Consider the following 228,690-nt stretch of genomic DNA (forward strand, 5'->3'; position numbering starts at 1 on the left):
GTCATTCCAGGAACAACCGAGCGGGGAGGACTGTCTCCCAGCCTAGCCCGAGGCAGAGGTTTCATCCAGGGGGCGGGGTCCGTGGGAAGGAACCTGACCCCCACCTCCCCAGGTTGGGCCCCGGGCGAGCGCGGGAGGCAGGTGGCAGAGCCCGTCGCCGCCCACCCGCCCCTGCCCGCCTTCCGCGCCCCCCCCCCATGCTCCCCTCCAGGGGACCCACACGCACGCCGTTTTCTTGGCCTGTGTTCAGCCCCTGCCACTGCCGTGCGCACCCCCTCCTCGCGGGGCAGGCGTCCTGCCCGGTGCTAGCTGAGCCGCCCCCTCGGTGGCCCCTCCGCGGCAGCCCGGTGCCGGCGCTCACCTCCTCCGTGGGGGCCTCCCGGTCCGCCTGGAGCCTCTTCCTTAGCAGTTCCGGATGCTCCCCGTCAGGAGCCCCCTCCCCGTTTGCTCTGCTTGCCCTCCTTCCGTCCCTGTTCAAACAGACCCACCAGCCCTCCCGAAATGGCCCAAGGCCCAGAGGGGTCCCGGGGGTCATTCAGGACCCGACCCGGGTCAAAGGAGCGTCAGCCTTTGGTTCCTTCAGCTTCAGAGTAGGCCCTGGGCGCCTCCCGTGCGCGGCTCTCGGCTCTCCGGCCTCCCTGATGTCCTTGCAAGGACCCGTGGGCACTCTGGGCCCACCCAGGGGGCCAGGAGGGTCTCCCTAACTCAGGGTCGGCCGGTTAGCAACCTCAACCCCTCTTTGTCACGTAACCTGACAGGTTCTCAGGTTCCGGGAGCGGGACACGGGCCGTGGTTCTCAGTCTGCAGGGCGCTTGCATACAGCCCCTCCCTGCTGCCCTCCCAGTCCCCCTCCTGCTTTGCCGCCCTGTTACCTCTGCCCTGCCTGGTGCAGGGGCTCCTCACGGGCCTCCTCTCCCCTTCCTTACCCAGAAAACCTTTTCTGAACCGCACACCCTCCCCTGTCCCTTCCAGCCTCAGTCCTGTGACTGGAGGTCTGGCTCCAGGCTTCCCAGGAGGACTGGGGGCTGTGGACGCGCAGCCCGAAAAGGCGCGTCTGTTACGATCCCTGGAACAGCCCTCACTCTGCTGTGGGCTTGGGGGGAGGAGGTGCGGCCTGAGGGATGGGGCAGGGTGAGGCCGCGGGGGCGCAGAACACCGCCACTGCGCACTCCACGGTGTCACCAATCTGTCCTCGCCAGTGAAGGGCCGGCTGTGGAGCGGCTCCCCCGGGAAAGGAGACCCGAGTTTCCCCAAGGCCGACGTGTGCCACCTCGTCAGTGTCGGGGGCAGAGCAATGACTCCTGCTCCCAAAAGCCACGGGGCTGAGGTCTCAGCGGAGTCCCAGTTCCCTGTGGACAGTGGGGTTGTCTCTGCTTCACAGGTGAGTGTCCAGCTGCCCTGACCAGCCTGGATTCGGACGTGGCTCCAGGCCCAGGGGCAGGGGGTTGCCGTGTCCGTCCCTGTGGTCAGACTTGCCAGGCGGCCTGCGGGTCATGACAGCGCTGCCGCCCCCGGCCCTCAGGCCCGACGCACTGTTTCCACGGAGGGCCTGGCTCAGTGCCCAGCCTTGGGCACTGGTCTTGGGGGTGCACTGAGCATGAGATCTGGCCACTTCATCTAACGGCCCACCTGGCGAAGTGTCTCTGGCCCAGCTTGCTGGGGAGTGCGTGAAGCCTTCATCACTGCAGCTCGGGCTGTCCTCCCCTCCGCACCCTGCAGGCGGTGTTACCAGTCTTCTGCTAGTTCACTGTGTTCGTTCACACAGAAGAGGGAAGTAGCTCCTGGCTAAGCTCCCCTCCAGCTCCAGTGATGTGACGGTCAAAGGCTCTGGGTGGGAGGCCCGGCCAGGAGGGCAGCGGGGTCTCCTCCACGAAACACCCTGACAGGTCTTGGGTCGTGTGCAGCCCTCTGCCGGGCCTCCCTCTGTCTGGCTACTGGAGACAGGCCCCCACGCCTCCCCCCTTTGGAGATCGGCAGCCTCCTGACGCCCCTCCTGCGGGTGGGTTCCAGAGGACAGGTCCCTGTGGCCCAGGCACCCGAGGCCAGACACACAGGCAGGGTAGTGAGTGTGCTGGTCTGGGAGGCCGATTCCAGGCACTCCTGGCTGACAGGACTTGAATGACTACTGACATGAAGGCTTCCCACAAGCAAGGAAGGGGCATCACCTACAGAAAGTCACTCTGCTTTTCCAGGCAAGCAAGAGCCTGCGGGGGTCCTAGAAGCCGCCCAAGCCCCACTGGCCAGGCTCAGTTCTTCCTCCCCAGCAGCAGAATCCCAGCCTGTGCCGGGAGTGGCTGTCTGGTGCCCCCGGTCCCCTCAGCGGCCCGCCACCCTGACACAGACCCCAGGTGGCCCACTCGGAAGCTCCTGGGGGTGGCAGGGCTGTGCGCCCACAGGCTGGCAGAGGGGACGTGGGGGACACCTGCCGATTCTCCTGCCCAGCCCGGCCCCACCTGACTGCTCCCCCATCCAGACACCAGGCCTCTCCACGTTCAGTTTTATTTAAAGACTCGGAAACACAGGCATCATGGTTTGTCATCAGTCCGTCCCTCCAGAATCACACACTGACGTCTGTGTCTAACAGAAGCAAGGGGTGCATGTGTGTGACTGTGCAAAGTGCCAACGATTTCCCACCAGAGCCCGGCATTCACTGTGAGGCTGCCATCTCCTGACTCTGTTCCCGTGGCCCTCTGATGGCCCGATGGCCCTGTCACCTCCGTGTCCTCTGATGTCAAGTGCATGTGGCTGAGGACTCTACCCTGCTCCTCAGAGCATGTCGCCTTGGCCCCAAAGGCCACGTCACAACCATGGTGCGTGAGGTCTGGACCTGGGGAGTCTGAGGGTGTCAGGCGAAGGGCTGGTTCATCTTAGTGGCCAGGACGAGGGGACCCTTCCGGGCAGGACGGCCCCTGGCAGAAGGGTCTGCTTCTGCTCCTGCCCTGTCTGTGGTTCACTGGTCACGAGGGCTGATTTTCTGACCAAGGGTTTGAAAACAGCCCAAAGCAGGGGGGTGGTCGTGCGTGCCCATGCTCCCCGGAGCCTGGCCGGCGAGGAGGCCCCGACGTTGGTGGCCCCGGGGAGGCCCCAGCGCCCAGCCCTGACTCTGCGCAGGAGAGGCTGGCGACAACTTTGCTAAGACACCTGCAGGGGGGCATGCCCCCTCTACCAGGCGCCAGCCTCTCAGCATCACGTGGGCGGTGCCGGGAGCGGTCTGTGCTGTTGCTTGGTAACTGCCTACGTTTAGAAAGAAGATTTTCCTATCATCTGGGGACGAAGTCGGCTCTGGTTTCACTGGAGAACACGTGTCTCACTCAGCATGTTAATCCACGCATGTTTTTGGTGATGACATAATTGTAGACACGCATAGGATTTCTGTGCACAGAAGGCAACTAATTTGGCAACCAGTGACAAACGCGCACCTTCTGGCTGTCATAAACTCGGTGCGTGGGACTCCCTGCATTTAAACCGGATTTTTTTTCCTTTGATTCGGAACAAATTTCTCAACTCTGTCAATCTATCATGTCCTGGAGAGAGGAAGAGCGCTTTCCCTGGGGGCGACCCGCCAGCGTGGAGCCACCGGGCATCAACAAGTAGCCAGGTCACACCCCAACACAGGCACTCTGACAACAGCGTTCCTGCCACGGCCTCATGGCAGGCCGGGGAGTGGGCTTCTGCATTTTGTTGCAGAGACATCCCAAAGGCTAGTGTGTTCAGCCTGATTTAACCCTGAGTGGCTTTGTGAAGAGAGAGAGAGGGTTTGGGAACTGATAGGAACGTATTCCTAAGGTGTCTCTCTCACGGGCTCCTCCCGTCGGGGCTTGGGGGAAGGTGGACTCGTGGGTGCCCTTCGTGGACCCCCGACGGGGAAGGTCCCAGGATCAGAGCTGCCCCTCCCCGCCCAGCTCCCTGGACCTGCAAGTCTGCACGACGCCTCAAAGCCCTCGTTATCCTCGTGGCTCTGCTCTCGAGACCAAGGTGTGCACTGAGAGCAGAGCAGTTATTTATTTAAAGAAAAAAAGGAGAAACCGTCACAAGGCAGTCGATCTGAACGGTGGTAAAAACCGCACATTTGGACAGTGGAAGTGCTGGCTGTGGTGTCCCCTCTACAGCGCAGAAGGGAAGTTCTGCCTCCTGACCTGGGGCCCACCCTCCTGTTCCTTTACTGCCACCTCTCGTCAGAACATCTCCAGATGCGGCAGGGGCTCTGGAAGGGTGGAAAGACACGGGCTTTTCCTAACTCCCTCCAATGCCCAGGCCCCTCTGGCCCCACAAGCACCGAGGCTGTGAAGACCTGGCTCTCCAGGTTCACATGGTGCCTGTAAAAGTTCTGCCCCTTTGGTGTCTCCCCAGAGATTTTTTCTTTCAAGCTCAACCAAGTCCTGACTAGTTTTACAAAAAGGCAGCACCAGATGTATGAAAAATAGGCAGTGAACGACCTGTTAGACATTTAGAAAGTCTAACAGCTTTGCAGTAAAAAGATGTAAGAAAGAAGCACGAGGGAGAGGGGACAGTGGTGGCAAAGCACGAGGCACCGCTGCCACCTCGCCCCGCGGGAGCCACGTGCTGACCTTGCCCGGACAGGGCAGTTGACGACCCCGGGCCAGGGCACCGTGCTGAGGGTCCAGGTGGAGGTGCCTGAGGTATAGCCGGAGACGAGGAGCAATCAGGACCCACGTGAAACCCGGAGCCGCCCAAAGGACACTCTCCAAACGCGCGGGGCCCTACCCCCCACCGGCCCCGCCCGCAGACTGCAGAGGGGCATCCCGACAGCCAACCACCCCGGCGCGTCTGCTCCCCGTCGGAGGACACGGGGCGGGTGGAAGCCATGACCTCCTCGCCCCCGGGTCCTGCACGTGCCGGCGTCCCCGCCAGGTCCCCAGAAGGACCCGGGGCCTCGGGCGGCCGCTCCCCTGGGGTCCCTGCACCTCCGTCCCTGGGGGGCGGCAGGCACAGCCTCAGAAGCTCTCCACGAAGCTGCCGGGGAAGAGGCCGGTGCGGCCGTTCCTCTGCAGGGTCCCCTTGTACCAGCCGTCCTCACGCTTCTTGTGCACGAAGACCACGTCCCCTTCCTTCAGCTCGATCTCTGCCTCGCTCTGGGGCGGGTATGAGACCACCACGCGGTACCTGGGGAAACAGATACGCAGGGGTGAGCCGCCCGCCACCTCCGGGGCTCCGGGGCTCCGTCCCTGTTTTCAGACCAACGTGCCATAAGATCCACCTGCAGACGTGAGTCTCCGCTGTGCCTCTGCCTGCCGGGCGCCTGAGCTCCGACCAGGAACAGACCCCTGGGCCTCGGCAGCTCCCGCGGTCTGAGACAAAGGCCTGCACCCCACACCTGCCCAGAAAGCCTCAGGGGAGGAGGAGGCTCTGGGGACCAGCCTTGCTCTAAGACGCCCGAGGGCGAGGGCAGACCGGCCGGGCCGCGTCCCTCGCTGCCGCCCAGCCCGGCAGAGCTGCCCGTACCCCCCTCCAGCCGGGGACCCCACAGGGCTCGTGTGTCCCGCTGTCCCGCCGGCCCCGAGCCCACCACCCTTACGGGGGTCAGGGCTGGTCAGGTGAGCTGGGGGCTCCGTGCGCAGATCCTCACTGTGGGTGGTCTCGGGGCCGGCAGGGCCGCCTGTTCTCGCTGCCTGCGAACCCCAGCTCGTAGGCACCACGGACCCCGCGGGCTGGGTGCCGGGGGAGGGGAGGGGAGGGGAGGGGTCAGCAAAGGCTTCCCCGTGGGCCTGCCGGGCGCCGGGCACGCTCCTCTCCCTCCGCCTCCAGCCCACCATCCACACCACCCTCCTCCGCTGGAACCCCGTCGCTCGGACTAGAGGCAAGCTGGGAAGAGGCTCTGTGCTCCCATTGCCTGCCCCTGCCAGTGCACCGGCCCTTCCCAGTCATGGACCAGGCCGGCCGGTCCCTGCCACCCCCGGGCACCGCCCGCCTCTCCCTCCGCACCAGACCGACCTCAGCCCCACACTGCGCCCCCAGGTCCTCGGGGCGGGTGGGTCGAAGGGTAGGGCTGCTGGGAGAGTTGCAGGAGCAGTGGCCAGGAGCTCACGCACAGCTGACCACATCCCCTGCTCCTGGGCCCAGTCTGGCCAGCACCCCTGCCGTGGGCACTGGCAGAGCAGGAGCGCCTGTGGGCCGGGTTGGGGAGAGCAGCTCACGGGCGCCCTCCGTCCTCGGCTGCCTGCTCCCAGCCCCGCCCTCAGGGCCCGGGTCCTCCTCCGAGTCCCCAAAGGCCCAGGCGGCCTCCCTGGGCCAGAGATGCAGACCGTGCTCCCCCTTCCCTCCGGCCACCTCCCCACGCTCTCCGAACTCCAGGCTCTCCTGTCCCTCCTCCCTGGCAGCGCCTGGCCTGACCCTGTCCCCTGGGCCGGGCTTCCCTGTCAGCCACAGCCAGACCAACGGCCCCTGACGGAGGCCATCCATGTCTGGCAGCTGGGGGTCCCTAGGGCCCTCAAGGGGTTCCGTATGCAGAGCCTCTGACCTGCTATTTCCTGGACGTGGAGAAACCAGGATGCTATACAGCAGGTCCCAGGTCAGCTCTTCTTGAAGTGAGGCCACAGACAGGGACCCTGGCCCTACCTGATGGGATTCTGGGGGACGGGGACCAGGGAACGGGGGCTCTCGGGATCTGCCCACGGACGCCTGAGGACCGAGGTGCCGAATGAGGCCGACTTCATCCCCCTCCAACCACCTGCGCACAGCCTGGGGCTGGCCCGTCCAGCTGGGGATGGTGCGGGGGACTGGGGAAGACGCTCACGTGCAGAAGACCCGGCCCGGCCCTAGGAGCTCACGGGCCCAGCCCACTCCAGGCGGTGGAAGCAGGGGGCAGAGAGGAAGCGGGTCGCGAGGCCGGCCCGGCCTCCCCAGGTGCCTGCAGCATGCAGGCCAGGCCAGTTGCCACCGCGGTCCCTTTCAGGGTGTGGACGAGGCGAGGAAGGGGACAACAGCTCCTGCCCTCCCAGCCCCGCATCCCTGCAGATAGCTGGGACACAGCAACGCCTGTGAGATCAGCCAGCACACGCAGACTGCAGCTCCCACACCCCGGCGCCCAGGCTGCATGACTGCCAGGACCAGCACCGTGGTCCCCCAAGGCTTCCTGCCCATCCTCCTCCTCCGAACACCCGCCCCCTTCCCTCAACTCCCCAGGAAAGAACGCGTCGAGATCATTCCTCACGCTCCCAACGTAAGTTTTAGCTTTTGCCTCAACTGCCAGATGTGAAACAAGCAACTTTAAAGTGTAATTTGCTAGAAAAAAATTAATTTGGTGCTTCTGAGCAATCCCGTGATTTAATGAGCCCGGATGGATGATGTGGGCTGAACGTCTACAAGACCAGCATTCAGTTTTCTGTCCAGATCCTTCCAAGACGCTGAAAGAAACTGATGCTCAGCGGCCCGAAAGGGCCAAGCGAACAGTGGCATGATCCTGGCGTCACACGTCAGAGACTGTCCGGAGCGGCTGCGTCCACCACAGCCACGCTGTAGACATCAGACTCAGGAATCAAAGGTGCAGAATTCGAAGGGAACCCGACCGCTGCAGATGCAGTCGCTTTGCCTGTGGGGTTGGGCACGTCCTCCGTGTCACAGGAGGGGCCCTTCAGAGCACCCGTGTCGGTCCCCGTGAGGACAAGAGGTCTGGGGTCGGGGGCTGTGCTCATCACAGTGGTGTCCCTACAGGACCTTGAAAATGGTAAGAATACTCCCTGGACACCAAACTCTAAGGTCTACACACGCCTCGGGTCCCTGTGGCAGCTCTGACGGATTCCCACGAACAGCGCCTGACGACGTACACGTCTCATCTGGGGGTTCTGGAAGTCCGATGTTCGACACAGCCTCACGGGACAAAGTTGAGGGATGGAGGCTCCGGGGCAGGTCGTGTCCCCTCCCCTCCTCCAGCCCCCAGAGGCTGCGGCGTTCTGGTGGAGGCCTCTCCCTCCATCTCAAAGCCAAGACGGCGGGCCGAGCTCCTCGTCCACCTGCGAGGACTCCTGAGGTCACACGGGCCGCCGCGGGGCCTGCACGACCTCTCCACTTTACGGTCAGCTGCTCGGTCCATCTGCCACCTTATTCTTGGTTTGGGGATCAGGGCAGAGACGTCTTTAGGAGCCTACCATGACCCACAATAGATCAAAGCAAGAAACTTCTAAATCCCAACAGAGCCAAACAGCTGAGAGGAGAGGCCGGCGAGAGGTGAGGACACACGGACTGGGTGTGTGAGCACGTGGGGAGGCCCATCAATCAGTGCGGAGGTGCGGGGACCACGGCCCTCCCCACGGCCTCACTGTCGTGTACGTGATGTCACACAGTGTCGTCTCACACGTCATCCCGTGCGTTGTTCCGGTGGCTGTTGCCCTTGGCGTTCACTACTCATTCATCCTGTTCCAGGTATTCATCTAGGTGTTTTGCAACCATTATGGCCACCAGGCACTATCATCCCCATGTTGTATGTAGGGGCCGGGACTCAAAAAGCAGACACTCGTTTGGGTGAAGTGGCTGTTAAGTGGCAGGTGTTTCTCTTGCTGCAAGATTGTGATGCATGTTGGGGGCGTGGACTGAGCCCAGCCTGCCCTTCACGCACGGCCCCCCGTGGCGGGCCCCTCAACAGGGGCTGGGGTGTGAGTGAGGGTGCGCCCTCCGTGCAGGACTCTGGTCACAGCTGTGAGGTCAGTGTGACCCACCGGCCCGAGTCCAGGTGTTTCGGGAGCTGCCCCGGCCTGAAGGTGACGTTGCCATTGTCACGTCCTCAGCTCCAACCTGCTGGGGGCCGGTACATGGGAGTCATGAGGACTGTGCGGGGTGAGGGCCGCGCTAGGCAGTAGTGGTCACTAAGGAGCTGTGCAGGGTGCTGGGGGCAGGAGGGCGCCCAGGGCCCCGGGTACAACATCCCCAATTAGACAGGAGAGTCAGCTAATGGGAGTAATTCCCTGAACTTCCTAGTTAATCCTAGACTCCCATGATTTCTTTACAACAGGGTCTTTAAGCCCTTTGTGGAGCCTCGAAGTTGAGGATCTGGGAAGGCAGAAGCCCAGGGGAGACACGAGAGCAGCTTTGACACGTTTAGGGACCTGTCATTCCCCAGAGCCCCCAACTTTGGGACCCAGAGGAGGGGCCGGGACCCCCATTCAGAAATCACAGGCAGCTGGGTTGGTCCCGTGGAAGAAAGAAGGTTCTGACGTGGGAGAGCCGCCCAAAGGCGGAGGCTCCCTTGGGGAGTGGAGGGAGAGAGGAGGGGGTGTGTGGAGTGCACTTGGTGTGTGTGTGTGTGGTGTACATGTTGGGTGTGCGTGTGACGTGTGTGGTGTGTCTCAGGCCACACGGAAGGGCTGGCATCGGTCAGTGTGGCCGAGGGGGGAAGAATCTGCCAGGAATGCCAGGACTGTGTGCTCAGGAGATGCTCCCCTTTCTACCGTTTAGGCAGCTCTCCCAGGAGGAGGGGCACTTAGAAAGGAAAGCATTTCCTCCCCTGAGCACCCTCAGCCCTCTTTGAGGCTCTCTAAGGACCCATGACTCAAACGGGCTGGCCCACAAGCAGGACACCAGCCTCTGGCCCCTTCCACCCGAGGCCTCGGGGGACTCAGTTTCCTGACCTGGAAGACTCTGTGCTGAACTCTAAGAAATTGTTGTCTTTGGCAAAAAACACGAATACCGGACATTTCACATGGTGTAACCCTGAAGGCAGTTTGGGGCCAGGTGTCAGAGTGGGCCGAGACTGGAACAAGAGCTGCCCCAGGGCGGGGCTCGCTCAGGCCTACGGGGAACTCAGCCCGGGGTCACTGTGGGTTCTTTTGGGGTAGGGGGATGCAGGTCCCTCACTCCATTGCTCACTCTCCGGGCTCAGGACACCATCAGCTCCACCAGATTTCCAGATGGATCCCTTGTAAATACAAACTCAGGACCCAGATGAACTCAGAATGTGAAATGTGCTCCCGTTTTATCTGAGCCGATGGGATAGTGAGGGCCGCCTGGTGGGTTGAAACCCCAGAAACCTGCATCGTCCCTGTTCCCCAACGTGGCTCCAGACCTCACAGACCACCACACCCAGGCCCGGGAGGACGCAGGCCCACCCTTACCTCTCTCTGGGCAGCAGCTTGGGCTCGGGGCGGACGGCGGCCATGGAGAGAGGCGCCTGCCGGGAGGGCGACGGGAAGCTCAGATCCAAGGAGCCCGCCTTCCTGTGCAGCGGCTCCAACCCCAAGGCCCCCTGCATCTCGCCCTCAACGGGGCAGGACCCGGCCCTGCCGTGGACCGACAGTGAGGACACTTCGGGCCCCACTGCGCCCTGGAGTGAGGCGTCCACCGCTGCCTGGGGGTCGTGGGTGGGAGAGGTGGACGGCGGGGAGCGCGACTTCTTCCTGGTGGACGCGCCGGCCAGTAGCTTCAGCAGCCCGGGCTTCTTGTCTTTCTAGAGAGACACACAGAATGGAGGCCAAGTGGGTTAGTTCTCCCGGAGGCCCTTGTTGTCAGAGAGGGGGTAGGACCCTGTCAGGAAACTCTAAACACGGTCCCGTAAAGATGCTCAGAGGAGAACAGCGGAGACAGAAAGCTTTCCCAACTCTTTCCTTCCCCAGATGTGGCACAGGTGCCAGCACAGAGCCGGGCCTGGAGGCGCCGATCCGACAGCAGCCCCGCCATCGCAGGACCGCGTTCCAGCCTGGAAACTTCACCTGGGGGTGGACTGGGGGGCCGGTTATTCCACGTTAGCCGCCCCCCGCCCCAGGCTCACAGAACCCATGTGTACAGACACGGCCTCATCTGGAGGCCCCGGCAGCACCGTGTGGTCTGTACCACACGGGGAACCGAGGTGCGCGTGTGCACGTGTGCGTGCACGTGTGAGTGCGGGGTGTGGAGGAGGAGGAGTGTGTACACGCAGAGATGCTTCCAGAGCAGTGTGCTCGTCTTAGAATCTAGACAGTTCCAGGACCCTCCTGGGATTTACTTTTCTGACATTGGATGCGGATTAGCTGGCATGGGGTGTGGTGTGAAACAGGCAGCGCGTGGAGCCTGACACGGAGCTCCTGAGTCGGTGAGGCCACCACAGAGTCTGCTCTGGTCACGGGGCCCGCCGGACCCTACGGCGGCTGGATGGGGACTCCTCTGCCCGCCCAAGCTGGGGACAGTTAGTGGTGCTGAGATCCCCTTAAAGTGCACTTACTAGGGATGTGCATATCCTCAAGGTAAGTCAATAACACTTTAGTATGAACAAATCTGACGTTTTCTCTACTCCCAGCACTGGTACTGATAGGAAGGATGGAAGCTGATGTCCTGCATGCTGTCCACGGGTGGCACGGGCGAGCCCTGGCCTGGAGGGGAGCAGGTGTGCGGGGAACGTGGCACAGGGCAGCCCTCTTCCAACATCCAAGAGAGATGTGTGTGGGGCACACTTAGGAGAGCTTCGGCCATTTGGCCACCAGGGGGCGCCATGCAGCTGGCTCAGAGGCGTCCCCGTCCTCCAAGCAGCCGGGCTCCTGTGGCCACCACGCAGAGGAAGGGGCTCCCAGGATGACAGTCTCCTAACCTGAGACCAGCAGGATAGGCACTGGCTCTGGTGGGCTGGTGGTCCCTGGACCTCGGGGCCTCTGGAAGGGGAGCCACGCCGCAGCCAGACACCCAAACACTGCCGGGTCTCAGGAAAAAAAGCCACAGGGCATCAAATGGTCAAGTGCGATCCTGAAGCCCAAAACTCTTTAAAGTGATTTAACTGTATGTGTGTATGCATGTGTATGTATGTGTGTATATATGTGTGCGTGTATGTGTGTATGTGCAAGTGTGTGCATGGGTGTATGTGTGCATGTGTGTGCACGTGCGTGTGTGTGCGTGTATGTGTGCATGTACATGTACGTGTGCGTGTGTGTATACATATGTATGTGTATGTATGATGTGTATGTATGTGTGCACGTGTGTGTAAGCAAGCACACAGGTGAATAAAACTAAGAGCCACGTGATGGGTCCCCAGGGCTCCCAGTGGCCCTGTGGTGCCGTCCACGACGGGGGGGGGGCCATCACCCGACCCGCCTCGTCCCAGGGCTCCCCCAGAACACCATGCGGGCAGGGGACGTGGCTCTGACGTCCCGGCGCCCCCGTGTCCGGCCCGGGCCGAGAACGCTGCGGGCACCGGATACGCGCCCGCCGAGCGGACACGATGGAGGGCATGGGCTCGCCAGCGGGGGGCCCTGCGGGTGTCCTTCCTCCTGACGAGCACGTTCCATCAGCGAGCGCCTGCCTCGCGGACCCGCAGGAGCCCCGGGAACGGAGGGCACGCGAGGCCGGCGGCTGCGGGTTTGGAGCCGGGCGCCCACACGCGGGGGGATTTCCTGTCGGTCCCCGTGGTCAGTCACCACCGGTCACCCTCCCACTGACCTCGGCGGACGCCGCCCTCCCCAGACGTCCGCGTCCACACGCCCCGTGGAGCGGAGCGCGGGCTCGGGGGCCGGTCCAGCCCCTCCGGGCCGCCCTGGTCTGTGGGCGCAGCCGAGAACCCGCCGATGGGCCCCTCGCGGGCGGTGGGAGAGGGAGGACGTGCGCTGGGGGGGATCTGGGCCAACAGCTTATGCTACAGGAGCACGGGTTTGCTGGGGTTTCCCCGGGCCTTCGCAAGCCCGGGCGGCGTGGGGAGTCGCGCCCTGTTGCTTTTTGGGGCCACCGCTTTCCTCACAGCCCCGCCTCAGCACCTGGCTTAAATTCCCCTCCCCTGAGCACGGGTCACTTTCCACCCCAGTGACCCTCCGAATGACCGAGGCTCAGTCATTTCAGCCTTGCTGGGGGACCCCAAACATCTGAACTGTGGGAACACAATGCCCCCTGGCCCCCCACCGCCTGCGCCTGAGGGCACATCTCCAGAGAAAGGGGCCCTCGCTCCCCCAGACGAATGACGGCCCCAGCCACCCAGCTGGGCCGGCCCTTTCCTTGCGACGCCCCGGCTCCCTGTGCAGCTGACCACCCCGCACCGTGCCTGCCCCTCCCCTGACAGAGCTCACCGCGGCGGCTGCGCACTGGACGCCAGGAGCCCAGGGCAGCCCCGGTCCAACCCCGGCTTTGCGTTTGGCTCACCGAGTGTTTAAGACCAGTGCAAGAGCTGGTTTAATCTATTAAAGTCCTCACAAAAATGTGATTCTGTTGCTGTTTTTATGGTGTGTCTGGATATTTTTAAATGTTTGCAAAAAAACAAGTTTGCAAAATCTTTAGCTCCCAGTACATCTTTGCTTGTTTGTTTTTGGCAGGGCCATGCAGCTGATGGGATCTTGGCTCCCTGACCAGGGATTAAACCCGGGCCCGTCGGCAGGGAATCGTGGGGTCTTAACCACTGGACGGCCAGGGAATTCCCTGCCATTACATTTTTGTTAAATGAATAAAATCAACTTCACTTCCTGTTAACCCTTGCCTTGCCTTGGGAGAGCCCAGGGACCAACACAGGGCTCTCGGCTCCAACTTGCACAAAGAACCAACCAGGGAGTTCGATAAAATGTAGATGTGGGGCTCTGCCCTCAAGGATTCTGATTCAGCAGGTCTGAAATGGTTCTGATCTAGAACCAAGGAAGTGATCAATTAGAAGCCGATGGTCACCTGTGCAACCAGAGAAGTGATTCTGGAAGACGGCAGACAGGTAAGACACAGGGAAGGGCCCAGCTTCATGGGAAGGTGATCAAAGAAGGGAGACTGTGTCCCCTACCTACTAAGTGCCCCAGCCCAGGGGACAGGCATGGGCTTAAAGTCGTGCTATGAAGTGCTGGGGTGCACGGGGGTGGAGATTCTGACCCGTGCGTCTGGCTGCCTAGCTGGCTCGCAGGCGAGGCTGCCCTCCCCAGTTGCACCTTGGGCGGCAAGGGCCGTCGTCTGAGTAGGAGCTCACCAGGCACGGCAGCTACGCCAGGCATAGGAACGGGCGGGAGCCAGGCCTGCAGGCATGAGAAGCTCCAGCTCTCACGCTACACACGCACCTGGGTCTGCACTCTGCCTCCCATACAAACAATGTCATTACGTCAGAGAAGGGATTACAGGCGACATTAGGGAAACAAGCACACCGGCACACACTCACACATCCTGAAATAAAGTCACATCCTACTTTAAAAGAGTCATCTGGAAATCTAATATGAAAAAAAGAGACGTTCATTCATTATAGAAAAACTGGAAAACATTTTACAAATAATAAAATGATAGTGTCTGTCCCCAGAGGCCTTGTTTCATAAAATATTAATGCAAAAACTTGGCCAAAGGAAACAAAATTTAAAGCTTAAATTAAGAACTGTTGCCAGTTAAAAGTCAATTAAAATTATGGAGAATTATCTCTGAAATTAAAGGAAATCAAAGAGAATAGAATTTGATTTATAAAATGTGACATTAAATTTTTCAGGGAGTCAATTCATTTCATTAAAACGAAGTAAACCTGTAACATGGCCTATGAGTGCCATGTCCTCACCGTCATCTCCTCATTATCCTATGGTGATTAGGTGGAGAAATTACAACTAACACCACAGAAATACAAAGGAGTAACAAATTGTTACTATGAACAATTATACTCCAACAAAGTCGACAACCTAGAGGGAATGAAAACATACAATCTTCCAAGGCTGAATCATGAATAGAAAAATCTAAATAAACCAAATACCAGTAACAAAATTGAATCAGTAATCAAAAAACCTCCCCCAAACAAAGGTCCAGGTCTAGATGGCTTCACAGGTGAATTCTACCCAAGATTTAGAGAAGACTTATACCCATCCTTCTCAAATTATTCCAAAAAACTAAAAAGGAAGGAAACTCCCAAGTTCATTTTATGAGGCCAGCATTTCCCTGATACCAAAACCAGTCAAAGGCACCACAAACACACAAAAAGAAAACTATAGGCCAATATCCTTGATGAATATAGATGCCAAAATCCTCAACAAAATATTAGCAAACTGAATCCAACAATACATTGTAAGGATCATACACCATGTCAAGTGGGATTCATTCCAGGGATGCTAGGATGGTTTAACATATGTATATCCAACAGTGTGATACACCACATTAACAAAACAAAGGATAAAAATCATATGATCATCTCAATAAAAGCAGAAAAAGCATTTGACAAAATTCAACATACATTCATGATAAAAAGTCTCAACAAAGTACACATAGAGGAACATACCTCAACATAATTAAGGCCATATATGAGAAACCCACAGCTAAATTATACTCAACGGTGAAAAGCTGAAAGATTTTCCTCTAAGATCAGAAACAAGACAAGGATGCCCACTCTCGCCACTGTTCTTCAACATAGTATTGGAAGTTCTAACTACAGCAATTAGGTAAGAAAAGTAAATAAAAGGCCTCTAAACTGGAAAGGAAGAGGTAAAACTGTCACTATTTGCAGATGACATGATACTATTTATAGAAAATCCCAAAGACTCCTCCAAGAAACTCTTAGAACTAATAAGTGTATTCAGCAAAGTAGCAGGATACAAAATCAATATGCAGAAATCTGTTGCTGATAATGAACTATCAGAGAGACAAAGAAAGAAAACAATCCCAGGTATAATCGCATCAAAGGAATAAAATACCTAGGAATAGATTTAACGAAAGAGGTGAAAGACCTGTACTCTGAAAACCATACGACATTGAGGAAAGTGACGGCAGATGATACAAATAAACGGAAAGATATACCATGTTCATGGAAGAACTAAGGTCATTAAAATGCCCATACTACCCAAATCAGTCTACAGATTAAATGCAATCCCTATCAAAATTCTTATGGCATTTTCCACAGAACTAAAACAAACCCCAAAATTCATATAAAAGGCCCTGAATAGCCGAAACAATCTTGAGAAAGAAGAACAAAGCTGGAGGTATCACAGCCTCTGATTTCAGGCTATACTACAAAGCGACAGTAGTCAAAACAGTATGTTACTGGCACAAAAACAGCTCCATAGATCAGTGGGACAGGCTAGAGAGCCCAGAAATAAACCCACACTTATATGGTCAATTAATCTCTGACAAAGAAGGCAAGAATATACAGTGGGGAAAAGACAGCCTCTTCAATAAATGGTGCTGGGAAAACTGGACAGCTACATGAAAAAGAATGAAAGTGGACCACCTTCTTACATCATATACAAAAATAAACTCAAAATGGATTAAAGACTTAAATGTAGGACCTGAAACTATAAGACTCCTAAAAACATAGGCGTATGCTCTTTGACATCAGTCTTAGCAAGATTGTTTTGGATCTGCACATCAGGCAAGGCAAACAAAAGCAAAAATAAACAAACAGAACTACATCAAACTAAAAAGCTTTTGCATAGCAAAGGAAACCACCAACAAAATGAAAAGGCAACCTACTGAATGAGAGAAGATATTTGCAAATCATACATTCAATAAGAGGTTGATATCCAAAATATAAAGAACTCATACAACTCAATATAAAAAAAAACCCCAAACAACCCAATAAAAAAATGGGCAAAGGACCTGAATAGACATTTTTTCGAAGAAGACATACAAATGGCCAACAGACATATGAAAAGATGCTCAACGTCACTAATCATCAGGGAAATGCAAATCCAAACCACAATGAGATATCACCTCACACCTGTCAGAATGGCTATTATCAAAAAGAAAAGAAATAACAAGTGTTGGTGAGGGTGTGGAGAAAAGGGAACCCTTGTGTGCTGTTAGTGGGAATATAAATTGGTGCAGCCACTGTGGAAACAGTATGGAGGTTCATCAAATAATTAAAAATAGAACTACCATATGATCCAGCAATTCCACTTCTGGGGACTTATCTGAAGAAAACAAAAACACTAATTAGAAAAAATATATGTACCCCTTGTTCACTGCAGCACTATTTATAATAGTCAAGATATGGAAACAACCTAAGTGCTCACTGATAGATGAATGGATAAAGAAGATGTGGTACATATATACAATGGACAACAATGTGTATATATATACTCAGACATAAAAAAATGAAATCTTGCCATTTTCGACAACATGGATGGACCTGGAGGGTATTATGCTAAGTGAAATAAGTCAGACAGAGAAAGACCAATACTGTATGATTCCATGTGTATGTGGAGTCTAAAAAACAAGACAAATGAAGAAATAATCCAAAACAGAAACACAGTCATAGATACAGAGGACAAACTGTTGGTTGCCAGAGGGGAGGGGGTTGGGGGAGGAGAGAAATAGGTAAAGGGGATTAAGAGGTTCAAACTTCCAGCTATAAAATAAATAAGTCACAGGGATGTGATGTACACATAGGGGACGTAGTCAATAGCACTGCAACAGGGCTTCCCTGGTGGCGCAGTGGTTGAGAATCTGCCTGCCAATGCAGGGGACACGGGTTCGAGCCCTGGTCTGGGAAGATTCCACATGCCGCAGAGTAGCTGGGCCCGTGAGCCACAACTACTGAGCCTGCGCGTCTGGAGCCTGTGCTCCGCAACAAGAGAGGCCACGATAGTGAGAGGCCCGCGCACCGCGATGAAGAGTGGCCCCCGCTTGTCACAACTAGAGAAAGCCCTCGCACAGAAACGAAGACCCAACACAGCCAAAAATAAATAAATAAATAAATAAATAAATAAATAAATAAATAAATAAATAAAAAAAAATAGCACTGCAACAACTTTGTATGGTGACGGATGAAAACTGGTCTTCTCGGGGTGAACATTTCATAATGTGTAAAAATATCAATTCACTATGTGGTATACCTAATATGATATAATATGGTATTTTAATTTTAACTTAGAAAAGTCTAAAGTCCAAAGTCTCATCTAAATATCATCTAAATCAGATGTGGGTGAGCTCGAGCTATGATTCATCCTGAGGCAAATTTCCTCTCCAGCTGTGAGCCTGTGACACCAAACTAATTACATGCTTCCCAAATGCAAAGGTGAGGAAGGCAGAAAATAGACATTCCCATTCCCAAAAGGAGAAATGGGAAGAGGAGGGGGTGACAGGTCCAAGCAAGTCCAAAACTTAGCCAGGCAAGTTCCACTAGATCCCAAGTTGGAGAACAATCCTCTTTGGTCAACGCCTCTCTCCCAGGCCCCCCTCTCCGCCCCGGCTTTGGTCAGAGGCCACCTCTGAACAGCCTTCAGGGCCCTTCATCCCTTTCCCGGAAGAAGAGTGCATGTTTGCAGCCAAACAGCCCTGTGGTCTGGTCCTGCAGAATCCAAGGAGCCCCACAGCCGTCCTCCCCTCCACCCTGCTTCCTCTGACCCCCGAAGTTCAGGCTGGCAGGGTCCTTGGTGCTTTAATCCCACCTCTATTCCTGGCTCGGCTGCGACGGCTGGTTTAGTCCATGAGTTGCACCCGTGGTCTCTTTATCAAATGGTGGTTTGGCCACATCCCTGGCATCTCTTCAGAGCACGCTTTCTCATTTGGCACAATATGGTGAGGCTAAGGGTTTTCCAAATGTCCAAGCTCCGGTCCTTTTTGGTTAACAATCAACTCATTTCTTTCCTCTTGCATTTAACAGCCAGCCACCAGGAGGAACCACGCCTCTCCTTCAATGCTGCTCAGAAATCTCCTCAGCTAAATATCCAACATCGACCTTCTCTACAAGACACGAGGACACAGCTAGGCTGCCCTCTTGGCCACTTTCTAACCAGGGCTGCCTTCCTTGCCATTAACAGTAGCGTGTCCCTCCTTCCATCTGGACGTCCTTTAGCATTCACGCACCTACCAGCGTCTGTTCACGATCACTCTCGAAGGACCCTCGCCAGAACTGCCTTTAAGGCCAAACGTCAAGCCTCCCAGCCTCTCTCCGTCACCTGTTCCAAAGCTGCTTCTGCATTTTCAGGGTTTGTAACAGAAGCCCCTGCCGCACTCACGGAACCAAAATCTGTATCGGTTGTCTCAGGTGTCCATAACCCAGTACCACAGCCTGGGCAGCTTAATCCACAGACCTGTCTTTTCTCGCCGTTCTGGAGGCTGGGGGTGCCAGCATGGACGGGTCCTTGGTGAGGACCCTCCTGGCCTGCAGACGGTGCCGTCTGTCAGGTGGTCACGTGGCCTTTCCTCATGACCCATCTAACCCTAATTACCCCCCAAGGGCCCCCCCACACACTGGGGCTTCAACTTATGAATTCTGGGGGGACACACACATCCAGTCTGAAAGGGCCACAGCTACCTCAATGAGAGAGAGGAAATTCAAGTCCAGAGAGACGACGGGGATGGACCCCGGTCTCTGGCTGCAGAATCCCAGACTCTCTCGGCCACCTCACCGCCTGTCCCCGTGGCCGCTGGTGCATGAGGAGGAGGAGGCTTTGCTCGTCCTTCACCCGCCAGGCCCTACTCTGCCCCGTGCCCCAGGGCCTTACTCAGTGTTTGCTGAACCCACCCGGTCCCCAGCCAGCGCCCCCTGAGCACAAGCACGCGTCCAAGGCTGACCTGGCCCCAGCTCGCCCTCAGCTCAGGCTGGAGCTCCCTGGACCCAGCCCCACCTTCTCTGCAGAATGCTCTCCTGCCAGCCCTGGGCTCCCGCACCCGCTGTCCACCAGACACTGGCAGTAACCGCACACATCACCCTGACTTATGAGGAACAGCACCCTGCATACCCCCATCTGGCCCAGAGATCAGCCCATGTTCAATGAGGGTCATGGTGTGACCTGCACCCATCACCAGCCTCCACGGCAGGAAACCTGAGCAATGGACCCTGGGTGCCACCTCGAGATCTAGTTCAGCCGCTCTGGGTGGGCAGCCAGGTCACCTCTCTTGTGACCCTTGGTCCATCAGAGGAGCAAGCGCTGGCATCCCCAAATCCTCAATGTCCCACAGGCCGTCCTGGCCTCCCGGGGGCAGGACTGAGCAGCTCGCACCCTGGGGCCGAGCCCAGCCCAGCCAGCACCCCGAGAGGGCCCTGAACGCGGGATCAGAGCCTGGTGGTCCAGCCTCTGCCGTGTGGCCCCGTGATGCTGTCACTGTGCCCGGGGCAGGACCAGGCGCCCTGGGTGGTGTCACAAAGGCCACCACAGGGCAGGCGCCGTGGCCGGTGCTCAGCGAAGGTGGGAGGCCTGTGGCCATGCACGTTCCACAGGGGCCAGAGCCCAGGCCAGGACCTGATGCTGAAGGGCAGGGGCCACACCGCCTGGCTCTTCTCCTGCCTCCCAGCCGGGTGCCCTTGAACGCGTGATTGTGTTTCCTGGGCCTCAGTTTCCTCACCTGTGGAGTGGGGGTAACGACGGCACCTGCCCGAGAGAGCTGTCTGGGGACTGGATGAAATACGACATGTTAGACATTAGCCTGCTGTCACCAGCACCCTCTCCGTCACCATGGTTACCACACAGCCCTTTGGAGCCTTCTTTCTGCAACAGCCAGTCCGTCCAGTGATACATGAGTCTCCCTCCACAGCTACATCTTACTGTGTGGGAAGGAAGGTACCACTCCTCAGCCAAAGGCACCGCGCCAGGATCTTTTTCTTCTAAAGCAGCGGTCCTCACAGGTAGTGAGTTTGAAACCGCACTTCCCACGGACTGCGATGACACATGTGGTGGAGCGGACCCTCCCCTGTGCTGTGCTGCAGGCGCCGCCAGCAAACCCGGAGCAGGAAGGAGAATGGTCTGAAGGTCTGTCCCTACCCGGATGTGTCACGTGCTGGGCCGTGAAGGACCTCAGGGGTCTGAACCGAGGTGGCTTCTGGGCTCTGTGAAGCCCCTGGATTTGCCAGGCTGGGCATGAGTAGCTTCTCAAAGCAGGCCATGCCCCTCCCCGGTGTGAAGAGGCTGATGGCGTAATTCAACTGAGAAAAAAGGAGGTGAAGGGCAGTGGGTGTGCAGGTCTGACCGGCGGAAGGCGTGGACGGGGCCGCGGGCCACCCGCACCCAGGCCGCTGCCGGGACGTCAGCGGGAGCCGGAGGCCAGGCTCTCTGGGGACAATAGGGACAACAGGGCGTCCTTTGCTCTCAGCCTGAGAGCCCCAAACAGGAGGCAGCTGTGACAGACGAGGACTCAAGGGGAGAGGGAGGTCACATGTCACCCTGGGTGGCGTGGCGAAGCGAAGCTTCCAGACGCGGCCCGGTGCTGTCTCTCCTCGCTCGTCTGCCTCACGTGGCCCCCCTTGTGGGATCCACGTTCCTGCCATGCGCCGGGGCCTTCCATGGCTCCAGACGCAAAGCGCGGCGGGGACCCAGGGCTCGAAAACGCCGCCAGCTCGCCCTTGAGCAGAGACCATGGAGGGGCCGCACAAGTGTCCGACCGACAGCCGACCGAGGTGCCGGCCAGCAGCCAGGGAGTGGCCCGCAGGTGGCCCTGGCCCGGCCGGTACGGCGTCCAGGCCTCCCTCCGCTCAGCCGAGGCCCAGCCCCGGAGCAGGATCATTACAACCCGACGGGAGACGTTCTCCTGCACTGAGGTGCGGCAAGTTGTTGTGGCCTCTACGTGAGTTAACTTGAATTTTGTGCTGACTAAACAGCCTGTGTGTGACCTGTTAAACACACACTGCACGCCGGCTTTAATTATTCAAGAAAAGGGTGCACTGACCAGAAGTAAAGAACGTCCATGTTATAATCAAGACTGGGGCTTCCCTGGTGGCGCAGTGGTTAGGAATCCGCCTGCCAATGCAGGGGACATGTGTTCGAGCCCTGGTCCGGGAAGATCCCACATGCCGCTGAGCAACTAAGCCCGTGTGCCACAACTACTGAGCCTTCACTCTAGAGCCCACGAGCCACAACTACTGAGCCTGCAAGCCACAACTACTGAAGCCCACACGCCTAGAGCCCGTGCTCCGCAACAAGAGAAGCCACCGCAATGAGAAGCCAGCGCACTGCAACGAAGAGTAGCCCCCGCTCGCCACAACTAGAGAAAGCCCGTGCGCAGCAACAAAGACCCAACACAGACAAAAATAAATAAATACATTTATAAAAAGAAAAAATAATAAAGATGAAATGCCTCCCTTCCCGGGACGCCAGTGCTGGTCCTCCATCCATGGTAAGCCTCCCTCCCCAGGGGCCAAGGCCACACTGACTCAGTACGTGCTGGTCTGTTGTTTTTCTAAACCTTGAAGGAATGCATCCCTGACTTGATGTTCTTTGTTCTGACAAGACATAACACTGTGCTGAAAACCCTGCTTCTCCAGGGCAGTTCCTCAGGTTACCTGAGAGGCTGTCTTCTGGGCTAGAGTCCTCAGTTTGGCTCAGGAAAACTCTTTGCTACCCCTAGCAGAGACTGTTTATTGATTATTTTCATCACCAAAAGTGAAAGCTGTTCTACACAACTGAGGCTGGGTGTGTGTCACACGGCAGACTTCACGAGATGCCTCCAAGATTCCCCGTCCCAGACCCAGCAGCGGGGCCGGGGTGCTGGCGGCCCTGCCCTCTGACGTGACCTTACCCGGGAGCTTCACACGCACACACACACACCTCGAGCACAGGCACTGTAATTAACAAGTGTGGGATGGAAAAATGAAAGCACCTCCCAAAAGACTTCTTTGGAAGAGTTTACAGAAATACTGGAAACACGTACAAGTAACAGATGAGAAGAATTCCGTGCGGAAGGAAGCCCAGAACTGAACTTCAGCAGATTTTTACTGGAAACACGAAGACCTCCAGACAACCTACAACCAACCAAACTGCAGGGCCCTAAAATCCCAGGTCACACCCCACACTGATGGGGCCTCGGAAACTGGAAGGCCCGCCCTGATCTGGAGGCAGGACGCGTTGCCAGACGCCCGGGGACTCCAGCCACGCAGGTCTGAGAGCACCAGAGGAGCAGAGCCGGAGCCGCAGGGACAGGGGCGACGCTGAACGAGACCGTCCGCGGCTGCTCAGGGCCACTCCTCGCGTCAGGCGGCTCATCTCCCCTGTGCATCGGAGCCCCCGCGGCCCTCCCCTCGCTGTCAGGGATGGAGCACGCGGGGGTCTCTCCCTACGGGCCTCTCTCAGCCTTGTAACCGTCCCAGTAGCATCACTGGGGGTGGGCAGAGCAAGCAGGGCCCCCCGGGTGGAGAGGTGTCCTCTGCAGGCCCACCCGGAAGGAGGGTTCTGTGGGGCCGGGGTCCCATCGCTTCAGTCTCCACCTCCTGCGGGGAGAAGCCCTCAAGGAGGCGGAGGGCAGCCGCCCGCCCACCACGTGTCCGGTTGGAAGGGGGCCCTCAGCAAGGCGGGCAGAGCGTGAGGCTGACCCACAGGGCCTCCTGATTCTTTCTGACGGGCAGAGGCTGACGCGCTCTTTGGCGGGAAGGCTGTGCCTTTGTGGAGGAGGGGGGAGTGACTTTCTCTCCTCTGGGTCAGGTCCCAGCAGCCATCACGTGATGTGGGCTTGTGCGCCCCGAGGCCCCGCCTTGGGGAAGGATTTCCAGCCTCCCTCAGCCCTTGCACAGCAGAGCCAAGCTTCATACCCATTGGAAGAGTCCCAGCACCTTGCTTCGGGTTACATTACAGCTGCCAGGGACTCGTCTGAATGTGAGCTCATTTGACCTTCACCCGAGTCCCCAGGGGCACCAGGCCGGCAGCCTTGGTGTCCCCTGAGGATGTGGCACCTTGGATGCTGGCAGGCCTGGCGTGAGCGAGAGCCGGGCAGGCTTCTCTGCTGTGGGACCTTCTGCAGCCTTCACTGTGCCAATAAGCTAATCTTTAAATTTAAATTTTATCTTGTAAGAACACGTAAGGAGACATGTACTCTTTTAGCGAGTTTGTAAGTGACCACGCTGTCTGGTAGACACCGTAGGGGCACTCGCCGTAGGGACAGTCATCAGCGGATCTCTAGAAATAACTCACCGTGCTTCACTGACGCTTTATCAATGACCTTAAATTTCAGCGGAGCAAGCCAAGTTCTAATAAGCTGGGTTTTCCTGCAGGAGTTTTTTATTTTTTATCTGTTTATTTTTTGGTGGGCCTGGGGCTCTTCTGAAAGTGAAGGGAGGGTTCCGGCGACCTGGAAAGGTAACACCCAGCCGGCCCGGTGCAGGGAGGCCCCCAACACTGCTCTCAGTTGCCCTGCACGCCGCCGGCTCCCAGCGGGGGTGACCCTGCGGCCAGGAGACGCTCGTGACCACGGGTGGAGATACTTCTGGCTATTGCGAAGCTGGGGTCCCGCGGGTAGAAGCCAGGGCTGCTCCGGGTCCTCCAGGGCAGGACTGCGCGGGCGTCAGGCTCCCTCCCCGACAGCGGCCTGAGGCAGATGCTGGCCGGTGGCCTTCTGCACCCAGGCCGCCTCTCGCATCCCATCCACCCCCACCCTTGGCTCCGCGACCTGGGGGCTCAGGTGCTGAACTTGGAACAGCTCTTGGAGGCTGGGGGCCGGCGGACCCTTTGCATGGGTTTCCTCGGGGGGCGAGGAGGTGAAGAAAGAATGATCCAGGAGCCCTTGCATAGCCACAGAGAACACTGGAAGGTGCTAGTCTGCTTCTGGGACGCGGGGTGGAGGCCAGCCGGGCCGGTTCTGGGAAGGCCGCGGAGCTCTCCAGAGTCACCCCACCCCGAGCACTAGGGACCCCAGGTCTCCGGAGCCATCCACGGCCGTCTCCTGCGGCAGCAAAGAAGTATCTACGGCACTTTGGAGGGAGGGCCCCGCGTCTCCGCTGCCCCCAGCGGGCTGCCCGTGGTCCTGAAGCCGACGACATGGGCCCAGGGCCGTTCTGATTGAAGTCCCACCCCCAGGCCAGCATGGGCCTTGCTCACAGCGCCACGTGTCCTGCTCTCAGTTGTGCCCACGTTTTCCATCAACAGGGTGCCACGTCCATCGTGGAAACAGCCCCCCGCCCCGAGCTCTGCTAGGACCTCACCAGGCAGACATCCATGATCAGCTCGTACCCAAACGACTCCCAGAAAACAGGGGCTTTCTTTCCTCGACCAGCCTGACACACAGCCATCAGATTCACACTTCAGCCCCTTCCTCCTGGCCCGAAAGGACAGCCACAGACAGTGTGCCCGCACCCACTGCCCCGGGGAGTGGCCGGGGTCCTGTGCTGGTGGGCGACAAGCACAGATTCTTGGTGGCCGCGCCCCCAGCACCTGCGTCTCTGAACACCCGCGGGCTCTGAAAACTGCCGCCCCGCTGGCCCTGCCCTGTCCATCTCAAGTGGGAGCCACACCCCAAAACCAGGGTGATGAGTCCAAACAGAGGCATGGCAGGTTCCCCCGGCACCACGGCCCAGTCCAGGACCGCACTTCCCGCATCTCTGTGGACCTTCTGACCCCAAGGGGGGCTGCTCTAGGGTGTGGGGACGTGATCCCCCAGGAGCAAGGGCGGCTGTGTGATGGGGTCGAGCCACACAAGTCAGCGGTTAGGAGCGAGGGGACAGAATGTGCGCCCCAAATCGTGTCTCTGTGGCATGAGGATTAATTTATTATGATGATTATATATATAAATAGAATTCACTTACGATTCTAAGGCCCAAAAGACTCAGGAAGAGCCTTCCCCTAACTGCCTAAAAGAATGTAGATGGAGGACCTGTTCCAGGAAGGGGGCGTCACCACAGGTAACTGTAGTAAAAACTGTTTGCTGAAACTTCTATGTCCACGGTTCCTGCCTGGCCCAGCAAACACGCGTTCACCAAACGTTTGCTTTTCCGTCTCCAGGTGAATTGCCTCCCTCCCGCTCTGAGTCCCAAACCCCGATCCCTGACATACTCCTTCGTCTGGGGCTGAAGATGGGATTTAAGGTGAGGGCTTCCGCCATTGCGGGAGTTCGTTTTCCTGGGCCTCTCCCATGCGCATGCTTTTAAACTTTTCTGATTTCCTCCTGTTGATCTGTCGCCTGTCAATTTAATTCTCAGATGTGCCAGAAGCACCTGAAGGGAGAGGACAACGTCTCCCCCCCGACAGGAGACACCCCAGGAAAGAGGCGCTGGGGGCTAAGGCGGTGGATGAGCCCCACCAAGAGGGGGGCCCACGGCTCCCAGACAGGCGCGCTCAGGGCTCTCGCAGGGGCAGCCGGGCCGGGGTGCCGGGGGGGGCACCCCCTCTCTTCGCTGGCACCGCAGTCCCCTATCCCCGCCAGCCCTGTTCGTGCTTGTCGCCCTGACTGGGAGCCGTCTCCTCCCTGGACCTTGGTGAGCATTTCCAGGAGTTCATTTCTCTCTCGCCTGCTCTGTCCCCTCACACGTGTGCCGCTTTACCTGCCCCCATGTGGACCCCCGTCGTACTCATGCTGGTGCAGGTGCCGGCACCTGGTAAGCGGCCTGCGCCCACCTGCAGCTGCCCCCACGGCCAGAGGGAGGGTCTGGCACAGGCAGGGCTCCGTCTCAACCCCAAGTCCCCAGAGGAGCCTGGCTGCAGAATGGCCAGACTGGACCTCTGGGTGGCACTCACGTCTCCAGGCAAGAAGCCGGCCTCTCGACGATGCAAACTCCCCCAGAGCTGAGACAAGGGTTAACGGACTTTAACGCAGTTAAATGAGGGAGAGTTAAAGTGCTGAGCTTTCACTTCTTTACAGATTCTTCTGGACTCAGCACCTGAGAAGCCGCGGCAGCAGGTCCTGTTCCTTTGCCATCTCATCCAATGCCATCATCTTTTCACTGAAGCAGGAAGGCCTGTTCCCTCAGTAGAATTTATAGCGTAACATTAATTTCTTTAAAATGGCTTCGGAGGAGGTCAGGCCAAAAGGCAGAGACGAGAGACCAGAACAGCCCTCCGGCTCCAGGGTGTGTCCAGGCTGCTTTCGGCTTCGTCCTGCAGGACAACCGTGCCTTGAATGTACGTTTCCAACAGGCCTCTGCTTGTTTTCTGTAGAACAAATGTGGGGCGATCACAAATTACTAGATTAAATGCAACGCATTCAGATGAAATCTCTGTAAAATCTGGTATCCTTCGGAAAGGGTCTGGAACGGAACATGAAAGATAAACACGTCATTATCTACTCGGGTGTGCCAGGCTCATGTGCTTCTGAATATTTTTTAAACAAAACAGAGGGGTAGAAATCACCTCATCCAACCAGAAAGGCAGCAGCAGGCCCGTCAGTTCCATGTGGGAGGGGCTTTGTCAAGGGGATGCAGGATTTTGGAGGGTCACTTAGGAATCTAAGCTATTACTTCCATTAGCGCTGACGGGCAGCCCTGCAAGCTCTCAGGGAGGCTGGGATCTCCTTCCTGGACTTTGTGTGCTTCTTCAGACAGGCTGCTTCCAGGAAATGTGAGATGACACCCAGCCTGGGCACCAGCTCGGAGATCCAGGTTCAGAGGCCGCTGGCCGGGCCCCTCCTGCCGCTGCCCGCTGCACGCAGCCCAGACCCTGGCCCAGCGGCTCCTCCCTGAAAAGGGCCCTGCCTGGGCTTCCATCTGGCCCTAAATTTCTCTAAGGAGCCGCCATCATGACTGCATGCCTGGTTTTCGTTATCCCAATAGAACGATTGGGAAAGGATGGAAATTTGGAAGAAGCCGAGGTGTCAGAATCCAGGTGAACTCAGCCCAGCCAGGGGCTCGACGCGGCCCTCCCTGGGCTGCCCATGTAACCAGGGAGGAAATGGCCTACCTGGGAGACGGGGTCACAGGACTGGAGAGTTGCGGCATCCACTTCACCCTTCTCGAGCAGTCCTGGCAACGGAGGGTGTGGGAAAGTTTAACTAGAGCTGCTCCAGTGCCAAAGGGTGGGGTGAGTTATCCATGGGTTATGGGTTAGTTTATCTTCTACGACTCAACTCTTGGGGCCGTTTCTACTGCCGGCTGCTGGTGGGGGACCCTGACGCCCAAGGAGACGGGAGGAACCCCCAAGTGAACCAGCAGGATGTGGGGGGACTGAGGGGGGGAGGAGAAGTGGAGGCCAGACAGGGTCGGCGCCCCTGAGGCCGGGGAGATCAGGAGATGTAGGCAGGAGGGGCCTTCCGAGAGGAACGGGAGAGGAATGGAGGGCGATCGCCTGGCCCACTCGAGCCCAGGAAGCCTGCTGGGCTCCCAAGTGAGGTCCGCTGCCCTCTGAGACCAGGGGGGGGGGGCACGCCTGGGCCCCTTCTGTTCCTTGAGCCTAAAGCCCCACCCCCACAGTCCCCAGGGCCTTTTCCAGCCTTGTGGGTCCTGAGCATTGGCCCCGCCCACCACCCAAACCACACCCTTGCTTAGGCCCTGGCCTCCACAGCCAAGGCCTTCGCCCCCCGCCTTTTTTTTTTCTTTTCCCTCCTCCTCTTTTTTACTATTGTGGTACTGTGGTACCTTCCGGTTGTTGATTCATCTATATTTTTATTTTTATATTCTTTCTAGCATGTCTGTTAGTTTCCTAGTCTAATTTTATTTTTTACTTTGTTATTGTCCTCTTTTTTTTTTTTTTTTTTTTGCCGCCCCAGGCAGCTTGCGGGATCTTGGTTCATGAGCCGAGGGTCGGGCGAAGCTCCTGCAGTGGGAGCTCCCAGTCCGAACCACTGGACTAACAGAGAACCTCAGGCCCCAGGGACTGTTCATCAGAGTGAGGTCTCATGGAGGTCCTCATCTCAGCACCAAGACCCAGCTCTACACAACAGCCAACAAACTCCAGTGTTGGAAGCCTCAGGCCAAACAACCAGGAAGACAGGAACACAATCCCACTCATAAAAAAAAAAAAATAAGACAGCAAAAAAATATGTCACAGATGAAGGAGCAAAGTAAAAACCTACATGACCAATTAAATGAAGAGGGAATAGGCAATCTACCTGAAAAAGAATTCAGAGTAATGACAGTAAAGATGATCCAGAATCTCAGAAATACAATGGAGGCACAGATTGAGAAAATATAAGAAATGTTTAACAAAGATCTAGAAGAACTAAAGAACAAACAAACAGAGATGAACAACACAATAGCTGAAATGAAAAATACACTAGAAGGAATCAATAACAGAATAACTGAGGGAGAAGAACGAATAAGTGAGCTGGACGACAAAAGGGTGGAAATAACTGAGAGGAGCAGAATAAAGAAAAAAGAATGAAAAGAACTGAAGACAGTCTCAGAGACCTCTGGGACAACACTAAACACACCAACATTCGAATTATAGGGGTCCCAGAAGAAGAAGGGAAAAAGAAAGGGTCTGAGAAAATATTTGAAGAGATTATAGCTGAAAACTTCCCTAACATGGGAAAGGAAATAGTCAATCAAGTCCAGGAAGCACAGAGAGTCCCATACAGGATAAACCCTAGGAAAAACACACCAAGACACATATTAATCAAACTAACAAAAATTAAATTCAAAGAAAAAATATTAAAAGCAGCAAGGGCAAAACAAAAAATAACACACAAAGGAATCCCCATAAGGTTATCAGCTGATTTTTCAGCAGAAACTCTGCAGGCCAGAAGGGAGTGGCAGGATATACTCAAAGTGATGAAAGAGAAAAACCTACAACCAAGATTACTCTACCCAGCAAGGATCTCATTCAGATTCGACGGAGAAATCAAAAGCTTTTCAGACAAGCAAAAGCTAAGAGAATTCAGCACCACCAAATCAGCTTCACATGCTAAAGAAACTTCTCTAGGCGGGAAACACAAGAGAAGAAAAAGACCCACAAAAACAAACCCAAAACAATTAAGAAAATGGTAATAGGAGCATACAGATTGATAATAACCTTGAATGTAAATGAATTAAATGCCCAACCAAAAGACACAGACTGGCTGAATGGATACAAAAACAAGACCCATATATATGCTGTCTACAAGAGACCCACCTCAGACCTAGGGACACATAGAGACTGAAAGTGAAGGGATGGAAAAAGATATTCCATGCAAATGGAAATCAAAGGAAAGCTGGGGTGGCAGTACTCGTATCAAATAAAATAGACTTTAAAATAAAGACTGTTACAAGAGAGAAGGAGGGACACTACATAATGATCAAAGGATCAATCCAAGAGAAGATATAACAATTATAAATGTTTATGCACCCAACATAGGAGCACCTCAATACATAAGGCAAATGCTAGCCACCATGAAAGGAGAAATTGACAGTAACACAATAGTAGTAGGGGACTTTACCACCCCACTTACACCAATGGACAGATCATCCAAACAAAAAATAAATAAGGAAACACAAGCTTTAAATGACACAATAGACCAGACAGATTTAATTGATATTTATAGAACATTCCACCCAAAAGTGGCAGAATACACATTATTCTCAAGTGCACATGGAACATTCTTCAGGATAGATCACATCTTGGGTCACAAATCAAGCCTCGGAAAATCTAAGAAAACTGAAATCATATTAAGCATCTTTTCTGACAACAATGCTATGAGATTGGAAATCAATTACAGGAAAAAAACTGTAAAAAACACAAATATATGGAGGCTAGCCAGTGTGCTACTAAATAACCAAGAGATCACTGAAGAAATCAAAGAGGAAATAAAAAAATACATGGAAACAAATGGCAACAAAAACATGACAACCCAAAACCTATGGGACGCAGCAAAAGCAGTTCTAAGAGGGAAGTTTAGAGCAATTCAATCTCACCTCAAGAAACAAGAAAAATCTCAAAGAAACAATCTAACTCTACACTTAAAACAACTAGAGAAAGAAGAACAAAGAAAACCCAAAGTCAGTAGAAAGAAAGAAATCATAAAGATCAGAGCAGAAATAAATGAAATAGAAATGAAGAAAACAATAGCAAAGATCAATAAAACTAAATGCTGGTTCTTTGAGAAGATAAACAAAACTGATAAACCCTTAGCCAGAGTCATCAAGAAAAAAAGAGAGAGGATGCAAATCAATAAAATTCGAAATGAAAAAGGAGAAATCACAACTGACACCACAGAAATACAAAGGATTATAAGAGACTACTACAAACAACTGTATGCCAATAAAATGGACAACCACAAAGAAATGGACAAATTCTTGGAAAGGTACAATTTCCAAGACTGAACCAGGAAGAATTAGAAAATATAAACAGACCTGTCACAAGTAATGAAATTGAAACTGTAATTAAAAATCTTCCAAGAAGCAAAAGTCCAGGACCAGATGGCTTCACAGGTGAATTCTATCAAACATTTAGAGAAGAACTAACACCTATCCTTCTCAAACTCTTCCAAAAAATTGCAGAGGAAGGAACACTCCCAAACTCATTCTACAAGGCCACCATCACCCTGATACCAAAACCAGGAAAAGATATCACAAAAAAGAAAATTATAGACCAATATCACTGATGAACATAGATGCAAAAATCCTGATCAAAATACTAGCAAACAGAATCCAGCAGCACATTAAAAGGAGCATACACCATGATCAAGTGGGATTTATCCCAGGGATGCAAGGATTCTTCAATATATGCAAATCAATCAATGTGATACACCATATTAACAAATTAAGGAATAAAAACCATATGATCGTCTCAATAGATGCAGAAAAAGCTTTGGACAAAATTCAACACCCATTTATGATAAAAATTCTCCAGAAAATGGGGATAGAGGGAACCTACCTCAACATAATAAAGGCCATATATGACAAACTTACAGCAAGCATCATACTCAATCGTGAAAAACTGAAAGCATTTCCACTAAGATCAGGAACAAGACAAGGATGTCCACTCTCGCCACTCTTAAAGACGTGTGCTCCGAAAACTATAAAACACTGATGAAAGAAATCAAAGATGACATAAACAGATGGAGAAATATACCATGTTCTTGGATTGGAAGAATCAACATTGTGAAAATGACTATAGTACCCAAAGCAATCTACAGATTCAGTGCAATCCTGGTCAAACTACCAATGGCATTCTTCACAGAATTAGAACAAAAACTTTTACAATTCGTATGGAAACACAAAAGACCCTGAATAGCCAAAGCAATCTTGAGAAAGGAAAACGGAGTTGGAGGAATCAAGCTCCCCGACTTCAAACTATTCCACAAAGGTACAGTAATCAAGACAGTATGGTACTGGCACAAAAACAGAAATATAGATCAATGGTACAGGATAGAATGCCCAGAGAGAAACCCACGCACATATGGTCACCTAATTTACGACAAAGGAGGCAAAAACATACAATGGAGAAAAGACAGCCTCTTCAATAAGTGGTGCGGGGAAAACTAGACAGCTACATGTAAAAGAATGAAATTAGAACACTCCCTAATACCATACACAAAAATAAACTCCAAATGGATTAAAGACCTAAATGTAAGACCAGACACTCTAAAACTCTTAGAGGAAAACGTAGGAAAAACACTCTTTGACATAAACCACAGCAAGATGTTTTTTGACGCACCTCCTAGAGTAATGGAAATAAAAACAAAAACAAATGGGACTTAATTAAACTTAAAAGCTTTTGCACAGCAAAGGAAACCATAAACAAGACAAAAAGACAATCCTCAGAAAATATTTGCAAATTAAACAACAGACAAAGGATTACAGACAAAGGATTAATCTTCAAAATATACAAACAGCTCACGGAGCTCAATATCAAAATAACAAACAATCCAATTAAAAAATGGGCAGAAGACCTAGATACACATTTCACCAAGGAAGACATACAGATGGCCAAGAGGCACATGCAAAGATGCTCAACATCATTAATTATTAGAGAAATGCAAATCAAAACTACAATGAGGTATCACCTCACGCCGGTCAGAATGGCCATTTTCAAAAAATCCAGAAACAATAAATGCTGGAACGGGTGTGGTGAAAAGGGAACCCTCCTGCACTGTTGGTGGGAATGTAAATTGATACAACCAGTATGGAAAACAGTATGGAGGTTCCTTAAAAAACTAAAAATAGAACTACCATATGACCCAGCAATCCCACTACTGGGCATATACCCTGAGAAAAACCGTAATTCAAAAAGAGTCATGTACTGCAATGTTCATTGCAGCTCTATTTACAATAGCCAGGACATGGAAGCAACCTAAGTGTCCATCGACAGATGAATGGATAAAGAAGATGTGGCACATATATACAATGGAATATTACTCTGCCATAAAAAGGGACGAAATTGAGTTATTTGTAGTGAGGTGGATGGACCTAGAGTCTGTCATACAGAGTGAAGTAAGTCAGAAAGAGAAAAACAAATACCGTATGCTAACACATATATACGAAATGTAAAAGAAAAAAGGTTCTGATGAACCTAGGGGCAGGACAGGAATAAAGACGCAGACATAGAGAATGGACTTGAGGACACAGGGTGGGAGGGGGAAGCTGGGGCAAAGTGAGAGTAGCATCGACATATATACACTATCGAATGTAAAATAGTTGGCTAGTGGGAAGCAGCTGCATAGCACTGGGAGATCAACTCGGTGCTTTGCAATGACCTAGAGGGGTGGGATAAGGAGGATGGGAGGGAGGCTCAAGAGGGAGGGGATATAGGGACATATGTATACATATGGCTGATTCACTTTGGTGTACAACAGAAACTAACACAGTATTGTGAAGCAATTATACTCCAATAAAGATCTATTTTAAAAAAAAGACCAGTAAAATTGATAAGCCTCTAGGTAAGCAAACTAAGAAAAAAAAGAGAGAAGACACAAATTACTAATGTCAAAAATGAAAAACCGGGCTTCCCTGGTGGCGCAGTGGTTGAGAATCCGCCTGCCGATGCAGGGGACACGGGTTCGAGCCCTGGTCTGGGAAGATCCCACATGCCACGGAGCAACTAGGCCCGTGCACCACAACTACTGAGCCTGCGCGTCTGGAGCCTGTGCTCCGCAACAAGAGAGGCCGTGATAGTGAGAGGCCCGCGCACCGTGATGAAGAGTGGCCCCCGCTTGCCACAACTAGAGAAAGCCCTCGCACAGAAATGAAGACCCAACACAGCCATAAATAATAAAAAAAATAAATTAAAAAAAAAAAAAAGACAGAAAATATGGAGTCAATCTCCTTTAAAAAAAAAAAAAAATGAAAAACCCTATGGATAGGAAAAGGTAATAAAGAAATTACAAATCATTTTATGCTCACAAATTTGATAAGCTAGATGAAATAGACCAATTCGTTAAAAGACACAAAGTGCCAGATCTTGCACAAGAAGAAATAGGCAATCTAAACAGGCCACTATCTATTAAAGAAATGGAATCAACAATTAATAACCTCCCAAAATAGCACCAGCCCAGATGGGTTTGCTGGTGAATTCCAGCAAACATTTAAGGAATAATGATGTCAATTCTCTACAATCACTTCCAGAAGATGAAAGCAGAAGGAATATCTCCTAACTCATCCTATGAGGCCAGCATCATCCTAATGCCAAAACGAGACCAAAAAATCACAAGAAAACTACAGATCAATACTTCTCAGGATTATAAATGCAAAAATCCACAACAAAGTATTAGCAGATAGAATCCAACAATGTTTAAAAAGAATTATATACCACAACCAAGTGGGGTTTATCTCAGGTATGCAAGGTTGATTCACAGCTCAAAAATAAATTAATGCAATCCATCACATCAACAGCTAAAGAAGAAAAATCACATGATCATATCAATAGATACAGAAAAAAAATTTGACCAAAATCCATCATGATAAAAACTCTCAGCAAACTAGGAATAGAGGGAAATTTCCTCAACGTGAAAAGGAACATTTACAGAAAACTTTAAGCTAACATATTTAATGGTGAGAAACTAGCAGCTTTTCTGCTAAGATTAGGAACAAGTTGAGGATGTCCCTTCTCACTACTACTCTTCAACATCATACTCGAAGTCCTAGCTAACACTAAATCAAGAAAAGGAAATAAAAGGTATACAGGTTGGGAAGGAAGTAATACAATCATCTTTGTTCACAGATGACATGATTGCCTACATAGAAAATTTCAAAGAATTCATACACACACACACATAAGACTCCTGGAACTAATACACATTATGGCAAGTTTGCAGGATCCAACGTTAATATAAAAATGTTAATTGCTTTCCTATATACCAGCAATGAACAACTGTATTCTGAAATCAAAAACACAATATTATTTACAGTAGCACCTCCAAAAGTGAAATACTTAGATATAAATTTAACAAATTATGTACAAGGTCTAAAAGAGGAAAGCTAGAAAACTCTGGTAAATGAAATCAAAGAAGAACTACATAAATGGAGAGATAGTCCCTGTTCAGGGCTAGGAAGATTCAGTACTGTCAAGATGTCCATTCTTCCCTACTTGATACACAGATTCAACACAGTCTTAACCAATATTTCAGTAAGTTATTTTGTGGATGTTTGCAAAGTGATTCTAAATTTTACATGGAGAGGCAAAAGACCCAGAATAGCCAACAAAATATTGAAAGAGAAGAGCAAAGTTTTAGGACATACTACCAATATCAAGACTTAACTATAAAGCTACAGTAAGCAAGATGAATTGTATTGGCAAAAGAAAAAGATCAATGGAACAAAACAGAGCACCCCAAAATAGACCTGTACAAATATAGTTAACTTATCTTTGCTAAAGTAACAAAGGCAATAACACAATGGAGAAAAGATAGTCTTTTCAACAGAGGGTACAGGAACGACTGGACATCCACATACAAAAAAAAAAAAGAAAAGCAAGAATTTAGGCACACACCTTATACTCAAAAGGGCTCATAGACTTAAATGCTTAAATGTAAAATGCAAAACTATAAGCCTCTTAGAAGATAATGTGGGAGAAATTTTAGATGACATTGGGTTTGATGATGACTTTTGGATACAACACTAAAGGCTTTCAAACCATGAAAGAAAAAAATTGATAAACTGGACTTCAATAAAATGAAAAACTTCTGCTCTGCAAAAGACACTGTGAAGAGAATGAGAAGACAAGCCACAAACTGGGAAAAGACACTGTGAAGAGAATGAGAAGACAAGCCACAAACTGCAAAAGACAATTATGATAAAAGTATACAAAGAACTCTTAAAATGCAACAATAGAAAACAAACAACCTGATTAAAAAGTGGGCAAAAGATCTGAACACCTCGCCAAAGAGATACACAGAAGGCAAATAAGCATATGAAAAGATATCCAATATCATATGTCATCATGGAACTGCAAGCTAAAACAACAAAGAGATACCACAGCACACCTACTAGAATCATGAAAATCCAGAGCACTGACGACATCAAATGCTGGTGAGGATGTAGAGCAACAGGAACTCTCCTTCATTGTTGGCAGGAATGCAGAATAGTGCAGCCACTTTGGAAGACAGTTTTGACAGTTACAAAACTAAACATGCTCTTACCATATGATTCAGCAATCACACACCTTGGTATTCACCCATGTGAGCTGAAAACTTATGTCTACACAAAAACCTGCACACAATGTTTACATCATCTTCATTTTTAATAGCCAAAACTTAGAAACAACCAAGAATCCCTCAGTAGGTGAATGGATAAACTGTGATCCACCCAGACAATGAAATATTATTCTGTGCTAAGAAGAAGTGAGTTATCCAGCCATGAAAAGACACGGAGGAATCTGAAATGCATGTTACTAAATGACAGAAGCCAATCTGAAAAGGGTCACGTAGTATGATTCCAACTCTGTGACATTCTGGAAAAGGCAAAACCATCGGGACAGTTAAAAGGATCAGTGGTTGCCAGAGGTTAGGGGGAGGAGGGATGAACAGACGGAGCACAGAGGATTTTTAGGGCAGTGAAATTATTCTGTATGATACTATATTGATGAAAACACGTCATTATATATTTGCCCAAACGCATAGAATGACCCTCTGTAAACTGTGGACTGTGGGTGCCCACGGAGGTTCACTGACTGTGGCAGATGTCCCACCTGGGGGGATGCCGTGCATGGGAACAGGTGAGGGTCTATGGGAAATCTCTGCACCCTCCGCTCCAGAATCCAGAGAGGCCCACTAGGCATTGTGTCTCATTTTTGGCTGTCTCAGTTTTGCAGCCACTTATCCTTCACCTTACAAGGGGTATCTCGACATGCTCCACACACTGGACCCTAGAAATTTCACTGAGGGGGAAGAACCCTGAATTTTTGTTGGATTTATTTTCTACCCTCTGACATGCAATTGTCTTCCTGTAAGTCTGGAGTAGGTGCTCCTTCTCTCTCAGTAGGTCCAACCAGCATAATCACCAATGAAATGGACCAGTATGATAGTTTATGGAAGGGAAAGTGATCAAGATCCCTCAGAACTAACCTATGACTGAGGGCTGGAGAGTAGACATACCCCTCAACAGAGGGGTAGGACAGCAGAGGTGTGTTGCTGACCCCGCTAGGTAAAAGCAAACCACTGCTGGTGGGCCTCAGGGATGGGGAGGAGAAAAGAGCACTTGCCAGATCAAGGGCTGCAAAGCAGGGACCAGGAGATGTGTTAATTTGCTCAAGCAATGAAACCACATCTGGTTCAGCAGCTGCAATTGGGGTCACCACCTGGTTAAGCTTAAGATAGTCCACTGTCGCCCTCCAAGACCCAGCTGTCTTCAGCACAGGCCAAATCGGAGGGCTGAACGGGGAGGTGGTGGGAGTCAGCATCCTGCATCTTTCGAGCCCTTGGTGGTGGCACTGACCCCTGCAATCCCTCCAGGAATGCCCTATTTCTTTGGTTCACTGTTTTCCCAGGTAGAGGCAGCTCCAGTGGCTTCCACTTGGTCTTTCCCGCCATAACAGCCCTCACTCCACCGGTCAGGGAACCAATGGGGGATCCCACCAGCTGCTGAGCACGTGTATTCCAATGATGCATTCTGCACCTGGGCGGTGGGGGGGGGGGGGACACAGAAAGGGTCTGCGGACCCACTGGACCCACGTGAGAGGGACCTGTGCTAACCCTCCACTGATCAGTTGGCCTCCATGACGCCCTGCTCTGACTGGGGGGCCACGGTGGCATTTGGGGTCCCCTGGAATTTGTGTCAGTTCAGAGCCCGTGTCCGATTATTTCCTTTTCTCCAATGTGCGGCCACCCTGGTAAAAAGCTGCAGGTTCTTTTGGGAAAGGCAGGGAAAGATTAACAGTATAAATCGTTGGCAATGTAGTGGGGTCCTTCCTCAAGGGGACCTGGCTTCCCCTTCACTGAAGGGGTTCTGGGTCTGGAAGTCTGAGAACTGACCGCGGGGCCGTGACTCTGTCTTTGTGACCCAGGCCAGACTTCTGCTCACTAAACCCAGAGCTCTGCTGCTGACACGGGTGGAGCCTGAATGCCATCGCCTGCTCAGCTGCTTCTCTCCTGGGGCACCAGGGTCCATCACCCAATGCCGTGGGTTTCTTCTGATGGATGGTTTGACGCTGCTGCCCACTGTGGGAACTGTGCCCGCCTTGTCCTTGGCAAGTAACCACTGCCCCAGATCCAATCACCCTGTTGCTTTCTGGTTTCCTAATTCGTGCCCAGCTATCACTGTGGGGTCTGGCCTACGCAGGACAGCAATCACAGAGCCCTCCTCACAAAACCCTTCTCTCCGTCCTGGGTGGGTGGGCAGGTCTTATGAGATAAACCCACGCGGACTCCAGCCTCCCTCTCTGCCTCTGCCATGAGCCACGGCAGCTCTGGCATTTCAGCCTAATTTGCTGCATGTCACCTTCTGGTCCATGTTTCGGCCGAACAACCAACCAAACAGAGCCTTTCTAATCCCTTTAGGTGAGTCCAGGGCAGGCCGTAGGGTTTGGGAGCAAAGCCCTGCCAGCCTCTTCAAATAACTACTCTCCTCTTGAGAAACAGCTCTTGGCTGCTACTGGGCCTTAGCAGAGAGTGGACGCTTGACCACGGGTCACCACGGTACCATGTGACCAAGCTGCCCATCATGAACTGGCTGTTATCTGACCCACAAGGCCATAAACTTGGATGTGCACAGCAGCAGTTTACCACCAGATGGAAGTGATAAATATGTGATCAGGCCCTGAGGGCACAAGGAAGCAGGCCCTGAGGGCACAAGGCCCAAGCAGGGCCTGAGGGCACAAGGAAGTCACATGAACAAGTGGCCCAAGGGCCCATGGTCCCCACCCCTGCTACACTGCCTTCTCTCCCAGCCTGAACCTAGCCTCCTGGGGAAGTTCATTCCTTACAATCAGTAACAGAGGAAGTGAAGCCTCGGGCCGGTTTACAGCTGGTTCTACATGGTATGCGGCAGCCCTTGAGAGTGGACGGCTGCAGCTTGACAGCCCCTTCTGGGACGTCCCTGAAGGACAAGGTGAAGGGCAGTCCTCCCAGGGGACAGGACCTCAGGCCATGCATCTGTTTGTGCACTTTGACTGGACTGTGTGATTATAAACTGAGTCACGGGCTGTGGCCAGTGGTTTGGCTGGACCGTCAGGGACTTGGAAGGAACATGGTGGAAAATTGGTGACAAGGAGGTGTGGGAAAGTGGTTTGTGGACAGACCTCTCCGAATGGGCAGAAAATACGGAGATACATTTGTGTCCCATGTGGGTGTTCACAAGGGCGACCTCGGCAGGGAAGGGTTTCCATGACCCGTCCTGTGGACACCAGTCAGCCTCTTTCCGCAGCCAGTCCTGTCAAAGTGGCCGTGGCGGCAGGGATGGAGATGACGTGTAGGCTCATTATCATGGGCGTCCACTCACCAAGGCCTCCCCGGCTGTGGCCACTGCCAAGTGCCCTGTCTGCCAGCAGCAGAGACCAGCACTGAGCCCCTGACACAGCCCATCCTCTGGGTGGTCAGCCAGCTCCCCGGCGGCAGGCTGGTTTCACTGGACCACTTCCACCACGGAAGGGGCAGCGTTTAGCTCCCACCGAAATAGCCACTTGTTCTGGATATGGAGCTGCCTTCCCCGCGTGCAGTGCTTCTGCCGAAACTACGCCCTGTGGACTTCTGCAATGCCTTAATCTCCCGCACGGTATCCCGCACGGCACTGCTTCTGATCAAAGAACTCACTCCACAGAAAACGAAGCGTGTCAGTGGGCCCCTGCTCATGGAGTTCACCAGTCTCACCGTGCTCCTACAGTCCAGAAGAAGCCAGCCTGACAGAGAGGTGGAGTGGCCTTTTGAAGATCTGGTTCCAGGACCCACGAGTCTGGATCCAGGAGACCCCACGGGGCGTCTCAGTGTCACCACGCCCTGTGCTCAAGGTCAGTGGGAAACAAAGGCTGACGGCCGTTGTTTCCCCAGGCAGGCAGGACCGTTGACGACCCAGACCCTTCAGGAACGGAGCCCTGAGTCACCACCAGGTCAGAAGCACGGCAGCCGAGCTGCTTGCTGAGGGCGAAGGGGAGACGGAGCGGGTGGGGGGAGAAGGTGGATACAGAGACCAGGGCTGTAGTCGGCATGACGGTTTCCTCCTCGTTCTGTTACGAATATGGCTGTGTGTGTAGGTGCACCCGTAAGATACCCTTGTTTCTTCACTCTCCCATCCCTCATGATGGAACATCAGCGGTGCTGACTTTACAGCGCAGCGTTTCAGTTACAGGACACCAAGGAGGAGTGCGAGCGTCACGGAGGACTTGGCATGCTCCCTGGGGAGGGTCGTGCGTTTCAGTGGCTCACAGCGCAGCGGTCTCACGCACGTCAGCAGAAGCGAGCTCCGCCGCTGACTTTATGTGCAGACAAGGCTGGGTCACAGAGTTGGGCCCGGGTGCCAAGCTGACGAGGGTGGATTGCGATGGTCCGTCTGCACGGCAGCTTGGCCAGGCTGTGCCGCCAGCGGTCAACCGCTCGTCTGGATGCTGTGGGGAGGGCACGTCGCAGACGTGATTCACTCCCACAACCAGGGGCTTTAGGGAAGGGGGCGCCTTAGAGCGTGCGCCTCGATGGTCTGGGTGGCTGGTGTCAGCGGTCGAGGGCCTGGAGGGCAAGCGAGGTTTCCTAGGGAAGACCTTCTGCCTTGAGACGGTGTGTCAACTCCAGCCTGCGTCCCAGCCTGTCGGCCCCAAGGTCTCAGCTTCCAGCCTCCCCGATCGTCATTAGAGCCAGGCCCCCAGATGAGTATTTCCACCTGCACCTCTCTCTCCTATTGGTTCTGCTTCTGTGCAGAACTCTGACTGAACAAACCAATAATTAAGTTTTTAGTCGTTAGTAGAAGACGTTATTCCCATCTTAGTATTAAACAAGCTGAAATCTTTGGGATTTGTTTAAGGTGATAAAAAGTGAGGACGTGAGGACTTCCCTGGTGGTGCAGTGGTTAAGAATCCGCCTGCCAATGCAGGGGACACGGGTTCGAGCCCTGGTCCGGGAAGATTCCACATGCCGCGGAGCAACTAAGCCTGTGCACCACAACTACTGAGCCTGCACTCTAGAGCTGACTCAATCTGCATGACAGACTGGAAAAAAATCTCCCACGTCTTTATGAGGACACAGTGATCACGGAAGGCGGCACCAGTGGTGGAATTCCGCACAAGAGAATCCAACCTGAGGTGGGATCACCCGTGGCCACTCGGACACACCGGATGTTCACCTTCCACACCACCAGCGAGCTCTCGTGGCTGCCCTGGGTGTCCAGGTGTGAAATCCACCCCCCATTCTGATTAGTTACAGTAACTTCTGCCCTCTGGGGAGAGCTACAGAACGGCTATTACAGGTGATTCACAAATTCTTTTCCATTTCTAGAGTTTATTGCTATTTTAAAAATGAATTTTGGTTTATTGTTTTGCAGCAGAAACCCAATTTCTGACTGGAATAGTTTTCTTGGGCGCCATCCATCCTTCATGCTAAATGTCAGGTGTGAAACTGACAACTTTAAAAAAACCCTTTCTACCCGTGTTTCTTGGTGGACACAGGAAATGGAGCCTCCGGTGAGGAGATGAACATGTACCATTTCACAAACAGAATGCCAACTAACTTGGCTTCATCTCGAGTAGCCTACGTGTCTCGATTTGGCAACATTAAGTGTCCTTCTTCTGAAACTGCAAAATCAAATCCCCTTTTAATTTTTCCTTAGAAGCCTTGGGGATACAAGTTTTACATCTGTATCTATCCCACAATTCTTATGGGATCTGGCCTTCAATGAACTATCAAATTCCTAAGAATGATCTCCAATAGTTTTGTCCAAATACCTGTGCTAAGCATGTATGAGATTAACTCACTTCCCCCCTCCAAACCCCAGGGTGGGAGACGCCATCGTGCCATCTCACTGATGGGGAAACCGCGGCAGAGGAAGCTCGCCCGAGTCCTCACAGCAGGCTGCCTCACCCCAGCCTCACCGCCATACTCATTCATCCGTTTGTGCCTTCTTTCTCCAAATTCAGGTTTCACTGGTCATGTAGTAGTTTTGGCTCCTGCTTCCTCCCCCATCCTCCGCTGTACCCTGAACACCTGGGCACCCAGAAGGAGAAGCTGCCCAACAGGGCAGAGGAGAGGGTGTGGGCCCTCACTGGCCAACAGGGCCTAGCTTTACGCTCAGTGGTTACTAGATGCCTGACCTTGGGCCCTCATGGGCACATCTGTGCCCTGAAAGGCTCACCAGCACCGCACCAAGCTGAGACTCAGAAGTAGCTGGATTGAGTCTCAGCCCAGGACAAAGGCCAGGGGCAGTAAAAGGAGAACTGGGGGTGGCCAGGCCTTCCTGAGAGAGCAAAGGAGAAGGTCCCAGGCTGCCTCTGAGCTCTCTGCTGACCCAGGAGGCCCCACCCTGTCCCATTCAGGGCCTTTGCCCTTGTCACAGGGAGGGACGCTCCAGTGGCATATCCCCTCCAAAAATAAGTCGCCTGTAAAACCTCTGATGTGGCTGTTTGGACAGCTGGGATTCGTGCTTTCAGGATGGGCTCATTTTCTGCCTGAAGATGACTCATCCACCACATGCCAGCTCTCCTCCTCCCACAGAGGGCAGTCCAGCCACAGGGAGTCGAGGGGAAGGCCTGAAGTCGCCGGGGCCCCAGCGGCCCAGGGCATTCAGCAAAGGGCCCTCTGCCCCGCCAGGGCGCCAACCGCAGCGCCGGTGCAGGCTCTGCCCAGCACGTGTGTCCCCGGGAGGACGCAGGCTTCCATCGGCCACAGCTGACCGGATGACGGCCAGACTTCTCAGCGACTCATTCATGAAGCGGACGGGGTTCCCAAAGCCCTTGAGAACGTGCCACCTGGGCCGTGGGCTCAGCGGAGCTTCACGCGCAATCTCATTCCACTGCAGCCACACCTGAGGCGCAGCACTGATCGCGGGGCTCCCCGTGTTTGGGCCTGTCCTCCCCCAGGAGATCAGTGTGAGGACGGGGCCTGCAGTGGACTCCAGTCCTGGTGCGGTCAGACCCGGCCCACTCCCCCCGGGTTTAAGGTCTGCAGGACGCCTCCCCCACCCCCGCTGGTGGGGCTGGCGGGGCTGAAGCAGCCAGCGTGTGAGGCGGGAAGGCACTGCCTGTCTCAAAGCTGGAAACACGCTGGCAGCGACTGATACATTGGTTACAGAGCGACGGCAGCCCCCTCCCAGTCCACATGTTAGGAACAGCACAGGCAACGGCTTGCTTAGTGCAGTGAGGCTCAGTGGGGGAAACAAATTCACAAACCAGTGGTTCTTCGCTTTAGGAAAAGCTGCCTGGTTGTTCTAAGAGCTTCATCTTCAAGATTTCTTCAGATTGCACAGTCCTGAGTTTTCACTAAATGTATCATTGTAACCCTCCCATCGTATATACACACACTTTGAATCGGGGGATGTGGTTAATAAAGGACCGTTCCCCTGCACTCCCATTTCCACGAGGTCCCGACGGCAGGCAGGCCCGCCTGCTACTCTCCTGACTGTCAGCCCAAACCCGTCCCCCAGAGACTTAGCCACAAAGGCCACACCTTGTGAGTGGGCTCGGTTGAGCGGTTCACTACTGTGGGGCCCCCTACAGCTGCACTCGAGTCGTGCGGAACCAGAAGGCAGACAGCCCAGCTCACAGGCCCCTTTCCTGGGCTGACCTCAGGGCCTCCTGCCAGCAGTTACCCTGGACTTCTCACCCCTCAACTCCTGGACACGCCAAAAACACCGGAGGTCACGGCCTCATGGGGATGGGGGGGCCACCAAAGTCAGCGCCCTGGATCCCAGACGGCACTGAGACCAGAGTTAGGCTGGCTCCACTGCCAACGCTCTGTGACCCCAGGCAAGTGCCAGCACCTCTGAGCCTCAGGAGGATCACCAAAAATGAACATTTTAATGCAAACATCTTTAGAGGCTCTTTCCAGTTCCAACACACTATTGCTTTGCGAAACGGAAACTCGCTCATCCATCAGCAGAAAGTTAACTTTCTTCTGACCCATAAAGTAAAGAATTTCCCACAAGTCACGTGAGTGAAACTCTCCTGGCAGCAGTTTTTCTGACACTCGTCAGTCAACAAATGTCACCAGGCCTTCTACGCACTCAGCACCCTCCAGGATCTGCCAGTCAGAGCCCTGAGACTATCTGAAATAAGTTTTAAATCAGGACTGAGCACAAAACAACAGACGCCCCCAAATACGCAGACCCCTCCTGTGTGTTGGACCTGCCGACCTCCTGCTGCGTGTCCTACTCTGTCTAAAAGCACGCTAGTCCAAACCCACTAAGCTGGTTTCGTAACGCATGATGGGTTGTTCCAAACTCGGGGCCACAAGGAAGACCCTCAGCACGCTGGTGCCACGGAGAGCACAGCCAGAGCCAGGCTCCAGCGGGAGGTCAGCGGGAAGGTGAGGATGCAGGGGCGGAGGGGGCGGTGAGGGTCCTTGGTCAGGCCTGGCCCCCGACAACTCCAGCCGGGCAGCCGCGCTGACTTGAGCCGCCTGCCGCCCACCCAGTGGCTCTTGGGCTCCCCCCCTTCAGGCCACCTCCTCTGGCCCTCGCTCGGCTACAGCTCCCAGGAGGCCTCCCAGTCCCAAGGCGCACCTGCTCCCCGTCCTCAGGCCTGCCGAGTCCACGTGCCCGTCCTGGACTCCGCCTGCCCCCTCGCCGTCGGCCCAGTGCCCAGCGCTCTGCCTGGCCCGGCGCCCGCCGTGTGACAAACAGACAAGCGAGTGGGGAGTGACGTCCAGCTGGCCGGCCAGGAGGGCTCTGGCGCCAGATGCTCTCGGCTGCAGGGCGACCGCGAGCTGCTTCCACCTTCCTGGGGGCCCAGGACTCCCCTTTCTGATGACCTTCCCTGGAGTCACCCCAAGGGATAAGGATCCCCGCCACCTGGTGCTAATGTGCTCATAAAACCTCAAAGACAGGAAACAGCCGCTGACGGACATGAGAGGTGAAACCTGGTAGTTGTTTCAAGCACAAAATAGATTTTCTAAGTGCAAAAGGGTTAACTGAAATCCTACAGAGCACCTTCTTAAAAGGCTTCCAATATTTGGTTCCTGCTCTGCGATTTCTGGGTGCCACAAAGATGACCCCAAAAGTAGGATCCCTCCTTCAGAAGCACTAGATCCAAGTCCTTCAACGGGAAGATATGACTCCCACCTGCTGCACCTTCCGAAGACGAAACCTCCCTGTCTCCACTCCTGGGGTCTTCCCCACGCCCTGGGGGGCCTCTAATCCTTCCACCCCTGGGGGCTGGGGGACCCCGCACTCGACGGCGGCACCGAGGGTCTGCTTCAGACTGGCAGCTTCGAAGTACATGTACTTCCAGGTCTCCTCGGAAGCACCGGCCCCTCCCATCCAGGGCCACCCCAGGCAGACCCATCCCCAAGCAGAACAGATGCCTGGCCGGGCCAAGGGACCCAGGTTCTGGGAGAGTCTCCGGTGCTGGATCAGAACCAGCCCACCCAGGCCCCCCGGCTCCACACTCCGCCCTGCGTTCCCGGTCCTCCTCCCTGTGGATGCGGCCATGGAGCTGCTCTGTGCCGGCGTCCTGGCCGCAGGGCAGGCCCTGCGGGGAGCGGGTGCGACCAGGCCGGGGGGCGGGAAGAGCGCTGGGAGAGCGGCTGGGGGGCGCACACGCCGGCTCAGGGCCCTCCTGCCAGCACGTGAGTCTCTCTGACCCCCACCCCCGGGGGCCGAGCAGGGCCCACGTGCAGGGCCCGCCTGGAGCAGGGCTGACGGGCCCGACCCCCAGGGGCACAGCTAGCGACGCCCGCCTGCCAGGGACGGCCAGCAGCACCTCCACACGCGGGGCCGCCGCGCTCGGAGGGCCGGATGGAATTTCAGCGGAGCTCGGCACCGGGAACGCGGGCGCTGAGGTTCGGGTCCTCGCGGACGGTGCGGGTGGAGCTCACTGCCTTTTCCTGAGGAAAATCAGTAACAGAAACAGCCTGGAGAATACTGCCAATTACCTTAAAAAAGCCTTTTGCCGTAATTAAACACGTGTGCACCTACGATGGGCTCACCCAGGGATAGATGGGAAGCAGCCCGCCGCGCTCTCAGGGGGTGCAATCTGCGGCTCTGGTCTCAGAGGGGCAGGGTCAGCCCAGGGCCCCGCGGACAGGCCAACGGCCGCCGCCAGCCCTGCTGCCAGAAACGGCAGCTGCGGCGCTTTGCGCTTCACTCTAAATTGGGAAAAATTCAACTGGGGGTGCAGGAGGGAAAACACGCACAGGTGCCTTTTCAGACCAGTGCTTCTTCTCGCTGTGTCTGAGAGGTGAGAAAAGCAAGCCACACAGACGACGTGCTTGTCTCCCAGCTTTGACGCTGCCGGTCACGGCTGCCCCTGCGGACACCTGCCCGCTTCCTGCCACCAGATCCACGTCACCTCTGCCGGGAGCGCAGCGGGAATCCCACACTCCCAGCTCGGCTGGCACAGGCTGCTGCCTGGCCGACCCGAGCCGCCTGAGCTGAGGTGACGCGGCTGTTCCTCGTTAGGCGGGAGCTGCTGGCGGAGCGTGGGCCTCGAGCGAAGCCAAGCGCCCCCTAAGAGCGGAGCCAGCGACCACGGAGGAGGGCGGAGGGGTATCACTCCCCACGAGGCCCCCAAACACCCGACCCCGCTCAGGCAGCAGCCCCGTCTCTTTCACAAACTAGAAGGGGGGAACTTGTTCACAAACTAGAAGGAGGGAACTTGCGGCCAAGAACCAGAATCGGTCACGGAGCTACCACGGCTCTTCCCTTTCTGAGTCAGAGGCCCCAGGGAGCTTGTCTTCAGGAAGGTCGTCCAAGTGAGAGGGTGGGACCACCTGCCCTCCTGGGGAGACCTGGCTACGTCTCCCGCCCAGGCAGCGAGGTGGGAGAAGTGGACCACGACGGGTGATCTTCAAGCAGACGTGGACGCAAAACACAGAGCAAAGAGTCCCTTCATGCCCAGGCACCTGCCGGTCTCAGGAGGAGGCAGCCGTCGTGGCCGAGACAGAGGCCTCTCCCTCTCCAGGGAGCGTGGGGAGAGCATCCCTCTGGACCAGGGGACAGGCGGTGAGGAGGCCTGAGCATCTCTGAGAGGTGCCTGGGCCCTGAGAGCACGGGGTGGTGAGGGGTGGGTGTGCCTCTGGGGTCCCAGGCAGACAGCCTGAGCCACCTGGATTGGGTACCGTCCCTGAGGGAGAGGAGAGGCTGCCATCTAGGTCGAGGGGCACACTCTAATCAAAGGCTGGCTTTACAGTGAGAGGTTTGAAAACATCCACACACCGTGGCAAAGCCAAGAGAGAGTGAGAACAAGCCGCTTCGAGAACAAGGCCAATAAAGGGAGTGGCCCCTGCCGGGGACCCAGCCCACTCTCCAGCACAGCCCGGGCAGTGCCGAGGTCTGACCACCCGACACGTCTCACTGGCTTTGGATGTGAAAGAGGTAAAACAGCTCATCAACAATTTTTTATACAGATCGTATGGTAAAATGACAACGTTTCTGGATATTCAGTCTAATAGGGTATACCACTAAAATGAACTCCATGTTTTATCTTATTTTTAAATTGTTTTAACTTTCAAAAATGTGACTTACTAGAAGACTGTAAGTTACATATGTGGCTTGAATTATGGTTTCATGGGACAGCACTGACTTAGAAATCTGGACTCTCGTGCTGGCTCACCTGAGGTCTAGCTGGTGGCAATGGAGGCAAGCTCCCTGGACTCGGATTTCTTTCCGAAATCAGCCCAACTTCCTTCACTGCTAAAGAAGAGCTGAAATGCCATCCACACCCACTAGGAGGCTGGCCTCCTCCTCTGGCTGCTGGCCCGTGGCTGAGCGGGTTGTGCTGCACGAGGACGGCACACTGAGGGAGAAGGCCCTGCTCACATGGCACGTGAGTAGATCCGTGGATTTGTTCTTAGAGGTCCTGGCACTTGGCAGAAGGTGGCTAATCCCAGCAAAGTGAGTAGTTTACAATGACTTTGCAACAGGAGAAACGAAGCATCTTGAGGGGGCACTTCTTCTCATGTGCGAGAAAACCAGCTGGGCTCCGGTCAGCCCTCCCCGAACCTGCGGTCACCGGAGCGCCACCGCTTTGCTGGCTTGGCCTCCCTCTGTGTCACGCGCCCGGTGCCCACACGCGAGCCTTAATTTACAAAACGAGATTGGCGTCTGATGCCCAAGAGGAACAACCAGCCGGGCCCGGGCCGCCCAGGGTGGGCCACTTACCCTTTCGCTTCTCCTCTCGTCGGGTCTACCTCCTGTGCTGGTGGGGCTGGGTGCTGACCGGCCGCCCGCAGGGCCCGCTCCGGCCTCCCCGTTGAGGTGGACGGCGCTGACGTTGGGAGGAGTGACGGCCGAGGCTGCCGACGTGAGCAGGATGGCTGGCCGGGGGCTGTGCTGCGGGGACCCCACGGCGGGCAGGCTCTGGGCGCGCAGGGGCGACACCGCGGCGGTGGGCCGGCCCTGGGCCTGGGCCGGGTGGGCAGCTGGGAGAGAGGGGCGGAGAGAGCAGGGGGAGGTGAGTCTGCAGCCGGCAGCGTGGGGGCCACGGCCCGCCCTCCACCCGCACCTCTGCTGAGTCTCCAGCCCCAGCTGCAGCCGCAGGCGGGGCAAGGAGGCCTCTGGGCAGCCGGCCGCCCCCGCCGCACCAGGAGCCGGGAGGCGGCCTCTGAGGCTGCCGCAAACGAGGCCCTTCCCAGTTTCTCCCGTCTTTGAACTGGTGTTCTCTGCTGTAAGGAACCAGTACGCTCGGGAGGGTTTCAGAACCACCCCGTTCGGCCCTTCGTAGACCTGAATCCCTGCAGGAGCCCGGAAGAGGCCCGGGGAGGCCCTGGGCTGCCGGGCACCGCTGTGCGTGAGAGGACCCCTGTGGACAGCGCGGCCCCGGTCGGCCTCCACCCGCAAGTGGAGCGGCCCAGCCCTCGGCCGCCACACCCGCTGCTCGAGCTGGCCGAGCGGGGGCGGTTGTGTGAGGATCCACGGACCGATGGCTCACCGTCCGTCTCCCCACTCCAGCGTGAGCTCCATGGGTGGGACTTTCGTGTCTAATTCACTAACGTATTCCAAACAGCTGGAACAGTGCCCGGCACGTAGTAGGTGCTTAAGAAAATTCGTTCGGAATGAACGAGTCTTTGAGAAAGGAGAACCCTGGCTAAAACATCTCTACAGATTTCCCAGAACTGAATGGTTGGAGAAGAAAACAACACTCCATGAGAGAGAGGCATGGCTCACAACACAGGCCTGTGGCAGGCTCGGAATCCACAGGTCTTCGGTACAATTCACCCTCAACCTCACCCGCCCGGCAGGACCCAGACACACGCGGCCGACCCGTCGCCCTGCTGGGCCTGCTGGTCAGTGACGTCAAAGCAGACGTGGGCTGTCTGAGGACGAGCGTGGCCACGCCGTTACTCCCAGTCTCTGCCCCTCCTCTCCTCTCTATCCCGTTGTTTCAGTAGCTCTGGAGCCCCCAGATCCCACTACCCTGCACAGGTCCACTCTGCCTCCCAGGACCAAGGTCCAGTGGTGCTTTAAAGAGAGCAGGTGAATGAGTAAATGACCTACCTTATCGCCCACTCTGTCCTTTCCTTACTCTCAGGCTATCACTTCCCACTTCATGGATGGAACGGACGCTGGAGACTCCCCCAGCGTCAGGGCAACCGCTGTCCAGACCCAGCCCCTCAGCCTCCAGGGTGCAGGGTCCCACGGGGCGACCCTTCACCCTCACTGACACCTCCCACGCCCTGTCTCTCCTGTCCTCAACTCTGCCCCTCCTATAACTGACTAACCAGCCCGAGGCCCTCCTCCCATACCCCCTCCTCTCTACCGGCACCTCCTTTCCTGCTGCCTTGACCCCTAGGGGCTCGGAACAGTGTCCACATGGCCCTTCCTTCCTTTTCCCTCGACTCTCTGATGGGCCTGTGTTTGGTGTCTGCTCGTCCTCTGAGGCTTGACGGTTACGGCGAGTTTGGGTTTGCGTTTATGTCTGTGATTCCGCCTCACACGAGGGCCCATCTTCCGTCTGGGGGACCCTGCAGTGATCATCCTCGAGGATTCTCTCTCCCGGCCTCTGCTCTCTGCTTCTGAAAGTCGTGTTAGAAGTCATCTGGAGCTCGGCGTCCACCCCGTGTGTACTTTCTTCTCGTTTCGCCTCTGCTCCATCTCTGGACAAGCTCCTCTGCAGGGCTCCCGGTGTGGCCAAGTCCATCTCAGCTGTGTCCAGTCCAGAGCATGTGTCACCCACAGAGGTTTCGTATTTAAATATATGTTTCCTTTCCAAAGTTTCAAGTTGCTCTGTCCTATCCAGTGGATTCTGATTCACATCCATCTACCTGCTGTTTTACTTTTCTTCTTCATAATACTATTTTTTCTTCCTTTTGGTGGGATGGACATTATTCCTTCTTTTTCCTCTTGGAGGAGCTGAAATGTGCCGATTTCAAAGCCTTCTTCGGTTCTCCTGCCCGTTCTTCAGGCTGCTGGCTTCTGTGATGCAGGACTTTCCCACGAGCTGAGTGCAGGCTCGCCCTGAGCGTGAGTGTCTCGCTGCCCTGTTTCCCCTCTTTTATCCCCTCCTGCGGTTTTGTTGCTGCTTCTGCCTGGCCTCTGGGACCTCCCCTCAGAACCAGGTGTAATCGGGTGGCTTGAGTCTGGTCCTGCAGGAAAGGTGCAGATCTAGCCCTCAGGCCAGAGCCAGACTCAGCTCCAAGTCCAGGTGGGGCTCCATTCCCTCCCTCATCCCAGGCAGGGGCTCCGTACTGACCACTCCCAGGAGGGGGCTCAGCCCTTAGACCAGTGCACCTGGCTTGGATCCCTGACGCCCTCCAGGGGCTGCCTGTCCATGTTCTCCTGCAGGAGGGGAAAGCCACCACCACCTGCTTCATCCCGGAACCCAGGAGGCCAGCATATCAACCCTCTCGTGTCCCATTTGTTTACATCCAGAGTTGCTTCTTTAAGTATCAAAAACCAACCAACCTCTCTGTGTTCACAGCAGAAGGGGGTGGGATTTCCACATGAATCACTCTTCCAGGCTTCCAGGAGTCCTCGACTCACTTCTGTCTCCTGAAATACGGTTTCTCACCCCATCATTCCATCAAATGTATCTGGACAAGATCAATTATGACTCCCCTGTCACCAAACTTAATGGACACTTTTCTGTTTTCAGAAAAAGTATCTATTGATCTAGCCATTTCTCTTCACACCAATATCACACTGATCACTGTGGCTTTTTAATATGTCTTGAAATCAGTCTTAGCTTTCCAACTTTTTCTTTTCAAGGTTGTTTTAACTATTCTAGGTCCTCTGCATGCCTGTATGAATCTGGGAACCAGATTGTCAATTTCTACCAAAAAGTTGGGTGAGATCTTGATTGGTATTCCATTGAAGCTATAGGTCAGTTTTTGGCGAATAAACACCTTAACAATACTGTTTTCTCACTCCTGAATAAAGTAGACCTCTCTACTTATTTAAGACTTCTTTCTTTCTTTAACTTGCAATATTTTGGAGTGTTCATTGTGCTGGTCTTACTCATCTTTTGTCAGATTTATTCCTAATTTATATTTTTGATGCTATTAAAATTGGTATCATTTTTTAAATTTCAATTTCCAATTATTCATTGCTGGTGTAGAGAAACAAAACTGACTTTTGTATATTGATCTTGTATCCTGTAACCTTGCTGAAACTGATTTATTGTCTCTAAAAAAATCTTTGTCTGTGTCTGTGTGTGTGTGACTGTGAATTCCTTAAGGTTCTCTATGTACAAGATCACGTCATCTGCAAACACAGATGGTCTTACTCTTTCCTTTCCCATCTCCACACCTCTTCTTCCTCTGCCTTGACTAACTGTTCTGGCTAGAATTTAACAGCACAATGCTGAATAGAACTGGTAAGAGTGGACATCCCTACCTTGACGCTGACCCTGGGGAAAGCTTTCAGTTTGGTTTTTTTTTTAATTAATTTTATTTATTTTTGGCTGTGTTGGGTCCTCGTTGCTGCATCCGGGCTTCCTCTAGCTGCGGCGAGTGGTGGCTTCTCTTGTTGCAGAGCACAGGCTCTAGGTGCGCGGGCTTCAGTAGTTGTGGCGCATGGGCTTAGTTGCTCTGCAGCGGCATGGGGGATCTTCCCAGACCAGGGCTCAAACCGGTGTCCCCTGCATTGGCAGGTGGATTCTTAATCATTGTGCCACCAGGGAAGTCCCAGCTTTTAGTTTCTCACCATTAAGTCTGAGGTTAGCTGTGGGTTTTCACATATACCCTTTATCAGGCTGAGAAGCTCACTTCTCTTTTCTCATTTTCTGAGAGTTTTAATATGCAGACGTGCACAGCGCAGCAAAAAAAACTTGAGTCATTTGATGCACATCTTTGTTCTGAATCCTACTCTGTCTAATTTATGTTAGATTTTGTCAAAATTTTTTTCCACATCTACTGAAATGATATTATGTTCATTTTTGAGTTTGTTAATACATTGAATTGTATTGACTGTCAAACATTAATCAAACCTTAAGTTCCTGGGATAAACTCTACTTGATCATGATGTATTATCCTTTTTACTTATCTCTGTATTTTACTTGCTAAAATTTTGCTGAGAACTTTTACACCTATGTTTTGAGTGATATTGGTCTGTAGTTTTACTTTTTAATGTCTTTGTCTGGTTTTGTTATGAGGGTAATGCTGGCTTCATAGAAAGAGTTAGGAAGCATTCTCTCTTCTTTTCAATTTTCTGGAAGAGTTTCCGTAGAATTGTTATAATTCCTTCCTTAACCAATAGGTGTAATTCATCAATGAAGCCACTTAGGCCTGGAGTTTTCTTTGTGAAAGGTTTTTTTTTTTTTTTTTAAATTTTATTTATTTATTTATTTATGGCTGTGTTGGGTCTTCGTTTCTGTGCAAGGGCTTTCTCTAGTTGCGGCAAGTGGGGGCCACTCTTCATCGCGGTGCGCGGGCCTCTCACTATCGCGGCCTCTCTTGTTGCGGAGCACAGGTTCCAGACGCACAGGCTCAGCAATTGTGGCTCACGGGCTTAGTCGCTCCGTGGCATGTGGGATCTTCCCAGACCAGGGCTCGAACCCGTGTCCCCTGCATTGGCAGGCAGACTCTCAACCACTGCGCCACCAGGGAAGCCCTGTGAAAGGTTTTAAACTAATTCAATTTCTTTAATAAATAGAGGTCTATCCAGGTTTTTTAGTTCACCTTAAGTTATCAAATTGTGTCTTTTAAGAAATATATCCATTTTGTCTAATTTGTTAAGTTTATTGGCATAAAGTTTTTAAAAATAATAATCCCTTATCATTCTGTAGAATCTGAAGTGATGTCAGTTTTATTATCCATGGTATTGATAACTTGTGTATCTCTCTTTATTCTTTATCCATCTGTCTAGAAGTTTATCAATTCTGAATCAATTTGGATCCTGACTCCGTCACCTGTTAGTCAGGCAGCCTCAGGCAAGTCACTTAATACTTCTGAACCTCATTTTCTCTTTTGTAAAAGAAAGAAAATAGAATCTACCCTGATGGGTTGTTTTTAGTATTTAAGATTGTAGTCTGTGTGAGACGCACACATCTCACTTAGGGGCCACAGCTCAGTATTCACTAATTCAGTGCTCATGGAAACCTTACAGAACACCATAAAACCACAGAGACTGCGAATAATGGGATCAACTGTGTCTCCTTCTAATTTTAACTGATTTATGGTTTTATATTTAAAGTATTAAAATCTGTTTTCTGTTCACAGCATATGGTTGGGTCTTGTCTTTTTTTTTTTTTCCATAACAATCTCTGAATTCTACTTGAGGCTATTCAGATGATTTGTATTTAATGTGATTATTTATATGATTAGGTATAAACCTACATTTTACTACAAGTTTTCTATCTGACCCATGTACTTTGTTCCCGTTCCCCTCTTTTTACACCTTCTTTTGGATTAATGGAAGTTTCTGTGATTCTATTTTATCGCCTCTGTTAGCCTGTTTGCTGAAACTCTTTGCTTTGACGTTTAGCGGTTGCCTGCGTCTCTAGTTTATGGTCACCTACCTACACGTCCTCACACAGCACGCGAACAGACTCAAGACTCCCGACAATGTGCACGGTGCTTCTGGGCCTCCCCTCCCACCCTCTGTGCATCTGCCATCACATACTTTACTTTTATACACATTTTTAATCCCAAACTGCACTATTTCTATTTTTGTTTAAACAGTCAGTTTTAAAGATTTTTAAATAGTAAGGAAAAAATCTTATGCATTTATCCACGTAGTTACCATTTCTAGTTCTCCTCATTCCTTTGTATAGATTCCCATTTCCAACTGGTGTCATTTCCCTTCTTCCTAAAGAACGTTGTTCAACATTTTTCATAGTGTGGGTCCATTGGTGATGAAATCTTTTAGCTTCACTGTGTCTGAATGATTCTTTATTTTGCTTTCATTTATGAGAGTTTTTTTTTTTTTTTTTTTGGCTGCACTGGGTCTTCGTTACGGCACACAGGCTTCTCTAGTTGTGGCACACAGGCTTAGTTGCCCCTCGGTGTGTGGGATCTTAGTTCCCCAACCAGGGATCGAACCCGTGTCCCCTGTATTGGAAGGCAGATTCTTAACCACTGGACCACCAGGGAAGTCCTGCTTTCATTTATGAAAGATACTTTCACTGCGTATAGAATCCTAACTTGACAGATTCATTTCTCTCAGGATTTATTTAGTTTCCTACTGTCTTCTCACTTGCAGTATTCCTGACAAGAAATCTACCTTCATCCTTATTTTTTCCTACTTCACATGTGTTTTTTTCTCTTGCTACTTCTAAGGTTTTCTTCATCACAGATTGTGAACGATTTGATGATAATTTGCCTTGGTGTAGTTTCCTCCATGTTCCTTGTACTTGGGATTCGCCAACTGTCACTGATCTGTGAGTTTATAGTTTTCATCAAATTTAGAACAATTTTGGTCATTATTTCTTCAAATAATTTTTCTGTCCCACCCTTTTCTCCTTTAGTTTGGGGACTCCAGTTAAAAATATATTTGGCCACTTGAAGTTGCCCCATTGCTCACTGATGCTCTTTTAGTTTTAAAAAATTCTCTTTTATCTCTGTTTCACTTTTCATAGCTTCTATTGCTATATCTTCAAGTTCACTAATATTTTCTTAGCAACGTCTAACCTGCCATTAATGCCATCCAGTGTATTCTTGATCTCACACAGTGTAGTTATTTCTTAAAGTTTGATTTTGGTCTTTAACATATCTTCCATGTTTCTACTTACCTTTCTGAGCATATTGAATGCAATTATAACATCTGTTTTAATATCTTTGTCCGCTAATTCAAACATCTGTGTCAGTTCTGAGTCAGCTTTGATTGACTGGTTGGTTGATCTCGTCACTGTGGGGCATGTTTTCCTGCTCCTCCCCATGCCCAGTGTTTCTTTACTGCCATCAGACACAGGTGGGACGAGAGCGGTGCTGCCACTACCAGGCGAGGCCCCTCTGCACGGACGGCCCGGTGCCCTGGGAGCCGGCTGGCGGGAACAGGCGCCTTCCAGCTGCGTATCTGTGGACACTGAGAGTGAGGACCCTTCCTGTCACTGTGCTCCTGGCTCCATGCGCTCCTCACACACACCTGCCTATTAGTCCTCAGCGTCCTGGTCCAGGGATGCTCTGTACCCGCTGGGCTTTTCTCTCTGTGCAGATCCCTCCCCACTGGGGCTCGGTCACCCAGACCCTCATCTCTGCACCACCCCCTCCAGGGCACCTGCTGGGCTCACCTTCGCAACCCTCCCCATGCCAACGCCTGGCCTTTTCTCCAGGCAGTGAGCTGGGATCCTCCTCTTTGCTCTCATCTATCGTGGGTCACTGTCCTTAGTTTTCTAGTATCTAGTGTCTCACAAACCACTGTGTTATATATTTGTCTGTTTTTTCAGTTGTTCTGGTGGAAGGGTAAATCCTGACCTCATTACTTTATCATAGCCGTAAGCAGAAATCTAGCTTTATCCTTTGGATACAAAAATCTGGTTACATCTATTATTTAAAACCCTTCAGGAGCCCTGCTGCCCTCAGGATAAAAACTGAGGTTCCCGGACACAGTGGAAGAGCTGTCCTGCCCTGCTCCCTCCCGCACTGGGCCCGTTTGGGTCCTCAGGCCCCAGCCCTCAGCTGGCTCCGAGCCCCTCCCGCGTTCCACCTCATTCCACCACTGCACACTCAGCTCTGCCGCTTTAAGAGCAAAAGTAAACTTTGCCTCGGCAGGGAAACGTCACCAACACCCAGCTTCTCCTTCCTACCTCCGGCTCAGTCACATCCAATTAGATAAAGTCACCCCATGTAGAAACCACGGTCTCTCTCCTCCCCACCCCTCCGCCCGCTCATCCCCCTGCTGGACTCCCTTTCTGCTTTGTCAGCCCACATACTTCTTATCAGTCCTTTAGGAAGTAAGGCAGCATCACCTCTCGAAGACGGTTCATAGGCCCCTCTGCAGCCGCTCCCACTTTCCTCCCTGGTCTGAGTGAGGTACACCTCCCACTCCGTGCACCTTAGTACCCCCCAGGCCTCCACCCCAGTGCTTTTCAAATTCCACTGTAAGCGTGTGTCTCCTCGTCCTCCTCTCTGAGTGGGGGTAGAAACGGGTTTCTGGTTCTTCTCTGTATGTCTGGACCCCGGCAGAGGCCCCAGGTACCCAGCTCTCTTCCAGCGCTTTTTGCTGATGAGTGAATGGCCGTACAGGGCTCTTGCCCTCCGGTGCCATGACCGGTGCAATCAGGCCTTTGTTCAACTGCCTGACTTTGGCTCCGGCTGAGAACACCGATGAGGGCCTCTCAGGTGCCTGGGCTGGGGTTTGCGGCAACGGGCAATCACCGCAGTGAGCAATCCACTGCCTGTGCTGTCAGCAGTGTGTTCTCGCCCTCTAGATGCAGAGTGAAGTGGAAAGTGCCGTGGGAACTCCGTGGCATTTAATTACTGAAATGATGGAGGGGAGCCTCCCGTAGCCTGGCTGTGGCAGCACAAGCATGGGGACAAGCCCTGGGCTGGAACGCGCCGGGGAAGCCGTTAAACCATCCTGCGCCTCGCTCTTCCCACACGTAAAATTAAACAGATGGAAGAGCGTGCCTGTCACCCATGGTGGTTACCATGGTGATCGAGGACAGAGACGCAGTGTTGTTCTGCCCTGGCCGTGCCAATTTCTTTCATTCTGCTCTCCTTCCGTTCCATAAATGAGACGGGCAGGTCACGTTCTGCTCTGAATTGGGGAGGGTGCTGTAACGGCGGGGCACGGAAAGGCCACCGCAGGGCACCTGGTGCAGAGCCAGGGCGGCCATGCTGGAGGCACACGCCGACCTCTCGGGGTCACCAGGCACAGGGAAGTGCGTGAGGCGGGCTGGGCGAGTGGATGAGCGGTTCACAAGCAGAAGGGACCTGGCTTGGGACTCGGGCTGCCCAGAACCTGCTCAGGTGCTCCCAGGGCCTAGGAGACCAGCATCTGGGTGCACGTCTCACCAGTCATGCAGCAGCAGTCAGGGAGCTCCCGGGCTCACTTGATCACTAGGCGCTCCGCGGCTGCATCGTAGCCAGAGGCTGAAATAAACACCATCAGCTGCTCTAAGCCAGGGCCAGCTGGAAGGTAACGGCTGGGGCGAGAGGTCTGGCACAGATAACATTCCTGCAGACTCTTTTAGGACAGAGACAACTGGTTCTTCCCCAGGGCCCCGGAGGCCAGTTGCAAGAACAGACCTTACTTTTCATTAATTTAAGCAAAACAACAACAAAAATCCATATATGAAGGACTATAGGCATTTACAGGGTCTCTGGGATGGCAGAGTCAGTCTTGGAGGCTCTACACCAGGGCAGTGCCAAGCCCACCCATGAGGCTTCCTTGGTACAGATCCCATTGCTGCTGTTTGGGAACACCACCCAGCACGAGGCTGAACACCAGGCACCAGAAGTCCGCCCTGCACCCACGGATGACCGGGCCCTGGGCACAGGAAGACCACCCTGTACCCACGGATGACCGGGCCCTGGGCACAGGAAGACCACCCTGTACCCACGGATGACCGGGCACTGGGCACAGGAAGTCCACCCTGTACCCACGGATGACCAGCCCTGGGCACAGGAAGTCCACCCTGTACCTACAGATGACCGGGCACTGGGCACAGGAAGTCCACCCTGTACCCACAGATGACCGGGCACTGGGCACAGGAAGTCCACCCTGTACCCACGGATGACCGGGCCCTGGGCACAGGAAGTCCACCCTGTACCCACGGATGACCAGCCCTGGGCACAGGAAGTCCACCCTGTACCCACGGATGACCGGGCCCTGGGCACAGGAAGTCCACCCTGTACCCACGGATGACTGGGCACTGGGCACAGGAAGTCCACCCTGTACCCACGGATGACCGGGCACTGGGCACAGGAAGTCCACCCTGTACCCACGGATGACTGGGCACTGGGCACAGGAAGTCCACCCTGTACCCACGGATGACCGGGCACTGGGCACAGGAAGTCCACCCTGTACCCACGGATGACCGGGCCCTGGGCACAGGAAGACCACCCTGTACCCATGGATGACCGGGCACTGGGCACAGGAAGTCCACCCTGTACCCACGGATGACCGGGCACTGGACACAGGAAGTCCACCCTGTACCCACAGATGACTGGGCACTGGGCACAGGAAGTCCACCCTGTACCCACGGATGACCGGGCCCTGGGCACAGGAAGTCCACCCTGCACCCCCAGATGACCGGGCACTGGGCACAGAAAGTCCGCCCTGGTCCCCTGAAAAGCTGGGTGTTTCACCACCACCTTCACCCCCAAAAGGGATCCAGGGGCCCCTCATGTTTCGTCCTCTGAAAGGGAGTCACATTCAGGATGTCTGTCCAGAGTCCAGGCCGGCGCCAGCACCTCACCTGCCAGGCGCGGACGAGCAGCACTGCCCCCTACCATGGCGAGGGGGGATTCACACACAGACAGGAGCCCCACATCTGGAGGCTGGTCCAGGTCTGCCAGGGCCACGCTGGACCAGCGCCCACTACACCCCTCAGAGCCACAGGCCATACCCTCCCCCGTAAAGCAGACCCCTCTGGTCACCTCTAGGTCAGGGGGCAGCTTCGCTGTTCTCCAGGGCAGCCAATCCAGACACCGGCAAACTGCACTTGCAGCCCTGCCCCTCCCAGCTCTTCCATGCGGCCCCTGTGCCCCCCAACAGCTCATTATTTTGTCCCAGTTCTGCAACCCCATCCCTGGGGCCAGGCCACTGTCACCTCTCACCTGGACAGCAGCACCTCGCCAGTCCCCAAGCCAACTCTTCCTCCCTACTGTGCCCGGTGACGTCTGCTAAAGCGTCACCCTCTTGTTCGAAAGCCCTGGGGGTTCCCACGGCCTGGACCAGAGTTCGGCCCTGACCGCTGGTAAAGAATCACACGTGCCTTGTTGACTCCGTGCCCTGCGCGCTCCAGGGCTGTCCTCTCACAGGACGGTACAGGCGGCTGCGCTGAGCACGCGCCACACCCGCCGGGGGCACGTCCTCGCACACCATCCCGGCAGGAGGGGCCCCAGCGCAGCCCCCTGCTGCCCCTCGGGCCTTCAACCCGCCCTGCTCGCTGCCCTCGCTGAACCGCTCCAGCTGGAGGACAAGGACGCGCTTCTCCCACTTCTGCGCCTTTGTTCCCTTCCCTCTGCCTGGGTGCTACAGGCGGCTCCGCCTGGGACCGACCCCTGCGGCGAAGCCCCCACCCCAGCCTCGCCACAAGCGCCCCCAGCAGACCCCGCGCCAGGCACACTCCGCCGGCCCCGCCTCCCTGAGGGCCCCGCCTCCCCGCCGGCCCCGCCTCCCCGAGGGCCAGTCCCGGGGCTGAGAGCAGGGCCCGCTCTGAAACGCTGGGCTTCCCGCCAGCGCTCAGCAATTCTTCCCCGACAATGGGGGGCGGGGGGCGCCCGGACACCCGCCCCCCTCGTGCCCCTCGGCCGCGACTGGGAGGGACTGTGGCCCCACTGTGCTGAGTGTTGTCTGGGCTTCTCACACCGAGGAGATGCTTTCTGGAGACTCCTAGCGGGCCGTCTCTGGCTGGCCAGAGTCTAGAAAACAGTGTACTTTACTGCTCTAAAGAATTCACATGTTTTGTCCTTTAAGCCTTACTTTGAAAAGAAGAGAGGTGATTTCTGAGAATAAGGTTAGGGTGGGAAAAGGAATTCTGTGTCATTTAAGTGAAATTCAGAGGTGCCTCCTCCTGTTCTGGTCCCTTGTCGCTGCACGGTGACAATGTTACTGGTTCTACGTGACAGAAAGTTACTGGCCCGGCTCCCAGGAGCATCACATGAGCCACGCTGAGCAGCTCCTCTTAGCTCACTGCCAAGCTTCCAAGCAAGACGTGCTAAACCCTCTTCACGCCGTCACCATCCAGCCCACACTTTCCGTCATCTCACTCTACGCTGGGAGCGGCCTGGATTCTCCTGAAGTCCGGTCAGTCTGGCTATTGGTGAAGCTGCATGAAGGTGAAGAGTCAATGGCCATCACTCCCTCCACCCTCAAAGCATTTCAGGAAGGGACCCTCTGGATCTGTCTCATTACCGGCTCTGTCCTGGGGGTGCTGCCTAATCAGGAGACCCCCTTAGCACCTGGCACTTGGATGTAGGTGACCCACAGCGGCTGACGAGGGTGCCCAGAGGCGCCAAGGTAACCTCACTGGTCAACCCAGTCCTCTGGCTACCTGAAGTGTATAAACACCTGTGAGGGTAAGAGAGTGTCATGGACATATATACACTACCAAATGTAAAATAGATAGCTAGTGGGAAGCAGCCGCATAGCACAGGGAGATCAGCTCGGTGCTTTGTGACCACCTAGAGGGGTGGGATGGGGAGGGTGGGAGGGAGGGAGATGCAAGAGGGAAGAGAAATGGGAACATATTGTATATGTATAACTGATTCACTTTGTTATAAAGCAGAAGCTAACACACTATTGTAAGGCAATTATACTTCAATAAAGATGTTTAAAAAAAAAAAAAAAAACACCTGTGAATTCTCTAATCCATTCCAGCTGCCAGAACAGGCTAACATGATTAAGTCAACACATCCCAAGATTAGCACAAGTTCATGATTACGACAGGCCCCTCCATGGACTGCTCGAGACCTGGGCCAAAAGGATGCTCGTGACTTCTGACCCTGAGACCACCCTCCTCAAATTTTCCAGCAGAGTGAGGCCCATGGGAGCCTGCTACGTACCGGGGGTGCCGGCGCTCCGGGCTTGGCTGGCCGCTGGCTGAACTGAGTGCCGCAGACAACTGCCCAGTGCGGGCGAGACTGCCTGGTGCTGGGCTGGAGCCTGGGCCATGGTGAGGGGGAGGGCCGGCCTCAGGGCCGTGGCCGGGCTACTCAGACTCCCACCACCTGGGTGAAGGGTTGTGGCCATCCCCTTGGCCAGCGGAGACCCTCCGACTGCATTATTCCGGGGTGGCCCAGCCCCGCCTACAGGAACCCTGAGGAAATAAACAGAATGACATCAGGGGAGGGCACAGATGCAACCACACCACACAGGCAATTGACGAAGGCCCTGAGAGACGGAGGCCACGTGGTCCAGGGACAAATCCTGAAGCACCACCAAGAGAACACCTGCAGGCATGCAATACCCAGAGCTCAGGCTGGCAGCAGAGCCCCCTTTACAACGGCATGGTCTCTCGATGCGAATATTTGAGAAACAGCAAGAGAACCCTAAGAAACAGAGAAATGATGCTAATCAGATATTTTGTTCCAGAGCCACTGCCTTGATTTAGTGTAACAAACAGCTGTGTGTCCCCAACACATGCAGAAGGAATGGGCTTGGACGCATCTGGCAGGCGGCAGGCGGCAGGAAGCAGGACCCGTCTCCCTCTGGACACAGCTTCCTGGCTCTGGGGCCTCCAGGAAAGGGTGCAGACAAGCCCTGCGCTCCTGAGGGACGCCGGGGAACTTGCGGTTTCGCCCCATACTTTCCAGATGAAGCTGGTGTCGACAGCCCAGGAACACAAAAGAGCACAGGACCCTGAGACGGGCTCTGAGGGTCTCTCCTGCACGTGCCGGCGCTGAGCCGTGCACCAGCTCTGAGCATGTGGTCTGGGCTGGGAAGCTCCTGGGGTCCAGTTTCAGGGATCAAATGCCTTCCATTTGTCTAAGAGCTGAGAAAACATCCCTTCTGTCCCCTCAGGATCTCAGTCGTGAAACCCTGAAGCCACACGTGGGGGAGGGCAGGCACTGCCGCCAGGGTCCGGGGCCATGTGGGAGGGCCCCGGGGAAGCAGAGCCTCTGCGGAGCAGCTGTGGGGAGAAGGGCCTCCTCGTCCAGGGCCACGGGGCCACGGGGCTCACAAATGGTGGGCCTTTCCAGGAGGGACCGTGGGTGACGTGGCTCCCCTCCCCGCTGCTTCGAAGGTGCGAGTCGGTCCGGCGTCAGTGCAGGTTTGGGCATTGTTCAGTTGTCTTCCTGGAAGTCTTGTTCCAAAGAGAGCAGAGGCCCGGGGGTGAGTCTCCAGCGGACCTGCGTGTCCTGGGCTGTGGACCAGGGCTGGGTAATCCAGGGTTCCACCCTGCAGTGGACGCTCCCCTCCACGGAAACATCTGACAACCCTGGGTCATCTCTAGCGAATTTTTAAACTTGCTTTTCCTAGGTTATAAAAACTATCAGTAAATTTGTAAAACACAGGAAATCACAAGGAAGAAAAGAAATTAATCATCCATAATGCTCCGCTCAATAATGGTTAACTTCTGGGAATATGGAATCTTGCCTTCACGTGTGTGAATGGCATGTGCTTCTCGCACACCCCCCCGCTGTACTCACACGTGCACACATGCACACGCATTCACACATGCCCGCGTGCCCACGAGGTCCCGCCCTGGAATGCACGCCCCCGCGTGGAGCTGCCGCGCGCGGCTCTGCTCCTCGTGGGCGCGCCTCACCTGGAGACGGGCGTCACGTAGTTCCCCGGGAACACGCCCGAGAGCCCCGTCCGCAGCGCTGTGCCCTTGAACCAGCCGTCCCGACACTTCTCCAGCACGCGGTACGTGTCGCCCTTGCGCAGCTCCAGCTCGTCGCTCTTCTGGGGCTTGTAGGCGTAGAGCGCCAGGTACCTACGGCAGGAGAGGCAGGCCGGTAAGGGGGCGCAGCCGGGAGCAGCTACCAGGAGGGGCGGGCAGGGAAGGGACCGAGCTCTCCTGGGGACCCAGCAGCCACGGCCCCCACGCCCTGCGCTGAGCCGGCCGGCGGAGCGCACGGAGGCCACGCGACTCGCCCGGGGCCCTGGAGGACCTGCCAGACCACATGGTGGCGCCAGCTCTCGGGCCCCCGCTTCATTCTCTTCTCTCTGCTTCATGCCTGATGCTCTGGGCAAGAGAAAGCCTTCGGGAAAACGGGGGTGAGCTACGCAGCCCCAGGCTGGGTTTTCCTCATTTCCTCTCACCTGCCTGCTTACCCATCCATCTAAGCTGGAAGAGACTCAGGGGCCCTTTTAAAGAAAAGGCAGCCCAGTTAGGGACTCCTTAGATCTGTGACTAATTGAAATTCTGCTTTTCTTTTAAGCCTTTTGGAACAATTTAGTGGTGTGAATCCTGGCCTAGGGCTTAGAAGCTGCGCCCTCAGGCACCAGCTGTATGTGCTCTGCTACCTTGGGGCTTTGTGGAACGGGTGGGTTTGACCTAACGAGAGAGTGGTTTCAGGCAAATACACTGCTCACGCTATCTGGGCAGGAAAAGTGGTGGGGCCTTCACTCCAGCAGGAAACCAGATGCATTTAAAGAAATATGTCTTGGCCGCACCACGCAACATGTGGGATCATAGGTCCCCGACTAGGGATCGAACCCGCGCCTCCTGCAATGGAAGCACGGAGTCCTGACCACTGGACTGACAGGGAAGTCCCAAGCTGCATTTTTAAGAAGTGTCATCTCCTGGGCCGCCTACCAGGACGTGCCTGATGGGCACACTGCCCCTCCCGGGCGGGCTCCTGGAGACAGGAGCTCACCGACCCCCAGAGCACCCTCCTGACCCTGGAGGCCCTTCTTAGCAGGTGACGCAGAGATGGGACACAACTCACTGGGGTCAGGCGAGGAGAAGGGAGGCCTCCTGGCTCAGAGGGGCCTTGGGAGGAAGAGGCTAGAACAGGCGGAGAGCCCCGCAGAGCACAGACGTCCCGGCTGTAAAATTCAGTAAAATGAGATAAACTAAACAAAACCCGCGCCACTCGGGTGCCCCTGCCCCGCCAGGCGAAGGCCTGGCCTCACCACTACCCTGCTCCCCTGTGAGAGGGAGACTGGGTGTGAGAGGATGGACTGGGTCTTAGAGACAAATCTGACAGGAGGAAGGACTCGGGGCCTCGGGGAGGGTGAACGAGGCCCCATCGGGAGGACCTCCTTGTCTGGGGTGAAGAGTCACGCCAGCCACATGATGCCAGGCGATCAACAAAGAGCTGGGTGTCATCCTTCTGCTTGCACGTGTGTGCTGCTCGGGGGCCTCTTGGAGGGCGAAGAGGAATCACTACAAACCAAAGTCCCATGAAAACTGTGTTCACACCCAGACTGCCTGACTGGGGGGCAGGATGGGAGGGAGGACGGGGGGAGGGCCGCTGGGCTGGTCCTGGGGGGCTGTGAGCCGATAAGGATGAGACCTGCTCTCAAGGAAACAAAGTGAAACACAGACCTCACTCGTCTGCCTCATTCTGCCCTGCGGTGGTGTGAGAACAGTCTTTCTGATTCTGCTGCCGGGGGCGCCAAGCTGGCGGACACGTGGGCAAGCATCATGACTTGGGCATCCTCCCTCGAACCCCTGGTCTGTGGACTGAAGTCCTGCTGGCTGAGGCCCCTCTTCCCAGGCTCCTGTCCCACGGGACTGCAGGGTGGGCGACCTCGAGGAGGGTGTGTGTGGAGAGTGCAGGTTCCCTTCTCCCGTGAGGAGTCCTGGCAGCTTGTCCTTCTGGGGCAGATCTTTTGTCCTCAGCTGGGATCCTGGCGGGTGGCCACCTGCTGCCCTGCGGCTGCGTCCATCTGCTGCTGAGGGAACCCAGGGATCCACCCAGAAGAGGGTGCGTGTGCCTGTCCAGCTGAGGGGACCCAGCAAACTGAGGTGCTCCCGGCACACACAGGCACACTCCTGCCTCAGGACCTTTGCACCTGCCCCCTCCACCTGGGGCTCTCCCCTCTCAGCTGCCCTCCCCCACAGCGCGCTCCCCACGGGGTAGAGACGTTCATGTTCTGTTCGTGCCCCACCCCGGGGTCTAGAGCAGTGTCTGCACCAAGCAGACGTGCACTCAACATTTACGGAAAGAACAAAATAGGGACTCTGGTTTTGAGACTAAGATCAAGACTGTTGAAGGAAGAGGGGTGTGTGTGTGGACGTGTGTCCATGTGTATGTGTGCATGTATGTATCCGCATGTGCGTGTATGTGCATGTGTTCATGTGTGCATGTGTTCATGTATTTGCACGTGTATGTGTGCGTGTGTGTGCATGTATGTACCTGTGTGTGTGTGCTGTGTGTACGTGTGTGCGCACTGGGAACAGTTTCATCCAGCCCCGAGTTCTGCCGGACAAGCTGGGCTACGAGGATAAGTGGGGGAAGCGGGCTATGAGTTTCCTCGTTTGGGGTCCGAGCGCACAGCTGGGACCAGAAGGAGGAGGGGGTGCCCTGGGAGGTGCTCCCGGGAGGATGGAAGGAAAGGCAGAGGGGCTGCTCTCCAGAAAGGAACGGGAAGAAGCGAACAGAAGCAGAGGATGGGTGACACAGGCGTCGGTCCACAGGGCGCTAGGTCCAGAGGGAGGTGGAGGGCTGGCGGGACGAGGGGCCCAGACGGGAGCTGAAAGGGCGTCTCTTAACACGGATACCAACCGGCGTGCAGCCCCGGGGGGTCAGGGTCCCTCCACCAGGGCCCGGCAGGTGGCCTCTTTCTTTGCCCCCACCCACCCTTCTAGCCCCTGGGACCGGGTGACTTCAGGGGCCACCTGCCGTGGGGCGTGGAGCTGTGGATACAGGGGCTCCTGTGGGAGGGGGCGCCATCCCTGCCGGGAGAGGACAGACCCCGGGTGGCGAGCGTGAGGCTCGGGGGTCTCAGCTGCCCAGGGCGGGCCCCCCCACCCCCGGCGCAGCGTCCGCCAGCACCCACCTCCACGGCGGAGTCAACTCAGGTTTTCAAAGCAAGTGAGTGTCAGTGACCTCGGCGAAGAGCCGACGAGCCGTGTGTGTGTCTGTGATCTGGGGAGCGGCCATCAGACGACAGAGTAACGTTTCCGGGGACAAGCTGATGGTCTCACTCAGCATTCTGGGATCCCCGAGCCGTTAGGGAACAAGGTCTGTGTTGACTTCTCAGCATCTTCCCATCACACAAGAATAAGCATTCTTCAAACCGTGGGCCTCAAGTCATCTGGATTAAGCCTTTAAATCAGAAGAGGCTTCTTTCAAAATCCCACTGGTACTTTAGAGAAACACACCATGGTTCCTGATGAAGTCATAAAGGCAGAAAACGGGCAACTGAGGCGCACCTGGCTGAAACCACCAGCCGACTCGCCCGGCCTGGACCAACTGTGGGCCCCGCAGGGGCGGGGGCGCCGGCCTCCAGGACCACCAACTCTGCTGAGGCGCATCCTGAGCGAGTCTGCAGGCAGACTGGATCTATTCTGCGTCCCGCCTCCTCACGTGGGACGCCCAGAGTCTAACGGGGGGAAGCGAGGTTTCCTTCCCAGTTTCAGCTATTTATTTATTGGATGCATACTGGTTCTGGCACCCCTCGGGCGCTAACCACGCGTGGCAGAGGGGCTTACTTCCAAGAATGCCTTCAGCCCCGGGGAAACGAGGCGTCCTCCTCCTCCAAGTCATCAGAGTCAGAACTCTGCCCTACCTTGTTGACGGGGAGCTGTTGACGGGGAGCTGTTGACGGGCAGCTGCACCCGTGGGGCAGCGTGCAGAGCCCCACCCCACCTCGGGTGCCATGGGCTGAGGCAGGACGAGGGTGCAGGGCAGGAAGCTGGCATTAGTCATGGTCTCGCCCAAGCCCCACGTGAGCTCTGAGGCTGGGCTACCCACCCATTTCACAGCTGAGCACACTGAGGCTCAAAAAGATGGAGAATCTGTGTTTACACAGCAGTGAGCTGGAGGCTGGTGGTTCCGTGGTCCCAGGGACCTGGCAGGGGCGAGGGGCACTGCGGGAGGCTGGGGAGAGGCCCGGGCGGGAGAGGCCGGGGAGTGGGGGCTCCATGTGGGGGGCCTGTGCTGAGTGGCACCAGGGCACTAATGCCCTTGCTGTCTTCATCTTTATTTTCAATTTGTTCTCTGAGGAGTAATCCCTCCTCTGGTCTCAGTATTTCAAGTTCAGCCTCTCAGTGTGCATGGCTGGGGGGTGGAACGTAAACAAATCTGACTTCACCTGGAACACCTCTGCCCCCCCTCCCCACGGGCGTTCTCCTGCACTTGGTGCCCGCACATCTGCGTGCAGCTTGCGCTGGGGCGGCGCTGGCCAGGGAACGTGGCATCTGTTTCCCCTGTTGTGACTCAAGAAAACGCCCCGGAGGGACCAGCCGGCTCCCAGCCCGACGCCTGCAGCTCTGCGGTCCCTGCCGTGCGCCGGGTCACTCCGTCCAGGTCCGAGTGCGGCCACAGGGTAGGGTGCATCCTTTGCATCCCTTCCCACCCCATGCCCTCAGCCGCGCCCACCAGAACTGCGTGCTGCCATCCTGGGAAAACTGGAGGACGATCCTCGATCCTCATGGAAACTGGGGGCCCCACGCTCCCTTTCCACTCCTTCCAAAGGCCTTGAGCTCAGCACCGGTCTCCACGGAGGACGCAGGGGGTCCTGCGTCACGTGCAGAGCAGGCCCGGGGTTCACCTCTGCGCGTTCACACTCAAGGTTGGTACTGAAGGTACTGATTTCAGGCAGGAGTGGGAGCGTCTGGATCCCAGCGCCTCTTCCCCACAGCCTGGTGGCCGGCAGGGGGCTCTCGTGCCCATCGAAGAGGCGACCCCTCCTCCAGGCAGACGCAGCCCCATGTGAGGCGGGGGAATGTCAGGCCCCTTCCCGGTGCCCTCGGCCGGCAGTGGCAGCCGTGACCACCGAGCCTGGCATCGTGGGAACAGCAGCCAGCTGGGAACAGCTGTCACTCACCGTATTACTTGCTCTTTCCTATAGAAGATCTTCACTTGCTGTTAATTGTCTACAGACTCTAATCAAGCAGTGATTAAAGAACTCTAACGCCGTCATTAACTTCACACCCTTCCGCCTCCATGTGACGGCTTGCTCATTTCTTCTGAAACAAGCAAGGTTCCTTTCCATTCCTCGTGGGAGGAGTCTGCTCCTGTTCTTCTGGCTGCCAGGGCCGCACGGGCTCAGGTCAGCGAGACACGTGCCGCTCGCTGACTCACAATCAGCAGGATCAGCTGAGGAGAGGGTTCAGCACAGCAAGTTCCCGAGCTCGCCTCTCCCCATGGACACAGCAAGTCCACAACCACATGGGGGACAACTTCCTCGGAAAGGGACCTGAAAACTGGCTGAATGGAGCCTCCACCACAAAGGGTAGAAGGACAGCATGGAGACGGGCAGGGGAAGCAGAGAGACGGACTTGCCCAGGAAAACCCCTCCCCAGCCACCGCAATCCAGTCAGGAGGGACCACAGGGGACGGATCTCTTCCCTGAGGAGTGAGGGATTCAAGCTCCACACGCAGCCCCCAACCCTAGATCCTGTTCAGAGAGACCAGCCCCCAAACACCCGGCTCTGAAAACCAACAGAGAATACCCAGGAAAACTACAGAAGCACAGGGAATGGAAAACCCGCTCTCAGTGGAGTTGAGTGTGCAGACTCACTCAACCTAAAAACCAGCGCAAGAATACCAGACTGAACAGCTCACAGTCTACTTACTGACGCTGAAGCAACTGCCAGAGAGGCGGGGACCAGGTGGGATGGTCCCTGGGGACTGAGTCTCTGGTGGGAGCCATATCCGTGATCTCGGGCTACCTTGCTAATGCCGGCTGGTGGGCGCAATTTTGGAATGCTCCATCTAACCTGTTAGTGTCCGTGGGCGTGCCCTGATGAAGCCCTGCCCACCCTGCACTTTGGCTAGACCTCCCAGCCAGCTGAGCAATAGCCCTGCCCACCAGTGCCCAGCAGCTTCTGCGGCTGGGCCCACGGCCGTTCGGAGGCCAGCCCCACCCACCAGCATGCCTCAGCAGTGGCTGCAGCACCCCCACAATGGGAGGCTGCACACAGCGCACACAGGGGACCCTCGAGTGCCTGACTCTGGTGGCCAGGCAGGATTGCACCTCTGGGCCCACAGGGCATCTCCTAAGAAGGCCACTCCTTCAAGACTGGGAGCTGAAGGAGCTGATTTACCTAACACATAGAAGCAAACACTGAGAGAATCAGGCAAAACAAGGAGGACAAAGGATATATTCCAATTGAAAGAACAAGATAAAACCTCAGAAAAAGAACTAAACAAAATGGAGATAAGCAATCTACCTGATAAAGAGTTAAAAGTAATGGTCAAAACGATGCTCACCAAACTCAGGAGAAGAATGGACTTAATGGATATGTACAGAATGTTCCATCCCAAAGCAGCAGAACACCCATTCTTCTCAAGCATACATGGAACATTCTCCAGGATTAATCACACCAGTTTACAAAACAGGTCTCAATAAATTTAAGAAGGTGGAAATCATATCAAGCATCTTCTCTGACCACAATTGTGTGAAACCAGAAATCAATCAAAAGAAAAATTGGGGAAAACCACAAAAACATGGAAATTAAACAACATGAATGGACCATTGAAAAAAATCAAAGGAAAAATTTAAAAATACCTAGAAACAAATGAAAATAGAACCACAATGATCCAAAATCTATGGATCACTGCAAAAGCAGTTCCAAGAGGGAAGTTTATAGTGGTATGAGCCTACCTCAGGAAGCAAGAAAAATCTCAAATAAATAATCCAACCTTATACTTAAAGAAACTAGAAAAAAGAAGAAAAAACAAAGCCCAATGTTACTAGAAGGAAGGAAATAATAAATATCAGAGCAAAAATAAATGAAATAGAGACTAAAAAAAAAACAATAGAAATGATCAATGAAACTAAGAGCTGGTTCCTTGGAAAGATAAACAAAATTCTCAAACTTTTAACTAGGCTTATCAAGAAAAAGAGAGAACTGGCCCAAACCAATAAAATCAGAAATGAAAAAAGAAAAATGAAAACTGACACCAAAGAAATAGAAAGGATCATAAGAGACTGCTGAGAACAATTATACGCCAACAACAACCTGGAAGAAATGGAAAAATTTCTAAAAACATATAATCTTCCAAGACTGAATCATGAAGAAATAGAAAATCTGAATAGACTGATTACTAGTAAGGAGAATAAATTAGTAACCAAAATTCTCCCAAGAAACAAAAGTCCAGGACCAGAGGGCTTCGCTGATGAATTCCATAAAATATTCAAAGAAGATTTAATACCTATCCTTTTCAAACTCTTCCAAAAAATTAAAGAGGAAGGTAACCAAACTCATTTTACAAGGTCAACATTACCCCAATAACGAATCCAGATAAGGACACCACAAAAAAAGAAAATTACAGGCCAATATCCTTGACAAACATAGATGCAAAAATCTTCAACAAAATATTAGCAAATCGAATTCAAAAATATTGATACATTAAAAGGATCATACACTGTGACCAAGCGGATTTACTCCAGGGACACAAGGATGGTTTAACATCGGCAAATCAACCAATGTGATACACTGTATTAACAAATTGAAGAATAAAAACCACGTGATCATCTCAATAGATACTGAAAAAACGTTTGACAAAATTCAACATCCCCTCATGATAAAACTATCAACAAAGTGGATACAGAGAGAACATATCTCAACATAATAAGAGCCATATATGATAAGCCCACATCTAACATCATACTCAACAGTGAAAAGCTGAAAGCAATTCCTCTAAGGTCAGGAACAAGACAAGGATGTCCACTCTTGCCACTTTTATTCAACATAATACTGGAAGACACAGAGGACGGATGTGTGGACACAGGGAGGGGTGGTGGGATGAAATGGGAGATTGGGACTGACATATGTGCACTGCCATGTGTAAAACAGAGAGCTGGTGGGAACCTGCTGTATAGCGCAGGGAGCTCAGCTTGGTGCTCTGTGGTGACCTAGATGGGTGGGATGGCGGGGGCAGGGGGTGGCAGGGAGGTCTAAGAGGGAGGGGATATATGTATACGTATAGTTGAATCACTTCATTGCATAGCAGAAACTAACACAACACTGTAAAGCAACTATACCCCAATTTTAAAAAATAATAATAATACTGGAAGTCCTAGTCACAGCAATCAGACAAGAAAAAAAAAAGAATCCACATTGGAAAGGAAGAAGTAAAACTGCCACTGTTTGCAGACGACAGGATATTATACATAGAAAATCCTGAAGATACCACCAAAAAACTGCTAGAACTCATCAATGAATTTTACAAAGTTGCAGCATATGAAATTAATATACAGAAATCTAGCAACAAACTATCCAAAAGAAAAACGAAGAAAACAATCCCATTTACAATTGCATCAAAAAGAATAAAATATCTAGGAATAAATTTAACCAAGGAGGTGAAAACAGTGAAACCTATAAGACATTGATGAAAGAAACTGAAGAAGACACAAAAAATGGAAAGATATTTTGTGCTCATGGATTAGAAGAATTAGTATTGTTAAAATGTCCATACTCTCCAAGGCAATCTACAGATTCAATGCAATCCCTATCAAAACTTCAATGGCATTTTGCATAGAACTAGAACAAATAATTCTAAAATTTGTATGGAATCACAAAAGACATCGAATAGCCAAAGCAATCCTGAGAAAGAAGAACAAAGCTGGAGGTATGATGTCTCTGATTTCAAACCATACAACCACAGAATGCACGCATTAACTTGCAGTAGTCCGTTACGCTCAGGCTGGCCACAATCCGTCTGATGACCACCACGGCCAGCAGACACATTCCTGCCAAAAGGCTTATCACCCTTTGAAAGATGTATCTGACTCCCTTCTGTTACCCAAATGAAAACCTCCACCCAAACAGGGACAGCCATGCTCTGGGGGTGAGGCAGAGGGAGTTGGCGGGGGGCTAGGGACCACACTGACCCCTCATGCCCCAGGGCAGAGCAGGGGCAGGGGGAGAAAGAAGTCCCTCCAAACTTAAAATCCCTCAGTGATGTGGAAGCCTGTATGTGGCCGAGGCCTCCAGGATGTGCTGATGACTCTCAGGGAGTGATATTCCTGGAACTGGGTCTCCAAGGCAGAGCGGCCTCCTTGGGTGGCTGACCTGATGTACAAGAGCAGGGGCTCTGGGCTGCCGCCAGGACCCTCGGCGCCCAGGAGGGGAGGATCGGGCGCTCTCTGAACAAGGAAGAGTCACTGACAGCCTGCGTGCCAGGCATCTTGCTGGGGACGCCAAGATGAAACACCCGGGCCTCATGCTTCACGAGCTCTCCTGTCCCGCCTTGCACTTGGGGAACTACAGTAAGGCCTCACTGTCTCCCATGGACCAGGCCTGCTTCCTCAGGTAAACAGTCCTGCACCCAGTTCTCATGAGCAAGACCACTGCCCATCCTTCCCCAGGTGCCCCATCCCCAGGTTTCAGTGGAGGCCGTTGGAACTCATCCAGAGACCTAGTTGGAAGACGGTGCCTTCTGTCCAGTGTTGGTGAGGCCTGAATTTCTGCCTAAAGACATCGAGACAGCACTTACTAACCTACGTCCCCTCAGGAAGCTATGCAAAGATAGGTAGGTCCCAATGTCCTTGGCTTAGTTGGTTTCGGCAATAACCCAGTCACAGCAGGATGTTCAGGGATTCCTGTCTGCCGCCTGATAGAGGTGAGCGTTTGGCCTGGGCTCGAAGAAGGTGAACCTGTACCAGCGGATGTAACCGCCTTCTAGGAATCCTTCTGAAGACTGGCAAACTGCATTTTCAAAAGGCATCGTTCGCTTGAAATCCATTTTGATCTGCCACTACACAGGTTCTAAGTGTCCCTCTGGCCATATTGGACCTTGGGAACTTCCTATCTTGCCACGTTGTTTGCCAAATTCATATTCTCCACCTTAAACGGTCATTCAAGTAACTGAACTCATTGCCAAATAACAGAGCAGCCAGCAATGTGATTCTTCGGAGCACTCTTTAAATGGCGATTTTAAACGGCACATCTTTTAGGAGCTGTCATTTAACAAGAGCAGATTCTCTAAACAGACAAGCATCTCACTTCCCAACAACAGTTCATCTGGCTCGATTTGGGGATGATATGCAGCTGCTGTGCACTGGATGGTAGTGGGCTGTTAAAACACAGAGCCGGGCTTCCCTGGTGGCTCTGTGGTTAAGAATCTGCCTGCCAATGCAGGGGACACGGGTTTGATTCCTGGTCCGAGAAGATCCCACATGCCGCGGAGCAACTAAGCCCGTGAGCCACAACTACTGAAGCCCACGTGCCTAGAGCCCGTGCTCCGCAACAAGAGAGGTCACCACAATGAGAAGCCCGCGCACCGCAACGAAGAGTAGCCCCCGCTCGCCGCAACTAGAGAAAGCCCGCGCGCAGCAACGAAGACCCAACGTAGCCAAAAATAAATTAATTAATTAATTAAAAACAAAAACCCACAGAGCTGCATCTGGGCAGTTGGTGACGCCGGCTGCTCTGGCCGCCCTCTGCCCCGCAGGGCCCACGCCCACCTCCTCAGGGGCCTCTGGGGCCCTTTTTTGAGTGGCCAGTGAAAGTGTCATCAAATATCTGGACCCCCTCCCCCGCTTGTACCGAATGCCGGGGGGCAGTAACGTTGAACCTGCCAGCCTGCTGGCCAGGCGGCCCCGCCATCAGTCCTGTGAGTTGCACAGAACCAAGCGGGTGACACACTAGAAAACCCCACGTGGACACGCTACAGGGTGGTGGGGGGAGGCGCTGAAGGCTGGGACCCCAAAAACATAAACAGCAGCTCACACGTTGAGGGGCAGCTGGACTTTGGGAGCCGTGCCCTGCTGTTCAGCCGCTGGGGTGCATCCGGCCGAGGCGTCCTGGAAACAGACAAGAGGAGACAGTGAGTGGACACAGGCTCCAGGGGCAGGGAGCAGCCCGGGTGGAGTCTGGGCATCTGGCCCCCTCGGCTGCCTGACTCTGTGGCCTCCACGGGCCCGGGTTCCGCTGCCCGGGCTTAGTACCCGTCCTTCAGCCCCGAGGGGGCCTGGCAGCCAGCGACCCCCGTCCCTCCCGCAGCAGCTCGGCCAGCGTGGTGCCGTGTCCATCACGGAAAGAGGCAGTGGGGTGGCCAGCCTTCATTCTCAGGACTCGGATTCATTCCTCCTGTGTTTGGCCAAGAAAATCCAGACAAAACCTTTCATGCTACAACACGTCAGCTTATTTAGAAACCGTGTCCCCGAAAGCTAAAGAAAATCGGTCCTTTGGCAGTGGACAGAGGGGCAGCTAGAGGGTGCCAGGATGTAAAGCACTGCCTCTCCTGCCTGACCCAAGGCGCGCAAAGCTTCAAGGGTCTACTCTGCGAGACGACGGAGGGATGGCCCTCTTGCAGGAGGTTCCTGCCAAGTGTCAGGTGCACGGTGAGCTGGGTGAGGGCCAAGCAGCGGGCTCTGGGCTGCAAGATGATGCTGGGCTGTCCTTAGGGAACCCCGTAGACCCAGCCTGCCAGGGGTATCATCCCCCGAGTCCCCTCACCACACACTGGCTCGTGCCGCCCCTGCCCTCCCCAGGTGGCATCCCATCTTTCTGCTCAGAGTACCGGGTGGCATGGCGAGTTGAACTCTGATCCCCAAAGATGTGCACAAGTCATAGCCCTAGTGCCTGTGAAGGTGACCTTATTTGGAATTGGGGTCTTTGCAGGGGTAATATCAGGCACGGATCCTGAGATGAGATTATCCCACGAGACAGAAAAGAAGAACAGAGACACCAGAGGGGAGAAGGTGGCGAGCAGACACTAGGGCGACGCGTCTGCAAGCCAAGGAGGTGGGGTGCTGGCGGACAGCAGATGCTGGAGGGGCCTGGGTGGGGTCCCCACCAGCCCCATAAGGAGCCAATCCACCGACAGCGTGACTTCGGACCTCCGGCCTCCAGAACGCTGAGCAGCCACTGCCTGCTGCTCCGAGCCACCCGGTTTGTTACAGCAGCTCCAGGAAACTAACCCAGATGGGGACACCCAGGGGTATCTCAAAGCTGAGGGAGCTGGGGTGCCCTCCCCTCCTGGAGGCCCCCCACAGGGCAGGACAGGGACCCCTGAGGAACAGGGACCCAGATGAAGAGGGAGCCAGGCAGCCTTGGGCAGAGCCCTCAGGCGCTGCTGGTGCCTTGGCCCCCGGGCAGGTGGGGAAGGTGACCTGTCACCACGTGTGGGTCCCCAGGGCACAAAGAGCACTGAAGCACAAATCACAGAGAAGCACCTGGAACAGGCCTGGGGCGGCAGGACAACCCACACAGGACCGACCACCTCAGGGCCCTCTTGCTGCGCGGGGAGGGTCATTCTTGCCCATCGCTGACCAGCTCCATCCTCGAGTCTGGTCTCCGAGGCAGCCTCCCAACCCCCTCCCCCGGGGACCACGATGGGTGCCGGGACCACGGCCCCTCAGCAGCCCCTCAGGCGGACGTCAGAACTGCTTCTCCTCGTCAGGACACGGAGCTTCTGGCAGACTGAGAACGTGCGACACCCACACGGAACGCCGCCCGCATCCCCAGGTCACTGACGTCCCGGGGCCTTCCCCCCGAGCTTCTGCACCTGCGAGAGGGACCCAGCTCCTCCGCAGACCTGTCCCTGCGGCTGCCGTGTGGATGCTGCGTCGCCAGGAAGGCGGGGACGTCCCTTTCTGCCCAGAGGCTCCGGGTCTCCTGCTCGCTGGGCACGCCTGCCCCCAGGAAGGGACAGCCCCGCAGCCAGGGAGACAGCACCCAGGCCCACGGCTCCCCTCGAGCAAGTGAGGGGCCCTCCCTGCTCGCTGACAAGGAGCGGGCAGGCGGCATCCGCCGACCACCTGAGCCCAGGCCCAGCTGGGGGCGCAGACACAGCCTGCGATCTCACGGGTTTCCTTGGGGTGGGGGGACAGGCGTCAGGCAGGTCGTTATAGACACGGGGTCCCAGCAAGAGCAGCGCCGCAGAGCACACGACGGGGGCCGAGGCTGGGTGTGGCCAGAGGGGCTCCTTGAGCACCCACTGAAGGGAGAGAGAGGAGAAGGCAAGCTTTGCAGGTTGGAAGCAGAGGCTAGAGGACCAGGGGCAGGGGAAGCCCCGGGAGCCCCTCCGAGCCAGCTGTGGATCCTGGGCGGCACCTGGAGGCCAAAGACACAGCTGGTAGGGAGGGCACCAGCCCACGTCTCCGCCGAGGACGGTCAGTCGTGGATCGGCGGTCAGGGTGATGAGAGGGCGACAGGGGGTCTGGATGCGCAGGAGGCCGTGGGTAAGGAGGGTAAGAGCAGGGATCAAAGCGGCCACCCCCCCCCCCACCCAGAGCTCACCAGGGACCAGGCTCTGCTCCGAGCACTTCGCCGGGAATAACGCAGTTACTCCTCAGAAAAGCCTGTAGGCAGGTGCTGCTTTCTGTCACCACTTGACAAAATGAGGGAACCCAGGCCTAAGGCAGGAGGTGCGTGGCTCACAGTCACCCAGCCAGCCAGCGCCCCAGGCTGGGCGTGAACCCGGCAGCCCATGCTGGGGGCCGTGTGCGTCCCCACCACCCTGTCCCCAGGGGCTTCCCGGGGAGGTGCCAGCGAGTGACCGCAAGCCCAGGGCCCGAAGCAGCACGGAGTCACCATTTCACAGGCCTGCGTCCTCACAGCCAGCAGGGCAGGCGGTCAGTCCTCTCGCTTCTGACTCTGACCCAGGGGATCCAGGACCGTCTTCCGTCTCTAGTTCCCTGTCTCTTGCCAAGGGAGACAACGTATTCGCAGGTTCTGGGGATTAGGACGTGGACACGTCTGGGCCGTTATTCTCTCTCTACCAACACAACTAGTGGATTCAGGGGCTGAAGGGCGCGAAGGAAGAGGATGAGCGAGTTTCCGGCCTTTGCGACTGGCCAAACAGAGATGCCGCGAGAAGGGATGGAGCACGAGACCCGCGGGAGGTCACGAGCCGGGCGCTGGACACGGTGAGTCTGATGTGCTTGGACACCCTGAGGATGAGGCAGCAGGGGAGGCCGACCAGGGGCTCAGAGGCGGGCATGACCTGGACGTGTACGTTCGGGGGTCAGCACAGGGTTGATCTGCCCTCAGCTCTCAGCGTGCGACCCTGGACGGGTTATGCCATCGAGCTGCGGACTTCTGCCCCGACCACGGTCGAGTGACAGGGACTGGATTTACCCTCCACCCAGAACAACTGAATACCAGACAAAATATGAATCCCTGGTTCCCAAGACTTTGGAAATCACGCAGTGAAGACAGAGGCCCTGGAGGGATGAGGAAATGGGGCCATCGCGGCCCCCAGCTTCTAGGTTAGTTGGAATATTAGACACAGTAATTTAAAGCTCTGAGCAAGCCCTCAGGAAATGCTGGCATCATTCTTTCTGCAGCCACAGGAGGTGAAGATTCGGCCTCAAGAAAGGGCGGATGGAGGAGAGGGCTGACCCGAGACTCCGTCCGCAAACCAACACAGCCCCACACGACCGGGGAGAAGGACCTGCACGGGTGGGTGTGGAGGGCTGGCGGAGCACAGCGAACGGGATGGCGTGAGGAAACTGGACACCTAGGTTTAGCTTGTTTCTGTACAACGACGGGTGCATTTACATGGGGAAATTTACATACAAATGATAATGCCGGTACTTACGGAGCTGGGCTTTGAGTTAATATTTTTAAAAATCTGTATGTTCAAATTTTCCATCGTTTTACTATCAGCAGTGGTTTTCCACTACATTTTCAAAGTAAGATACACAGAATGACAGAGTTCAATTATCTGAGGTCTGTTTCAAGATCAAGCTCTGGCTGAGGTGACCCCATGTTTACTGGATTCTACCCATGCCGCCTTTATGGGGGGCCAGGAGGGGACAGGAGAGGACCATGAGGGGACCCTGATGATCGGCTATTCTGCTGACCAGACCCGGGCACTGCTGGCCACAGCGGGGCCGAAGGGCCTTAGCTGGGCGGCAGGGCCCACATGACTGGCTTGGACGGAGCCAGACCCGTGACCCCGCTCTTGTCAAAGGGCCTCCTGGCCAAATAAGCTCTCCTGAAACAGCCAACCAGCCAAAGGCACCACAAGGGAAGCCCCATGACCCAGATGGGGGCTGCTAAGTCCCACTGTGCCTGGAAGGTGGCCCACCGGGGGTCTCTGCACCCTGCTGCCTGCCAGCCACTTGGGCCGTAGTTCAACAGGAGGCGACATGTGCAGAGGAGGCTGGTGCCTGCCTCCAGGACAGAGGGAGAGGCTGGCCATGGCTGTGGGCCTCCAGACGCCCACCCGTCAACTCCGCGCTACAGGTGTCGGGGGGCAGCAGGCCTGTGGCGCTCCCCCAGCGCTGGGGCAACGAGGCTGCCCTACAGGAGCCACGGGGAGCAGCTTCGCCGGGAGCCTGGCCCTCAGCTGAAACCCGACACAACAAAGGCCACAAAGCAAGTAAGTGGGATTTCACGGCAGACCCTCCATTAGAGCTGGATCGGGGGCATGAGAGGCCACACCTGTGACAACCCTTTTTCCCAAGGTCAAGATCGAGATGGAGACCATCTAAAACTCCGCCCACTGAGCCCGGGGCTCTGACTTTTCCCCATGCGGTGCGGAGCCCAGATGAAGGCCCTTTGGGACATTGTGCCCGGTGGTGGGAGCTCAGGCTGTGACTCCCCGGTGGCGCGGGGTCCCAGCCATCCTCCTCCGCATCCCGTCTTCATCTCTGTTCCTGTCGACGGAAGGTGGAGGGGTGTCCCCCGCCGGCAGCTGAGCTGTGAACAGCAGAGGACACAGACGCAGCAGAGCAGGACGCGGCTGCTGAGATGGCGGTCCCTCCAGGAGCCCGGGAGGCAGCTGTGCGCTGACCCTCAGGGGTATCGTGGCACAGGGGGCCTCCTCTCAGGATTAAGGGCTCGCAAGCACCAGGCGTCGCAGGGGGCTCCAAGTTGTAGCAGCCCAGCCCCGGGAGGACGGCGCTGACTGGAGGCAAGGCCACACCCTAACGCACAGCTCCTAGGACACACCGGGTGGGATGGGAAGTCTGTCTGAGGTCGTTCTGTGCAGCGCCAGAGTGTCTCGTGCCCCACGCCCTCGGCTGCGACCAGTGGAACAGGCTTCCCGCGGGACTGGGGCCTGTTTCCTCCTGGCTGAGGGCCCTGAGGCTGATTCCGCTCTGCTTTTTAATGGCTTACTTTTAAATGGCTCTGGGCCTTAGGGGATTAGTGAAGGCTTGGCAGGAGAGAGGGAATCGGGCAGGGAGGAAGGAAGGGAGGTGAGGGCTCCAGCTGCTTTTGGACAGAAATAACTGGGACCACAGCCCGGGGACAGGCTCTTCTGCATCCTGGCGACACCCCGCCCCTCCCTCCGGGCCTGGCCCAGCCCCGTGCGCGCGTGGCCCCGTTGTGGGAAGGTGGTCCACCGTGATGAGGTGGAATTCCTTTCAGCTGACTCGCAGTGGACGCGCGTTGGGGCTCAGCCCAGGAGTCGAGCACAGCCCGACCCGGGGGAGCCACCAACAGTGTGAGGATGCCGGTGGCTCAGTCCTTGGGGCCACTGAGCCCATGGGGTGGGCGACTCCAGTGATCCCTTAGGCCTCGTTCAGCAACAGCCCACGGGCATTTGACAGGAGTCTATGCTGAGCGGCCCTGGACCCTGATTCTAAACCGTCAGGTTGTTACTAGATGCCAGAGGCTCCAGTGCTGCATTTGCCGGGGCCCCTGAGCACTAGCTGCGAACCAGGCCTTTTATTTCCCATTGGGATTAATAAAAGGGAAAAGGGTCTGCGGTTGGCAAGCTGCACCCCCGCTGAAAGGGGGCTCCAAGTCGCTTTCCTTGACACAGACCAAGACCCTAGGAAGAAACACCTCCCTTTAATTTTTAACATGTGTCCAGAAAACTCTGTCATCACCCTAAGGAGCCGTGCAATGGGCATGTTTTACTCAGCACACACCACCCCTCCATAGCACAGGGTGAAAATCGGGCTCTCAGGAACGTGCTTCCCAGAGAAAACTTCAGAATAAAACGTCTACAGCCTGATTCTTTGCTTGGTTCCAGAAAGAACACCCAACAGCCTGCAGGGCCAGGGGTTTGGGCGGGGAGGACGGTGGGCGGGGCCTGGGCTGGCAGCTGGAGGTCGGAGGCCAAGGAACCTGGAGGAGACGGTCTGTCCTGGAGAGGGAGCCGGTCGCTCCGTGCCGACAGAACGTCCCCGGTTCTCTCCATCAGCCCCAGGAAGCTGGCTGGCCACCTGAGGCAGAGGCAACCAGGAGGCCAAGCTCACCTCAGGTGGCCTGACCGGCCCACAAACTATTGACTCAGCCCTGAGCGTCCGAGTCCAGGTCTGCTCGGCGGTCGACAGACTCCTCCGAGGTCACACCTGGCCATGCTGTCCCTGCTTTCGTAAGTAAGGTTTTCTTGGCGCCCAGCTGCTCCTGCCCACACGGCAGCTGCAACAGAGACCACGCGGCAGCAGTCCAGCATGCTGAGAAGTCGGCCGGCCCGCCGAGGTGTCGTCTGCCGTGAGGGGACAAGCCTCCAGCCTCTGCCCTCGTCCCACGGGGCCAGCAGTGGGGACCAAACGGCCACAGCTGTGCCAAAAGCGGGACAGGCCTCCCTGGGTCATCATGAAGGGGAGCTATGGGAGAACAGCACCCCCAGACCTGCCCAGTTCAGGGGTGAAAATCTCAAAGCGCTAACGTGTTGGGGGCTGGGAGGAGGCAGTTATAGGCTACTCCTCACCCATCGGGCATCGCAAGGCTCGACTGTGAACCAACAGGTGGAGCCTTTTTCCACCAAGAAGAGTCACAGGCGGTCTCCTCGCTCTGCTTCCCCACACACACGTCCGCCTGCTTGGTGGTCTTTGGCCACAGGAAGGTGCCAGTAGCTACTGTAGACCCCCCCCCCCACTTCCACGTGTGTCCACAGACGAAGGCATCGTCCTTGGCTTTGCACAAAATGCACGACTTTCACATCCCAACGACCTGTCGCCTGCCTTCAAACAGAAGGTGCCTCCTATGGAGGGGCGGGACTCAAGAACCCGCAGCCCCGTTCAGCGTGTCTGTCTTCCATCCACGTGTCCGTGAGCCCCCGTGTGGAGGGCCCCTGCGGGCACTGAGGGTCCGAGCACGGCTTCCGTCTCCGCTGAGCTCCCGGGCCGCCGGCCGGTGGTGGCCATGGTCGGGCCACAGCTGCAGGGCCTGGGCGTGCAGCCGTGCCTGTACCGTGGTCCACGTGACGGGTCTGGGAGGGGCAGGGCCGGGCGAGGGGAGCGGGGAGGGTCCTGAGCGTCCTCATCGTCCTCATCCACGAGCCACGAGCCTCTGCAGCGGGGCCTGAAGGAGACATGGGGCCCCATGGGAGCGGCCGCGGCCCCCAGTGGCCCCTCTGGCCTCGCCTGCTTCCTCCGCAGGCCCACCTCCCAGCGGCCGCAGCCTCTCCCTGTGCAGCTCCACGCGCTCCCTGCGCTGAGCCGTGTCCTCGTCGCCTGGTGCGCCGGCTGGTCCCAGGGGCTGGGGTCCACCAAGAGCCCTCCTGCATCTGCCCGGGCTGCTCCTTTAGCCAAGAGCTCACCAAACGAGAGGGAGGACGGAGGGACCGGCAGCTCACCAGGCCCAGGGGCCTGTCCCTCAGCCGCTGGCGATGGCCCGGGGCCCGGCGGTCCCTGCCCTTAACGTCGCAGCAGAACAGACACGGTCGGCAGCTGACGTGGTGGACGAGACGCCCGGGCCGGGCGGCCAGTGTTGTCATCCCTGCAGCCAGCGAGTCGGGACAGCACTGCCCACGTCTGCAGAGAAAGCTCTTCTTGTGCAACGTCCTCAACGATGAGACGGTTTAGTCGTCTCGTGCTCGCTTGGTTTTTTTTTTTTGCTCCTGACAAGGCACAGAATTACCTTTGTAACTTTCTGAAAATGCGAAACACAAGCCCAGGCTCCCCGCGGGCAGTGCGCACAGGAGCCTGGAGGTGGGCTGACAGCGGGGAGCCCGGCGCGTCGGTGCCCGCACTCCCCGCTTAGAGCCTGTCCTGGGCCGACCCAAGAGGAGGTGGCGAGAGGGGCTGCAGGCCACCCCACACACAGGTGGATGCGTTGAAAGACGCCCAGAAGCTTCCAGGAGGACTCTTCCAATTCACTCCTCAGACGCTAGAGAAATGCTCCCTTTTGATGTTCTCGCTGCTGAATTTCAAACACTCCCCTTTTCACTGATTTTAAAGCACGTCTTTCTGATCTCAAGGGCTTCTGTTGGCTTATTTGAAGCTGGCCTGTAAGCCGTGGTCTCTCTGAAGCTGAGAAACACCGAGTCTGGTGAGAGCCTGCCATTGGCTGGACGAGGCCAGAGCCTGCTGGGTGCAGGTCCCGCCCACAGCCGTCCACGGACGGCGGGCACAGAGACGCCGGCTTCGGCTTCCGTGGGTCACCTTTGTGCTCCGAGGTTGCCGGCCTCTGCGTTGAGCAGTTAAAGCTTACAGACAACACGGAGCCTCCAGGGATATGGTGCCGTGGGCTGTTCCCAAACACCCGGGCTCCCCCTGGGTGCCCTGGACCCCACTTCCCACCCCCATCCCCACTGTGCAGAGCCAGGCTGGAGGACTTGCTTTGGCCACTGAACATCTCCACGCGGGAGCCTGTAGGGGCCAGTGCACCAGCGGCCACATCCCACCCCTGCCACGGCAGTGGGGACACTGCCGCCCGGGGCTGGGCCATCGTCCCTGCACAAGGCCGGGAGGTCAGAATTTTAGCGTCCCTGGGTCACATGGTCTCTTCACAACCACCAGCCCTGCTGTTGTGGCCTGAGCACAGCTGGGCAGACAACATGCAAGTCAGCATGTGTGGCTCTGCCCCAGCAAGGCTTCTATCTACCGAACAGGTGGCAGGCGGGAAGCAGGCCTGGAGGATTGGGGCTGCCCGTTCCGGGGCATAACTGGCCACGCTGCCCGGCCCAGGAGCTCCTTGCACCCCCTGGGGCTTCCCAGGCAGCGGGGGGGGGCGACCTGGGTCACCTGATGACAGGCCGCTCTGAGCTGTGGGCAATCATCTCCTGCTTTGACCCGCGACCTCAGCAAGCACACATCTGGACTCTGAACAGTGGAGCTGGCCTAGACAGCCTCTCTCCCCGTCCCCTCCTGGGAACCCTCCCTCCCCAGCAGCAAGGCGACCGCGGTGCTCCACTGCTCATGAGGACCTCGGCCGAGGCCGGACTTCTCCAAACGGCAGGGAGGGATGATTCATCAGGGTGGGCATCGGAGGCCCAGCCCGACCTCGCTCCCCTCGGAGCCCCGCTGCCTGTGGTGGACGCGCGGCGTGCGGGAGCGAGCTGGCCACCTCACAGCTGCGCCCTCTCGGCAGCCAGCGGTGTGGGCCCTGAGCCCGTGGGAGCCACCACGGGGGGAGGTCAAGTGGCATCCTTGGAGCCACGGTGTTTCATGCTCAGACCATTCAGAATGCAGCGCGGCTGACTCGGATCCCACGGCCACCCAAGGAGAGACGGCCGGGTGGGGGTCAGGAGCCAGGACACGGCACACGGGGTGGACGACACCCCGTCCCTGCCCAGTCCCTCCGAGTCCAGGGGTCGGGGAGAAGGCCATGAATACAAGCGACAAAGGCAAAACAGTCCACGGCGGATGCGGGGGAAAGCCCTGCGGGCGGGTGCGAGCGGGACGCATGCCTTTCCTGCGCGTGGGCGCGTGTCTGTGCTGCGAGGTGGAGGAGGGACGAGCGCGGGGAGGAGCAGGAACAGCCGCGGGGGGAGGGGGGAGCCAGGCCAGCACGGGCGCACAGGTGCAGGGCCGGTGCGGACGGCGCAGGGGAGAGCGGTGGAGATGCTGGAAAGACGGCAGGGTGGTGGCCTAAGTCTGAAGGGCTTCTCAGGCCACGCTAAGGTGCTCAGAGCTCCTGTGTGGCAACGGGCACCTCCAGGAGCGCCCAGGTGAAGGTCAGCGTTACCGCAGGGCCCGAGGGGCAGCCAGAGGCAGGCAGCTGGAGTGTCTGAGGATGCAGACCCAGAAGGTGGCGCCGGAGGTGGGGGCAGAGGGGGCGGGGTTGGCCTCTGGGTCCCACCCATGAGCACGGACCTACGCTGGCACCTGCCATTCGCCGCCCTGGTGGCTGGCCCTCAACTCGCAGGCGCTCAGCACCACCCCTCCTGTCTCCCAACAGTTGAATTAAACGGGTCCACAGACAGGTTGCAAACTGCTTCCCTTGACCTCTCACCCTTCCTGACGACGCTCACTAAAGTCCTGAGCCGGGTCACAACTTTCACTTCCAGTGTAACTGCGGGAAAATGGGTCCCAGGGCCCGGTCATGTCATTCCTGGCTCCGACACTTCGTCTCTCGATTGACTGGCCTGTGGCGCGGCAAGCAGGACCAGCGTGGACTCGGCAACAGCCTGGCTCCAAGGCCGCCTGGTCTGCTTGGCTGAGAGCAAGGTGCCCCCTTTGCTTCCCTGGCGGACGGAACCAGTGCCCCGTGCCACAGAGGAGGGCTCTGTACACGCGTGGTCACCTCTGGTTCTGCCCACAGGGAGCACGTCAGCCAGTGTCACGAGATGCTGAAGACACAGCAGCGCTAACCCAGACTTTCTCCCGAGGCAGAGGGCTGAGGCGGGCTGGGACGGGACCTTGAGAAGCACCTCACATCCCCCTGGGCTGTCTGAATGCTGGTTGAGACCAAGACACACCTCCCACCAGGGCTTCGGGGGCCCTGAGGCGGGGACCCCAAAAGGCACTGTTGCCTGGCCTCCCTCACACCCACCCGGGGACCAGGGGACGGGGAGCAAGCGGAGCTGAGGAGGGAGCCCCGCCCCAGCGACGTTACCTGGGTGGGAGCGCTGCGGGACAGGTGCGCCAGGTCCCCGATCCTGGCCGCGGCCCGGGGGTCGCTGGAGCTGATCAGCACGGGCGCGCTGATCTCCATGGAGCGCCTGTGGCTGGCGGCCTGTGTGGACTTGTGCGTCACGCTGAGGGCTGTGAAGGAGTGCCGCTTCTTGGCATTCTTCTTACTGTCCACACGCCGCTGGAAGGCGCTGACCGCCCCTGTGCTGCCCGAAGTGGGACCCGGGGCCGCGCTGGCCCCCGCGCCGGGGTCAGAGGGCACGACGGCGAGGCAGCCGGACGCTGAGGCCGGGCCCAGCCTGTCCATCTCCATCAGCTGCTTGGCGGCGGCGTTGAGCTAAGGAGAGAGGGGAGAGGCAGGCGTCAGTGGACAGCAGCTGCACCCCACGTCCGGCCTTCCACTCGCGCCTCAAAGCCACCAGCGCGTTCAAGCCGCCAGGCCCTTCCAACAGCACGTCCAGTATGAACGGTGCGGAGAAAACACAGCGAAGGCCAGGGCGGCATCTGGACATTCTACTGGAAAGCTGTGCTTTCCAGGGGCTGCTCCCTTCTCCCCACTTTGGCCGAGCGGGGCTGCCTGGGAAACACCCAGAGGGGGTGCCCAGGGTGGGAGCGGCCCCCATGTGCTCCCCACCTCGTGCACCAGCAGGATGCAGCTTCCCTGGCACGCGGCCACCCTAGGCTGACCGGACTCACGGTGGAGAGGCCTCAGGCTGCCGGCAGAGCCCTGCCCGCAAGGTCTGGGGAGGGGGCAGAACAAGGGCCCTCCTGGAACAAGACACACCTGTAGACCAGGTGGGGACAGTGGGGTCCAAGGGAAGCATGACCAGAGACCAGGGCGCGAGCTCAGTGCTGGCGCTGGGCCACCGTCCCAGGTGCCAGTGTGAGGAAGGGTTTGAAGCCTTTGTGGGGCGGGGGCGGTGCTGGAAGGACACACTGGATCCTGACAGGAGCAGGAGAGGAAGTGTGTGTGCCAAGGGAACCTTCAAGGGCACGAGGTCCCTGCAGGCAGGTGAAGGCCACATGGTGCCGGCTCTGGATCTGCAGGGCGCCTGGTGCAGGCGCCGTGCCACGTCCTCCTGTGAGCCTGGAGCCGTGGGCCAGGCCAGGAAGGGCCCCTCGGCCCTGCAGGTCCTCCCTCGCATACCGACCGGGGTTTGCGGCTGGCAGCATCTCTATGAGCTAAAACCAAACAAAAGCACCGCTGGATTTGCGCAGCGAGAGGGAGGGATGCCCTGTGTCCACAGGCCAAGCCGCGCACAGGCGCTGGGTGTGCAGCCGTCTTCAGACGGCTCAGGCACAGGCTGTCAGCATTTCCACTACACACTCCTGTCCTTCGCGGGGGGTTGTAAAACTCACCCCAGGCCCCAAACCGTGTGATCTAAGTCCAGGATTAGCCCTGAAACGCTGCCTCCAATCAGGCTCAGCTGTCTCGCTCTGCTTTAAGGCTTCATTCATTTGCCCCGTCAGCAGTGCTGCTCGGAGAGCAAGCCGGTGCCCAAGCCCCTCCCTCGCAGCCTTTGGGGGCCCTGTGACCCCCGCGGGCCGGCCTCCTTCACCCCGTGTTCTGCGCCCGCCTGCAGGGCCAACAGAAGAGCAGAAGCAGGAAGCGCCAGGCATGACGCCTTTGCTTATGGGCACCAGAACCCGGTCTAGACCTGCTTCCACGTGGCAGGTTTCTGTACAGAAATAAGGGCACCGACGACGCCCCTGGGTTCAAATAATCCCATTCGTCCCCAGAGCAGCAGGCCTGGAGTCCCTCACTCAGGCCCCTGGGACCCTGCTGAGTCAGTATCAGAAACCGCAATTTCAGGATCAGGAAATCCAGGCACGGGCTGGCAGTGTGCGCACGTCCAGACCTGCACAGGCAGGTCACCAGACCACTGGTTCTGTCCAGAGGGCTCTAGACTGAACGGAACCTTTAAAACAGGAGTAAGACTGGAAAGCCAGGCCCAGGGGAAGACGTCAGGGATAAGAGCGATCGGTGGGACGCGCCCAGCGGTTTTCAAGGAAAACAACAGGGAACAGGCGAGCACGCCGACCCCTTCGCCCTGACCCAGGGGGAGGACTGTGGTCCCCACACGTCCGCACAGGAGCAGCGGGCCGTGACCGCGCCCTGGGGAGCGATGTGTGTCCTCCCTTCCGGGACTCAGGGGCTGGAGGACAGGGCTCAGACGTAGGGACAGCACGTGTCTCTGAGCCACGCCTCCCGTTCTGGTCAGATCCAGCTGCACTTCAGTGGGCGCTGCCACCCGGGAGCCTTTCAAGACGCAGATTCCGGCTCAACAGGCCTGGGGTGGTGCCCATATCTCTGCATTTCCACAGCCCCCAGAGACCCTGCCGCTCTCAGGGGAGCCGGCTTCAGAGTGGAAGCCCCCGCCCCGTGAAGCATCCACGTGACCCTGGACGGCGGCTCTGCAGGCGCTTCCTTTAATCCGCTCCTCCCAGCCGGGGGCTGAGGACAGCACAGGTCGTCACGCTGGCAGGTGGCTGTTATTCCTCAGAGCTTCACAAACTCGGCAGCTGGCGAGGAACGGTCTTCACCTGCCCGAAGCTTCTGTGAGGAGACACTGCAGGAGCACCCCTTCGCTGACAGGGGCAGGCAGGCGGCTGATGGGCATTTTGATCAGTGCTGCTTGGGTGTAAAACACTCTGCTTTTCACCAACTAAACCGTCTGTGGGGTGGTGAGAATGGAGCCCCAGCTCCCCTCCCCCCTCCCAAAGGCTGTATCTGGGGCACAGCTGGAGCCCCGGGCACCAAGCCTCTCAACAGCTGGCCGGGCTGGTTGAGCGCAGGTGGCCTGCTGATGACCACCGGCCAAGCACGTCGGACCGAGAGCCGCTGTCCCCCCCAAAGGCTCGTGTGACCCTTACGCCAAGTGAGCAAGTCCCAGGCGGCAGTACCACCGCTCACGCCTCTCTTCTCCATCTCGCCGGACATACCACGGCTCCCCTCACGCACGGCATGGGGGTGCTTGTCCAGCCCTGCAGCATCTTCAGGGTCCAGTGAGGTATACCTGTGCCTTTGGCAGTTGGAGGGGTTGGGTTCATTTTGGAGATTCAAATGTCTTTAAAAATCAGACCATTTTTTGGCACGAAAATTAGGTCACGCGAATTCTCACACTGGGAGGCCAGCTACAGTTACTGAGGTTCGGGCGGGGAGGTTCTGTTCCCTTCCTTTTGTTACAAGCATGTGCCGGTGACCTCGCGGGCCTGCTAGCAGCCCCAGCCTGTGTTTAGCGGGACGCCGAACGCGAGACGTCTGTAACACCAGGTGCAAGGCTGTCCCCACCCACTGCAGGGTGTGTCCTACACCTGCTGTGGGACAGGCCCCCACATGGGAGGAGGTTCCCATCCTTCGAGTTAACATTTCACACAGTGGGCAGCGAGGCCAGGGGCCCTGAGGGTGTGGCGGACTCACAGGACGACCGCCCCTGGCTGCCTCCCCGCCAAGCCCCCGCCACCCCCCGCGTTCCCACTCGAGCCTGCTCTGTCCCCAGGTGCCTGAGGTGACGAACGAGCCTGCAGTTCTGCTGCCGAAGTGAACAGGCGAACTGAGGCCGCTCTCCGGTACCTGAGGTTAAACAAGAAACATCCATCCACTAAGGCCAACGCGGGCCAACACCGGAGCCGCACACAACTGCCTCGTATTGCAGGAAAAGGCTGATTAGAGGCAAGGATTTGGGGAGAGATGATGTCTAAAAATGGAAGCAGGGAGGGGCAAATGGCATTCACTTCAGCCCCCATCACCCCGGGCTGGACAAAGCCCACCTCTGCCAGCTGCCAGGTGCTCCCCATGAGGGGTGGACCGCCGTCCGCCAGCCTGCGGCCCAGCTGTCCTGCCAACGCGGCCCTGCTCCGAGGCGCCCCCTCCTCCTGGGCTCACCCCGCCTGCGGGAATGCGGCCGCCCTCTTCGCCCTGAGCCCCTCCGCAGGGTGCATCTGAAAGCCAAGGGCCCAAGATTGGAGGTTCCAAGGTTCCTGAAGGACCTGTGGTAATTCCCCCTGAAGATGAACTTTAAGGAGACAAAGGCTGTTTTCCAGCAAAAGAGGGGGGCACAGGGCACCACTTCCTGTGCACATTCTAGGGAACCGAGCGGGGCGAGGTCCCCAGGGACGTGTGGCTGGGGGCTGCCTGGGCGCTTGCAGGGCACTTCTAACCAAGGTGACCAGTCCCACAGGGCCCTTTTGCCTTCAGGAGGCCACGGAAGTCCTTACTGAGGAAGGAGGGGCCTGCTGACACCCGGGGAGGAGACAGGAGGTGGGAGCCCTGGGTGTCCAAGGAGGAACAGCAGGCAGAGGGGCCGGAGAGACACGTGGTTGGGAATGGGGGCCGGGGGTCAGTGAGGCTGGGGTCCGGCTCTCCTCTGTGTGGGTGGAAGGCATGGAGGACTCCAGCGGGAGGACCCCCTGACTTCTGTCAATTTTCCAACAATGTCGTTGGAAAATTCTCACAATTTAATGAAGAAAGCAACAGAAATAGTGATGCAGCACCATCCCAAATTTGTTCACAATGTATGTAAATTTACACATAGAAAAGAATAAAGGGAACAACAGCACGCTCACAACGTTTCTGTTCATTCTTCTCCTACACGTGTATTTTATTCACATTTACTGGTAGGATTATGGGTGACTCTGATTTTCCTCTTCACACTTTTCTAAATTTCCCTGTTTTGAACAATAGCCAGGTGTATCCGCAAGTCATTAAAAACAAAACGAGCAGATTAGGCTGGACAGCGTCCGATGTATGGGTGAGACTTCCCGGGCCGCAGCAGTACCATGTTTTTTCCACTTCGTACAAAGCCTGAGGTGCCGTAAGAGACCTTGCTGCTCCCCAGTTTAGATGCAGTGGTTTTGGGAGCCGAGGTTCCACGGCGGATCCGGCACAGGTTTCCTCCCCGTGGGTGGCTTGGTTAGGAGCCCGGCTGGGGGGGTCTCTACGGGGAGCACAGGCCTCAGAGGGCTCACCCCCGGCACCACACTCCCACGGGTGCCACAGGGGTGTGGAGAGCTCAGAGGCGGACAAGAACCTACCAGGCAAGGCGGGAGGAAGGCTGAGAGAGGCGGCCCGGGCAGGCCGGCCGCCCCGTCCCCCCCTCCCACCCCACCCTGGGAATGCTCGCCTGTGAATGCTCTGGGGTGGGGGAGGACGCCACTGTGGGTCCGTCTTCTTAAGCAGGTGGAGCTCAGGCCTGGGGGCTCCCCTCCCTGCTCCCAGCTGGCGCAGGGTGGCAGTTCTAGACCAGGGGGCCAAGCCCTTGGGTGGGAGGCCCAGGTCTATGCTTGAGGGCGAGGCACTAGTGAGCTCCACTGCCTCTGGATCTGACCCATGTTCCTCCACTGAGATTTGTTGGTAATAACGTTAGCACTTAAATTTCCATCTCTTAGACTTTCATCTTTCTCTCAGCTGGATCTGAGAACAGGGTAGGAAGACTTCTCTGGGGACTTCCCTGGCTGTCCAGTGGTTAGGACTCTGCGCTTCCACTGCAGGGCCCGGGTTTGATCCCTGGTTGGGGAACTAAGATCCCACAAGAAGAAGAAGACCTCTGTAACTAAAAGCTCAAGGACAACTCAATAAACTCTCCCCAAAACTTACATATTTAAGAACATATTAACATAGGAACAGTGTTGCAAATTTAGCAATAAGAAGTCCTAACAAGAGCAGGTTTCAAACACACGTTCGTCCCCCTTTAAATACAAAGGTTTACAGAAGTGTGAATTAACCCCCGGGGATCATTTCTCTGTAGCCGGTCCTGAGCCAAGCCTCAGCCATCAGTTCCCGCGTGGGGAGCTGGGTGTCACGGCCCAGCCTTCCGATCTGAATCTGCACCCCCGCCCGGTGACTGCAGGTGACCGGTGCAGCCCCCTGAGAGCCCAGGCTGGCTGCTCTGGCCTGGCCCACACGCACGCGCCACCTTGGCCTTGGCCTCCAGCAGGACTTGAAGCCCAATTATTCCCGCGGAGGCCCCGCCCTGCACAGTTCACAGATCCTCATTCTCCAAATGACAGTGTTCCTTCACTCGGAATGAAACGAGAAACTGTTCCAAATGGCTTTTTAAAGGATCAAAGATTTTCTTCCTTATCCACACAACAGCCTCAAAGACAACACCCTCGCAGTAGAATACAATTTTGCGAGGAGACTCGAGGGCTCCTACTGCCCGCAACGTGGGGCTGGACACGCCGTCACGGGAAACGAGGTCCCCACGCGGCCCTCACGGCACCAGCACCGCTCCACGCCCGGCACCCAGGCCCAAGGAGGGGGAGGCCATCACCCCGCGGCACAGACCGGGAGCCGAGGCCGGAAGGAGCGCGGGCTGGGCCCCCAGCCGCCTCTGTGCCCAGCCGCGGCCTGTGGGCTGCAGGGAGGAGCCCGGATTTACTCTGAGAGCCACGGGCCCCCCGGGGGCTGTAGGCAGGAGTGAGGCCCGAGTCACCTTCATGGAGACGGTCTGGTCCACGTGTGACAACGGACCCCGGGGAGGTGAGACCGCTGGAGGGTAGGCTGGGAGATGGTGACAGATGACAGGGCTGCTCTCAGGGGCCCAAGACCCAGCACAGCTGAAAACTTTTCGCCTAGAAGGTTCTCTCTACATTCGTTTTACGCTATCAACCCCCAGGTAAAGGCAGGGCTAGAAATGAAGGACACGGCTTGGGGGTGGTCAGTGGACAGAGGCCCAAAGGCCGTGCCCTGAGCAGGGCGGGGATGTGGACTCACCCACTTGCGGTGCGTGCAGCGAACTCGAAGGTCAGGCCGGCCTCCCGCGGCCCCCGCCCCCACCCCCCCTCGGCCCGCTGCTCCTCCCCCCTCCCCTCCTGCCCCCAGGGGGCTTCTCTGAGGGGCCCTCTGAGCAGGAGAGCCCGTTACAGTCCCTGCCCCAGCCTCCCGGCCCCTCTCAAGCTCTGTCTGCACAGAGGATACACTGCCCTCTAGGCTTCATCTTCTCTTCATCCTCTCTCGTCCAACGAGAACGTGGGTTTCAAGACGATTCTCCCCAGGGCCTGGCACACGGCGGGTGCTCAATAAAAGAGTGACTGAAGGGCTGAGCGAGCGGAGGGGTGGCCGGTGGCCCCCGCGGGCCTGCGAGGCACAGCTCAGACAGGCTGGAAACCTGCTCTTTCAGTCCAGGGCTCAGACGCGCCAACAGACACAGAGGCACAGGAACGGCCGCCCAGGGAGACCGCGGAGTCCTCACCGGCTTCACACCGTAACTCCTAACTGCTCTCGCTTTGAGGATTTGGAAGGAATAAAAGCAACAGAGGACAGCTCTGAGTTTCTCTGAGGAGGCTGGGCAGAAGGAAGTGAGGCCAGAGCTAGCTGTGCTTTCTCCCTTTGCAGTAACTGGCGAAGTCGAGGCGGCTGCAGAAGGTGGCGCCCCGAGTACACGCTGGTCTCCGAAGGGTCCAGGTCACCAGCGACTCACAGCCTCCTTCCAAACAGAAGTGCCAATCAAAGGTAACGGGAGAGACACCACGACGGAGGCCCAGACGGTTAATCTGGGAAGTAATTTGTGGTCAAGTCTTAGAACCACTGGGGAAGCGGCGGCTGGCACTGCAGGGCCATCTCCCCACAAATGCTCTCTGCTCTGGAGGGAAGGCACCCGGAGGCCCCATGACCCTTTCCAGCTGCGCAATCAGACTCGCTGTGCCTTCCGCACTGAACACAGGCCTGAACCTCAGCCAAGGCATACTCTGCTGTCACCTTATAAACACCCAGAGACAAATCTCTCCACGGCTAAGTGTGCTTTCACCTTCACCAAGGAGGCCCACCCAAGGGGCAGGTGGCCTCGTAAGCAGGTTTCCGCCTGGGTGGGCGGCCCCCATATCGATGGCCAAGGCCCACCCTTGGGGCCAAGTGGAATCTGCAAAACAAGCCTCTTCCCCAACTTATTTCTTAGACACGGGTCCGCCCAGACCCACCGCGTCAGACTCGGGGCTGGGCCCGGAGCTTTCCAGGGGACTCTGACGCTCACTGAAGTTTCTGAGTCGCTGGCCTGGATGACTCGGTAGGGAAGGTAGGGATGTGGATACCCAGGAGGGAAGCTGAGCGAAGGCACCTGTCGAAGCCACGGCCAAGGGGAGGGCAGGTGGGTGGGGAGGCCCAGGCAGCCTGCGGGGACAGGGAGGCCTGAGGAACCTGTGTCCCTGAGCAGGATGAGGATGAGTGGACGGCGGGTGAGGACAGAGAGATTCTGAGTCAAAAAGCGTCCAGTGGAGGGAGCTCAAGTAGGCTGAAAAAAATCCCATCCTGCACGTACTTGGTTTTCAGGGTTACTATTGCCCATGTGAGCGACACGTGATGGGAAGGAAAGAAAGCAGCTGGAGCCTGGGCAGAAACGGTCAGACACAGCACAGCTGGCTGCTTTTCCGCTGGCTGGGCGAACCGAGGCCCCAGGAGAGGCTTGGGCTCAGCGGGCAGCCAGGCCTGGCTCCTTCCAACATCGCCGGCACTTCAGCCGCAGGTTGAGACGCTGTCATCCCTGCCTGTCTACTGAAGATGGAAGTCATCTCTGCTTTCTTCTGGGCCCACCTGCAGCTGGACCTCCAGGCTGTGGGCAGGGCTACCACACAGAAGCTCCCGGGGAAGCTGCAGGGGCCGGTTTCACAAGGCCTTGCTAAGTCCCACCATGTGCTTCCAAGAAGACAGGCTGAAGGTGTCCCAGCTAAGACCTCAGAAATGGCTGACGGCTTAGCCCTTATACTTTGACCACTTCTGTGAAACACTGGCCCAAAACTCAACAACACTACACAAACGCACTAACTGCCTACTATGTGCAACCACTATGCCAGGACCCAGAAGGGAAAAGAATTGTTACTAGTCTGGCCTCAAAGTGGCTGCTTATGTAGTTATGAAGACAGAGACGATGACAGGAAAACTGAGACATTACATGTCACTTTGCGTGTAGTACATTACAAGATGTCAACTTCACAAATTGTTCAAAAAACACTAAAGGAGGGAGTCATCAGGGAGAGCTGGTCCCTACGCACCTACCTATCTCCGTGGAGGAAAATCCCAGTGACCACACCCCAGCGCCCAGATCATGCTTTGGGGTGCAGACCCGGATCCCGGCGGGGCCACCCAAAGGGCACTGAAGTCCTGCTCCCCGGGAGCCCCACCGCTCCTCCCCTCCGTTGCCTCCCTTGCTGAGCCTGCCCTCTGGTGACTGGGCATCGCCTGTTGGGTGAAGTGCATTAAGTCTTCACGAAGGCACAGTCGGCACCCGGACACAGAAACGCGGGCAGGACTCATATTCAGGTCCGGTGGGATGTCCCTGCCCCCAGATGCCCACTGACGTAGAAGCTCGTGAGAAACAGGTCGTGCAAACGGAAAAACAAAACGGAGCTTCAGGCAAGATCACATCTCCCCCACGTTCTGCGGCAGGAACCCCTGAGCGGCGTCTCTCCTGTTTCCTTCCTGGGGTTTTGTCGGGTCACCTCTGATGTGGCAGAATCAGGGTGTCCTGAGAGTTAGGATCTGGGTGAGGAAGCAGGGGTCACACCTGCTCGGAAGAAACGGAGGAGCTGCCAGCCCACGCCACCCCACGCCACCCCACTGGCCCACCTGGAGCACTGGCCGCAGGACGGTGTTTGGACTTGGTTGTAACCTGTCTCCACAGAGGATGAGGGCCTCAAAGGCTTCCACCCAGTCCTCACGTCTCTGATGAAAGCTGACTGTTTACTCTGGGCCCTGGGCTGGGGAGACTCAGCACGGGAGAGCCATGGCTGACCTACTGCTTTCCCGTTCTGTCAAAAGTACCTCTTGCATCCCAATTTTATCCTTATTTGTCCCCCCCCCCAGTTTTACTGAGGTATAACTGACATATAACCTTGTATTAGTTTAAAGTGTATAACATAATGATGTGTCGCCCTTATTTCAAAATTCTAAACCATTGCAGGTTTACAAGACGGGATAACAAGGACCATTTTTACCCTCTCACCTGAAATGCTAAAACCAAATTTATGAAACAGTTTTCAGACATGGGCCATCAGGTAGCTCGGCAGTGAAGAACCTCATCAACCGCAGGACATGGAGTAGAGAATGCAGCTTCGCAAGTGGGGATGGGGTAATCAGCCCCATGTTAGAGGCGCCCTAGTCCTGCCTATCAAAGGGCAAGACCGAGGCACAAAAGCATCATACTGTTTCTGTATAATTTACATCCCAGAACAAGGCTTGCAAATATTTGTAGGAATACAAAAACATCCAGCACTGGAAAAGCCAGAATTCACAACACTGGCATCCAATTAAAGATACCAGGCAGGCAAAGAAGCAGGAAGATGCAGCCTATACATCAACCATATAGACATTCATAGAAGCGAAAAGTCGGCTAGTGGAGCAGAGCCAGAAGCAGCCCAGGACACAGAGTCCGTAGAGAAGCACGACGCAACATCCCGAGCACCCCGCGTCCGAGAGGCAGGGCAGCGTGCATGTCAGGAGACACCCCGGGGCACGAGGAAGACGCCCTCCACCTCCCAGAGACGAGCCCCGGACACCCAGCCCAGCCGTCCGCGTTGCAGAGGCCCTGTCCACCTGTCCGCCTGCCGTGCGCTTCCCACCTGCTGCCCCCGCCGAGGCCGCTCCCGCCTCCTTCCACACAGGTGGGGATGGAGCAGCCGGCGCCAAACCAACCCTCCACGGGGAAGAACGCGGAGGTTTCGACAGGTTCCGGGGCCAGGCCCACCCACCCGCCAGCCGCGAGAGAGGCCACGGGACGGGAGAGGTGTGGGCACAGCTGCAGCCACGTGAATCCACCTCGAGCTTCACAGCAAAATGACCACACGTGGCTGCAAGTTTCTGGTTCTGAACCGTGTCCAGGTGAACTGGTATCGCTGCCTTGTCAGGCACGGGCCTGGGGGTCTGCGTGGCTGCCCAATGAGGGTCCCGTCTCCGTGTCTCCCTCTGGAGAGCCCGCCTGGCTGCACACCGTCCCTAACTTCTAACAGCCTGACGGTCACACAACCATCCCCGTGTCGGCGCCAGGACCACTTCAGAGAAGTTGGCAGAGCTGGTTGTTTGTAGGCAGTACAGAATGATGGGAGGAAAGGAAAGGAAGAAAACGTAGCTAGAAGAGGGCCTTCATCCCGGGGAGCCCCTCTGCTCGGAGCCGTGGCCCCCGCTCGCGGGGCTGCTGAGAGCGTGGGGAACGGCCAGCCGGCCCCTCGGCCGCTCTGAGGGCCTCCCACCTCCTCAGAGGCCTCGGTCCCCTGAGAAGTGCCACACGCAGATGCCAGTGGCCGCAAACCATCACCCTCTGGGCGTGTGGCGCTGGACCACCACTCGGGACTGTGCCTGGTACCTCACGGGGTCCTCCTGGTGTGCTTTTGGACGTGGCACCGTCCATACTTGCAGAGGGAGAAACTCGGTGCTGACGCATCACACAGCTCAACGAAGCTCAGGCAGCCTGCAGGTCCAGTCAGACCAGGAGCAGCATCTTTCCAATCCCCGGGCCCTCATCCCCCAGCGGGAGCAGGAAGTTAGAACCCCACTCCCCTCTCCCACCGCCCATGCTGGGCACGACACGTGGGGTTTCTCGTCCAGGAGCCGCGCCCCCTCAACCAGGGACACCCCTGCAGGTCTGTCCACCCGCATCCCAACTAGAATGTAGGGTCTGTGGAGGCGCTGAGGCCGAGACGGGGCTCGGGCCTCCCGCGTCCATCTGCTTCTCCCCTGAGCTTGGGCATGGACCTTCCACTAGAAGCCACAGACCCTCCCCAGCCTCCTCCCTGGAAACGCTCTGCCTGCCCCAGGGCCTGAGCTGAAAAACCAAGACAACGGTGAAGAAATAACCAGCAGTTACTGGTGGGGGGGCAAACCCAATGCATGAGGGGCAGCTCCAGGCTGTGGGCCTTTGAAACAATAGAGACAACTTCAGAGCTGCGTGTTCCCAGGGAAGTTGGCAGCTTCGATACCATATTTAGAGACGGAGGCTCAGAATAATATGCTCTCTTCGTAAAAAAAGTGACAAGGAGACGGCGGTGCTACGGGTGCAAGAAGGGCCAAGTTCAACATGGCAATTAGCTGAGGCTTAGACGACATCCGCCCTAATTTCCACACTGAAGACAAGGCCTCTCAAATGGGAAGCAGCTGCAGTTAGTAACCGCACCATTTTGGGCATTACATCCATTCGGCTAAATCAGGTTTCAGTTTTTGCCTCCATCATCTCCCAGCGTCTGTAAATAGCATCACTTCAGCAGTTCGCCCTCGCAAGTCACACGATTAGCCGAGGTCGAGGTCGTGGGACCCACCAACAGACAGAGGCCTGGATCTGATTCCCCGAGGTCAGAACCCTCTGGACGCGCACTGGCCCTGGGATGAGGCTGCCTCACTTTCTGGGGCTCGCCCATCCTCCCCCATCTCTGAGTCCAGAAACCGGTGCCTGTAGGTGCCGCAGGGCCCTAGGAGGCGGGAAGGATCCTGATCCCTGATGTGTGGGGCAGTAGAAGGGGAGGGAGCAGGAGCCAGAGAACAAACCCTCCAGGTGAGTGCGCGGCTCCAGGCTTAGGACACAGGCTCTCCGCAGACGCCACTAGGATGCATCCCTCCAGCTAGTGGAGGGGTGGATGTGGGCTGGCTCTGACGGCAAGAGGGGGACAGGATTCCCGCAGCACCACTCGGAGACACCCCGCCTCCACCCTCCAGCCCCTCCCACCGGTGGCCCTGGGCTCTGTCCCCTCACTGCCTGCAGCCCCTCCACTGGGCTCCTCCCTGCACGCTGCCCTCACCCACCACTGCACCCGCTCCGTGCCACGGAGCCATGCCGCGCACCAGGCCTCTGGCAGGTCCACACTGCGGCAGACCACGACCCTTCCTCCCTTGGTTCCTGCCCCTCGCATGCCTCAACACCGCCCCCCGCCCCGCCCCTCCCGGGCGAGTCCCCCGAATCACCTCCTACGCAGTCTTGAACCCTGTCGTTCTCCACAAATAACCTTCTGCCAAGAGGCTGAGATGAGGACAGCTGGGCACAGACCTTCAACACCCCGACCTCCGCACCTCCAGAATCCCCCTTGTCTCCTCTTCTCTCCAAGGGCGGCCCTCCTCCAAGACCCTCCCCTCCCAGCCCAGCTCCTCCCTGAGAGCAGGTTAGGGTCGGCCCCTCCCTCCCTGGGCCTGGGCAACCGTGACAGAGCTCTCGCTGCACCCGCGGCGCGGTGCTTACCTCCACCCACACCTGTGGAGATGGCGAGCCCCACCCGGGTCCTCAGTGCCCAGGGGCGCACAGGCCGCCCGCCGTGGCCTGGCCCATCAGAGCGGCCTCCACTGCGTTTCGGCCCTAGGACTCCAGGGTCAGCCGGGGTCACCACGAGGCTCATCATCCCTCCTCAGAGCTTCCCCCCCCCACCCCCCCGCACCTCTGCTTCCAGACGCTCCCACCCCCAGACGCGGCTCCCTGGGGTCAGCTCTTCTCAGTACGGGGCAGGGGTCCCCGGGGAAGCTGCCAGGAAGCACTGGCCCTCGTGCTGAGGCCGGGGCAGCCTCGTCTCTCCAGGTGCCCGTTATAGTAACTGGTCACAAGGACACGGGCGGCCGAGTCAGCTGGCCTCCAGGAGCCCAGAGCACAAAACGAGGAAACACACCGACATGTCCAAGTTTAATACGGGTGACACCGGACATACAAAGAGGGGGAGAATTCCCACCCAGCAGGCCCCAGCCAGCAGGAGAGCTGATGGCTTCCCGGGCTCGGCCCTCTGGGCTGCCCTCCACCAGCCATCACCCACCTGTCCTTGCGGGCAGGGGGCGGGCTCGCCCACCCAGTGAGGCTCGAATGTGCACCCGCTCCGGGCACACCGGGATGGAGGCGTGCTCAGGCTGTGTGCACGGACCGGCACACATATCATGGTCCCCACACCTGGGGGCCCTGAGTGAGCATGGCAGGGACTGGAGGAAGCCCTTACCCCGAGGGATCAACCCAGGTGTCTCCTCCAGAAGGCATGGGGGCTCCGGCCACAGTGAGGCTGGGAAGTGAGACAAAGTGTCCTCAGAAGGAGGGAGCCCCGGCCAAGCTCACCACGCGAGGAGGGGCCTCAAGGGAGTGAGCCGTGGAGGGCAGAGCCCAGGGGAGGCACAGGGCGGGCGCCAGGAGAGTCTGATGAAGGAGGTCTGGCGACCGCATCCTCCCTCTGCTTCCAGGCAGCCCGCCTGGGTTCGCCCCTCTGAAGGCCATGCGTTTCCCTCTTCAGAGTTAGCTAGTCTGACAGCTCTCCTGCCTCAGTCTGTATCTCCAAGTCCCCAGAGCCCCGGCTCTGCACAATCCCTGCGTTCTGCAAATCCAAAAACTGGCCCCTAGCCACTTGTCGGGCTGCTGTCACTCTCGCAGTCATTTATTAAGCACCTGCCACGTGCAGGCACTTTGCCAAGCATGAGAGACATTAAGAACGAACACGGGGGGCTTCCCCGGTGGCGCAGTGGTTGAGAATCTGCCTGCCAATGCAGGGGACACGGGTTCGAGCCCTGGTCTGGGAAGATCCCACATGCCGCAGAGCAACTAGGCCCGTGAGCCACAATTACTGAGCCTGCGCGTCTGGAGCCTGTGCTCCGCAACAAGAGAGGCCACGATAATGAGAGGCCCGCGCACCGCGATGAAGAGTGGCCCCCGCTTGCCGCAACTAGAGAAAGCCCTCGCACAGAAACGAAGACCCAACACAGCCATAAATTAAAAAAAAAAAAAAAAAGAACGAACACGGGGACCAGGGTCTGGGTGGGAGACAGTGCAGAGGCTGAGGAAGGACCGGAAGGGGGCTCAGCACGGCTCATTAGGTGAGCGGGAGTGCAGGGCTCCCGGCACAGGGACCCGAGCCTGGAGGGGAGCGGGGAGGCCTGGGTGGCTGGGGTCTCGGCGCAGGGACAGGGACATGGGGGCTCGAGGCACTACACCCTCGAGGCAGCGGAGCCCGGGCTGAGGGAAGGAGGCGGCACAGGGCGGATGAGAGAAACAGAGCTTCCATCACAGTGAGGACGCACGCGTGTCAGGGAGCGGGTGTTGGAGCAGGAATTATTCTAAAGAGACACCAGGACATGATCTGAGGACCCCCAACCTGCACCCATTCCTGTGGTCGTCCCGTCTACCCTTGGGAGGTAGATCCCACCCACGTGCCAAAGGCTCCGGCCCAGTGTCCCCATCCTGCGCCTGCGCCTCCGATCTGGCCGACGCCCACTCAGAGGTTTCCCAGGCAGCTGGGTGCTTCCATTCCTCATCTGCCCTCTTTCGCACGGCGTCTTGGGTGTTTGGGGGACAGGTCATCCTCCCGTTTGGCTGACGAGCAGTGAAGCTCCACGCACGGGGCCCTGGGGGCTGGCGCCTGACCCCAGGCCCTCAAGGCCCAGAGCACGGAAGGGAGGCCCTGCCACGTGTGGGGTTTGTCCTCCGAGGACAGGAGTGACCTGGCCCACTCCGCTCTGTCCTGAGCGACCCCCGACGAGCCGGCAGGTGTCCGTGGGCTATGCCTTGGTCCCACTGTAGAGATGGCTGCTGGACGGTGCCTGTCCTTGGAACCAAGGGGGATGAAGAACAGGAGGTGGGTTCCAGGACGCAGGAGGAGGAGCTGGGAAGGCAGCGAGGAAGTGTCTGGGCCAGGGGATGTGCCGACGGATGAGTGCCCCTCTCCCAGAGCCAGGGGCCCGGGCCCTGCTGTGGATGCAGCCAGCAGCTGAGGAGAGTGTGGGTGAGAGGAGGGTTTCTACAGTGCGTCAGACATATGGACGCTTCTGGAGACTGGATACCTGCTCAGAAAACAGCACGAGGCCAGGCCAGCTCAGACTGGTTTAACCGCTTGTCCCCCAGCCCACTCAGCGAGCCCCAGGAAAGAGCCTGCCTGGGATGGGAGCGGGTGCCGCGTCCCCAGAGCAAAGGTCACTCCGGAAAGGTCCTCCTCGGGCAGGTGTCACGGCTGGACTGCACGCGGGGCCCTAGCAGCCTCCCCCCACGCCCTTCAAACCACAGCTGCAGGGCTGGAGAGGGCTCCCTGTAATTCAGCCCTGTGAGGGCGTGATTTAAGACAGGGCAACACCCAGGGGGATGACCACCACCCCAAACTGCCATTCGCCGACACACGCCCCACTCCCTCCCGGCCCAGGCCCAAACCTGCAAAGACCCCAGATCCACCCTGTGGCCTCAGATGCCTGCTTGTCGCCCAGAGGAAGATGGTCTGAACTCTATCACCCATGCGGGATGCCCTCGAGGCCGCGTGAGGGTGAGCGTCAGTTCAACGCTTCGAAAGGGAGTGGGTATATAAACAGCGAATCAGCCTCGGGAAACACCTGGCCAGGGCCTCCTTCTTCGGTGCTTGCTGAGGTCCTGGGTCTGTGGCTATTGCCAGGGCCCCTAGGGCAATTGTGGGGGGCCGGGCGCTGTGCCTGGGGAGGTGCAGGACTGGAGCGAGGGCCCTGCTCTGCCTCGGCCCCTGGAGGAGAGCCCAGCCCCCGGCTCAGGGCACCTGGGGGGGCAGGAGGCTGTGTTCAGAGCAGAGCGCCTGGGAGGGCAGTGGGCACACAGGAGCCCCTACGCCCTTGCACTGAAGGACCGTCTCCAGGGTCCAGTAGTCGAGCCTCAAGGGCACTGACCCCCAGTTGGCTGAGTGTCTGAGCCACGAGAGCCTCAGGAGGCCCTGCAGACTGGTTTCCAGCCCCGAGCCCACACTCTCGGCCTCTGGGATGAGCCCGAGTCCCTTCCAGAGCAGGGGTGCCAGTGTGCCGGGCTCGGCCTCCCGCAGGGGCACCATTACCTGCCTCAGGTTCCCTACAAAATTTTTTCTTAGCTTCTTAAACTGCATTTTAAAGAGAAGTGCAAAAATGTTAGCTGCACCACTTCACAGCTGCACAACCGCACCAGCACCTCCCAGATCAAGCCTCGAAGCCTCTCCACAGCCCGGGGGCCTCCCTTTCGCTTCTTGCGCTTGGTCTCCCCCAGGGTACCCCCTTCCATCAGCCGGGGGTGAGGGGGGAGTTCTGCTGCTCCTAAACTTCCTAAAAGGGAAAGTCTTCAGTGCACTCTCTTTTCCATCTGGTTTCTTTAAAAAATGTGTCCGTGAGCTGCACCCATGCTTTTAAACGTCCGTCCTTTCACCTTCTCTGCCCCTCATTGGGCAGATGTCCCAGCTCCACAACTCGTCTGAGTTAACTTCATTTTGGGGCGTTGTCACAGGCCCCTGGGATATTTCTGTGAGTGGCTCCATGAGAGTCTGCCTTGGAAGAGGTTCCACTGGCCAAAGATGTTAGGGGCACAGACTCTCCACGTCTGGACAGCGCTGTGGTGGTTTCATGCGTCGAGTTCTTGGGTCTGAAGCCGCAGATGGAGAAGACCACCTCCCAGAGTTGAAGCAAATGCCCAAGTGAGGCCGGAGGTGCTGTGGACTGTGGTCCTCGCCGGGGTGGGAGGGGGCAGAGAGCAGAGTGTGTGTGTGCACGTGTGTGCACATGTGTGCCCCTCGCAAGTGTACCAGAGAGGGGAGTGTGTGTGCGGACTTACTGTTGGGGAGGGTCTGAGAGTCACCCAGGGAGTTGCTTCAGAGTACATGTAAGAACCGCGGGTTCAGGACATGTAGGGGAAGGGGAGGAAAGGGCCAGAGATGTGGCTGGAAAAGCAGAGGCTAATAAGCGCAGAGAGCCTGGGCCACCCACCCCAGCCAGCGGCCTTCATCTGGCAGGTACCGGAATCCACTGGCCCACAGGGCTCAGCAGGGGCGAAGCTGGCCATGTCCCCTGCATCGTGTGTGGCCCGCCCTGGGCTGGGGGAGCACAGGCTCTGAGCGAGGACGCTGGGGGCCGGGAGTGGAGCCCAGTTGAGAGCCGCCGGCCTGCGACCGTACCCGGCTCTGAGCCTCTGCGGAATGGGGGGCGGTCCTGCACACGTGGGGTGCGAGAGGCCGGACAAGGACTCCTCAGGAGGGTCTGGGGCCCACGCCCCGTGAGCACTGGCTGAAATGACTCCCGGGGGTGACGCAGTGCGCACAGGCGCGGCGTGGGGTCAGCCTGGGGACGTGCGCATGCGGATGTGTGCTGACAAACAGCAAACACACACACAGCCCATGGCGACCAGGGGCTGAAAGGTCAAAGGTTCTGAACGCTCCTCACTTGGCCACCACCCATAACTTATTCACTGGAAACCCAGAGCATCTCGGTCACAGAAAAGAGGCAGGAAGCCAACAAGCCTCAAACAAGCCCGAGCACGCTCCACTCCAGGGCTGGAGCTGAGGAGCCGCCCCAAACCCCAAGTCCGGGGAGCCTCAACATTCCCTTCAGCTGTTGGCCGTGTCCCCGGGGAAGCTGCTTCCTGTGGTGAGCTCTTCTCCCCGGGGTTCTGGGGGCAAGCCCAGCAGAACCTGGAGGGTTTCGGAGAAATGGGGCCGGGCCCAGGTTTCCCGTGAGAAGTAGGGAAGATCCGCACAGGAGCCCTGCCTCATGGCCCACGTGGCAAGATGATGCGCTGGGACGGACCACCCCCAAGAGGCGGAGGCAGTTCTCACAGCCTCAGGGTTGAATAAAACCCACATGTCATCCCCATCTGAACTCAGATTACTGTGGGGTAACCTTTTTCCCCTGAGGAGAGGTCACCTCTGGTCTGGTGAAGCAAACAACAAAGGGCAAGAGAGGGCGTGGGTCTGGGAGCCTGGCCTCACCTCCACGTGCAGGAGGGGTGAGTCTGGGAGCCTGGTCTCACCTCCATGTGCAGGAGGGGTGAGTCTGGGAGCCTGGCCTCACCTCCACGTGCAGGAGGGGTGAGTGTGGGAGCCTGGCCTCACCTCCACGTGCAGGAGGGGTGAGTGTGGGAGCGCAGCCTTACCTCCACGTACAGCAGGGGGAAGATCCCGATCTTGTCTCCCAGCATTCCCTCCGCCCAGTTGTCGTCCACTCTTCTGATTACAGTCAGGACTTCATCCTGGAATTGCCCCGTGCAGGCAAGCACAGGGACACGCACAAAAACAGAACCAAGAGATCGGTTAGTGTCATTGAAGCTAAGGAAAGACTCTAAGCGATGACTCATTCTGAGATCGGTCGTGAAAACCGTCCCTCCCCACATCTTCACCCAGGATCTCTCTTCCTCTCCCATATTGATTTTAGCGGCAAAGAGCCTCCAGGGGAAGTGTGTGGCAATTCACAATCTAGTGAGCACTTTAAAATTCACGTTCCTAATATTTGCTTATAAATAAAATGGTTTTCAGCAAATATAAATTCAACTAAGTATAAAACTTTCTATGTTCCTGCCTCCACCAAAGCACAAAAGATGACCCAATCCAACTCCATTTATTTAGAGTCGTGGAAGCTCTGAATAACCCTGTTAAATCCGTGTCGTGCCAGGCAAGTAGCAAGGACAGAGGCAGAAGGTGGGCAGACGCAGGAGGAAGGAGGGGCGTGAAGCAGGGACACAGGCGGGCGGTGAGGGAGGACTCGTCTGGTGCCCCCGGAGGCGCCACGAGCCGCGGGGACAGAAGACAAGGGCGGGGGAGAGGACGAGGAGCGAGGGGACGACCGGGCAGCAGCAAGCGTCGGGGGGCCATGCTGGTGCCGCACGGGGCGCAGTGGAACCGTCCACGGGCTGTCTGCCCAACCGCCCTCCACATCACAACTGCCTGCCTTTATCCCCCAGGACCTGCATGGACCCCAGAGGCCTGCCTGGCGCTGCAGTGCGCTCAGGAGCTGACCGCCAGAGCAGCCTTGTGGGTCCGGCTGGGTCTGAAAGCACGGCCTGCCTTACCAAGGGGCCTTCGACCCCTTCGTGTGAAGCAGTGATGTGGGGTGTGGGCCCCTGGGGTCAGAGGGACGTTCCAGGCCAATGGACTTCCTGACATCACCGGAGAAGCTGCTTCCCCACGAAAGGAGGGGCCGCACAGTTTGGGGAGTTTATCTGGGGCGAGGGGGGACGAGGTGATGGGCGCTGGACGTGCCTCCCAGAGGACATGGGGCGGGAAAGGCAAGGCCGGGAGTCTGTACTGGCAGGTCCCCATGCTCCCTTCCAAACCTCCCCCTCCTAGGGGTTCAGGGGACAGCGCAGGGGCAACCGCACCCCTCCTTCTCCAGGTCCTCACCCCAATTTCCCAGCTTAAACAAGTACCAAATAACAAGGGCTGTGTGACTTCAAAATATTTCTTTTCCCAATTGATACAGTCTAGAAAACGCAACAGACACTGAGGGAATCTAGGCTTTCCCACGTTTCGGGGTGGCTGGTTCTCCACGGCAGGGTGACACCGACAAGGGTTTCCTTGTAGTCAGTGCTCGGCCATCAAGGCGGCGGGCTTTCCTGATAAGCATTAGGGCCAAAGTGGCCGACTGGCTTGAGAAGGGATGAGCAGAGAGGGCACCTTGCTTATCTCTCATAAAGTTCATGACCAGGAGAGCCCTGTACCCATAATAAACTCCACTCAGACTCAGCCAAAGGGCGGCCCCCAAGATCTCGCCAACGGTGCAAAGGAAAAGGTAACTGAAGGCTTCCTACAAGCCAGAGCTTTTGCAAGAGCAAAATAAAACAAAAAAAGACATTTAATTTTGTAAAATTAAAAATTAAAAAGAAAAAATACCAGATTAATTTTGGTAAAAAATAAAATACCATAATATCTACACGGTTATTTGAGACTGGTCTAAAAATTAGAGCCATAGAAATAAAAGGAAAAAAATAGGAAGTATAAATATTGGGAAGAAAAATCATATGATTTTCTACCTAGAAAAATAGAGCAGTCGTTTAAAATTAGAATAAGTAAGAATTTGAGAAAGGCTGATAATTTTAAAATAAATACATGAAAATCATTGGGTTTCCCATCTACCAGCAATAACCAGTTAGAAATGTGATTAAAATTGGCTAATCATTAAAAAAACAAAGTTAATTCTCTAATTCGCTGTATATGCCAAAATTAATTCCCTAAGTATTAAAGATTTAAATGTTAGAAAAAAACCTTGAATAACCAAGAAGAAAATGTGAATAGATGTTTAATCTTGAGGTGGGGAATGGTCTTAAGAAGTAAATAACAGGGGCTTCCCTGGTGGCGCAGTGGTTGAGAATCTGCCTGCCAATGCAGGGGACACGGGTTCGAGCCCTGGTCTGGGAAGATTCCACATGCCACGGAGCAACTAGGTCCGTGAGCCACTACTACTGAGCCTGCACGTCTGGAGCCTGTGCTCCGCAACAAGAGAGGCCGCGATAGTGAGAGGCCCGCGCACTGCGATGAAGAGTGGCCCCCGCTCGCCGCAGCTAAAGAAAGCCCTTGCACAGAAACGAAAGACCTAACACAGCCAAAAATAAATAAATAAGTAAATAAAAACAAGCTCCTGCTTTAGAAAAAAAAAAAAGAAGTAAATAACAAAGATTTGGTTACAGAAAAATGAAATTCTCTATGCTAAGAACAGCAAGAACAAAACAAAAAGGGAAATACTCTAGAAAAATACTTGCAGGACAAACTGGAGACAAAGACCTAATATCCTTGCTACATAAGGACGTAAGAGACACAGCAGGAAAGAGAGACACATACTTTAAAAGAAAAACAGGCATTTTATGTCCAAATATCAAAAAGGAAAAGAAAAATTACTAGACATCCTAAAAGGCAAAGAACAGTTTGAAGAGACAGAGCAAGCATCAGAACCAGACTCAGATATGGCAGGAATGGTGGAATTATCAAACAGGGAATTTAAAACAACTATGCTAAGGGCTCTAATACATTAAGTAGACAGCATGAAAGAACAGGTAGGCAATGCAAACTGAGAGATGGTAAGTCCAAGAAAGAACCAAAAAGAAATGCTGGAGATCAAAACACTGTAACAGAAATAAAGAATGCCTTTTATAAGCTTATTAGTAGATTTAACAGCTGAAGAAAGAATCTCTGAGTTTAAGGATGTCTCAACAGAAACTTCCAAAACCGCAAAGCAAAGAGAACAAAGACTGAAAAAGAAAATAAACAAAAACCCAAAACAGAACAGAATATCCCGAAACGGCAGGATAACTACAAGAGGTGTAATATACACGTAACAGGAATATAGGAAGGAGAAGAAAAAAAGGAACAAAAGAAATATTTGACACAATAATGACTGAGAATTCTCTACCCTGAAAAATAACCCTTCAATAGTGAGAAAGAAATAAAGACTTTCTGAGACAAACAAAAATTGAGGGAATTTGTTGCCAGTAGACCTGCCTTGCAAGAAATATTAAAAGAAGTTCTTTAGAGAGAAGAAAAGGTACATAGGTCAAAACCTTGATTCTACATAAAGAAAGAACATTGGAGAAGGAATAAGTAAAGGAAAAATTAAAAAAAGTTTGTTCAAAATAATAATAGCAACAATGTATCTAATTACATATGCTTATGTACATACCATATATATGTATATCATATATATAGTGTGTGTGTATATATATATATACACTTATGTATGTTTATATATAAGTTAAATGAATAACAGCAATGACAAAAAGGACAGGAGGAAGGAATTAGGGTTATTTTGTGATTATAAGGTACCTGTACTACCTGTGAAACGGTACGGTGTTATCTGAATGTGGACCTGGATTAGTTGTAAATGCATATTGCAATCTCTAGGCCAACCACAAAAAAAGTTTTTTCAAGGTACAACTGATATGCTAAGACAGGAGAGAAAATGAAATCATTTAAATTGCCTAGTTAAAACTGCAAAAGGAAAAAAAAGGATGGAAAACAAAAAAGGAACAAAAGTCAAAGACAACAAATGGGGTAAATATTAATTCAACAATATCAATAATTACTTTGAATAGCAATAGTCTAAATGTACAAATTGAAAGACAGAGATTGTCAGGGTAGATCAAAAAAACAATACCCTACTATATGTTATGTACCAGAAGCCCATTTTAAATATAAAGATATATATAAATTAAAAGTAAAGAGATAAGGAAAGATATACCATGCTAACACTAATCAAAAGAAAGCAGGAGTAGCTATACTAATTTCAGGAAAAGCAAACTTCAAAGCAAGGAAAGTTATCAGGGATAAAAAGGGGCATTACATAATGATAAAGGTGTCAATTCTCCAGGAAGATAACAATCCTTAACATGCATGCACCTAACAACAGAGTGTCAAAACACGTGAAGCAAAAACTGATAGCGCTACAAGGAGAAACAGATGAATCCACTGTTACAGATTGGAGACTTCAATGCCCCACTATCAGAAATGAACAACCCAGCAAGCAGAAAATCAGTAAGGACCAAGCTGAACTCAACACCACCATCAATCAACTGGATATAATTGACATCTATAGACTACTTCATCCAGCAATGGCAAAATACACATTTTCTTTGAGGTCACATGAAACATTCACCAAGATGGATGACATTTTGGGCCATAAAACACACCTTAACAATGCTAAAAGAACAGAAACCATACAATGTCTGCTCTCAGACCACAGTGGAATTAAACTAGAAATCAATATCAGAAAGATAATTGGAAAATTCCAAAATACCTGGAATTAACACAATTCTAATAACATTTGGTTCAAAGAAGAAACATCAAGAGAAATCTTAAAATATTTTAAAACAAATGAAAATAAAAACACAATTCATCAAAATTTATGGGCTGCAGTGAAAGTAGTGTTTAAAGGTAAATTTATAACACTGAATGCATATATCAGGAAAGAAGAAAGATCTAAAATCAATAAACCAAGCTTCCACCATAGGAAACTAAAAGAGAAGAGCAAGTTAAATCCAAAGTAAACGGAAGAAAAGAAGAAATAAAAATTAGAGCAGAAATCAATGAAGTTGAAAACATGAAATCAATAGAAAAAAATCAACAAAGAGCTGCTATTTCAAAAGATCAATAAACTCAATTAGCTTCTAACCAGGATAACCAAGAAAAAAACAGAGGCAAAACAAATTACTAATATTAGTAATGAAAGAGGGGACATTACCACAGATCTCATGGGCATTAAAAGGATAATAAAGAAATATTATGAACAATTCTATACCCACAAATTTAATAAACGAAGTGGACCAATTTCTTTAAAGACGCAATCTGCCAAAACTCACACAAGAAGAAATAGACAATCTGAGTAGGCCTATATCTGTTAAAGAAATTGAATCAATAATTAATAAACTTCCAAAACAGAAAGCACCAGACCCAGATGGGTTCTGAATTCTACCAACATTTAAGGAAGAAATTATGCCAAATTCTCTAACAATTTATTTCAGAAGACAGAAGCAGGAGGGCTACTCTCTATCTCATTCTATGAGGCCAGAATTATACAAACTAGACAAAGACACAGTAGGCAAAGAAAACTAAATGTCTCTCATGAACATAGTTGCAAACATCCTCAATAAAATATTAGCAAGTTGAATGCAACAAAATATAAAAAGAACTATATAGCATGACCAACTAGGATTTATCCCAGATATGCAAGGCTGGTTTAACATTCAAAAATCAATTACTGTAATCCATCACCATCAACAGGCTAAAGAAGAAAAATCACATCCTCACATTAATAGATGCAGAAAAAGCATTTGACAAAATCAAACAATTCATGATTAAAAAAAAAAAAAAACCTCTCAGTAAGCTAGAAATAGAGTGAAGCTTCCTCCACTTGAAAAGAACGTTCACAAAACCCTTCAGCTAACATCATACTTAATGGTGAGAAATGTGACGCTTTTCCTAAGATCAGGAACAAGGCAAGGATGTCCCCTCTAACCACAGCCTTTCAATATCATAGTCAAAGTCTTAGCTAATGCAATTAAAACAACAAAGGGAAACAAAAGCTATACAGATTGGGAAGAAAGAAACACAACTGTCTTTGTTTGCAGATTACATGATTGTCTATGTAGAAAATCTGAAAGAATCAACAAAAAACTACAACCAATGAGCAATTATAGCAAGGTTTCAGAATATAAGATTAATATATGAAAGTTAAATATTTTTCTATATACTAGCAATGAACAAGGGGAATTTGACATTAAAAAATGTAATACTGTTTACATTAGCATGTAAAAAAATGAAACACTTAGGTATACATCTAACAAAATAAGTACAAGAGCTACATGAGGAATATTACAAAACTCTGGTGAAGAAAATCAAAGACGAACCAAGTAGAGAGATGTCTCACGTACATGGGTAGAAAGACCCGGTACTGTCACGATGTTCTTCTCAACTTCTAGATTCAATGCAATCCTGATAAAAATCTCAGCAAGCTTTTCTGTGGATGTTGACAAACTGATTCTAAACTTTATATGGAGACGCAAAAGACCCAGAGTAGCCAACGCAACACTGACAGAAAAGAACAAAGACTGACACTATCCGACTTCAAGACTTACTATAAAGCTACAGTACTGAAGACAGTGTGGGATTGGCGATAGGATATAAAAACAGATCAATGGAACATAATAGAGAGCCCAGAAATAGACCCACAGAAATGTAGTCAACTGATCTTTGATGAAGGAGCAAAGGCACTACAATGGAGCAAAGACAGTCTCTTCAACAAATGGTGCCAGAACAACTGGACATCCACATGTAAAAAAAAAATGAATCTAGACACACACCTAACACCCTTCACAAAAATTAAGTCAACATGAATCATAGATCTAAATGTAAAATGCAAAACTATACAACTCTTAGAAGATAGCACAGGAGAAAATCTAGATGACCTTGGGTTTGGTGATGACTTTTGGATACAGCATCAAAGACTGGTCCATGAAAGAAAGAACTGATAAGCTGGACTTCATTAAAATTAAAAATTTCTGCTCTGTGAAAGACGCTGTCAAGAGAATAAAAGGACAAGCCACAGACTCGTGAAAATATTTGCAAAAGACATATCTGATAAAGGACTATTATTCAAAATATACAAAGAACTCATAAAACTCAACAATAAGAAAACAAACAATTCGATTTAAAAATGGGCCAAATACCTTAACATACACCTCACTAAAGAAGACACACATATGGCAAATAAGCACATGAAAAGATGCTCCACATGGTATGTCATCAGGGAGATGCAAATTAAGACAACAATGAGGTAACACTACATTCTATTAGAACGGTCAAAATCCAGAACAATGACAGCACCAAATGCTGGTGAGGGTGTGAAGCAACAGGAACCCTCGTCACTGCTGGTGGGGATGCAGAATAGCGCAGCCACTTTGGAAGACAGTCGGTGGTTTCTTACAAACCTAAACATACTCTTACCATACAATCCAGCAATCACACTCCTTGGCATTTACCCGATGGAGTTAAAAACTTACATCCACACAAAAAACCTGCACATGGATGTTCATAGCAACTAAACTTGGAAGCAACAAGATGTCCTTTAGTAGGTTAACGGATAGATAAACCGTGGTCTATCCAGACAATGGAATATTATTCGGTGCTAAAAAGAAATGAGCTATCAAGCCATGAAAAGCCAGGGAGGAACCTTAAATGCATATGATTAAGTGAAAGAAGCCAGTCTGAAAAGGCTATATAGATTGTGCAATTCCAACTATATGACATTCTGGAAAAGGCAAAACTAACTATGGAGACAGTAAAAGGAACAGTGGTTGCCAGGAGTTGGGGGGAGGGAGGGCGGAACAGGTGGAGCACAAAGGTTTTTAGGGCGGTGAAACTGCTCTGTATACTACACACATGCATACGTATCATTACACATTTGCCCAAACCCACAGGATATGTAACCCCAAGGGTGAACAGTAATGTAAACTATGTGCTTTGGGGAATGCCAAGTGTCAGTGTGGGTTCAGCAGTTGTAACAATGTCCCACCTGGGGGGGTGTGGATAACAGGGCGGCTGCGCCTGCACGGGGGCGCGGGCATCGGGAAATCTTGTACCTTCTGCATGAACACAACACTGCTCTACAAACGGAGTCTATTTAAAAAAAATAGCTAAAAGTACCCCAGACTGATGAACGTGAACAGACTATAGCACTCACAAAATATAGGTGCAGTTCACACACGCACCGTCGAGAGGGAACAAAGTTGGACACGTGAGAAGGTTCTGCACGATCCGTTTATTGGAAGTTCAAGAACAGACATGCTCATCTAGAAGACACGGAGGGAAGCTGGGTGCCGGGGTGCTGGCACCCCACCATTTCCCCACTGGGTAGTGATTATAGGACATATTCTTTCCGACCACCAAGCTGCATAATTTTGATTAATACACTTGTCGGTACATTACACTATACTTAGATAAAAAGCTTGTTTTAAGGTCATAGTCTTTCCGGTGTGGACAAGCCACGGCACGTCCTGAATCCTGCCTGTGGCCCTGATGCACCTCTAAAGGGACGTCACATCCTGAGGAAGCCAACGCGAGGTGAAGAGTGTGAAGCACAGAAAACCAGAGAAGTGGGCACCAAGCCTGAGGGTGAGGAGGCCAGGAGGGGCTGCGCCTTCATCTCTGCACTGAGGATCCAGGCTCACTGCGGGCCACCCAGGAGGCTCCGGTGACTGAGAAGCAGACACAGCTCCAAGTAAGGGACAGCTGCCCCCAAAGGAGCCCCGCCTCTTAGGCCGGGGAGCTTGCCGTCACCCGAGGGCCACGAGGGGCCAAGCTACGCCTCCCCCAGCTCAGCAGCACCCCCCGGGCATCCCCTAGGTGCCCGGCACCAGGAGGAAAGCATCCCTCACCACGGAAAGCTCAGCACCCACTCGCAGGGCAAGTGCAGCAAAATCCCAGCGCAGTGCAGCACGTGGGTCCCGAATCCAGTCACATCAAACTGCTCCGGCGAGGCCGGGACATGAGCAGACGCAAATCTGGGCCGTGACCCGAGGACGTGGCAGGACCAGATGCTCCTCTTCAGCTCACGCAGTTTCGGGGGGGAGGCCGGGCTCTGCAGGGGGCAGCCACACCCAGAACACCAGCAAGTGACTAACTTCCCGAGGTCGCGGAGGACGGGTTCCCGCCGCTCTGCTCTGCCTCTAACCCAGCTCTCGCCAGGGACACAACCTCGGTGAGGAGTGCTGAGCACCGGGCAGCACCGCAGAGCCGCCAGCACCAAATGCCGTGGTCCTGCAGCCAACACCTTCTCCTGCCATCCACGCATGACCGGGAGAGCAATGCCTGGATCCCCGTCAGGCCTCGGATTTGCGGTCGTATCTCACAACCCCGGGGCCGGTGCTTTCACAAGGACAAGGACAGGGGAGGCACCTGCTCTGCGGCCTCTTGGGAACGCAGAGAACCCCCCCCCCAAACCCTAACTGCGTGAGACAGGGTGGGCCCGAGCCGCATGGCGCCCGCGTGCCACGGTCACGAGGGGCGGCCTGGCACGACGCCAGCTGAGCAGACGGACGAGCGGGGAGCTCTGCGCTGGGCCGTCGCCGTCCAGGCCCCCACACCCTTCCAGGCCGGGCCGCGGAGTTGGCGTTGCAGGATCTGCCGGCCGTACCGTGCCGTCTCTGCCTCGTGCTCAACTCTCCTGTTTCAGGAGGGAAGCAGCCAGAGACGTGGAGCGTGACGGGGCCTGGCTGAGGGCCAGTGAGACTGTGGACGGACAGTAGGCAGGCTGGCCTGCACCCCGGGTCCCCAGCGCTGCCCGGTGCGGAGGAGCAAAGTGCCTCTTCCGGACACCACAACACCCTGAGGGATGGCGGCGGGGCAGACAAGGTCTGGGCCAGTCTGGCAGCATCGAGGATTTTCTGGACAAAAGCTGCTTCCACGACATCATTTCACTTTCAGACGCACGACAACTTCACCTATAGGCTCCTCCGCAAGCGCTCCTCTCGCGGGTCAGGGGCCTTCCCTGTGCTGCCTCCCCGTCCCCCCGTTTCCAAGCTCTGAGGGACACCGAAGGCCAGGGCCCAGCGGCAGAGCTCCCTTGGAAGTGGGTGGCCTTGGGGTGGTCCCGCGCGACCCTGAACACAGAGTGGTCATGGGAGGAGTGGACCGCCTTCCCGCCCAGGCTCAGTGGGCAACGTACTTGCAAAGGAGTCGGGCACCACCTAAAGGGGCCTTAACTGCATTTCTGATTAACTCACCGAACTCCCCAGTGTTGGTACGTGATTCCTACAGGGGGGAAAGCCGAGCTGCAAACAGATGGGGCTGTTAGGAAGCCCAGGCCTGAGGCTTTCCCTCCCTGACCTGCCAGGAGGCTGGAGTCTCTGTCCCCCCTGAAGTCCCCAGACACCAAAGCGTGGCTGGCGGAGTGCACTGTCTTCAACACCAGGTCAAAGTTACGTCTCACACTCCGAAGGCCCGGCCCGAAATACCCGGAGAGTTCCCGCAGCGGCTCCTCTGGGGCCTGACAGCTTCCTAAACGCGCTGTGAGGCAGACCACATGCACAGAACCTGGACACGGGCCGGCTGCCCGCCCTCCCGGGGGCCTCCCTGCTCCTCCGCTCCTCTTACTTGCAAGTGGCTTCCAAGAGACACCGGAGGGGCAGACACCAGGATGGCCCTTCAGAAACGTGGCCACGCGGCCTGTCCGCTCAGCGCTGACGCCCACTCAGCCGGGCCACGGCCGCGGCCACCTCGCGCTGCCCCATCCCTGACAGTCCCTCACTGCCAGCCGCAGACTGAGCGCCGGTCACTCCGGTCCCAGAGAAAGGGGAAAATCCCAAAGGAAAGAGCTCACAAACCCCCTGCGCCTTCTGCCGCAGACGCAGCACAAGACTCCCCCCGATGGCTCCGGGGTCCCAGGGGAGGCTCTGAAGGGACCGGCTGCTGGGCTGTCCCCTCCTTCCTGGCGTGCACCGCAGCTTAGCTCCAGACGCTGCTGGGGGCTGGGAGGGCTCCTCCAACCCCGCCTGACGCCGAGAGAAGGGGCTGGGTGGGGACAGTCTTCAGAGCCCAACCTGCTCCGAGCCTCTGGGGGGGTCGGTCCCCTTAGGAAAGCCGCCTCCTTGGAGGAGCCCGCAGGCTGCTGCCCAGCTGGAGGGCGGGTCCGGGAGCCGCCCAGCCAGAGCAGAATGCAGCACTGCCTGCTCCCTCAGGCTCACTTGCTTTGGTCACTAGGTCCCCGAGACTTCCAGCCCGGGAAGCATCCCAACTGCCCCTCAGGGCAGAGGACATGCAGTGGGTCTGGGCTGCCCACGACGGGCACGGCGGCCTTGACAGGAGGGCTGAGGGGTTCCACACCCCCGGGCAACCCTCTCCAAGACGCAGCCACCGGGACAATACAGGTACAGGCGACCCGTCCGCAGAGTCTCAGCTCCAGGCGGCGGGGTTTGTGGAGGAGTCCCATCTCCCCCACCACGAGCATCCTGGGCCAACACAAAAAGTGATGCGCACCTGACAGAAGCAGGAAGCCAGCAAGGGTGGAAACCAGAACTGGTTGAGTGCCTATTTTGAGGTTGGTTCCCTAAATGCCTTTGTTCACTGAATCCTATCAACTCCATTTTATCATCAAAAAAGAGACTCAGAGGTGAAGTAAATGTCCCCAAATCACCATATAAAAGTAGAAGTGTCACAATTCAATCCCTGTCTCACTCTAGAGTCCAAACCTCAAATACATTTGATTTCTATCCACCTACGTCTGTCTCCCAATCAGAAGAACATAGTTTGGGATTAATGCTAGGTTCATTCACAAAGGAGAGAATCCCCACATCGGGGACGGACGATTAAACACTCAGCAGTGTAAGAGGATCATGTGGAAGGATATTGTGGTGACACCAGCAGGAGGGAAGTCTGCCCAAGTCAGGACAGCCGGTGGTGTTTTAAAAGGGCTTTGCTGGGCTTCCCTGGTGGCGCAGTGGTTGAGAATCTGCCTGCCAGTGCAGGGGACGCGGGTTCGAGCCCTGGTCTGGGAAGATCCCACATGCCGCCGAGCAACTGGGCCCATGAGCCACAATTACTGAGCCTGCGCGTCTGGAGCCTGTGCTCCGCAACAAGAGAGGCCGCGACAGTGAGTGGCCCCCGCTTGCCACAACTAGAGAAAGCCCTCATACAGAAACGAACACCCAACACAGCCATAAATTTAAAAAAATAAATAAATAAAAAACAACTGTAAAAGGGCTTTGCCAACTGAAAGCATCCCTCCGGCCGTGCAGGGTTGGGCAGGTGGGAGGGTGTGAGATGGGGACCAGCAGAGAGCTGTCGCCGTGTCCACGGGTGCTGTGGTCTCTCCGAGGGGCCGGCGTAGTGATGGCGGGTCTCCAGTCTCCGCTGCAGGGCAGGTGCAGATGGCTCTGAGATGAGACACACGTGGGCTCCTAAGGCCACAGGGCTGAGGCCACACAGGTGATCCCAAGTGCAAGGTCCCTGCACCCAGCAGCCCCTGACCCCAGCCCCTCCCCGTCACGTGGAAGGCACTGCACACGCAGGCCTCCGGGGACAGCTGGGAGCCACCGGCTGACAGAGCAGGGACGCTGCACTGGCTCCTTTTGTCTTTTTACCCGCACATGCCCAGCTTTTTGGAGTGGGACTGCTAAGAAGTTATAAATTGTGCTTTTCATAGCTGCTTTACAAGAAATAATTATCCATTCTCTTCTTCAATGAAACAAAGGCTTTGGTTTTAGAATGACTTTAATTAATGCAATTTTAACAGGACTGTTCAGAAGCTGACACCAAGGTAAAAACCTTGCTTTGATGCACACGCTTCAAGCCTTTTTAAACCTCATCGATCCCATCACAGTGAAGGTTTTTAAAGGTAAGTTAGCACCCTCCATGGGCTTTAGACACCCCTGCTTTCCTTGCTGAGTCCAGAAGGGAACATATCCAAACAACAAAACATTCCCTGGAGGCAAAACCAAGCTGGCCCGGACCATGTGGTCACTTCAGGTGACGCAACGGAGGCTGTTAGAACCAGCATTCCAGGCAGGTGGAGGGAATCCCTCAGGCTGCCATGTGGGGCGGCGGGGATGCGGAGGCGGGAGGCGTCTGGAGAGGAGAGATGAGAAAGAACAGGTGCTTGGGCGAGGGGGCTGCGCCCTAACCTAAGGCGGGGGGGTGGAGTGGGCGCTGGTGAAACGCTTGTGTGAACACAGTGGGGAACACACGGGGGAGTCAAAGGACGGTCTTCACTGGGAATCACACCCAGGGGCCTCCAGCCCTCCAGGTTAATCCACAGACTGAGAGAAAGCAAGCCCTGGAAGAGCAGCCTGAGGGATGCGTGGCCCAGCAGCTCCCACACCTCCGCTCCCCAAAACGGGCTCAAAGGTCAGGTCCCGGGGAGCCCTGAGGACCGGCCCCCTCGACAGCGCTGCCCGCACAGCTCAGGGCGCCGGGACCGCACCCCCACCGGGACGCAAGGTGGCAGCAGCGCCCACCACAGGACGAGTCTCAGAGAGCCATCCCGAGTTCTCACTGTTCCCACGAGGGCGGCTTTCATGTTTCTTTTGAAATACCGAACACTGACCGCCTCCTGATCGACACCCCGCACACCGCCTGGGTGACTCGCACAGCCCGTCACTCTCAGAAGCTGTCCCTGCCATTCCTGCCTCTCCCACCCGAAGTCAGGCTCCCCGGATACAGCACAGCTCCCGGTGGGATAAGCAGGCAGGTGCCCCTCTGCCCCCTGTCCAGTGGGCTCTGGTCTTCGCCCTGGAGTCGAGAGTCCCAGCCGAGGCCCGCACGCGGAGCCGGAGGCCTTCACCAGAGACGCTGGCTGCTCCGGCTCTGCATGTGTCCGCTGGGTGAGCCTCCCGCCACCAAGGCTGTGGGCGGGGCCCTGTGTCTGTCCCTGTCCCTGTCAGCCCCTAACGGGTCTGTCTCCTTCAAGGCCTCGATCGACCCTGGGGGTGGCTGGGTCCCTGCTCTTGATCTTGAGTGAGAGCACAGAGCACCAGGGCCCAGGGTCTCTCTCAGGGTGGGCTGGGCAGAGGGGCGAGCGCGAGGGGCTCTGTCCGCCTGGCCCCACACTCTGCAGCCTGCGTTCCAGCCTCAGGAGGAGAGGGAGCGAGGGAGGGGGAGGCCTGACCCTGCGTCCAGGGAACCTGCAGGGCCAGATGACAGCTGGAATTAGCATCAGAACACCTTGATTGAAGGAAGACGGGAAGAGTGGAATCCCTGAATGAAAACAGATCATTCGTCGTCAGGCTGAACAATGGAACAAGACATAAATAGCAGCTGCAACAGCCTGCACAGAACAGGCCAATTGTGCTCAAAATGGAGCGCAGGTACTCACAGCCCTGCGGACAGCTTGGCACCACAGCCAAGCTCTGCTCTGAGCAGAGGAGAGAATCACAGTGAGCTGGACGTGCACTCCAAGGTCAAGATCTGAGCTGGAACCCAGTTCTGTGCTGACAACCGCGTGTGCAGAGAGACTGACAGAGACACAGGACACGAGGACGGAGGAGGGCCAGGCCCGTGCCAGCCTCGGGCAAGCGACGCAGCCTCTCAGCGCTGTGCTCCGACCAAAGCCACCGCGCCGGCCAGGCACGGTAATAACCACTTGCATGAGTTCTCTCACAACAGGAGATCCTGAGGGGAACTCGGAACTAACAAGCTAACGCCGCCGGAAGGATTTGGGAGGGGTCGAAGGAGGGAGGGGACGCCAGCCCAGAATAAGCTCTGCCAACCTCCCAGAAACCCTCACGCTGGAATCCATCTTGGATGAGAGATGTGTGTGCCACCAGGAAGGGCCCTGAGTCAGACCAGATACAGGCTGAGAAAGATGACCAGCCAAAGACAGCCCGGGAACAAACCCGATCACCGTGGAGCCCGAGACTGCGAGCCGCGTGGCTGAGCAGTCCTCCTGGGTTCCCTGACCTGCTGCTCTCCTCCAGGGCGCCCCTTCCCCATGAAGTCTCCTGCTTCGTCAGCATGTGTGTCTCCTCGGACAGTTCATTTCCGAGTGTTACACAGGAGCCCACTCTCGGGCCCTGGAAGGGGTCCCCCTTCCTACAACAGCTTCAACATCGGGAAGACAGGCTCCCACGTCTCCCCGGGGACCCTGGCGGGCAGTCATGAAGGTAATTAATCAATCGATGACGTAACTCGTTACTGCCATCGGGGAGAAGCAGGTGTTCCAGAGTTCCAGGCGCCCCTGCCCTCCCAGCCCTGGAGTGGGAGGAGGTGAGGAAGCCAGGAAGGAGGCACGTTCACGAGGCCTGAGGCTGCCACCTCTGTCCTCCACACTGCACCCCCGAGGCCGGCAGGCCAGAAACCAGGCCCCTCCACATCTCACCCGCACCCCAGGACGAGTGCACGGGAAATACTACTGGTTTGTCTAAGCGGGTCCCGTGGCCTCACTGGCCACCTCAAGTGGCCCAAGCACACGCATCCACCTCCTGTGGACCTCCTGTGCTCTCCAAGAGGGCGTGACGGGCTGGCCTCTGGGCCCAGCTCCCACTCCCAGGACCCGACAGGGGGTCTCTGCCACAGTCTCCCCAGCAAGCCCCTTCCCAGGGCCTGTGAGCCCTGGGCACACAGTGACTCCGGCAACGAGGGTCCTGCTCCCGTAACCTGCAGGCGCCTGTCGGGCTGGGTGCCTGCTCCTTCCACCCGGCAGACCCTCAGCAAGGAGAAACCACTGCTCTCCCCACGGGGAGGCACAGGAGGGCCGGGATTCCTGCTGGCCAAGTGCCATGCCCAGGTTCCCTGTGGGGGCTGCGGTGGGAGGCCGGCGCGCTGGAACCCACTTACCTTGCTGAAGGTCAGGCAGTCCTTGTCCTGGTCTCTGTCCTTCATCTCGAAATCATAGAGTGCTTTGCCCTGGGGCGGGGCCTGGGGCAGGGGTCGCACGCCCTGGACGTAGCTGGCGGGCAGGAGGCCGTGGTACCAGCGCTCGTCCACCCGGTGCCGCAAGACCATGACGTCCCCCTCGCTGAACCTGAGGTCCCCGGGCTCCTTCCCCTCGCAGCTGTGCAGGGCTTTGCTGGGGGACGGCTGGGGAAGGCTCTGGAAGCAGAACACAGCGGTTACTCAGCAGCTGCCCACCCGGCCCGCCTGGCACCTGGCCTGAGGGGCCCCCAAGTCTGAAAGCCCAGGTTGGGGAGATACCTCAAAGGAGCAGCCCCCCATTCCAGGAACACGGGGCCAGGCCCTGCGGGACAGGGGGTCTGCAGAGGGTCCCGCGACAGGCCCCAGACCTCCACGCGGGCTGCCACACTCCGCAATGGAAGGACGCCGAGGAGGGCGCTGGGAGACCTTCATCCGAGGCGCAGAGAGAGATGGGACCCCTCGCCGGAAGGAAACGCAATCCCCCCGCCCGGGCTCTGGCTCCAGATACCCTGGGTGCTATTTCTATCCGCCAGATTTCCAACAACTACCATCCCACAGCGTCCCTTCCCTGAACCTCCACGGCAACTCAGAACGTGCGTCCAGGGGCTTTTCGAGCGGAGGAGACAGACTTGCAGGACCGTGCTGCACCCTCCCATGTCACTGCCTCACAGCCAGGGGCAGGGGCTCGAGGTCCACAAGGGACCCCCAGGGCTGGGAGCTGTAACGAGGGGTTCCGGCCGTCACGGACCCCTGCCCCCCGCCCGCCATGGCTCCCAGCTTCCTGAGGCCACGGCAGCCTCGTCCACAAGTACAATTTCAAGAGCCTGAGACAGGATCCTCTTCAGGTCATGGGATGCTCCCACCCTCCTGTCAAAGGTCAGCCAACCCACCCACCTGTCTGACCTGCCATCTGGCCACAAGCAGAGCCCTGGGCTCCCTGCTCTTCAGCAACGGGGGGTCCGGGTTGCTCTCCCCCTTCTCTGCAGCAGCCAAGTTCCGCTCAGCTGAGCAGCCTCGCCAAAGGTAAGCTGCCCGCCAGGAAAAGCACACGGAGCCTCACCTCGTCCCTGTGTCCACACCCAACAGCTCCCCAGCAGAGGCCGTGTTTCCTCCCCAGGGCTGCCCGGCCAGGATCCCTTTGCTGCTTGAATCCACCTACACCGAGGCACGAAGCCCGAAGCCGCTGCATACAAGAGGCTCTCTGAGGAGACGCGACAGCGCGCAGGCCAGTCTCCGCGCTGACGCCTCCGCAACACCCGGGACGGCAGTGGAGAGAGGACCTGCGGCAGAGGGACGCTCGGCCACCACCAGCCAGGGCCACAGCAGCACCACAGGGCTTTCCTGGAAGAACCCAAGGGGGAAAAGCCACAGCCAGCTCTGTGCTGGGGCACGACGGGCGAGCTCAGGGAGAGCCATGGCCGGGAGAGAAAGGCAGCCACGCGACTCCACGGCCAGGGGGCAGCGAGCCCTGCCGTTGGCGCTCCATCAGGACACTCGGTCCCCCCCACCGCCCCCCATCTGGCAACACCTGGAGACATTTCTGGTTGTCATACTGGGAGGTAGGTGCTCAGGATGGGCCCACCCAGAGCTCCTGGCTGAGTGTCCGTCCGAACCCCGCCCCGCCCCTGAGGTTAAATTTCCCAAAAGAAAGGCGCTTCCTCGTCCTACGTGAACTTTCAGTCCTTCACAACTAGAAGCCTTTGTTTTCGCAGTGGGCGTGTTTCACCGGTGACCCTGGAGAAGCTGGGACACCCATCAAGGTGAGAGGTGTCGGGGGACCTCCTGCCGCCCTGGAGCGTGGGCTCGGCGAGCGCACACCCCCCATCCTTTCACATCCCCCCCCACAAGGGCCACGCTCGAGAGCTGCTCTCTCACAGCCACTGATGGAGGCCAGCTGGGAATCCTCCCCACCGGGGAATAAATGAGAGCAGAAGGGCCGGACCCACCCTCTCCGCCTGCGGGCCCTGCGCCCGCCACGCCCTCCCACGCCCCCCCACGCCGTCCCGTGCAGGGGACGCTGAACTTCCCCTCGGGCCTGCGCACCACCCTACCAGCCCCGATACAGAGGCCGCGGGCATGCACGGAGGGTCAGCGGAGGGGCACCGAGGTGCCGCCCCGGCTCCGGCCCGTGTGGCCCGCACTCCGGATGTTCAGGGGGGGCTTTGTCCTCCGCCGATTCTGCAGAGCGGGCACGGCCCCCCGAGCCGGTCTGCGTGCGGGCCCCGGCCTCCCTCTACCAGCCTCTAGGCTGGCTGTGACCTCAAAGATCTGCGCTTCCAACTTCCCTCCCACGAGGTGACTCGGGTCAACCCAACTGCAGGCTCCACACCCCTGCCTGGCCCTGCGCGCCTCACCCCCGCCGCTGAGGGCGCGCTTCTGCTGCCCCCGCGCCCGCCTTTCCCTCAGCCGCAAGCGCGGCTGCCCCCGCCGCCGAGGGCCCTCCGGGGACCCGCGCGCCCCGCTTCCACCCCACCGCCCGGCCCTCCCCTCTCCTGCCTCGTACCTGGGCCCCGCGCTCTCCCCCTCCTGGGGTCCGCAGGGCGCCCTCCGCCCACCGTGGTGCCCCCGCTAAACCAGGGGCTCCGGAACAGGCCGCAGCGCTTGCCCGGCCGCCCCGGGCGCTCCTGAGACACGCTGAGGAGAGGCGGGTGAGAGAGCGGCCAACGACAGATGTGTCCTGGCAACCGCTGGGAGCCGCGCGCCTTTGGATCTGGGAAACGCCGGGCCGAGCCTGGGGTGAGCGGAGGAGAGGCGCCAGTCCCCTCCCGGGCAGGGGCAGGAGCGGGCCTCTGCCTCAGCCTCAGGCAGCCGCCCTGACCCCGAGGTCAGAGCGCGGGCCCGGGAGCCAGCAGGCAACCTCACCGGCTCCGGCCGGCCTGCTGAGGCAACCACGCCCCGCCTGCTCCCGCCGGCCAACCAGGAGGCCGCGAGAGAGCGAGGAGGCGGGAGCAGGACGGGCAGCGCGGGAGACACCCCTCACTAACCCCCGCCCCAGACCGCCGAGACCAGGGGGCGGAAGCCTCTCTCAGACTCGGGCTGCGCTCCTGGGAGGGAAGAATAAGAGACGCCGCTAGAGGGGCAGCTGCCCCTGGACCGACCTCCCAGCCCGGCACTGCTCAGAGCCGGTGGCTCTCGGCACCTCCGGCCTCTCAACTTCAGAGACCTTGATGACGTGAGCTGATGAGTCCCCGATGAGGGCCCAGGGCAGGCGGACGCTCTGACAGGGGAAGACTGCACAGACGTCGCGGCAGCAGCCAGAGGAGCCCTGAGCGCAGCCCCTGGCCCAGGCCGGGGACGTCCACGGGCTCTCTGCAGCCGGTCCCTCTAAGGCCTCCCCGCGCACTCCCCTCGGAGGAACCGCGAGTCCAACACTGCCGTGGAGCCCCCCTCTGGAGGCTTGAGACGTTCAGGAAACAAAATACAATAAAAGGGAAATGAAAGGGAAACGCAACTGGGATGCCTACAGGATAATTAACACAGCCACCCCGTGGGGCGTTCGTGATAATTAAGACAGATGCCGTCAATCTCACGGCTCCCGACTCGGACGTGGAGGAGCTACGGGATCTCACGCGTGCACAGCAGCCCCAGCTCTGTCTTTCACTGGGATCGACGTGTAGGCGGGCTTTACAGACGCCCTGCTTGCACCAGGCTGCCCACGAGGCTCCCGAGGGGGCTGCCCGTGACCGGGTCTCACTGCCCAACCCCCCAGCAAGTTGGGGGGAAGAGTGTGGACAAGGAACTCACTCAGCCTTCAGACCCTAAGGACGCACCGGTTCTCCTCCCACGCTGCTCCCCGGGCGGCACGTGTTACCAGTGGAGGCCCCGGGACTATCTGCCCCCAGGACAGATACCACGTGCTTTCGTTTGCTGTTGCATCCCTGACCCTGGCCTGGTACAGATCACATGCTCAAAACACCTACCGAACGGATAACCCTGTGGGCTGCCAAGCCAATCCCCAGACTAGGGCCTGGCTGAGGGCCTCGGGCTGGAAGGACTTTTCCCAGGATGGGAGATCCAGGATCCATGCAGCTCTAAATCCTGTTGTTAACACCGGCCGGGCCCAGAGGACCCGAGGAAATCCCAGTGATCATTCAAAGAGGAGCCAGGCTGAGCGAAGGCTTGGAGATGGAGACCCAGGGCCTGGCCTCCTGGGGGAGACACAGCCGGGTGAGGTCCCTGGAGCGTGAGCGGGCCGCAGGGGGAGAGCGCCCAGCCCCAACCAACCAAGCGTCATGGGATCTGAGAAGGCAGCAGAGACAGCCAGTTGTCCCCCGGGTCCACCTGATCCTCCTGTCAGGGAGAACGTTCCAAGTTTCAAGTGGGGCCAAGCTCACCAGCTAAGAACCTTACCTCCCAGCCTTGCTCGCAAGGAGCCTTGGCCACACGTCAAAATTCCAGTCAATGGAGGCAAGCGAGAGGGACTTGTGCCAATTCTGGGCTGTGTTGTGTTTGGTAATGACATTTTTTTGAGTCTTTATCGAATTTGTTACAACATTGCTTCTCCTTTTTTTTATGTTTTGGTTTTCTGGCTGCGAGGCATGTGGGAGCTTAGCTCCCCGACCAGGGATCGAACCCGAACCCCTCGCGTTGGAAGGTGAAGTCCCAACCACTGGACACCAGGGAAGTCCCCTGTAATGCCATTTAGAAGGAAATTCCAATTCCTGTCCCTCCGCTCCTGTGGCTTGAACAGCATGGTGGGGGTGGGCGGGGGCAGCTTTCCCCGCCAAGATTACACTCCAAGCAAAGGAGGGACGGCCCCGGGTCCTCAGATGACGCTGGGGAGCAGAGCCTGGATGTCACGGGGAAAAAAGGAAACTTCATCCTGATTGAGCCGCCATGTTTTGGGATCTTCTCATCAGCAGCTTAGCGTGTATCCTGGCTAATCCGAGGGATCCGAGATGCGATTTACGATTTCTATGCTCATAAGCAGTTTCAAGCCAAAGCGTTTACTCTGACATCGCCGTGGAGGTTGTCCCATGTATACTTTCCTTCTAACACAGATGCTCTCAGATTTACAATTACCTGAAAAGGCACGTGTTAATAATGTATTTAACCAGAACATCCCTGTTTGTCTCCCAGTTTACAAATTTCACCTGTAATGAAGCTGTCACTATATCACACTCCAGCTTGGAGGTCCCTGGGTTTCACCTTTATCGTTGGTTAAATTTTGAGTTCCTTCTTCCCTTTTTCTTATTAAAAGCTACCCTTGGATCCTGGCTCTTTCTTAGATCCTTTCGTGCTGTTGGTTTCTTCCTTCCTTGTGTTTGGACGCTCGCTTCTCCGAGAATTTATGGAACAGCACACTGCACCAGGTCCCGCACCAGGCTCTGTGCTGCAGGGAGTAAAACATCCCCCACCCAGAAGGTCACGGAAACATGCGACTGAGACAAGTGCACAATGTGTCCCCACGCAGGTTGGCGGAGGGCCCACCAAGGGCTGCCCTGTGATGTGACCTTGAGGGCAGAAGCTGCCTTTAGCTGAGTTTCATGTTTCAACGAGATTAAGGAGGCTTAAAGAGCCAACGTACCTTTCTTTTTCTTCTTCACCTTTTTTCTTCCTGTTCCCAGACTCGGGCAAAGGCTGTCTCTCAAGTGTCTGCTCCACTCTCTCGGGGGCAGATTCCCCCATGTTCTGCTGGAAGGTGGTGAACTGTCAGGGGAGGTGGGATCCGAGGGGGACCCCTGGGCCTGGCGGAGGCGCCCCGCGGCTACGGGCATGAACGGGGCTGTACGGGCAGAGCCACCGCTGCGCCAGGTCAGGGGTGCGGCTCGCGCGAGCTCTGCTCCAGTGAGCTGATACAACCCGATAACAAAACCATCCTGTCGTAAGAAGAAAAAAGCCTCTTCGAATGGCACCCTCCTCTTCGCAGAATTTATGCTTCAGCACTCAATTCACCCTTCCGAGGGCGCGAAGCCCGTGTCTAAGCCACTGTGGAAGTCCGGCTGGAAAGAGAAAAGGGCTCAAAACCCAGTCCCGCGGAGACGCAGGTCGCAGTGAAGGGGGAGAGCGACTCGGGACCGCCCTTAGAAAACGCAGCTCCTGACAGAAGTGGCTCCGTTTCCATTTGGGGGGATGTTTACGGCCCACATTCGTGGAGATGCTGGGAGTGAAGGTAACTGTGCCGGACAGCGGGGGCACTCACACTGGACAGTCCGCACGTGGCCGGGCTCGGGCTCACGCTGACGAGGGTCCACGGGGACACTGCTGGCGGGGCCACGGTCGCCTTCATTCCGTGACACGAAAAGGTCCACCACTCAGTGCGCGCCCTTAGGGCCCGGCCCGATCCCAAGTCCACTGAGGCCCGCGGGCGTCAAAGTGCCGGCAGCTCCCGACAACACGGCTGTGTCCCTGGGCACCGGCTTTTCAAAGTTCCCAGAGACCGGAGAACGCCTACCGCATTGTGGCCGACACGGCTTCACAACGCTCTGTGTCGACTGCAAGCTCCCTGTTTCTGGTCTGTCTTGGGTGGCAATCTCCGCGTTTCCGGTCTGCGTCTGCAGCAATCTCCCCGTTTCCGGTCTGTCTTGGCGGTGGTGGCCGCTTTCCGGTCTGTGTCCGCCGCAGTCTCCGCGTTTCCGGTCAGTGTGCGCGCTGGTGGAGTCGCAGCGGGAGAAGCCTCCCAGGCGCCCTCGTGCCCCAGTCTCTGGGGCGGGAGGAGGGGCGGCCTCAGATCCTGGCGGCCGGGGCAGTCGGGGCTCAGCTCCTCCCCACGAGGGCCCCTCGGAGCCTCCACACGGAGGAGCGCGGAGATGTCCCTGAGTGGCCTGACGGCGGGCGCCTGCCTGCGCTCCCGCCCCCCGACCAAGGGGATGGCGCATCGGCTCCATGAAGAGGCGCCTGGTGTCGCGTGGGCGCCAGCCGGAGGGCGGAGGAGACACGCAGATCCAGGAGCGGCGCAAGGCAGGCCGCCCACGCGGGAAGCGAGGCAGAGACGGGCGAGGCGGAGACGGGCGGGGCGGGCTGGGTTCGCTCCAGCCTCGAGGACCCGGTCCCCGAAGTGCACCGGACGGACCCTGCTCCCCCACCCCTCGCGGGATGACCCAACCCAGGACGACCTCCAAGCCGGCCCTGTGTTGGTGTTACATTCCCGCGCGGGAGCGCCGACAGCCTGGTTCCTCGCCCAGGAGCCCCTGCTCCCCACGCACCGTCGTCACAGGTCCCGGCGGCAGACCCTGGGCCGGTGCTGGGCTTTGCTTCCCACCCACCCGCATGGGGAGGGGTGCTCTGTAACGCCCGGTTCACAACGAAAATCACAGTTCTTCTGACAAGTACGGAAGGGTGAGGTAGAAGGTCAAGGGGAGCAGCAGCCAGCTTCAGAGCCCGAGTCTCCCCTCATCCCGGGGCAGCAGGGCGCCCAGCCACGTGCGGAGCAGGCTCTCCGCTCAGCCCTGGCTCACCCACCAGAGGTCATCAAATCCATCCTCCCGCATTTCCCAGGAACACCAAGAGGCTAAAACTGGTGGTACGTAAGGAGTTTTTTGTCTCTTAATGGAGAAGCCTCTAGGGAAAAGATTCGTAGAGGATGCTAAGGCAAACAAGTGTTCCAGGAGCCTGGACGTGGTCCTAGAAAAGGCAGACGCTTCTAAGTACAGAAGATGGCCAATAAGGAGCCCACCTCACCACCAGAAATACAGGTCAGATGGGTGCAGTGAGGACATACCCTGCCTGGCACTTGCACACGGCCCGCTCTATATCGCATCGGATGGAAGTCAGATCAGAAAAGTCTAACCCTCGTGTGACGCCTTCTCTCCCCTGCTTTGCTTCCAGAGGACCCCCTTTATCCTGACTCACAGTCACTGTCACCCCTTCGTTGTCAGGACCGGCCGCTTTCTCCTGAGCACCTGGGCTGCACCCCTTACAACCCACCGGGTCCTCACAGCAGCCCTGTGAGGCTGGCCTTTGTTACTGATGCTCTGCAGGCAGGAAGCTGGGGCACAGTGCAGTTCGGTAACTCGCCCGGGGCCCAGAGGTGGTGAGGGCGCTAGGCGGTCTGCCTCCCAAGCCCAGGGCACACCCGCCACTCACGCTGCTCCTGAGAACAATGCGACCGCTTATCTAGCTGCTACCTCGAGCCACGCACGCCAGGTAACCTGATTACTGCTCACAGGAACCCTTTGAAGTGGGAGTCATAACTACCACTTTTTAAGTGAGAAAAGTTAAGAGGCAAGCCAGCTCCAGGATGTCATGGGGCTGGTTAAGAGGGGGCCAGCTCTTAGCTCTTCATCACCACCCACACCGGAGAGAGGGGGGCCCCCAACAGAGCCCTGATCCTTCTCTGTTTAGTGTGGAAGGAAAGGGAAAGGTGGATCGTTGACCATTAGGCTGGGAGGATCCAGACCTGTGTTTGCATTTATCCAGTTTAGAGAAGAATTCCTCATTTTTCCACTTTCTGGGAAGACACGCCCAAACTGCAGGCTGACTGTGAGAAGCTCCTAGTCACATTTTGGACAGTGGTTACCAAAGGAGGGTGTGACGGAGTCCCTGGAGGGGTCTATTTGGTGGCGTGCATGCCCAGGTGCTCCCCGCGGGGGATGAGGGGCTCCCCCTCAGCCCCAGGACTGTCCTGGCCTCGACCCAGGGATGCTCAGCCAGTCATATGTCCGACACGTTCCACCCAGCCTCCTGCGGGAAGTCCACTCACCAGAGCCTGCATTATGGGGTCAGCGGGGCCTTGCACTAGGATCTCCAACCACCTTGGAAGAAGGCCTGGGTGTCAGGAAGGAAAGCAAAGGCTTCCCATCAGCATCTGTCCTTTTTTCAGGAAGGGAACTAGGGGTAGATGGTTCCTTTTAGGCCCTTATTTCAGCCCACACTAACCACCACATTATCTTTACTTTTTAAAACATCATTGTTTCAATGCTACCAAAAAAAAAAAAAAAAGTAATACAGGAAGGGAAAAATAAGGTATTTGTAAATATCCAGGTTAAGAAAAAAATAAGTTTCCTTAGGAATCCAGCTCTGAGGGCCAGAAGGGAGACCCGCGTTAGAGCAGATCCCAGGCCCTGGAGGAGCTTGGGGGTGGCTGTGCATCAACATGCTTAAGGGCCTGGCTCTGCCACATCCCAGCCCCCTGTGCCTCCGTCTCATGTGCAAAATGGGCATCTTAAAGCGCCTCTCTCCCAGGGATCTTGTGAGCCTAAACGAGGGTACATCCCTCTGTCGCTCACACAAGTGCCTGCAAGCAGCAAGTCCGATGCGTGGTTCCATGTTGGTGTCAGAAAGCGAGATGTGACGTGTCCTCCAAACTTGTCCATATCACACGACACACAACGTATACACAGGCGAGCTCTGTGGAAACAAAGACCTTAGCCGGTAAATCTGATGAGGACAATTTTTTTTTTCTTTTTTCTTTTGGCCATGCTGCATGGCATGTGGGATCTTAGTTCCCTGACCGGGGATCGGACCCCGTGCCCCCTGCAGTAGAAGCGTGGTATCTTAACCACTGGACCATCAGGGAACTCCCCAACATATCTTTTGGTATTACGTGGCAGCATCAGTTACAAGACGGAAAGGGGGAAACTTCCTGGTGCAGCTTTGCTCCAAACATATTCTGAGTGCTAGAGAGCCAGCCGGCTACGTGCCGTCGTGCCCACGGGAAGTCCCTTCTCGCCTTCACGCTCCCGTGTGACTTTAGAGTGAAAGTGGGTAGACCCTGGGCGCCAGTGCCCATTCCTGCGGCGCACCTGCCAGGAAGCAGACCCAGGGGAGGTGGCCGCTCCAGCCAGCCAGGCTCGGCTACACTCGCGGCCCAGGGCCCACTGCCATGCAGCGCTCCCACGCGGATGGGGCAGGTGAGCAAGGCTGCACTTGCCTTCTGCTGGCTGCCATGCCAAGGCCTGGCTTCACCGTTCCTTCCCCCATGAGAATAGCTCAAAGGAACCCAGCGGTTTCCGATCATTTATTATGCATGGCAGGAAATGCTTCCACAGGTTCGTGAGGACACGATTAACATCCCACGTAAATTCAAGAGCGTGGTATTCCTCGCCGCGGCCTGCTGACCCTGGGATGCTGTGAGACCCGCTGAGCAGAGAGGCGGACGCTCCCACCTCCTGCCCGGCTGATTAAAGCAGGTCCTGCGCACCTCGGGCGGCCAGCCCGCTTAGCGCTGCAGGGAGAGCTGGGAAAGGCACCCCAGCACCAGTGGAGGCACACGCCTCCGACCAGCAGGGGCTGAGCCGAGGGAGCCTGGGCCCTGTGCGTGGGGGCGGGCTGCTGGTGGGCCGGCTCTGCCTCCCTCGCACACAGTCTTGGGAGCGGGCAGGGCTCAGCGACGCCGTCAAGGACTTTGTGCTGCGCCTGCTAGAGGAGCTGCCCTTCATCCGGGCTGAGCTGCAGGCGCAGAGGAGCGGGCTCGGCCTTCACAACACCTGCAAGACCGGACTCGGCGCTGTAGGGCGTGCGCTCCTGTGAGACAGGGACAGCACGGCACAGGGCACACGGCAGGTAACTGGCTGTCCCCACCCCGAGCCCAGAGAGGCCACGGGAGCCAGAGCGGGCAGGACGCAGGCAGGCCGAGGGGGGCTCCAGGCCGCAGCCCTCTTCGTAAAGAGCCTCTGCTGCCGCTGTTTACAGTCAGCCTCGGCCAAAACACAGGCCAGACCAGAGCGCTCGGAGGGTCGGCAGACATCACACCATCTTCTCACTGCAGCTGGAGGGAAAGTCACCGTCCTGGACCCGCTGCCGCCCCACAGCCACCCACAGCTCAGTGTGGACAGGCTCAGCCCCAGTCCTGCCCGGGCCCAGATGGCCACGAGGCCGCAGGGAGGGCCGGGGAGCCGCAGTCCCCCCCAGAGTCTTAACAAAAGACTCTTAAGAACTGTTGTTCATATTCATTCACCTGCTGAGTGTACACTGGCACCTAACATGTACCAGACGCAGTTCTAGGAACTGCTTACACGTCAGAAACAAAACAGAAAACGTCTCTGCCCCGTGGGAACACACATTTCAGAAGGGGAGAGAAATATACAAAATAAGCCTTTAGTACCTGCGGCACATTGAAGACAGCGAGCCCTGTGGACCGAGCATGCCAGCAAGAGGATCGGAGAGTCAGCGCGTACGGGCCTCACAGTTTAAGTCGGAGGGAGAGACCTTGGAAGGGACGGGGGAGACCTTGGAGGGGCCGGGGGAAACCCTGGAGGGGTGTGAAGCCTGCAGCTTCTGGGGACACACTCCAGGTGGGGAGGACGGGCCGCAGGCCTGGTGAGGCCCCGCCTTTGAGAAGTCCTCTTTTCACACTCAAGTTGATTTCCTTTTTTTTCTTTTCTTTAAAAAAAAAACTATGGAATTTAAAAAATATATTTATTTATTTATTTAGGCTGCACTGGGTCTTAGTTACGACACGCAGAATCTTTAGTTGCAGCATGCAGACTTCTTAGCTGTGGTATGCGGGCTTTAGGTCCCTGACCAGGGATCAAACCCGGGCCCCCTGCGTTGGGAGCGTGGAGTCTTACCCACTGGACCACCAGGGAAGTCCTTCAAGTCTGTTTCTTTAAGAAGCAAAAGGGCAGAGAGAAAAGGGGAGGAAGAGGCAGGAGCAGCTGGGTGGCTTTGACTGATGTCAAATTCGGGCTCCCGTGATGGCCAATTCCTGGCCCTTGCTCCGCCCAGCACCCCGGGGGGGCGGGAGGAGGGTGCGTGCTCAGTATGGAGAGATCTCAGCGTCATGATTCCTGATGCTTAGGGCAGTGGAGCTCCAGACGTACAGCATGGCCTTTTGGTTTATCTTCTGTCATCTTGGAAAGAGCACCTTCCTGTGCTCAAGAGAAAAGCTGAGGAGTCCTTTGTAGATTCTGGTCCAAAGTCAACCACAGACACTGTGAAGATTCCAAATCCCTGGCTTTTCACATGGGCTTGGGCCACGAGCTGACCCTCAGCACCACCTGTACTCAGCACATTTATCGGGGCTCCCATGATAAATACTGCCCAAGGTGCTAGTGACCGGCGATGAGGGACTCAAAGACCCTTCCAGAGGGTTCCCAGCCCCAACACAGAGCCTGTATACACACACACACACACACACACATAACACACACACAGCTCTTGAGGGGGTTGGGGCGGTGGCATCTGTTGTGCGTCTGTGTGCAGATCTGAAGTATCCACCTTGTTCCATCCATCACCCACCCACTTCGTGGCTACTCCTCTGTGCAGGTACTGCGTGAGGAACCGAGCGTGTAACAGTGGCAGGGCGGACACAGGCGCCCTCTCACAAAGTCTGTGATGAAGATGGAACATTTATTTATATGATAACACACAGAGCTTACAGGACTTGAAAAATCTACAGGATGAAAAGTCTTGATACTTCTGAGATACGCCAAGATGAGAAAATGAACGACAAAAGTAAGGAAAGAGACAGAGACATGGCACAAGGAGGAGTTTGCCGTTTCTCCTTAGTTTTACAATAACATTTGAAATCAAACCCACACCGAGCTGGGCAGGCTGACCGCACACATTCCAATGTGACAGAAGCTGGGCAGAGGATGCTTTCCGGCACTTTCCATCAGGGAAACTCCACAGCCCGGAGCGGGAGGAGACAGACAGTTGGTACAGGCCACATGCAGCTCATCACGTACTCGCTTTGAAAATCTTTTAACCATTGCTTCCTCCGGATGAAATTAAACACTTCTTAAGGGCCAAGAACCTGAAGGCATCCCCGTCTCAAGGCCTGGTTCAGTGACTGGTAATCCGAGAACCCACTGGACCCAAAGCTGAAGGTTCCCCAGAGAGACTCCTGGACGCCATTCACTTTCACATATCCCTCTTCTTCTGTTTGCTGAGCGGCAGACACCACAAAACCGCCCGAAGACGGGAGAGCGGGAGGGCTGAGGTGGAGGCTCCTGCGGTCTGTTTTCCCTTCCTCTGCTTTCTCGCGTCTTGGCTGTAAATCAGGCTGAGCGCTGCCCTCATGCAGCCCGGGAGGCTGTGAGCCTCTCTGCCGAAGCTCCCCTGAAGCTGCAGCTGGTGGGAGCTGTCCCCCAGACTCATGCGGATCAGCCCCCATCTCGGGAGGAGCCCAAGGAAGGCGGAGCGGCGGGGGCGGGGGCAGGCACGGGTTCTAGTCTTGACCTCTGGGGCCATTTGTTTTTTCTCTCAAGGCAAAGCCCCCAGTGATCTTCATCCACTGGAAAAGTCTTAGTGAAGAGCCCACCTGCTGATCAACCCGACTGTTTGGGCCTCATGGGGACCTGGCCTCAGTGCAAAAGCCTTTTCCCCAAGAGTTACTCTTTCCTCAGAAATCTCCAGATGGATCCACTAAGCTTGGTGGGGGTCTGCCAGTGACTCGGCCTAGAAACTGGGGACACTGGCGAGCACTGGGTGGGGGTGAAGTAGCAAACAGATGCACAGAGACGCCACTGAGAGCAGAGAACCAGGAGGGAGAGGAACAGCCTTGGGAAGGAGAGGAGCGTGGCACACAGAGGTGTCTTCCCAGGGCATTTTGTGCCCATGTGAGGCGCTGTCACATTCCTGCCCCCAAAGTTACGTTAGTCTCTCCGGTTCACATGCACAGAGATTTGGGGGCGAGGAGAGCCATGCTGCCAGGCCGCATGACGGTGGGCAGCTGGGAGCCTAATGTGGAGAAGCGTCCCATTCCCACACCCCATTTCTGGACTTTCTTTCTGTTAGTACCGCGGCAGAGGCACCCTGGACAACCCCCCTCACTGAAACAACTACAGTGTAGATGAAAGAACACTCCATCTTTGAAATGCATCGCTGGGACTGGAGGCTCACAGCACCACCTCAAAGCGTTCTTGGAAAAAACTAACACAAACAGGTAGGTAAATAAACTGTTCTAATCAAACGGTTTACAAGAAATTCAGGGGATGGTGGAACACGACAAACAACAACACAGGATGCAACCAGCAAAGTCAAGAATGGGGGACTCTCCAGGGCAGATGACCAGGTCTCTTCCACAAATCAATGGCGTGAAGAGGCAGCGGGGACCTTTAGAGGTGACAAGAAATGGGAGAGACATAACCTGTGCCATGTGTGGGCCTTATTTCAGACACTATCAGGGAAACTGCATAGGGACTGGTATCAGGGAGTTATTATTCATTTTGAAAGATGTGATCATGCAACTGTGGTTACTTTTTTAAAGACATCATCAGTCACGGATACACACTGAACTGTTTAGGGGTAAAATAACAGAATTTGGTAATTTGCTTTAAAAGATCCCCCCCCCCCAAAAAAAATGTGGAGGGAGATATGAAACAAGATTGGCAAATGTTGATAACACTGGGCACGCAGGGGCCATGGTACCAGACTGTCCGAGATCGTCACTGTATTTGAAAGTATCCGTAATGACAGAAGAGGAAACACCTTACTCAGATTTCAGGAAACGGAGGGTTAGAGCCAGGGGCCAACAGAGGGGCCCTGAGAGGCAAGCACCATGGTGGTTTTCACCACGAGGTTTCTGCTGAGCCGTCCTGAGGTTGGCAGCGGGTAGGCTGGGACGCTCGGACGGGAGTCCACCAAGAGCCCCTCGTGGAAGCAGAGATGAGAGGCGTGCTGGCTGCCCTCAGGGCCAAGGACCTCCACTCAGGACTCGCCAGCGGACTCCGCCGAGGTCTGTGCACAGGACGCTGCGTCTAACTCGGGGACTCCAGGAGTATAAGGGTGGTTTAATGTAGGATGATTATGCATTTCTCACACTGAGGACTGAAAGGGAAAAACCATGTCATCTCAAAAGTTAAAGGAAAATCATTTGATAAAATTCAAAGCTGACTTATGATTTTAAAATAACCTCTTAGTAAGCTGAGACCGAAGAGAATTTCCTTAACCTGGCAAAGAATATCACCAAAGCCCCAACAACTACTATAGTCCTTCACGGGGGATCTTGAGCACATTATCTTTAAGCCCAGGAACCAGCCCAGGATGCTTTTCTATCCCCTCCTATCCACCACTGCACCAGAGATGCCGTCAGACAGACGAGAAGTGATGGAAACGAAGAAACAAAACTATGCTCATTTGTAGATGACATGATTGTCTATGTAAAAACCCAAAAATACCAGCCAGAAATTACTGGAATTAGTAAGAGTTTGGAAAGGTTATTGGATACAACCACTAATATACAAAAGTCAATTGTTTTTCTATACACAGTCAACAAGCAGAGTACATAAGTTTTAAAAATACTTTATATTTTTGTTGCTATTATAAATGGTACTAGGATAAATTTAACAAAAAATGTGCATTCTCTTTATGGAGAATATTATGAAAGTTTATTGAAAGATGTTAGAGATCGCCTAAATAAATGGAAAGAAATACTATGTTTTTGAGTAGGAAGATTCAGAAGATTCAGATTACAGAAAAGCTGTAATTTTCTCTCAAATTGGTGCATGGTTCAAATGCATTTCCGATGGAAATCTCAGCAGGATTTTGACAAACTGATTCAAAATTCATATGGAACAGCAAAGTTCCTTGTCCTGCTAGACATCAAGGCTTTAAAGAAGTTATAGTAATTATTAAAACATAATGGAATCAGGAATAGACAGACGGAGGGGACTGAGCCAGTCCAGAAACAGCAGCACACAGAGAGAGGCGATCACGAGCGTGGGCACTCAGCAGGGAAAGGCCAGGCATTTAATAAAGGGTGTTGGCAAGATCGGATTATCTACATGGGAAAAAAATGGTCCTCTACCTCATACGATATACAAAATTATTTCCAGCCGAATTACAGTCTTAAATGTGAAACTAAGCAAAACTATGAAAGTTTTAGTACCTAATCTAAGGATCTAAGGTAGGAAAAGACTTTTAAAATAAGACACAAAACACTGACCATAAAATGTGTTCAACAAAACTAAAACTAAGAAAATTTCTCTTCATCACAGGACCCTAAAAAGAAAGGAAAAAGACAATCCACAAGGTGGGAGAAGATATTTACAACCCATTTCAGAAGCAAGTATTAGCCCCCAGAATACATAAATGAGTCAGCGGTTAGAGTGCCAGGAGCCGTCCCTGCCCTGCTCTCACCTGCTGGGGTCGGGCGAGACGTTCCACCTGCCCCTCAGCTTCCTCACCTATGAGGCAGGCACCACCGTAATAGAAACTACTTCACTGGGAAGGATGAAAACAGTTAATGCATCCAAAACTGCTGAGAACAGTGGCAGTAAACACTAGATGAATACTGTCTACCTGTCTTCAAAGAAAAGACAGGTAATTCCAACAGGCATTGAATAAAAGACAAACACGAATGATGCATAAGTGCATGAAGGGTTCTCAGCAGCACCGGTCACTGGTCATCAGACATTTGCAGATTAAGGCACACAACATGCCATTTCAACCCACCAAGTTGGCAAACATTGAAAAGTCTGACAATAGCAAGTGTTGGCAAGGGTGTAAAAACAAGCATCTGTCTCCACGGCTGGCGGGAGAGAAAGTGGTGCCCACAGCCCTGCAGGCAGGCCCAAGAGCTCAGCCCAGGGAGTCGCAAGCAAGAACACACTGCCTCGGGGACATCGAATGCCCAAGGGCTGTAAGGAGGATGACGTGTGACATGTCAATCACGGACGCCCTCCAGTGGAAACGCTGGACGCCTGAGGTGAGGACACGGCGAGTCCTTGCCGAGCAGGAGCAGGTCACGGAGAAATCCGCAGCGATTCTGAGTACAGAAAGTCCAGTCAACCAGCCAGACCCTGTAGAGACACTTCCGAGTCCTTGAGTGGTTGCACCCGAAGGAAACGAAGGAAGGACGGCAGGGCCTCCGGTCCTGCGGCTCCGGCTGCGCAGACACACCCTAGCCTGTCCCGCTGTCAGTCTGTAAAGTGTGCGCACGGGAACCGGCTCTCGTGTACCATGTGTCTCACAACAAAAATGCCGCTAGAAGATGAAGACTTGCATCGCTAACTTAAGCACCACACATGTTTCAACCCTCGGAGCTTTTCGCCAGGAGTGGTTTGGAATGAAGGCCAGGAGGTTCATGGTGGGATCAGGAGGGGCGGCCGTGGGAACCACAGGCCCGACACACAGCTGCAGGCCTGGGGCTATGGGAGGAGCAGGGCGGCCGCCTGGCCTGGGCACTAGGTCGGGGGGGGGGGGGGGGGGGTAATGGCTGTTTTTAATTGTTTTATTAAAGTGCCAGCACGTGGACACTGGGACACGCGTGCGCCACAGGCGGGTGTTCCCGGGCAGCAGACTGGGAGTCCGTATAGAAGAGAACCTTCCAGCCAACAGAGCTGAGGAGGGAATGGGCTGCCTGGAGGTGGCGCGTTCCACAGGTGTCTGGGACCCAAGCAGACAGGAAACGGCGCTCTGGGGACTGCTGTAAAGGAGGCCGAGCCACTGGGGGTGGGGGAGGGGAATCCCAGGAAGTGAACAGGGTAGGGGGTCCCTGAGACCCACCTCAAACCGGAGATGCTATGATTTCTTGGCTTGCTCTGTGTGGACCGACCCACCGTGACTTCGGCGGTGCCAGCTGGGGGGATGGAGTGAGGCGCTGATCTGTACGGAAAACGAGACCAAGCGCTGCTTCCGAGCACAGCGAGGAAGTGTGGCCAGCAGCCCCTGCACTGACCTCCAGGGCCTAGTGAGAGTCATCACACCCTCTGTCAGCCTCCGGGAAAAACAAAACCAAACCACACACACAGCTTAAAACGTCTCTAAATGCAAGCCAAGGCCTGTCCCAGGACAGACTTTCCTTGCCAGGTTCAGTGATTGCACCTTCCTGTATTAACCGTTACATTACTTAGAAATGGGGACAGAGAGGATCTGGGGAGGCGACATCTCTCCTGCTGCTTCCAGGAGAAGACGTGTCAACACACGTGCTCACAGAACCACGTGGAATTCAAACTCGCTGCACGGTGGGGAAGAACCATGCCGTGGAATCAGAAGTAGATTCGGGCGTCTGGACACCCATCCTGTCCTCAGCATCTCCTTTACCACTAGAACGCATCCACAGCTTCGAGCAAGTCACTCAGAATAAAGGGTCAGCTTTGGGCTTCCCTGGTGGCGCAGTGGTTGAGAATCTGCCTGCCGATGCAGGGGACACGGGTTTGAGCCCTGGTCTGGGAAGATCCCACATGCCGCGGAGCAACTGGGCCCGTGAGCCACAACTACTGAGCCTGCGCGTCTGGAGCCTGTGCTCCGCAACGAGAGAGGCCGCAGTAGTGAGAGGCCCACACACCGCGATGAAGAGTGGCCCCCGCTTGCCGCAACTGGAGAAGGCCCTCGCACAGAAACGAAGACCCAACACAGCCATAAATTAATTAATTAATTAATTTTAAAAAAAAAGGGGGTCAGCTTTGCCTTCTTAAAATATGACCTTTAAAAGAACTTACTGGCACTTTACATACTAGTTCACAGATCATCAACGTGGTTTTCCTTCCAAGGTACGTGGTGGCTTTAACCTTCATCATTACTTTATTTTAATTTCTTTTTTAAAATAGATTTATTTTATTTATTTATTTTTGGCTGCGTTGGGTCTTTGTTGCTGTGCGTGGGCTTTTCATTAGTTGTGGCGAGCGGGGGCTACTCTTCGTTGCGGTGCGTGGGCTTCTCATTGTGGTGGCTTCTCTTGTTGCGGAGCAGGGGCTTCAGTAGTTCTGGCTCGTGGGCTCTAAAGCACAGGCTCAGTAGTTGTGGCGCATGGGCTTAGTTGCTCCACGGCATGTGGGATCTTCCCAGACCAGGGATCGAACCCTTGTCCCCTGCATTGGCAGGCAGGTTCTTAACCACTGTGCCACCAGGGAAGTCTCCCTTCATTATTATTTTAAAATCTAAAAGATAAACCCAAACCACTTCACACCCACAAGGAGGGCTATGACCATAAAGAGACCATAGTGACCACTGGCACAAAGGTGGAGAAACTGGAACCCTTGTACTTTGCGGGTGGGAATGAAAAATGGTTTGGCCACTTTGAACAACCGTCCGGCAGTTCCTCAAAAGACTCAACAGTTACCACACACTCCAGCAATTCCGCTCCTAGATCAGTGAGGACGTTCATCCACACGCGACTTGGACAGGAATATGCACAGCAGGACTCGCCACAAGGGTCCAATGAGAGCAGCCCGAACGTCCACCGGCTGACGAGCATCAGCATGAACTGGTGAGCGCCTCCACGTGACACATCACGACTCGGCCCTCAAAAGAAGGGGGTGCTGACACATGCGCAAGCAAGACGAACTCTGAAAATACTAGGCCAAGCGAAAGAAGTCAGACACAAAAGGCCACATACTGTCTGGTTCCATTTATATGAAATGTTAAGAATGGGCAAATCCATAGAGACAGAAGGCAGCTGAGTGGTCCCGGGGGCTGGGGGACAGGCAGAGAGGGAGTGACGGCTACTGGGAGTGGGGTTTCTTTCTGGCATGACGAAAATGTACAGTGGTTAGTGGGATTAGTGGTGCTGGTTGCACGACTTTGTGACTATACTAAAAACCACTTAAAAAGATAACATATAAACTTAAAAACTGAAAGGTTAGCACTCTGAGCGCTTTGGAGACCTACGCTGACAACAACTGCTGACACATGTAAACCAGGTCCGTGGTCTAGGCCAGCGTCTCTAGGCCCATCTCTCCTCCGGACTTTCCCGCCGCTGCAGGAGGGCAGACGCAGGCATCCTCGTGCCCCGCACTCCCTCCGGCTGCTGCTGGGTAGCTCCCGGCCAGACCCGCGTGCAAACCCCACAGGCGTCCAGGGCACTGGCCCTGGGGCAGAACCACATCCGGGCCGGGTCACACTGGATGCTGCTATGTTGGGGGCTTTAAGTTTATCCCCTGCTACCACCACGTATATTCTTCCTGGGGGGTGAGGGGCCACAGATTCCTAGCAGAGAATGCACTTGGGGTGCTGATTATTTTACATCTCACTGAACTCTCCTTGGGAGGACATGTCCTACGTGTGCCCACGCATGTGCCTGTGTGGCTTTTTTTCCCCCCACGTCCCCATTCGTGCAGCACACACAGAGCCCAGAGCTGGAGTCTCCCAGCCTCTTCTTCAGGGCACCCTCCCCGGTGTCACCTGGCTTACAGGTGCCTGCACCTGGGTCAGCCCTGACTGAACACCTGACGACCTGCAGACCAGGACCTGATGAGCCGGAGGGTCCTGATGGCCCTCTGGCCCTCCTTCCCCTTCAGAAATACAGGCCCCGCCTTTCCTTCCAACGCATCCTCCAGGGAAGCCTAGGCCTCCCCCCGGAGCGCGTGCTGGGAGCCCAGCACGGCTGGCAGACCAGAAGCAGCAAGACAGCTAGAAGTTCCCTCCCATCTCTGCTGTAACGTTTCAATGAAACCGCCCCGGGGGTAGGACGATACAGACACACACACAGTACAAGAGATCCCTCTGCAGCTCTGACAGCTGTGCCCGCAACCCACACTTCGCTTTTTTATGATGTCTGCCTACTCATTAAATCCCAATCCAGCCAGGGAAAAGCCACCTCTTGGCCTCATCTTAACATTACAAGGTCTGAGCATGGAATTTTAATTGATGGCAATAAAGCTGTCTGCCCAGATCCTAACGTGGTGAGCACGCAGACCCCGGAAGCCTGACAGCCGAGGTGGAGAGGGTCCTCATTTGAATTCTTATCTGCTGAAAAACTGAAATCCAGTTGATGGTCCAGTCCTTAATGAACTGGAAATCACTCTCCCAGGCACCCTTTGTGCTCGGTTGATGCACCTTTTCAAAGGTTATTTCTGCGCTGGACTGTCCTTTCACATCTGACTGGAGGTTACTGCAGATTTATTCATTCAGCAAATCCATTCTTGCAGTAGCTCTCAAAAATCAGCACACACTGTTGTACGGCACAGGCCCCAACTGTGAAATTATTCACAGCCTTATTTAGAAATCCAAGCTTGCTTAAGACTGACAAGGCGGGGGCACAGTGCCTCTTAGCCCAGTGCCCTGGGCTCCCGCCAAACTTTCCTGCCAGGCTGCTCCAGGAAGCGTTTCACAGGCCTGGCTGTCCTCGGGCTCGGTGGGCTTACTTGCTTGGGGGTTCCAGGCTGTTAGAAGCCATGCCAGGTATTCATCTGTCCCCCATCCTGTGCTGTCCTTTCCTTCTCCCCCTCCCCTCCTCTTTCCTTGCTGTGCCTTCCAGTTGTCAAGGTGATTCTTTAAAAAACCATCCACTCCTTGAAATGTGGTATTTGCCTTGGTTCTGAATGATTAGGACTGATGATCTTCTGAGCTCAGACCTGCAGGAAGTGATCCCAGCTCTATGTCACAGAGGCCTCAAGTCCTGGCCACGCCAGGCTGGGTAAGCGGTGGGAACCCACTGAAGTCTGGTCAGAATTTTGTTTTTTTCGTTGCTGGTCTCTGGTGTCAGATGTGAATGAGCCCCTCTTTCCATATCTTGCACGTTCGTCCGGGAAGTCAGAAGTAGACCCTCACCCTTCTCCTCTCCGGAAATCTGCCTTCCCTCGAGCTGCACGGCAGGGACCAGGCTGACACTGCTACACATTCATTCATATTTACCAGGTCTCTGCTGCCACAAGAGGGTTTATCCAGACAGGATTCCTAAGTTGGCAAAATTTCATCCTCTATTGATTGGTCTCACCTCCTGTAATCCATCCAGTCACTGCAGAGTGTTTGTTAAATTTCTATTTTAGCTAAAATGCCACCAACACACTTTCCTTCCTTTGTTAAGTGGAAACAAAGCATAATTTAATTTTTAAAATACTATAAGCAGGTAATCAAGATTCAACAACTATCTGCCCTGACTCAACTCATTTCTACTTCAAATGCTTCTAATCCATGGTGGCTTTGGCAGTGAGGAATGTTCTAGAGGGAGAGGCAATTTGCATGCCACATTTGCTCCACCAATTTACTAAATTAAGTGGCAAGAGAGTGAAGGAATGGCCTTTTGATGAGAACAGTCTAATTAAAAGTGACTCGGAGGATGTGAGGTTTGCTCCTTTACTGCCCGCATAACCTCGGAGGCTGCACAGAGCAGCAGAGTCCTTGACGGACGTGTTCCTGGCCCCCCTTCACGACCACATTTCTGTGACTAATGCTCGTCAGGAGTGACCACGCCTCCCCTCACTGTAGCTGGTCGTTACCCACAGCCTTGTTCTGAGCGCCTGTGAACAACCTTTGATGCTTTACATACGTCTGGTCCTGGTTAAAACCCTGCAAGATGCAACATTATCCTCGTTTTACAGGTTTGTGGCTCAGAAAGGTTAAGGAAGTTGTACAGGGGCACACAGATGATGGAGCAGGGCGGGGATCTGAGTCGGGGTCTGACCCCACAGCCCATGGCCACTGGGCACACAAGCCCGGCAGAGCCCCAGCCCCGGGAGCTTGATTTTCCTCCAGAAACGGTTCGTTTGCAGGCAGGACGCGGCTCACCCACCTGAAGCATCTGCCTCTGGGTGGACATTTCACGGGGATTTTACATCAACGACGCTCCGAGCGCTGCGTAAAGAAGAGCGAGAATCCACACCAGTCCTGGTGGCCTCGGAGCAGAGGGCTGGGACGTTCAGATCAGGCTGGGAGGGGCCTCGCTGCCCCTGGACGACAGGTGTGGATCCCGCAGGAGAAGAACCTCCTCTTTACCATGGAAACTGGCCTCCGACTAGGAAATGCCGGGAAGCTGTGACCCGGCCGAGGAGGGAGAGCGGACCGGCTGTTCTCAGCAGGGGACAGCCCTGTGCTCCCCGTGGTCCCCTGGCCCTCCGGGGGCTGAGGAAAGAGCCAGAGCCTGGGCCTTGCTCTCCAGGGAGGGAGAAGGACCTCTCCTCTTGGTACCCCCCGCCAACCTCCCCAGAGACAGCCATGCGGGCAGGCCGGGCAGGACCAATGATGCCAGGACAACAGTCACCCTCACCCCAAACGTGCCCCGGGGCTCACGTCCTTCCCATCCTCGCCAAACCCCATGCGAGGCAGGGCGCGCTGTCTTAGTGAAGCCAGGACCGAGTCGGAGGTTCCAAGGGGGCAGACGGGCAGAGCTGGAGGGCTCGAGGGGGCCGCGCAGAGCGGGGACAGTCTAGACTTGGGAAGACAGGCAGAGGCTTGCCGGGTGGAGCAGGGGATGCAGCAGAAACTGCTCGACCTCCGGGCCCAGGTGGGGACCAGGGCGGAGCCGTCAGACTGACGCAAGACGACATCAGAGGCTGGTCCCGGGGCTGACGGCCTCAGACAGTGTAAACCTCGGCCATGGTCACTCGGATGGTGCAAAACTGCTCACTGTAAAGGAGCCACGCTGGGGCTGCGCTACTTACTTCCGTCCGGTGGAGAGGTTGTGTCGGGCGATCCGACTGCCTGGAACTCGAGCCATCAGCCAGGGGCTGCTCTCCCTCCTTCTGGCTGCCCAGGAGGGGAGGCCAACTGAAATCCAAGTGGGCACACAGCCCGCGCCCAGCCCAGGGACCTGGTCCCCAGCCGGGCTCAAAGCAGGAGCTCCCTGAGATTTAAAACGGAAGCTACTCATGCTGCGGCCTCCAGGGTGACACACCCGTCACTGCGGTCAGGGAGAGTCCTGACTCCTAAACGCAGGGCAAACGGACCCCTCCTGCCATCAAGGGGGCCCCAATCTCACCAGCCAAGGGTCGGCACCCACATGGTTCCCTCCAGAATCTGGTCCCCTTCAGCCTGTACACCCCACACGACAGCCTTTATCCCACAGATTCCCACATACGGAGGTCAGAGGCACTGGGACGTAGTCGCTCGGGCAGATGCGTGCTCGGGAGCCGCCCTGGTTCGCGGCTCACACGGGGCCCCTCAGCTCCCTCCACACGGGCACGTGCAGGCGCTGGGGAAGGGGCTCAGCGCTTCCGTCTCCCAGGGGCCGTGCTGCTGCACAACCTCAGTCTCGGCGTCTGCCCGGCGCTTAGCTTTCGCTTCACGCGCGATCACGCGACAATTTCCACTCTCCCTCTCGGTATCACTGGAATGGGTTTTCCGCTTTGGGGGCCTTTTAGCATCTGAAATCCAGCCTCCTCGTGGTTCAGTGAAGCAGAAGGAGAGGGAGGATGGGGGGACCTCGCGGTGAAGGGTCTGCGGCCCTCAGATCCAGGCCTCCCTCCCGTTTTCGCTGCAGCTTTGGCAGTGAAGGCGCCAAGCTGCTCAGGTTCATCTCTCCTCTGAGCTGCATTGCAGCTCTGTGGCCCTCGAGAATCTAAGCCCCGGACAGATGGGGGTTCCTCCAGTCCTAGGGCTCGCCCCTCGGCCAGCGCCAGGCCACCACAAAGGCACAAGCAGAGTTACGACCAGCGAAACAGTTCTCTCAAAAGGCAGGCACCCCGCTTATTTTAATACCCTGATCTAAAAATAAAGGGAGCTAATATTATGTATCTGAAGTCATTTAAACACGGGTCGGCTCTCTCTTCCCAGGGACAGCAATTCACAGAAAGCCCCGCACCTTGCAAGGGGCGTCGGAGCAGAGCAGGAAAACCTGGCAGAACTCAGTCCCCCCGAGACTGCTCCACGTGCCACAGTGCCCTCAGGCCCAGTGAGCCCCCCAGGGGCTGGGGGCTGGAGGGCGGGGGACACCGCCCAGGACTGGGGCGGCCCTGGGTCTCCTCCCTTTGCCCTTTCTCCCCCGAATTAACTCCCAGGGCTGGGGGGAAGTCACAGTGAAGCCAGGTGACCATGGGCCAGACCCTCCACGGAACCTCTGTCAGCTCCGACCGAGAACCGCCGCCAGGAGCCCACCGTGCCAAGAAAGCTCGTCCAAGCAGGTGGCGCAGCTGTGATCTCACGAACCCAACACCATGAAAACGGAGGAGGAAAACGAAGTCCGCACAGAAACCTGCCCACGGATGTCTACAGCAGCCTTATTCTTAATCGCCAAGCGTGGAAGCACGTTCAGTAGGGGATGGGTGAGCAAACTGAGGAGCATCCGGACAACAGAGTGACACTCAGTGCCTGAAACAAGTGAGCCCTCGAGCCCTGAAAACACATGGAGGAACTTTAATGCATGTTATTAAGTGACAGAAGCCAGTCTGAAAAGGTTACAGACTGTCATTCCAACTAAGTGACATGCTGGAAAAGGGCAAAGCTGTGGAGACAGTAAAGACTGGTGGTGGCCAGGGGCTGGGGGGAAGGAGGATGAACGGGGGAGCACAGGGGAGTTCCAGGGCAGGAAACTATTCTGTGTGACACACTAACAGTAGACAAGGGTCCTTACACGTTTGTCAAAACCCACAGATCCTACAACACCGGGAGTGAACCGTATCGTAGACTATGGACTCTGGGTGATGCGGAGGTAGGTTCATCACTCGTAAGAGATGTCCCGCCGGGGGTGGCGGTAGGTCGATAGTGCAGGTGGGGCAGGGGGCGTTTGGGGACTCGGTACCTTCCTCTCAATTCTGCTGTCGAAAAGTAAAGTCTATCTTTTTAAAAAGCAGACGGAATTCCTATGATGCGTGACAAGCTCTCTTCACGTCCCAGACTGTGCAAAGGCCACCTGGGCAGTGATGGGCACAGTGACATGCCTACCCGCTGACGCTCCTGTGCTGGGCAGGGGGCCAGCGCCTGGAGGAGGGACCCCAGCGCACCGAGCCCCCCGGCAGCTTGCGGCCATCTCCCAGCGTCAGCCAGGAAGGGGCGAGCCTCACCCTCCTCCGTCCGTCATCCTTCCCGCGTGCGGGCCCCGCAGAGCCGAGAGCAGACTGGCCGCTGGGAGGGAGCCCGCATGACCCCCGGCAGGCCCTCAGGGTCAGGGAGCCGGCGCGGAACTCGCCTTAGCCACCCGGGCCTCTCTCTCCTTTGAAAGCTCCAAGCCCCTAAATACCAGAAACCTTTGCAATTTGGACGGAAAAACTCTGATACATTCGCATGAAATCTAATCACAGACCAAAAACCTTCAAACACATCTCAAAAGCTCCCCGTTCTCCAGCACGACGAGTGCAGAAGAAGGACCGGCCTTCTTGTCCCACAAGAGCCAGGCAGGGATGAAGAAAGGGCCCCAGGGACGGGCGAGACCTGACGGGAGGCCCAAGACAGGGGCTGGACTGTCCCCCTGGGCGGCCCTGCTCGTCGTGGCCATGCTGGCCGTGCTTGGAAACACGGTGGGGCTCGCGCTTGACAAGGAGGCCCCGAAGGGCAGATCGTGAGACACAACCACTTACCAGCAACACAGCGGAAGCTGCGGCCTGCCCTCACTCGGCCCGGGCACTGCATCCGCGGGCACCCTCTGCTGAGGCCATGCTGTGCTGTCACCGTCCAGCCTGGCAGCCGCTCTCTGCACGTGGCCGGAGCTGCCCCACTGGACGCACGGCCTGGGATGAGCGCCGGTGGGGCTACGGCCAAGGGCTTCACAAAGACTAACAGTCACAGGGTGGCTCTGGGAGCGCCCTGCCCTGCTGGCTCAGGTCGGGGACGGGCCCGTTGAGCACGCTTACTGATGGTTCAAGTCCCCCGCTCACTGACAGAAGTTGAAGTCAGTACAGTTAAAGCCCATGTTAAACAAAACCAAAACGGTGAAGGAATTTACAGAGTAAGAACTGGCTGGTGAAGAGTATTCCCTTTAAAAAGATTCACTCAGTGATTCATGAAGGAGCAAGTTTGTATTGTGCGTCTAAAGAAATTTACAAACTTATACCCAACCGTAAGGGTGATGCAGGGTGACAGACGCATGCAAATTAAGATGCAGACGTTCTTCCTCAGGTGCTGGGATGGTAACAGTGAAAAAGTTAACAGTTTTATTCCTACAGCAGAGGACTCCATTCCTGCAGGGAGGCAAGGCCTAGGGACAGGCCACGGAGGGGGGACCACTCCTGGCTACACCCAAACATCATTACTGCAATCCTGAGCCTCTAGATGACAACTGAGGATGTATCAATTTAACCATTTCAGGAAAAAATACATTCTTCTAAACTGTATTCCCAGCCTAGCTTTCTTAAACAGACTGCATGACACAGATGGCCCGCCGAGCTCCTGGTCCCCCCGGCTACACGCCCAGGTCACCCCTGCCCCAGCCCACCTTCAGGTAACGGCTCAGGCTGGCCGCCTTCTGCCCCACACCCACACGGGCCCAGCTGCTCACGGCGTCTTCCCCGCAGCCTCTCCCCTCTCCCGCCACCTCGGAGAGGAGGGTCCTGGGGCTCCTTCTGGTCGCCTTCCTCTCTGCCCCCCAAACCCCCCGCATCCCTCCCACGCCCTACAAAACAACATCCAGACCTCAGCTCTCACACAGGCGCCAAGCCCCTTCCCAGACGTCCTCTAGGACCCCTCTAGGACCCCTAGTCCCCTAGGACTGCCCTCCTCGGACCCCTTTGCTCCGCTGAGCCCATCCTGCTCGTGCCCACAAGCGCCGGGAAGGCCAGCCCCTCTCCTCGGCTCCTGCTGCCACCGGTGCCAGGGGTGTGGTCCCTCGGTCTCTACGGTAGACCACCAGCATTGTTCAGGGCTTAAGGCAAACAACACTGCCTGGGGAAAGCTGTGCCTTCTTTGAGCCAGGAGAACTGATCTCCCTGTCCAGCAAACTCCAGAATATTTCCTTCTCACTCTCCTGTGCACGTTAAGCTTGAGAGGCAGGTCCACGCCGGCCAAGCCCGGGTCGTCCACTCACAACTCTGTGGCCTTGGGCTAAGTCAGGAGCCTCTCTGGGCCTCAGTCTCCTCTTTTTCAGAAGGTGGTGAGGGAGACCCTGGTCTTGCAGGTTATCTCGAGGTCCCCCCGGAGCCGGAGCGCCACTCAAGGAGGGCACAGGGCAGTCGGCACACGGCAAGCACCCAAACGTGAGGACCAGCGACTCATGAACACACCTTGCAGTCTGACAGTCCGCTGTGGGTGCACCCCTGGCGGTACATGACCACCCGTATCAACCACAGACACAGGTGCGGCCCTGCCCTCGAGATGTTTAGGGTAAGGCCTGGCCCCGCCCCGAGGAGGGTGGGTCCAGACATCAGGCCAGGGTCAAGGATGCTGGTGCAGACGAGGTTCCCCGCCTATTTCCAGGTCCCGCTTGGCTCCTTGGAGGAGGCAACAAACAAGGACACTCGTACCTCCCGGGTGGGCTTGAGCCGAGTCCCCCGTCTCCCGTCCCTTCTCAACCCTACAGACGGGCCTCCCTGTCACCGTCTCTCCTGCTCCCACCTTAGTGCAGATGGAAACAAAACCCAAGAACTGTTGGCGGCTCCTCAATAAGGTAAACACAGAATTACCGCACAACCCAGCAATTCACGTCTGGGAATATACCCCAAAGAACCGAAAACAGGTATTCGAGCAAATGCCCACACAAGAAGTTCAGTGCAGCACCATTCACAACAGCCCAGAGGCGGGAGCAGCCCAGGTGTCCATCGATGGGTGATGTATACACAAAACGCATATAAACACATGGAGCATTAGCCTTAAAAAAGAAGGAAAATCGGACACAGCCTACAACACGGATGAAAGTTGCAAACATTATGCTGTGCGAGAGAAGCCAGATGCTAAAGGACAGATCCTATGGGATTCCACTTACGTGAGGTCCTCAGAGAAGCCGAATTCAGAGACAGAGAGTAGACAGTGGGTACCAGGGGCGGGGAAGGGGCATGCAGAGTGACAGCTCAGTGGATGTGCGTTCCCTCTAGGGTGATGGAAGCTCGTGTAGCTGTGGGCAGAGAATGAGAAGATAACACCAGAGCTACGTGTAAAGAACGGGACAAGGTCACCGAATGACGGAGGATTCGCCGCAACGTGACCTACTCATCACCTGAAGTTAGAGCTGTTTCCAAAGTGAAGCCAGAGAAGAAAAACACAAACACCACTCGGGTCCACCAGTCAGAAGTGAGTTTCCAGAGACGCATCTCTAATCGGGTCCCAAGTCACTCCTCAACCACCCACGACTTTCAGCAGGAGCCCAAACCAAAGTGAAAACGCACCTGTTCCAAGTGCCACACAGAACAGGGGGCACTGGGTGAAGAAGCAGCATCGGCCCCGACCCCGGCCGGGCACCGCTGCCGCTGCCACCGCAGGTCCTGGACGGCATGTGTTACACTGGATTTGAGGATGAGGGCAGCTTGCTAGAGGAAAGAGCAGTTGGTGACAAGGTCCTCCTGTATATTCGATTTCCGAACGGGCACCTCTCAGCAAAGGGGACTAAACATGAATGTTCCTGGTGAACAGGATGCCAGGCGCGGACACTCTTCTATCTCAAGTCAGCGTAAGAGAGGAATAAAGACGTTGTGCTGGTCACACAGAGTCGAGAAACACACATCCAAAGTCTCCGGCTTACAAGCTACAAACGCACCGCGATGACCTGGGCGCCCTGACCGTGGTGCCTGGTGCCCAGCGCACACCCCAGAGCCCCCGCGGCCCCGGCCTGCGTGAGGGGCACACGCGGGACCACACGCGGCTCTGCTGCTGCCGTCCAGTGGCACCGCCGGCTTCTGCCGCCCGAGCTCTCGTCCTGCCACCTCTGCGGGCGTTTGCTTCCTGAGGACCAGACCCTCCTCCCTCACCCCTTGGCTTCCCGTCACTCCCGGCACAGACCACCCTCTCCCCCACCCCGCCCACTCCAGCTCAGTCCAGGCCCAGCCCCCTCTCCTTCGGGGCTCTGGTGAGTCCGGCCCTGTGTGCACCCCGGGGCCCCTCCTCTAACCCCTCATATCGGGCGGAGGCAGGAGAACACACGCGGCCTGGCAGACAGAACTCTGCCTCGTTTTTTTCGTGTTTCAGGGCAGGAAGCCTCGGTTCTGTGGGTTACAAAGTGAAATTTGTACTTCTGTGCTCCTTAAATAATGAAGATATTCACGGGCTCACGAGTGTCCTCCTGCCTGGTGCCCAAATGGAGGTGAAACGCAGGCAGGGGAGCAGCGCTCCGGGAGCGGGCTGAGAGCAGAAAGGGCGCCTCACCCGCTTGTGAGATTTCACAGCAAAACGCTCCCACTTGCGGGTAAATCCCCGAATGTAAGAGAAAGAACCAGTCGACGGTCAAAACCGGCTGCAGAAGAGGTAAATGAAAACACCACAACTCCAGGGCTAATCAATCCCGCCTGCAGCTCCTCCCCGAGAAAGGGGGCTCCCCCCACCCCCGGACATCTCAAGTGTCTACAGCGCAGCTTCACTGCGGGGACCCGGGTAACGTTCAGAAGAGAAGCACCCAAGGCCTGGGAAGTGCCCAGGTGGCCAGGCGTCTGGGTGAGTCAGCTAATGGACATCCTGACGCTCCTTTTCTCGGTCGCTGCTGACTTGCAGGCGGGACTGAGGCCACCTGGCCCTCAGCGGCCTTGCCTGGGTCTCCCCGTCGCCTCCCGGCCGCCCTTGGTCTCTGAGAACCGGCCCCACCAAAGGCCCCCAATGGCACCAGCCAGGGCTGATGGCACAGGGAGGGGACAGCTGACCACTGGCTGGCCAGACCCTAGACCCTGCAGGGCCTGATTTAAAACAAGCTGGTCCAGGGCAGAGCTGGACAAAGCTGTCCAGTGGTGATGGGGACGGGCCGAGTTCGTGCTCTCCGGGACCGTGGCACCAGTTCTCATGCACTGGAAAGGCGGCCAGTGCAACCGAGAAACTGAATTTTACCTAATTTCAATTATTTTAAATTCCAACCTGAACACCTTTAAACTGCACCGGGCAGAGCTGCTATCAAGAGCGTGGACCAACAAGACTACGGCTGTTCTGAGGGCAGGAGAACTCGCGCTAACAGGTCTTTCAAGCCTTGGCCGGCACCACTCACCCCGGGTTGGGAGGGAGGAGACTCGGAGCCACGGGACGGGGACATGGTGACAGCCTGGCGATGGCGTGGGGGCCCCGTCCCGTCCCGCGTGTGGCACAAGGGGCTTGGCCTGGACGCTTGGGAGAGAACCAAGCCCCCGGCTGCCACATCTCAGTCCCAGGAGTGTCTCACTGAAAAGCAGGGGTCCCTCATTTTCAGTGTCAGCAGCCCGTGGGTCTCCACAGAGATCCTGGGGACGGACAGTGTAGCCTGAGCTGGAGGAGAAAAGCCCCGCCCTGAACCACGAGAGAGCTCATCCCCACAGACGGGACACAGCTCTTCTCTCAGGACCGCGCTCTCCCAGGTGCGGCTCTGCATTCACGGGACGCGGGCAGGACCTGGATACAGACTCAGAACAGGGACAGGAGGCTGGGAGCTGGAAGGGGCAACACGTTCGCCCCCAAATGCTTAGCAGCTCTTTGGGGGACGCCCTGGACAGACTGTGTCCCGGAAGGAGGGCCCAGGATGTGCAAGGATCACTTGCAAGCACAGTTCAATCAAGCCCTCTGCTGAGTCACCCCCTCCTCCACGGTTACAGCCTGGACTGGATGTGGTGAGCAGGCACCTGGGCACAGCAGCATCCAGACCTCCCCCGTGGTAGCCCCTCCCCGGGCGGCCGGCCCCAGGCCCTGGCTGTGAGAGCTGGGAGGGCTGCGTGTGCTCACAGCACGCACACACACACATCCTGACCGGTTAGTTGTCTGTGGCCTTCAGACAAACTCAGGGCCCAGAGCAGACTGGCTGGCATCTCACAAGGACCGAGGCAGCAGCTGTCGGTCACTGAGAACTCGGGGAGCCGGGCACCCCACACACAGCTTCGCTGCCTTCTCAAGTGACACATGGTTAGCAGGCCTCAAGCATCCCCAAGGGGGTGGGGGCAGAGCCAGGGCTCTTGTTCCAAGTTCCCAGGAAGGTGGTGGCAGGGCAGTGGGCCCGGAGGGCACAGCGTCACGCGCGAGGTGGAGCCGGGGGCCTCCCCACGGGTGTCCGCTCTCGCCGCTGGGCTGCGGTGCTCCCTGCAGGCAGGGGGGCCGGATGACTCACGTGGACCAGACGCCCTGAGCTGTCCACGTGGAGACGGACACCCGGCGCCGGGCTGCACCCACGTCCTTCCCTGAGGCGGCCTCGGGGGGCTGACTCCCACCCGGTGGGCACCTGCCCCTGTGCCCACGGCCCTGCTCCCCCCGTCCTCCCCCACCCCCCGAGGCGAGCTTCCCTTCCTCCTGCATTCGCTTGCTGGCTACACCGAGGGCCGCGGTGCCCCGGCTCCAAACTGCAGAAGAAAAGGCACGGGAGCGAGCCAGGGCCCTGCCGGCTCTGAGCAGCCCCTCTCTGAGAGGCTCTGCACAGCCCGCTTGTCACCCAGCAGTGCTGAATTTCCACGGCAGGCTTTTCCTGGCATGTTCAGCCTGGCTGTACACGCTGGGTTTTGTAAGCGTTTTAATCAATAAATAAATCAGCCCGTGCTGCAGCCATGTCCTCCATCTGGGGCTGACGGCAGAGCGGAGAGCGAGCAGAGAAAAGCCTTGCTGGAGGATTCTTTCGTATTTCTTATCCCCCTGGTTACGAGAATATTCCAGGCAGGACCGGTTTCAGATTCACCAAGTGCAGGTGCCCTAAAGCCAGGGTTTCCCGTGTACCCCCCCGCCCCGAACACCCAGGGGCTCCCAGCCCAGCACCACTGTCCCCTGCTCCTACCCCTGGGTCCTCCCCTAGGGAGCAGCTTGGGACGGTCCCTCTCTGTCCTGGCACATGGCCGTGGGTCAGCTCGGGAGGCCCGAGGGCCCGGTGAGGGCAGGCTCCTCTCCAGGGGCCGGTCAGCTCTGCTCACCAGGAGGCAGAATCTCACCTCTCCACCTTCCCCGCTTTGTGGGCTTCCTTTCAGCTGTTTCAGCAAAGGGTTCCCAAAGAAGGCAGGCAGGGGCTTCCCTTCCCTGGTGGCGCAGTGGTTGGGAGTCTGCCTGCCAATGCGTGGGACGCGGGTTCGGGCCCTGGTCTGGGAGGATCCCGCATGCAGCGGAGCGGCTGGGCCCGTGAGCCACAATTACTGAGCCTGCGCGTCTGGAGCCTGTGCTCCGCAGCAGGAGAGGCTGCGATAGTGGGAGGCCCGCGCACCGCGATGAGGAGTGGCCCCCGCTCGCCGCAATTGGAGAAGGCCCTCGCACAGAAACGAAGACCCAACACAGCCATAAATAAATAAATAAATAAATAAATAAAATTAAAAAAAAAAAAAGAAGGCAGGCAGAAAGCAGCGTCTTCCGTGATTTATAGCGCTCCAGGGATGCCGCCGGTACGAATCAACAGCAACTCCTCCTGGGGACTGGGCTCCCAGGAGCCGCATCCCGAGCCACCTGAGACTCTGCCCCCAAGGAGCCCTGTCAGCGTCGGCGGACGTGTGCCCGCGACAGCTCAGCCTCCGGCTGTGTCTCCGCCTGGACCAGGAGCTCCCTGAGGGCAGAACCCGACTTGTCCCTCTCAGCCACATACTCAGGGCTTGGCACCTGGCACATAGCGGGCGTCCAGGCAGCGGGCGACGTGGACGTGGCAGGTGGGTAGACCCTGGGCAGCTCCAGGCCGCAAGCGTCTGCACTGCAGCAGGAGTGTCGTAACCATCGAGGTAGCGGCTCCTCCCCTCCCCCCTGCGAGGTCCTCCTTCGCACCCATTAGGTCCCTCTTCTGGCCACCCCACCTTCAGGCTCTGGGTCAGGGTTCGGCTGAGGCTGGGTGAGCCAGCACCTCCTCCAGGTGGGCCTCCCCGAGCCGTGCTGCCCGCGGTGGGTGAGGCCGCAGACCGGGCGCGGCCCCGCCCCTGCGGCTGCGTTCTCCCCGGCTGAGCCCCGGACCACACAGTGGATGCTCAGACGTTTGCAGATCATGCAAAGGAATCAAGCGTGTTCTAACTACAGCTCTTTCTGCAGAGCACCTGTCTGCAGAGACGCACCCCAAAGGCTCCAAGGGACTGTATCTGGCATGCGGGCGCCTCCTTTGAAAAGACAGAAGGCAGTCTTCTGGCTGGAGCCACCCTGTCTCCTGGTGGGGGGGATGGAACAACCACAGACCACAAACAGCTCCCGCCTGGTGCGTCGGAAGGAAGAGTCCACAGTCACTCTCCAGGCAGAAAAGGGCAGGACAAGGAAGGCCACGACACCACCAGCCACTGGGCCAGGCGGCCCCGGGTGTGGGACACCCAGCTTCGAGGACACAGAGCAGCACAGGCGTGCGGTGTGCAGCAGCAGGATCCTGGTCTGAAACCCCAGCCCCGCGTCCCGCCCAGGGCTGGGCAGGGAGCGTTCTGGCCCCAGGAATTCTGTGTAGTGATTTAACGAGGGCGATGGTCAAGCAGGGACGCTAAGACACGCCACCTACTCTCTGGCAAAACCCACTCCCACTCTGAGAGGACACGGTCCCAGGACGACCGAGTCTGGGCTCCCGGGTGGCACGGTCTCCCTGCCCTCTATCCTCTGGGGGTCAGTGGGCTGAGCCAACGCCCGCCACGTGTACAGGCAGCCGTGTGGGTTAGGGGAGCGAGTCCCCGGCCCCTCTGTCCGTGGCCTGAGCCGGCGACAGTCTGAGTGCCCATACCAGGAGGAGAAGGAGGGCCGGGGCCCCTGCACCTGCTGTGGTGGCCTCTGGCTGCCCGTGGGTGGACACGGCCCAGGCCCGCACGCAGGCTCACTGCAAACTGGCAGGAAGGAGCAGACTCTGGTCAGCTGTGAGAACCCGTGAGCCCGAGCTGCGGTGCTGGACGTTTCTAAAAGGAGACTTTCCTCTCCATCCCCGCCGGGCCAACCAGGAGGGCACACGGACCGTGGGCACGATGGGGCGGGTGCTGCCTCCGGAAGCGCTGTCCCCAGCCTTGTCCCCACCTGCCCCCCTGGATCACAGTGAGGCCATCACCGTGGGGCTGACCCGCCCCCCCGCACAAAGCGCCCTGTGGTCCTGGCCCAGCCAGGCAGGTGGGTGCCCCATCGCGCCCTCAGCAAGACAGGTCCTGTCCGCACAGAGCATGTGGGGAGAAAAGTGGCAGAAGGGAAAAGAAAAAAGTCCAAAATAGAAATGAGGAAAAATACAACTGGAAACAATGGGATAAAATATTTAAAATAGAGAAAAATGGGAACAAGCCCAAGTGTCTAACAGGAGACTCGTTACATGAAGCAGGGAAATACCGGTGATGATCTATTTCACAGCCATTAAATATCCCGTTTTAAAAACATTCTAATGAAGTGAAAATAGTCTAAACAGAGGATTAAGTGGAAAGACCAGCATACAAACATGATCCCGATCATGTCTGGAAACAAACTCGTGTGCAGAACAGCAAAGTATTAACGAGGTTTTCTCTGCATTAGGGAAAGGGCAAGTTCTATTTCTTTAGACAGTATTTTTATACATTTACACATCCCACATTTTCTGTAATGAGCATAAATAATGTTTCTAATTAGACGGAAACATTTAAAAATACATATTATTTTCAGACTGAAAAGACATCAAATACGGCTCAGCTTCTGGCGGCTCCTTGGCGGAGCTAAGATGCAAGGGTCACTCGAGGGCTTCCCTGGTGGCGCAGTGGTTAAGAATCCGCCTGCCAATGCAGGAGACACGGGTTCGAGCCCTGGTCCGGGACGATCCCACATGCCACAGAGCAACTAAGCCTGTGAGCCACAACTACTGAGCCTGCAGACTAGAGCCTGTGAGCCACAACTACTGAGCCCACGTGCCACAACTACTGAAACCCGCGCACCTAGAGCCCATGCTCCGCAACAAGAGAAGCCACTGCAGTGAGAAGCCCGAGCACTGCAACGAAGAGTAGCCCCCGCTCACCGCAACGAGAGAAAGCCTGCACACAGCAACGAAGACCCAATGCAGCCAAAAATAAATTAATTAATTATTAAAAAAAAAAAAAAAAAAAAAGAGTCACTCAAGACAGGTGACTTTGCTGAGTTGGGTGCCAGCTCTGGAGCCTGTGGACACACCGGAGGGGCAGCCGCTCGGAGCCAGGGGGCATCTCCCCACCTTGCAGGGGCCGCCTGGGCTCAGCAGTGACTCCCCAGGAGCATCACAGGACAGGAGGGGCCCCCAGGCCCGCTGGACCAGAGCCCCCCCGACGCCCACGGTGGTGAGGCCCTCCCCGTCCCGTCCCCGAGCGAACACACCCTCCACTCGCCTTTGGGCACGTGGGCCTCGTCCAACCACAGCCGGCCGGCGGAGGCAGCTGCACGTAGAACACTGAAAATCAAAACAGTTTCCCACCCCCTCGAGCATAATGCAAAAAAACCAGACATTTCTCAGTTTCTTTTTTCTCCTGACAGCCTTCTGTTGCTGCTTTTCTGGCGATTCTTCTCACCATCTTGACAGCATCTTCAAAGGAATCATGCTAAATGGAGCCTCCCCTTCTACCCCAGACTCAGGAGAGCAAGAGTCTCAAGCCAGCTTCCATTTGACCCATTCAGGGACGTCCTGGCCACCTCTCAGGTTGGGGAACCGTGGGCTCCACAGGCACCAGGTGACCCACGAGACAGTGTCAGGTCATCACCTACTGTGCACCCAGCACCCTGCCGGGCTCCCCAGGAAACGGGAGACGGCAACAAAGTAAGGAGCCACACACACACGGCCCCCATTCTCAGCAAGTTCGCCACCTGGCCAAGAGGCAGAAAACACACACAGAAAGAAGGAAGATAATAATATTTAAGCCCTAAACCAGGCGAAAAAGACGTTTCGAGCAGTTTGCTAGAGGCGCAGGAGCGCTGGGTTTGCAGGACCCTGAGGCCCCACCCTGAGGCCACAGAGGGCACGTGAGCAGCAGCAGGGGCACAGCTGGGCAGCACCTGAGTCCTCGATCCCAAGGGGCGGGCGTCAGGGACGAGGAGCCAGGCGGCTGCGAGGAGCGGTCAGGGCTGAGCCGATCCGGAAGGCGATGGGCCGCGAGGGGTTCACGCAGGAGACGCTGAGGAAACGGAGGCTGTGCTGGAGGGTGAGGTCAGGAGGCCGGGGCCTCGGGGACGCCGGCGGGGACCTGGGGTGTGCACGTGCTCCTGTGCGCGCGCGTGCCCGGGGGAAACCTGAGTGTTGCAGGCCTGGGTACACCCACTTCTCCCAACAGGTAACGTGATAAATGTTGACTGCGTGGCTGGTGCCATGCATCCGGTTTCTGGGAACAGAAGTTCTCACTCTGCCGTCCCTGTTTCTCTTTGCTGCCAAAGGGAAAGAGGGACGCGAGGCTCTCCAACAATCTGCAGAGGAAGAAAGGACCTGGCTGCCACGGCGTCTCCATCTGTGGATCTGAGTCAGAATCTGCACTTTAACAAGCCCCCCAGCGTGCTGTCAGCACCTCAAGACGAGAAGCCGGACCCAGGTCGTAAAGCCCAAGGCCTGGGATCCCAGGCCTGTGGGCGGAGCTGTAGGGCAGCTCAGCGGTCACCCAGCTCAACACACCACGTGCCGGATGAGCAAACTGGGGTCTGAGAGCACTAACTGGTTTCCCAGGGCTCCCCCTTTTAAGATTTCATTGTCACCCAGTCTTGGGCTAAAAACCCCAAACCATCATTCCCCAACTGCACGTCCTCCCCCAGCACATGTTCCCGGAGTCAAGCACCCACCATTCCTCATCTTCCATGTTGTCGCGTGAAGTCACGGGGATGGAAATCCGCAGAGCTTCCCGTGTGCCTCAAAACCAAACACGGAGACATGTGTGCCAGGCGCATGCCAGCGCTGCCCCGGGGTCACCGTGGTTACCGAGCTCTGCACTGATTGCCACCACGCCCAAGGCTCGGCCAATGAGACACACGTCATCCAGAAATGCGAACTCGAACACAAATGACAACCGCTCTACAGAACAGTACACACAGCTCTTAGGTGAGTAACCCCCTGAAATGGTGGTTTTTAAGGCTCCTTCGTGTAGAAGCAAAGGGTTTGAAATCTGCTCCAGTCGGGAGTAAATAACGAGAAACCTGCTCTCCAGCCAGTGGGGTGGTGACGTGGCATCACTGCCACGCCGTGTGGAGCTGCACCCCGAGTCGTGGGCAGCAGAGACGGGCCTTTGTTCCCGGGGGACAGACAAAGGGCCGGAGAGGGATAGGTAATGATTTCTTTTCATTCGACAGCTTGGCAAATCCCGGTTTGTCTTCATAATGGCAGCTCCTCAGTTATAATTTAACACCAATTCTAAGAACAGTTGACAAACGAATGTTAGTGACAACACAATGCCAGTTTCATCTGCAGCCAGAATGCTTTCTTTATGTCCTTGACGAGCCCACGACAAGTCTGTCAATCTGGTCACACGGGTGTGTGCTCCGCAGACGGCACCGCCATCTGCCTTCCCGCACGTGCACATAAAGAGTCCCGGAAGCTACTGAGTGCGGGGCAGCTCCCTGGCCACCAGCTACCCCGCTGTGTCCTCCATCACAGGCGAGGCTCTGGGCCGGCCACCTCCTGGCCCTCGCGGGCAAGGAAGAAAACAGCGGCAAAGAGCGAAAGGACGTGTCCTCTGGGGACAGCACCTTCCCTGCAAAACTCCCAGTGAGCTGTCAGCAAATGCAGGACCGCCCTGCACAGAAGGGGTCTTTAGCCAAACGACAAACATTCTGTTCTGGGAGGCCCGTGAGTGCTAGTAACGTGGGGCATCTCCGTAGGGAACACACGTCCCGGCTTCATCCCACTTGCAGAGCTGGCGTATCCACTTTAAAACCCTCCTTCCTGGGCTTCCCTGGTGGCGCAGTGGTTGAGAATCTGCCTGCTAATGCAGGGGACACGGGTTCGAGCCCTGGTCTGGGAAGATCCCACATGCCACGGAGCAACTGGGCCCGTGAGCCACAACTACTGAGCCTGCGCGTCTGGAGCCTGTGCCCCGCAACGGGAGGGGCCGCGATAGTGAAAGGCCCGCGCACCGCGATGAAGAGCGGCCTCCGCACCGCGATGAAGAGTGGCCCCCACTTGCCGCAACTAGAGAAAGCCCTCACACGAAAACTAAGAGACCCAACACAGCCATAAATAAATAAATAAATAAATAAATAAATAAATAAAGTATTTAAAAAAAAAAAAAAAAAAAAAAACCCTCCTTCCTGAGCTGGGCCGAGGGACGCCGCTGCCACGCTGCGTGCTCCTGGCCCCAACACGTTAGGTGCTCGGGTGGCCTCTGGCCTCCAGGCCCCCCCCACCCCGGGACTCCAAGTGGACTCTGCAAAAGCAGTTACTGTTACGAAGGCCGCCCTGATTGTTAACGTCCTCTCCTACGAGTCCGGGATTCAGGTTCCTCTGCCTTCCCCGGGTTGCACGTGAGGGGTGTCTGGGCTCCCCGAGCCCCTCTTGGAGCCTCATCTTTCGGGCAAACCAGAGACCTCAGGGGCCGGAGACTGACGGGCTGGTATTGAAAGGAGCAAGGTCACGATGGAGCACCGTAGCCAGGGGCACAGGGCTGCTCGTGATGGGGCTGCCTGCCCTGGTTTGGAGCGTTCATCAGGCAGGTGCGGGAAGCGGAGAGACGGACACATACTGGTGAGAAAAGGGCCCCCAGGCGCATGGGCAGGTCAGGAGCCACGTCAGGGCAGAGCGGCCCCGCGACCAGCCGCAGTGGGTGAGCACAGCATCCTGGCCAGAAGCACCAGCAGGGGCCCCGTGGGAGAAGGCGGCACAGGCAGACACTGGACACGTCCGACCACAAGCCAGGATGTGGTCCAGACAGCTCAGCTTCCTGGGCTCACACAGGCGGGGGAGAGGTTCTTCAGGGCCAGGGGAGCCCCCAAAGAAGGGGGCTCTCAGAGACTCCAGGGCAGCTCAAGACGCCAGAGCACCTCAGAAATGACTCCCGTGTCCTCGATGAGCCACAGAGAGACGTGTCCACTTATCCACATCTGCAGTCCAGAGGGTCTGCAGACCCCGGTGCTGCTCTTCTACCAGGGGGTCAGGAATTGGGGAAAGGACGTGATGGCTGGGCAGGTTTGGGGGTCACCATACCCCACCCAGAGGAGGTACGGTGGGGGTCTTCACATGACTCCAGCAGAAACCAGTCCCAGGTGACATCATCACAGTCCCCGACGACATCGTCACATCCTGGGTGACGTCATCATTCCCAGGTGACGTCACAGAGTCCCAAGCGACATCATCGCAGCCCAAGGTGTAAAGCAGACATGAGCCCAGGTGTCCTGATTTCAGAACTCGCTCACACATTGCTTTTTGCGAATGAGCCACTTTGTGAATCAGCGCCTTTCATTTGTTACAGGGGCACGTGGTTTCCTTCCCTCAAAGGAATTCCCAAGTCTGGGAATAATGCCACAATTGGGTCAGGGCCCCAGATTCTACGTCCAAATGTCTTCGGCCTCGGGAAGTTTACAAAGTCCAGAAAAGACCTGAGAGTCCCCCGAGGCAACTCTAACTGGAAAATCTGAAGGTCAAGGAATCACAGCAAAAACGATTTACGATGAACTTCCTGAATTGGTTAGTACACTGTTCTGGCCAACTTCAAAGGAAAATCTTGGTGAATCTGGGCTCGGTTCAAGGGATGAGACGCAAACATGAAAAACCATGAAGATATTTTATAAAGAGCCTTAGACTTGTCTCCCTCAAAGCCCAGTTTTCTATAACAAGTCGGTTAAGAGGTGCAGCTTGTCCAAGAAAACAAAAATTAATTGGCTTTCAATTTCCAGTTGACCTTGGAAAGGAGAATTAACCCATTTGCAAAGGAGGAACTAATGTCTAAGTCAGTTTTCCAGACTCTGAGGGTCTGAGTATCCAGATTAAAATCGCCACAAGGAAATAAAAACTCCATCTGAGCACCAAGAGGGGGTCCAGCTCCAGCGCAGGCCAAGGGACTGGCGTGAGCTTGGGACAGAAGGGGGTGACCGCAGGCAGGGGCCTCACTCTGACCGCAGCAGCTCTGCTCACCATCTCGGTCTGAACGCCTCAGGGCAGCAACACGCTGACCTCAGGGATGCAGGGCCCCTATGGGAAGGAACCCGGAGCACACAGCCCATCCAGGTGACCGGAGCTCTGGGCGGGCGAAGCCAGACCCCACCTCTGCTGAGAGCGGCAGATGTCTGCCCAGAGAGACAGGACAGACACGGCCGGGGTCACATCTGGGGTCACTTCTGGGGGTCGCCATCAGGCGGCAGCTCAGCAAGAATGACACTCCCACTCCTTGGAGGCAGCCGTGCCGGTTGGGGGGCCGACCCCAGACCCAGCCACTCAAGCCTCGTCTCGAGTCTGACGTGCTGTCCACACTGCACGAGCCGAACCGCTGCCGCCAGGGGTGCAGGCTGCAGTGTGGACAGTGTGTGGCTTCTGCTTGCGGCCCCCGTGAGGGTGTCCAGGGCCACTGCCCGCTTCAAGGGCCTGAGGTCGGAGGCTCTCTGACCCGGTTTCTGGAGGCTGAGACCCTCGGGGCTGCCACCAAGGACATTCCCAGGTCCCCTCCCGGTACCTGCCCGACAGAGATTCTGGTAACATCTTTCTTACTAACTGCATTCTTGGGTTTCCCTCATTCTGCCAGCTCATCCCTGAAACAAGTATTAGGTAGAACAGCTCTCATCTTAAAAACATAGTTCCATACAGCGCAGGGCCCTGTAAATTCAATTTGCAGTCTCACACTTGGCATTTGTTTGGGGGTATTTCCAACACATCAGGAAGACAGAATGCCTTCATGGGTGAAAACCAGTACTGATGGCTTTGCCTAAAGACTTACCATAGTATTTATTTTCTTAATACTGCCTGAGGTTTACGTATCATGGCAAATCAGCTGCATGCCGCTCTGCCGAGCTGGTCCTAAAAGCACCAAGTGCACATCTTCTGGGGAAAGCTTTTGCGTGAGCTTTCTCGTGGCTCGTGTGCGCTTATGAAATGTTTCATGCTCCCCTTACACCTCATCTCCTGCTCAGATGAGAATCCATTGTTTTTCGGTCTGTAAATAGTACATCCTTCAAATAGTACAAGGAAAACAGAAACACAGCTAAGGAAGATTTGCTAAATTTTCAGTGCAAGGAAACTATTGTTTCCATCAGCATTCCAGACAGCCTAGGACCAAAAGAATAAAAAATAACGTCCCTACAATTACCCACCCTCAATTACCCTCAATTCTGAGGAGCTGATATAAAACCTGGTGACTACAGGTGACAACTCTGTGTTGTATAATTGAAATTTGCTAAGAGGGTAGAACTTCAGTGTTCTCAGCAGAAAAAAAAAGATTAAAATGTGAGAAGATGGACGTGTTAATTAATCAGATGGAGGGAATCCTTAAACAAACTATTTCTTCAATTAAAAAAAATATATTAACAGGGACTTCCCTGGTGGTCCAGTGGTTAAGACTCCATGCTCCCAATGCAGGGGGCCCAGGTTCGATTTTTTGTCGGGGAACTAGATCCCGCATGCATGCTGCAACTAAGAGTCTGCACGCCGCAACTAAGAAGTTCGCATGCCACAACTAAAAGATCCTGCATGCTGCAACTAAAGATCCTGCATGCCGCAACTAAAGAAGAGATCCCATGTACCGCAATTAAGACCTGATGTTGCCAAATAAATAAATACTTAAAAAAAAATATATATATATATATAAACAAAAAAGATGCTCCGAAAATATTCCTTACAGTCTTTTCCCCCAATACATACACGTAAGGCAATGAACATGGGGAGGATCCCACCACACAAAGAATTTTGTATTTTTTTTTACTTTAAATGTTCCAATATCCTTCCACCCTTTACAATGGCCTCATTATTGGGATGAACTTCTTTACAAATGAATCTTTGTCCTTTTTTTCTTTTCCCCACCAGATTCTCAGGCTGGAATTGCCAGATCAAAGCTGATGTGCATCTTTTCCAGATGTAGACAAGTTGCTTTTCGACTTGTGGAAACACAAACTGGCCTCATTCTCTTCGTCATCATTGACTGTTATCTGATTTTGATTAATTTATTAGACGAGGCCTCTCATTCTTAGAGTTTATGACTAAGGTCGCTTATTTTAAACATATATTTTAGTAATTCTTCTTCTGATGCTCAATAGAGTCCTTTGGGTCAAAGGAGGGGTGGGTTTGGGGGACGTGGGTGAGGCTGGAGATGGGGAGAGAAGTCCCTGTAGGAGAGGAGGCCAGAGAGGGATCAGTTCCCATAAAGGCAGTGCCCCCAGAGGCCAGGGGAGGATCTGGCCTAAGAGAGGAGAGAAAACCTCGGGGATCTGAGTGAGGGGGACACAGGGCAAGTGTGAGCAGCTCACAGGTGGAGAGAGCGGGGGAGGCACTCCCACCTGACAGTCGCTATCCTCCTATCCTCCCGTGAAATCACCGCTTGCATGTTACCTACCTGGGGGGGGGTGTCTACCTCGGGGCGCTGTCTACCTGGGGGGGCTGTCTACCTGGGGGCACTGTCTACCTGGGGGGGCTGTCTACCTGGGGATGCTGTCTACCTGGGGGTGCTGTCTGCCTGGGGCGCTGTCTACATAGGGGCGCTGTCTACCTGGGGGCGCTGTCTACCTGGGGGGGTGTCTACCTGGGGGCACTGTCTACCTGGGGATGCTGTCTACCTGGGGGGGGGGTGTCTACCTGGGGGGGGGTGTCTACCTGGGGGGGCTGTCTACCTGGGGGGCTGTCTACCTGGGGGCGCTGTCTACCTGGGGGGGGTGTCTACCTGGGGGTGTGTGTCTACCTGGGGGGCTGTCTACCTGGGGGTGTGTGTCTACCTGGGGGGGCTGTCTACCTGGGGGGCTGTCTACCTGGGCGGGCTGTCTACCTGGGGAGTCTGTCTACCTTGAGGGGGGCTGCCTTGAGAGGGAGAAGCAAGAGTGGCACTAGGAGCTTTTCTGCGGCCACCACAGGATACGCCAGGGGAACCCAGGCAATCACCACTATCAAGTCAGGTATGGAGGCTCTGCTGCAGAGCTGTCAGTCACAGGTTTAAAGACTTGGTTTTATTTCATCATTACCAACAGAATACATAACACAACCGTAACACATAGAAATGAGAAATCATTATCAACAGAATACATAACACAACCGTAACACATAGAAATGAGAAATCTGCTTTAAGGCACCATAATCTACCTGTCAGTCGTCTTTTGGCCTTTCCTCCTTGCCGAGGTTTATAAGATTTTTAAAAATATGATACCATTTGGTATCCTGTTTCTTTTTAAGAGCCAACACTTTTCTACTGAATTAGTCTTAGTAAAAATCAACTTAAATTGGATGCATAACACTGAACTCACTGCATATATGAGAGTTTAGAGATCCCTACGGTATTAATTAATAATATGGAAGCTGTTCTCCACTGTTGGCTATTTTTCACGATACTAAACGAAACCTTTGTGTACATGGTGTTTGGTTTCTGTGTGTTTGTTTTGAGGCTTATTTTCTGGTGGCAGATCCCCAGGGTGACCACGGGGCCCAAGACACGGAGCTTCGAGTGCTCTGAGCCCATCACTCGGGTCCCAGGGGCCGCAGCCGACCGTGACCACAGCCTCCTCCAGACTCTGCTCTTCCTCACGTTCCCGTCAATTTGACAGCTGAGAAACAGCATTTTATTGTTTTTTCAAATGTGCGCCTCTTTAATTTCTTAGACCACACGTTTCTCCACGTTTTCAGATTACCAAGATCAAATGTTTTCCAACATTAACTATTGTCATTTCCTCTATCATGAATTATTTACTTATGTTCTTTGCTGTTTTACATGATCAGGTTTTTGGTTGTTTTAAACAACCGCTTTTAACAAATTCTCCATATATTAAGAACATCCACTATCAAAATATGCTCTGTAAATATCCTTCCCAGTGTGTATCTTGTCTTGTAGATTAACGAGATTTTTAACTTGCTTCTACTGCTGTGTGTGGTCAACCTGGCCGCACTGTCTCCCTCCCCAGGCTGGGGACTTGTGCCGGGTGCCGACTCTCCTGGTCTCCCTGTGCTCTGGGTCCTGGTGTCTCCCCCTTGCGCCGGCTGACACGTGTCTGGGGGCTGCTTCTCCCCATCCACCCCACCCCCACTCCAGTCCGGCCGGCTCACCTGGGGCGAAAGCACAGGACCTGAGGCTTTCAGGATCTGCCAGGCGGCTGCAGTTCTGAGCCTGGGTGGGAGGCCCCCTAACTGGGCTGCCCCCCAGGCTCACGAGTCCGTCCGCATCAGATTCTAGCCGCAAACAGGAAACAGCCCCACGGGCGTCAGGACGTCGTAAAACGACACGAGGGGCAGGCGGGCGGCCAGGAGGCCCTTCCCCGCCCCGACCTCTAAGGTTTCCTCCAATCTCCCCGAGAGCCTCTCCTGGAGCTGGTGTGGGCAGTGGGGGCGCTGCTTCTCACAGGGCAGAGCCCTGGTCCTGGCCGTCTTCAACCAGACCTGGCAGAGGGACAGCCAGGGAAGCACAGTGTTCACCCCCAACATGCCCCGCAGGTCTCCCGTCTCCTCCCGAGGAAAAGCAGCCCAGGGTCCCGTGCCCGGAGAGGGACAGGTCACACTGACAGTGTGCGCAGGGGTCCTGTCCTCTGGATGGGGACGAACCTCAGAGGGTGGCAGGGGCTCCACTGGGGGATCCGGGCACCTCCTGGGGCTTCGCCCCGTGACTGCCCGGGGGAGGCCGGTTGTTAAGGGAAGGTCCGAGGCTGTCACCGGGAGCGGCTATCACTCCCAGAAGGAGATGTCTTTCTTTCAGGCAGAACCATTACAGCTCAAAAAATGTCCCCAGAACAAGCCACTAATCTTGGAGAGGTTTATGGCTTAGGTGGGATTAATGCAGGTCACAGCATCACAGCAGGTCACACTGAGTCTCACAGCCTCCGGGACCCTCCTCCACGCAGTCTGGTTCTGCGGGGTCCAGAGGGCAGCCAGGATGAGCAGAAGGGGGCGGGGGGGACCCTCAGGTGCAGGGTGAATGTGCAGGTGAACAAGGATAGGGAAGGGCCGCACAGGAAGAGTCATAACGTCACCGGCAAAGCTGCCCCTTCCCTCAGGGACGCCCGGACTGCAGATCTGCCATCTCTCTGGTGCAGACATGCACCTCCCTCTGCTAACACCAAAACAGCAAAAGCCAACAAGCCACAGCCTCGAGGTCCGAGGCCGCAGTGCCCCCCACACCCAGCCAGGGCCCTCGCACCTGTTCCCGCGTCTCTAGGTGACCAGGCGGCCCAGTGTCCCCTACCTGTCACCCTGCAGGAGCCCGATGTGAATGGTACACACTCACCCGGCTCAGCCACAGAGGAGGGTCAGAGATGATTAGGGTCTCAGACTGGACCCTCAAGGGCCCTCAGAGGTCACGGGGGCGGAGTCAGGGGCTGCGGGAACCACACTCGTGTTCCTGGTTCCCCGGCTGCACCTGTCCCAGAACCACTGTTTTTTCACTTACAGCCTGACGTGCCTTGTGCGCTTCCACCTGAAGAAAGCTGCTCCTCTACAAAGTGCTTGGAGACCACAGGCGACAGCACCTCCGAGGGACCCACCCGCTCTGAACCACGTCACTCTGTGCTCTGGCTTAAAGTGCTGCCTCCAAGGAGGAGAAACTGGGGCCCGAGGCATCAGGGAGGCTTCCAGACACGCGGACGAGCGGCAAAAACGCAGCTCAGACCCAGGACATGGGCAGAGCCCCTCCGGACTCAGAGGGGGATGGGGCCGTGCGGGGATGCCCCTCCCCCCCAGACACACGTCCTGGGCGGGTCCCCAGGAAGGCAGGTGTGGCCCTGCGGCGCGTTCTGGCCAACTAAGGCCGGCGAGGTGTGTCACCCGAGAGCCGGGGCAGACATGTTTCAGATAAACGGAAGGAGCACCGACAAGGATTTGTGTTTTCCAGCCCAGCGTTTCCCAAAATTGGTTCCAAAGGACACTGGCTCCGTGAGACATCTGTCATCAAATAAATTCAGAAAAACTGTCTACTTTACCTTCCTCCTGAAGGGCCACAAGTTTTGGACACTAAATGTCTTCCAATAAAAAAAGAGTTTAACATTTTTTAACCTAAAGTTTTCCTACATGAATCTGTCCACGGAATGTGCATTTGACAGCATTCCTGCCAACAGCCTGAGAACCAAAACCCTGGTCACTTTAGAAATACCAGGAGTAATCAACTAATCAACCAGTAATCGATTCAGAGATTTCAGCCACCTGCTTAAAATATTCTTAATTTTACTGCATAGCTACTTTGGGAAAAAATCTGGCATTTCTTATAAAGGTAAACACACATTCACCCTACGACCCAGCAATCCTTCTCCAAAATATTTATCCAAGTGAGACGGGAAGTTACATCCACATAAAATCCATTATGTGAGTGTTGCAGTGACTTTATCAATAACTGCTCCAATCTGCAAACACTCGGTTCCCTTGGGTGTTAAGTGGACTCAGTGTGATGCGTCTACACAACGGGACCTCAGGCCACAATGGGAAGAGGCTGGACGATGTGGATTGGCCACACCTGTGCTGGGCCGGGTGAGGGGCTGACTCTGGGATCCAGGGAAACCCCTTCACCCAATGTTCCGGAAAACGCAAACCACAGGAAGGAACACTGGCCGGTGGTCCCCAGGGGCTGAGGGGGTGGGGGGTGACAAGAAAGAAGGAGATAGAACTTGCAGTTTTATATCTTGATGGGAGCAGGGCGGGGGCAGGTCACTCAACTGCAATTATTTGTCAAAACTCACAGATTTGTAAACTGAAAGTGAGAATCAATAAAAACCTAAAATGAACCCAAATTTAACTTAGGTTGAGGTGTAAAATAAGGGGCCAGATGTGTTCACATAACCCTGTAAACATCATCAGGGAAATCCAGGCCCAGCTCTGGAGCTCCTGGTTTCCATCACTGACATATCGAGGTAACCCACCTCTGCTCAGCCAGGATGATCCCACGTTTCCCTAAAACACGCTGCTGGTTGGTCACCCCCTCCCAACGGGAGGGAAAGGCAGGGTGGAAGGAGAGGGAGACGCACAGCTGCATCACTCACGACCAGGAGAGAGGCTCACACCGATTGCATGTGAAGAGGCGTGAAGCTCCACGCCACGTCACGTCCCTGTCAATCTGCACAAACATCGCACGAGGTGGACACAGACATCCTACCTCCAGACACAAACCAGGGTCCAGAAAAATGCAGCACCTCACCTGGCTACCCAGGCAGTAGGTGGTGAAGCCATAAGTTGAACCTGTATGGACCCTTCTAGCAACTCTAGTGTTTCTAAGGCTAGAGAATCGATACCTGTAGGGCAGCCGCCACACCTCGCGTTGGGGGCTGTGGAGAAACTGGAAGCCCCGGCACCCTGGGGGGCGGGAGGTGATGCAGCCACTCTGAGAAACAGTCCGGCTGATCCTCAGATGGCCAAACAGAGGAGAGGCACCACATGACCCAGCAATTCCATCCTAGGTGTTCGCCCAAGAAAATGAAAACAGAGCCCACGTAGAAATGTACACACAAATAGCCACAGCAGTGTTACTTATAATAGTCAAAAAGTGGAACAATTCAGGTATGCATTATCTAGTGACCAGGTGGATGAAATGCGTGTATTCATACAGTGGGATGGGACTCGGCAATAAAAGGACCCGTGTTCTAAAGCTGACCGTGGTGAGGGACCACAGCCACCAAATCACACACCTTACGTGGGCAAATTCCATCCCAACAAGGCTATCTTTAAAAATGGCGTATACCTATCCCGGTTTCATGAGTGAGAGAGTGACAACACAATAAATACGTCCCAGTACTCGGTAGCTGCCTTCAGAATGCACGGTAAGATTTAACTTGGAAGCAGACTAAAAATACTAATTACATTCTTACTTAGGCTAACGTTACAATTAGTACGCATCCTCCACCACATGTCAACTCAGAGTAGAGGCAAGGGGCTGGTTCACCGGCAGGGGGAGAAGCAGCCCATCACTGAGTAAGAAACAGCAGAACCCCCAGCAAAACCTATGAACCGATGCTGACGTTCACTCCTGTAGATGTTTCTGCAAAAAGAATTCGAGCTGCACCTTGCAAATGGGGGAGGGCCGGTCGCCACAAGAAGAGAAAGGCCCGCAAGCCACGACGCAGGGGTGCGGGGGTGGCGAGGCTGCTCACTGCCCTGACTTCCCCGCGATCGGGGGGCACGGGGCTGACTTCTCCCAGGAGCTCTCTGTACCGTCACAAGCTCGTCAGAACGTCGCCGGGGTGCCGGGCCTCCACCTGCCCCCACCACTCCTCTCGCTGTGAGAGAAAGAGCAGCAGGTAGAGCGGAAAGGAGACAAGGAGTAACCGCTCCAGTGACAGCGCCTGCAGCCCTCCACGCTCGCTCCCAGGAGCCTGCCCCTCGGAAGGCTGCCGTGGGGACCACGCAGGGCCTCTCGCGGTCAGCCCATCTCCTACACGAGCGACCTGCCCTCCTGCCTGAGCCACACGGGAGGGGCCCAAAGGGACCCCTTAAAAATAAAAAACATTTATTTTTATCTCCTTTAAAAATAAATATGGGGCTTCCCTGGTGGCACAGTGGTTAAGAATCCACCTGCCAATCCGGGGGACACGGGTTCGAGCCCTGGTCCAGGAAGATCCCACATGCCGCGGAGCAACTAAGCCCGTGCGCCACAACAACTGAGCCTGCGCTCTAGAGCCCACGAGCCACAACTACTGAAGCCTGCGCGCCTACAGCCCATGCTCTGCAACAAGAGAAGCCGCCGCAATGAGAAGCCTGTGCACCGCAACGAAGACCCAATGCAGCCAAAAATTAAATAGATAAAATTTAAACAAATAAATAAAAATAAATATAGTTAATGGATAAACAAAATGTGTGTTACATACATAAAACGGAACATGACTCAGCCCTAGAAAGGAGAGAAATCCTGACACCTGCTGCAACAAGGATGAACCTAGAGGCCAGCAGAGCCCAAATCCTGTGCGATTCCACATGTGAGGGGTCCTACACGGATGGGCACGTCTTATTCTGCATCCGATGCTCTGGCGTCCGGGGCCTTGCTGACCCTGCAGGGACGGCCCTGCCCAGCGCTGCCCGGTCTGGAGTGAGTACACGACAGGCCACGAGAGGGCCTTTCAAACGCAAACCCACCGGCCCCCATCCACACCCCAAACACCCCCGCCTCCATGGGGCCTCACACTTGGGCCACCCGCCCCTGCCCTCATGACCCGGGGCCAGGACCAGGCGACCTGGGACAGCCCCTGCACCCCAGAGCCAATGCTGAGCCCGCTCCTTCCCTGGAACTACAACAAGGCCCCGGCTCACGGCCCCCCACTCCCCCTGCCCCCGCCCAGCCCTGGTGCTTCCCCGTGTGACCCCCACCTTGCTGTGCCCCCTCCTCTGGGGTCTGTGAGCAACAGCCTGTATTCTCAGCCGTCTCTTGATCTGTCGGCCTCACCATGCCTGAGTCGTAACAAAACCCATATTAAAGCCCCCGAACAGTCCAATCCATAGAGATGGAAAGTAGGATGGTGGGGGCAGAGGCAGGGGAGGGACGGGGAGGGAGTGTTTAGTGGGACAGAGCTTCAGTTTTACAAGACAAAAAAGTTCTGGGGATGATGGGGGGGATGGCTGCACAACGATGTGAACGTACTTAATGCCACTGGGCCGCGCACTGAAAAATGGTTAAAACGGTAAATGTGCACGTGTATATTTTACCACAATAAAAATACACAGATAGCCAGAGAAACAAGCAAAAGGAGGCTAGCAGGTGCCCTTGATCTCATGTGATGAGAAGGGCGGTCACCTCTGTCGTCTTCCTCCCAAAGCCCACCCCCCAATTATGGGAAAAACAGCCAACGACCCCAAATGCGGGACAGTCTACAAAACCCCTGACCAGCACCCTTCCGAACTGTCAGGTCATCAAAGACAAGGAGAGCCTGAGACCTGTCACAGCCCAGAGGAGCCTGTGGAGACAGGACGGCTCCGCACGGTGTGATGTGCATCCTGGGCGGGGCCCTGGGACAGAAAGGGGACTTTCAGGAAACTGGAACAGAGCGCGGAGGTTACTTAGTAATAATGCACCCAGGGCACCACAGGAGGGAAGGGGTTAGCAAGAGGGGAAGCGGGACGTGGGGCGTATGGGATGCAGGCACAGACATCCTAAAGTAAAAACGCAAGGGTGGAGACAGAACTGGTCCCCAACATCCTCCGGGTAACAGAGGCTCCTCTACCAGGCAGTTGACTGCACCTGCTCACTGATGAGACAATGAGAGCCCCAGGGGGACAGACATGCACAGGGTGACACCTGCCAGCAGGCACATCCCCGGGACAGAATTTTGATGGTGTAACAGGCGATCGGCACAACATTTGCCAGACGCGGCAGGTGCATGACCCGCAGCGTGAAAATCTAACTGGCCGTCTGTACGTACCACGAGAGAACCAGGTTCCACGCCAGACACACAGCGACGCACACGCCCACCCCTGAGCCAGGATGGCCCCGACACAGCATCAGAGGCACCAGGGCCAGGCTGCCGTCTGCGGAAGCCCCAGGAATCCAGGGCACACATACAGACCAGGGCTGCTGGCTCACTCGTTCAGGGGAGGGGGCGTCCGGTCCTGCCAGCCGGGGCAGGGGTCCTCCCAGAAGAAGGGAAGTTGAGCTGGACCTGGATGGGCTTGTAGAATCCTGACATGGGCACAAGAGCGGACGATGTGGCAGGCGGGGCACAGGAGGGGAGGCCGGGAGCCAGGGGAGGGCAGTCCTCCACACACAGATGACCCCCATGCAGTGGCTTCCCCAGGAGACAGGTACAGATGAGGTCAGGGACCAGTCAGGCCAGGACGCCCACGAACAGCCCAGCTTCCCCTAGTGACTCCGTCCATGTCCCAGCGCCTCCACGGCACTTGATCTTGGCTGGCCTTGTGACTCCTTTCACGTACCAAGGGTAAGAGGTGCCTGGACCACCCGCCCACATTCACTCGCCACCCCCTCCTCCCCGACCTTCACCCCAAGGCCTGGGCAGGATCCCCTCGGCTTCCCGAGGGACCCCAGGACCGAAATCTAAGCTGCAGCCACGTGACCGGTTCACACAACCACCAGATGCACCTCGTGCTCTGCAGATATGGCAGAAAAAACAGGAAAGCCTTCCAGGAACAGGACGGAGGCCCACGTCATCCCCTCCCACAGGCGTGACCCTGGAGCCGCCAGTCACCTGGAGACCCAGCTCCGGAAGAATGCAGGTCGTGAGGGCACCTCTGGGTGGTGAGTCCGGCCCCAGGAGACGCCATCGACCCTGGACGGCCCGACACCTGAGCAACTAACACCCCTTTCTCTCCCTCCTCGTGTGCACTGGTTCAAGTCAGGGTTTCTGTCTCTTGCAACCATGAGGACCATGGTTCTATAGGCAAGTATTTCTCTTGCTGGGACAGAAACTCCTTGGCGCATAAACCCCGCCATGTGTATCTGCGTGTCCCCAGGAGCCAACATCACGCCTTCACACGGGAAACCCCACCAGCGCCCAGGACTGAACTGAGTTTCCGAGTGAAGAGAAGCAAGAGGGGAGATGAAGCAAGAGCAGTGATTCACACAGAAGTGAGGAGGGGCTGAGAGAGCCCCTCCCGGAAGGACAGTAAGAGGTGGAACCGAGGAGGGCCTGGCAGGGGCCGCGGCTGCAGCTGGTTTGCTGGGTGTCTCGGGAGGTTGGGAGGCTTAGCCGCTGCCATGTCTCCCGTGCGGCCAGGTCCTTGGTGTCAGTTTCCATAACTACATGTGCGTCAACTGGTGATCACATCTAAACAAGCTCAGTGATCCTCACCTGCCTGCTCTGACATCAGCTGTAAATAAATAAATACGATACAAAGGAGCTCATCTCCGCAGACGTTGATAACAGGCCTGGAAGCTGGGTTGTCACCCGGGAGGCAGACGACAGCACCCCCTCGTCCCCCCACCCAGAGATAAGACAGGGGTTTGGCCTGAGTTGAAAAGGACAAGACCAGCGGGGCACGAGGGTCCAGGGTCAGGCCTGCTTCTCATGACAGGCGACATTCTAACATCACAACCACATTCCCTGTGCTGGTTCCAACCACAGGAGGTCAGGGCAGGGTCTCTTCAGAAGCAAACCTGAAGCCAAGAAATAAACACAAACGTGAGGTCAAGGACAAGTGCGTGGAACTGCTCTCATCCCTGCCTGAATATTTACAGGAAAGGGAAGCAACCTCCGATTTTCTGAATTCAAGCAGAAAGGGAGCTGAGCTGCCAGTCTGGCTGGTCCTAGAGAGGGGCTTGGGGTGATCCATGCGGGAGACCGGCCTCTGTCCACACCCTGAGCTCTGGCACCAGCCAGGCGGGTGGCTCTCACGGTCCAGCGGGAGGGTGGTTTGTATAAGAATTGCTGGGAAACTTGTTAAAATACAGGTTTCCTGCCTGGGGAGGGGCCTGGGTGGAGTCCAGAAACCTGCAGTGTGAAACCGTCCTCACTCTTCCGGGTCTGTCCTCCCACTGGGCTGTCCACCACCCGCCCAGCCTGGCCTCCGAGTGTTGTTCTCCTATTAAAATACAGCTCTTCGAAACGCTGGCAGCCACCAAGGGGCCGGGGCAGAATCCCAGACTAGGAGGAGCCTTAGAGCCTCACTCCACACGCTGGGAACTGAGGCCAGAGGGTCCAGTGGCTCCTCTGCCGACCCCCAGTCCCGCCCGCCACCAGAAGGGTGGTAAGAACGTCCGGGCTCAGCCACTACCTTCTTCCAGACCCAGTCTTTCCTGCAAATCCACAAAACTGTTTTCAGTATTAGATTAAACAAAAATTTTTTTAAAAGGTGAAACAAAACAAGACTGTGTTATAATTCCCTAACTGTCCACTTGAGTAGTAGATGTGTCAGCTTCGACTGTAATCGATTAAAATCCAGTTCCTAAAGTCACAGGAGCCACATCTCACGGCTCAGGAGCCACACGGGGCCCGTGGCCAGGGCTGGCCCGGCGCCTGCGTCTGCGCTGACGTGCTCCCCGCTCCCTTCACACCAGGAGAAACTGCTGCTTAAAAGGATTAGGCTCAGGGGGCAGTCCAAAACCTACAGCCACACCTACAGCGCTCACCTACGACAAGCTCTAGGGCTCCCGTGCTAACACCGCGCCAGCCTTGGTTTGCTGTGAAAATCTGACTTTGATGCATCTGAGCAGCTACCCCAGCAAAGCTCACGCCCCACAGCTATGCCTGCCCCGCGCCACACACTCCGTCCGGGGCTCAGCGGGCTTGGGCCTCGGTTCTCTCTGTGTAAAACGAGGGGCTGGGCCAGTTCCCGCTCTGAAATTCTGTCCCTTTCTGAGCCAAGCTGGCATTTTAATATCGCTTCTTGCACTAACACACGTGTGCCCAGAGAGACCACACGTGCACACGGTTACAGGGAACGCAGTCGTGCGGGCAGGCGGGTGGTGAGGGCAGCACGAAGCGGCCGCCACGCTGGGTCCTGCCCACGAGGCCTCTGAAGTGGGCAGCTAAGTGGGTGGCCACTCGTCTCATCTCCGGAGATCCCACTACAGGTGGTTGAGAGGAAAGAATCCTGACAGCTTCCATCCGGCTGCTGACCCGGAGGCTGACCTGAAATAATCTGGGAATCGACCTCTTCCAGGACTCAGTCAAAGCCAGCAGCTCCGCAGCTTCTGACGCCTCTCAGGTCTGGGAAAGCACCGCAGCTCAGCCCGGAGATGGTACACGGAGCGTCACGGGACGCTGGCCGACCCAGCAGGGGACACACTCAGAAGGCTTTGGGGGTGCCATGTGGTGGCAGGAAAACAAACTTCCTGCTGAATATTGGGAAATGTGCATTATTCGCTATGCTCTTTGTTTTGTTTTGTGTTTTAGCAGACGGAAAAGTCTTGAGGCAAATCATCCAGTTTCACAGACACACTGGGATGCTGGCACCTGCAGCAATGGGCCCAGCTGGCGCTGGAGTTTTGGGAGCGGATGCCAAGCCGCCTCTTCTCCGGCTGCCAGAGCCCCTGCTGCACTCGGGCCGCACACGCTGGCTCACACATAGCACGCACCCGGCCCCACGCGGGAGCCGCAGCGGGGACAGCGGCCGAGAGCCGACTCCTGCTCAGACCCCAGCAGGCGGTGAGATGGGCAGCCCCTCACAGTCACCACCTGACGCTGGTCCGGGGCCCGACCAACTCCTGCCCCCTTCTGTCCCATCTCTCCCCGAGCTCTGGCCAGTCCACGTGGGATGTGAGGAGGGCAGAGGGTCCACACCTCTCCAGGCAGATGACTCGACCCGGCTTTGGTTAACCCTGAACAACCACCACGGACCCGCAAGCTGAGACTCTCACATCAAGAAAGCAGCTGCACATGTTGACTTAAGGTTTTATCTTGAAATTTGTCTCCGTCGTAATTAACGCCTTCTTTCTTCTATTTATAACGTACTCATATGTATATGGTTGCTTAGTGCCCTTTGTCGGAAACAGCTGAGCTTTCTACTTAACGTTTTTACTGTGGCAAAATATATATAACATAAAACTGACCATTTTAACCATCTTCAGTCACGGTTCAGTGGCATTAAGTACATCCACACTGTTGTGTAAGCATCACCACTGTTCCAGAACTTTCCATCCTCCCTAACGACTTTGTGCCCCTTAAATGATAACTCCCCCTCCCTCTCCCGTGCCTCTAGTAACTTCTATTCTACCTTCTGTCTGTATGAATTTGACGACTCTGGGCCTCATACAATATTTGTCCTTTTGTGACTGGTTTATTTCACTCAGCATAATGTCCTCAAGGTTCATCCATGTTGTATCATGTCTCAGCATTTAGTTCCTTTTTAAGGCTGAGTAATATCCCACTGTATGGATGGACCACATTTAGCTTATCCATTCGTCCACTGATGGACACTTGGGCTGCTCCACGTTTTAGCTGTTGTAAATAATGTTGCTGTGAACATGGGTGTGCAAATGTCTCTTCAAGTCCCTGCGTTCAGACCCTGCATATATACGCAAAAGTGGAATAATGGCTGGATCATACGGTAATTCAACGTTTACTTTTTTGAGGAACCTCTACACTGTTTTCCACAGCAATTGTACCATTTTTCATTCCCACCAACAGTACACAAGGGTTCCAATTTCTCCACATCCTCAACATTTGTTATTTTCTGTTTTTTTGATAGTAGCCATCCTAATGGGTGTGAGGTACTATCTGATTGTAGTTCGATTTGCATTTCCCTAATGATTAGTGATATTGAACATCTTTTCATGTGCCTATTGGCCATTTGTGTATCTTCTTTGGAGAGATGTTTACTTAAATTCTTTGCCCATTTTTTAATTGGCTTGTTTGTTTTGTTGTTGTTGAGCTGTAGGAGGTCTTTTTTATACTCAGGATATTATTCCTTTATCAGATATATGATATATGATTTGTAATAGTCCTCCCATTCTGTGGGCTGTCCTTTTACTCTCTTTACAGCGTCCTTTGATGCACATAAGTTTTTAATTTTGATAAAGTCCAATTTATCTATTTTTTCTTTTTTTGCCTGTGCTTTTGGTGTCATACTTAAAAAATTATTGCCTAATCCAAGATCGTGAAGATTTTCACCTGTGTTTTCTTCTTAGTGTTTTATAAAACTCTTACGTTTCGGTTTAGCTCTTACATTTAGGTGTCTGATCCAGTGTGAGCTAATTTTTGTATGTGGTGTGAGGTAAGGGTCTGGCTTCCTTCTTTTGCATGTGGTTCCAGCTTCCCAAGCACCATTTGTTGAAAAGACTGTCCCTTCCTCACTGAATGGTCTTGTTGAAGATCAATTAACCACACATGTGTGAGTTTACTCCTGGACTTTCTGTTCTGGTCCATTGGTCCATCGTCTCTTGTGGGCCAGTACACATACTGTTTTCACTTCTGTAGCCTTGTGATATGTTTTGAAATCTATAAGTGAGTCTTCCAACTTTGTTCTTCTTTTTCAAGATTGTTTTTTGCTATTCAGGATCCCTTGAGAGTCCACATGAATTTTAGGACGGCCTTTTCTATTTCTGTAAAGAAACACCATTGGAATTTTTTTTTTTTTTTTAGGATATTAGTCATTTTATTTTTATTTATTTATTTATTTATTTATGGCTGTGTTGGGTCTTCATTTCTGTGTGAGAGCTTTCTCTACTTGTGGCAAGCAGGGGCCACTCTTCATCGCGGTGCACGGGACTCTCACTATCGCGGCCTCTCTTGTTGTGGAGCACAGGCTCCAGACGCGCAGGCTCAGTAATTGTGGCTCACGGGCCCAGTTGCTCTGCGGCATGTGGGATCTTCCCAGACCGGGGCTCGAACCCGTGTCCCCTGCATTGGCAGGCAGATTCTCAACCACTGCACCACCAGGGAAGCCCACCATTGGGATTTTGATAGTGATTGTGTTGAATCTGTAGATCACTTTGGGAAGTATTGTCATCTTAAAAAATATTAAGTTTTCCAATCTATGAACAAGAAATGACTTTCCATCTATTTCTCTCAGAAATGTTTTGTAGTTTTCAGTGGGCAAGTCTTTTACTTCCTTGGTTAAATCTATTCTTAAGTATTTTACTCTTTTTGATGCTGTTGTAAATAGGATTGTTTTCTGAATTTCTTTTTTGGGTTGTTCATTGCAAATGTACAGAAATACAACTGAATTTTGAGTGTTGATCTTATGTTCTTCAACTTTGCTAAATTCATTTATTAGCTCTAAATACTTTTTGGTGGTATCTCTAGGGTTTACTATCATAAGATCATGTCATCTGCAGACATAAATAAATTACTTCTTTCTTTTTGATGTGGATAACTCATTTCTTTCTCTTGCCTAATTTCTCTGGCTAGAACTTCCATTACTTTGTTAAATAGAAATGGCTATACTTTCTACTTTGTGATATTAAAATATTCGTTATTAAATGATGGTGAGGGACTTCCCTGGTGGCACAGTGGTTAAGAATCCGCCTGCCAATGCAGGGGACCCAGGTTCAAGCCCTGGTCCGGGAAGATCCCACATGCCGTGGAGGAACTAAGCCTATGCGCCACAACTACTGAGCCTGTGCTCTAGAGCCCGCATGCCACAACTACTGAAGCCCGGGCGCCTAGAGCCCATGCTCCGCAACAAGAGAAGTCACTGCAATGAGAAGCCTGCGCACCGCAATGAAGAGTAGCCCCTGCTCACTGCAACTAGAGAAAGCCCGAGTGAAGCAACAAAGACCCAACGCAGCCAAAAATAAATAAATAAACAAATGATGGTGAAATTTTTTTTAACGTTCTACTTGGTAAAATGAAGAGGTGAAAACTATGTACTTATACAAGATGCTTTGGAAAATATACTGAACTGAAACCAAATACTGATCAAAACAAAAGTCTGGTAGAGACTGCTGGATGTGCTTGAGAAAGCCCAAGACCCTCTGATTCTCCAGGCGATAGAGCCCCACCCCTGCTACAGGTGATGCTTGGGACGAGGGGTGGGACTCCTCACGGACAATCAAGTAGAAACCATCCAAATCCAGGTGAGTTACATGAGGACTTGAGCCTCAAATAGCACCCCAACCAAGAAGGAAGGGCCAGTCCCCATAAAGGGCGTAAAATCAGAAGAGAAAGGAAGAGACGGCCATCCGCGAGCTCAGACGCCAGAGAGAAGGCAGCGCTCCACCTGGTTCTGGTGGAGTAAACAGGGTGAAGCTCACGGGGGTCTGAAGAGGTCAGCCCACAGCCCCTCCCCACCCAAAAGGATGACGGTGCCATCACCCCTCACCCGCCCCGCTATCACCCGTCCCCACCCTGTCGTGCATGTCACATGCTGAGAAGCATGACCAGGGATGGGCAGCAGGGGCACTGAGAAAGCCTGGGAGACCAAGACGGTGGCGGAAGAGCCCAAGTGAGGCCGGGCGATGAGGGGTTAGAAGAGGCGCTGGCATGGGGTCAGCTCTGAACGCGCCCGGCTCCCCCCAACCAGCTTCCCGACCTCTGTCTTCTTGCATCCACGGTGGGGCTGCCTCCCAGCCCATTAGCGCCAACGGAAGTGTCCCGAGGGCAAACTGGGCACACGCGACAGCTCTGAGAACTCTGATGCGACAGTAACATCGCAGGTGGAGAGTGGGGACCAAGACCTGGACGGATGTCCACGGTGAGTCGAGCCTTCCCCGAGGCCCGGTCACCTCCTCGGTGCTTGGCAGTGGGCCAGGCTGGCGCTCTGTACCCTGCTCGCCGTGGGTCAAGAGAGAAGCCCTGGCCTGGAGTCGGAGCCTGACCCTTCTCCAGCTCTGGGGCTCACCCTGCACCCCGGGGAGGCCCTGCCACCCTGGGCTTAGCTCCTCCATCTGTAAAGGAGGGATGGGTCTAGACCAGTGGTCCCTGTTCAGGAGGAGGGACAACACACATGACAGCGCCAACACACATGGAAGGGTCCCTGGCCCTTGTCAGAAATGCAGGTTCTGGTGAGGCCCTGCCCAGACCTGTGGCATCAGAAACCCGGGGGTGGGAGTGGGAACAATAGGGGTCCCGGCTCCACAGAGAGGCAGCCCAGGTCGAGAGGTTTGGGGCCTATTTGCTAAAGGTCCCTGTTCTCTTCCAAAAACAGAGGCTTTTCTCTTAAAGCCACCTCTGCATTTGCTGCCCAGACCATCGGGCGTGACACACCAGCCCTGCTGGGTCCAACCCACAGCCCGGAGGCACAAGCATTGAGGCCCAGCCCCACGGCTGGGCCGGTAAAAGGGCCCCGCCTGCCCCACCGCAGGACAGGCTGGCATTAACTGCACACAGCGGGGCAGTCATCTGTGTCAACTGCTATGCCGTGGTTATTTGGTGTTAAAATACAGGCCTGCTCCCCAAAAGGCCTGGAATATCGGCTTCCTCCTGCTGTTGGTCCATTTCACTCCCCCTTAGGCCTCTGCTCTCGTTCTGTCCACCAAACATGCACAATGTGGGAGGTCAGAGTAAACTGCCCTGAGGTGGACATTCTAAAGATGCTCAGGGCTTGGCGAAGGCCAAGGTGACTTCCTCTCCCAGTGAGATGGGAATAAGCCCATTTCTCTATCCTGGCCATCAACCTTCAGCTGGACAAAGAAACTGGCAGAGCAGACTAATGACAAGACCAGGGACACCTAGACGCAGCTTGGCCTGGAGGACGGGCCGTGACCCGGGACAAGCAGGTAACATTCTCATGGGAGCCGGGGCTGCCACCCAGCTCTCCGTGTGATACCCGCAGCCCCAGCTCTGCATCTACAGGCGGGGCCACCCGGTTCTCCAAGGACATGCCATACACTAAAAAAAGAATAAAACGTGCTCAAAGCTTCAAGGAAACCCAGAATTGTACTGAGTGACTGCTCCCAGAATAGTCTACAAAAATGTTTGCAAAAGCAACCCAGCGACAGATGATGGATAAGTGAAATGTGGTCCATCCACACCACGGAATATTTTTCAGTCTTGAAAAGGAAGGACATTCTGACACCTGCTACAACACGGATGAGCCTTGAGGACATTGTGCTCAGTGACATAAGCCAGACACAAAAAGACAAATACTGTGTGACTCCACTCATGTGACGTCCCCAGAGGAATCAACTCCACACAGACAGAAAGTAGATGGTGGGGCCTGGCGGCTGAGGGAGGGGGAGGGAGTGAGTGTTTACCGGGGACAGAGCTTCAGCTTGGAAGGATGAGAAGGTTCTGCAGATGACGGTGGTGATGGCTGCACAAGGACGCGAATGTGCTTAATGCCACTGAACCCGGCACTCAACAATGGTTAACATGGTAAAATTTATGTTATGTGTGTTTCACCACTATTTCAACTTATATCAAGTCCTAGCAGAGGATCAGGTAGGCGCGTGACCGCACATCTCTGCCCACCGTCGCCACAGGGGAGGACGCCCGCCTGGAGCAGGGGGCCCGGCGAGTCTGCGGCCGAGGCTCGGGAACCCCCATGCTGGAGCTCCGCCCCCTCCCCCAGGCTTCAGGGTCCACTTCTGCCCCTTCTCCTCTCGACGGCCCAGCTGGGGCGGATGTGAGGCTGTGCTCAGGACATCTGCTCTCCTGGCGCCCAGCTTCCTCCTCTGCTATGTAGGCCTGACCACCTTCACGCAGAGCACGGCCTCCAGCCCCAGATTCAAGGGGGTGATGGGGCCGGTAAACGGTGTGCCGGCTGGGTTCCTAGAACCACCTTTCCTCCACATTTGGGGCTGAAGCAGCCATGTGGGAAGCTGCTGACACACTTGGCCTGGGATTAACCGGTTGGCATCTCTCCCCACGACCACGTAGGACCGTGAAGCCAGAGGCGGGGACGTTAGCAAGCCCTGGGAAAGGGGCACGCGGTCACTGGCTTGGACGCCCTGTGACCTCCTGGCCCTGGCAAGAAAGGAGCCAAGAACACATCCGCAGCTCTGAGTGGACCACACCCCACATGCGCCCCGGGGTCCCTAACATCCCGTTTCAGAAGAAGGTGCACACGGGGTGAGTTCCAGCTCGCCCTGCATCCTTGAAACAACTGTGCCATGTCTCCCGTGAGAGGTACGCAGGGGGACGCACAGGGGACCCAGCATCACAGGCAAGAACCCACCTCCCAGCCGGTGGAGACCCGGGAGCCGGCAGGGACCTGGGAGCCGGCGGGGACGGGTCCTCTGGCGAGGCCCTCAGCAGAGGCAGGCTGGCCGCTCCTCAGAGGAAGAGACACACAGGAAACCGGACTCGTCCTCCAGTCCCTCCTCCAAGAGGCCTGGGACCCTGACCAGCCGGCTGTCGGGCATGATTCCGGGCATCACCACGGCCACTGCAAGCAGCCCGTTCACCGCACGTGGAACCCTCCCATGTACCCGCAGGGTTCAGCCCCTCCCCTGGAATCTGGAGCCAGCCGATGCCCAGAGCAAGTGTCGGCGAGTTATGTCTTGAATCCAGGGGCCCTGGTTCAGGCTTCAGGCAGAGGCACAGAAGGGGCCACTGCAGAGTCCACTCCGTCCCTTTAACGCGTTCCGTGCTGCCGTGCTCTCAGCTCACCCGCCTCCGCCGATGGCCCCTGCTCTCCTAACGCCTGTCCCCGACCCCAAGCAGGGTGGCCAGGCCTCGCTACTTCCTGCCGCGTTTCCTCCTGATGTGGCGCCACCTGTGAATTTCATTAAATCGCTCTTTACAGTACTTCCAGCACCAGTAATAAAGATGGTAAACAAAACCCAGGCTCGGAGCTGGCTGTGCTGGCGGGCACTCCCCACCCCGACCCCGGGCAGTGACCTCGTGTCCCTGGGACCTTGGACCTGGAGTGTGAGCCCCACGGAGACGGCCTTCAGTGCCCGGCACAGGCGTTCAGTAAACGTTCACTGAGCTGTGGGGTTGAACTGGTCCACACTGAAGCTCCCTCTTCTCTTAAATTGCATCAGAATCCCAAAACTGGGGCTGGGTTTGGGGAGTATTCTCCCCTGCACACGAGCAAAAGACAGAATTCCAAACCAGAGCAAAATTACCCAAACGCCGGAGACATGAGGACAGACGGAAACAGCATGTGTCAGCTGTTAAATGGGTCCCCAAAACGTGAGATGCTGTTTAATTAAAGAGAGACCGAAAGAAAATGGATCAAAATCAGTGATTAACCAGAGTAAAGCCGACTTTAGCCACGGACAAAATCACATATGCAATTCAGCCTCAGTTGAGTCTTACAAGACCTGCTTTATTTCCAAATTCTACGGGCAACACACCACCTCCTGCGGCAGCTGGTCCCCTCCCACCCCGACCCCCCGGAACAATCACACCTTTATCGTTCACGAAGACAACATCCTAACAACCCACAAACCGCACCTTGCTCCTCATGGAAACACTGTTTCCCTGGAAAATTCCATGACACCCGTTCGCAAGGCAGATGACTCTGCTGCACATTATTACATACATAATTACCTGCATCACAAATATTTTCAAAATCGAAGCTGAGCCTTCTTGCTGTCACTTTTTCTTATGCCGTCTCCATAGCAACCTACCTCCCCTCCCCCAGAGACAAGAGAACACAGGAGACATCTTTAAATTGGCATAAATTAGAGACAAATTCTTTATTTAATCAGATACACGGCTTACTCTAATGATTACCATCCCCCAGAACGACCCAGACATAATAACTGTAGCTTCTCAAACTGAGCCGCTGTAAACAGACCTCTCCGTTTACAATGGACGATGGTGTAATTATAAGATACGACGCTCAGACCTCCACACCCGGCACCTCGCTCCCTTCTCAGCGCACTCAGCCCCCCACCCTTCCCTCCTAATGATCCAGGATGGTTCTGCCCTGGCTCCGAGGGCTCACACACAACCAAACATAGATGACCTTCCTCACCCAAGGCAAGCTCGGGGCTAAAGCGGGGTCAGCACACGCAGTGACCACAAAGCCCCTGGGTCAGGACCGTGGTTACGACGCCCCACCGAGCCCAGGAATAGCATCTGATGCCGAGGGGGACTGCAGCAGGGGGGCGAGCCCTCTATCCTCACACTTTCAGTCACAAAGTACCTGAGGCTCAAGCAACCTCAGAGTCCAGGTGATGCCCTGAGGGTCCCAACTGCCGCCAGGCCTGCAAACGCTTTTTAGAAAGTGAACACGATCATCTCAGTACTGCACGGAGCTGAGGGAAACACACACCTACTTCTTCTTCTAAGTAAACAAATAACCCACAGCCTGCAGCTGGTTTCCATGGAAAACAGGAGAGGAGGAACATCAGCTGAGGTCCAGGAGTGTTGTTCACACAGGTGTCACCTCCCCAGGTGGGTGCTGGGAAGTCACGGAAGAGGACCCCGCCTGGCCCGTCCAGGAGACACCAGCCCTGCCGAGCCCAAAGGGAGCTGACCCTGACCGGGCGCCCTCAGCAGCCACCCCCCACCCCCATGAGTGAGGAACGTGCCCAAAGCTATTTTCACTGTGAGCATAAATTGTCACATACGTTGCTGTATTTTAAAAGTTAAGCTTCCAGGGGCTTCCCTGGTGGCGCAGTGGTTAAGAATCCGCCTGCCAATGCAGGGGACATGGGTTCGAGCCCTGGTCTGGGAAGATCCCACATGCCGCGGAGCAGCTAAGCCCGTGTGCCACAACTACTGAGCCCACGTGCCACAACTACTGAGTCCGAGTGCCACAACTACTGAGCCCGAGTGCCACAACTACTGAGCCCGAGTGCCACAACTACTGAAGCCCGTGCACCTAGAGCCCGTGCTCCGCAACAAGAGAAGCCACCGCAAAGAGAAGCCTGCGCACCGCAACCAAGAGTAGCCCCCGCTCGCCGCAACTAGAGAAAGCCTATGCACAGCAACAAAGACCCAAAGCAGTCAAAAATGAAAAATTAATTAATTAATTTTAAAAAAGATTTATGTTATATTAAAAGTTAAGCTTCCAAAATTATTTACCTGGGACATGAGAAAGCCTTTGGTTTGGCCCCCACCTCCAGTTCAGAGAACGACACCACTGAAATGACCCACAAACCCAGAACGGGGCTTTTACAGAACAAGGGGCCTGGTGTCATCAGAGGGTCGAGGCCTTGGAGAGCAGGGCTGGGGACACGCCCCGGAGCGGGGTCCCACACAGGGTGTCTCACCCCCATGGTCTCTCTAGGACAGTGCAGGCGGCCTGACATCGCAGGGGTGGAGGCCAGATGTTTACCTGCACAGCTGAGAAGCAGCAGTGCTATTGAGAAGCCCTGGCCTGGATCAGAGCGACCAGAGCCGCATAATAAGGAAAAGCAACGAATGAACCGCGTTTTAACAAAACCCACAAGAAGATTTTTAAGGGACAAGTGGGGAAATCCCACTTCCTGGACCAGATGTTCGCTACTGTTCCGATATTGACAATATTAGGAAGTTCTTGCTGGTTCTTAGTGGGCTGATGGTGTTATACTCCCTTGTTCCTCAGAGATGCTGGCTCATCTGGGGCAGAGGGAACAGGACGTCTGCAGAATTAAAGTTTCATTTCATGGTTCATCCAAGGTGGACAGACAGACCGACAGGCTGAAAAGGAAAAGCAAGCGTGGCAAAATGAATTGAATCTGAATACAAGTGATGAAGACACAGGCCTTTACCAGATTTTTCTTTCATCTTCTCTCCTTGTTTGAAAATGCTCACGGCAGGTTGGGGTGAGGTGGAAATTCTGGCCTTCTGTGAACGGCCTTCTGACGTTTTCCTGAACGTAGAATATTCCAATTCTCACATTCAGAACGTCTTCTGAGCATCAACATCGGCACGTTTGAAGGCCGTGGGGGCGCCGCTGGAGGATCTGCAGGCTCAGCCCCGCCATACAGTTGACCAAAGAACCGGACTTGAGGAGGAGGGAGGGGGGAGCGAGGGGGGGGGAGCCTTGTGAGACAAACTGCAGGCATCCGGGAGTGCGGGAACCGAGACGGAGGACCTGCCCCACTCGCGGGCACAGATGGAGACCACGGGCCTCAGGCGCAGCTGCACCACGGGGAAGAGGAACGGCCACGGGAAGCACAGGAGGCAGCCACGGCCACGCCAGCCATGCAACGGGAGCCTCACTTCTGAACAGAAGCGGCCGAGGAACCAGACCCCGTCCTCAGTGACGCAAGGATCGCGGGGCCGCGGCTGACGCTATGGGAGGGCCCGTCACTTCAGGGCAGAGCCAGCAAGGGCTCCTCAGCTGCAGCTTGGTCTGCGCCATCCACCCAGGAAGCCAATTCCTGACAGCGGTGCATCTGCTGTGTAGACGGCTGCCTCTGCTTTCTTCACCTGCCCTTCCACACGCTCCCTGATGGACAAGGGCCAGGGATACAGGCCGGGCCCCGCCGTGCTCCAGACCAGAGAAGCCCAGGGCCCCCACTTTGCTGGGGGGAGCCCCCATAACAGGTTCACCAGGGAAGCCGTCCGTGTCTCGGGGCATAAGGGCGCCAGGCGACCGTGACTGCAGGGCAGGGGTCCGGGCTGCAGACACAGGCCAGAGCGGGGGCTTGGGGCCCCTGACCAGCCGGGACACGGGGCCAGAGCAGAGCCAGGAAAAGCCAGGAAGGGTGAGAAGGACGAGCAAGGTCTGCGGGAAAGCGGGGCTTGGTGCCACAGCCCACGGGGGCCGAGGAGGCTGTGGGGTCTGTGGGAGTCCGTGATTACAGGACCCAAACTGCGGGCAGCCCTCCTGCAAAACCCGAACCCCACTGGCCCGTCAGGACCCCCTGGCATCACCTCTGCAGACCGGGGTTTGGAGTTCGGGTTTTATTCTGTCCTCCTGTAAACTGGCTACAGCCATACCCCTAGGGCTGCCTTAAGAGAACATGGAGACAGTATGTATTATCCACCACCTCCCACCCCAGGCAGCTGCCCACAGTCTCCTCAGAGACGATGTCGGCTCTCTCCTCCCTCCCAGCACCTCGGGGCCGGGCTCTGGCCGAGCACCCTGGTCCCACCCACAGACGCCAGATGCACCCCCTGGGCTGTGACCACCGAGCTGTCCCCAGATGTTGACAAAGTCCCAGGGGCCACACACGGGGCCCTGAACTGTGTGGCAGCCCGTCGTGCCCCTCTCCACACCCCCCAGCTCTGAGTCTTATTTTAGACTATTTGTCACCTGGGTGTTTAACCCCTGTTTCTCACTGTTGAGAATTTATTCTTCGGGGCCATAAATTTTACCACCGCATACACGATGCTGCAGCTGTGGTCTCACGGGGTGAGATCATGGGTGAGTTTTACTTCTTTCATTTACAACCCATGCAGTCAAATGTCACTCACGGTCCTGGAAGGTCCCGGAAGTGACCATCCTCTGCATCCGGGAGGGGCCTCCGAGGGGGCTGCTTAGGGCTCACGTTCCTGCGGGGAGCCGACCACACATGGCCTGACTGCCCCCAAAGCCATCGCGGCTGCTGAGCCCACCCACTGGGCAGCTGCCACACTGGACGTGTCCCTGCTCACACGACACCCATCTCCACGACACCGTCACCTCTCCCACCACCCAGATTCCGAGCTGAGGCTGCCAACCCGGGCCCATGGACGGTCCGTGGGACCTAGGGGAAGCCAAGCGGGGCCTTTGTGCAAAGGGCAGGAAAGAGGCTTTTCTCCCTTCTCCTGCAGTCTCCCCCCACCCCCTTCCCCCACCCAGCACAGTGTTTTTTATGGTATTTCATGCTGGTCTCTGGGTAGGAGGTCCAGGCAGAGTCATCACGGCCTCGAAGACATCCACCCCCCTGGGACTCCGGGGGGGCCCAGCCGGGTGGCAGGACCACGTGGGAGCCCAGGCACCATGTCCCAGCAGGCCCACTGTCCCTCAAAAGCACAAATCAAAGACAGATCATTAAGGGTATGAAATCCCAGCTCGGGGGTCCCTGGAGGACCTGCCGCTCTGGCACCTGGGCTCGTGGCCATCTGGGTGCCGAGTCACGTCCACAAACAGGACCTCGTTTGCTCCTGGGAAGAGGAGGGCCTGGTCCTCCCCATTACTGAGGACAAGACACAGGGTCCCAGAGATGACACCTGAGGACAAGGAGCTTGCAGGTGGCAGAGGCAAGATGGAAATGCACGTTGGTCTGGACCCTCCCTTCCAAACTGCGCAGTGGACGCTGGGACCCCCAGTGGGGGCGGGAGGCACACAGAGGCCCCTGCACGTCCTTCCTGTGCCCATGGACTTGTCCACAAGAAAGGGAGACAGCAGGTCCCCCCACGCAAGGTGGTGGCTAATGGACTCATGCAGGGCACTTGTGACCAGGACCACAGAAGCCCTGCTGGATAGGGGCTGCCATGCTCCCTGGCTCTGCGCGCCCGTGTGCAGGAACCCCCCAGGGTCGCGTCCCAAAAGTCAGGAGTCAGACTGTGGGCAGAGGTGAGGTCCCCCCGCTGAGCCCTGGCACAAGGGGGCCTGGCAGGGTAGGGGCAGTCGTGCTGGGGACACTCCCGCGCACCTAGCACAAGCCACCCAGGGTCCGTTCCGGTCCCTGCCCAGACCCAGCGGCAGGTTCAGGTGAGCCCGCGATCCCGGCACAGCGACGGTCCCGCAGCTGTGAGGCTGGTCCTCTGAGCATCACCCAAGTCCAGTCCTGTGACCTGGGCTGCCCTCAGCCAAGGGCCAAGCCGCGGCCTTCCCATCAGGCGGTCTAAGCAGCAGGAACCCAGGCTGAAGGCTGCACACCAGCGATGAAATGACCATGACTACCAGGGCAGGACCCCGGCCACGGCCAAACTGCCAGGGCTGAGGGTGAGGGTGGCCCAGCGTGAGCCGGGGCAGCAGGGGACAGCACCTGCAGACCAAGGGCAGCCTCTGCCAGCTGCTGCTGGAGGTGGCCTGTGGTGGGCCCAGGGAGTGACCACCCAGAGGCCACCTGACACACCTCGAAGGTGCACAGGGACTCCAGGGAGCCAGCTCCACCCTGACTGACCAGCTCATGACCCTGAGTGAGACCCAACCCCTCTCAGCCTCTGAGAGGCTTTGAACAACACGGCCCGAAGACGCCTAGTGTCCAGTGTTAACACACAGGGATTCCCGCTTTTGAAAAGCGCGTGTCTACACATCAGCAAACACAGGTCCCCAGAAGCTTCCGGAAGGCCCACAGATGGACACGTCGCCACCCTTTTCACTGTGGGACGGGTGCTGGCAACAGGGTAAGTCAGCACCCAGAGGAGGGAACAGAGAAACCGTCCAATGACCTGACTTACTCTCTCCCAAAGTCAAGAGGTGACAAAAAGCAGAAGAGTAACTTTAGAAGCCCAACAGCTCACAGCAGGTCCAAAGGCTATTTTAAACACCTTATCAGAACTCTGAGTCAAATGAGTAACTAAAAAAACCAAAAATAGCAAGTGCTCAGAAAAATAAAACGCGATAGCAGAGCCATCTGGCACAGTCAGAGGCTGCCTGCGGGGAAAGAGGCATCTTTCCAGAAAAGGACCCAAAAATAGCTCCAACGAGAGAGAAATCCACCACATATGCCAGGTTAGGTGCAAACGGGGACTGAGTTAAGCAGGTCTCCAGAGAACGTGGGGTCCCAAGTAAAACAGCTGGCTCGATGTCAGGCGGGAGGGGGTGGGGACGCCCCGTGGCTGGACGCTCGGAATAAGCAGCAGACCCTTGCCTGCAGGCCGGTCGCCTGGACGGGCTGGGGAAGCCTCCGTCTCCGCTCCTCCCTGAGCACCCTTGCCTGCAGGCCGGTCGCCTGGGCGGGCTGGGGAAGCCCTCCGTCTCCGCTCCTCCCTGAGCACCCTTGCCTGCAGGCCGGTCGCCTGGACGGGCTGGGGACGCCCTCCGTCTCCGCTCCTCCCTGAGCACACTTGCCTGCAGGCCGGTTGCCTGGACGGGCTGGGGACGCCTCCGTCTCCGCTCCTCCCTGAGCACCCGCCTGGGCACTGGAGGACACCAGGGCCCCTGCCTGGCCATCAGCCAGCGGCAGGGAGATGAGCCTGCACCAGGACGGGCCACCAGCGCACGGAGTGGCTGCCCCTGGCGGAGCCTGCACGCGGCACGGGGGCCCCAGCCTGAGCTTAGGGAGGCTTCCTGCGGGTGAGGGGCCGGGGTCCCCACCACGGGTGGGAGCCGGCCCGACGCGGGAGCTCGGGCTTCCTGGGGGCGCTGGTGCGGGGGTGGAGGCCACAGCCCTGTCCACGAACCCAGAGCCCTTGGGGCTTTTACCAGAACATCCTGACGCGGAGACCCCGCACACCATGTGCACACAGGCCGAAGAGGCTGCTCTGCATCCTTCAGAGCTCGTTTACGACCTCCTCTCCTCTGGTGCTACCTGGACTCTACATGGCCACCACCACTCACTGGCCGGAGGCCTTGGGACACCCTTAGTTTGACCTACTATGTTCCCTTTAATTGCCAGAAAGTTCTCACGTGAGAAAAAGAATGATCTGGGTCTCAAAATGGATGGGGCATACTTATCTTTCTGCCCAACTATTACAAGCAAATGTAGAGGTGGAAACATCCCAAATGTCCACCAATGGGTGATGGGTAAACACAATGTGGCATTATCCACACATAGGAATATTATTCAGCCGCTAAAAGGAATGGAGTGCTGATTCCTGACACAAGGGATGAGTCTGGAAAACCTTATCTGAGTGAAATAAGTCAGTCTCAGAAGATCACATACTATATTGTCCCATTCACGTGAAAACCCAGAAAAGGGAAATCCAGAGACAGGAAGTAGACCAGTGGTGGCTCAGGGCTGGGGACAGGAGGGAGGGAGCGGGTGATAGAGGATCATTTGGGGGTGATGGAAACTCCCTAATATTGACCTGTGTGATGGTCGCACTCTTCTCTGAATGGACGAAAAGCCCCTGAACTGTATACTCTGTGTGAATTTCATGGTATGTGAATTCTATCTCAGTAAAACTGTTAAAAGTAAAAAACGTAAACATAGGATGGATGACCAGGGATGTACTTTTCATTCCCCCAGCTTCTCTTCCTGGGGAGCACGAATTGTTTAATCTGATTACAGTTCTCTTACAGTGAGGCCTCTGGCATGTCCTTTGGGATCCAAAATCCAACTGTTAGGACTATTAAGACATTTTTCGTTGCAATTCCAATCTATAATCTCTGCTTACTCACCTCTGAACCAGGCTAAGTGATTTCTCTCCACACTGATATTTCGGTCGTCAACAGACCTGCATCACAGCTGCCCAGGCTGCTCCGCTCCGGGTCACAGGAGCCGCCGTCACCACGCTCCTTTTGTCTGAATTGCCCTTAATTTAACACGGCTGCTGTAGTTGATGTAGCATCTCTTGGAAGAATGTCCTAAATTAAAAATTTATAAAACCAGGACACACGAGTACATGCTCAAGACCCACACGGTGACCCGTAGTGTTTCCAGTGTCCGTTCACACCTGTCAAAGTTAGAGCTCATGGGTCCCTGCTTGGACCTCCACCAGGGGCGCCACCCTGGAGCCCCAGGGATGGAAACAGTTTCCAGACTTTAAAGTCAGGCCTTGGAAACTACAGCTGAGGGTAGAAATACCGCTCCACAGCTGGAACACACGCGTGAACTGACTCCTTCACGCTGAGTGATGGGTTCCTTCTGTCCCACTGTTGCCTGCCATTTCAAGATAAAACCCAACTTGAGGACCACATTGGCAGCTGCAGAAACTACCACATTTGCACACAAGTGACTTCATCCAAACCAGCACAATGTGCACCAGGCTAATGAAAATTAAATCCTAATAATAAAAGTCTTTTTCCCACAGTAATAAATGCCACAAACACTCCACGTTTTGAGAATGATGCCTGCTCAAGAAAAGAGATTTTGTAAAACTCTTTCTCCTGTTCTTTGTATCCAAGGCATCTCAAATCACTTTTTGGTAAGCCACGATTTCCCCAAACATCCCTATGAGGCTGGGTGCCAGCGACGGGCCCCCTTTTGGGTACAGACACAACCATGCAGAAGCAAAGTGGCCTGTGCACCAAGCGAGTCAGTGGCATCTGCAAGCGGCACCCAAGGAACCAGCTCTGGGTGACCGTAAACCAGCCCGTTCTCACCTCCGTCACTGTTTCCGCATTTGGGAAACGAGAGCAAGGAAAACGAGGTCAACAGTTTTCAAGCCATTTCCTCCAAAAGGGCAGCCGGGTCGGAGGAGCTAGGCCCCCTTCATCAACCAGAAAAGCACCACTGTCACCCGTTTCCGTTAAGCAGGGGGTCTTCTGCTGAAAATGTGGAAATGAAGGTTTCCACAAGCCTGGCCTGAATAACCCAAAGGTTGTTCTTTTCTAACCAGAGAGAAGCCCCGGCCTAGCCACCGCGTCCACCACATGCCTGGTGACCCCGTGACGGAGGCCCAGGCATGGGCATCCTCCAACGTCAGGTGGTGAGAAGGGCTCATTATACCTGGAGCGTCACCTCCATCTTCTGGACGGCCTTTTCCTCAATTACAGTTTCTTCATGTAAAAATGTGGGAAAGGTCTGCACGTGCAGCGATATGACACAGGGACAGTGCCCCACCCAGAGGAGACCCAGAGGGCACCCGGCGGTGGCGGGGGGGGGGGGGGTCTCCCTACTGCTAGGCTGCTGAGAATGACCAGAAACAGCTCAATGCTGCAGGCGGGGGCTACCCCAAACCCATGGATTCACAGTTGACCCTACTTTCATCTAAACAGGATTCACAGTAGGGACTCAACAGTCAAGAAAACCAAGACCTGACCAGAGACCCCTGGGCTGCTCAAGTCCTCATGGACCCTCCATGGATCAGCAAATGCCCCCTTCATCTCACAACCGGCCCTACTGCCCTGTCGGCCAGGAACCCTCCCCCCTGCGTCTCTAAGCGCACACCCTCCCGCCTGCCCCTCAAGGGCCATCGTCCTTGCCCCCCCCCGCCCTGCCCCGCACACGGCGCCCCTACACCTGCCATCTTCCCCATTTCTCTCCAATTGCATCTGCGTATTGTCCACGGCCGCTTTCCTTCGTGCCCGCAAAGCTTAAAATATTCCTCAGCTGGTTTTTGCAGAAAAGATTTGCTGATTCCTGCATTAAAGCAATTATTTAAATTAATTGGAGCTATCTCCCCGGCAGTTGATGACTCTCTAAAAATGATTAATTTGAGCCTCAGTCTTGTGTGTCACACCTACTGGTCATCCCATCCCGGGGGCGTCAGGCCATTTGGCTGGAAAAGGAAGAGACAGCAGACACAATGAATTTTTTTAAACAGTTTGCAGGTGACTTTACGTGCGCACGGGCTGTGGAAATAAAACAAGAAGACAAACGTGCACCAGTCACACAACATAATTAGGTGCAAGGGAGGCTGGTAACTTGCCGTCCCCATTAACTATCTGCTCATCAGTGTCATGAAATTCCACGGGAGAAGAATCTACATTTTGGAAGTTTACGACCCATCAGCAGCAACCTATAAAAATAAGACGCTGCTCTGATTGCAATCGAGGGAAACAGCTTCATCACAGCTTTTGTTAAAGCTCACATACACAAAACCACCCAATTACAGGAGGATTTAAAGCAACAACAGAGTCAGAAAGCCCTGAGAAGCTTCCCTCCTTCTGAGTCCTTCATCACAACCGTGGACAGATGGTTCAAGATCCACAACCCCGGCTGCTTCCAGCCGCCTGCAACTGCGTGCAGGGCGTGACCCCCGCCTGACGCCAACCAGGGGTGCACCTGAGACCGAGGTCTGTTCCACCAGCGGCTGGAGGACCTAGACGTGCACTGCGGGGGGCGGGCCTCTCGGGGCTCACAAGAGATGGTCAGAACTGCTGGACGCTGCGGACAGGCAGCCGGGAGTGATGCAAACACAAAAACCATTTTCTGGGCTTTTAATTTCAACTTTGATTATTTAATAAGACATCAGATTGATATATTTCCAGGATATATATTTGTAATTCACTAGGAAGTCATTTGGTGAGAGAGTATGAAAAATGGAGAACACTGCTATAAATAACAACGAGGCTTTTTCATCTCGCTAAATAAAACTCTTTGTGGAGAAACTCCAGTCCGGTGGTGATGGTCATTTTTCCCCAGGAGGGTGACACAGGAAGTCGGGGGGTCCAGCACATAGCCCCCGCCGGTCGGGCAGTGAGGTGCACGGAGCCGAGCACTTGGACACAGAGGCTGCAGCCAGGGCTCCCCCAGAGTCAGGCCCCACGACAGGTCCCCTCAGGACACCCGAGGCCTCGCCCTCACCGGGGGGCACGTTCGCAGTTTTCCGTCCAGAAGAAACTCAACCCTCAGCGAGATCACAGGCTCCTGGAGCCTCGGGTTTCGGCTGGAGCTCGGGGTCCCTGCCCACGTCCCCACTCAGGCCAGGCCCCAGGGAAGCCGGATGCACTGGGGGGCTGCCTCTTTCCGCAGAAGAACCCTCTATTCTTCAGACTGAAAAGAGCACTTCAAACGTATTTTCGGATTCTTTTATTAAAAACAGAAAGTGCTAGAATAAATGCCAGCTGCTATAAATGCCCAGAAAAGCAAACACTTTCTCCCTTTCATGGCACTTAAAGGAGCAGCCTGGAAAGTAGGCACGTTTCTATTGTATTCATAGATGTCAATAAATAACCAAATTGTAACGTTTTGCTTTTGCAGTGGTGTCTCTCAGAAAGTCCCAAAGCCACGCCCACAGCAGCAGCGCATGATGTGCCGGTGAAACTCTGAAGCAGGATGAAGCACTTTGCGATTAATCATCCCCCAGGTAGCCGGGACCAGAGGGGATTCCCCTCCGCACGAAGCAAAGCCGTCCAACTCCCCTCCGGGGTGGCCAGCTCCCTGGACACCACGTGTCACACGGCGTCTAGCCCTGATGTGCACGCGTGTGGCCCACGTGTCTCGGTCCTGGGAGGACAGAGGCCCCTTGGAGCCGAGGGGGAGAGAGGACGGAGACAGGCACGCTCCAGACCAGACTGTTGTTCTTTTCTGCTTCCAGATCTTACGGAAGCAAGAGCGAAAGCCGGCAGGTGGCGAGTGGGACCCTGAGACTGGCAGCAGGGACGCCTTCCCGGGCCCAGGGCTCTCCTCTGTCGTCTTCCTGCTCATCAGACCGGGCCCCGCAGGGAGCACACCTCCACCTGCACGGGGTGCGGCCTCCACCCAAGGAGGGGGACCAGAGTGGAGGGGGCCCCATGCCACTGCAATGGGCACGCATGCACATACGTTTACGTGTGTGGCCTCAAGCGCAGCCTGAGCTTTTCTACATGTCGTTTTTTAAAGTCTATGGTTGTCTTTCACCCTCTAGAACAAAACCCTAAACGAGTTAAATCAGGATGACGAACTTTTTAAATCGGGCAATCATTGGAATTTCAAGTAGATTTTAGAAACCCCACCCAAGATAACAGAAGGTCCACCATAATGACAAAGCAGCGGTGGGTGTGCACAGGGGCAGGGCCCTGTCTCCCCCACCTGGGGGTCTGAGCACTGTCCCGGGCTGTCCCGTCCACGGCGGGGACCCACTCCAACACCGAGAGACCCGGCTGCCTGGCCTCGGGCGTCTGCACGGCTCAGTACGGTGCCCTGTCCTGGTAAAGCAACTGGCCTCTTCAGATTAGGATTTCAAACAAGTTCACAAAGAACAAACATAACTGCCTTCACTCTTTGCTGAAGCTCTAAGAATCCAACTTTCCACTGTTTAAAAAAACGCACACACACTGAATTTGTCTTACGTGGGATTTTATTCACATCGATTCAGAAAGAACCGTTTACCTGGCAACACATCCTGCCACAGGATTCTGGTCGACACCCAGAAAAGCAATTGCCCTTCAAATCCCCAGGAGCAATTGGGAGACCATTCCAGATGCAACACGGCGTCCACCAGGGTATATAATCCACCCCGGAGATGTGTGATTATCCTACAGGCGTGACTCAGACCCAAACAAAGGGGATGGGACACTGACACTGACCCGTCAGTCCTGTGTTTTAATCACAGCTACGACCTTGGTGGAAGGCTGCCAAGGGCACCTTGAAATAAATGGAAATGCTAACACTTTCCATGGCTGATGAGGCCACCATCTCCCGGGACCTGCCTGGGTGCAAACGTGGACCTTGGCTGGGTGTCCCGCTGGATGCTCGGCTGCCTCGGTGGGCAAATAGGTTCTAGAAGGGGGCATAGCGGCCCCCTCGCAAACCCTGATCAACAGCCCCACCCAGCTTGGAGAGAGAACTGGGCGGAGGGGCTGCTTCAGGTGGAGGGAGGGGGGCCCCCCGAAACGGCCACGGCAGCACTGGCCACACCTTGTGTGTCCACCCCATCACTTGTCATTTTGATGGCCAGGATTGGAACCGGCTCGTCGGAAGACGGGAAAGACTGTTGATAACGGTTGGCCAGCAAGCCCCCCAGAACTCCTAAGGGAGAGGCCACCCTGGAGGGGGACACCGATCTGCCCACAGTCGGCCCAGCAGTGTCCTGCGTGGGACACGCGACACCACCTCCATGGAGACATCAGGTCCCCGGCACAGCACGGGCTCCACACGCACCATGTCGTTAACCCCACTCACAACTGCTGCATGTCCAGTTATAGATGAGAAAACGGAGGCCTGAAGCGCTAAGGAGCACGCCCCCAGCCGGTGAGTGAGGGGCAGGGTCACTCGAGAGCCCACCCCCCAGGATGATGCCCCAGAGAGCGCAGGCCCTGGGGACGAGACACTGATGGCCTGGGTCCTATGAGCTGTGTGACCTTGGACAGGTAACCTGCCCTCTCTGGGTCCTACCTCCGCATCTGTAACGTGGAAAAACTATTCCTGACGGAGCTGCTGTAAGGACCAAATAGCGTGGGGCGGGGGGGGGGGGGCTGGGGGGTGTTACATGGGTTTGGGTTTTGTTTTGGGGGGTTACCTGCACGTTTCAAAACCAAAGAGTTTTCCAGGCCATTATGTTGGTCCCTGTTGGGACCTGGACTCAGGACACCTCCTGCTGAGCCAGGAAAGGTGGCCTGAGCGGGAGGCAGGAGGAGCAGCGACTGAGCAAACCAGGGTGAGGGAGGGGTGCAGGGGTCAGACAGAGCTAGGCCAAGGTCAGCGGGAAGACAGCTGGAGAGGGAAGCTGGCAGGCGGCACACAACCTCGGCCAGGCTCTCCAGGGGCTCCTGGCCTCCTGGGCCCAGTGTTCAGCTGGGTCCCCACGCGGGGGAACCGCCAAAAAACTCCCACCACCCGAGGGGTCCGGCTGGGTCTCTTTCTTGCAACCAAAAGAGCCTTTAAAAAACCAGAACAAGCCAGCCTCTGGTTTGCTTAATAGCCCTGGATCCTTCTTTAGTGATTTCTTCGGCCCCTCGATTTCCCTCCCACGAGGAACTCTTCGAGGGTAGGAAACAGTGTGGCCTAGCCAAGAGGGCCCTGGGCTGGTGGGTAAGCGCCCTGGGGACCTCCAGCTCAGGGACCAGAACTCAGGGAAGTCACGGACGCAGGATGCTGTGTGTTCACCTGCCGCGGGAGGACTTTAGCCTCAGCCCCAGGAGCTGTGAGTCTCAGGACCACCTTTCTTACATCAACCTCTTACTCTCTGGCTTCACGCCCAGAGCCAGAGAAGGGAATTAGAACCTGAGTTTCCCCAGAGCTGCGGTGAGATGCCCACCTCCCTGGTCATGACGCCCACAGCCCAGCCCTCCCGCTGCCGCTCCGGCCTCCTGCACGCTCCTCCAGCCTCAGAGGACACAAACCCATTTTCCTTACAGACGCTCAGCCTGGTTAAAACCACACACACACACACACACACACACAGTATCTTCAGTCTAAAAGAAAAAGCACATTTCTTTCCTTCAAAACCTCCATACACACACAAAAAGTCAATTTCCATATCTTATGCTGAGAAACCCAAAGTTCTCAGGAGTTTCCATGAGGTCATCATTTAACTTATTTATTAATTCAGTGACTATGTACATATTCATTTCACTGTAACACAATTATTTTTGCTCATTACACATTTTGTGCTGCCAGAGACACCTATGAAATCTAATAAGCAGCTTCCAGAACTACACAACACCCCAATCAAAAATGTTAATTAGATCTAAGTGATCGGCACAAGATTTTTAACCAAGTGAATTCCAGGTGGGAGGGAAAGCCAAGCCATCATCTGCCTCACTTGACCAGGGCTTGATTCTGAAAAACACCGTATCTGACTTCAAAGATTTGGGGTCCAAAGCTGACATGATATAGTCGTCCCCGAGTACCCATGGGAATTGGTTCCAGGACCCACGAGGATACCAAAATCCACAAAAGCTCCAGCCCTCTGTATGAAATGGTGCATATGACCTATGCACATCCTCCGCAGACTTTAAATCACCTCTAGGTGACTTACAATACCTAATACAGTGTAAGTGCTGTGCACACAGTTGCTCGTGCAGCAAATTCAAGTTCTGCTTTTTGGAAATTCCTGTATTTTTTTTCTTTTTCAAATATTTTCAATGAGAACCCACAGATATGGAAGGCCAACTTCCATGCCTAGAGAATGGAAACCATCCAAATACAGTGTCTCTAGATCACCTGCTACAGGAGACGCCAGGGGGGCCCAGGGCTCAGCTGGCCCAGACACCTGCCATGGAGCAGGACACAGGACAGAAGGCCACCACGGCCTCCAGCTTCCTCAGCATTCGTCAGGCCTGGGAAAGGCCCTGTGTTAGTTCACATTGGGCCCTTCATAATGGAAGAGAGAACATCGTAAAAGAGCTCTAAAAATCACAGTGACAGGGAGGATAAAAATGTGGTCCTGTGATCCTGAAGAAGTTATAGAACGTGACTTTGCAAAGAGGAAATGCACGGGAGGGTGTTTTGCTTGGCACAGAAGGGAACCTCACCTGGACCGCAGTTAGTGTAACAGGACAGATGTGGTTCAGATGTAGGAAGGGAACCTCACCTGGACTGCGGAAGGGAACCTCACCTGGACCGCAGTTAGTGTAACGGGGCAGATGGGGTTCGGAGGCACGAAGAGAAGCTCGCCTGGACTGCGGTTAGTGTAACGGGGCAGATGGGGTTCAGATGTAGGAAGGGAAAGTATTTGGGTTTTAGGATGTGTGCTTGTTTGTTTTGCTTATACCTTAGCATAGAAACATGCTTGAATAACCAGAAGAAAATATTTGGTTTGTTAGGTCTGCTGGCTTCCAGAGTATGTTAGATGCTTTGGAAGATAGAAAAAACAATCAAATGAGGCTCCTGCTCCCTAGAAACTTCCAGTTTAGGAAGGAAACCCTACCTCAAAGGAGAAGGACGGATTAAACAAACAGGCTTACCTGCTTGTGACCCGCACGCCATCAGGCAGTCAGCCAAAATAAATCAAAAGAACTGCCTTGTCTAATAGGCTTTGATACTCCTTACATCTAGAATCTACCCGAGGATCAAGTGGAAGCGACTCCTGCAATTTTCCTCTGAGCATTCCTACCCTGAGTCATTCGGAGAGTTTTCAGATTCCTTTACGAGAGCAGGAACTCAGCGTGGTAGGGACACTCAGGCCTCCCTCCTCCCAGGCCCACCCCACACACCTCAGAACCCCTGTGTTTGCTCTTTATTACTGATTCTAGCCTGGTGGGGTCACATCCCCCCGTGAGAATCTGATGGCCACAGTCCCCAGGGAAACAGAAGCTCCATGAGTAATCACATACGGTCCCCAGGCTCTCGGGGCTCCCAAGTCCATCCTTGGACCCTCTAAGGAGCCACGGTCCCAAGGTAAGAAACCCCTGCCCCAAATTACTTCATGTCCAATTATTCCTGCCTGGTTGGTGACATTCATCAGTCCCACCACAAGCACCTTTATAGACGTAAACAAAAACCACTCACCTGGCCCCTTCTGTGCACCAGCCCCAGGCGGCATTAATCTTCCTGCTTAACAACCCTGCCAAGGGGCCACCACTCCTGTTTTCACAGATGAGAAAACAGTCCCCTCATCCCAGCCGTGGGGTTGGGTGTGTCTCACTGACAGACAGGTCCCCACGCCCAGTAGACAGAGCTTACTGTCTCAGATTTGGGAACACTGGAAAGTAACTGCCCCCAGGTCACACGGCCAGTGGGTGACAAAGCTGGGAGAAGCCTGCTGGCCCAGACCCAGGGGAGGGCTCTCTCCTCTGCCCCTCAGCCTGGTCCTCAGTCATCTTCTCTTCCTTCTTCCACATCTCAGCTAGAACCCAGAGCCTCCCCTGCGATCTTCGACCAGCCTCACCCTGACGACTCCATCCCCACCTCCAGACACCGGGGTCTTTCTCCCCTAAACAGGCATCATCTCTGCCGAGAGCCGTCCAACGATGCCCCTGCTCCCGTGAAATTAGGTTCAGGGCTGAGCCCGGCTTCTGCCTCCGTAACGGCCTGCCTTCCTGCCTCCACACCCCTTACGCCTTTTGACCCAGAAATCGTGACCGTGTTGGTCTCCGAAGCACAGCATGCCTTGCAGGTGGCATCCTTCCTACTGGAGAATCTGTCTCATGACTGTTCACCCGTCCTCTTTCAAGGCCCCTCCATCCAGCCCTCTCTGAAATGACTTCTCAACTAACTGGCTTCCTCCTCTACACTTCCATATGTTTTATGAACGTCTACAATTACCATTTAACTCAAGCTTTACAAAATAACTATGGTACAGATGGTTTTTCCCCCACTAGGTTGTATACTGGTTATCACCCTTTGAATTCTCAGCACTTAGCACTGTGCCGAGCAAAGAGCTGGGAGCCAGGAATGCAGGTTGACTAAGCGCATTTTCCCAGTATGTCATCCAAAAGCAGGAGAAGAAGGGCCCCAGGCAGAGACAGAGGGTCTCTCGTGCATATAAACAGAGAGGATCACGAGGACACCTGCTTGCTCTCTCATGTGCTTCAATATAAGTGATCCTGATAAGTGAAGTATTACCATAAAATGTTGAAAGAACTCTCAGGAAAAATAAATCAGCGCTTATCCCATAAATAATTAAAATGCATGTTAAAAACTAATCTACTGGCATGACAGCTTAAAGCTAGTGGAAAATGAATTATCTTCTATTAAGATCACACTGTTCAAAAGTACTCACTTCCATTTTAAGTTCACCCACCTAGAAAAATCCCCTAGTGGAGGCAACCTTTTTCCTTTTACTGATTCTGGAGATCCTTAAAAATAAATTTTCTGCTCAGAGCTCACTTTTAAGCCAAAGCAATATCCTAAGATTTCCGATTTGCTGCTCTCTGAGCAATCATGGGACTGGCCTCGTTAAGGGGAGCTATGAGTGCACCTTGTCTACTCAAACGAATGTGCAAACACCAGCTGGTTCATGAAGCTGTTAAACAGACAATGGCCTAGAGCTATGTGTTTACCTCCAGACTGCTCAACCTCACCAGTACACATGTCTCAGTAAGAGAACCTCTTCTGTTTCTGTGACACAGGATGATGTACAGACCCCTCAGGGAGGCGGCCATTGAGACAAAGCCACACAAAGATCAGGTCACAAAAGGGGGAAATGATAAAAAACGAGCACCAGGGACATGGCGGGGAAGTCCCACCATCCAGGCACCAAACTGGCCTCAGCCCTGACTCTGGAACTGGGATTCGGATCCCAGTCTGAGGTGTGAACAAGTCTGCAGCTTCCGTGCAATTGACCAGGACCAGGACCACCAGCTGGGGGGTGCCCTTCCTGGGGGCCTCTCAAAACACCTTGAGGGTGAGCTTTTATTGTCAGACCCAAATATGTGCACAATGTGTATTCGAAAGGAGGTAGAAACAGCCCCCCTTTTAGGCAACTGGACGGAATCTCCCCATCAGATGACATCAGCTTGAACAAGCCCAAAAGAGAACCCAAAATACATGGGGAGGGAGAATGTTAGTGCTTGTGCTGATCCCAGCACCCTCTGGGCCCTGCCCTCATGGTCTGCCCGGGCTGCCCCAGGACTCATTCTACACAACGGTCAGGTTCCCACTTTGTCCTCTGAAAGGCCATTAAAACCTCCCACCTCAATTCATGACCACCATCAGGAAAAATCCTGTCTTCCAAATAAAATGTATTTACTAATGCTTCATCTTCCTGGTCCCTACCACATACATACTCATTTCCCAGTCCAGGCGTCTGCCCCTCTGGACGTGGGCCCCATTGCCACACCAACGGACTTCCCAACGCTGTGTGACGCAGAAGAAAGGCCACCGTGCTGGGTCAAGTCTGGCCAGGCTGCTCGCCAGCAGAGTGAGTATGGCCCGTGGGCTGCGGATCGCTGAGCCCTGGTCTTAAACATTTTCTGTGAATACGGCCTTAACAGGAAAGGAAATGAAGAACTCTGCCATTTGTCCAAATTATCTCAAAACAGAATAACCCATCTTTACCTGAAATAGTCACGTAATGGACACCTAGGCCAGGGATGGCTTGGCTGGAGGTTGGAAGGGCCCGGGGGGCCGGAATGAAAAGGAGAAAACCTGAGCGTGGGCTCTGCCCCCTCTCACCTCAAGTCTGGATCTTTAAGGCTCTTTCCAACTCTGCAATTCTGTCATCCTGAAACCTGTGGCGCAGTCTGTATTCGATTTCCATGAAGAAAAACAGATTCTAAAACTCTAAAAGATGGCAATTTAAAAAATCTGAATAAAAAAATAATATACGCTCACTGTGGAAACTTAAATAGAACAAAAAACATGAAGAAAAAAGTTAAAATTCCCCTTAAGTCCCACTACCCAGAGATGACCCCACAGGGCCAGCATCTGTGTAGACACACACGTTACATGTGCTACACGCATCCACACTGAGATCCACAGCAGGCAACAGCTCTGAACTCACGTGTTCATTTGGAAAAGAAATCCTGGCCTCAGCCACGGCCATCCGCTTCTCTAAAAGACACCAGCTGCAGTTAGGTGCTGGGCCTATGGAACGCAGGGGCCACGTGCGCAATCCACGCGTGCTGCAGCTGGAGCTCCCTGGGCGACCTGCCATCTCATCCCAAGCGCAACGGGGAGAGGAAGAGCCCACCAGACACAAAGACCCTGCCCTCCGGCTGGGCAGCTGACAGACATTCACATGACACAGCGGGGGAGGTGAGGAGGGGAAATCACACAACTAAAGGGTGTATCTCTCATCCGCGAGGAGAATAGGGATTGATATTGCAAGAATGTTTCAATGATTTTAAGTAACAAACGCAGCCTCGGGGGAAGGGAGCCCACCACAGGCAGGAAGGGCAGTTAGGGTCAGCGTGTGGTGAGCAGAGGCTGCTGACCCCTCAGCTGCTTGCTTAAAGGCTCGGGAAGCTGGAGAGGTGTTTTCAGGAACGTGCATGCCCGGCACTGGGGACGGTGGCCTTTCCTGCAGACAGGCATTCGTGACTCAAGCCCCAGTGCCCGAGGACCCTGCACATGGCGCGGACGGGACGGCCAGCTCCTCATCAGCACGTCCAGTGCAGAAGGTTCCAACGGAGGCAGCCGCTCTCCACACCCTTTGCCGCAGGGTCACATCAATGGAAACGCCTGTGACTGGGAAACGGGAAAGTTGGCTCAAAGCCACCGGAAAAGGAATGGGTTTTACCAAAACCAAAGGAAGCAGCTACGATTCAGTTCTCTGCACATTCATGTATTTTATGGGAACACAAAATGAGATTTTCACAAACAAATCCACATAAAACACGAATAGAAACTCTTCAATCTATGAAAGAGACTCAGCCAGGAGCAAGCTGTCCAGCCTCTTCCTCCCAATCTGGAGTGTGTTAGGGCCTGAAGGGCCATCTGGGGCACAGGGCAGGGGCCTGGGAGGGCACTGGGAGGGGCAGGGCCTCCGGAAGGCATCACCAGGACCAAACTCCCAGAGGCGCAGACAATGTTTCCAGATGTTGTCTGGAAACATCTGCCAGACAACAGATGCTAAGGAGGAAACGGCATATCTGTCCTGTGTCTAGATGAACTTACTGTCCCACTTCGGGCCTGAGGGTCCTGACGCTGCCATGAGCCCAGACCCCAGCAGCCTTCTGAGAAGGACAAAGAAGGAGCAAAGGCTTCCAAGCACAGCGAAGGCAACACACAGCTCCTTTCCTCTGCCCCTGCAGAGTAACTGACAGCAAACCCCATCATTTGGCTCGAAGATGACAAAAACCCTGAATTCTAAGCAGACTCTAGACAAGACACAGATATGACAAAGAAATATAAGGACAGTCAACCAGACAGACACTTGCAACCAACAAAAACCCAGTGAGCTGTTTACACTCTGTAAATTACTCAGGAAAAGAAAAGTAGAAAAGCAAGCGGGGCCTCCACGAACTCCCCCTCCCCACCCTCCCCTCGCTCGGACCCACCCTGGCTGCAGTCCCACCTGGGCCCAGGCTTGCCCAGGCTCCTGGGCTTGGGAAGCTGTCCTGTTCACCTGGGGGCCTCTGAGTACCCGAGCCCATCGTGCGCTCTGAACTGAGAGGACAATTGCATGTCTCCGCCGGCTCAGAAGTCTGCCCGGGAACTGACCCTGAGTCCCACTTCATCACCTCTACCGTCATCACCTCCATTACTGTCATGACTTCCATGACCTCCATTACCACCATGACCTCCATCACCTCCATCACCGCCATGACCTCCATGACCTCCATCACCGCCATCACCTCCATCACACCGTCATCAAGGGCACCCTCACAGCACAGGGCAGGGGAGCCGTTCTGAGATCCTGGAATCCACCGGGAGGTGCTATGAACTTAGCAGAAGCAGCTCTCCTCCTCCTGGTCACACAGATACATCCTGGCCGTGCTGAACTAGCAGAGACACACGGCATCATCCAAAGGTGGCCTCTAGCCACAGTGAAGCCACAGCTCAGGTCATCAGGTAACTCCTGGCAAGGCTGCTCTGTGGAAAAGGGCTGACCCCTCCCAGGACTCCTCGGCCCACAGGAGTTGAGAAGCCCAGGGAGGGTCGCCCAAACCCTTCTGTCCCCTCCAGGAGGTGAGGAAGCTGGGGGAGGGGAGTCCTGGAGATGCAGCAGGGGGCGCATCAGGGTGCAAAGTCATTTGTGTGCAAAGACCATTCTCACTGTGCATCCTGACACCACACAGCTGCCCCAGGAAGGCGGAGACTCCTTCTCAGGCCAAGAGGAAAGCTAGCCGCGTTGACGGCTGCTCACCAGGTCGTCCTGGATGTCAAAACAGGCCAAGAAAGGCCCTTGCTCCCGGACTGACGGGTCCACGGCCGGAGAGGCAGACGCCCGTCCTTGCTGGGGGATCTACATCATCAACTCTCACCTGCAAAGCCCACCCAGGTGGTCTGGGCCTACCTGCACAGCTTCGACAGGCTTATCAGTCAGTTATAGACTTAACCAGGAAATCTGGACAGGATTTTGCCTCTTTGTTCCAACAGTGTGACCAGGGGAATCTACAGCTGAGTGGGTTTTGAGGGCAGAGGTCCCCAGTCCCAGGAGTGACACCAGAGGCCCAGTAACAGCCTTGGAGGGGCTGCGTCCCTCGTCACCCCACGTGGCCGCAGCAGCCTCCCCGCCCACCTCCTGCCCAGCGTCCCCATCAGGTGCACGAGACACAGCACTCTCTCTGGACACACACACCCATGGGGTGCCTGACCACCCCGACGGAATAGCAACTGCTTGGAGGAGAAGCTGCGTCGAATGATGGGACAGGAGTGGGACTCAGAGCCTGAACGACCCAGATTTCCAAGGTCACAGCCGCCCAAGCCCAACTCAGCAGTCAGCCCAGGCCCGAGACTCTCAGAAACGGGGTCTGTGGGCAGCACAGGACAGGGGCCCAGAGCACGAAGTGGGTCAGAGTGACATACGTGAAGGTCCTCGGTCACCTTCACAGCCCCTGAGGTAACGTTACAGCAACCTGGGGAATCTATTCAGGGTTCTCATTCCAGCTGATAAGAACATGCTGGGCACCATGACTCGAAGCCCCATATCCACCAAAGAGACGGTGGCACCCTCCCAGGTCAGAGCTGCCAATCCTTCCCGGCAGGGAGCAAGCTGAAGGAATATGCAATCCCTGTGTGATTTCAGCGAGAAATCGGCCTTTGTTAACCTTTATTCGGAAGTCTTCAAATAGGACAGTATTCAAACTGAAAACAACATGCAGCCGTTATCAATAAATCAGGAGCCACTGGTTTGAACCCATCATCAGGGAAGTTACAACAACTCCTCACACCACTTTTCTTTTTTTTTAAGTTTTTCTTTTTTTTTTTTTTTTTTTGATGTGGACAATTTTTAAAGTCTTTATTGAATTTGTTACAATATTGCTTGCGTTTTATGTTTTGGTTGTTTGGCCGGGAGGCATGTGGGATTTTAGCTCCCCAACCAAGGATTGAACCCACACCCCCTGCACTGGAAGGGAAAGTCCCAACCACTGGACCCCAACCCCCCCCAGGGAAGTCCCGGCACCACTTCTCTGAAAATGTAAAATTCACGCCTTAGTGCTCACACTCAGGGACTCTGCCCTGAATCATCCGAAGGTCCTGACACAGACGCCTCGGGGCACTTGCTCCCCTGCGAGATCCGTACGTCGGATGGAGCACTGGCCGCGTCAGCACCCAGGCCGGGGAGCCACCAACGACTGGGAGACACGAAATGCACCCCGGCCTTGATGAGACGGGTCTGACCCTCCCACCTACAGCTGCAGAGACCGATGCCAAGCCCAGCCAGCGATTTCCACAGCTGGTTCCATCTGCAAAGGTCACCGCAAATTAGCCACAGAGCGGGGAGGACGGCTCACAGCCAGCATTCCCTAAAGTGACAGCAAAGAGGGGAGACCCCTGCTTTTGCCAACATGGGGCATTTCATGCAGGAGCACAACAGGCCCACAGAGCAGCTTAGGGGCCCCCAGGGCGTCCCTGACTCACAGGACAGCTCAGTAACTGCCATGAGTGACCCCCCAGTGACCAAGCACACCTCATCCTTGGTGCAGTGAAGGCAGTGAATAAAAAGACGCCAAACCAAACAGTTAAGATAAAGCCTTGCAGTTTGGTGGGGGGAAGGGGGCGTATGCTGCATCATTTACACAATTTACACACAGTGGCCCGTGCACTGTTACACGTGCACCGTTACACAGAAGCCACAGCAAAGCTCAACGGTATCGTTCAGGATTGAATCACAGACCAGACACTCTGCTTGAAATAAACTGTAAGTAACAAAAGATGTGTCCTCAAAGCAAAGACACAACTTCAAAAGCCTACAATCATTTAAAACACTCCGCGGGGTGCGGAGCCGCTGTCCCGCTGGAGAGGACACCAGGGGACACCCAGGCCCCGCCCAGGCCACCTCCAGCCGGAACCGGTAACTGAATTTCCAATGAAATGCTAACTCCTTGCTAAATTATGCCATTTAAAGAGAATGATAGTCCCCACAGCCTGGAATATAAATCTGATAACATGCCGTGCGGATCAGAAAAGGCAACAGTCCGATTTCCATGCAGTGAACTTTCAAACGCTCCCCTAACCCGGCTGCCCCCCGGACGCCGCCCCGAGGGCGCGTCAGCCCCGAGGCCGCACTGCCTGGTCGTCCCTGAGATGAGCTCAGAGTCCCCCACCCCGGCATCGCCCCCCACCACGAAGGCACTGCAGGTGACGGAGAAGGGAAGCACCCCTCCCCCACGGTACACCTGCCGCCGCAGAAAACAGACACCCGGGCAGGCGACAGTTTTGTAACCACTTACCTCTGGGACTCTGGGCCCTCCTCCTACCAAGAGCTGGATTTCACTTCATCCCGGGGTGGAGGGGGGGGGGGCAGGACTCCGTGTCCGTCAGGACCCCGAGAACAGCCTGCGGACGAGGAGGCCTGGTGGGCAAGTGACCTACGTCATCGGCCGGGCGGGAAACCCACGCTCTCGGGGTTCAGCGGGGTCCTCAGCACGCCTTCCTGAAGCCCCCGGCGGTCACCACACCGAGGCCCCCAGAGCCTGTGTTGCCCGCACATCCCGTCACTGCGGCGGCTCCGAGGCCGTCCTGGCGTCGCCCCAGACGCTCCGAAAGCGCATCACGTGGGCACAGATCTCCCGAGAGGTAAAGAGCGCGCGAGACTTCAGCCCCTGACCGCGGTGTCTGGAGCTCCACCGCCAACGCTGCCGCCCCCAGCCGGCTCCGCGGCCACTGGCGGCCCTTGGAACGGGGCCGAAGTGTGTCGGCGTGTGACACTCGCAGCAGGCTCCACGCCGAGCCTGACAAAGAAGGCAGAGCACCCGTTAACGTTCTGTACTGAGGGATGCTCACGTGCTCACATTTTGGATGGAGTGGGTTAAATAAGACACATCGTTAAAACAATTTCACCTGTTGCTTTTTAACTTTTGTAATGTGGCCACTAGAAAATTTTAAATTTCACAGTTGGCCCACATTCTACTCCTACAGACAGCGCTGCCTGGAGTATAAAATTCAGAATCCGACCTATCAGAAGACTTTATTTGAACACATGGTTAATCCGTTAGCTTATTGTGTTTCTGAGACATGTAAGTGCAGATGTCCACGGGAAAAATTCTGTATTCCGTCCATTTCCATGACCACAAATTGCAGAGCCCTGAGGAAATCTGGGCCCGATTTTAACGCTCAGTCCAGGGTGGGAAGCCTCAGATGGACGGCAGAAGCTGCTGCATAAGAAAACTGGACAGGGAGACACTGCCGGAGACCTGGGGTCACGGACCACATTTCCATAATGTTCGTTTCACCATGTGACTGGAGAACCCTTCAAACGTAGAAAGAACCCACGGCCCCTCTCCCCAGACTCAGGGCGGTCACCCGTGTCGCACGGGCCTCTGTGGTGAGCGGTTACCTCTGGCTCCAGCCCTGAGTGACAGCACGCCTCCCTCCCCCCTCTCCACGCCGCCCAGCTCTCCCTCCACATAGTCTCCTTACGTTCCGCCAGGAAATTCTCCCGCCAGCCAGCCTCTCTGACAATGTAGCAAGCGACAGCAGGGCGTATCCTGGTTTCTCCCCCAGCCGGGCAGCCTGGTGAGGAGGAAACGATGGGACCTCGGAGGTGACGGGAGAAGGATTTTACCCCCAGCTCACACCTTGCCATCCCGCCCAAGCAGAGCCCAGAGTCCTCCTGGGTACAGGCCCTGCTGCACCCCCAGCTGTGCCGGCTCCTCCACTCCTCTGGGCCTGCAAAGCGGGGGCAGTCACAGTGGCCAGGTCGCTGAGCTGTCACAAGGACTGAGTGAATTAATGAGCTGAATTTATTGCTTCTGTACGAAACTTGTTCCTAGAGGAGTTATTTTTAAGAGAACGAATGAGCAGAACAGTGTCAGGCTCCTAAATAACATGGCTGCAAAAGACCCTCTGTCTCCAGGGCCCCTGTCCAGCTGGTCGCTGACCCTCCTTCCAAGACCACGTCCGCTCCAAGCACCTCGGGACCGCAGGCCTCCTCGTCCGTGTTCCCTCTCTACCCGGCCAGCTCCCAGGTGGCAGCGCTCACCAGGCCTGTGCGCTTGTCTGCGAGCTGGGAAGGGCTTCCAGGAGACATCTCCCCGATCCCTCCAAACTTTCCCGGCCTCTGTGGTTCGGGCCGGTACTGCCCAAGGCCGGCGTCCACGCCGCCTGAGGACTCTGACAAGCCAACGCCCGGCTGCACCGGGACCGGGCACGTCAGGACCTCTGGGATGGGCCACGCTGCAGCACTTGGGGGATTTCAACGTGCAGCCCAAGTCCAGGAGCACCGGGCTAACGACGGACCACGGCTGCAATGCTTTCAAGGATGATTTCTTCCATAGGTAAAGGCATCCTCTATAGATTGCAAAGAAAGCTCACTGCCTTTTTTTTTATCCTAAATTAATCCAATTAGAGGATAAAATACACACATCACAAAACGTCTCCACTGAAGCTGAGCTAGTTCAGCTGGCACTTCACTTGCTCTCTTGGCCGCATCCCCATAATGCCCGCAGCCTAAGCTCCAGGGGGTCGGAGACTGGACGTCAGCCTCTGCGAGGTCACAGAGCCGCGTGGATGCCGGGAGGGGACGCGCAGCCCTCCTCCCCCGGAACACAGGCAGGGGGCACAGAGCAGGCACTCGGGACAGCAACCCGTGCTCCTGTCTTTGCCTGTCCCTGAGGGAGGGAGCCCCGCACCCGTGGTCGGTGAGGCGCTGCGGCAACCCCTGAGCTGAGGGGGTTACAAGTGCAGATGACTGTCAACGTGAATGCAAACAGCAGCATGATTAATTAACGACCGAGGCTCTCCGCCAGACGCTTGACTCTGATTAAACCGAGTCCAGGAGCCAAGGCCCAGAGGGACAGACGGTGCTCCCAACATCCGATGGAGACATCGGAACGGTCAGGTGGGCGACGGCCAGGGCAGCGCTCAGCCAGGCCGCTGGGCCCGCTGCCCGCCCCCCACCCCCAGAGCCCAGAGCACCCGCGGATGAATAAACAGAGAAGGGAGAGAGGAAGGAAGGGACTCGGAGCTGAAGCTGGACAGTGCAGACGGGACCTCAGACCACAGCTCACCTGGGCTCAGCCTGTTCCACGAAGAACAAAAACAGGACTGCTTTATTTTGGTAGAGTCACCAATCAGAACCGTTCCAGAACCTGTCAATTCACCTAAAATAAATGTTTAAACCACCGTGGTCTCTGACACTGCAAATATCTGAGACTTAAGAGGACACCAGCTGTAACCAGCGCGGCAGCTTCACTTTCGAATACACCCCCGTTGCGTCCTGTCTCCTAAGTCCTGGATGTGTGTGTCAGCCTGAGAAATTATCCCGTTCCCGTTTTTAAATGCTGTGGTTTCTGCCTGACTAATGCCATCTTTAATTATACATCATCGAGCATCTTACTGTGATCTAATGGGGTCCATCACTCATCAAAATGGCCCCATCGGCAACCACGGTCCCCAGAGCCAGTTACGCAAACCTCGCTCCATTTCTCACAAGTGTCCACCTGCACCTGCAGATACCGGCACACATACCTCCAGCCCCAGCATCTCACCCATTTCTACAGAAGACACGACCGCACGATGCCAGCTTTCTGCCGGCCCCACGTAGCACAGTGACAGCTAGCAACACTCGGGCCTCCACCCGGGTGGCCACACGTCCAGGTCCTTCACGCCACGCGCTCTGCCTGGGCAGCACCCAGAAGGCCAGCGTTGCCCGAGTCCTGCGGCAGCTGGCGGTAGAGCCAGAGGGACCCGCGGGGATAGACAGGCTGCAGGCACGGACAGGCCTTTCCTGTTGCCACAGGACACAACAGGCCAGCTGGACGGGCTTTCTCAGCACACGACACATTTCAAGCAAACTAAGGTCAGCAGAGGTCAGCTAGTCCCCAAACTTTCATTCAAAGGGATGAACTGCCAACCAAATTAATGACTATAAATGTGTAACTTATAAAATGATATCTGTATATGTATGTTTTCTATATATTAGTATATGTGTGTGTATATATATATATGTACACAAATCCATTTACATATATTGAAATGTATTCACTACTGAGTGCGAATGAACAGCTCAGCCTCTAATTCTGGACAATTTACCTTAACAGCTGATGATTACCCTCTCATACTTATAAGAGAAACTCAAGTTACTAAACCAAGTGCCCTAAGATCTAGAATCAGAAAGATATAACTAGAAAGGCCACTCAGTGGACAATGAAGAATAAATCACTTTTGAAAGAACTGGGAATCGTGACAGTGTGAGACCTCGTATGTACGCCCTCTTGAATAATTGACGCGACATCTTTCTCTGGCCCCTTTATGGGTCTATGTTTAGAATTCCATTTAGGGCAGCAAGATTTTCACTCAACGTGAATCAGATGTGTTGACCAAGCAGCAGATGGGAAATAACAAATACACACAGAGCGTTTCTCTGCCGTGCGAGCATCAGAGCTCATCCCGGGCCGCCCGTGGCGCGTGGACCCAGTCCTGCCTGCAGCGTGCTGTCCGTGCACCTGCTCCCCGAGGGCCCCAGCAGCGGCTCTCTGGACTCACGTCCTGCTAACAAGCCTCCCAGTGGCACTGACAGCTGTGATTCCAAGAAGCAGGCATTTCGGCCATTTCTTTCTCCTTCTAAGGAGGTACAGCCAACACCGCTCTCTTTTGGACAAAAAGAAGACCCACTCTCTGACTCACTCCAGGGTCACCAAGAGGGGAAAAAGGAATAGAAACCAGAAAAAGGGGAGAGCCCAGCCCTCCCGCCCACAGCCAGCGACTCCCCTGGGTGGGTGAGGCCTCCTCCGGTCCCGTCCCCGGCTGGGGACACGGGAGCAGAGTGAGCTGAAGGGGGGCGGTTCGTTACTTTATCCCGAACACCCCAGAGTGTGTGGCTCCAGTGGGTGAGGCAGAATGAGACAAGAGGGACATCCCAAGCTTGGGGAGAAAGGATCGCAAACAAATATCCAGATGCAGACTCTGCGGGTCCCCCAGCCCTTGCCCCCAGGTCCCTCCCCAGGCTCCCAGCCCGACTTTGTTGGGGGTCATCCATTCCGATACTTATTACGATGAAAACTCAAGGCTCAAGAGTAACACCAGCCCCGCCAGCCCTGCCAGCAGAGGTTCCGAGGTGCTCATGCACAGCCGGGGTTCTCCCAGCTCCTTCTAGGTAGGAACCTGTCAGGCCACAGCCTTGAGGTGCCCAGGCGCCCATGCGCTGCTTGGTCAGCACCTTGCAGATGAGGACTCTGCAGCACAGAGGTCACACCGCGCCCAGCACGGGCCCAGGCGCACCTCGAGGATGTGTGGAGGGGGCATCAGCCTGGCCCCAGACCGCCCACGTGCACCGATAACCATCACCTGACCCGGCTGCCAAGGTCCTTCTCCTGCGCAGGGCGAGACCCAAGGAAGGGCATGGGCCTGACCCTGATGAACTTGCAACGTGCATGGGCGAAAAGACCCAAGACCCCGAAGGCAATCAGGGAATAGGTTCTGGAGCACAGACATTCAATGAGAATGTAGGAAACTGGCTCCAGGAGTGCACAGGGCCCGTGAGTGCTGGGAGGTAAATGGGGGACAGACAGTAAGGACAGGGCAGCCGGGCGGGGGTGTAAGAAGCAGGACAGACCACGTGTCGATGCTCCTCTGCAACATCCCAGGGACACAGGAAGGAGGCGTGGACAGACCTGCGCTCGACGCTGGAGAAAGTGGTCATCTGACGTAAGCCAAGGGCAAACGCCCAGCGGGAATGAAGAGCAGGACAGTTCCTGGCCGTGCAGCTGGGGCCCAGGTGGGGCAGGACAGGGACCTAGAACCTGCCCAAAGGGAAGAGTGGAGGGCACCTGTGACCCAAACGGCATCTTAGGGCGGTCACCCGGCTGGGGGCACAGCGGACTGGGGACAGCGGCACCGGTGGGGAGTTTGGCCAGCAGGGACCCGGCCGACGTTGCAGGGGCAGAAAGGAAGATGTTAACTGTCCCTCCCGGGAGTCATGATAAAACTTGGTGACGCAGACACAGCTGAAGGGGGAAAATCAAAGACGACCCCAAGCCCCAGAAGATGTCAATACCAGGGCAGGCCCTTCCACTCAGCTCATCAGACAGCCCTGCCGTGAGCACGGGACCAGCCCAGAGGCCCAGGCTCACCTGTCTCCCCGTCCCACCTGTCTCACCCCCAGCCCTCAGAGGCGGGAGAGCCTGCCTGACCATGTCCTTTGCCCCACACCCGTCTCTTAGTTCAGAACCTTGTGCCACTTTTCTGCCGTGCCTGGCCTGGCACCTGACAGGCTCCTGGACACGAATATGACTCCAGGCCAGGTGGGCCCCTGGCTGCAGGTGGACACATGTCACTTTTAAAACTTCTTGCCCATTTATATTTTCAGCCTCAAACAAATCCCAAGTTTTCACACTTGCTATTTGAGTTGAAAAACCAAACGTTGGCTTCCAAGCATAAAGTGCTGCCCTGCTTCTCACACTCACCTCATCCAACTTCTCCATCCTACAAATCCTCAGCATGAATGCAGCCCAGGCCCCAGCATCTCAGGCACAGAGCAAGCCAGGGGTTGAAAAGGTAAAAGTCAAGCTGCTCAGGGAAAATGAACTCTGGTCATTCTAGGACTCCAGGCAGTTTTTATCCAAACTAGTCATCCAGGTCTCATCCTCACAACGTTTACTTTAAATCTGACTTACTTTTTATTTAAATCTGTTCCAAATCAAACCTCACGTAACTGCCATAATTTTTTTAGTGGACCACTTGGCATAAATAGAAGAGATCATTAAAGGAAGCAAATGCTAACATAAAGCCCATCACCAGGTGCCATCAGGGACGTCTGTGGCCACCGTGGCAACCCCGCTGGGAGCACCAGATCCCTGTGTGACCTTCCCCTTCTCTGTCATCAGGCCAGGGCACACTCTACCAGCGAGATGCCACCTCTGTGCTCACTGGTGGTCCGTTTCCAGGTGGTGTTAACAGGGCACAGGCCACGTGCCCCTCCGGTCCTGACACCTCATGCTGCACAAACACACTGGCTTTCGTTACTTTCAGACGGGCTTGGGGAGGGGAAACAGGTGCAATTTTTAGGTCGTGCAGAATTGCGAGGATGATTATAAAGAGTTAAGGAATCCAACGGTTTATCCATCAACAGTAAATATTTATGTTGTATGTAGAAATCTCTGGATCACGTGTAGGGACAAGGTGGTGGTACTTCAGCTTTGTGTGTAGGAGAAATGAACGCACGGCAGCTGTTGTTGCCAGGACGTCTCCACTGTTTCAGATGCACTTTGTGCTGCATTTGCTGGTGAGGTGGCAGGCAAACTGTGCCACTTCCTAGGCCAAAATAATTCTTACCCCAAGTACCTGGGTGCTGGTTGTAGTGCCTGGTACGTAGTAGGTCCTCAGATATGCATTCAGTGAAGTAGAGAGGCATGCATCACCGGCCCATCTGCACGGCTGTGTGATGGCCCCCTGTGCCCCAAGTGCTCCCGCCCGGCTCGGCACCGCCCAAAACCCACCCTCCCGTCCCTAGCCCCTCGGCTCCACAACAACTCACACCTGCTTCTGGTGCCGGCGGGTTTCTAGATGTCACTCACTGCTTCTGTCGACCTGAATTCCTGCAGCAAATTCTAATTCACTGAAACTCACAGAAATTCATGGGAGCAGCGGACACACATCCCAGAAGTAGAAGAGCCAAGATCCTAGTGTCTTCTGTTTGCAGATGAGCACCGTGGACTCATTCCCACCGCAAACACTCGGCAGGCGAGAGGACCGGTGTCACTCGTCATCCACACGCCAGCGCGGCCAGAGTCCAGCTCAAAGATGCAGCCTGTGAGCAGCGTCCGCATCGAGCTGCTGCTTCACACACTCTTATTCCAACTTTGCTCAGAGGGAGAAGGGAGACATGTCACAGTTCTTAAACCGTTCCCCACAGCTGACACCTCTGACACCCTCGTCTTTCAAGGTGAATTAGGATTCCAACAGGACAGACATCACACATGCATCAAATTCTTCAAATCCGAAGATCGACCAAGGAAGGCAAATCTGACAAAAAGTGACCTTTGTCCCTTCAAGCGCCATAAAGATCATTTCTCCCTAACTGAATCCTTGATGTTTTATTTCAAAAACGTACCTTGAAAAAGAGCACGTTAACTGCGAAAATAAAGGTTAAATACAGATTGAACTGAAATGCACCCTTGAAACAACTGTATAATTGAGACGCAATCTCGTCCTGCTCTGGCGAGCCTCACACGCTGGATGAAGGAACAACGGTGTGAGTCCGTCCTGCAGAGAAGGGAGGTGTAGGCGGGCCACCCATCCTGCAGACGAGGTAGCTATGCTTCCCTCTCAGCAGAGCCCTGACCAGTGTGTCACGCTGAGCAGGATTACGCTCCCGGCTGCCTTCCTTGAAACAGATGACCTTTTGGACTTTTTTTCACTTTAATGACACTTATAAGGATCAAGCACGCTACCTCGATAACAAAGATAAAACCTGGAAGCAATTTAAAGGTGAAACAGGTTCAAGCCCTTGGCTAGACGCTCATCAACACTCAACAATCCAGTCAAGGGAACTCGGCGGACTTTGAACCTAGAGGCACAACATGCATCACACACACACACACACACACACACACACACACACACACAGTAATTTAGGACACCGTATACTGACCCCACTAGCAGTGAGGTGGGCCTGTGGAGCGCACCTCAGTGGTGACTCAAGGTTTCGAGATGCACGTTAGTCGTGGCACCGAGCCAACGGCCCACAGGGTGCGCTAAGCCTGCACCTGCATTGCCTCTGTCACCCAGTAAAGCAGACAGGTGCCCTCACTCACTGATAAGAAGGCCCAGAAAAGCTAAACCATCTGCCAAGCGACTAACACACACCCCACCCCGTGCCAGTCCTGGCTGCCCACCAAGTCCCCCACCCTCCATCCTCACAGGACCCTGAGGAGCCCAGGGATCCCTCCGTCACCTAGTTCGGGATGGGGGTGGGAAGGGGCTGCAGCCTCAGGGGGAGGTGGTCCTGGGTCCCAAACCCTCCCCCCCGAGATGGGCTGGTCCGGGCTCCGGCCAGGGGGGAAGCGAGTGAGGATGGCTGAGTCAGGTCTGCTCCCCAACTTGGAGAGTGACCACTTGGCCTCTCGGAATGTCACTAGGACGAGATGCCCAAGGCCCCTGCATCTAACCTTGAGACACCTGGGTGGGGCTGGGGTGACACCAGGATGGTGGCAGAGCAGGACGGATGAGGACGCATCCCTGAGGACAGAATGGAGCCCCGGACAAACCCCAGGCACCCCGGGCTCCAGACCTATGGCTGCCAGTGACCTGCCCCCAAAGCCACCGCACTCCCCGGGGACCCCCTCCACCGCACTCCACACCAGCCCGCCACAGCAGCCGAGCCAAAAGCAGCTGCAGCCGCGTGCAGAGTGGACCTCAGGGCCCAGCCCACTTGGTTTGGGACCAGGGTCTCTAATTAACCAGGTTCGTGGTAGGGAGAGGCGTCTAACCAGGAAGCCAGTTAGCCGGTGCGTCCAGAGTTCACCTTTCAAGGTCACCCCAACTCCAGTGCCCCTGAGCGATGGGGTCTCGGAGCTCAGCTTCCCATGTGCTAACCAGCTGCCTCTCTGAGCTACGGTCGGAAAGCGAGGAGACACACACCACCCGGCCCGCCCTGCACACAGCAGACGCTCCATCAACGGTCACGCATCCCACCGCCCTTCTGAAAACACGTCCCGAAGGACTTGCCGTGACTCATGTGTCACAAAGGCCGGCGTCTGCCCCGGCGTCACAGTGACCACAGTCACCACTGTCTGCCGTCCCGGGAGCTGCCTGGCTTTCATGAGGCCTCCAGGCCTCTTCTCTGGAGTCCCCGTTACACCCCAGACCAAGCCACAGCCGCCCGCCCCCACGACGCAGTCATGTCCTAACCCTAACACTGCACCGGACGGTCAGGGCGTCCACCCCACGGAGGGCTGCCGCCTGGCCAGCCACTGCCCAGGCCGTCACTCCTGCCCAGGGAGTCTGGATTCCCAAGCATGTTGATGCAAGTGTGCTTACATACTTACATATAAACATAAACTCTAATTAAATAGTACGCAAACCAAAGAAATCTAAGTGCACAAGAAGTCACTCCTTGGAAAACCAAGGTGACTGCTTAGGAAAGACTCACCAAAGAGAGACAGCTTTAAAACTGTCACATCGGCAGGAACAAAACCAAACACATTGAGGGGGGATTATTTAAAATCTGGAAGGTGCTCCACTCAGAATTTTTGGAAAGTCTCTTAGTTTCCAGTCCACTTGAAAGAAACAAATAGGAAATCATAGGCTGTGACTGAAAGACAGGTTGGAACGCAAAGAACAGTCCAGATCCTGCATCCAAAAAATGGCGAATTATTATATGTGTGTGTGTATAAGATAAAATATCTAATAGACACCATTTGTGTGATTCATTTCACTCTCTCATTACTGGGTCCCAGTCACACTGGCCGAGAGATACACAGCTTTCCAACTTAAACATCCCCAAGTACCTGCAGGCAAACTAATCCGGTTCCAACACGGTTTCCCATCAGCAAGAGCCTTACCCAAGCCTTCTAGAGTTCTTTGATTGTGATAACGTCCTCCCTTTAACCTTCACAGAACTCTGGCCGACACCTGCCCCGTGCCCACAGGAACCTCCTGAGAGCACAACGGCTTCGGCCCCTAACGCCAGCTCCATCAGGGGACACACCCACCTGGCTCACCCAGGATGGTGACCGGCCCAGTGCAGGTACGTAGCAAAAGCTCTGTATGCCAAATATAAGGCATATAAGGGATTCCCACCAAAATAATCACAAAAAAATTGGAACTGTCTGATATATTAGAGCCTTATTCAGACACATTAAAAAGTACTCTCTGAATTACTCAATTGAGAACCTCAAAACCCTCTCAGAAAGACAAGTTGCACTGAAAACCTCCATCAATGTAGTTAGGGTGTTTAAGGCATCACCTTGCAAAACTGTAAAACAGAACAAAAAACAGATTAGGCCAAGAAATTCGGCAACTGTGATGGCAGCGCATTCAAAGGGCTAAGGCGGCTCTGAGCGCCAGCACAGGATGGCAAGCATTTGCTAGCCTTGGGCATCATAATACGGTGTAAAAGTTCCAGGAGTGGCACAATTAACTGATTCCTGATGCCTCGTCTCAGAGGCACAGGTGAAAGCAGAGCTCCGCCCACCAGGCTGGAGGGTCCAGGCAATGCTGGTGAAAGATGTGAGTGAACGGTGTGGAAAGTGCTTCAGGAACCAAACGGAGTGAGTACATTCCCAGCAGCCACCTGTCACTAAATTAACAAACATTTAGGCGGATATCTGCTAATCTACCCACCTAAAACGTCCACACGTCCCAAAGGAAGGTTGGAGCAGCATCTCACTGGGAAACGGGACTGTATTATATTTACAGTCACCTACTACTAAGGCATATATGGTACCCGTTGATAACGAGTGCCCATCTATTAAACAGCACGCGGCAACACCCGGGCCCAGGACTTAATCCAGTGGACAGTCAAGTACCAGAGCCTATTTGGAAGTGATGGTCAGCTGAAGGCTTTGCCCGCCACGCTCACAGAGCTGCTTACGGTGCAGCCCTCTATGCGGGACGTCTGGTTGCCCGAGAAGACTCCCAGTGACTATTGAAAATCAGTAGATTAAAGGCTAGATGATACTACAGTCCACAGGGCCACTACTTTTTCTTTCTTCTCTGAAAATGATCAAATGTAATATCAGATTTAATTCAGACTCTTCCTAGGACCCAAGCTTAGTCCCCCTGGCGAGTGGGACCTGGAAGAAAGGACCGAGGGTCACACAGAGATAACACAGGAAAAAGAAAAAAAGGAAACGTGTTCCAGAGTCCGCTAGGCTCAGACAGCCCTGGACATAGTCTGTTAGCTGTATGTATGTGTCCAGAGAGAAAGTCAACCAATCATCCCAAAATCCAGGCGACAAAAAATTAATGCCCTGGTACTAAGTGTTATGAATAAAAGTTGTAAGTTCAGCCCCTTCACAAACGTCTTTAAAAGCCACAAATGCCACGGAGCCCAGGAGCTGCCTCAAGGCCGGTTGTTACCCCGCACCCTCCTGATCAAACACGATTCACAAAACGTTCCCACTGGAAGCATCATTCCAAAAATCATTTAGTTCTCAGAGCAGGAGGAAGTAACCTGGTTATTTTGCAAATAAAGACCTTTAATTATAATACTTTAGATAATAACAGCAAGGCAAGAAAGAAAAGTTTGAAAATCTGTAATAAGAACACTTGTAACTGGATTTAATCACAATTAAAACCAAATAAATTAACATCAACTCCCCTTCAGCAGTGATCCCATTTTCAAATATTCCTTGACTATTCTTGACTTGAGAATGGGCATTCTCCCTGATTCTCCATTTCCCTGATCTATAGGAAAAGCCCAGTTTGGCAAAGTCTGACTTTTAACTCCAAAGCTTAACACTCAAGGGCTTAAGTTCCTAACCTCAGAGACACTGCAGTGCTGAGTAATTCGGATGAAGAACTTTCCCCTCACCTCAGCACTTCACATTTGGGAAGGATTAGTTAAATGGTTTATACACCACCAGATCTTTAAAAGGTCAAAAGTAGAGGGATACGGTTGTGCTTTCTAAAATGAATGATATTTGCAATAAATCAACAAGCTTTTCAAGCTTTTCTACATTTAAAGAAAATACAAAACAAGAGTAGTTCCTTGTTTCTCACTTAAACCAGCATCCCACGGGCCATCCTCCCCCCAGCAACAGTGCCCAAGGTGGCCGAGGGTGTGAAATGACACACGCTAAGTAGCTCTTGAAACCAAATCACCGGAACCCTCAAGATAAGGTCTTTGAAACAGAAGCAGTCCATGCTGTACAATGTAGCTGCACACACACACACACACACACACACACACACACACCCCTCAAATAGCAACCCAGTGGGAACACAATGGGCCTAAGAACCCAGGGGAGGACCAGGGCTGCCTGACAGGCCAAGTCCTGAAGGGCTGCGCCAAACATTCCTGGGCTCCAGGTTAACTTCTCCCCTCCCGCTAAAGGAGTTTGTACTTTGCATTCTTGCAACCCAGGCACTCACTTGCCTCTGCCAGGTCCTCCCTGGCCAGACACCAGGCAGGAGGCCCACCATCTTCCCAGCAGCCAGAACCTGGGAGAACACTAGGTGCTAACTTCAGTCCAGGCGGGCGAGGGTGTGGAGAGGGCTGGTCTGGGGGTTCAGGAGAAGAAGGCTGTGTCTGGGGAGATGGAGGGCCCAGCAAAGTTAAAAGGTGGGGAAAGAGGCCCAGCCCTGAGAGGGACTGAAGGGGAGCAGGGGGGCATGGAGCCCTGCCCGCCTCAGGGAAGGCCGGGGGCTGCCACACACGCACAGGCCGCCACAGAGCAAGTGCAGGTGGAAAGGGATTCCAGGGGAGAGGATGCGCGGACGGCAGGTGCCAAAGAGAGGTTCAAAGGGGAGGGGGCGGGAGGGGAGCACGTGATGTCCAAGAGTTGCCAAGTGGGACTTGGAGGGTTACACTCACGGAGTCCCTGGGGGGAAGCAAGTCGAGAAAGAAGGCCATCGCGGAGCACCTCTGGTCCCTTGCCCTTCCTCGCTGCCCTCCCCCCACCAGCACACTCATACCTCTGCGAAGCGCATACCCACCTTTGCTGGGGGCGCGCTCCTGCTGGTTGCCAGCTCGCGCAGGCTGGCGTTGGCGCTGGTCGCCGCGGGGAGGAGAACCGGGGAGCCAGGGGCGCTGCCCCCAGCACCCGCGAGCGCCGAGGCCGCCCCCGAACCGGGGCCGGGGCCCGGACCAGGACGCGCGGGCGGGCTGCTGCCAGGGCTGGCGCCGGCGCGGGGCCGCTGGCGGATGCCGTCCAGCAGGCGCACCAGGAGGATGTTGGCGGGCAGCTCGTCCACGCCGCAGCCCACGAGGATGCGGCACTCCGGGCAGCGCAGCTCGTGGCGCGAGCACACGATGCTCTCCAGGCAGCGGCGGCAGAAGGTGTGCTGGCAGGGCAGCACCTTGGCCGTCGTGTCCAGGCGTTCCAGGCACACAGAGCACTCCAGCAGGTCCAGGAGCGACGACTCGTCCATGTCCCCGCCCAGCCTGTCGCCGTCGCCCTCGCTCTGCGCAGCGGCGGCCGCCCTGGACGCGCACAGCCTGGGCGCTCCGAGCAGCATGGGGGCGGCGCCGGCGGCGGCGCGCACCTCTAGGTCCCGGGGCCGTTGCGGAGGCCGCCGCGGGCAGTGGGCGCCAGGGTCGCGTCCGAACAGCCGCTGGGGAACCGGGCTGCGCCGCGACTTCCTTCCCTGCGGCTGGCAGCGCCAAGTGGTGCCAACCGGCCTGCGTGGCAAGGATCGGAGCTCCGAGCCCCGCGAGCCCCCTCCGGGCCGCCGAGCCCACCCAGTTCTTCGGCGCGAGGCGCCCCAGAATACGGGCTACACCTGTCCCTCCGCGAGTCCGCCCCGCACGGAGTCCAGCGGCGCTGCCGGGCGGGCACAACACCCGGCGGCTCTGCGCTCGCAGCGGCCAGTCCGATGCCGTGGAGGCGGGGGCGCAGCGTGCGCGCTCCCCCGCACCGCCTCTGTGCGCCCTTGGCCTGCCCGCGAGTGGCTGCCCAGCTGGCGCGGCGGGACCCCTCCTTGTCCTCGGCCGCGAGCACGTGCGCGGGGAGCGCGCGGAGGTCACGGTCACTGCGGGGCACGGGGAAGGGGCAGCTGCGCCCTGGACCTGCCTCCGCCTGGACGCACGCAGCCACCAGTCCTGCCCTTAGGGCGCCTCCAGGGCCCCCAGGAACTCCGGGGCGCTCTCCCGCGCAGGCTCGGGCCTGTCCCCTCTGGCGCCCGAGCTTCCCTTCGCTCTCCGTGAGCCTCGGAGCGGGATGTTTCCGCCTGACGCCGCCGCGAAGGAAAGTTTGGGCGGCGCTATGCGGACCGCCTCCCTGGGCAGCGCCGGCCAGCAGCTTGGGGACGCAGCCAACACCCGGGCATCCTCCTCGACGACGGCCCGGTCCCCTACCCGGCGGCGCGCGGAAGTGACAGCTCCGGAGCCGGGGTGGGCGCGGGACGCCGAGCGAAGCGGAGGGAAGGGCGCCGGGGTCCTCCCGGCGACGCGCGTCCAAGACTGCGCCGCTGCCCGCCGGACCCCAGCCTCGCGCAGGGCGCCCCTGGGGACGCGCTCGACCCCCTTCTCGGGAGGCGCAGGCGAGGGGAGACGCGGTCTCCTTCCCGGCGCCCGCCTTCGGGCGCGTCAGAGCGACGCAAGAGCGCACGGAGGCCCGGGGGCCGCGGGGCCGCGGCCGGTGGCACAGATTCCCTGCCGAGCGCTGCCCCCTCGTGGCCGCTCTGGGCCCAGTCCGGGGTCGGCGCAGCCTGGTCCAGGGCAGGACGCTGGACCGTGCACATCTCCGAACGTGGGCTACAGCAGAAGAGCGCGAGGGTCCTATTCCCGGTCGGTCAGGCTGTCTTGCAGTTTGTGAAGCTAAGTGTAGCTTTTTTGACTTTCCAGGGAGAAAGTAATACTTGTTGAGGCTTCCATGCCACGAACGTGCATCTTTTTATTTAATCCTCTAAACAGCCCTGTCGGGTAATTATTTTAACCTCATTTTGCACGTGAGGAAGGTGGGGCTTATAGTTATGAAATCATTGTGGCTGCATTTTGTTCATGTTTGTGTCTCCAGAACCGAATGCGTGGAAAAGATCACAGGCCACTATGATACCAGCTCCCTACAAGCCACATATTTTTACACTGTAATGTCCCCAGCGCCTAGGGCAATGCCTGGCACATAGTAGGTGTTCAATAAATATTTGCAGAACTAATGAAAAAACAGCCTCCAAATCCTCGCCTAGTGGTGATTTGAATGCACATCTTAGCGTCTCTTTTCCGGGTATACTGAGTCACACCCTTGGTCCATGAAGTGAGGCTGCCATTTCATTGAAACTTTGCTCCTGACCTCTGACGGCCGCAGGAGACTTGCCCCACCTGCCTTCCGGGTTCTCCTAGTGTGGATTGTGCACGATTATTCACATCAGCACTGCCAGTGAGAGATGGAGGCGTCTCTCCCGTGCTGCCCGGGGACCCAGACCTCGGGCCAGGCCTCCCTGGAGGGGCCACACATGGCCCTCCTTCCACCCTTTGACCCGCACTCAGAATAACAAAGGACCCAGAATGCTTGATCCAAAAGCAGGTGGCATGGACACAGGACTCGGGGAAGCTGGGAGAGGTAGCAGAGAGCAGGGGCTGTCTAGGGTGACGTGCCCTGGGTGCTTTGGGTTTCAAGCAGCAGAAACCAGCTCTTGTAAGGTTTTAAAAGGAACCAAAGAGATCATGGGAATCAGGACCCCAGGCTAAGAGCTGGGCCAGGTCACTGCAGATGGGCCCCGGGGTGGGTGGTCTCCTTCCCTCTCTTGTACCAGCTGCCTCTACCTCCCAACCCACATGACAGGAAACATGGTCAAACTCCAGAAGCATTTCGTTCGTGCCTTCAGCCACTGACAAAAGACACTCATCTGACACCGTCGTGGGCTGGAAGTTTTAAACCCCTGCTACCCAGCTTGGCCCAGGTGGTCGCTTTCTGGACAAATGGGTGCTGGCTGCAGAGGGGGATCATCTGAAGCCTGGCGGCACCTCAGGGGTCACCCAGAAGGAGAGGAAAGGGTTCCAGGACCCGTGGCGTGCTGGGCAGAGGGAACTGCCCCTGCGCTCGGCTCCCCTTGTTACACACAACCAGGGCCACATAGGGCAAACACGGGGCCACCGAATCACACCTTTCTCACCTTGGGCCCCTGCCTTGACCCACTCCCGTAGCACAAGCGGGCTGCGGGCCAGGGGGCCCCAGAGGCCAGGAGGGCTGCGTGGCAGGGCCTGGGGGGCTGTGCAGGGCCTGGGGGGCTGTGCTGGGCCTGGGGGACTGTGCTGGGCCTTGCAAAGGCGGATGTGGCGGCCCAGCCCCACCCCATCTTTCTGCTTTTCCAGAGAAGTTGGGGGACTGCTTTTTAGGTGGGTTTCCCTGTGTTCGACGGTCGGCACCCTGTTCAGTTCTCAGAAAAACACCCTATTAGCCAAACAAAGTGAGTGTGGCCCCATTGGCCACCAGATCCCCTGTTGGCAGTTTCTGGTTGAAGCAGCCAAAGGAGGTGAGCTGCAGCATAAAGGAACTTAAGGGTGTGATCTGAATAGTGGAAGCATTACAAGCACAAGTTTCCATCACTCAGTTAAACTTGCACGTGTTCAGTCAGCCAGCTGTATCCGTCCATGATGGAGAAGCCTGGCGTAACAGCCGTTCGTATGAGGAGACCTTGGGGACTCAGGTGCCCACAGCACAATGAGCCAAGATGAGTGTCAGCGTGGCCGCCTGGGGGGATGATGGAATCTTAGGATGCGTGAGGGGATGTGAAGGGGCAGGAATCATCTCACTGCACCTCGGGTTGTCGGACCCCATCGGCAGGATTGTTTCCAATTCTGGGGACTAGATATTAATGACAGGATGGAAAAGGATCCAGAGGCCTTGTCCGTGAATTTAGGATGAAGGAATAGAGAGCATCTGTCCAAAGAGGAGACAGCTCGGAGGACACAGGACCCGGCTGCCCAAACTGATGGAGCCCGGGGACCATGGCCCGAGTGTGAGGGTGATTCCAGGAGGTGCCCCCTGGGCAGCCCCACTGGCTGAAGGTGGCCTGCGGGCGGGGACTGGCCCTGGAATGTCTGACGGCCGTCGCTGCTGCCCCAGGTATAAAAGAGGGTGAGCCCAGACCCCTGGCAGGCTGGCTCCTCCCAGGGCAACTGCCTCTGTGGGATGCAGGGCCTTGGAAACAGAGCCTGCCCCTTGGGGTGGGGATTCGTGGGCGACACGGAGTAGAGTCCAAGACCAGTCTCCGGGCTTCCCTCAGTCCAATCAGGTGGGGACTTGAGTGATTACCTGAATGTGAATTTGCTCAAACTGATGGAGCGGGCCATCCAGTTAAAGAAATAAGTCAGCGTCACCTCAGCTCTGCAGGAAGGACCCTTGCACTCGGACAAGGCGCCTCCTTGTTGCCCACTGCAGTTTCCATAGCGCTGTGACAGAAATATTGCAAATGCTTTCAGGTATTAAAAATAATCCTACCATTGCCTATGTTTTTGTTCACAGTCTTCAAAATAATTATAATAGGGGCTTCCCTGGTGGCGCAGTGGTTGAGAATCCGCCTGCCAATGCAGGGGACACAGGTTTGAGCCCTGGTCTGGGAAGATCCCACATGCCACGGAGCAACTAAGCCTGTGCGCCACAACTACTGAGCCTGCGCATCTGGAGCCTGTGCCCCGCAACAAGAGAGGCCACGACAGTGAGAGGCCCGCGCACCGCGATGAGGAGTGGCCCCCGCTTGCCGCAACTAGAGAAAGCCCTCGCACAGAAACGAAGACCCAACACAGCCAAAAATAAATAAATAAATAAATAAATTTATTATAAAAAAAGAATTATAATAGATTCTCCTCCAGTCTGGAGACACAACACACTTTATTTTAGTTTGGCCCCAGATCTCAGAAGATGCTCAAAGCTGTGTGCTCTGCATAGCTATCGGCTAAAGCACTGGGACACGTTTAACCCAATAAAGAAAATCCCTTATTTAAATTACAGTCATGAGAAAAATGAATGAAAATTGAATGTAAAGAAAAGTTTCCAGAATAATCACAGTGTAATTGACATTGAATAATATTTAATATCTGGACTCATGTCTTTGGTAGGAGTACATCTTAAATCATCCAAGGGGTGGTTGTCAATTGTAAATAATACTGATGCGTTTTCTAGAAAAATGTGAAATACTTGTGAAAGATATAGAGCTAAGTATAAAGAACCACTGTGTTTGCTGCGGATTAAATACCCTGCTGACAGAACTAAAGGCACCGTGACATTTCTTTTTTCTGGTTGTAATTCTTTTATTTTAGTTAATTCATGTTTTAAATTGAAGTGTAGTTGATTCACAATGTTGTGTTAGTTTCAGGTGTACAGCAAAGTGATTCAGTTATACGTATATATATATTTATTCCTTTTCAGATTCTTCTCCCATATAGGTTATTACAAACTATTGAGTAGAGTTCCCTGTGCTATGCAGTAGGTTCTTGTTGTTTATCTGTTTTATATATAGTAGTGTGTATACGTTAATCCCAAACTCCTAATTTCTCCCCCCACTTCCCCTTTGGTAACCATAAGTTTGTTTCCTATGTCTGTGGGTCTATTTCTTTCTTTTTTCTTTTTTGTGGGTCTATTTCTGTCTGTAAACAGACTCACAGTGAAATTTCTTTTTGCTGCTGGGCTGTTTCTTCCATCGTCTTCCTGAGATAGGCCCCTGGGTCACAGCTTTATAAGCCTAATGCATGCAGAGGTCAGAGCCTTATAGGTGGTCTGTGAGCAGAGGTGAGGACAGAGGTAACATCGACCGCTCCAGCAGAACATGACCTCGTGGCAGAGACGTGATGCATCCAGGGACCGTGGACGTCACAGCTGGAGATGCCCCATGAGACGCCCGCAGCGCCCGGCGGGAAGGCCGGGGCTCCGCTGCGCCCGCCTGCATCAGGCACAGTGGCTGGGTCTGGTTTGACCCCTGGGGATATGGGTCTGCCAGCCGTCCTTCCTTCGCCCTCTTCCCTGAGGGGTCACTGTGTCCTTCTGCCTCTATGAGCCTCTGCGGCCCCAGAAAACATGACTGTGAACAGAAGTCGTGCAGAGAGAAAACAAGAGGTTGGGATGACTTCTCCTGAAAAAGCGGGTAATTGTGGAGGTTGAGCTGACACATCAGGGAGCTGCTCCCCAAGGAGGTGGCTGTGAATTCCCAGGGCCGCTGTGGGAGTTCCTTTCATGGTAACGGTGCACGAGAGGAGACCAGAGGCAAAGGCAGGTGCGTGTCTGGACCCATGCTCAGTGGCCCCCTGACACGCGGCGCTGGTCCCTCACAGGTGAACCGGGGTAACGAGTGTGCCCGCTCACCTCTGAGCGGGACGTGGCAGATGGTATGCCTGCAGTGCCCATCATGGAGGTTGTCACTTTGGGGCGGCACCGAGCCATTCAGCCCTCCAGCGGGAACGGGCAGGGTGCTCGGTAAAGGTCAGCCTCCTTCTCTCTTTAGCCGGGCAACGCCCTGCAGGGCTCTTTCCAGGACCGTTTCCTGCACCACGACTGCTCCTTCTGTAGATCTTACGGGACCTTCATTGCTTTGCGGTCGGCCCCCTGGCCCGTCAGCCTCCCTCCCGGGCTCCTTTTCTCAGACACAGCAGTTCACCAAGTACCTTGCTGGGACACGTGATCTCTCGCAGAGCTTAGCAGCCTGCATCACTTACTTACCAGGCCTCCGGAAACTAAGGCTCCTACGCAGCTCGGGGGCCCTTGGTCCTGCTGGCCCTCCCACCGGCCTCCACTGGGTACATTCTGACAGGTGAGGGGCTTTTAAGATAACAGCTCCAGACCTTAAAGATTATTATTCCTAACGACCCAAGAATTGTCAAGGGAGGACAGTTTTCAAGAGCTGTTCTCTCATTAAATTATCAGAGTATTTTGGGATTACAAATTTAGGGGAACTTGGTAGGGTTTAGCTTTTTAAGACACATTCTGAGATGCCTTTGTATTATATTAGTATGATGTTTTTCTTGTTTTTTCTTGTTTTTTTTTAAGGGGGATTCTTTTAGAAATATACACACTTGTACGTTGTGTACAAGTACATTTTTTGCTGCTCTACACACACCGTAGACTTTGCAATCCTTAGAAGCTGAGCAGGCTTCTCCCTGGTCAGCCTGAGGGTCCAGGTGGAGGCTGCAGGGCCCCTAGGTGGGCGGCTCAGGCACCCCGTCTCTGAAGCCACCCCGTCAGTCACCTTTTGGGTACAGAACCCTGCATCTGCCGCCGCCTCGTCACCAGGCCCCGCCCCTCCCCGCTCCCCGAGTCTTCAGGACCAGCCTCTACCCCCGCGGAGCCGTCCTTTCTCCTGTCATCGGGGCCCTGTTTTAGCAACAAATCTCTCCTCCCTCCTCCTTCGCTCACCATTTCTGCTTCTATGTCTTCATTCTTATCCTTTTAACATTGCCTTACGCATAGTAACTACATAAACACTATGGATGAATCACCCAGCGGGGGGTTGGTTCTTTTACCTTTTAATCAGTGATATCGTCCAGGTAATCGGCCGAGCTCGGGTTGGGGCGCAGCCGCCTCCCCACCGCCCCCCTTCATGCCTCTGCCCGTCTCCCCCCTCCCAGAGTCCACTCACACTCCACCCCTACTTCTCAGCTGCAAACCCTGGGCGGTCATCCCAAATGACAGCGAGGGTTTAGTCCTCATGCGTCTCAGCTGGAAAACCTCACTGATTGACTCCAGCCCTGCCCCCTGGGCCCCCAGCCCCGGGGCTTGTAAGCCGAAGCCACAGCCTTGCCTTTTCTTGCGTTTTCTTTGAACTGTAAGTTTCTGTTTCAGCTCTTTTTGTGTTTCTTTTTTCCCCCTGAAATTCCTTATTGTCTCCCTTTTCCTTGCATTATTTGCCTTTATTATATCTTCAATCCTTTTTCAAACACTGCATCATAATACTCACTCTTTTGAGTCTGTGCTTTTCCCTGGAGGCCTCCCCATCTTACGCTGGGCCCACTGCCATCTTCCTGGCTTGGCTTCTTCACGCCTCCTGAGGTAGAGCCCCGCTTTGCTTCGTCATCCTTGGTCTATTCCCTCATTTGGTGAGAACCCATCCTCAAGAATTCCTGAGAAAGAATGCACAGGACAGACTTGATAGACTGAACACCATTTTCTGGGATTTCCAGGCTCTGCAGTACAATCATCAATTTTTCTTAAAATTTTCCTCCTATAAATTCCTGGAAAATCTGCATACAGTATAATAAACACGCTCAGATTCAAGAAATAAAACTGAAAACCGAAGTGGTTAGTACCTGCCCTGCCTGATAGCTACTGCAGGGAAGGACCTGGTATCTCGGAAACCCTGTGTGATCCCAGGAAGACAGTAGGTTATAGCCCGGGACGCTCTAGATACTAGAATGACAAACCGAAAGAGACACGACGTAAGTGAGACTAAGGACAGAAACGCGGGAATTCAAACCCAAAGAGGGGGAAAAGTCGGTGTGAGAAGGACAGACTCCTGCTCCCAGTGGATCTGGGAGCCGGGACCAGCGGAGCTCCCGCTTCTACAGCAGCAGCAACAGAAATCACCCGGCACCCGACAGCTTCACCCGTTTCCCGAGCCCGCCAGGGATCTGCGGATGAAGGCGGCCGGCTCCCCAGGGTCTCAGGAGACGCAGACTTAGGGCTTGCTTAGGTGGGTAGGCGCCCCGACTCTGGTGAGGACACTCGGCTACACTCTCACTGCACCTCTGAACGCTGGGGGGGCTGCCCGGGCCTGGGACGTGGAGGATTCAGACCCGCCTGCGGGCTCTTCTCCACCCGCATGGCGGGGAAGTCACAGGGCTGCAGGAGGCCTCGGGGGACCCCTGTGATGCCGGTGGCGGTGCCCACAGAAATACCCCACCCAGCCCCCTCCCCCTCCCCACGCCCCAGCCCCTGCCCAACAAAGCTTGGACGTGGAGGGGATCAGTGCTGGGAACCCCAAAGCATCTGCGACAAGGGCGCAGAAAAAAGCCCCCTCTCCTAGCGGAGGGCAGGAGTATGTGCTGGGCCCAGATCTATAGCCGAGACAGACCATGGAGAAGACCACGCCACTGCCCCAGCGATGGAGTGCATGCCCACAGCTGAGTCCTAATCAGGACTGCAGAGCTGCTGCGAGGCCAGCGGGCAGGAGTGACCACAGGGCCGCAGAACGGTCGAGTGAGGAGAGAGGGAAGCAGAGGGAGGACGCTGGCTGCGGGGGGAGGGGAGTTAGTGTCTGATGGGGACAGAGTTTCAGCTGGGATAACGACCAAGTTCTGGGGATGTACTTACTGCCCCTGGACTGTACACTGAAGGACGGTTTTTAATAAATATTATGTTATGCGTGTTTTACCGCAATAAAAATAAAATCAATCTGACGGCTGACGTGCCCCCACCCCCGGGGGGCGTGAAGCCTGAAGCACAGCAGCTCAGCCCTGGACCCGGACAGTGGCTCAGCTCCTGTCGGCTGGACCGGGACCACCTGAGCCAGCAAGGTTCTCCTGGCTGCAGGTGCCCCGTCTCCCCAACACACACTCTGCCCAGTTCCCTGAGGCTCAGGTGCTCCCGCGGGACCATCTCAGCAAGGAAGATGCTACCACGGTTTTGAGGAAGAGACAGAGCTTCCGTCTGGTGGGAAACATGGGGAGATTCCCTGAGCCTACCGTTTCCCCTCGTTAATATTTGGGACATTTTCTTGCCTCAGCTTTGCAGATTCTCTTATTCTTTCTATGTCTTTACCTGACTGGCCATTTAACGAGAACCCAGGTGATTGTTTATGCCCCCAGGTGAGCACAGGGACGTCCAGCTCTGGTCCAGGCGTCACCACCACGAGCTCCCTCACGATGCTAGGTGGGGATTGCCATGGCCCGGAGGGGTACCCGGCCCTCAGCCACCATCTCTGCTGCCCTGGGCCCCAATTCCCTCT

The 228,690-nt window shown here is 55.4% G+C and overlaps 1 protein-coding gene and 1 pseudogene across 3 annotated transcripts; one reads left to right on the forward strand and one right to left on the reverse strand.

Moving 5' to 3' along the window:
- Positions 1-3,945: 3,945 nt before the first annotated feature.
- On the reverse strand, positions 3,946-220,375 carry SH3RF3 (SH3 domain containing ring finger 3). 3 transcript variants are annotated; one of them, XM_059942577.1, is made up of 11 exons: positions 121,710-121,790; positions 120,267-120,486; positions 119,129-119,383; positions 103,477-103,572; positions 84,690-85,043; positions 73,731-73,804; positions 62,697-62,867; positions 60,991-61,244; positions 48,044-48,303; positions 10,065-10,396; positions 3,946-5,124 (listed from the first exon to the last, which is right to left on the reverse strand). In XM_059942577.1, exons 2-11 carry the CDS (start codon positions 120,393-120,395, stop codon positions 4,956-4,958), a joined length of 2,094 nt encoding a protein of 697 aa, XP_059798560.1. In that variant the 5' UTR covers positions 120,396-120,486; positions 121,710-121,790; the 3' UTR covers positions 3,946-4,955. The 3 variants fall into 3 exon arrangements, with proteins under 3 accessions (XP_059798560.1, XP_059798558.1, XP_059798559.1); XM_059942575.1 differs by lacking the exons at positions 120,267-120,486; positions 121,710-121,790 and adding an exon at positions 218,815-220,375; XM_059942576.1 differs by lacking the exons at positions 3,946-5,124; positions 10,065-10,396; positions 120,267-120,486; positions 121,710-121,790 and adding exons at positions 25,343-26,621; positions 27,366-27,427; positions 218,815-220,375.
- Positions 219,335-220,634, forward strand: LOC132377292 (collagen alpha-1(I) chain-like; annotated as a pseudogene).
- The last annotated feature ends 8,056 nt before the right edge of the window (positions 220,635-228,690 follow it).

The sequence above is a fragment of the Balaenoptera ricei genome, chromosome 13, assembly GCF_028023285.1.
Source record: "Balaenoptera ricei isolate mBalRic1 chromosome 13, mBalRic1.hap2, whole genome shotgun sequence".
NCBI lineage: Eukaryota > Metazoa > Chordata > Mammalia > Artiodactyla > Balaenopteridae > Balaenoptera > Balaenoptera ricei.

What these genes read in the sequence shown, in the direction of transcription:
- SH3RF3 (XM_059942575.1), bottom strand. Translation starts at nt 219,336, where the DNA reads ATGCTGCTCGGAGCGCCCAGGCTGTGCGCGTCCAGGGCGGCCGCCGCT. An exon ending in GTCCAGCTGCCCCTCAACGT is followed by an intron (nt 62,868 to 73,730) that starts GTGAGCTGCTGT and finishes CTCCTGCCGTAG; the next exon opens with GTACCTGGCGCTCTACGCCT. An exon ending in AAGCTGCTGCCCAGAGAGAG is followed by an intron (nt 5,125 to 10,064) that starts GTAAGGGTGGGC and finishes CTGTTTCCCCAG; the next exon opens with GTACCGCGTGGTGGTCTCAT.